This window comes from Caloenas nicobarica, chromosome 5 (genome assembly GCF_036013445.1).
Source record: "Caloenas nicobarica isolate bCalNic1 chromosome 5, bCalNic1.hap1, whole genome shotgun sequence".
Classification (NCBI taxonomy): Eukaryota; Metazoa; Chordata; class Aves; order Columbiformes; family Columbidae; genus Caloenas; species Caloenas nicobarica.
In genome coordinates this window covers 11,175,861-11,444,539 of record NC_088249.1, presented here as the reverse complement: position 1 = coordinate 11,444,539, position 268,679 = coordinate 11,175,861, and the positions used below count along the sequence as shown (strand labels likewise).

Genomic DNA, 268,679 nt, shown 5'->3' with positions numbered 1-268,679 from the left:
TTGGCTTTTTAGAAGTGGAAATGAAGGAGCTGATGTGTAGCACAAGTATACTTGTGTTTGGAGGTTTGTTGGTTTGTTTTATGGAAGCTACTTTAGTGCCTTGGGAATGGCACTTGCAGGAGATGGCTGTGATTCCAGGTTATCCAGAGGATTGTTCTGGATCCCATTGTGGGCCATCTACCTAAAAGTGGAGCGTTTCTGTTCCTTGAATCTTGTTCTTAACTGTGCATAGTGATTGTGGAGGTTCAGACTGCATATAGCTAATGAAGAAATGCCATTCTAATTACCATATTGCTGTCTCCCTGGGCTATAGTTGTATTTATATGGTGAGACTTGGCTTGAGCTGCCTCTACCCTACAAAATAAAACTTCAATGTACTTAAAAATTTTTTATGAAAGATCTCTCAGGGGAGAATTTACTGTGGAGCTAAAGAAGACGGTATAGTACATTATTCCTTCCTCACATAACTGAAGAGCAGCATGACTGCAGCCGGCTTTTTCTGAGCAGTGATATTGGGACCGCATTCACAAGCAGAGGACCATATGCACCAAACCTGAACTTTCAGAAGTGTTTACCCTGGAGTGTTGGGGCGAGTGGGCTCCCACTGGTTTGTTACCAGGTGGAGAAGAGTGTCCAAATAATCTGCCTTGAGCTATTTTAGGCATTTTTATGATCCAGAAGACCACACTAACAGGGTTCGTGCTAGCATGAAGGCCTTGCCATAGCAGGAAATTTTCTAGTACTCTGGTTTAAGAACTAGAGATGCAAGAGGATTAGAGATGGGAAGGCAAGTGATTTCCTCTGACTGTTACTTGTTTGGCATTTTTTGCTTTGTGTTTGGTCTCAAATGCTACCAAATTTTTTATTAAATATGGGGAAAATACAGCTGCTTTTTTTTTTCCTGAAGTTGTTTCTTTTATTATGCAAAAGGTTTTCTTTCTACATATGTTGTATGGCATTTGCCAGGAGCAAATAGTGTCTGGCTTGACAAACCCTAGTTCTCATTCTAATTCTCTGAAATACTCATATTTACTTAAATTATAGGGGAAATGTATTATATTGGTAATCTTGCCTTTTGGATGGCTAATTTCAATGGCTTCTCACATACCTGTGAGAAGGGCCACGTCCTTTGTGTAGCCAAGAAAAGGACATTTATAATTAACTAGAGGCAGACCAATGCAAACTATTTTGCACCCTGATGGAGTAAACTAAAGTTTTTTCTCTCCACGGGCTTTAACTGAGCATGAGAACCTGTGCAAAAAAGCTTGTTTGTCTTGTCTTTGCTTCAATTTCCTTTAATTACATCATCTTCCTCCCACTCCCTTTGTCAAAGTAGATAAGGCTAAGTGATTAATGGAATACAAAGTGACCTACACTGGCTTTTAGTTGCAAGTAGCCTAGCATTTAAATATCAGAATCCTAGACTTGTTCTTTATGTCATGAAGTCTTGCCACACATGGAGTATTTCTGGTTTTACAACCTACAGTAAGATGAGACTTTTGGGAAGTTTTTGATGCTACTTTCTCTGCAATTCAGTGGCAACGTATATAAATAATTACTTGAATTCTTATTTCTTACCTGTCTTGCTTCCTTCACCTTCCTTCCTTACTTCAGTCTCCCCATACATATTTTTCTCCTGACAGCAGTTTTACAGTAATGAAATATTCTATCTTGCTTTGTAAGCTACAAAAATTTTGTGACATTTTGGTGCAGCAGATGACGGCTGTTTTAGAAGAATGAGCATGCGAGCACTTGGAACCATAGCTTGAGCTGACCTCCTGAGGGAGGCCAAGTTACACTCGAAATGTATCTAAGTTGCTTAAAAGTATTATCAACACCCTTTTAGCAAACACCCTGAAGGCCAGAATGTTAATTTAACCTGTGTTTTTTGAGTGCTTGGCTTGTACTGACACTTAGACACAGATGTAAGTAGGTAATTCTCCCAGCATTAGAAGGCAGTCAGGCAGGACCAATACAGGGTAGCCTTGGTGGAATTGAGACAGCCTAGCAAAGAGAGCTCTTTTTCTTCCTATGGAATGTAATCCTAAAACATAACCTGCACGTGTTAATAGGATGATAGGATGTGAGCAAACTAGGCTTTGGAAAACAGAAATAAGTGTGTTGTATTAATGACTATCTCAGTAACTATATTCTGAAAATAGAATGTTCAGGTGAGTATCTACCACTATTTAAAAAAAAAAAGGCTTTCTAATAAGATTAGGGAGAGGGGGGGAATTAAATGATTTTGGTTGGTTTACAGTGAATCACCCCTATCAGTTCTGGTGCTTGTGATTGAATCTTGGTTGCTGAACAGATCATTTTCCTTCCACACAAGAATGTCTGAGATTTCTATTACTTGAGAAATCAGTGTTTTTTCAAAGTTAAACTGGACTCCTGAACCTCTTAGGAGCCTACTTGAGCATAGGCATGCTTATTTCCCAGTAGAAACGGAGGAGCTGGGATATCTGTCTGGAGTTTCTGGATTCCTCGTGTGCTAGCTGGAGATAGAGGCTTTAATGCTGAGTTGCACTGGTGAGGTGGCTTACAGGTCAGGACTTTGGCAGGATATCCCACCCCAGCACCCTTGTTTCTTGTGCAGAACATCTGAACAGCTCCCGCGCCTGAGGCTCTCTGTGCATTTGCATGGTATCCACCTGAGGAAATGCATGTGAGGTTCGGTATGGTTGGTTTGCTTGGTTTTCTTTTGTGGGTGACATCCCCTTCTCCACCTCCCTACAAAAAAAAAAAGGGGAGGGGGGAGGCTCAGTCTGTGGATCACTTGATGGCCCCACTATACTTTTTGGGAGTCGGTGGAATTGCTCGAACCTCACTGCCACCTCCCCTCTCCCAGGCACATTCAAATACCAGCGAGGACCAGGGTGGGGTGGGGAATAGTTTGGGCAATGAGGAACAGGATTGTCCATCTTAGCAGCAGTGAGCTAAACTCACACCCGAGATCAGCCAACCAAATACACTGAGATACGGCAGGCACGGATGTGGCAGCTCTAAGTCCACTTTGGTGCTTTCAGTCCCTCCTGTCTTATGTCCTTTGCTTCTGGGAAACAGTCTCTCAAGACACGGGGTTAACGTTTGGGGTGCTGGGTCCGTTGTTCTGCGAGCAGCGGGGCTGGCTGGAGGAGCCGGGCCTGTACAGCACCGCGGGGCGCCAGGGCAGGCGCTGCTGGCTGCTTGGCCTTGGCTGGCGACAAGCTGGCCTGCTCCTCCCTTCATGGGAAAAGATGGCATTCGTGCCACCTCTTCTTACGACCTCTGGGTTTATTTTCGACATGAAATCAACATTTTTATTCTTTGGACAAACATGCTCCGGAGCAGGTCGATCTTTCCGGGTTACTGGGGCGGCAGCAGCAAACCCCATCTCACCCGGCCCCTGCCGCCAGGGGTGGAGGGTAAAGGGGAGCGGCCACTCCCCTGCCCTCGCCGCTCAGCTACCGCTCCCGTCCCAGAACAAACGGCTCCGACAAAACGCTTTGTAAATAGGGGGGTGGATGCGGCGCAGGGGAGGGGAAGCGGCCACCGCCCGGGCGAGGCTGCAGGGCCCCGCCCGCCCTCCGGCTCCCTCATCGCCGGGCCGGCACCGCCCTTCGCCCCGAGCGCCGCGGGGCGGCGGGCCCGGCCCAGCCCCGCCGGGAGCAGCCGGGAGGCGGGCGCAGCCACGGCCCGGGAGCCGCCCCCTGGGCGGGGCTGCGGCGACCCGCGCTTCCCGGCCCGCCCTTCCCGGCCTCCCCCGCGGCGGCAGGCGGCGCTGGCAGCGCGGCGGGCGGGCCAGTGCCGGGGCGGCGGCTGAGCGGGCGGAGCGCGGGGCATCCGCCGGTGTCTCTGCCTCGGCATGTCCGACTCCGGCGGCGGTGGGGGCGGTGGCCCCGGCGGCGGCGGCGGCGGCGACGACGGCGGCATGGAGGTGTCGGGCTCGGCGGTGCAGAACGTGGCCGACGTGGCCGTGCTGCAGAAGCACCTGCGCAAGCTGGTGCCGCTGCTGCTGGAGGATGGCGGCGAAGCCCCGGCGGTGCTGGAGGCGGCGCTGGAGGAGAAGGGCGCCGTGGAGCATATGCGCAAGTTCCTCTCCGACCCGCAGGTCCACACGGTGCTGGTGGAGCGCTCCACCCTCAAAGGTGAGGCGAGAGCCGGGGCCGCCGCCGCGCTGGCAAAATGGCGGCGGCGCCCGCCCGGAGCTGCCGCCCTGCTGCGGGGGGGAGGAGCGCGGGGCCGCCGCCGCTGTCCCCCGCCGCCGCTGTCCCCCGCCGCCGCTGTCCCACGCCGCCGCTGTCCCCCGCCGCCGCTCTCCCCCGCCGCCGCTGTCCCCCGCCGCCGCGGGGACGCTCGGCTCGGGGAGGCGCCGGGCTGCCGCACTGCGGGCGGGGGAGGCGGGGAAGGCCTCTCCGCGGGGCGCTGCTACGCGAGGGCGGTGGCCGTGGCGCCCGGCCCGGCCTCCCCCGTTGTTCTTGTTGTGCGGGGCTGGAGCCGCCGCTGCTCGGCGGCCCGGGGGCGGGCGCACGGCGGGGCTGCGGGCGCGGCAGCCGGTGTGCGGCGGTATCGGCCTGTTCTGCCGGGAACGGCACCGAAAGTGCTTTGTCAGTGCGCTGTGCGGCCTCCCTGCTGCTGGGGGAGTGAGCTGCTGTTTGGCGAGGCGAATAACCGGCCTCGAACAGAATAAAAACCTGCGGCGGGGGGGGAAGCGCACCTGAATCAGCCTGTAAAATGTGCTTTTCCATGGTAAATTAGGAAGACTCCGAAGTTAATGAATCAAGATGTAGACCTTGAAATGCCTTTGTTTAGTTAGCAAAACCCGGAGGCCATGCTGCTTGTAGACGGTTCTCGAAAACCTCATCGAATGGTGCATTAAATATCACAGCTAAGTTGATGCTTTGACTTAAGAAACATCTTCCTCAGTTACATGTTACTGTTGCTGACTCGATTTGTTTCAAGAACGGCTTTTTATTGTCAACAGATTTGTTGCTAAGTAAGCACTTATTGTCACAGAATCCAGCCTAACGAACAATAGTAAAATATAACTAGGCTTCATTGATAACACGCTTAATATTAAACGAGTGTGTATATGGCTACATGCCTGCCAGTCTGACTTTGCAAAATTTTAATATTAAACTTCCAGATCTCTGCTCCTAGGGTGTGGTTGGTTCAGTCCCTATAGATGTATATCAGAACATCGTACAGTCATACTTCATATTGCATTATTTAACACGTCAGCCGCTGCAGTGTAAGATACTAGATATATGCCCTGCAGTTCCTGCACACCGAGGGAAACTTGCACAAAATTCTTCTGCTTGCTATCTGTTCATTGGGAACTTAAGACGTTGCTCAAAACATCCTGTGTTTGTCTTGTGCCTGTTTCCACTAATTATACCCTTCCTTCCCCTTCCAAAGTTTGAGACTTCTTTTTCAGCAAGGATAGCGTTAGAATTTTCCAGAGGGGAGAAAAAGAACAGTCTTTATGAATTCATGATACAGTGGTTAATGAGATTTAAAGAATTAATAGACTATGCAGATGATTTCTAAATTTTCTTTCGTATCTGGTCCATGATGTTGGTTTTCCTTAGTTCAGGCTGGAAATAATGAAAGATAGTGGTGATCGGTTATCTCCAGGCTTGTCGCATAGGTGGTGTTATATATGTATGGTTAAAAACAAATTGAGGCACTTATTGCATGTTTTAAAAGCTAAATACTGCTTTACTATGGATAGAAGGCATTCCCATCTATATCTTTGGGTTTAATAGTTATTTGGGAAGAGTGGATTTTCTGATTGACAGGTGGTCTTCAAACTTAACAGATTCAGAGCATCCAGCAGCATATGGATCTTTTTTTTTCTGACACTATTAAAAACGGTATTATTATTGAAACTTGTGCATGGACTACATCATGTGAAGTAAGTTGTTGATCACAAATACAGTGAAACAGAAGCCATATTTCTGAGAAATGAAACCTGCTCTGTGGTGTCATGAGCTACACAGGCTGTCAACAGCTTTTGTCCGGGTTCCCCTGGGGTCTGGTGCGTTGTTCTGTGACCCAGCTTCTGGTGTTCGGCACAGCAAATGTGACACCTTGAGGCTGTGTCTCCTGTGAAGGGCCAAATGAAATGAAAGCAGGATAAGAGTCCGCTGTAAAGTGGTCAGTCTGAGTGTGTCCCCAGTGGGGAGTAGCCTTCTGCACTGAAACCACTGCATTGCAGCACAACTGCTGCCATCCCCAGCAATTACGTCATCTGTGATATGCTGGCTGTGGTAATGCCTGAGTACTTCCCGTGGCTTGGGGGTTTTTTTGTTCAGAGACTCAATTTCCAAATCACTTCAAAAGAAAAAGTCTAAAAATACAAAGCAACCTTTAAAATGAAAAAGCAGCTGTTTAATATTCTCACTATCAGTGTATCCCTACAAGTAAATGCACATTCTGTATTGCAGATTTCTCTCTTAGAATGTGAGTTGCAATTTGTTTGTTGTAATGTTTTATCATTTTTTTTAGCAACAGAAAAAAGTTAATGTGGCTTTGTTACAAAACAATTAACCCACCCTGAATCTGAGGGATATTGCAAGCTAAGTTTAAGTTAGTGTAGAAATTAAAGGTTAAAAATATCTGGTAATAGCAGAAGATGGTTGAGAGAAAGCTGTAGATGCCTTAGAAATAAAATATTTCTTACATAGCGTATCTTTTGCAGAGGATGTGGGAGATGAAGGAGAAGAGGAAAAAGAGTTCATTTCCTACAGTATCAGCACTGACATTCATTATGGAATAAAATCAAACAGGTGAGTTAGTAAAATAGATCTTGACATTTTTACCCTATGAATGCAAAACCTACAGAAGCAGATTTACCTGCTTTACCTACAAATTTATCTCCAATTTATGTAGTGCTTCATGCTTTTTTTTTTTTTTTTAAATTCTGGGAGGGCAATAGCTTTTCAAGGTGGAGGCTCTGATAAAACAAGGATGTGTCACAAGGCTGAAAGGACTTGGGACTTCTAGCTCTGAGGTTAAAGCAGCAAAGTCTTATTAATTTGGTGTACATGCAAATGTACCATACACAACTTGGGTGCAGTGATCTTTGGTTAAGTCTGACTTTCGTATGTGTCACCTTCATGCATATTTAACTCAGAAGCTTCGTAAGATGTGTGCCTCTTTAGTGCGGCTGTACTGCAGAGTCCTTATGGATAGCTAAGTTTGGCTGATTACTGAAGTATGAAGATGTATTTATGGGAATACTTGTATTCTTAGAAGAAAAATTATAAAGTATGATGATGCAGGATAGTGTTTGACTGCTATGCCCTAAACTCGCAGTCAGATTAAAGCAATTCTAACTGTCACTTAAGTTTCAAATGTTTAGTTGGTAACTCTCTTCTCTGTTCTGCAGCCTGGCGTTCATTAAGCGCACGCCAGTGATTGATGCTGACAAACCAGTGTCTTCTCAACTGAGAGTGCTCACGCTCAGTGAAGATTCTCCGTATGAAACATTACACTCTTTCATCAGCAATGCTGTTGCTCCCTTTTTCAAGTCCTATATCAGAGAATCTGGCAAAGCAGACAGGTAATTCACTATAAATACTGCACTTCTCTGCTAATGAATGCAAAGAGGTATTTAATGAAAAAAATAAGTATTTAAGGCAAGTCATGTGAAATTCTGTAAGCACACAGTTGCGTATTGCATATGCTGTTGCTGACTCTGGGGAAGCAGTTCAGATGGCTTAAATGTGTTGTGGACGGTTTTTGGTTTGGCTTTTTATATGGAAACAACTGTGTTTTTTTCAGGGATGGAGATAAGATGGCTCCTTCAGTGGAGAAAAAGATTGCAGAACTTGAAATGGGCCTCTTGCATCTGCAGCAGAATATTGAAATTCCGGAGATTAGTCTGCCAATTCATGCTACCATTACTAATGTTGCCAAGCAATGTTACGAACGCGGAGAAAAACCAAAGGTTACAGATTTTGGTGAGAAGGCTGAGGATCCTTTATTCCTCAACCAACTACAATCTGGAGTCAACCGCTGGATTAGAGAGATACAGAAGGTAAAAGAAAAAAAAGTACTAGTCTATGTGATAAGAACTTCTCTGTAGTACTGTGTATGTTCTTCAGAGTTTTACTGGTAAAATACTTCTCCATGCAGGATACTCTGAAGATCTGAGGCCAGTTTTCTGAGTCACCAGAGATGCTAGTCTAAGTTAGACTAAGTAATTCTAGATGAAGCTAAGCCTAGTCTAAATTTAGAGTCTAGTCTAAATTGTTCTGCAGGTAGCTGAAAGCATGACTGTTTTGTCTCTGTTGTAATAGACTCATGTAACTGGCAATAACCTTGTGAAGTTTGTAACTATTATTCAAATCTTTACAGCAGATTAAGAGTAACAGGTTCTTGTTCGCTTTTGTTATTTCCCTGGGTGCATCCAGAACCACTTCAGAACACTTGCTCTGGTCCTATCACGTAGTCTCTTGTACTCCCTCTTGTTACTTCTCAAAAGAACTCTGCTGTTCTGCTGTCACCCAGAAATAACATCTCAGATACTATTCTGGCTTTTTTTCCTCCGTGGGCACAGTCAACACCTATTGCTCATGGAAGAATGGTGCTTTTTCTTACTCCAGAACATAAAACATTTGTTTTCTTGCCTAGCTCATCTGTCATGAACTAGAATACAGACATCAATCAGGAAAGCAGACAGGTGACCTTTTTAGGCTACACTGAAGATGTTACCTGAAGGTCCTAAACACTGACCTTTGGGACCACTGGAATTAAACTTTGATGCTGCTTGTGCTACGGTTCCTACGCTTCTCACAGAATGAGCGCCAAAACTGTCTGATGTTGGATTATTGAAACCTAGTAGATGTTACGTGCTTCAATTGTATTTAGTAATAGAGCAAGTTTTTGCAGTTGAAGCATATAAATTAAATGTTTTTCTCCCTCTCTTTTCTTCCTAATACTTTTAAGGTGACCAAATTAGATCGAGATCCTGCATCAGGCACTGCATTACAGGAGATAAGCTTCTGGTTAAATTTGGAACGGGCTCTGTATCGCATTCAGGAAAAACGTGAAAGTCCAGAAGTTCTTCTCACTCTGGATATTCTAAAACATGGCAAACGTTTTCATGCAACTGTCAGCTTCGATACAGACACAGGTAAAATGTCTGTTCAAGGCAATTTTTCACAAATATCCTACAGAACTTAAGCTGTTATGAAATTTGAATGTTGTGCTACAAAGAACAGTGCCGTTTAGAGTCTAGTTAAAGCTGTTGTCTTATATATATTTGATTAATGAAAAGTTCTATTTAAAATCTTTTCTATTACTTTTAGGTCTAAAACAGGCTCTAGAAACGGTGAATGACTATAATCCACTGATGAAAGACTTTCCACTGAATGACTTACTGTCTGCTACTGAGCTGGACAAAATAAGGCAGGCCCTTGTTGCAATATTTACCCATTTGAGAAAAATCAGAAACACAAAATACCCAATACAAAGGGCATTGCGTTTGGTGGAGGCTATTTCAAGAGATCTGAGCTCTCAGCTGCTTAAAGTGTTGGGAACCAGGAAACTGATGCATGTTGCCTATGAAGAATTTGAAAAGGTATGTTCATGGTTTTCTTACACTGGCCACTGTATTTTTGCATCGCGGCACTGGTGGATGTGGTTTTGCATCAAATAGTGATTTTCAGGAGGCATTTCATTTGGGAGCTAAAATTCCTCTTCCTAAATTCTCTCCAGGTAATGGTTGCGTGCTTTGAAGTTTTCCAAACCTGGGATGATGAATATGAGAAGCTACAAGTTCTGCTGAGAGATATTGTGAAAAGAAAAAGGGAAGAGAACTTGAAGATGGTGTGGCGAATCAATCCTGCTCATAGGAAACTCCAGGGTCGTCTTGATCAAATGAGGAAATTCAGGCGTCAGCATGAGCAGCTGAGGGCGGTTATTGTGAGAGTCTTGCGACCTCAGGTAATATTCTCGGTCGTTATCAGATGGAAAATCTGTGCATCTTCTTCAACAGCGTTCAACTTCACGGGTGATCGCTGTTGCTTTAAAAAGTTATGACACAAAACTAACATTCTCTTTTGCTGTCTGCTTTCTAAAATAGTCTAGTTTCGAACGCTTATTAATAGGCTTAGCTTTAATTCTCCTCATACTTCCACACTGCATGACCATGCTCATGTTAATAGACACAGCAAGTCCAGACTTAATGTAGGGGAGATTAATAAGTGTGCAAATATTTGAGCTTAGCTAAACCACAGTGGAAAATGAGATTATGCTGCACAGTAGGGGAAGTTTGTGAAATAACTGTTGCCCCAATCCTAATAGAACTTAAATTTGAAATGTCTGAAAGCTTGCTAAGGATTTGGTACTGATTTGTAGATTTTTTGCAATGCTTGTTAGAAGACTAGGTTTAGCTATTTGTAGGTAAAATTTGAAGCATCCAACTTGCTAAACTCTGGTTTTAATGCAGGTAACTGCTGTTGCCCAGCAAAATCAAGGAGAGGTCCCTGAACCACAGGATATGAAAGTAGCAGAAGTCCTTTTTGATGCTGCAGATGCTAATGCGATTGAAGAAGTCAATCTTGCTTATGAGAATGTTAAGGAAGTGGATGGGTTAGATGTTTCCAAAGAAGGTACAGAAGCCTGGGAGGCAGCAATGAAACGATACGATGAAAGAATTGATAGAGTTGAAACACGAATAACAGCCCGTTTGAGAGACCAGCTTGGTACAGCAAAGAATGCCAATGAAATGTTCAGAATCTTCTCTCGGTTTAATGCTTTGTTTGTCAGACCTCACATTCGTGGTGCCATTCGTGAATACCAAACACAATTGATCCAGCGCGTTAAAGATGACATTGAGTCTCTTCATGACAAATTTAAAGTACAATACCCACAGAGTCAAGCTTGTAAAATGAGTCACGTTCGTGACTTGCCACCTGTGTCTGGGTCTATAATTTGGGCAAAGCAGATTGACAGACAGCTCACTGCTTACATGAAGCGCGTTGAGGATGTCCTTGGCAAAGGCTGGGAGAACCATGTGGAAGGTCAGAAGCTGAAGCAGGATGGAGATAGCTTTCGCATGAAACTCAACACTCAGGAGATCTTTGATGACTGGGCAAGAAAAGTTCAGCAGCGCAATCTTGGTGTGTCTGGTCGTATTTTCACCATCGAAAGCACTCGTGTCAGAGGTCGAACTGGAAACGTCCTGAAACTGAAAGTCAACTTCCTCCCAGAAATAATTACACTTTCAAAAGAAGTCCGAAACCTGAAGTGGCTTGGTTTCCGTGTTCCGCTTGCGATTGTCAACAAAGCTCACCAAGCAAACCAGCTCTATCCATTTGCTATTTCCCTCATTGAAAGTGTCCGTACATATGAACGAACATGTGAGAAAGTAGAAGAGCGTAACACTATCTCACTTCTGGTTGCTGGCTTGAAGAAGGAGGTGCAGGCTTTGATTGCAGAAGGAATTGCGCTTGTATGGGAATCATACAAACTTGATCCATATGTACAGCGCTTAGCTGAGACTGTCTTCAGTTTCCAGGAAAAGGTTTGTTTTATCTTTCAAATTCTGCAAAATTTGTACATTTATACTTCAGTAATGGGTGGTTAACCAGAAGTGGAACTGGAAAGCTAATGACCTGTTTGATAGCTCTTTGGTTAAGAAGCTGGTTGAGTTGGCACAAACTGGCCAGCTGAATGGATCTTTTAGTGCTACTAAAATTGGTAGACTTGCTGCATGCAAATAACATGAAGTGACTAACCACTACTTTATAGTTATTGGTGCCTCTATCTAATCTGTCAAACTAAACATCCTACTTTTCCTAAACCGTTTTAGGTGGATGATTTGCTCATTATTGAAGAGAAAATAGACTTGGAAGTGAGATCATTGGAAACATGCATGTATGATCACAAGACCTTCTCCGAAATCTTAAACAGAGTTCAGAAAGCTGTGGATGACTTAAATCTTCATTCATATTCAAATTTGCCGATCTGGGTCAATAAATTGGATATGGAGGTAGGTTTGAGGTCAAGATGTAGTATAAATTTAGAGGAAGCTTATTGATCAGGTTAAAAATGGGTTTTGATTACACTCTTCATAGATACCCAGGGAAGAATTCTCTCTCCCTATTTTCTGAAAATTTCAGTACATTTTCAGTGTGCAGAAGATGCAAGACCTGTTTGGTTTTAGCTTTTGATTTTTGGATCAATGAGTTCAAGGGGAGCTTTGTCCTTTGAAGAAAAAAGTTTGGTACAGCTTGACTGCCTAGAAGGTGCTGGAGTGCGAGGTAGATAAAGGGTGGTCAAAATCAGCTATGCTTGTAGCAAAGATTCATTACCTTCATATTGTTTGGTTCTGCGTGTTAAGTTTCAGGTGATTGGACACTAGGCCAATTTCAAAGCTGTTAAAATTGTTTAATTCCGCTTAAGTCCATGAGGGCTTGAGAAGCTTTGAATTGATGCTCAGTGAAAATTTTCCAAACTTCTTTAGTAACTTAGTAAAGGAGCACACTATGGTGCCTGGTGTCAGAATATATCGATAGTGGGAATCTTTACGCAGTGAATGTGTAGCTTTTTCCTCCAATGTGGCTTAAATTCTTTAGATTGAAAGAATCCTGGGTGTTCGTTTGCAAGCTGGACTGAGGGCCTGGACCCAAGTTCTTCTTGGACAAGCAGATGACAAAGCAGAAGTTGACATGGATACAGACGCTCCTCAAGTGAGCCATAAGCCTGGTGGTGAACCCAAGATCAAAGTAAGTTTCGTTGGGGGGCTTTTTTGTTGTTTTTTCCCTTACTGTCAATTACTTAATGCAAGAAGTATATCTGAAGCTTATATGGGAGATAAATTCTTTTGCATCTAGTTTTGGAGGAATACCTGCCTTCTCCCGTTTCAGTGCAAGTTGATTTTTCAAAAGTGTGCTGCTTCTTGAAGTCTGAAATTCTTGTCTACTTGTAGCATCTGCCAGTAAAACTGAGTGTGTTACTGTTTCTGCAGAACATTGTCCATGAACTGAGAATAACCAACCAGGTGATATACTTGAATCCACCAATTGAAGAGTGTAGATACAAACTTTATCAAGAAATGTTTTCTTGGAAGATGGTAATCTTGTCGCTACCAAGAATTCAAAGTCAGAGATATCAGGTAAGTGTAACGAAGTCTGAGCGATTATATTAACTTTGCAATTAATCGTGCTCGGTATCTTAGTCTGTTGCTCAAGGATTGAATCTGACTGCCCTGGAAATTAACGTATATCACACATGTAATTGTGGTCCTTAGGTTGGAGTGCATTATGAGCTGTCTGAGGAAGAGAAATTCTATCGTAATGCATTGACAAGGATGCCTGATGGCCCTGCAGCTTTGGAGGAATCGTACTCTGCTGTCATGGGAATTGTGACTGAAGTGGAGCAGTATGTCAAGGTAGGAGGCTGACACCACATACTGCTACAACTAAAATGAACGTGGATTTTCCTCTTTTGGAATATACTGGAGAAGTTCTGAACATGGTTTGTATAATACCTCAACTAGGTTTGGCTGCAGTACCAGTGTCTGTGGGATATGCAGGCTGAAAATATATACAACCGTCTTGGAGAAGACCTGAATAAGTGGCAAGCCCTTTTAGTTCAGATAAGAAAGGCAAGAGGAACATTTGACAATGCAGAAACCAGAAAGGAATTTGGACCTGTTGTCATAGACTACGGCAAGGTAAGAAATTGTAATAATTGTTTGTGATAAATGCATTAAATTTCAAAATGGATGTATAACAGAAAATAGCAAGGCCAACAAATTACTATTATGTAACTTTATTCAATTGTAGGTACAGTCAAAGGTGAACTTGAAATATGACTCCTGGCACAAGGAAGTGCTCAGCAAATTCGGCCAAATGCTTGGTCAGAATATGACAGAGTTTCACTCACAAATTTCTAAGGTAAGACAAGTCCAAACTCCAGTTTTTGCCTTCTGGATCAACTGTTCTAGACTTCTAAAACATTGATTTGTGCCCCAAACAGTCCCGTCAAGAACTGGAGCAGCATTCAGTGGACACTGCCAGCACATCGGATGCAGTGACATTCATCACATATGTGCAGTCCCTGAAACGTAAAATCAAGCAGTTTGAGAAGCAAGTTGAGGTATGTTGTCTTGCTAATGATTCTTGTGGAAATGTCAGACTTAGCCCATAAGGTGCAGCTTCATGATATTCAGGTTCTCTTGAGAACAGACTTGAACTTAATATCCTGAGGAATCCCGTGAACTTTATAGTGACAACTTGTTAAAGTGCGTTGAGTATTTAGCCTTGCGACTTAAATTAGTTTTGTCCTTTTACCTTACAATTGCTGTCTCTTGTAGCTTTATCGCAATGGTCAGCGCTTACTTGAGAAACAAAGGTTCCAGTTTCCATCCTCTTGGCTGTACATTGACAACATTGAAGGAGAATGGGGTGCCTTTAACGACATCATGCGTAGAAAGGATTCTGCCATTCAACAACAAGTAGCAAATTTGCAGATGAAAATAGTTCAAGAGGATCGTGCAGTGGAGAGCCGAACAACTGACTTGCTAACAGACTGGGAGAAAACAAAGCCTGTAACAGTAAGTAGTGATGTTTAGTACTCATCCAGCAAATGAGGCAGATTCTCTGCATTCAATTAGAAGCAGGCAGTTTATTTTTATGGGGTTTTTTTGTAGTTTTTCATTTTAGATGATGGTAAAAGTCTTTTTGATGGTTCTATAATAACTCACTAATGCTAATTTATTTTTTTCTGGGGAAGTGGCAAAGGGAGACTTACCCTTAAAATGTAGGCGTGTGTTAGGTGCAAAAAGCAAGATGATTTCAGTTACTTCAGCTTTGGCTGAAACAAGGGATATGTTGGAGGCGTGTGTGTAGCAGGATTCGGAAGCAAGCTGCTTTGTTGTCCTCCCCCTTCCTTTTTTTTAATCTGAAGTGATTTTCAGTAAAGCCAAAAACTGCATGTAAAAGTGGGATGAGACTTAGTCTGGATTAATATGTAGCCTTGTTTTCAGCAAACTGGAAACGGAAAAATAATGGCAGACCAACGTTTAGTATTTAGTGCATGTTTTTAACTAAGCTTCGACTCAATTGTAGGGGTTTTGGATTAATGTATCCCCATGCAAACTTTAGGGAAACCTGCGTCCAGAAGAGGCTCTTCAAGCTCTTACCATTTATGAAGGAAAGTTTGGTAGGCTGAAAGATGATCGTGAGAAGTGTGCAAAGGCCAAGGAAGCTCTGGAACTGACAGATACAGGACTCCTCAGTGGCAGTGAAGAGCGTGTCCAGGTACAACTTTTTCACACAACTTCTTGTTTGGTTCAGTTCCATCTCTTTTTTTCGTTGAGAGAGTGACTTGTAGCCTATAATATACTAGTGTCAAGACACAGTCTCCACACTTACTCAGTTCTAGCCTTAAGAGATTGTCTGTTATCTCTTCCTTGCATGTGAGCTGAGATGCAAAAATCTCATCTGGGTCACATGTTGTTACAGTTCTGTTGATCTGTCAAGCTGTTTTAATGTTTTTGACGTGTTAAAAATATTCTTTTTAACTCCCTCGTGCTAATGACTTTGAAGAAATTAGGAATAACTGCTGATATTTGGCATATTCTTTACTATAGGTGGCCCTTGAAGAGCTGCAGGATCTCAAAGGTGTCTGGTCTGAACTCTCTAAGGTCTGGGAACAGATTGATCAAATGAAAGAACAACCCTGGGTTTCGGTACAGCCTCGCAAGGTATTTAACTTCTGTATATATAAACAATGTAACTACTGTAAGTATATGCAAATTAAGAATTAGACTTGTTGAAATAGACATGCTCAATTATGAATTGTTACGTTTCGGATCGTTCTCACTGTTTAGGTACCTTTTTCAGTATCTCATGAGCATGTTTCTTCTCATGCTACGCTAAAAAAAGTCGCAGGGTTTGTCGCAACTTAAATAATTTGAGGGGGGGACTTACACAATTTCAGTAGCTTTGAAATTGAGACTGGACTGACTGCATCTACAGAGAAGAAACTGTGCTGTTCTTAAATAGGCTGTTGGTCCTCAGTAGGGAAACTTCATTATATGGTTGGATGAACAGCATCAGTTTTAGTTCAGTGCTCAGGAGGTAGAGAGCGAGAGGAACGCCAAGCCATAAAGTGCCTGTGACAATACTATTTCATAAATCTTAAGCAGACCGATAAAATAACGTTACCAGCTATAGAGTAACCACATCTTATGCAAATGCATATAATTCAGAAAGAGCTATACTTTAGAAACCATCTTGTTAGAGAGATGAGGTATATATATAGACAACTGCAAACTCATACAACTATGTGTACAGCATTTATAGAGAAAGCTTTCATTGCTTTTATGATATTGACAGCTTCGACAAAACCTAGATGGTCTGTTGAACCAACTGAAAAACTTCCCTGCCCGCTTGCGACAGTATGCATCCTATGAGTATGTTCAGAGACTTTTGAAGGGCTACATGAAGGTAAGTTACACTCATTTCTAAAATGCATGTATTCTATAGTTCAAGTTCAAGGATATAACTTCCTTTCTTGTCTTTTGTAGATAAACATGTTAGTTATTGAACTGAAATCGGAGGCACTTAAAGATCGTCACTGGAAACAGCTGATGAAAAGGCTTCACGTTAACTGGGTTGTCTCAGAATTGACCCTGGGTCAGATCTGGGATGTTGATTTACAGAGAAATGAAGCAATCGTCAAAGATGTACTGCTGGTGGCTCAGGGAGAAATGGCTTTGGAAGAGTTCTTGAAACAGGCTAGTATCAGCTCTTGTATGTATGCACGTAATAGCAAATGAAAGCCTTGCTGTCGGGTGACTGACGCTTGTGTAGTAAACTTGTCAATCTAAGCTGTTGATACAAGTGCTGAGACTCCGTGGAACACTGTTTTGGGCAACAGCTTAAAGCTACGTAAGCTTCCTCTGATGAGACTGGATTATATGGGTCAAGTAGTCTTTGATAATGACTGCAAAGACCCCACCTTCTTTAAGTTTTACCTGACTGCATCATATTCTCGATATTTTTAACAAAAGCATGAGCATAAACCTTGAGAATCCTTGAGTAAAAAAAGTAAAATCTGATTACTGAAATACATTCATAACTATATTGGAGCAGAAATTATTCATGTGATATCTTGAACTTTTTTTTCTTCAGATCAGAGAAGTGTGGAACACTTATGAATTGGACTTGGTCAATTACCAGAACAAATGTCGTTTGATTCGTGGATGGGATGACCTTTTCAACAAAGTAAAAGAGCACATTAACAGTGTGTCTGCTATGAAGCTGTCGCCATACTACAAGGTAAAATGGAGAACAAAGCTAAAGAGTCTTCGTTTAATCCTGCTTTCCTCTCTTGGTTAGCTTATATATTTGTCAGCAAGGCTTATATTTGCTGTTTAAGTTGACAGACAATTAATTGCATATGCATACTTTGTAACTCTCAAACAACTGAGCTGAAAATTATTAGCAGTCAAACCCCTGACACTATTAGAATGAATATTAATGCATTGTTTAAATTTTAGGTGTTTGAGGAAGATGCCCTTAGCTGGGAAGACAAGCTGAACCGTATCATGGCGCTTTTTGATGTCTGGATAGATGTCCAAAGGAGATGGGTCTACCTGGAGGGTATCTTTACTGGCAGTGCAGACATCAAGCACTTGCTGCCTGTGGAGACCCAGCGGTTCCAGAGGTAACTTTTTAATTGCTTTGCTCTTTTCTTGCCTCCCTTGGGGCATCGAATGGACAGGCCTGCAGCTTAATTACTTCAGTGTAGTATTCTCTTGAGTTGAAATATTAGCTGAATTCTTACCTGGTCCAGCTGGATTACAGCCCTGCTGTAGGTGTAGGTGTAAGTTCATCAAGCAAATAAACATGGCAAGAGGTGCATGTAGCCAACTGTGACAGGAAAAAGTTTATAATGAACAGGTGGTTGGACAAGTTTTTTGTGACTGGGATTCAGGTGATTTTTCTTGCTAGCTCCAGTCAGCTACCTTAAGGATTTTTTTGGCATTGTGGCTGCAACAAGCAGGCTGATTTTTGTTGCCTCACCCTTTAGTCTCATCCTTCAAACATCATTTTCTTCCTCTGCTTAAAGTTGCTCTCGTCATCCTTTTATTCATTCCACACGCTTCCAGTCTATCAAAGAATCAGATTTATGCATCTCTTGAGGAAATTAAGAGAAGTAGACCTTCAGCAGTAGAACTGATAGACTGAACATTGCAAACAAGTTAAATTTTATTGTTGTGGACTTGAGGTGGCTGAAGAGCTATTTTGGGAGTTCAGTCTGTGGTCATGTAGAGACAAGTGGTCATTTAGAGACAAATAACATTGTGGTTCAGCAGGTCTGTGGTTACTGAGTTTGCACTAATGTACTGTATTATTTTACTTGCAGCATCAGCACTGAATTTTTGGCACTCATGAAAAAGGTGTCCAAATCTCCACTAGTGATGGATGTTCTTAACATTCAGGGTGTGCAGAGGTCACTAGAGAGACTCGCAGACTTACTTGGGAAGATACAGAAGGCACTGGGAGAATACTTGGAAAGGGAGAGGTCCTCTTTCCCTCGGTAAGGAGTTGACTGTAGTTGACTCTTGAGATAATTTGATATTTCTATGCAGGAATTGGTGTATCGTTCCGTAAAATCTCTCCTGATTTTTACGTATTGCATGTGTGTAAGATGTTACGACCACTTAAATCTATGTTGTCTAAATACAAAATTCAGTTTACAGCTGCTTCTCAGGAAGTGAGTCTGAAACTTCCCTTACTTGATCATTTGTGGCTGGTTGTAGGATTCAGATATTGCTTAAGGAACCACTGCAGCTGATTTCTGTGAACTTGCAGGTTCAATTTTGAACTGCTTAATTCTGGCATTTAACTGAAGGACACTGTGTAAACTGTCGCAATCCAGTATTTAAGTCATTGGTTCTGACTTACCAGTAGTTCTCAAGTACAGCATGTTTCAAAAAGATAGACCCAATTTGAAATCACTGTATCTTTGAAATTGAGTCCACCTTTTGAAACACCCTATAGTTTGTTACTTAGCATGAGACAGTAAGGGTGAGCGAAGTACTGAGTGGGAGTTCTTTCTGCCTGATAGACTTAATTCAATCCCAGGCTCTACTGTGGGTATTTCAGGGATGGATGGGTTATGAAAATGATGCACACTTTTGTATGGTACAGACCATGTGAACCGAGACTTAATCTTAGAACTGAAATATAACTTCTAGCAAATTTATGGTTTGTGAACTCTTGCAGTGTTGGGGAAATGAGTGTCAGTAACTCCTGTATAGCAACAATCTATGAAGCATAAATAAATTAAAAGCGATAGTTGGAGTCCTGATAGAGATGTAATTTTATGTAATTGTTAGGTTTTATTTTGTTGGTGATGAAGACTTGCTTGAAATCATTGGAAACAGCAAAAATGTTGCTAAGCTGCAGAAACACTTCAAGAAGATGTTTGCTGGTGTTTCCAGCATTATTCTCAATGAAGATAACTCTGTGGTTCTTGGGATATCCTCACGTGAAGGAGAGGAGGTATAGCTGCAGTGTTTCTTTTTAAATAAAATTTTGAAAATAAGTGAACGTGGGCTAACTTAAACCTAATTCTTGCAGGTGCTGTTCAAAACACCTGTCTCCATCACAGAACATCCCAAGATCAACGAGTGGCTCACTCTTGTTGAGAAAGAAATGAGAGTGACCCTTGCTAAGTTGCTTGCAGAATCTGTTACTGAAGTAGAAATCTTTGGAAAAGCAACTTCAATTGATCCAGCAGTCTACATCTCTTGGATTGACAAATACCAGGTATCAATGTGGAACACTTAAGCATATTGCAGCTTGGTTACTTCAGTGAGGAAAACTGAGGAAGTCTGATGAGGATTTTTGTCACACAGGCTCAGCTTGTTGTCCTGTCGGCCCAGATTGCATGGTCTGAGAATGTCGAGTCAGCCCTCAATGGTGCAGGTGGAGTTGCAGACAACAGCCCTCTCCAGTCTGTGCTAGCTAACGTTGAGGTCACGCTCAATGTCCTGGCAGACTCTGTGCTGATGGAGCAGCCGCCCCTTCGCAGAAGGAAACTGGAGCACTTAGTAAGTGAAAACTTCCTTTCTTTTTGTGGTTGGCAGGTGAGGATTTTTAGAAGTTTAATGAAAAGGTTGATTAGTCTAAGACTTTTACTTTTCCTCCAGGAAAAAGTTTAAGCGACCACATCAAGCCCTGATCCTGTAGATGGTGTTAGTTTTTCGCTCTAGTCAGCTTAACGCATAGTAGCATACTATAGACTAGCTCACTGAGCTGATCTTCAAACTAGCTCTTCCATATATGGAAGTTACTGATTTCTTTATTCAAAAATAAGATCTCTCTTTAAGCTGCATATTATTTATTGTATGATTTTTTTTGTAGATAAGGATTGAGATCAAGGGAGGGGGAAAGCGAAAATCATCCTGGATTATTGTTACAGATTTTTAGAAGGAAATATATGGTCTGTTTTACGAGTACTTGTCTTCATAGCTTCTGGCAAATAGAATACCTAGTTCAGTAGTGTCAAGGATTAACACACTAATTTACCAGAGTGCTTTGCCGAAAGCCAGGGAAGTCCTTAACAAGAGCAGTCAACATTGTTAGTTTTGTCATGGTAGCAACAGATTTTAAGGCAGAGCCTGTTGGTAGGTCGTGATTTCAAAGTGATGGCTAATCTGAAAAGCTATAGGATTCCCACTGTTATTAGCGGTGGCTTGTATTGCTGTGGTCTAAGGAGTTACTTCATTCTCCAGATTACTGAGCTGGTGCACCAGAGAGATGTTACAAGATCACTGATCAAAAGCAAGATCGACAACTCCAAATCCTTTGAGTGGCTCAGCCAGATGCGGTTCTACTTTGACCCAAAGCAGACAGATGTGTTGCAACAGCTCTCCATTCAGATGGCAAATGCCAAATTCAACTATGGTTTTGAGTACCTTGGTGTTCAGGATAAGCTAGTACAGACCCCTCTTACTGACCGCTGTTACCTGACAATGACACAAGCCCTGGAGGCAAGACTTGGAGGATCACCATTTGGTAAGCTTGTACTAAAGTACAATAAAAACTTGAGACAAGTATAACCCTCTCTAATATATAGCTTTAATATGAACATGCAGAACACTTATAACTAAGATACTGAAGAACAGAAGTGTCTTTTGGGGGAAGTTGTAATAGTTTTAGGTTTCACTGAACCCTCTTGTCACGGACTATCAGAATCAGCACACTGGCCAATTACATGAGTAGGCAGTGGTACCTCAGGTGATAAGCACTAAGCTGTGTCTGTCCCACTTCAAAAATAGGTCCTGCTGGTACTGGTAAAACAGAATCTGTCAAGGCTCTTGGACATCAGCTTGGCCGCTTTGTGTTGGTTTTCAACTGTGATGAAACATTTGACTTCCAGGTAAGCTGCTTGATTAAAAAAAGTAGTCCTTGCTAACAAGCAATATGAATCTTTCTGTAAGTCTTAACTGAGCTGGTACCTGTATACAGCACTATATAAAGTGCGCTTCTCTGCTCCCTTTGCATGTGCATATGCAAGAGTGATCATACAACTTCAGTAAATTTTCCCCTCTATGCGCAGGCAATGGGACGCATCTTCGTGGGACTTTGCCAAGTGGGTGCATGGGGCTGCTTTGATGAGTTCAACAGACTGGAGGAGCGTATGCTGTCAGCTGTTTCACAGCAAGTTCAGTGCATCCAGGAAGCCTTGCGAGAGCATTCCAACCCCAACTATGACAAGAGTACGTAATCGTTCATTCCTAATGGCATTGTACAGCATTTCTAACATCCCTCATGTTGTTTTGTTGCTCAGTTACGTTTCTCCCAATCCAAGAATGAAGCCACTTTCTATCAAAACTTAAAAACTTGAAGTAACTTTCAGCTGGTAGAAATTTGTATTTGAGCTGCAGTATTGTATTTGAGCAGTACTAGAGGACCTGCTGTCCGTTACTATAGAAAATTAAAACAGAATAAAGTATGACTTGTGTTCTCAGAGTGATTGATCGCTGACTCAGGTGTAACTAAATGCGCTCTCTTTTCAGCTGCAACACCCATTACTTGTGAGCTGCTGAACAAACAAGTCAAAGTGAGCCCTGACATGGCTATCTTCATCACCATGAATCCTGGTTATGCAGGCAGGTCAAATCTGCCTGACAATTTGAAGAAGTTGTTCCGTAGCTTGGCAATGACAAAACCAGACCGTCAGTTGATTGCCCAGGTCATGTTGTACTCCCAAGGTTTCCGTACAGCTGAAGTGCTTGCCAACAAGATAGTACCATTCTTCAAGTGAGTAACAAGTTTGGTTTCAATCAGTAAAAATAGATCTTATTGTTCAAAGCAGTAATGTTCTTTACAACTTACTAAGCACATTGTGCAGCAAGCGTTTCAAGTAAACAATGACATTTACTGAGTGTTGTTGGTCCCTATTAAGAATCAAATTGTGTTTTGTCTTTTTTGCTTCTTAGGCTTTGTGATGAACAGCTGTCCTCCCAAAGTCACTATGATTTTGGCTTGAGAGCACTGAAGAGTGTGCTGGTTAGTGCAGGTAATGTGAAGAGGGAGAGGATTCAGAAGATAAAGCGGGAGAAGGAAGAGCGTGGCGAAGTTGTTGATGAGGGAGAAATCGCTGAGAACTTACCAGAGCAAGAGGTAATGTGTGTGTGTACTCTTCTGTGATAAAGTACAGGATGCACACTAAACAAAGGAAATAACTCTGCAGTGTTTACCATTTAGTGTTAAGCCGTGCAAGCAAAGTAATGTTAGCTACAAAAGGTGGTAATTGGATAGCTTAGAATCACCAAGTTGAACATGTCTTAGGAGTCCCCGAATCATAGTGAAAGACTTATTCTTTGGAGACGGTGCATGCATAACGTGTATGGATGCTCAATTCCTCAGCGGTTAGTACTAGAAGCATAGTGAAGAGATACAAGAAAATACAGCTGTATAAACTGAAAATCAATAGGAATTCATTGGTCTGGTGCTTTATCAATAACGTATTTAGCGAAGTATTCCTTGTCAAACACATTTGATAAAGCAAACTTCAAAAAAAAGTCTTAACCAAAATATAACTCTCTGCAGATCCTGATCCAAAGTGTGTGCGAAACCATGGTACCAAAACTGGTTGCAGAAGATATTCCGTTGCTGTTCAGTCTCCTTTCTGATGTGTTCCCTGGAGTGCAGTATCATCGTGGGGAGATGACAGCTTTGCGAGAGGAGCTTAAGAAAGTGTGTCAGGAAATGTACCTTACCTATGGTGACGGAGAAGAAGTTGGTGGCATGTGGGTTGAAAAGGTAAAATATAAAACTGAAAATGTGGAATTGAAATTAATGGATGTATAAGACTAAGCTTTTTATTATGAAAGTGGAAAGCTTTTTCCTTTTTCTTGTCTTAAGCAAGGAATGCAAAGAAGCTTAGATTAACTACTGAAGACTTAATTGGTACATCATTTCTTTTGTCACAGGTTCTTCAGCTTTATCAGATCACCCAAATAAATCATGGATTGATGATGGTCGGTCCCTCTGGAAGTGGAAAGAGCATGGCTTGGAGAGTACTGCTGAAAGCCCTTGAACGGCTGGAGGGTGTGGAAGGTGTTGCTCATATTATAGATCCAAAAGCAATCAGCAAAGATCACCTCTATGGTACTTTGGATCCAAACACCAGAGAATGGACAGATGGCTTGTTCACACATGTCCTGAGAAAGTGAGTCTTTAATAGCACAAATGAAAAATGGCCAGTATATTCGTGCCGTGCATATTTTGGCCTTGCTGAGTCTTTGTTCTCTACTGCAATAAATATTTCCTTTAATGTAGAATCATAGACAACGTGAGAGGTGAACTACAGAAACGCCAGTGGATTATCTTTGATGGTGATGTAGACCCTGAATGGGTTGAGAACTTGAACTCTGTTTTGGATGACAACAAGCTACTGACTCTGCCAAATGGAGAACGTCTCAGCCTGCCACCAAATGTAATGTTAACTTTTTTACATGATGTTTACATGCTGTCCTATAAACTTGTTGCTTTTACCTTAACCTGTATTAGCACTCTCCCTCTTTCTCATCACAGTCAGAGTAATACTGATGTCAGGTAGTGGTTTGCTGGAGTTAGGAGCTTTTGTGGAAGCAAACAGTTCATGTTATATTTACGCTGACTCTAAAACAAACTTTGTGGATTATAAAAAAGTCCAGGATAACAGGCAATAATGATGAACTTACCTTAAAACAGTTTAATGCTGCTGTTGAATATTCAGTGGTTAAATACAAAGTAACTTATCTAAAGTGTCTCTTTGGGAGTGGGGATCGTTTTTTGTTCTGTTTTACTGTTGGCTGGTTGTTTTTACTTTGAACTTTTGTTTTAAATTTCTACTCTTTAGGTGCGTATCATGTTTGAGGTACAGGATCTGAAATATGCCACTTTGGCCACTGTGTCAAGATGTGGCATGGTCTGGTTCAGTGAGGATGTTCTCAGCACAGACATGATATTCAATAACTTCCTGGCCAGACTAAGAAGCATTCCTCTGGATGAAGGTGAGGAGGAAGCTCAGCGCAGGCGAAAGGGCAAAGAAGACGAAGGAGAAGAAGCAGCATCCCCAATGTTGCAGGTATAACTTGGATTACCTTAGTCATAAATTTGAAGCACGTTGTACTACTTGCGATATGAGTGTTCTTACTACGTTATCACTATCATAGAAAAGCTGACTTCTTCTTTACATCTTTTCTCTCATTTTTAAGACTATGAAGCATTTCAAGCATTAGACAAATTATTTCCTGCTGTCTCTGATAATCAAATGAGAAGCAAGTACTTTGAGCAGTGTTTTGTCTCCCCCAACAGATTCAGAGAGATGCTGCAACAATAATGCAGCCATATTTCACATCTAATGGCCTGGTAACTAAAGCACTCGAACATGCTTTCAAGTTGGAGCATATCATGGATCTCACCCGCTTGCGCTGTCTTGGTTCTCTGTTCTCCATGTTGCATCAAGCTTGCCGCAACGTAGCCCAGTACAATGCCAATCATCCAGACTTCCCAATGCAGATAGATCAACTGGAGCGTTATATCCAGGTAAACACAATATGCTGCTAAGTCACTGCCGTGTTTGATGTGTCAATATAGCAGCTAGATTTCATTTATTGTTCATTGATTTTTATTCCATTAGTCTACAAACAATAACTGGTTTTACTGCATCTTACAGAGGTACCTGGTCTATGCAATACTCTGGTCTCTTTCTGGAGACAGTCGTTTGAAAATGAGAGCAGAGCTGGGAGAATACATCAGGAGAATCACCACTGTGCCACTGCCCACTGCACCAAACATACCTATAATTGACTATGAGGTAAACCCTTCTTACGCTAGACATGTTGCTCTTTTATGTTCTTAGAAGCTTGCTTTAGATTTTGGAGATGAAACTGGAAAATAAAACACTAGGCTATCTTAAATTTTACAGTTTCACAGCTCAGTGAACAAACTGCCTGTTTAAAAAAACACGTCAAATTCAATGCCACAAACTATCCTGTGGTTTAAACAAACCTCTCTTTTTTAAGTAAGGTTGAGCTATATTCCTATTCTAAATTGTCTGATTGTGTTTTTGTGCTCCTAGGTTTCCATTACAGGTGAATGGGTGCCATGGCAATCCAAGGTTCCTCAAATCGAAGTTGAAACACACAAAGTTGCAGCTCCTGATGTTGTAGTACCAACCCTAGATACAGTTCGCCATGAAGCATTGCTATATACTTGGTTGGCAGAACACAAACCCTTGGTACTGTGTGGCCCACCAGGTTCTGGAAAGACCATGACCCTCTTCAGTGCTCTCAGAGCCCTACCTGACATGGAGGTACATGAGAGAGTGTGTGCGCTCACACGTGCGCGAGTTAGAGTAGTAACAAGTTTCTAATTCCTTTAGGGATAAAAGCAGTCTTGATTTAGCACAGAAATCACTTGCTAGCCAGAGTTCAGTGATGCTTCCACCTCAGTCATGTGTTTACATAGCAAAAAATAAAACGTGTGTTGAGCAGAATCTGACTTTATATCTCATGATACTTAACTCATAACATAACTGAAGATACTTAAGATGATAATGGAATTTAAATCTTAAGATACTTAACCTAAAAGCTACATTCTTCCTTTGCCACTTCAGCAATACAGAAGCGTTGCTCCATTTAGTATTTAAAAACCTGTAGTAATGTTTAAGAATAGTTTTCATCCTTCACTGTATTTAGGTGGAGTAACAGTTACATGAAGCTGTGATGATCTAAGTACAAGGTTGGACAGGAGGCATTGCTGCATGGTAAATGGAGAACCTGCAGTGGGAAGTGAACTGTGTGCAGTCAGATTGCAGGCAGTAACCTGAAATATAGATGGGATATGTACTTCCCCTGTGGAAAGCCAAACAGACCTGTTTCCAGGACTCTTGATAGGCTCTCTTTCAAGCCTTGGTGTATTTTAACTATTTCTTTTCACTATTCTCTTTTCAAGGTGGTTGGACTCAACTTTTCTAGTGCTACTACTCCAGAACTACTCTTGAAAACTTTTGATCACTACTGCGAGTACAGGCGTACGCCTAACGGAGTGGTGCTGGCTCCTGTGCAGTTAGGAAAGTGGTTGGTGCTCTTCTGTGATGAAATCAACTTGCCAGATATGGATAAGTACGGCACACAGAGAGTCATATCCTTCATTAGACAGGTTTGTCTTTCTTTGTAATCAACTATATCATAACAGTCATTTTTAGGGAAATACAATATTCCACTGATTTTATTTTACTTTTATTTTTTCATCCAGATGGTGGAACATGGAGGATTCTATCGTACATCAGACCAGACATGGGTGAAACTGGAGAGAATTCAGTTTGTTGGTGCATGTAATCCACCTACTGATCCTGGAAGAAAACCTCTCTCACATAGGTAATGTATTGAGTAAACTCTATGTAGCAACAGAATAGGGCTTAAAATTTAGGCATTGACTATGTAATCTGTTCTTAATACACTTATTTAACACCAGCTGTGCTGAAGTCGTGTTCCTTGCTTTTGGATTAACTGCTGGTCAGTTCTTATCCTGACAACCAGCCAGTCGATTCATTGTTACACCTCTCGAATATCCTGTCTAAAATTCTTTGGGTACTTCAGAATGCTTTTTGGTCTGAGTCACTAAGGAACAATCAAACCAACTGCAGTTACTGCTGATAATTTTGAATCAAGCAGTTACTTTATTTTGGAAACGGATAATGAAAAAAGTACAGACAGTAATTTGACTTTCTGTGCTATGTACTATACTAACCTTCCAGATTTTTACGACATGTTCCTGTGGTTTATGTGGACTATCCTGGACCAGCTTCACTTACTCAGATATATGGAACATTCAATCGTGCAATGCTAAGGCTGATCCCATCACTTCGCACATATGCGGAACCTCTCACTGCTGCTATGGTAGAATTCTACACAATGTCTCAGGTAATTAGTTGAATACAGCCCCAGATTCTGATTAGAAGTCTTCCTTTTATGCTGAATCACTTAACATGCATTGTTTTACTTCATATGGTTAATATGTGTGCAAGAACTCAACTAATTACTTGAGTTCTGGTGAAAGGCACTGAATGACACTAGCAAAGTAATATCATACAGCACAAGACCTGTAAAAACATGGTACAACTTTGGGATGAAGTAACTAATCATATTTGAATTTTTAGGAGAGATTCACTCAAGACACACAGCCGCACTACATCTATTCACCTCGTGAAATGACTCGATGGGTGAGAGGTATATTCGAAGCATTAAGACCACTGGAAACTTTACCAGTTGAAGGCCTGATCAGGATTTGGGCCCATGAAGCCTTACGTCTCTTCCAAGACAGGTAAAATAAACTTGAGATGGGGGGTCAAAAAAAAAGAACGGTGCAAAAAAATTTCCCAACTCTTCCCAACTCCTTGCCAACTTCCCTTAGAAGTCCAAACATAAATGTGCTTCATGTTAAATAGCTGGGAATACAAATGAGAGTATTTCCCTTCACTTTAGCTTAACACTGCTGGGAGTCCTGTCTAAGCAAAGCAGAAACATACTTTGCTGGTAGCACTGCTGTGTGATGTGACTATATCTTCCTGCTGCAGAAGATTTGTAGTTACTGTCTTTTTTCTTTATCCAGACTTGTAGAAGATGAGGAGAGACGCTGGACTGATGAGAACATTGATATGGTTGCTCTGAAGCACTTCCCCAATATTGACAAAGAAAAAGCTATGAGCAGACCTATCTTATACAGCAACTGGCTGTCAAAGGTAAAAAATAAATAATTTGGGAACAACTGAGTGATGCTGCTCTTACGACTACGTTAACCTGATAGTTGGTGCCCATCATTTTGTTAAACTGAGCTCTAGGAAGCTCTTACCATGATTACTCGAAGTGAACTCTACCACCAAGTTAATAGCTGTTATGCTAAGAATACTATTGTAAGATCTGCCACAGTATATAAAGGCAATATTAAATAATATTTCTCAAGAACAGAATAATACTCCCAGAAAGTTGCTTAGTTATTGTTTATGGAATCTCTCGGATTAAGCAGTGACCCTTAGACAATGCTGATATTGCAAATTTATGGTAGACTGGTTCTTGCAATCTGAAGTGATCCAGCTGGGCACTCTGTAGAAATCCCACTGAGTCAAAGCAAAAGCCCATCTATTCTGCCACCCGTCTCTGTGACCAATAGCAAATATCTAGGAAAGTCTGTTTAAAATAAACTGGGGGAATGATAGGGGAATTAGTCTTTCATGCTGCTTCCTAGTCTCTTCGATTACTGGCAGCACAGGCTCAACCTGTGACAGGTTCAGTAGATAACAGTGTTTAAACCCCACGTCACTATCTGTGGCACTCTGAAATGTGGACATGTTCCTGTACAAGTTAAGTACTGTGTTGTTAAGCTTCTTTAGGGGATTGCTACATTAAGTATTCTAATAGTTTTGCTTTCATCCACTCATAAATTGATCCCTAAGAATTATTCCTGTATCTTAAATTCCATACTATATTGACTGATTCTTGTAGGATTATATTCCAGTGGATCAAGAAGAATTAAGAGACTATGTGAAAGCTAGGCTTAAAGTCTTTTATGAAGAAGAACTTGATGTACCACTTGTTCTGTTCAATGAAGTCCTGGATCATGTGCTAAGAATTGACCGGTAAGTGGAGACTTCAGTTGCTGCTCATATAAATAGTATTTAGAGGTTTGTTTTGAAATAGAGTAGCCTGAGTACAGATTAAGAAAGAATGGAGCATGATCCCATTGTTATCCATAGATTATCTACTTCTGGCTTCCAGATAGCAGGATCCTAGTTGGAAAGATGTGTCAGTTTTGGTATTGACTTGAAGTTCAGATGCTCAAGGAAAATCTTCAGTAAGTTGATAATACTTGATCAAAACATACTTGCTGTTGTGCTTTTTCAGAATCTTCCGTCAGCCACAGGGTCACTTGCTGCTTATTGGAGTCAGTGGAGCAGGGAAAACAACTCTCTCGAGATTTGTTGCCTGGATGAATGGTTTGAGTGTCTACCAAATTAAGGTGGGCATGCTAGTTTCATTTAGCAAAAGCTGTTAGTCAAAACTCACACTTCTTAAATATTGATGCCTAAAAAAAAATCCATAAAAGCTAAGCCAAAATGTTAATAACCAATATGAAATCTTACTAGGTTCACAGAAAATATACAGGTGAAGATTTTGATGAAGACCTTAGGACAGTATTGAGACGTTCTGGCTGTAAAAATGAAAAAATAGCCTTTATAATGGATGAGTCGAATGTATTGGATTCTGGATTTCTGGAGAGAATGAACACTCTCCTAGCCAACGGAGAGGTAGGCAGATTTTAAGTAAATACTTTAAGCACCTTTTTGCAACTATAAGCTACAACAAAACTATCTTTTGAATTAGGTTCCTGGTCTCTTTGAAGGAGATGAATATGCCACCCTCATGACTCAGTGTAAAGAAGGAGCACAGAAAGAGGGTTTAATGTTAGATTCACATGAAGAACTCTACAAATGGTTCACCAGCCAAGTTATTCGCAATCTCCATGTTGTGTTCACTATGAATCCATCTTCTGAGGGCCTGAAGGACAGGGCAGCTACCTCTCCTGCGCTCTTCAACAGGTAATTGCTGTATATTCCAAGATGTATTACAAGGACTGTTAAAAAAGTACTTTTGGGGAGGTCTTCATAAATACTTTGTATTTCAGATGTGTCTTGAACTGGTTTGGAGACTGGTCAACTGAGGCACTGTACCAAGTTGGCAAAGAGTTCACAAGCAAAATGGATCTTGAGAAACCAAATTACGTTGTGCCTGATTACATGCCAGTTGTGTATGATAAGCTGCCACAGCCACCATCACACAGGGAAGCCATTGTTAATAGTTGTGTATTCGTTCATCAGACTCTCCATCAGGTATGTTTTTATTATGTTGCTTAACTTGGGTTGATCTCTAGGCCACAGCATCTTGCAGCAGTTTCCTAAAAAGTATGGTCTTTGATATTTGAATGGGTTTAAAACCAGTGCGTATTCTACAACTGCTTTTTCCCTAAAGGCTAATGCTCGTCTGGCAAAACGAGGAGGCAGAACCATGGCAATCACACCACGCCATTATTTAGACTTCATCAACCATTATGCCAACTTGTTCAATGAGAAACGAAGTGAACTGGAGGAACAGCAAATGCATTTGAATGTTGGCCTTAGAAAAATCAAGGAAACGGTTGATCAGGTACATATACTTAACACTTTTGCCTTTATAAGATTGAAGTGATTAAGTAGATCCCTGTGCTTAATCTGAATTCTTCCATCTTACAATCTATCTCAGGTGGAAGAATTGCGGCGTGACCTAAGAATAAAAAGTCAGGAACTGGAAGTGAAGAATGCAGCAGCCAATGACAAGTTGAAAAAGATGGTGAAAGATCAGCAGGAAGCTGAGAAGAAAAAGGTAAAAATCTTTGTTAAACCTCTATGCATAGTAAATACTTACATTTACAAAACAGAGCCTGCAGAGCAAGTACTGGAAGAAGTTTAGTTTCTAAAACACAGTATTTTGTCTGTGAAACTTCCTCCTAGGTCATGAGCCAGGAGATTCAGGAACAGCTGCACAAGCAGCAGGAGGTGATTGCAGACAAGCAGATGAGTGTGAAAGAGGATCTTGACAAGGTGGAGCCTGCTGTCATTGAAGCTCAGAATGGTATGTTAGCACCTGAAAAGGTCACACTGTGAGACTGGATCTTAAAACTGAAGTCTATGGGAATGCGTTTTGGTGCAGTCCGAATTGGTCCTACCTAACGAAGTGTGGGCTCTTAATATGGATCTGAACAGTGTTGAAGGAATTCCTTATCTGTGAGCTCTGATTTTTCTGCTGTTTGTAGTACTGATCTGACATACGATACTCCTATGGCTTGTGGCTTTGTTTCTGGCAGATTGCTTTAGTTATGTATTCAGTCTATATATTCATAAAGAAAGCTCATAATCAGAAAGACTACCGCCTTATCATTGCACAGACAGCTTACAGTCAAGTTGTCCATTTATTAAACTGGATAGAGGAGTCATTGCTTATAATAAAGCTTTAAGTGACTCATTTTTAGACAACGAAGTTAAGTTGCCTGTAGCCTGTTGGCAAGTCGACATTCAGAAAAGTTTATATTCTGGTACAGTAGTTTGCTATCCACTAGTATCTGCTTCTCTAATAATCTCAAATTCCTTTTGAGACTCTTGAAGCATTTTTACTAATCCAAGGTACTTTAATGGACTTTGTTAACAGACCTTTTAGCAGGACCTGTTACGATAGGATAAGGGCTAATGTTTTTAAACTGAAAGAGGGGAGATTCAGGCTAAACATGGTCAAGAAATTTTGTACAGTGAGAGTGGTGAAACACTGGCACAGATGCCCCATCCCTGGAAGCATTCAAGGCCAGGCTGGATGGGGCTCTCAGCAACCTGATCTGGTTGAAAATGTCCCTGCTCTTGGCAGGGGGTTGGACTAGATGACCTTTCAAGGTCCCTTCCAACCCAAACTGTCCTGTGATTCTCTAATTTTAACTGTTCTTTTTCTTCCCAATCAACATTTATCATCTTTCTGGCACTGGTTAGCTGTGAAGTCGATAAAGAAACAGCATCTGGTAGAGGTCCGTTCCATGGCTAATCCACCTGCCGCAGTGAAGCTAGCACTGGAGTCCATTTGCCTACTACTGGGTGAAAGTACAACTGACTGGAAACAAATACGATCCATCATCATGAGAGAGAACTTCATTCCAACCATTGTTAACTTCTCTGCTGAGGAAATCAGGTAAAGTGCAAGTGTGAATTACTTATGTGAAAAAACTATTCACAAAGACAAGGAAGGTCTTAAATGGACTTTTCTCTCTTTAATGGCTTTAGTAGCACTTGAATTATTTTGAAACTAATTTACTCCTGCACGTAATGAATGTGTAGGTGGTACAGGAAACAGACTGCTAAAGCAAAGGTGTTTCATGCAAACTGGGCCAAAACAGCTGCTGTTGAGTAACTTCAGCATGTGGTTGCAAAGTAGTGTGTTGCTTTCCAAAGCCACATTATTAGTTGAAAGTTGTTATGCAGCAGTAACAGACGAGGTTGTCAAGGGCTTTATCCAGGCTGACCTCCTAGTTGGCTCGGAATCTAAGCAGGAGCTCAGACCAGGGACCTTCTGAATTCCTTTCCAACCTCAGTTTTTTTCTGAGCAAAGTTAACCAATTTCCGAGTGGCTAATCCTAAAATAATTGTTAAATGCCTTTTACCACCCGTAAGCTGTAATTTCCAAAACAACATCTTGAACTAATTAAAGCGTCTCAGATACCAGTCAGCAAAACTGCCAGGAAATGATCATGTCAACTGCGGAAAAAGAGATACTGAACACCTGTGTGCTGACAGTGTACTCATGCTGTCTCTACAAACTTTTCCCTTGCAGTGATGCCATCCGGGAGAAGATGAAGAAAAACTACCTGTCAAATCCAAGTTACAACTATGAAATTGTAAACAGAGCATCACTGGCCTGTGGACCTATGGTGAAATGGGCAATTGCACAGGTAAAGTCAGTACTGTGAAAAGAGCGAGCCTGAAGGCATATAATAACAGTGTCTGAAGGCTCTGAATTGCTCTGTTCAGCTAAGTATTGCAAGATATTTTGCTTCAAATAAATCAGTATAAGGTTCAGATGAATGTTTTGGGGCCCTGTAGTACTGTGCCAGAGAACTAATGGCCTGTTGTGATACAGCTTTTGCCTCAACACACTTGAAGTAAACAACAGCTGATCTTTTCTGGATGTACTGTCATTCTGGAGGACAATACAGTTCTCAGCTGGAAGATGCAGGACAATCCTCTTACTGAAACTTAGGCAGTCTATGTCTTCGTTGAGAGTCGGACACACAGGCAGCTCTGTAAGGTCTTTTAGGGCAGACTTTTAAATACCTGACTAATTTCCCAAAGGAACTGGCCCCAGACCGAGATATCCAAGAATGGTTTTACTTGCTGGTCGGTGTTCAATACAGCAGAACACTTGGCTTGTTAAAACTGCACCTGCTATGAATGGCATGATATGAAGAGACTATTTAGCTTGAGTCTTGCCAATAGGTCCTATCGCAATTGTTCTCTGTCTTGGCTATACTCATTTTTTTACTAAGAAAGGCAGGTTAGCACAGTACTGGCATGGACACCCAGTTACTAAGTATTAATGCAAAACAGTGCAGTACACTACTTAATGTGGTCTCAGCCTTTCAGATGACTTTCTGTAAATCTAGAGAGCAGTAAAAGGATCTTGCAAAAACCAATTACATATGTGTCTGTGCTTGGTTTAAACAAGAGTCTGTTTAGTAGCTATTAATTCTTATACAAGTCACAAGTACCTGAGCTTGAAAAGATGGTGTTGATAGTATATACCTGAATGCTGTGGTTCTTGGTACCACATGTCATTTTAGAAAGTATAAAGGGCTTATTTACTGTTTACAGCTGAACTACGCTGATATGTTGAAAAGAGTGGAACCTCTACGCAATGAACTGCAGAAGCTGGAGGATGATGCCAAAGACAACCAACAGAAAGCAAATGAAGTGGAGCAGATGATTCGTGATCTTGAGGCCAGTATTGCCCGTTACAAAGAAGAATACGCAGTACTGATTTCGGAGGCTCAAGCTATCAAGGCAGACTTGGCTGCTGTAGAAGCAAAAGTAAGGCTTCTATATATCAGTAATTGTCCATTCTTTAATCTTTGACAGAGGTAGAACCATTCTTCAAACCTGTGAGCAGACTTGGTTGCCTCCCTTGTTCAGTGCATTTGAGCTGGCTGTTTCATCTCTGGATCTCTCAAAGCTTCTTAAGCTACTGAAACATGGCTGGAGCTAGGAATATCAACTCATGTTGCCAGTGGATTAACAAGACTTCATATAAGGCTTAAGTAGAAAGCCTTTGGAAACAGGCATGGATGTAATGTAACTGTAGTGTCTTAACTGCAGTTCTTTCTGGTGGCGGGGGGGGGAAGAACTTTTCTATATACTTGATCTGTTCATTTGCATGTCACTACTCTGCTAGTACTTAGCACTTCTAAGTTCATCAAGAAAACAGTTAAAACCAACATAATAAATTAACACTGAAGTGAAGAAACACATTTCATTTCATCTGAGCTTTTAAATTTAACGTGGGCCTTGAGTTAATACTTAAGTGTCCCAAGAGACTTGGAATACTAGAACAATTCATCATCTAAAGAGTCTACTTCACCACTTATTTCTAGGTAAACCGTAGCACAGCTCTCCTGAAGAGTCTTTCTGCTGAACGTGAAAGATGGGAGAAGACAAGCGAAACTTTCAAGAACCAGATGTCCACTATTGCAGGAGACTGCTTACTTTCAGGAGCTTTTATTGCCTATGCTGGCTACTTTGATCAGCAGATGCGTCAGAATCTGTTCACCACATGGTCTCACCATTTGCAACAAGCGAATATCCAGGTAAAGATATGAACATGATAAGTTAACTGTAAATCAATTTACTGCAACAGTTAAGGAAGCTTTAAGATTGCTAAGTAAAGAATGGAGCTATTTGAAAATAATAACCTTGTAGAGCTGCATTTACTCAAAATGTCTTCACCAGCTAGTTGGAGAATCTCTAGTCAAATAGTAACTGTATGTACTTGTTGCAGTTCCGTACAGACATTGCAAGGACGGAGTACCTGTCCAACGCAGACGAGCGGCTTCGCTGGCAAGCAAGTTCCCTGCCTGCAGACGACCTGTGCACTGAGAATGCCATCATGCTCAAGCGGTTTAATAGGTATTTCATTCTAAGATGTAGAATTCTAAAGCAACATTCTTACAGCAGGCTGGGTTTTGCATCTATCAAAGAATCACAGTAACTCTTTCACAGCACTCTTTACTGTTGTGAGAGCTTCTAATGTTTGTAAAAGCTATCGACCATGTGTAAACATAAAAACTCTCATTCCTCTTTCCTTGCCTTTTTTGTTATGCTTAGCTGTTAAAATAAGTTGGCTTGAACTGAAACTATCTTGTCCAAATACAGACTGACTTTTCAAAACTCTCAACTGAAATAAGTCATTGAGCCTGGCCAACTTATTCCTTCAATATACAAGCTTTTAGAGTTGAGACTAACAATGCAACCTAAATTCATAAAACTACTTAGAGACTGTCTGCTGTCAAAACTCAAATAATGAAAGTATTTTATTACTAACTTAGGTATCCATTGATCATTGATCCTTCTGGGCAAGCTACAGAGTTTATCATGAATGAATATAAAGACCGTAAGATAACTCGTACTAGTTTCTTGGATGATGCTTTCAGAAAGAACTTGGAAAGTGCCTTGAGATTTGGTAACCCACTTCTGGTCCAGGTTAGTTGCATGATCATGTGGAAACTATTTAAAATTCTTGAATTCTGTCTGTGTACTAGAAAAGTTTGTGATTATTCTGTTAGTAAGATGCAAACAATTTTACTTTCAAACTGTAACAAGTAACCTAGTACTGAGTGATATGTGAGGTGTTAGTCTGAGAAACATATGATTAGTGAGATACAGTCAAAAGAAGGTGTTTCCATTTTCCACCGTTTTAAGATCAAATGCTTTTATTTTCAAATGATCCTTCTTTACTTCCACTCTATAAAATGACTTATAACCTGTCTGTCTCTTCCTTTGTTCTCATACGCTATCTCTAGTCAGAGATAATAGCACCTAATATTACTGGTTATGTAGAATTAAATATACCTCGAGTAGCAGGAAGAAGTTTCAGTAATACAAAGAAATAGGCAACTGTAAGAATAGTTGACTGTCATTTCAGATGGATACATATTTCATTTCTTAGTATGGAAAAACAAAGGATTAGCTCACAGATTAGATCAGTAACTGTTGCTTGTGCTGCTTAGAATAGGGCTTATTATGCATTAGAACTAAAGCAATTATGACCACTAATAATACTCACCTACTGAGATTTTGTATGGTAATAGCCTAAACTCTGTGCTCGCGTAGCTCATCTAAAAAATCTAAAGTGGAAATAACCTTCTGAATGTGATCTCTGTTGAAAACCAGCTGCAAATTGATTGCTACCAGAGCTTTAAGCCCCATTTGGATCAGGATTTTTAGCTTGAGATACTTAAAAGAAACAGAATCTCTCAAAACATCTCTGCTTCTAGGATGTGGAGAGCTATGATCCAGTTCTGAATCCTGTTCTTAATCGTGAAGTCCGGAGAACTGGAGGCAGAGTTCTGATTACTCTGGGAGACCAAGATATTGATTTGTCACCATCCTTCGTTATCTTCCTCTCCACCAGAGATCCAACAGTGAGTAAATCAAAAGGCTGTCCTGTTTGTAGAAATGGTATGTCAGAGAGCTGAGGAAGTTTTTCTTGTTCCCTGTGATAGGTTGAATTCCCACCGGACCTCTGCTCTCGTGTTACATTCGTGAACTTCACAGTAACTCGCAGCAGCTTACAGAGCCAGTGTCTGAATGAAGTCCTGAAAGCTGAAAGACCAGATGTTGATGAAAAACGCTCTGACCTCCTCAAGCTTCAGGGTATGCTTACCAAAATTAAACTAACTTCCTCTTGTTCTAAAAGAACACAGCGGTTTTACTGTAGCTGTAGAAATACACACTGAAATAGCTTCATAGATTATACTCTTGCTTTTTCAGGATGTCCAGTGGTGAAGTATACACAATTCATAAAGTTCTTAAAAACCAGCACATTTATACAATATGTAACCTGATTTTTCTTCTAATTAAGGTGAATTTCAGCTGCGCTTGCGTCAGTTAGAAAAATCCCTACTCCAAGCGCTTAATGAAGTGAAGGGACGTATCCTGGATGATGACACCATCATTACTACTCTTGAAAACCTGAAGAAGGAAGCAGCAGAGGTCACTAGAAAAGTAGAAGAGACCGATATTGTCATGCAGGAAGTGGAGACAGTTTCTCAGCAATACTTGCCTCTTTCTACAGCGTGCAGCAGTATCTACTTTACTATGGAGTCACTGAAGCAGGTAGGATGAGCGCTTCTTCATGCCAGAAGCTTCACGTATTTACTTATCAAAGCTAAATAGGCAGTGCCTAATTCCAGCCCTGGTTGTTGTGTTGCGGTTTTGTAGGCATAAGCCTTTGACCGTCAAACAGCTGGACTCAAGTTAAAACCATACTCTTGTCTTTCAGATACATTTTCTGTACCAGTACTCTCTCCAGTTTTTCTTGGACATCTATCACAACGTCTTGTATGAGAACCCAAATCTGAAGGGAATTACAGACCATACTCAGCGTCTCTCAATCATCACAAAAGATCTCTTCCAGGTTCAATTTTTTAATTAGTAAATGTACTTAAATAATTTCTGAAGGGTCAGAGTTCAGGGCTTCTTATGTTACTAACTTCACTGGTTTTTTGGTAGGTGGCTTTCAACAGAGTGGCACGTGGCATGCTGCATCAAGACCATATAACATTTGCTATGTTGCTGGCCCGGATTAAACTGAAAGGGACGATTGGGTAAATGTTTGTTTTCTCGCTTCCTTGTAGTCGAAAAAGGGAGGGATATCTTGAAGACACCTAGCTAAAAATCTTTTCCGTTAATATTAGGGAACCTACATATGATGCAGAATTCCAGCACTTCTTGAGAGGGAAGGAAATTGTACTGAACACTTCATCTCTCCCAAAAATCAACGGTTTGACTGTAGAGCAAACAGAAGCAATGATGAGGTTGAGCTGCCTGCCTGCATTTAAGGATCTTGTTTCAAAAGTTCAAGCTGATGAGGTAAGTGTTGGCTGGGGTTTTTTTCTGCACTAAACTACCTGGTTATAAGTTTATTAGGTGTCTGCCTTAAGAGCTTGACACGTACAGGTAATCTCTTAATCTGTAAGGCTTCCCTTTTCATATTAACTAGTTGTAGTTGTTAATGTCCTTGCTTCATTTGTAATCAAGCTATGAAACTTCAGTTGTAAATACCGGCACTGTTCATCACTCAGCCTTAGAAGCAGCTTAGTCACCTCACCATTTTTCCGATTTTGCAGTCAGCTTTGGTTCCTGTGGTAGGAGAGAGGGTGATACTGCAGCTTTTACTGTATCACTGTTGTGTGATAATTATTCAGTAGAGGGGAGCAGCCATAGCCCTACGTAACATCATTATGGTGGGCTCTTGGGCATTACTATTTCAAATAAGTGTGGATAGAGGTCAGCTGCTCAACACTTTGGTCCTTCTCGTGATGTATGTGTTCTAAGAATACATCTGTGTCCTAACTGTGAAACTGCATGTTCCAAAATATGTCCACGTCTTAAAATAGTACTTGTTTGGTTGCCCTGTCTAGTTTTTATCTTAGAAGTTAAATTCTCTGTGCAACATCTAATTTTCATAGAATCGTAGAATAGTTTGGCTTGGAAAGGACCTTCATAAGCCATCTAGTCCAACCCCCCTGCAATGAGCAGGGACATCTTCAACTAGATCAGGTTGCTCAGAGCCCCATCCAGCCTGGCCTTGAATTTTTTGTCAAACTCTTCAGCCTAGGGGTAAAGTGATGTATCGCTTGGGTTGGGACTTGGTAGGGATCTGTAGAATCAGAGGTGCTGGAGGCAATGCAGAATTAGGGGATGTTAGTGAGATGATTTGACACATCTAAAAAAAAACAAAACATAATTTGAGTTTTACATGTGGTTTTAGTTTAAAAACAAACAAAACCCACAGAACTTGGAGAAATTTGTTTGACAAAAAATGAGTCAAGAGCTTACTAAATGTGCTGGTCAAATGGCAGGCTTGCTCAGGGAAACATTCAGACAATTTATATATGAAACACTGAAACCATTTCTGTCTAGAAGCCTTGGAAAGAATCAAACTGTGTTGAGTGTTGGACAATATTTGGGGTTAAGTTTAATGTTTGACTTAATTTCATTAATATAATAGTGCTTCTGTTTAACAGTGTTAGCTGTGTCTTACTACTTAAGACTTATAGAAGCTTGGAAGTTTTATCCGGTACTCAATGTAAATTTTTATTCTGAAAGCTGATGATAACATATGAGCATTAAACTGGAAAACTCTTACAGACTTGTGCATTTTACTGTTTAAACACTTAGCTACTTACTAGAATTTTTAAAGATCTGTTTACAAATCAAAGGCTAGTAGAGCTTGGACTGTACCAAGTTCAGGCATACCCCAGCAATCTTTGTTTTCTACTGGAAGTTGGTGTGTAGCTGAACACTTCTGTAGTACATGAAATTCTAAATTTTAAGGCTGAAATTGAACCTCTCTGTTGCACCATGAACAGGACCTGTGCCTTGCAGGAGATATTTGATGCCATGAAACTCCATTTCAGGTTGTTTACATTTTCTTTCAATACAGCAATTCTGTATCTGGCTGGATAGCAGTTCACCAGAGCAGACTGTTCCGTACCTTTGGACTGAAGAAAGACCTGCAAGTAAGTTAAGTCACACTGTTTTCCACACCAGTGCTACTGAAATGACTTTATTCTAAATAGAATTACTATGATTTTAAAGCAATTCTGAAGTAGAATTTTAACATGGACCTTAATGCCTGGGAAAACCATGTGGTTGAAACTGTGGAAGAACCTGAAGTCTCGTGTTTATGGTGTTTTCTTCTTTTTTTCTTTTTTTTTTTTTTTTTTTTTTTAAGGCAGACTTTTGCAAGCAGTGGTCACTATACTTGGTTCCTGCACCTTAACCTGTGATCTGGTCTTCCAGTGAGGATGAAATGTAGTTCCACAATCTCATAAGATTGCATAGTAGTTTGGAATAACCTTGGTCATTGCAAATCTGGATGCAACTCAATACTCTCAGAATCTCCAAGACAGAGATTTTCTGAGGACAGTACTGCTCTGCTAGAATGCAGTTGTATCTAATCACAGAGTCTTAATTCTTGCTGTGTTAGTTGTCAGTGTGCTTATTTGTTAAGAGTTAGAACTTCAGGATAACTGTTGCCCTTCAGTTTCTACCCTGTCTGAAAGGTAACGTTAGGAAGTGTTTGCTCTCTGTGATCATTGAGGGTTCATTCCTAATAAGCTGGCTTTCTAAATGAAGGATTCTAAGCTTCTGTTTACTAGCTATGATAAAGCTGTTTGACCATTAGCTGAAGCAATGCTCAGTTATCTATCCTACCCTTGCTAGGCAAGTATATAATATTTCAAATTTTACTAGAATGCCAGATTATTGAAGAAGTGAAGAGATCTGTTTTCTCTGGAAGTTAAAATCACTTCATGGCAATATTTCTAAACTGTAGATTTTGTAAACCAGTAGCATTTCAGTAGAATCCAGAAGCATCATGCCAAAGTAGGCTTTTAAAGGACTCACAACATGAGCAATTGAGCAGGTAGCTAAAATGTCACAGAAGACAAACTAACTGAAGATAAGTTTCTTTTGACTGTCCAAGTGAAGATAGAGTACAAGCATTCCATTAATATGTTGCAACAGGTCTTTCAAAGGGGTAACTAACTCTCTAAATATCTAGTCTTCAGAACAAGTTGGAAAAACTTGAATGGAGAATGGAAAAGAAGGAGGTGTTAAGGATGGTTTTCTTACCTGTCCATCTTAATCTTGTCTCATCTTTTCAGCTCCTATTGGCCAGGCCATTCATCGCTTGCTTCTGATCCAGGCCTTCCGTCCAGATCGTTTGTTGGCAATGGCACATACCTTTGTTTCAACAAATCTTGGAGAGTCTTTCATGTCTATTATGGAGCAGCCTTTAGATCTGACACATATTGTAGATACAGAGGTAACTTGCTTGTTTTTGAAAGGCTAAAATCCCAAGGTAATGTTTAGTGCCACCTTGCATGAATTCTGTAGTGAGTAAAGCTCTCCACTGGAACATTTCTTCCACTTACCCTTCTTCTTATGGGTAGGAGTGGATTGTTTTCCTATTTGCTAATGTAAAACTAAGAGTAGCATAATGTCTTTAGCTGGCCAGCAGGAAGAAAGATTGAGCTTACTGCGTTTTCTTATTGACATAGTGACTGATTCATATCCTTTTAAACTTCTTGGACAACAGGTGAAACCTAATACCCCTGTGCTGATGTGTTCAGTGCCTGGTTATGATGCCAGTGGTCACGTTGAAGACCTTGCAGCTGAGCAGAATACACAGATTACTTCTATTGCTATTGGTAAGAACATACCTTATTTCATTATCTAAGCATAAATGAAATTGTCAGCAGTAAGAGCTTTAGCAACCCTTTCTGTCTTTTAGGTTCTGCTGAAGGGTTTAACCAAGCAGACAAAGCAATAAACACAGCAGTGAAATCTGGAAGGTAAGTTCTATCGCCTTTTTAGCTAGAATACTGCCTAGTAGAAAGGTAAATGGGAGGGAAGGAGAAAGTAATCTGTTGGCTAAATAGATAAAATTCTGAGTTAAAAAAATTTGGACTGTCTTCTGAGCTGAAATTTGTAATAACTTAAGCACAGCTGTTCATGACTTCTATTTGATTTAAATGTTTTCAAGAGAAGTAGATTGTATCTGCAAAGCAGGAAGGTCAGCACATTTACAGTAGACAGTAACTGATTCTATGTAGAAGACAGCTTTAAAAGAGAGGGGAAAATCTGTAGCATTAATATCATATTCTGTTACTCTGTGGTGATTATAACCAGGATCCATAAGCTGTACACTAAAAAGTGCTTGTTCTGTTTCAAAACTTCACAGATGGGTAATGCTGAAGAACGTTCACCTGGCTCCTGGCTGGCTTATGCAACTGGAAAAGAAGCTGCATTCCCTACAACCCCATGCTTGCTTCAGACTCTTCCTTACCATGGAAATTAATCCGAAGGTAACGTTGATTTGAAATGTTATCCTCTGGTAGAGAAACCAGCTTGCAGAGCCAAGAGTGCAACCCAGGGAAGGTTTTCTCATGACTGCAATTCTGCATTAAAGAAAAAGAATACATGCTTCTCAGGGTACTAACTAGCCTTGGTTTCTTGTAACTTATTTGTAGCTGAAAACTTCATACCATTCCTTTTGCTGCTTCCCCTACCCACCAAAAGAAAGGCAGGACTTCACTGTGTGAAGCTAATAGAAACTGTGCTTTTAAGAGAGATTTAGTTTAGTGAACGCTAAAGGAGTTGGGTTCAAGTTTATTGATCTTTTCTAGGTGCCAGTGAATTTGTTACGTGCTGGACGAATCTTTGTGTTTGAACCTCCTCCTGGTGTAAAGGCAAACATGCTGAGGACTTTCAGTAGCATTCCAGTTTCTAGAATGTGCAAGGTAAGGCTGCGGTTTGTGTAGATGAAACAAAATGTCAGAATGTGTTCATTAAAAATCTTACTTTAGATGATAAAACCTCAGCTTCTAAGACATATATAGAATGTTCTGTTCTCATAGAAGTAAGGTAGTATTTGCTGCTTCTGTTGGTAGAATGTGTTCAGTTTTGGTAGCAATCTAGCATTAAATCTGGTATTTTCTAGCCTTTTAGCAGGCTTTGATTTTTATCAGTTCACTTGAGTAATAGCTGTATTTTTATTTGTTTCTCTCCGCTTCCTAGTCTCCAAACGAGCGTGCTCGTTTATATTTCCTCCTCGCCTGGTTTCATGCCATTATTCAAGAGCGCTTGCGCTATGCTCCATTGGGTTGGTCCAAGAAGTATGAATTTGGAGAATCTGATTTGAGATCTGCCTGTGACACAGTAGATACTTGGCTGGATGATACAGCAAAGGCAAGTAGTCTTGTGTACTTAGGTATAGGTAATACTGAGATTACTGAAGATCTTCAGTAAGGCAGTCTGTTCTGGAAACATTTAGTAAGTTAAATGAGGAGCCACAAGTAACCTGATGGCAATTTAACTTGGTTTTTGAATTCAATTCCTCAATCAGAGGAGAAGTGAAAAGGATTGTTTCCTGCTAATCACATTGCATTTTACTTACAGGGTCGCCAGAACATTTCACCCGATAAAATCCCCTGGTCTGCATTAAAGACACTGATGGCACAGTCTATCTATGGAGGTCGCATAGATAATGAATTTGATCAACGTCTGTTAAACACTTTCTTGGAACGTCTGTTTACCACTTTAAGTTTTGATAGTGAATTCAAACTGGCTTGCAAAGTTGATGGACACAAAGATATTCAGATGCCAGATGGAATCAGGTATCATTTTTTCCTTATCCTGATCTTTATGTACAAGTTCTCTCTTTTTAAATTTAGGAAAAAAAAAAAAAAAACAAAAACACTCAAAATCCATAAGGTATCTCTGTGCTGGAGTTTACCTGTGTAAATTTGTCTCAGGTAAAGAATTAACTTGCTATTCTAATAGGGGAAGCCTTCTAATGAATATTAAAACTCTGACTTGCAGACGTGAAGAATTTGTCCAGTGGGTTGAGATGCTGCCCGATACACAAACGCCGTCGTGGCTGGGCCTGCCGAATAACGCAGAGAAAGTTCTTCTCACCACACAAGGTAAAACCAGAACTTTAACAATATCTTGCGCAGACTACCAGGCCAACATTTTAACTAAAAAGCAGAAGAGAAATAGAAATCCTGCTGAAGAGCTGATAGCTTTGCCCTCCTCCCTCAACATAGTTGGTTTAGCTTCTGCAAGGTAAAACACTTGAGCAGACCAGAAAGTGACCAGAGGCTTGTGAATTTATTTTTAAAAAAAAGGCAGTTACATTGAGCTTTCCAGATGCAAACTCCCATCTTGATTCTGGAAAGCTTTATTACCAGCTGGGCAGTTCTGAGTCTCAAGTCTAGGGAAAAAGAAAAGTCCTAGTTCTTGCATGTTAGTAGGATGTTTTCATCTTGATGAAAACTACAGCTCTAACTGACAGCATGTCTTCTGATTTAGGCATAGATATGATCAGCAAAATGCTGAAAATGCAGATGCTAGAGGATGAGGACGATCTAGCTTATGCAGAAACTGAGAAGAAGACAAGAACTGATTCTACATCAGATGGTCGCCCGGCCTGGATGAGAACACTGCACACCACAGCCTCTAACTGGCTTCACCTTATCCCACAAACTCTGAACCATCTGAAGCGGACTGTGGAAAACATTAAGGTAAGAACTAAGTTTTGTGTAACGTGGGCATAGGAAGTGCACAAATTCCGGTGCATTGGAACAAGTGCGTTGTGATATGCAAGCGCCGATTAAACTGTTGGGGGGAACAATGGAGCCTGTATCGGTGCTGATTCTGACTGCCATAGCTATGTAATGCCCGGCTGGGTTCTTCTCATGCTCTTGAAAGTTGGTTTATGTCTTCTGGGGATTATTTGAAGAAATACCATGGCAAACTGTGTATCAAGGGTACCACTTCTGGAGCTTCTCCGTACTGAGGTAGCAAAAAACAAGTGCTTCTTGTACTTGTAGTACACTGACTGTTACAGCCAGTGCACATTAATTACCGCTAAAATTTAGTGATTGTTAGTAGGGGAAGATTGAGCAGCAGCTTCTGCTAACTGGGAACAGAAGTTGCAAGGGCTGGAGGAAACTTTCAAGGTCTGAACGGTAGCACCCTAAGCTCTAACTCACAAACAAGCTCTCCAGTCGAATGTGCCCATGATTGCGTAACAGTTTCTAAAGACTTACTCTGGGATAGTAGGTGAGAACCATTTGTTGCTGATTAAAAGAAATGAAGAGTTGATTAGAAGGAGCTGCAGCAGGCAGCCTGCATTAATTGTTCAACTAAGACTTCTCCTTTGTTGCTTCTCCAAGGAAGAGGAGATTGTTGGTTGTAAAACACTCTGTGCAGTCACAGACTGTACATTCGTGTGTAATAGTTGTAGTCACAGTGCCACTGGTCAGTCCATCCAGGATTTTGGGGTTGCTTTTTGTAGCAGTTTTCCAGCAAGAATCTTACACTTTGATCTGCAACTTGCTTTCATTGTTTTGACAATCCAGGATCCTTTGTTCCGATTCTTTGAGAGAGAAGTGAAAATGGGAGCTAAGCTGCTTCAGGATGTTCGTCAGGACCTTGCAGATGTGGTTCAAGTGTGTGAAGGAAAAAAGAAACAAACCAACTATTTGCGAACACTTATAAATGAACTGGTGAAAGGTACGGTAATGCAAATTAGCATTTTCCAGTGCTCTGGAATTCCATTTCTCTTTGCCTCTTGTGCTCTGAGAGTTGTTATGCTCAGCAGCTTAAAAAAAATGCAGGAAAACTGGTGTTGACTTTACCATTTAATACAAGCAATACTTTTGAGTTCAGCATCGGATTCCACTTGGTTTGTTTTGGGATTTCAAGTTGAGGTAGCTAATATTAGGCTTTTTTGTACTGTTTATATGAGCAGCTTAATTTCTAAGCTGAAATCATAGTAAATTCTTTCAGTCTCTGAACTGTGATGGGACAAAGTTATTTATACCATAAAGTGAGTAATATTGCTCCTATAAAATCTCCTAGAAAACATTCAAGTTCTCTAAACTTCTGTTTCAAGATTGTACAGGCATCCTGTTTCTAGTATTGCATGATCATCTGCTGTCTGCTTTGAACAAAAGCATTTCCTAAAACACAGATACTTGACCTCTTCAGGTTTTTTCTAAGAACTCAAATCTTCACAAAACTTGAAGATCAGTTACTGCAGTATATAGCTGTGTAACTGAAGCTGCTGTTGAAGGGTTTCTGTAGCTGGATGGCATTTTAAATAAATACTAGACCTAGAGGCCATTTAGTTTTTAATATTTGAAAGTGCTTTCACTAACTGGGGTGCCTTGTAAGATAGAGGCTGATATCCTGGTCCAGGCCTTAAATGGCTGATGGGGAAAGTAGTGAATTGTCAAAATAGTGTGTTAATTCTAACTTGTATGTAAACAAAACTTAATTCTAATCACATTTTTTGTAGGTATTTTGCCTCGTAGCTGGTCTCATTACACAGTGCCAGCTGGTATGACTGTTATTCAGTGGGTGTCCGACTTCAGCGAGCGCATTAAGCAGCTGCAGAATATTTCCCAGGCAGCTGCTTCTGGTGGAGCAAAAGAACTAAAGGTACCTTGTGCTGACTTCTAGGAGCTGTGTAACCACCTCATGTAATCTTCACATGAAGGCTTCTAAATAGTTCTTCTTGCAAAACAACTTCAGTCAATGCTCTTTGAAATGTGTTTGTAAATACTCTTGAGTATCTCCTGATTGCAAAATGAGGAGGCTTAGCAGGCTAACTGTATATACAGATTAGAGGAAAACTTAGTGTTTTAGAGTGACACGAGAACAACAAGCAGTTTAGCAGTTACACAGTGTTCTAGTAGCAGCAGGAAAAATTTAATGTAAGTAGATTGCTGAAGTGATATTTATGATAATCATTAATCAATACTGCAGCTGATATCCTTCTTTTGAATTTTTTCCTCCTCAATTAGAACATCCACGTGTGTCTCGGTGGCCTGTTTGTACCAGAGGCCTATATTACTGCTACAAGACAATATGTTGCCCAAGCAAACAGTTGGTCCCTTGAAGAACTCTGTCTTGAGGTCAATGTCACAACTACACAGAATGCAGTACTGGATGCATGCAGTTTTGGAGTCACAGGTAAATTTAGCAGAATTAAGGAGTCCTTGCTCCAAGATATTTCAGAAGCTTCTGGTATTAAATGTGCTATATCAGATGAAAAAGATCATATAATTCCAAAGTTCAAGCACACTTTCTGAAGTTGTTTAAAGAGTAGTTTGATATTAGTCAATAGAGATGTACTTCTAATGCTAATAAATCTCAAGACTCAGGACAGTAGATATTTAAGCAGTACTGAATAGTCTATCTGCTACAACCTCTTCATTTTGCGGTATGAAACACCTCTCATTTAGTGGACTTAGCCCTTAAATGGGAGACAAATAGAGAGACAAATCTTCATCTGAATGCATGAAAGCTCTTAGAACTCTAAAGTGTATTTCATTTTACAGGCCTGAAGCTTCAGGGAGCTACATGCAGTAACAACAAGCTGTCACTTTCAAATGCTATTTCAACTGTACTGCCCATTACACAGCTTCGCTGGATCAAGCAGACAAATGCTGATAAAAAAGCAAATGTTGTAAGTATTGATTAAAATAATTTTAATGTAATTCTTATCATTAGATCTATGTGGTCATTTTTTTGCCGAAGCTTTATGGATATTTTTATTGAGCACCACAAATCAAATTGTTCTTTTCTATTATTCTCAGTGTCAGCTAGTACCTAAATTCTGGGCTAGCAGCAAACTGACCGAGTGTTGACCTTTGCAGGTAGATAAGGAGAGAGGCATCCAAAAATACTAACGCTGGTCAGGCCAAAACTTGAATTTATACCTATAAAGAAGGTTGCACTTTAGGTGAATTTATTAAGCCTGGGTTTTTTCTCATATTTTGAGTATTAAGTTATCTGAGACTAAATTCCCATCTCATAAATACCATGTAGTATTATAGAAACTTACTATACTCTTCTGCTGTGTTGCACAACTCTTCTTCTGTATTCATGTTTTTCCCCAGGTTACTTTACCAGTTTATCTGAACTTCACTCGTGCTGATCTGATTTTCACGGTTGACTTCGAAATTGCTACCAAGGAAGATCCTCGTAGCTTCTATGAACGTGGTGTTGCAGTTCTCTGCACCGAGTGATTTGTTTTGACTGGTAATGCTGTAGTAATCGTCAGTCTTCTATGTAGTATTCACCCATACTTTTGTAACCCAGTCAGGTCGTCAGATGGATTTGTGTTAAGTTGACTAGAAAGAAAGAGGGCAGTGCATTGGAAAGCTGATAAGCTAGATTTCTTTGAAGGAAAATTGGATGAGATTTTTAGATGGTTATTAGTAGATGTGCTATTTGATGGCTCATGTTATATGAAATAAAATCCACAGCAAGACTTTTGACTCTCTGGAAATCTAATTCCTATGGTGATTTTTTTTTTTTTTTTTTTTGTCTGGAAAAACTATGCCTATGGTCTTTTGAGAGAATAACAAGTCTCACCAGGACAAGAAGTCAAGTCAGTATTCAAGCATATTGTTAACCTTCACATAGCTCACTCAGCAGCTGGTTCAGCAAACCTCCAGTAACAAGAACCTTAGAGTTAAGTCTTCACTGCAATAATACATAAAGCCTGACATTATCTGCTGTGACATCTGATGACATAACATAAATTATTTGCAAAGAACTGGCTCTTGTTTGAAGTAATGTACATTTACACAGCTGCTGAGATGCATTCAGAAACTAGAGTATCCTAAAAAAGACTGTCTTTTGTTGACCCATGGGGTTTCCTCTTTCTTAAGCTGCTTTTATGGTGAGATAAGGCTCCAGTTTCGTGTCTGGGTAAGCCCAGGAGGATAGTATTAAATGCTTAAACAAGGAGTTACAGTCTTACTTCAGACACATGTGACCAACTTACCAAATCAAGGGAGCTGAAAATTCCTGCTAATTGCTTGGGTTGCTGTTATGATTTGGGTATCCACTTGATTTCTCTGACCCTAAGTTCATTAGGTGAGCATTTCTGCTCTTCTGACCATCCTGCCAGAACAACTGCCCTTGCTCACAGTGGCTAATATCAAGTGTTCAAAGATGCCTGTGCAGAATACAGGTACATAGCTTTTCAGTCTCAAAACAGAAATTGCAGAAGCTCCTTCCCTCCAGCGATGATTTTTTTCCTAGGAAAGCAGTGACATTCTGAACTTGCATCAACTCTAATATTCTTTCTCCAGTAAGTGGTTCTACTGCATGGACAAGTGTTGGGAGGAAGTATTGTTATCTCAGCCTGCCTCAGAGGCTTGTTTCAGCTGATGCCTACTAGTTACCAAAATAGATAATTCTTGTGTCTACCCTCTCCATAATGTTTTGTAGCTCCTCTCTGTAGGTTTTGTTACCTTACAAACTTAAACTATTCAGCTTTTTATATGCCAGCTTCTGCATTAGACCTGAATTAACAAAAGGTACATTTTCAGTTCAGAAGTTAATCCACAGCTGGATTCTCACAGTGAATAAGCAGACCTTGAATGTCTGAATATATCCTGTCCCCTATAGCTTACTCTTCAACTTATTTCTCTCTTGATTGTTCCTGGGTTATTTTTTCCTAGTGGATTTTTTGTTTCAATGTATTGTGTTAAACAAGTTGTTCAAGTAAATCCTCACTAGATGAGTTAAGGGTTCTTGGCTGCAAGTTGAGGGTCAGTAGTTCAGTTTTATTTAGCCTCAGGTGGTTGAAAACCATTCCGTAGACAGCTCGGACTTGAAAGGGTATGAAGGGCTTGGCTGCATCAGTGCCATATTTTTCACAAGTCTCAGTTCCAGAGAAACCTGTGGCCTACTTGAGGTACACACAAATCTAGAGCTGCAAAGGGGTTTTTTTTGCAATTAACTTCACAGTATTCACTGCAGTGTTATTTGCCACCAGGGCAAATCAGAAGGAAGCACAGTAGCTTGTGTCTTGGGGCAAAGGCCTCTGAATCTTACTAAGCAGTTTATTTCCAAACTGATTGAAAAACATCTCCCTATCTTCAGATTGCTTTCACCCTTATCCCCAAAGTTGCTTCAATAAAATAAATATGCAGCCCTTAATGGAAGAGTGCTAGGCTAGAAGTTGAATAGTATTTTGAGTGGCTTTCCACATTATGAAAGAAACTGCACATTAAAAAAAAAACCACACACCACACTCTGCCAGTCATACAGAATGAATGCTTTCCAAGTAGATGGTACCCATGTATTTCAAACCATCATTCTACTTTTATAGATACTAGTTCCACATAAATGGACTACCCTGACTCTAAAGGTGATAAAAGAAATTGCCATGCAAGAGAGGGAGATCAGAAATATAGTTTTTGCTGCCTAACTGGCCTCCTATCTGTGTGCACCACTTCTGCAGCTCATAAATGACTGTTCTCACTTAAATTCTAAACTGGCAGGTATGCCAAGGCTGTACCTAAAACACCATTCAACATGGGTGGGAACAGATACATAATTAGCACAAATCAGATTCTCCCTGTTTGAAGGAAGAAAAAAAAAAAACTAGTTTGCCTTTAGTTGCAGGCAGTGCAATTTAATGCAATTCAGTTGTTTGCAGTCACACCTGTAGGATCATTCATCCCACTACTTCCCTCACACAACAAACCAAACACCAACATGAAGTCAGCCCAAGGTGAGCTACAGATATTGGAAACCAATTGTAACCTTGCAGTCATTTTTCCTTCCCTCCTCAGCAAGCCTTTGTAATACTTTTTTGAAATTACACTGAAGCTGAACAGGTGCCTCCAGGTACCAGACAAAGCAGTTAGACTGATGCTTCAGGAGGCCCCAGGCACCAAAGCTGCACCCAGACACAAACCTTAGCTGTGATTCTGTGGGTGTGCCTTAGCTAGTCTTCACTTAAACTGCTGCACAAGCTTATTTAGTTGATTTTGTATTTCATGTGGGGACCAAAGCCTGCAGTGCACAGTGCAGCTGCATCTGTTAACAGGTTTGTTTAGAGCTTGTTCAGTTCAGGTACCATCTGCAAAAGAAATCTCTACCAGGTTCATTCCACAGAGCAGTTCATCCAGTGATTTATTCCTACCTCAGATCAAGTTGCATGAAACTTCTTTCTTCTTAGTTTTTCACTAGCACTCTCCAGAATGGACATCCCTCTTTTTCTTTTGATGAGGGGCTGTTTAGCCAATGTGCCGTCACAGTCAGCTGCTGGTGTGGGTTGTGGAGCACTGTCACCAGGGCTTGCGAGGAGATCCGCAGAGGCTGAAGGGTTAACACTCAGCAGTGAGGAATGGTCCGGTGTCACCCACATGGAGGTCAATGCTTCTGTGGCTCTGGTCAGCTCAGATGATTGCAAAAGGCTTCTTGGGAAATCCCTCTCTTGGCTGGGATGTTCTAGACCTTTACAGTCATTTCCTGTCTGAATGCCACTGACTTTTGTTTCAGGGCAGAGCCAGCCTGGAGGTTTAGGGAGGGACTCTCCATCTTCTGAAGTATCGGCATCCTCCAGAGCCATGGCTTTTGGGGCACTGTTCACCCATGGTGCAACTTTTATACTATTTAAAGAATTCAAGCTACAGTCAGAGTGAATGGATGCATCTTCTGAATCACCATCATAAGGATCTAAAAACTAAAATAAAGAACTTTCTAAATACCCAACACACATAGAAGAGGCAACATAAAGTGGCCTTTAAAACCGCTTACGATATAAGTCACAGACTCACTACGAAAGTTTCTCTGTTTATCCACACATTCCCACCTATATTTAATTTTAGGTGCTACACTGAGAACAAGGCTGCTGCACAATAACCAAACCTACTTGCAGTCCCCCGGAGTCCCTTGATTTCTTGAGTCTTGCAGCAAGTGGGCTAGGCATGACCTATTGAAGAGAAGTTAACAGATTTATAGAGCACCTTCCTGTGAATTACTGATCAAAGTAAAACCAGGGTAAGTAAAAAATCCAAGAGAAGAGGAAGCCAGATTATCCCCTTGCTAAAAGATAGTAAAAAGTGTATCTCAGTATAAGTGTTAAAGGCCTGGTAAAGTTAGCCTGAAATAGAGGGACTGAGGAGAGCTGTGACAAGTCTTACCACACTTAAAACCTTGGTATAGAGAACAAAGAGTAATTGTATACCTCACCACCAGAAAAGTAAACTAAATCAGCATTTAAGTAATAGTAGACAAAACAGAGCTTAGACAGCTTCCCTCCCACTCAGTCCCTTTTTATTCTTTTACATAGGGATGACCTGAAATTCTTCCTTATTAGTTGGATTACAAATTTGCAGTAATTTGGAGAGTTCTGTAACTAACATAGTCAAACAGAGTCCTTTCAATTAGCCTCAGTATCGCTGCTGTAACACTGAAGTTTCAGGCTTCTTTTCCCCATGTGGTTAAACATGGACTTGTCCAGACCTGGACAAAAAAGTTTCTTCATGAATTTATGCTTGAGAAGTGCATCATTCTGAAATAGTGCTTATAGTCTGAGTGCATTAAAAAAAAAAAAAAAAGCACCATGTAACAAGACTCCCTTTTAAAAGCAAACCACACAAAGCAGTCACACAGAGGGGAAAAGGCTTCCTGCAAGGAAAAGGCTCCTCTAGAAGGATCCACAACAGCTGCTCAGAAAACAAGCTGCCAGTCATTGCTGAGCTGCTTCCAGTGGGGAGGGAAAGTCTGAGCCCAGCTGATGCAAAGCTGGGCTTGGCAAATCTGGGCTCCTCACCACAGGAACCTGAAGGCTTCAGCGGAGGAGCCCATCTGCAACCGTGTGTTCCTGTGCTAGTTCAGGGACACAGAGACATCTCCACAAAGCCAGTGGGTGGTGCTGGGCAACGAAGAAAAGCAGCTTCTGCTTCGGCGCCCTCAGTGAGGGCAACCAGCTCTTGTCCAGGCTGGCACCTTTGCAAGCCCCAGCCCAGCCATTGGAGTCCAGCTGGACTTCCAGCCGTGTTTCTCCCAGGAGAATGGAAAACTCCAGCTTTCCCCTGTGCTTTCTGGAAGGTGAAGTGGTGGCAGGTTCCTGGCAGACAGCCTGTCTGAGCCATGGAGCACGTCAGTTCACATGGGCTAACAGCAAGCATCAATTCTGAAGACTCTTAACCACAAATTATTTCTTTCTCCACTCCAGAATCAGGGTTTTTTTCACCAATATTGAACACACTTGTTTGACAGAACAATGTTCAGGAAGTTACCAATATTCATAAGTAACTGCCAGAGCAACAGAGCTGCTCTCTCAATCTCATCCAAAACAGACAGAAGGTCTGTGTTCTCCACCCAGAGCTGCTGAAAGTGAACCACCACAGACAACCCAGCTCAGATTTAAGTACTTCTTAGCAGAGAAGCATTTATGCTACATTTGCCTACCTAAAACACGAGCACTTCCCTGACTCATACCCCCAGAATCAACTTTGCTAAAATTAATAACAGCTGTAAGGAAGAGCCTGATGGAGACAATAGTGTTGGGTTTGGGGTTTTGTGGTGTTCCGTTTTGTTCTTTCTCTCCCTCATTTCCTTTCAAGATCACAAACCCAACAACCCCAACCATGCCTCAGACTCTCCCTACTGAGACTGAAGGGAGGGAAGAGTCGGACACTCATCAGGGAACCTCCTCACCACCAAAACGCCTCAGAGCGTCAGGCCTTACCTCCGCGCTGGATTCAGACTCGGACTCCGTACTCGACTCCACTACACACTTCTGCTGCAGAGGAAGGGAAAGAAACGTCACTCCCAGCAGAAGTTACCACAGCTTCAGGTTGAAGTTCTAGTACGAACTGCAGATGCTGTGTTTCTGCAAAGCTTTCCCATCTGGAGCCACTTTATCTTTTCAAATATCTCACATTTGTGGTGCTGGTTGGTTCGTACAAGTGAGACACAAGGGAAAAATAGAAGTCTTCCCACCCCCCCCCAAAAAAAAAGTACAGTGGGAAGCTATTCAGAACATGCCTTGCATTTGCTAGGAACAGTTAGTCCAGGTCTGTAGATAATTTTAAAAAATACTGTTTGATTTACACTGAGGTTTTGTTTATTTCTTTGCTTTTGGTGGGGTTTTTTGTGGGTTTGTTTTTGTAAATAAAGAGCCTACATCTCAAAAATGTAACTGCAGATAAATGACTAAAACTACATCCTCATTTTTTTCTGAAGCTCTTGCTAAAGAGCCCTTACAAACTCATAACCCCCTTATTCCCCAGGAGTGAAATAGCTTCCTCCCTCCCTTTCTGTTTCTTTGCAGGTGATACCATTTGAATTAATTCATTCACACCTGGTTTTCATGCACTCTTTGCTAGCACAGCTGGCTGCACTATCAGACTAACGACAAACCGACTAACACTTTCTAAATTATACTTTAATAGGGAGATAAAGAAGCGCCAATTAGAAATAGTTACCATGTATTTACGTGCCAGTCTTTCTATGTGGTCTGGGCTTTTAACAGAATCCTTCATTTTCTGAGCATCTAATAAAACAGACAGAGAGTAGGAAAGAACATTAAAGAAAAATCTTCTCAGAGATAAATTGCCCAGACATGGTACCTCCCTTTATACTAGAAAAGCTGGTCAATCCTTCACAAAGTCTGTGTTAAGTTCTCAAAGGCAGCTTCTGTTTAAAAACAAACAAGAAGCAGCCAATGCTTTCTACCAATACAATGACTTGATCCACTGGTCCTTCCTGCAGCGTGTGAAAAATACTTTTTTTTTTTTAAATAAGCCTATACTTTGTAAAGTGGTGGGGTTTTTTCTCTTTTTTTTTTTTTTTTTAAAGGCACTGCATGTTTTCTGAACCCTCAAAGAGGTATTTGTACTCAAGACAGCAAACCAGACGAGAGAGGGACAAATGCAAAGCCATGCTCAGAGTCAGCGCCCCATCCCAGCCCTCCCCGCCACACACAGCCCCCAGCAGGGCTCTGATGCAGGGTGCTCCCTGCTCCCCATACCCTCCATGGGCTGCCCAGCCCCACGTCTCTTCCTCCTCCACCACCGGCTCTTCTCAGCTGAGGCCATCCTGCTCCCAGCTCCTTCGCCCTCCTCCAGTTTTAAGGGCTGGGGCCCCAGCTGCCCCACCTCTGCCCCAGCTGCCCCAGCCTGGAGACGTCCCTCTTTCAAAACGAGATGTGAGTAAAGCAAGGCAAAAGAGAGTGAAGTCCTCCTGTCAAAGCACTTCGGGCCACTTCTGGAGACTCCAGACTGTTCTTCAAAAGGTGTCCACCAGAGCTGACTGTGTGTCTACAACACACATATGCACAACGTAGTATGGCAGTTTGAGTCCCTTAGTCATTGCATTTCTTTAAGTGTATATATATAAAGCCCATACATACACAGACATGCCCACACATCTACAGTTGAGTTTGCAAGGCCTGGTGGCCAGAGATGCAATGCTCCCCCTCTGCTCTCACTGGTTTATTGTCTCTAACCCCATTTCACTCACACGACCTTCAGGCTGACAGAAGACCATTGATAGTCAAGGGAAAGTCACCTCTGCCATTTGATTTGCTGTGGCAGAAGATTTCCTGCCAGTTGGATGGAGAGCTGTGGTTGGACACACGACGTTTTCTAAACATCTCTCTTAATTATTTACAACCCATCACGTGTGATGCCATCATCCTTACTTGCCATCACTCACTAAGGAAAAAACCCAATTTTGCTATTTTGAAATACAAGGAATAGTATTTTTCCAGATTTACTGGAGACCTATGACTCAAGTCCATTTTTCACAAATAAGTAGGACTTGATTTGACCGTTTAGTGGCCATGTCTCCATTCCCCTTCTTCTCCTTTTTACCTGGAAATGAAGAACTAATTATTTTTACTTTTCCACATCGAATTCCTTTTTTTCCCATTATTTCCTTCCTACCTGGCTTTCTTGCATCTCCCTGCACAATGCAGAAGGTCCTATTGGTTTAGCTTAATTTTAAAACGAGTACAAAAGCCTCATTGAAACAGTGTCTCTTGGCTCTGGAGCCAGCAGCAGGTTGTCACTCCGAAAAGCCACCAGGAGCCAGCCCCTGGGGAGGTGACAGTGACAGCAGCTGCACTGGGAGCAGCTCACGAACTCCACGAGCCTTGCACCCCACTTCTGCCACCAGCTGAGCTACACCCTATTGCAAACTCCTGTGTTCTGCCCAGACGCCTCCCTTGCCGCCTCCTTACCTTCTCTGCCCAGGCCACAACAATCTGATGGTTATTCCCTCTCTTTGGATTCTCCGACCACTTGCAAAACAAAACAGAGCAGCAAAAAGCCTCATGAAACACCTTCCACCAGTGAGGTGGGAGATAAGAAGGGCTGTGTCAGTGCCTGCAGTACCAGCTGCATTGAATGAACACACACACAATCATCACCCTTAATCCAAACACATGGCTTCGAGTTATTTCTCCCACAAAAGCCAGTGCAAAATTAGCTGCTGATGCTTTGCGGGCAACAGGTGTTACCAACAAGGCCTCAGCACCTGGGGCTCGAGGTCTGCAAGGAATGACAGATGAAATATTGGCTGTAAGGCTGAGGTGAGGTGAACTCCCTGCCAGCACCCACCTGGGCAGCAGGGGTACAGTCACACAACAGGTCACCAAGGGAGATTTGGGGGTTCCGCTTTCCAAAGCCACAAGTGATGCTGCCACCAAGCCTGGGCAGCTTCCAGCCCTGCTCGGTTGGTGCAGAGGGGACAAGGAGGGTGGCCAGAGGGTTACAGAGGCACAGAAACGCTCACTTAAGCTGTTTATTGCAACCATTTACTGAACTTGTCACTCTTAGGAAAGCCCTTAACCCTGCACAGACCTTGTGCCAGCCCCAGGTAGCTCTAATTTCCCGAGTCCAGGATTTGTGGCCAGAGGAAAGCTGAGGTAACACACTTCTTCTCTTGCTTTTAAAGGCATTTTTAACTCATTTAACTCTTGGTTTTAACTCCTCCTCTTCTTACCCATGGGTGCCGCAGGAGGCCAGCGCTGTGAGAGCCTCTCTCAGTAGATCAGTTCAGCCTCAACCTTATGACTGCCCACCTAATACATCACACACGCATCGCTGTCTGTCTTAAAAAAAAAAAAAAAATCCCCCTCTTTTTGAAATAGAGTCAACTTCTACATGCACAGACAAAACGTAACAGATTGTCCCCTGTGAAATGTGCTGGAGGAAAAACCGTGGAAAACTGATTTGTCCAAGATGAAAAAAACCCTGAAAGGGCTGGGGCTGGGGCCAGCAGAGCTCAGCGCTCGCAGAGCAGGCACTACGGCTGCAGCAGAGGCTGCTCGAGGCTGCAGGTCCGTCAGGGAAGGGCCATGTCTCACCTCTTGCCTGCGGAGCAGCCAGGACTGCTGTGTTTGGGAGCAGATTCAGGCAGCAGTTTGGGGTGATCTTTACTTAGTAATTAATAGTCTTGAATACCTCCTATTACACAATGAAAGTGATTTTTGTTTAGCTGCCGGTCGCATCTGTGAGCTGTGAACAGGGAACTGATTCACAGCACACCGTGTTTGACACACAGATATCTTGTTCCAGCCAAACCTCTCACCATAAGGAATGCAAAAAGCACAGGACAAACTGGGGATTTGGGGTCTCCACATGCAGCTCTGCAACCATCTGGTTGCTCCAGCTCTGGTTTGGGGTCCGAGGAACAGGCTGAAACCAAAGCAACCTAGAAAATAATACTTTTCCTTCACGGGGCCAGAAGAAGGTGAACTCTTACAAAAAAAGAAGGCCAAGATGAAGCAAGATCAGCCTTTTTCCTTAAAGCCGCAGCCATTCCATAAGAGCAGGCTTCCACCCCGACCAAAGAGCTCAGGCGACACTTTCTAGTGCTTTTCTCCTCCCTGTACCCTCGGACCAGGGTCACCCTTCCCCCTGGCAGCCACCACCTGTCCCCGGTGGCTCTGTATCTGTAGGTGCTCATCTCTTCCTGCTGTTGATGCCCCCCCAGCTGCCAAAGACAAGACAGATTATTCACAGGGTACCTCCAGGAGGATCAGAAGCGGCAAAGTTTTTTCTATGAATTTTGGCAGAGGCCTCAACAGAAGCAGATACTGGTCTTAATATGAATTGTCTTTGGAGGGCAATGCCTATCTCTAAATTCTAATTCTCAAGTACAGTTGGAATTGCTGTATGGCAATGAGGCCCAACGCCAGCATTCCTTGTGCTATTTAGACATTAGGAACCATGTCTTTCGTGTACAAAACATTTTCTAAAACTGCAAGATGGTACTGTGTTGTGGTGAAAGGGGTTTTACTTCGTTTGCCACAGGGAATAAGATGCTTAATCCTGTCATCTTTGACAGGCTGTTGCTGTTCTGAAGATAAGTATTGTATAATAATGCCCATGGAGCATACACATCCCCTTCTTTCCTTGGAGGCTGTAGGAGTCAGGCATTGGGCTGCCTCTGTCCCCTCAGCCACTTCCTTAGGTACAAGACCGTGGGTTTGTAATTAGGATACTGAGGAGGCAAGGAAGGTGATTAGTGTGATTATGCAGACTTTCTTTCACAAAACCCTGGTTATATGTGATTAATATGCATTGGGTTTTTTTTAATAGCCTCCATACATTCCACCTCTTAGCTCAGTTTCATCGATAATTGCATCATCTGACGAAAGTGGGATGTGAAGATGAATTGAAGGCTGACACGCATCACCCCACCCGCCCAGTGAGCCGCAGTCTGGCTGCCGGAGGGATTTCTCAGTGTGCTCTGCAGGCTGGAACACAGACAAGGGTTTGAGTAGAGCAGCTCCGGCATCCCCACACACACCCACACCAAAGGCATGGCTGCTTATTTTAGTTGCTACTTCCAGTGCCTTTCATGCCAACTGAACATCCAGGGATGCATCAGTGTCACTTGAGGAATACAATACATCAGTCAGTCACCTGTTTGCAGTTTCAGCCTTTTCTGTTAAATATTATGGTTATATTGCTGTTCAGGCACGCAGAGTGGAGAGCAAAAATGCTTAACTGGGGCTTTGCAAACTAAGCGAAGACTAAGCTGAGTTCTTGCAACTAGCTGCTTCTGACTGGTTAGCAAGTTTTAGCAAACCTTTCAAAGTCCCTTTGCCTCAGCAGTGTACACAGCCCTTTCTCCAGTGACCATGCAGTAAGCTCGATATGTAAGCTCAGTAGAGACTGAAAAGCTCCAGCTGAGGCATTTGCATTCAGCCTAGACTCACGCTGGAACTGCCTTGTTACCAGCAGCTCCCTCACTTTGGCTGGAGTGTGTGGGATCCTACAGGTCTAACAGGACTTCAGGGTGATAGCAGTGCTCAGGGAACGAGATGGTATGGACGTGCCCTGTTTCTATCAATATTCCATGGATCCCAAAATCCACCTTTTCTGACAGGCAAAAGTGGCATCAGGATACGAAAAAGATCTATTACCTCGTTTTTCAGAAAAAGAAAGCCTAGAAGTAATTTTTGGCCAAACCATGCATGGGAATCACAGGTGTTTATAGGGTTTGTCTTACTCATTGCTCACTGGAAAGCAGATTGGAGGAAAAGCACAGGAGACTAACGGAAAACCGAGTAGAAAGAAAACTCTTTAATTCTAATTCCTCCATTCAATGAATGTTACAGTCTGTATCATCTGCTGCTCTGGATCTAAGTTCAGACTGCAATGGTGCACCTGGTCACCAACATCACAGTCCATGCTGAAAGTGGTAAGAGTCTAAGTCAGCATCTGCAGGGAACGTCCTCACTGAGCCAGCATCACCCTCCCTGAGGGATTTGCCTTGTGCAACAGCCTTAACATTTGGCTCAGCTTCCCAGAGCATTTTCATAATGTCCTGGACCAGGAGTGGGTTGTACTGTCAGGAAACGTATCTCATGCTCTCGAGCAGAACAGGACTGATGGGGCCCACAACGACCAGCCCCACTGTACTTGAACCTTGTCCCTTCTCACTTTGCACAGCGTTGCTTCAGGAATGAAGCCTGGCATCTCCGACTGGAGTGTTGTTCTTTAGAGAGATGGGGAGTAATGTGAGTGATCTGGCCAGATTTTACAATAGAGAGTGCTGGAAATAATAGCTCTTATGTCAGCTAGGAGCTCTTGGGAATGAAGATGCTGTATACATACATATTTGCACAACTTACAGTAGAAAAATAAAAAATGCCTCTACTTGTCTCAAGGCACTGTCAAATGCCAGATACCTTTTATGACCACATGGACAGAATACCATGGAACAGAGAAGTGTGTTTCCTAATGCCTTAATGCTTCATTTTCGGATCTGCCACAACATACCTAGGCTCTGATCAAAACTACTTTTGAAAATTGCTAAACTTTTAGAAAATTACTAAAATCAAGTATATTGTTCCAAACTAATAAAAAATAGCAAATGCATTTAAGTCATTAACTCTGGAAGGGATTAGCATGGCAAACTCTCTAGCTTATCCAGTGAAGAACCTGAAGAAAATGAGCAATAGTCAGCACAACGTAAAGTTACAGCCTCACTCTCAAATGCCTCTGTAACAACCTGGGAGACAAGGCAAGAAGAACATACCAGTCATACAGCAACACATCACCCACTCAAGGAAGGAAGGAGTATTTCCATATCTAGCTGAACCTGTGCTCCTGTTGCCCTGGAAAAAAACCCAGAAAGTCTGAAGCCTGGCCTTCCCAACCCCATCAATCAGCACTTCTTTTAATATCCTAAGAGAAACAGCAATAACTGGGTCAATGAGACGGACTTTGTCCTTCTTAATCATCTAAAATTGACAAGGCCCTTAGCTGTAGTTGCCCACATTCAGCATGAATCTACCATGGGATTTCAAGAAGCAGGACCCAGCCCTATCCGTAACAATGATTTTGAAGCTTTAATTCCGCTACATGACTTCAACCACTGCACAAAGGAACCTTAGGCTAACTTCAGAAATGTCACAGGACATTAATGACAGGACCAAGCATTGTGGATGCTGTTATTATTATTGCCATACCCACTTTTGGGCACATGAAGGGTTTTTCTCCTTAATTTTTCACCAGTGCGTTCTAGAATTGGAAACGTTTGCGCTTTGCTCACACATGTCACTGTCCCAGTCTGGCAGCAGAGCAGCTGTAACAGAGTTCTCCAGAAATCCCACAGAGCGTGAAGGCTCGATCTCCATGGGTGAAGGCAATTGGCGCTCTGCAGTAGTTGGAGATTTCTGAGACAGTTCAATCACTTCCATTAATTTTAGAGGAAAAGCACTCCCCTCCTTACCAATTATTTCCATTGGTGTCTGAAAATCATTTTCTTGTTCCATGTAAATGTCACTGTCGGACTCTGTAGCTGGCAGGACTGTGTTTCCAGGTGTAAGACCAAGTTGTGGAGCTTCTAAATGGAAAACACATCCGAAATCTACAGCCTCTGGCTTGCTGTGCACCCATGGAGGTTTGATTCCTTTCTGATGTTTACCGCTACAGAAATTCATCCCACAGCCTGCATGAAGTGATCCATCTTCTGAGCAACCAGTATAAGCATCTGAAAACTAAAATAAAATTAGTCCAAGTGAGCAAGGTGAGAGTTCTGTGCTGCCAGGTCCCTTTCCCACCAGAGGAATCTCTGAGATACCCAGGTAGGAGGTTTCCCACAGAACTTCCAGAGCAGAAAACCATCTGCTGCAGGGGCCAGCAAATGCAAAGCAAGAATGCTGGAGAACATTTTAGCAAGTAGAGCACAACCCTCCGTGGCACTTTGCAGGAGAGACTATCCCTGTTGTAGTGTCATAAATCACTCTACGCTTCTTTTTATGTAACTTCTGCTTTGCAACAGGAGACTGTTAACAGCTTTTTAACACTGCTTCAGGAAAAACTCGTGGAACAGTACTTGAAAAAGCCTATCCTCAGGAAAAAAATGTGGTTTTTTGCTTTAAAAACTGCAATGAACTTCTAACAGAGAAAGGCAACTCAACAATATAATTTACAACCAGTCATAAATAGGTCAGAAAAACAGGACGTAGTGAAATACGCTTAGAAACCATACTTGTGTGTTTTAAAGCACTAACAATGAAATGCTTGACTAACGGTTCAAATCAGGAGAACCCTGCGCAGCGGCAAAGCCAAACACCCTGTGCCCCGCACCCTCCTCTTGTCACCCCATCAAAACAGCACCTTGGTGTGAAAGAACGCATGTTTCCGTCTCCTCCGTCTCCTCTTCATGCCATTCCTGCCACGGGTACTGCACACTCCCCTGATACGTCTGCGCTTCCTTGGACCAGCCATACCTTGGATGGAGTTTTATTCACCAGTTCTTTTTTTTGCCTTAATTTTTTAAAAAATACAATGTTTTATATAATTTTCTAGCACAAAACTAAATCTTTGTCTGAAATCACTTTATGTTGTCCAGTATGACCAATTCAGATGTTTCCTAGGTAAGGCTTGCTTTGTTGAAAGTAAAGAACATTTAAACAAGATCACTACATAATGACATATCAGAAACATCCAAGTAGGTCTGAAATGCAGGTCACTCTTTCTTTAGGGTGACCTCACTATTAAGCAAATCCTGGCAGGAGAAAAGTTTAATTTACACACATAGGCAGAAGACCATCTGAAATGATTTGCCAAAGCTTCTACTGTCAAATTAAGACTTCCAAATGCATAGTAAGAATGTGAATAAATTAGCAATTCTTAGCCAGCTGTTATGAATGCAAAATACCTGAAAAGACTCTTCAGCAGGACACATCATTGGCCATGAATGCTGTAATGTTTTTATGTATACGGGCTATCAATAGCACATTTTAGATGCATTTTTATTTCAAAAACTATTAAATCCTCCCCCATTCATCCCATAGAGTTTACCCATGCTTTTTCTGCTCCTTTCTTTGTTACATTTGGAAATCCATCAACTGATTGCTGCAGTTTCTAGGACAATGAAAGCTATTCTTCTTTTCTGCTGCCATCCAAAATGTGGAGTGTATGGCATGCAACAGTGGGAGCCTGTCGCTAGAGCAACAGGGCACCAGCATCATAGCTCCTAAGGTTCAAAAATCCTGAACACATAAGGAGCAGTTTCCTTCCAGAAAGAGCAGCAGAATTGAATACTTCCGAATTCAGTATCCCAATGCCTTAACCCTGGCATGACCTCAAAAAGACCATTATCAATAGGAAAATGTTTTGCTAAACTTTTAACAACACCTCTGACTGTCAGCAGTATAAGCTCTAGGCCAGTAGGCAATGGGGGAGTGTAACACCAAGCTGTGCCAAGTGTTACTGTAATTCCTGCTTCAGAGTGGTTGGCTCTGCCGTCCTGCAGCTCAAATAAGGAGAAACGTATTTTAATACCCGTACCCAGCCTCTGTTGTGCATTTCTGCTTAGAAGTGACCTTGTAAGCCCCAAGCAGTACTGCACTATAAGCCTCACTACAGGGTCAGAGAGCCCTGAAAAACAACTAAGTTACTATTATATCAGGGCACCCAGCCTTTCCTGAACTCCATTGTGGAGCTCTGCAACACTTCCATACACTGTTAGAACAGTAACAAAAGGTGAGAATTAAAGACTGTCAGCTGTGACAACAGGTAGCTGAGCAAGAGTGCTTTTGATAACTGTGTCCTTACTTCCTAAAGTGGATTTCAGCAAAAAGCTGGTAAATGAGAGCTCTGCACCCCCTAACAAAGCAAAACCTGCTGTTGTTGTGCCCTTTGTGCAAGAACCAAGGTCTGACTCTGCAGTGTAACACAGGAAACTACTCAAAACACCATACACTCCCACTGCAGAAAATCCTGGACATAACCTTCCAGTTTCACTTGAATTCTTAACAGATAGTTTTTGAGGGAGGTGAAGATGTGAATCAAAGACTTGAGCCATTACTTCACTCACCAACTGGAAAAGCATCTTTTGCCACTGTAAATTTTAGATCTCAATGTAATTGGAAGATTTTTGAGTAAGAATTTTTGTCAGTGAGCTTTTGGAGAAATTACTTAGAGCAGACTGAATTCTCTCAACCTGACAACTGTCAACATTTGAGTTATCACCCTGATGGAAGCATTTACCTTCTGATTGTTGTTCTGGTCATCCATACTCCAAACTACAGGTCAGTATTGATGTACACATAACATTTTTGACTGTGCAACTCCTCTTAGAAGCCAGAAGACTGCATCTGGTTTGATGTCATATTCATTTCTATAGCAACAGTGTAGCTGTTACTATGGCCACAGGAGGCGCTGGAATGCATAGAAGACATCTCATCCTGCTTGGGTCACTTAAAATGAAATGAACACCTATAGAAACAGTGATGCGCAAGTACATCTTGCCCAGCTGCTATGCTGGGGGGTTAAGAAAACCCAAATCTGTTGTCTCACTGTCCAAGAAGTTATTTCTACATTTTGACCTTACCTTGCTTCTTTCACTAACACAGTAACCACCACTCTCTCCTGCAGTCTTTTTGAGATATCCGTACTTTGAAGTGATTTTGGAAATTTTACATCATGACACAGGACAACTTTGGAAGACAAATGCCCCACAGGTAGTGACCTATGACTTCAACCTATTTTGTGGGCAACAAGGTAATTCTTCTAGCCACCAAGAGCTTGAACGAGCTTTGTGACAAACTTCAGACATGTGACAGGGCATGTAAAGCACTGGGAACCATGGAAGGGAAGCAATTTTGAAAAGCATCTTTCCTTTCATAACCTAGATTCTGAACCATAGAAAGGAAGTGCCGTATGTTCCCTGTTATTACTGTATCTACCCTCCTGAAGAAGGGTAACATGATCTAATACAAGCATGGTGGAAGAACCAGGGTGTAGAAAAATTGGAAGCCTTCAAGCAATTGTATAAGCAATACTTCAAGTTTAATATCCAACTCGATTTGCCAAGTGTGTGCACAGTCTAGTTAAACCAACATGCAAAAATGACCTTCTGGCAGTCACTTCAAACTGACACTTCACTCACCAGCCAGCAGAAATATCCACTGCCCTTATGTAAAGTGTAAATTTGACCCTCCCAACCCTGAGAAATGCTGCTTTGACACAAACACAGTATCCTTTAGATCCTGTGGCTTTGTGCAACTACTTTAATTAGCTTGCAGGAAGCCAATTTGTACAAGATTACCTGCAAGGTACTACTACAACCAAAACTAATCGTCCTTTTACCTTACTTCAAAAAAATTCAACACACCTTGTCATATAGAAGTTTATATTGGGAATCAGAGCTCAAATATTGTTTCGGAAAAAGAAAACTATCAAGACTTAACAGAGAACAGGGCAAGATGCTCAGAACTCACCCTTACCTCCCAACCCCAAAAAGCTCATTAAACTCAAGCTTACTGTAAATACCAGTGAAGTGCATCTGATCTCCAGCAAGTGCTTGGCAGGCAGAGGAAGCTTACTGGAGTTGGCTTTTAACAACTCTTTTCTTTTCCTGCTCTCTCAAAGAGAAAGGTTAAGGTACAGAGAATGAAGCACAACCTTGCAGTTTCTCAAAAGCCAGCATGATATAGTGCTGACTAGTGCTAACACATCAGGCTTGTGCCTTAAGAGGCCTGCTCCATTCGCCAAGTTAAAAAAAAAAAAAAATCGCTGGAGTTTAACACCAGTTAAACCTCACTTGACACAATTACTTTTTCAGATTAGAATTGTCTGGGCGATTTTTGAGAACTGCCTTTTCTACTTTTATCTGGTACTAGGTTTGTAGTGGTAATGCAAAACATGCATTACTAACTATAGATTTAACAAGACAGTATCTCTACTCAACACCAAAAGCAGCACCCAATGCTTAGCAGAAAAGCAAGTTTTGTTCCCAGAATTAACAGACAAGTCAGTGACAGGACTCATTCTTAACACTTTTATTCTTACAGTTCTAAGTTTGAACTGTACATGCAGAGTTGCATAAGTCACAATAGAGATTTACAGTGGATTCTATTCTATGGTAGAGTGCAATCCAGAATCCTTAAACAGTATAAAAAACAACTTTAAACATCAAGACCTTGTTAGGAGCAAAAGGGTTAAAGCTTCCCCAGGTATTTCATTTCAGCTCTCATAGATACCTAGTTACTAGGTACTGTATGTTACACTTTTTTAGAGTTGAAGAGCTGTATAACACTAAACAAAGGTGAACACCCTGATGTCATACCATCCTTCTAACTTCTTTCCCCACATTTCCGGCAATTAAGAATAAGTCAAAAAACCCTGCCACCTGCAACCGGCTAGAACAGACAAAAATAACTACTCCTTACTTGCCTGTTTAGGGTTGTACAGTGTTAAAGAAAATATTCCCTCAATGGCATTTTTATCTCACATCAGCTGAAAAAGCAATGTAACAAAAATAAAGGTATAACATCTTCGAAAATAAATATAAAGAGGGAATGCAGACAAAAGTGTCAAAGGTTTTTTTTTTGGCAGGTAACATTCATAATATACAAAATATAACTTATTCATATTAGCCAAGGAAACATTCATGAGTTCCTGTAAACTGTTTTAATCCACCTCCTCCATGCGTGATGTATCGTCATCTCCTTCAAGGGGTGGCATCTCCTCAGTCACTGCTGGAGTAGCTTCTTCTGCAGCAGTATCATCTTCATCAATGCCTGTTCAGGAAACACACGCACCACCATTAATGCTGATACCAGTGAACGCCAAGCTTTATTTTCCTTCGCACTTCAACTGATCTGAGGCTTCCCCCCCTTTTCCACAAGTACAAACAAAGCAGCCCCAAAGGTGATCTCCAGACACTCTGCACCCTGCAAGTGCACTATAATGACATCTAAAGTGTTTACTGGAGAGAACAGGTTTCTAACTTACCCAGGCCAAGTTTGATCATCCTATAAATGCGGTTGGCATGTGTCTGAGGATCTTCTAAACTGAAGCCAGAGGACAGGAGTGCTGTCTCATACAGCAAGATGACAAGATCCTTCACAGACTTGTCATTCTTATCAGCCTCTGCCTTCTGCCTCAGTGTTTCAATGATGGAATGATCAGGATTAATCTCCAGATGTTTCTTTGCTGCCATGTATCCCATTGTGGAGTTGTCTCGTAATGCCTGCGCTTTCATGATCCTCTCCATGTTGGCAGTCCAGCCATATGTACTTGTTACAATACAGCATGGAGAAGTAACTAAACGATTGGACACAACAACCTAGAAAAGTGAACATAGAACAGAAGTTTAATAGTTTAACAATTCAACATGCACACTTCATTTACTATCCCCACTGATTTAACCAAGTTTCAACCCTGAAATGCTGCTGCATGTGCCCTAAGACTCATTACATATAAACTATGTAAACTAAGAATAAACTAAGAATTTGCAATCCTAACTCAACAGCAGCACTTAGCTTCACTAAAAAACACAGGCAGACCTTTTTATCTATAACGATTTATCTTGCAGGGATTGTCCTTTCACAAAAGGCAATTGTAACATATCATTATAGCTGAGCCTTCTCTGCAGCTTTATTTCAGATCATTAAATTTGCATATACAAACTGATTTAGTAATAATTACCTTTTCTACTTTCTTTTCAAGGATATCTTTCATTATTTTGCAAAGGTTTTCAAACTTGGCTTTCTTCTCCTCCTGTTTCTTCTTCTCTTCCTCATCTTCTGGAAGCTCCAACCCCTCCTTTGTTACAGAAACCAGGGTCTTGCCTTCAAACTCCTTCAGCTGCTGCACACAGTATTCATCAATAGGTTCAATCATGTAGATGACTTCCAGGCCATGTTTGCGAAGACGCTCCACAAAAGCGGAGTTGGCCACCTGATCCTTTGTTTCACCTGCAAGAACCAAAACCACCACAGTTGTAGTTTGAGCCTCACACTAACATCAGTTTGTTCACTTTCTGGAACAGCCTATGCAACATTTCCAGTGACGCTTTGTGTCCATAGCGGGGAAAAAGGGGGCACCGAACAGGTATTTGCAAACTATTGAGAAGACTGAGCTGGCTTGAGGAGACTCAAGCCTTTCAAACTGACATAACAGCTTGTAATACCCACATTTCCTGGAATTCCAGTTTAGAAATGTCTTTAATTCCTGCCAAGGAGGAAAACCAAGAAGCCCTGTACAACACCAGTTTGAGCATTAGGTCTTAAAATTCAGATAATCCTGGCCAAAAGTATTAGTTAAAGCCTGAACACAAAGCTATCTTGAAGGCCATTTACAACCTTTGTGTGTCAGTTGAACCGCACTCTCCCACACCTTAAGGTGGCAGCAGTGACACTGAACATTGTATTTCAAGAGCAATGTTAACACTTGAAGAGCTGTTTTGTTAGAGCTCATTAAATGGTACAAGTCCCAAGTCAGCAGTTAGCACTAAAGCAGCCAGTCAGCATTACATCAGAAGGGAACACAGCAAGAGAATTTATCTGTAGCCAGTTCTGCTGTCCTCATGGAAACGGTACCACATTAAGGAACCAACAAAAACTATGATTTTATTTTACTTGGTTTTAACACTATGCAGCATCCGTTAGTTTTGGAAACACTGTAGAGTACTGGAGATTTGGTAGGTGTTACATAGCATGTCCTGTTTTCTCAAGAGACATGCTATAAAGGTTCTCTGTCATGGACTCAACACTTTAACTGATATTCTGTAAAGCAGTGCAACTTAGCCAGACTGAAAAAATAAACTATTTTTACAGAATTAATTACAGGCACTTTCTTAAAAATCAGAGTTTCTTTCTAAATTGACTAAGGGAAATGCCACGGTTATTTTGTAACTCCCAAAACACAACCGTACTTATGTACCTGCTTTATGAACAATTTCTGTTACCAACTCACCAGTAATGTAGTAGACATGTTTCTGGTTTTCCTTCATCCGAGTGCAGTAGTCCTTCAGAGAAACCATTTCATCACCAGATGCAGATGTGTAATACCTCAGTAATTCTGAGAGCTTCTTGCGGTTCTGGGAGTCTTCATGTATACCAAGCTACAAAAGTACAAGAAAAAATAAAAGCTACTAAGTGACTCCTTTAAATAAATACTAAACTGCAGTAGTTTAGTATTTCAGGTGTAACAATCCATAGCTTCTGCTATCATTATTGTGCAGAACAACTACAATACAAACCTTGATGTTCTTGGAGAATTGCTCATAAAACTTTTTGTAGTTCTCCTTGTCTTCAGCCAACTCAGTGAAAAGTTCCAAGCACTTCTTCACCAAGTTCTTCCGGATCACTTTCAAGATCTTGCTTTGCTGCAGCATTTCACGAGAAATATTCAGAGGTAAATCCTCAGAATCCACCACGCCTCTCATGAAATCTGGAAGATGGTGAGAATTAGCTTTCCAGGTTTTTAAGAAACCAAGGTTACCACTGAACACTCAAATGGCTTTGCCCTTTTAGAAATTTTTGAATTGGTTTCTACAGTATACTACACATCAAATAAGCAGCACTTTTTACTGCTCAGATACTTCCTGATCAGCCCTGTTTAGGACTGAAGTCTTCTCCCTCCCAGATTTAAGTACAAAGGGAAGCTACAAAATCGCTAAGCAGTTGCTAATATTTTGGGAAACATTTTTCTCCAAAATATACTCACTCAGATATTCAGGGATCAGTTCCTCACAGTTGTCCATGATAAAAACTCTGCGTACATACAGCTTGATGTTGTTCTTCTTCTTCCTGTTCTCAAACAGATCGAAGGGTGCACGCCGCGGGACAAACAGGAGAGCTCTGAATTCCAACTGTCCCTCCACAGAGAAGTGCTATGAGAAAGCAAGACGATTATTTTATATGGCTCTCACTTTAATAACCCTTTAACAGCTCTTCAAATGCAGAGGGCAAACAGTAACCAGCTGAGATTTCAGGAAAGAATTCAATACAGTCTGCAAGACAAGTAGCTCAGGAACAAGCACATTCTCCAGAGAGATCTAAAGTTCTGTTCAGTCATTACCAGACAAATAGACTAACTCAGAAGATAGTTCCCTATATTATATACACAGCTTCAGGAAGCATGTGTTTTCACAGCACTTCCCACTACAGATGTATGAAAAGGACAATTATAGCCCACTTTTCCCCTTTAGCTGTAGGCATTTTCTAAGCTACAAACCCAAAGAACTAAACTTACATTAATTAGAAATCTACTTGATTTTTTAATAACAACTAAGCTACAAAATGGGAAAGCATCTGCACTTTACTGTGGATTGGACTAGTATTATAAACACCACCTTAACAGTAGCCAGAATAATTGTAGCACAAAGTGTCACCCTCACATAGCAAAGTGTTCGGAACAGTAGCACACCAAACTCTAAGCAACTTATCACAGTAAGATCCAAGGCAAAGGATCGGAGTTCAGCAGCATGTCTATCAAGCTTACAGCTTTAGTGACAAGCATAATCATGCCTGAAGAAAAACAGGAACTTACTTTGACAGCCAAATGGTCTTCCCAGTCATTAGTTAAACTCTTGTAGAATTCTCCATATTCCTCATTGGTAATGTCATCTGGATTCCTGGTCCAAATGGGCTTGGTCTTGTTGAGCTCTTCCTGATCGATGTACTTCTCCTTAATCTTCTTTTTCTTCTTTTTGTCTCCATCCTTCTTTTCTTCTTCTTCATCAGAACCAACATCCTCAATCTCTGGTTTATCTTCTGCTTTTTCCTCCTTTTCTTCTTTTTCCTCTTCCTTTTCTTCAGCCTCATCATCACTCACCTCCTTATCACGTTCCTTTTCCACCTACAAAAGAGACCATCAGTTGAACTGAGAAATCCAGAAGTTTTATCATTAACAACCCTGAAGTACACCTTGCGGTCTCACAAAGCTAGAAACTACATGAATATGGTGTGACCCTTTCCTCTTAGACTCAAAGACACTCCAGGTACTGAAACACAAGTGATGTTTTGTTTTCATGTGCTTATGTGGTAGTTTCTACTATTGAGTTTCATTACACTGAATTTCCACTAGTGTATCAAGCAGTAGTTGATCTACTCAGTGGTCTGGAGACACGCTACTGGCTTGGTAAAATACATTGTTCACTTTGTTTTGCAAAATAAGTTGTATTTAACAGAACTGCATTTCAGGAAGTGTTAGATCTATGTAACATCCTTAATTTCAAAGAAGAAAATACACATGGACTGCTCTTGCTTCGTTTTTAAAAATGCACTAGTTTTGAGGTGGCAATACTTAGTATTTCAAGCAAAGTACATACAAAGAGTGTAATAGGATAGCCGATGAACTGAGAATGCTTCTTCACAATTTCCTTGATCCGCCGTTCTTCCAGGTATTCAGTTTGATCTTCTTTAAGATGCAGGATGACTTTTGTTCCACGGCCCAAAGGTTCACCTAGAATGGAGTTTACAAGTTTTACTTGTGCAGGAGCCAACTGGGCTGCGATTAATTCTAAAATATGCTTTCTTAAGAAAGGCACTCCTGTATCAGTAATGTCTTCACCACTGGGAAAGCATAAGCTTCAGTGTACAGAAGCAGCTTTCCAAACACTTTATCAAGCTTATTGTACCCAGCATGTATTTCAAAAAGCTTAAGGAAATTATCACTAAATTAGTCTGTTCATCTGTCATCTTTCAAATTTCTGTATATAGACTTGTAGAAGTCTACAAAAGTATTTCCATGTATAAGATTTGAAAGCTTCATATTTACTGTAATGCACCCTTTACTCCAGGCATTCCCTTATGTATCAACAGCTATTCCAACCAGAACCAGTAGGAGAATAGTTGTGCTTGATCTGACATGACTAGTACTACCTGTTTTATGTCTTTTCTTTTTCAATGCAGGGTAGGTATCTGAATGCTAAAAATCTTTAGAAAGCATACTTGAACAGAAACATTTAATGCTCACCATTATCAAGTCTGACAGTGAAAGATCCTCCAGCTGATGACTCCCAAGCATACTGCTCATCATCATTGTGCTTGGTGATCACTGTCACTTTTTCTGCAACCAGGTAGGCAGAGTAAAAGCCAACACCAAACTGACCAATCATGGATATATCAGCCCCTGCCTGCAGTGCTTCCATGAAAGCCTTGGTACCAGACTTGGCAATAGTACCAAGGTTGTTGACCAGGTCAGCTTTAGTCATCCCTATGCCTGTATCCACAATAGTCAGAGTGCGATCATGCTTGTTTGGAATCAGGTTAATTTTCAGGTCTTTTCCAGAATCCAGCTTGCTTGGGTCAGTCAAGCTCTCATACCTTATCTTGTCCAGAGCCTGTAAGAAAAGAAACAGGCTTTAACATTCCCTGACTATTCCTAAAAATTTCAGTAGTTCTACTGACACAAACCTGTCTAGCAGTTAAGGTACTTACATCTGATGAATTGGAAATCAGCTCCCTCAGAAAGATTTCCTTATTGGAGTAGAAAGTGTTGATGATCAGAGACATCAACTGAGCAATCTCAGCCTGGAAGGCAAAGGTCTCCACCTCCTCCTCCATTGGTTGGTCTTGAGTTTGCACAGCTTCCGGCATCTGTAAGGAGAGACAGAGTTGAAATCCCATCCTGGAACAGCTTGGCGCACGTATCTTTTCACAGGCAGTAACAATACCATTGTGAGATAAAGGTATTTAAATATATGGTTTAAATACAGCCCCACAGGCAAAGAAATAACAAACCAACCAACCCAGATCTTATTTCCTACCAATAACAATTCGATCATTCTTGATAAATGCAGAAAAGAGATACAAGATTTAAGCTACAGACTTGCTTTACATTCATTTCGGTTTGCACCATTTATGGTAACACAGAACTTTTCCTCTCCACTAATTTAAAAACTAATCATCAGAGACCAGTCACACATTACAAAAAAATTTTTAAAAAATACAACCAAGACCTCAGCCCAGCATTTGAGCGGTTAGCTATATTGCTCTGCAATCAACGGTCACAGTAAAGCCTCTATTTACGATACTTTCCTTTTCTCCCGTTTACCTCGTGTTTACTCGTGCAACTATTATGATGGAAACACTATTCACAGCTGTAACGTATGTGCCAATACGGTCCAACCGACCTCATTACTGCCCTACACTGATGTATTATCCGAATTTGAGCGGCCACCTGCGGCCTCGGATATCCTCTGCATGAGTCAAGGCTCAGGAACAGAGTAAACTCAGAAAGGAAAACCTCTCCTAACACAACCTTACTTTAATCGCTCCAGAATGAAGAGCGACCACGTTCAACACCGCAATCCTTTAACTACGACGTTAACAAGTAAGAAATAACACGAAACGGGCTACCGGGCGCGGCCGCGCCGCTGAGCGGCTCGGTAACCGCCGGGCGCGCGCAGCCTCCCCGCGCGCGCCGCGCAGCGCCCCCTGCAGGCTGGCGGCGGCAGCAGGAAAGATTCTAGAAACTGCCAGAGCCTTCCCCGCCCGCGCCGCGCCCCCCCCCGCCCCGCGCGTACACCCCTCCTCCACCCCCACCCCCGAGCGGGGTGCGCTGCCGACCAGCCCCTTCCCCAGAACCGCCCGCCCCTCCAGCTTGCGCGCTCATGGCCGAGCGCCCATTCATTGGGAGCAAACATTCCCCGCCGCATCCGCCGCCCACCCCGAGCGCTCCTTCGGAACGCAGGCACCCCCCCTTGCACCACCACCCTGCATTTATAGCCTTCAAAAAAGCCCAGCCTGCTCCACCCGCCCCTTAAGCCGCTCTCCCCCAGCGCTGCTAGCGGAAGAACCCCCCCCACCACGAGGAGCTGCCCGCCGCTTTTCACCCTCACCCTTCAGAAGCAAAAAAAATGTAAGTGAATTAAATGTGAGGGCTCTGAGGCATCAGCCCCTCACCCCTTTTCAACCGTACCCAGAGTTCGAGACCCAGTTACCCCTCCGAGCCCACCTCACGGAAGGGGAAAATGCACGTCCCGCACCACGCGGTTCCCTCATCACCCCCCTCAGCCCACACTCCCAGCCAGAGCCGTGCACCGACCGCTGGGATTTTAAAGGAAACCGCTTCCTCAGAAGAGTCAACCCTTGTGTGCAACCGGCCAGCGCCTCAGCCGCTTTCCAGCGCTCACCTTTGCTGGGGGGGAAGGGCTGCTGCTCTCCTCACTGAAGCTGCAAGCGGACTCTACCCGTACGGCTCCTGCTTCCACTAGTGCGCGCTCCCCGCCGGCCGCTTGGCTTATATACCCCCGGCGCCGCCTCCTTCCAGAACCATCGGGAACCTTCACTGACAGGCACGGGGGAGGGGGCGGTGCGGTGGTGGGGGGCGTGGGGGCGGGGACTCCCAGCCACGCCGCTAAGGGGCGGGGTCGAGCCTCTCGCAGCCAATAGTGGCCGTCCGCGACTGGCGCGCGTCAGAGCGCGGGTCTCGCGCAGGCGCCTTCCGCCGCCTCAACAGTCAGGGCGGGGGTGCGCTCTGCGCTCTCCCCATTCGTCCAACCGCCGGCTCGGGCGGGGAGTCCGGTGGGGGCGGGCGGCGGGCGGGCGCATGCGCGGTGGCTGCCCGGGGTGGCGGTTGGGCGCGCGCGCGGCCCTGAAGGGGAGGGATGGAGGGGGGGCTTGCGCAAGCTGCGGGTGACGTCATTGGCCGCCCCGCTCCCCTCAGAACGTCCTAGAACCGGGCGGGGCCGGGCGGCCGCTTCCCCCCTCGGGCTGAGAAGGGCCTGGAAAGCGCGGGGCCGCCTCCGCCCTCTCCCACCGGCAGAACGGCCCAGAACCGGGGTGCGGGGCGGGAGCCGCTGTTTCTCCTCTCAGACTCCGTCTCCGCTTCGTAGCCGCAGCCGCCGGGCTGTGCCCGCCCGGCCCCGGGCAGGCTCGGCGCGCCGGGCGGCTCCCGGAGGCCGGTCGTGCCGGTGTCTGCGGCTGTGCTTCCCCCTCAGGCCGGGGATGCTGCGGGGAGGGGTTGTCTGCTTTGTGGGGTGTAGCTGGATGAATCACGGCATAGGGATGCAGTGGTAAAGCGTTTTGCTTCATCAGGGAAAACAAAATCGCTTCTCACGCAGCAAGTATCGGACTGCAAGTTGAGCAAAACGACCCCTCTTAGCCTGTATATTTGTTCAGGGTAAAAAGAATCAAGCAATAAAATCCAAGAAGCTCTGGAGACCTACATTGCAGTGCAGTAACTTAAAATATTGAAGTGCTAATGCTGAACATGAGAAGGATGCCAATGCTGTTTGTTGCCAGGCCAAAGCCTGAAACCCACTGGGATCCTCAGCCTGGATGTGGCCTTTGCCATCTAATCTGTGGGAAATACCACTTGATGTTCAAAGAGCACAGCTACAGACGCCTTTATACATACATTTATCTGTCATGCATAAAGGCTTTGATAAGTAGGTGTCTCATTATACCTAGTAGCCCTGTGATTATGGCATGTAACAGAGGGGGTTATTTTTATATCCTGAACGACCTGATCTGGAGCAGGGAGTTAAATGCAGGTCTTCCATGTCTCAGGAGAATGATCTGCATCACATGTATTCCAGACCAGACTTCTAAAACTTTCTTCTTGGAGCCGATCCACTTCTTGGGATATAAATACCAAGTGAGCTACATGTTAACAATTGTACACTGATGTAAACATGAATCTAGACAGTCTCCCTGCTCTAAAGAAGAGCTATTTATTTATTTGGGGAATAAAAAGGATGCTGCTTCTGTAGCAAAAATTCATCCCAGGTGCCACTGCTTAGGATTTTCTCCTGGCTCTTAGATGTACCCCAGACAGCTATTTAGTTCAACATCTGACTGACTGTTGGGAATGTAAATTTGATTTGCCTAGTCTGCCCTTCTGCCAGTTAAGCATCCTAAATTACACTGGGTAGCATACACCATTAACTAGATATTACAAAGATCCATTAATGCATTTAACTGAAGACCCTTATTCTGAATTCCACATTCTTAACATCCTTTATCCTGCAGTTTGACCTAGAAAAGCAAATCTGTTTGAATTGGGGCCTACAGACTTGGTTGCAGCATTATGTCTTTCAGGGAGTTTTCAGTACTTCTCAGTAGCTGACAAGAAGATACATTAAGTGTGCATGTAAGACATCACATAGAACTTGACAAGGAGTTAAAATTACAGCTTGTTTCATTGCAGTTTCTGGATCAGTATCTGCATTGGTGCAATGACTTCCAGGACTCGGCCCTGCTAAGTAGTGCTTTTAGAGCTCTGACCCAAGCAGTCGGCCAAAATACAGGGTCCTGCAGGTTATTTTAATTAGAAGGAAAGATTCATTGTGGTGTCAATGATAACATAAGAGGGCGTATAGATGAGCTTCTGCTCATCCATACAGCACACGGAAGAAATCAATCTGTAAGAGTGAGGTTATTTGCTCACAGTTCTAAGCCACTGAAGAAGCTGGATTTTGGCCAACGCTCAGCCTAGAAAGTTCTGCCGTTCTGTCTGAGTCACCTTTTTGGTGCTTACTCTGGCTGGTGGTTTTCTGTACCTTCTTTGAGTCTGATTTTGTGGTGCATCTCAGTGCTTTTCCTTTCAAACACACACCCTTCTACAAAATAATAAGCACCAAAATCCTTTCTTGAGTATGACATGCTCCTTTCTTTGCATAGTGACTGTGATTTCAATGGTCCGACAGCTGCTTTGGTTGTCTGCTCCCATAAAGCAGCTTAATGGCTTTTTACCACTATCCTAATAAAGTGTGACAGTTATAACCAAGCATAACAATGTAACTTTCATGTTTTTCTTAGATTAAAAATACTCCTGGTATAGTACAAATTCTATGGGACGTGCCTTCTGGCTGAAATCCTCTGACATTCAGATTCCATTAACTGAAATGTTTTCCAACATATATTTGGGTCAAAATAACTTTGTGTTTTAGAGAACTGCTAAGCTATTAAGATTTATGGAAATCTGTCCAAGCATTTTTTTTTTACTTTTGTGATATCCAGAATTTTAAAGAGTGCTACTTCTATAAAAATATTCACTTTTTTTTTTTTAAGAAAATCCTTTCCTTTCTAATCTCTTGATTAATGTGGATTCAGTCATTCAGACTTATGGATATATTTAATTTTAAGCATGTAAAGACCTCTGGAAGGTTTTGCATATGTCTGCAGGATCACATGCCTTTATAGTGTCTAATGTAACAGTCCTATCATTCTGTTTCTCTCTTATGATCATGTTACTCGGCTTTCAAAAGCACACTGATTTCTTTTGTCCAAATTAATTGACAAGTGCACTAGAAGAAAGTAATCTCATACCAAACCATTTAAGTTTTCCCAGCTCTGCTTAATCCAAGTTCCTGTGTCCCTGTGTAAAACAAATATTTTCTTCATGACTTATGAATAATCTATATTCTTTTTGTTCTGTCATGCAGTGAGGGCTAGTGAAGATTGGTACTTTGTTTCTACGGTTACTCTATTTTAAACTGATCCCAGTTTTGTATTGCTTCACTTTTAGGTTAAAAAGCTTGTTTCCAGACTTGGTTTACATCAGAGTTAATTTCTGGGGGGGAAATCTGAGCAAAATAGTTCAATTTTTCCCTACATTCACATAGACTCGTTCCATCCCATGTCCCCTAGAGGCCCCTGATCCCCAAACCCATCTATTTCATCTGCCTGCCTTTAAGGTTCCGCCTGGGTCGAGCACCCAGATGTGCTCAGTGAAGAGCTGGCTGTTCCCTCCCAGCTGTTAGGGCAGCCACACAGAGGGGAGAAAGCTGGATTCTCCCTACCCCTGCCTTCAGAAGAGTCAAGAAGAGCATACGTCTCTGCTGCCCACCTGTTGATTTTTGCAGACCTTAATATCTCTGTGATCTCTGTTCTTTTCTTAACTTTGATTGAATTAGTTCAAAACTATTAGGGAGGGAGTGATGGACAACAACCATGTTATTGCATGTGCTTCATTTCCTCAGGAAAGTAGAATAAAAACTTTTTTTCTTTTTTTTAACAACTGTTATAGCCAATATCTGAGGAATGGTTATATGGGATTTCGTTTTTTACAATTATACAGTATTAAAATAAATAACATGGGGCAACTACCATTCATTCAGTAAGATTTACTACTTCAAACATTACTGTAAATGCAAAGGTAAAAAAAACCTAACAACCACAATACTCAATTCTAATTCAAAATTCAAAGCCAAGGCACGTAGTTGATTTGCCATTTTCTTGTCAGAATCTAAGCAACTTTCGCTTTCAGAAAATGCAGATTTGAATAAAATGTTGAAGAACCAGATCTTCTTTAACCAGAAGCTGTTCCATGCCAACACCACGTGCTAGGAAATTGGATGTGTTGCTGCAGTAACTCCATCGGCCTCAGCCTTACATTTGCTTATTTCCTAAGTACTAGTCCCATGCTTGTTCCCCATATACATTTGCATCGTAATAAAGTCTTTAATTACACATTTTCATAAGACTTCTTGCAATATGAAGGTTACAAAATTAAAAAAGAACAAAGTAAAAGATGGCTGGAAGAAAGTTATTTAATGTTCAAAGCCTTGAAATAACACCCAGGAAAACTGTTTTATTCTTTATTCCATCAAAGGCTTCTTCGGTGTTGCTGAATAAGACTTTTCTTTTTTATTATTTTTATGAGAAGAAATTAAATGACATTTGCATAGAGAATTCTAATTCCAGCATTTAACTAACTTTTGAATGCTTGGTGTTGTAGCCTTAATGCTTTCATAACATTGCTTTAAAATTAATTCTGTTTGCATTCTGACACATTTGTTGTGTTTTTATCTTGGTGCTTCAGGCTTTATGTAAGGAAAACAAAACAGCAGCAACTGAAATTACCCAAACAGTAGATTTCAGAAGACTGACATAAGTAGAAAGATGTGCTAATATGTGTCTAGTTTCCTTTAACACATGGAATTATGCATGTAAAATCTGTGTTATCATAATGAAATGTAAAGCTGGCTAGGGATCTCTGCACAAAGCTTCATGCTTTAAAATTTCCTCAGGCTGTCTCGTTTCGTACTTTCTCATGTCCTTCTGGAAGACGAAGTGATCATAAGATCTTTTAGGTCACAAAAAAAAGTGATTCATCCTAGAAATAGGATCGATAGTGACTTAGAAGGAGTATTTTTACTGTGGAAGTGTACTTAAGAGGCGGAGAACAAAGTCGGTCTCATAAAATGTGCTTGTTCTTTTGAACTGTAGGTGGCAGCAAGAATTGTATGGACCAAGGGCAATAGGTACACATCGTTTTTTTCTAAGAGTTTGTGGTTCTTGAAGTATGCGTTAGGGAGTATGATAACTGTCAAGAGTCATTGCTCTCAGAAGGAATTCTGAAGGGACTTAAACTGTTTAACAAGAATATAGTTGTTATAGCAAAAATCAACAATTCCACTACTAACAAATTTCAAGCATAATTTATAATAAAACCTCAGCTGCATAGAAAGGCTGAGAGAATGAGCATGGAAAGGCCTGGCTTCATAGAATGTTAACAAGGCCCCAGAATAATTGTTTAATCTTAACATACAATACTTTATATGCTGTTTGTTACAAAATTAATAGCTTAGGTTAAGTTTATGACCACTACAATTTCATATTTTAAATTGGTCCTCATCTTAATATTCCCTTGTGACTGGAACAAGGGATACTGTCTTTATAGTTTTACACCTTGTATCATCATTTACACTTTCCCAGAATACATGCATGATTTTGCATTTCTTAGCTGAAATTGTTAATATACGTACAAAGCAAGAATTATGCAAACTTAGCAACACAGGACACTTCATCTTCCAAAGAGTTACATTACAGTGTCTGGTTCTGCTCCTTGCTTTAAGAGCACTGCAAGATGACTGAAGTACTTGTTTGCTGAAATGTGTGTTGTCTTTGTCTAGCATGGCACCAAAATAACAGTACACACAGTTATGTGGTCTGGAGAATGACAGTGGAATGTCATGCCCGTCAGATCCCCCTTAAATTGGGAATAGTTACATTTAAATGTTAGCTTTGGAGGAAGAACAATAGGTATGGTGGCAGCAGTAACTTTTATAATCAAGAGCATTTTTCCGTTCATAGGCAGAAGTTTCAATAGATCTTAATTCAGAAGGAAAGTTGGAGAAAACGCTCTTCCAGAGAGCAGGAGGTTCAACTAAAAAGTCCCCAGACAAACAAAATCCCAGACTTCCCACAAAGACATAGAAGTTGTAGTGATGGTAAAGTCACATCACTAGAAAAATAACTTAATAGAGCTTCAGCATCAACACGTGTGGAAATAAACCTGATACTTTTTTCCCTGTATATATTCAAGTTCTAAGAATTGGATTCAGTATAACAGTAAAGGTTGTGGGTTTAGTACGTGGGACAGCTAAACGCTGTCGCATATTTACTAGAGGTATGGGTATGTATGGAGCACTTACCTTATTTTGTGTGCGTGGTAGATTTGGTGACAAAACTATCCTTCAAGCCACCTCCAAAACAGTACAACTAAGACTCTCAAATCTTAAATTACTTAAAACTAGGAAGCCATATACTATCAGAAATTATGTCACAAAGCATGTATTCCATACGTCATTAACTTATTCTTGATGCAATAGTATTTATTTTTCAAATTAGTGAACACAGATGCCATTTCAGAGTTGGGTTAGATAATTAGGACATGACAGAAAAGTTGATAGTAGGAAATAAATTTTGGATTAATTTTAAATAGACACACGGAAGATAATCGCAGAATCACAGAATCACAGAATGTTAGGGATTGGAAGGGACCTCAAAAGATCATCTAGTCCAATCCCCCTGCCAGAGCAGGAACACCCAGGTGAGGTTACACAGGAGGGCGTCCAAGCGGGTTTTGAATATCTCCAGAGAAGACGACTCCACAACCTCCCTGGGCAGCCTGTTCCAGTGTTCCGTCACCCTGACTGAGAAGAAGTTTCTTCTCAAATTTAAGTGGAACCTCTTGTGTTCCAGCTTGAACCCATTACCCCTTGTCTTACTGTTGGTTGTCACTAAGAAGAGCCTGGCTTCAACCTCGTGACACCCACCCTTTATATATTTATAAACATTAATGAGGTGACCCCTCAGTCTCCTCTTCTCCAAGCTAAAGAGACCCAGCTCCCTCAGCCTTTCCTCATAAGGGAGATGCTCCACTCCCTTAATCATCTTTGTTGCCCTGCGCTGGACTCTCTCCAGCAGTTCCCTGTCCTTCTTGAACTGAGGGGACCAGAACTGGACACAATATTCCAGATGCAGTCTCACCAGGGCAGAGTAGAGGGGAAGGAGAACCTCTCTGGACCTACTAACCACCCCCCTTCTAATACACCCCAGGATGCCATTGGCCTTCTTGGCCACAAGGGCACAGTGCTGGCTCATGGTCATCCTGCTGTCCACCAGGACCCCCAGGTCCCTTTCCCCTACACTGCTCTCTAACAGATCATTTCCCAACCTATACTGGAACCTGGGGTTGTTCCCGCCCAGATGTAAGACTCTACATTTTCCCTTATTATATTTAATTAAATTTTTCCCTGCCCAACTCTCTAGCCTGTCCAGATCTCGCTGGATGGCAGCGCAGCCCTCTGGCGTGTCAGCCACTCCTCCCAGCTTGGTGTCATCAGCAAACTTGCTGATAGTACACTCAATTCCCTCATCCAAGTCATTAATGAATATATTGAATAATACTGGTCCCAGTACTGACCCTTGAGGGACTCCACTAGATACAGGCCTCCAACCAGTTCTAGTCCTGGATTTTAAGCAGGTAAGAAGATGTTGAGGGAAGTAGTTCATGCAGTCACCTGTACTGGAAAGATCACATGTTTTTGGATAAAGAAGATTTTCTATAAAAGAGATAATATTTGATATAAAGAAGACATATTTGGGATCAAATTGTTCTAGTGCCATCAGCAAAAGCAAGAAGAAAAATTGTTGGCAATGCCTTCGTACTTCAGGAACACTTCTGAGGCATCTACTTAATAAGCACAGTTCCTAGAGACAAAGGAGAAAAACCTTCAAAGAAGGGTTTACCTTAGAAATCAGAGTATCGGGGGAAGAGTGAAAGCAATCTGATATGGAGATCACTTCCACTTTCTGATTTAGTTGTGAATGGAATTTTCTTAATAGTTGCTTAGAGTTGAGAAAATAGGTTTACTAAGCAGTGACAGCTGGAATCAGGGTACACGAGGTTAAAAAAAATCGATTACACATTTTTATTGAAGATAATAAGCATGCAATAACCTCAACCATCAGACTTTTAGAGGGCACAGAAATTGAAATAATTGAACAATCTTGCAGAAATTCTGCTTAAATTGGTGCAGAAGAGAGTCTGAAAAGCCTAGTACTAGAAAGAATTTGCAGTGAGAGTTTTTAGTTAATAGGTTTAAATTACAGCTCAAAACTAGCTTTGATATCATGCAGCCCAGTTACCTTGGATCTGACCAGTATGAAAGGACCGGTGTGAGGAAGAGCTGCAAGAAGCCTTGGCCAAGGATTTCCCATCTCAGCTTAGGAGCTGCATTTGAGCCTTGGCCCTTGGCGTTGCTCCTGCCCTGAGCTGTGCTGTAGCTGTGCCTGGGTTCAGCCTCGTACTTTGCCTTGCTGACCTGACTCCTTGGCTTGTCCTTGGACCTACCTCAGTATTATAATCTGTGTGGTGATCATTGAGCTATTGGCTGAAACATCGCTGACCAATTCTCCTCTCTCTTTCAGATGGATGATGACCCTCATCACCATGCTCACTGCCTGCCTTACTTCCACCCTTGGCTCCTGGCTCACCCTCCCTTGTGGACCAACCTCTTCTTTTACACCCTGACAGCCCGGTCCCTCCTTGAACAAGGTGTCCAGTTAGAGCACCTCATATTCTGGAAAATTGCTTATAAAACTTGTTATGTCTTGCTTCCATCTGATGGTAAAGGAAATCTTTGAAGAATTCTGTTATTACACTTTTTCTTGTCACTTTCATAATTCTGCTCTGCAGCAGTATCTGTGAAGAAATATTTCAAGTCAGCTATTGAGAATTCAATACACACTGGACTATACCCTGAGTCTGCTATGTGTTTAGAAGTTTCAATTTCATCATGAAACACGTTCCAACAAAGTTTTTAGGAGTTACATGGATTTAAAAAACCTGCAAATTCAGGTCCCACATTTTGCAAGAAGGGGGATTATTAGCATTTAAAATAGATGTCCACGAAGTCAATTCTTTCTAGTATTTCAAACATAGAAAATAGTCTTTACTTTTGCACTCTATACTTGTAAGAAAAAGGCAAGAAAATAGTTTAAATCTGTTCCTGTGGTCCAGGTAGACTCCTTAGTACATGGTTGATAGATTTTTTTTTCCATATTTCAGACATTCATTTTATTAGAGAGATACTGTTAAGAAAGAACCACAATACCAAAATTATGGAGTACTTTCAGATAATCACAGATAAAGGCTTCGCAGCTATCCATGATGAACACGGTGCTTAGGCACAGTTTAATGGTATTTTCCTGCTGTGTCAGACAGATAAAAAGATTCATTTCTTGTGAAAAAACAGGAGAGCTCTGAATCCCAGCTTTCTCTCCACAAAAGAACGCTGAAAAAAAAAAAGGATAGTGGCAGCAAGATAATTCTGATGAAAGCTGACTGTGAGTAGCTACTTTGAGAAATTTTGTCAAGAGCTGTGTAAGTACTTGATTAATCATGTACAAATCTATCTGTAGGCTACAGTAACCAGATGTAGTGAATTAGAGGGAAAGTCGGTTTTCATCCCTTTCAAAGAGATGCTTCCTGCCACACTGAGGCAAAGCTCCTGAAGTAACTTGGCTCTTTTTACTGAAATCCTGCTTTGCAGTCAGCTGAGCTGAGGGTATTCTTAGCCGGTTAATATGCATGTCAGTATAATGCAGCTGCTCTGCATTGTAAAACTGGGACAGACTGGAGTTACTAAAAGTCACCAGGTTATTTTTAAATCAAAGTGGTGCTGGTTAATACTTGCCAGGAGATATTTCGGCCTTTTTTTCCCTCACCATTGACAAAATAAAACGAGACAGAGGAAAAACCCTCCAGAATGTATTTTTCAGCTCAGTGGGAGTCGCACTGACTCCCATGAATAACAAACTTGCAATAACAACGTGCAATAACATGCAAATTAAAGAATATAACAGGAATGTGAATGTAGGGAAAAGAATGGCCAGCTGTAATTTTCTGCATGTATATCTGCATCTCCACTTTATTTGGATATGTCTGGAACAGTAAAAGTATCTTTATTTGACTTACTTTTTAGATGTCTAGTGTTTAAAATAAAAGCAGCAAGTTCACTCTAATCAGAGAAGCTATTTATTATAAAATAAAACTATAAAAACCTGATGACAGAATGCATTTTCCTGTCTTCTTCTTGCTGTCCTTCACAGTAGGTCTACAAGGTTAAGTTGCAGGAAGGGACAGTTAAGGACTTGGATAGTAAAAGAAAGGATTTTTCAGCTTTTGTTCCTCAGGGCTTAGCTGCTCTTTCTAATGACATCTAAAATCGTATTTCCTCAGACCATTTGTTCAAAATGAAATCTCTCTCTTACCTGTAGTTCTGTAGAACTGTTCCAAGTTTCTTTCATCTGATAGAAATAGAGTTCTGAATTTATACCAAATATAACCACAATGACTTGGCTTCCTTCTCCTTAGTTGTCCAAGACAGAAAATCACAGCCAGCCATTCTTTTCTCTACAAACTTCTGCATTCACATTCCTATTATATTCTTTAATTTGCATGTTATTTCCATCTTGATTGACTTCCCTGCATGTCACTGCTTTTTTAAGAGTAAAGGTCATCATAGGTCACACAAGAAGTATTTCCAACTCTGCTTTGTAGAATTCATTCATGAAATAATACTGAAACACCTGGCGTTCAAAGTACCTTTTTAAACTGCTTTCAGCTCATCTGTTCTTAGTTTTGGAACTGGAGCCATAATACCCAGCGCTTAAAAGCCAGAATTACTAATCAGTCAGTGCCAACCAGACCTCTTTCAGAAGCTTATCTTCTGAAAGTCAGGAGATTCCCTTGGCCCCAAATGTACAACTTTAGGATATATCAGTATAAAATACATATTTAGAGTTTATTGCTTCACCTGCATAACTAGGATCTTCAGCTATAAACATGTTTTTTCATTGTCAAGTAGGCCAGATTTTAACAAAAGCATTAATTGTGTCTTACTATATTCACCAATATAAGTGTGAGCTTTGCAAGACATCCTCTGGTTGGTGAATGAGAAGCTCAGCATCTAGATTCGACTGATACATGGTATAACACTATCCTACATAGATAGTACTCTTAAAGAGATAATTAGGAAAATCAAGAAATTATCACACAACATAATGTAGAGTCATTCTTATAAATGTTAATGCTGGCAGTACAGAGAGCTTAGTTAATGTTGTACTGGTAGCATCTGGGAATGACGCAAGGACATTAGGGATGCAACTAGAGTTTCAAAGCAGATACTGTTAGCATCTCAAACAAGGCACTTACAAAGAGTGTAATTGGATAGCTGACGAACTGAGAACGCTTCTTCACAGTTTCTTTGATTTACCTTTCTTCCAAATGTTCTCTTTGGTCTTCACTCAGATTTAGGATAATCTTTGTTCTACAGCCACGGGGTTCCCCTTGAATGAAACCCGAGAGTTTTAGTGGCAACACAAATGGCCAAATAGCAAGATTTTTCTGAATTTAGGAGTTAATATAATTGTAATAAGAAATTCTTAATCAGCATTGACTACCTGATAGTGATGAACTGGTGCTTTGTATCTATTCTATGCTCCAGCAAATGCAACAGCTACAGCAATTGTACCATTCCAATGTCTATTTCCCCCAGCTTTCATAACCCTCATGAAGCAGAGCAGTACACAGCAACACATGAACTGCAAGAGGGAGTTTATAATGCAGAAATTCATTAAGTTTGACCTTTTATGTTATACACACTAAAAATGAAATTCAGCAGTGGTGCTGTATTGTGTGATACCATCTTCATTCTCTTGCTATACAAAGTTCAGTCAATGGTTATTACCCAGCCAGGGCAAATTTGCTGCTAAAGTTAAGATATACTATTATATCAGATGTGCACCTCTGCTCTCACTGCTGCTCTGCAATGTGTTCACTTGACATTAACCAGCCACAAGACAGAGAATAGCAAATTTTGTTCACAAACATGTATCGTTATCAACGATGGCAAGAGAGCCCTGAATTGCAGGTGACATACACACTGCCTGTCATTTTGCTTTGTGAGCACAGAAATATTTGCAATCAGGTAGGCAGAAGTCAACCCTGAAGTAACCAATCCTGGAGATAACAGCACAAGTAATTTTTCCATTAAAGCTCCGCTGCTGGACCTCACAGTAGTAACGGGATAAGCTTTGGTCATCCCATGTCTGAATCCATGATGATCAGAGTGCAATTGTGCCTGTCAGGTCAGTCATTCCCAGGATCCAGCTTGTCTGGATCAGTCAAGGCCTCGAGTCCGATTTTGCCCGCAGACAACAACAGAAGGCTCAAGCACTCAGGCAGTGTTTTAGTGGCTGAGTCACATTAATAGCAACTGACGAATTGCAAACTGGCTTCCTCAGAAAGGTTTTATTGCTGGAATAGAAAGTGTTGATGAGCAATTATTTCAGCCTGGAAGGCAAGAGTCTTCTCCTGTTCATCCGTGGGCTGATCTTGAGTTTGCACAGATTCAGTGTTAGTAAGGATATATACAGCTGAAACCTTACAGTATGTATATTTTATACATACACACACTTGACTGTGGCATATGGCATATGAGTGAAAAAATACAAATAATTTTGGATATATTTCTTGAGAGCAAAGGACAGAGAAATATAATAATTGTTTCAGATGTATCATTAATATTCCAGTGTATATTTTGGGTTTTCACTTCTGATTCCTAGTTTCTTGCTTAAGATGAAGATAACATAGGATGAATAATTGCTTAATCAAGAGGAATTTAGTAGGCTTTTTCATGCATTCATGTTAGATTGTATTATAAAGCAAGAAAAGTCATCACAAGATTTTATTTATTATTACTATTTAATTTCCCATTTACATTCTGGAACATCCCAGGTTTTAAATTTTACAGTTACGACAAAATAACAAAGACTGGAGATTCTCACTCTCCTTTAATTGAAACACTACCTGCATAGTAACATTCTGAGGTAATGATTTAAGAATAAGCTGGAAATTTCTCTGGGAGAATGAGAGACATTGGCTTAGGTGGCATAATGATGAGATTAATATGGACTTGCTCATAATCCATTCAAGTCAGAATAATACTACAAGGAAAGACATTTTATTGAAGGGACATGTTATAGTGTAAAGTCCCTCCTGTTGATCATTTAATGGTAACCAAGGCTGAAACCACCTAAAGATGTAGAGTTCCTATTTAAGATGTGCTCCTGTTTAATGTTCCTATTTAAGTTATGCTTAAACAGCCCCATTTAATCACGTGTTTTCAATAAAGACTATGAGAACCTCATGTCTCGCTACTAGCTGGGGTTTTTTTGCCCACAGTTCTCTCCTGTCACAGCTGTGGGAAGTAAACAAGACAAGAAACAGAATAAATTATAATTTAGACTGACTAGAAAGATTATGACAGGATTATGTTTAAATTTTCCAAATGGAAGTGATGGAAAGGAATATACTGTAGCAATGCTTCAGCTTACCTTAGCAGAGCAACTAATCTTCATCAGCTAAGTCTGGCAGTAAGAGAATCCCTGTCATCACTCATCTTTCTGCAGAATTTACTCCATGTAGGTAACCTCAAACAACACTTTTTTTAAAAAATCACCCCATCACTTGGTTTAGATATGCAGCAGGAGAAGGAGAGTAGAGGAAACTGAAACAGACTCCTTGGGCATGGAGCGAGTCAAGACAGGTGCTGAGAGTGTATTATTCTGACAAACCATGTCTCAAAGGCTAGCCAGGTTTGCTAACCCATACATTAGAGGCAAACAGCCTCCTCATTTGTTGTTTAGAAACTATGATCCTGGTCCTGCTCTTCAAAAGAGCTTTTATAATAATTTATTCTGACAGAAGGTAAGTAAAATGCTACCTATTCAAAATAGTGTTGACTTATATTGATATTGCACAATATAAATGATAAGGGTAAACTTGCAGAATCAGTGTTTAAGGTTGGAAGGAACCTCTGGAGGTCATGTCATCCAACCCCTTTGCTCAAGCAGGGGGACCCAGAGCAGGTTGCCCACAACTATCTCCGCTAATAGCTGCTCTGAAATTAACTCACTGATGGGTGACATCCCTTTGCAATTACACAAACTGGACCACAGCCCTCTCTCAGAAAGAATCTTAAAGCTAAACTGTCTAAAGGAGCAGCTGATTCTGCCCTGTCGCTCAAATGGCACTGAAGGACAGAAATGGAAGATACCCCTATTTGTGAATGGGGGCATGCCTAAAGGGCATCAATGGTCTGATCATGTTTCTGAATGCAACTGAAGATATTAGCACCCTAACTTGTAAGATGAATCCACTAAAGCAAAAGCTTAGAAATTCTGCTAATAATACACTAACGAGTATTGCTCCTTGGTGTTTGCTCTATTGCTGCAGCAGGCAAAGGGAGGAGCATGTGTCTCTGTGTCTGCCCTACTACCCATCCCACTGCTGGGACATGAGAGTTCAGCATCAAGTCTGTGGAGTTTGCAATGCTGTTAGAATTCACCAGATGGGGCTAATACAGCAAATATAAATATTCTCTACAGAAGCCATACTGAACAAATATATAGAGACAGGTAAAGAGAGCAATACTTATTTGTATATATGGCATAGGAGTTTTAACCTTCTAAAAGTATTTTTTAAGTAAATCCCCTCAATAAGTCCATTATTTATAACAGATACTTTGTTTCAATAGTTTTCTATTAATTATATGTTTAACTATTCAATCATTCACCACCATCCCACAAACCAATAACTGTCTCAAGAAATCTAGGTTAGAACAGGCTGGCTTATTTTATTTTTTTTTAATCTCTAAACAACTATAAAACCACATATATAAAAATGGAAGGGTATATGTTGTCTTAAATTCCCAGATATTATGATTTTTTCTATGTTTAAATAAAAATACAAATAAAAGTTGTAAAAATCAGTTTAAGCTTACAAATGTGCATGGCTTTCCCTTTTCATGTGATACACTGATACAGAAACTGATCCTGTCTCCTCAGTCCATCTCCCAGACTTAGTCTCATGTCGAGGCTCTGAACATATTTAGGCATTGCAGCAAAGTTTTCGTTCGCTGATTTTTTAAAAAAGGAAATCCCTGCATTCCAGTGCATTTATCAGATGTCCTCATCTGTGTCAAATCAATGAATTGGGAACTTAGTATTTGAAAACTGAAAGTAATTGCCTGTGAAAGATGTCAGACTGATGCTCTCTATATTCTACTGTGTCTTAATAAGCAATTCTATCACTATTACTATCAAAGGGGATGAAAATACATTAAGATGTATCTACCCTATATTTGATTTGAGCACATTATACTTACTTATGGAAATAAAAACAACAGTGAACAAATAGACATCAGATGGCATTTAACTCAACCGACTGAACAGTTATTGGGAAGTTACATAAATTGTATTATACTTAGAACCTGGTCATAGAAAGATGAAGGCAAAAGACAATGAATGTCATACTAATGTGCATACCTGATGAAACGATTACTGGTAAGTGTATGTTACATAAGAACATAATATTGTATGAGCTGGATAAGGATGGTAGTTTCAGATAAACCAGAAAAGCAGGGATCCAAGAGCATACTCTACAGAGGTAATCTTCAAACCACACTTTTCTTTAGTAATTCCATCACTTGCTTTATATATGTAGCAAGAGAGAATAGAGAGAAACTGAACAAGTCTCATTAGGCATGGAGGAAGTCAGACTTCCCATAGGACAGGCACTTAGACTGCTGAAAGCCTGACTGCTGATCACTTTTTGTGATGAATTAATTTTGTATGTGTGATGAAATTATAAGGTACATATGATATTATCATAAGAATTATGCATTACGGCAATAAATCCCCATTATCCTCAGCCAACCCCTCTTTGTCTTGTAGATGACAAAATCCCTGTCATAAAAAAGAAATATCCCACTTTGATGGAAAAATTGTATTGGGAAGTTTTGCCTAAACAGTTCCACAGTTCCACTTACCAGTTTTCCAGTTCCTAGATATGAATAAGCTCTGGACACGAGATGGATGGTGAAGACTTGTGAATTTAAATTCTGCCCTTCTTGACTTGCAAACAAAAGTCATGAGCAGGACCATAATAATGACCATAACGAAGCCAGCACACGATTCAGAGAAATAAGCTCTCCTTTCTCTAAATGTGCGATGATTCAACTAGCACTGAACGAACAGCGGGTGCTATGCAGTATCCAAAGCTCCTGTGCTTCAGCCAGCTCATACTGAAACAAAGAAATAAACTTAACAGTAGAGTCAATGATACTGTTAAGCGGCATTCTTTATTTTATCAGCGTTGGGGAACAATGGGGATCATCCTCCATAAGTGCTCCAACAACTGGACGCTCTTGCATTGCTTATATTCACACAATTACTACATATTAATTACATTTTTTTTAAATTTTAAACATACAATACATCTATACTAAGAAATAATTGATGAAATTAGTTATAATTGATTAGTTTCTTCCCTACAATACATCTATTAATTAGTTAAATATAAACTAAGCACTCTGCTTCTAAACAATGTATTACTTAAACTTCTGTCTCACTCTTGTCATGCAGAAGGATCTAAAACTTGAAAAATATCCCCTCGTTTTGCAGTTGCTTAGAAAGCATTTATAATGTCAATTGATTAATGATGGGTACGTCCTTTGTAACTTAATCACGGTATACATTAATTTAGCAGCTTCTCTTCAATAGAAAAACTCATAGTCCCATTAGAAGATCGTCTATCTAAAACTTCAGTGCTTCATCTAAAACAAGGCCATGGAACTGAAATTACACTTAATGGCACTTGTGGAGAATCTCCTTCTATGACTGGACAGAAAGCAGATAGCCATTCTTCTGAAGCTCTCTGCAACATGTTTGAGATAATACTGCCTCATGAGAGAAAGGTGATAAGCTGAATGTAGAACGTGCCAAAAATTTTTCAGTCCCTCTTTGAGAAATACAACAAAACAGCAGAGAAATATCTCACCATGAGTTGGGCAGATGACCCCGGGGAGACTGAGAAACCCAGGATAAATTTAAGGCACCCACACACATACCTCTCTTAAGTGCAAAGTGTTCAGAGGCTCTTGAATCTGGTTGCCTTTTAGAACTTACTCAGTTCTTTGTTTAAGGCTCGTAATGCTTCCCTTTCTTTGGCTGTTAAAGTCTGTTCTTTCCAAGGACATCTGTCTCAGCTTTCCTTATTTCCTGCTCTGCTTAGGGAGTCTTAAATCACACAATGGCAGCCACTTTCTTGCATGGGTGACTGTTACCTGACTGTTGGTCACACCAACTACTGGTTGCTTGGCTGACCTGCAACACCTACCAACACTGTGTATTATCAAAACACAATAACCACAAGCTTCCCCATGAAAAACAGCTGAATGAAACAGCCGAATCTGATGGAAGAGAAAATAATTTTGAAGCATTTATGTACTCAATCTTTTGTTGCTTAAGTTACAAACACACAAGAGTCCATTGCAGTCTGCAGCTTAAGAGTGTTCTTGGCCATTTCGATGGCACATTCTCACACTGCAACACTGATAAGCATCACTGTCTAGAAATTCCAGTTTTGTAAGAAAGTCGTTGCTGCTGGCCAACAATCAGACCTTACTTATTCACAGATTTGTCATTCCTCAGCTGGATTACAGCAATACTGTATGTATGGATAAAATTTCTTCCCTGTTTAGGGAGTCTTGAGAAGTACACACTGCTGTAGCACATCTTAGAAGCACAGGATATTTGTAAGCATATCAAACCAATCTCTCTGGCTTTCCATAGAATTTAAATTAAATTCATTATCTCAGTCTTATCTTCAGAGACCAGAACTTCCAGGAGAGCTACAGCTTCAAGATAAGAAATGTTGTTGACAAGAACAGCACTCTTCACTATGGAGGTACAGTAGTCTCTTCAGGAGACACATTACAGAGATCGCAAACAGCAAAATGAAATCTTCCAAAGACACAACACAATTCACTGTCATCCAATCCCAACTGCAAAGAGGATTTCTTTTTCCTTGCCTTCTTCAATCCAAATGTTTGCTTTTAAAAATATCCATTTATTTTTAAGTAATAAAACCCCCTCACAACTATGAAAACAAAATGTTTCACATGCTCTTGCTCTTGAGGAGGGATGAGAGTACAAACAACACACAATGTATTCCAGCACAGCAGAAACTTACTGATAAAACTCTTTCACTTTGTAGTACATATTACAATGCATTATCTCATGTATTCAGTGTTAAATGTGTGTAGTGGTTAAGAAAAGATTCATAATTCAAATAAGGAGCTAAGAAACTATGCCATAAATAATATTTTATCATGATGAAAGCAAGTTAAATGTATTTTAAAGTTTATGTAAGTCATTGGAAACATATTTCCAACACTGATTCTTTTCTCTCCATGTGAAATGGAGCTTGCATGCCATTCTCACCAGCGTCAATCTTTTGGCTAGTTCAGATGTGTCGCTTACATATGTCTGTATGCCTCTGTCTGTTAGTAACTCACACACATTCATAATTTGTTAAAATTTGACACATTGCAGAGCTTTTGACTCTTTTGACTCTTAAGCCAGTCACACACTAAATGCCTCAATTGGTTTTGGCATCAGAAGTCTAAGCAAGACTTGACAGACCTGCTATAGTTGTCAGACACTGCTGAGATGGTCTCTGGATTCCTGTATCATGATCTGCAGGCAGTGCGTGCTAAAATAGATGCTGTTTGCATAATGGATATGGGTGCAGTCACCATCCTCTTTTTTTTTTTTCCTTGGCTCAGTAGAGGTGGTAAAAGCATCACTAATATCAGCTGTTGCACTTTTAGAGAAGTAACAGATGGCATTCAAATGCAAGCACTGAAAAGTTTTGTTGATAACTGCACTTGTATTGCCTGAGTTTTAAGGCTGCAGTTTCCTCATGACCAGCAAAAGCACTATTAAGGCTGCATCCCGAAAAGCTACAGGACCAATTTATGCTCTGCATAAATCAATCTCAAAGGACTGTGCTATTTTATTAATGTTAGTGAATTTTGCTCCTGTCAGTTTTCCAATTTGCCAAAACATTTGTGAGAAGTAAAGGCAGGATACAGCAGTGCTTCTGACCTACTACTCTTTATTGGTTGTGTGGTGCATAAAAACATCTAGGGATGTCCTCATGGGATCATTTCAGAACTATCATCTGGTTAGCTTGAGATGGAATTTACAAGTGGTACAGAAAATTTTTTAATAGGGCTTGTATCTGTAATCTCTTTTTTCCTATTCTTTAACGAAGTATTTGATGAGTATTGTTGATGGGGCCATACAATAGTGTTCTTGTGACTTGCAGCTGTGTTTTTCAAACAAATGTTTGTCTTGGGTTCTCTGTGGAACCTCTCAGCAGCTTTTATTGATGTTTCTTGGTAAATGTTAAACACTACCTCAATTCTTTGACTTTCTGCACCATCATGTACTGCTGATAACCACGTACACATTAACTTCGTTTATTCCTTGGATCACACTCATTCCATCGGTGACAGATGGGCTCCTGTAGTTGCAGTACGATTTGCATTCCACATGGCCCTTCTACCAAGGTTGCCTGCTTTGTTGCTCAAAGTGATCTATCCAGTGTTGTCAGAGTGTAATTAATAAGACATACTGAGTATGCCTGCTTGGGGCAACATTATTTTTTTTAGTCAAATCCTTGTCTATTTTGAATACCATTATTATTATTTAGAGATCCCTGCGTTTCCTGCTTTTCTTTTGGTGACTGAAAACATTCTGACATTCTCTCTGGAAGTCCATTGATGAAATTTCCACATGAAAGAACCACTCCGGAGACAACGATTCTTAAAATAATTGCAGGTGTGCTCACCTACTTCATGTGCTTTTAGGAAGTCATCAATACTGTCTGGCAGAGCTGGCTGATAAGATAGCAAGATCTATTGGTCATTATTGATTGACTTTATTTTAAGAATTTCAAGCAAGGCTTCAATATTTGGCCTTTGGCAGTTTGATTATCTGTGCTTTTTGACATATTCACTCACATACTCTATTCTGCATGAGTTAGCCTGGAGATCTTTGTCTGATTCATGTCCCTCAACTACTTTATACTAATATTTTGATGGTGAGCAGCAAGATAGTATTTAGCTGCAAAGTAAACCTCTTTCAACTAAATTGATTCGAACCTAAATCTCTTTAACCCCTGGAGTCTGAGTGGACTTCTGTGATTGAGTTAATCTAGTGGAAAGAAAGGCAAGTCCTGCTTCCCTCCCGCTCTGCTGTGCATTCCTGTCCTCTCCCTTACACAGTCAGTGTTTTTCATTGATTTCATTTCATATGTGCAGGGAGTTTAATTCAATTTATCTTTCAGAAATGGCTCATCATGGGGTCAGATGAGCATTGTGCTGACGAAGGAAGCAGTAGCAGCAGACAGTCACAGTGAAGAATGAAGAGAGCAGGACAACCACTTTGGTAGCAGCTGCATTGGAGCAACACAGCTACAGCATGAAACTGTACCTTTAAACCCTGTTTTTTATTAATAAAAGATGATCTAACTCTGTGCTCCTTATCTGCCCCTAGTTGCACATTCCCAACTCCTTATTTTGGCTCTAGCAATCCTGTGAGTTGGATCAGCCTGCTTGCTGATTAACAGCTTGCTTACCTGAGAACCTGTCATTTCTTTGTGTGTGTTAGTTTTCAAGTGGACCTGATTCACTCTTTGCTTGCACGATTACTTGAACTGATGCAAGGGAGGTAATGGAATACATACATGAAGACAGAGGAGAGGTCAAAGCCCTTTTTTACAGTTGGAGATCAGTCTTGAACTAGTTGAGTCAATTGTGAAAGCTGTAGTTAGACAGACTGTTTAAGCTGAAACTGCTGCTGAAAGAAACAGTCCTGCCTCCCTGCCCACTTAAAACAATTCTTTCCAGCCCTGTGCCACTTCCTTCTGACATTGATTTGGTTCCCTGTGCAACACAGCTTGTTGTCGAGTTGCAATGATGATCAGAACAATGACGTGGGTTATCTGAAAACCAGTTTTTCAGGTTAACATTTCAGGTCAACTCCCCAGTCTGGCTGTGCGTGCAGCTGGCAGTCTAGAGGCTGGTGCAGAGCTGGAGGGCTGGGGGTACCGTCTCCTTCGGGGGCTGCACGGCCTTGACATGAGAGAGTGCAGAGGAGGCAACAAGGCTGGTGAGGGGTCTGGAGCACAAGTCTGATGAGGAGCAGCTGAGGGAACTGAGGCTGTTTATCCTGGAGAAAAGGAGGCTGAGGGGAGACCTTGTTGCTGTCTGCAACTACCTGAAAGGAGGTTGTAGCATGGAGGGGGTTGGTGTCTTCTCCTGAGTAGGACAAGAGGAAATAGACTCAAGTTGTGCCAGGGGAGGTTCAGATTGGATATTAGGAAAAAATTCTTCACAGAAAGGGCTGTCAGGTATTGGAACAGGCTGCCCGGGGAAAGCGGTGGAGTCACCGCCACTGGAGGTTTTTAAAAGGCATTTAGACGAGGTTCTTAGGGACACAGTTTAGTGCCAGTTAGGTTATGGTTGGACTCGATGATCCTGAGGGTCTCTTCCAACCGAAATGATTCTATGATTCCCAGAAGCGCCCAGGTACACCTGCACACCTGTGTGTGCTGCCTCTGAACCCGCTTACCCACGGAGGGTTCAGCAGCCCCATCTGGCCGGGCTTTCAGAAGCTGGCAGGCGCCAACCTGCGGGGCAGAGCTGGCCAGGCCGCCGCAAACAAGCCCACGCAGCCACCAGGGGGCTCGCCCCATCTCGGCCGCCCCGCGCTGGGGCTCTCACCCGGGAGCCGTCGCCCCCACACAACAGCGCTGCCCCAGCGCTCCCACTCCAGCCCGGCCCCTCCGGCGGTGGCGGCCACCATCTGCCAAGGGCAGGCGCCCCCGTACTGAGGCCACAGTCCCTGCAGGCCGAAGACCTCCCCTCATACCTCCCCTCATGCCTGCCCCCGCCGCCATGTTCAGCAACCCCCGGGCACGGGGCCACCGCCCCCCCGGAGCCCCGCCCCCTCCCCTCAGGCCCCGCCCCCTCCCCTCAGGCCCCGCCCTTTCCCACCGAGGGCCCACCCCCGGGCGGGCAGCACGGCGCCTGCGCAGACGCGCAGTAAACAGGCGCCGCCGCTCCTCCCCCTTACGCCGTTTGCGTGGCCGCCTCCGCGCAGGGTCGCGCGAGCGCCGGCGGCTGCGCAGTGGCGCTACATCCGGGCACTGGGGCAGGATGAATGCTCCTTTCCAAGATGGCGGCGGAGGGAGGAGGGAAGGAGATGAACGAGATTAAGACCCAGTTCACCACCCGGGAGGGGCTGTACAAGCTGCTGAGCCACTCGGAGTACAGCCGGCCGAACCGGGTGCCCTTCAACTCGCAGGGCTCCAACCCGGTCCGCGTTTCCTTCGTCAACGTCAACGACCAGAGCGGCAACGGGGACCGGCTGTGCTTCAATGTGGGCCGGGAGCTCTACTTCTACATCTACAAGGGGGTCCGCAAGGTACTGGGGCTCGGCCGCCGGGCTGGGGGCGGGGAGCGGCGGGGGCTGCCCGTGGGCTGTGGGAGTCCCGCCGCGGGGGGTGCGCCGTGGGCGGGGGGCGGAGGCCGCCCCCTCCGGGCCGCTTCGCCTTCGCCTCCCCCGCGGCGGCCTTGGGGCTGGCGGCTGCCGGGCTGCGGCCCGGCTGTGGCTGAGGCGTCAGTCAGTGTCTCGATTAACTGGTCTGTGGGGTAGCGGCTGGGGAGGGCGGGGGTAGGCCCTGGGCTGAGTGAGGGGGCTGGTGCTGGTGGGCTACGCCAAATACTGTGTCACCGACGGTAGGGGTGTGTGGGGAGCCCCCTTGGAGGGATGCGATTGCTTGGGCCCTGCTTGGGGTATAGGAATGAGGGTTGGCTTTCCATTGGCAAGGCAGCCCTGGGCCTCCTTCACCTGCTGCTTCAGGTCTGAGTTTGCTGGACAGTAATGCTTGGTATGATTATGGTGGTGTCAAATCCCTGCTTCCAAGATCTTTCTAGCTTTGACTGACTGGTTACAGTATTTACTATAGTTTTAGGCCTTTATTGTGACTTTGAAGTGTGGACTGATTTTAGGATTGTTTCTAAACGGCAGCAGTGCAATCAGCTCAGTTTTAAATGTCAGATAATTAACATAGATAAAGTTGCTTTTTCAGGAAAGAACCATTGATGCACTTGAGAGAGACTCCTTGCCTGTCATAATTTGGTACAGGACTAACAGTGCATGCGTTTGATCTCTCAGTTCACTGTATTTATGAACAAACCCTTTCTACTTGTTTCTTAAGGTCCTTGATGTTATGGGATTTAGAGAAGGATTCAGAATTTGTCATGCTGAGTGAACGTGTTGTTGCTAATATATGTAAACACAGATGTAATGGTTGTCAGCTTTCTATTTTACATTTCAAAAAGTAGGTGTTTGTTATCTTACATACTTGGGACTCAGCTGCCATAATGTGAGTACCTTGAAATCTTACTGCTCTTAACCCACCATTCAACGTGAGACGAAGGCACAGAGAGCTAGTGATGGACGCAAGGCTGTACAGGAAGCTTGTAGATGAGCAAGGACTTATACCTGAATCTACTTTGTCCTAAGCTAGTGCACATATCGTGCCTTCTCTGTATAAAATATAAGCACCAACTCGAGAGTAAAGCTGATGTGGTTATCTGTTGACTGTGAATTGACAAATCTGATATGTCCTGTATAATTATATGGAAAAATGTGTGTATGGTTTTTTGTTTCACCCCTTAATGAATTTTAATAATCTAGTTATGTTTTAAATAATACTTAGACAATAGTTTCTTTGAGCATTCTATGAGTATTTTGTATCAAACAGCATTTGCTATTTATAAATGGTTGTTATCTTTACTATTCCAAGGTATTGTGGGTGGCAATATCTCTGAAAATCTCTATTCTGAATTATTACCATATTTGGATTCTGATATCTTATGTTCATTTTTCCGTACAAAGTAACTGCAGAGTTCTTTCACTTAGATTACAGAGCAGGCCTTTATGTAGTTTAGTAATGGTACATGTGATTCTTGCAAGTTGTCTTAGTCACCTCTTGCCACACTTCTAAAAAATAATAATCTAAAGCCAGAAACTTCGTTGAAAATAGGGAACTGAATAACTTTTTCAAATTATAAAAATTACTTTGAGCTTAGTTTATTTTTTTAGATGTTAAAAGCTGCTAGTTTGATACACAGTAACAGAAAATTTTAGTTTGTCAGGCTAACTTGTGAGATTTGAGACATACTTTTTATGGGTGTTAAATACTACTTCGAGTAGTGTAAAACATAAGTATTTTTAGAGCAGAATTCATTTCAATGACCTTTTACGGTGTTAACAATGTAAAATGCACTGTATATTCTATATATAAAATGCATTACCTTTATTAGAATGAACCTAGAGAAAGAGCTGAAATAGATTGAAACCCACTTAAGGAAAATGCTTTAAATGAGAAGAGAGAAGATGATCTGTCTTAAACTTGTAATACTTGCTTCTTTGGAATTTATTTTGAAACTATTCACTTGGAAGTCACTGTTTTGTCTGTGTGCAAAGCTGACGTAAGAACAGACTGACAGTCTTTCAACTGATTATTTGAGCTTTTCAGAATCAAAAGTTATATCTTCTGACTATCGTAAAAGGGAGAGAACTATTGTTACCTAAATTGCTAGTGTGTAATTCTGTCTTTAAACTGGACAAACTGTGAGACTCTGCACGTCTTCCTGTTCTTGAGGGTGGGAGCGACTTTTATCTGTTGAAGACCAACCTATTTGTGATCCTCTGCATAATACAGATCCTAATAATTTCAGTTTTAATCGTGAGTTCATAATTATCTGTGTATCCTTTTTAAAAAAATCCCTAATTACTTGAAGACTATAATTTTCATTTTGGCTAAGTCATATTAGAATATTAGAGTATAAATTGAATTTAGTGAAGCTGTGCTGTGTATGTATGAGGTAGCTGTAATGTTGTCTTTTTACATTTTTTTTTTAAGGTCTGCTTCTTTCCTTCCTAAGAAAATGCTATATTTTTACTAAAATGAGTTAAAGAACTACCAGGACTTTATTTTAAGTAACTGTGTCTGTTAGATACTGAGATAATTCTTACATCAGTAATCCATTGCAGATCAGAACACATCAAGTAAGAGTCACACTTAAGCCATGAATGACACTTAAGAATAAATAACGTAATATTGGGTCAAAGATAACACTTGAAAGGATATTTCTTGAAATCAGTGATGCTAAACTTTCTTTTAGTTTCACCTAAATCCTAAATACATTGCATGTGCTACATCTAGTCCCTAAGTCATCTTCTTAAGTAGACTGCTGATGTATGTGTTCTGTTTAGGATATTTAACCTGTATAAAGAAAATATATTTGCAGGGATGTTTCTTTAACCTTGATCCATCTTCCAAAAAACTTGATTGAAAAGTTTTGTCTGGTGTCCAGGACAGTGGAGTGGAGATTGGAGCACTGATAGACAGGGATAATAGTTTGGCAGAGAGACAAGGGAGAGTTTTGGACAGCACGTTAAGCTGTCTTAAAAGACTTTTTGAAGCAAAAAGGTATTTTCTCTCAACTTTGTTCTTTGCCCCTTTAAAAAGGAAGCTGAGTTTTTACTGTTTCATGTTTCCATGTTATCGCTAAACTTTACCATTACCATGAAATATGTTACTATGTTTCCGTGTTTTCCACGTCATAGAAAGCACATCAATTATTGTTGTTTTTATAATGAAACTTATGCAGCTCTCCTTGTGTTAATAATGCAATGCATGCTTCCAGAAAACTGCTGCTGTCTGATTTGGATTCACTGAAAAAAGAAATGAACCTATAGTTTAGTAAGGAGAAATTAAACTGTGATGGAATTAGATGTGGTTGTTTACTTACGTAAGTATATAATTATTCTCAACTGCACTGAGTGTCAGTGGGCTTTCCCTTTCAGTTCTTACCTCTGGCTTTAAGGTTAGATGTGTACAGTGATTTCTTGTTAAACAAAAGGGGTCAGTTTTCATGAACTCAACTGATCCAGTGACAGCTGAAAATGATGGCCTAGCAGTCTAGTATCCTCTTGGCAGTGCGCTTCTATCTCCATGCTGTCTTTGGCAGTGCTCAGCCTCTGGTTGGGCTAGTTCAGCTTGCTAAACCAGCAGCAAAATACTTGCTGTTTTTCTGGGCAGATTTGCTCTTGATTTGGTGAGTTGACCTGTTTCAGCCTGGGGTCAGATATTAGCAGGCACAGTGACAGCAAAGAAAGGGTTGGGGGTGGGGTGAAGAAATAAAGCTGCCCCCTTCAGTGGCCTAGCCTGTCAGAGCAGATCCACCGCCTTATGAGGTCTGACCTGAATAAAGCCTTTACCTTCAGCCTTATGTCAGGTTCAGAATTATCTGTTCTTGGGGGATTGTTGACTTAACTTTGATTAAACGAGTTACAGGTGTTAAAGGAGGCTTTTTCCATTATTTTAGGCGTTTGCTTCTTTATGGAGTAGAGTTAAAAGGTAATAATTCAAAAATTATTGTTCAAACTACGATGCTTTGATGCTTTGGATGGGTTGCCTTTTCCTGCAGCCCCAAATCAGGAGTGAGGACTGTTTCTTGATTCTTGATTATGAGATGATCTTGGCATGCCTGAATGTGGTTTGTGGCTAGCTTCACAAAATGGTTTGTTAGTTGATTCATTAGGCTGGAAGAGGAGACTGCTACCTCATCTTCCTCTCCTTAGGAATGACTGACAAAACAAGGCTTTCTAGATTACTGTTGACATTGACTACCAAATCTGTTGTTCTTTCTACTAGGAAGCTAGTACATTGTCCTTTAAGAAATTATGTGTATGATAATTAATGTGTTATTCTCTGTATATTGTAAAGGTTTCTGGGCAGGTTAGTCTGCAGCTGTCACTGCAACACAGTCATATACAGGTACATATTAGCAATAGTGTTGCACAGTGCAGTCTTAGTTTTTACATAGCCAATTGGGAACTTAATTTGAATGTGTAGTTTACCTTACTGTATTATGTTAAACTTTTTGCATTGTATTTAAATTTTCACTACCTATTCTATTTGTTAATATCTGCCAGGCTTTCCTAACATTGGTTGTTTCATTTTTTGGAACCTCTTTCTCAGAAAAAAAGTCATACTGTCAGTCCCTGGTTATCGGTAAAAATACTGATGATGTGTAGGAGTCCTTCCTTTGCAGTTCTCAAAATTACCGTTTTTATGTCTGGCTTGATACTGGAGTCTTTGTCCAGTTGAGAAGTGTTGTTCTTGTTGGTGACTTTCATTGTATATACTGTTCATCTAGGATCTTGTCTCAAAGACAGAATGATAATGGGTGGCATTTGTCACTGTGCTTAATTTATGGCTCTTGGAAGAGCAGTGTGAGACAATTCTGGGTTGGAAGCTGGAATCTGTGGAGAAAACCAACAAATTTTCTCAAGATGTGGTGAGAACATGAGTTTATGTTACTGTATATTTAGAGATCACTAAGCTGTGTCAGGCCTCTGAAACAGATGTAAGTTTTAATAGTATATACGAGCTCTAAGAATGCTGAGATTTGTCATGATCTTTTGAAGATACGCTTGCTCTGAAGCAAAGTGTAGTATACCTACATCTGACCAGATCTTAAACTTGCATAACAAGAATTCCACAGCTGCCCTAAATAATTTCTTTTGGTGCTTAGTTTTCTTTCTCCCCCTCCCCTGCAATGTCTACTAAACTACTTTTTGTTCAAGGAAAAAAAACCAAACAGAACCCAGGCTGAATGCTGTTATTTACTGTGTCCATAGAGAACAGTTGACTATTGCCTTTGGCTTTTACATATTTGAAAACATGTTACATTGTCGTCTCATTTTTCCTAAGGTAAATAAATTAGTTCTTTTAAACTTTCTTCTCAGATCTTAAGTTCCAAAAGTTTGATTGCTCTCCTCTATATTGGTTGCTGTTAGCTTGCATTTGTGGTACCTAAACTAGATATAGTACTTCCTGCTGTGTCTGCCTTCTCATATTGTCGCTAACATATTGAATAATGTTGGCATTTTTGAATCCTGCTTATAATGTTGACTCACTTGGATTGTTTCTTACTGTGTTGCTGCTTTTCTCCGTTTTTATCCATGCTTTGAATTTTTGTTGTTGTTGTTTATAAATGCCATGTAGCATTTTCATTGAATTTTGATCTATTAAGTTTATTAGAGGATGTTTTTATTTCCAGTGTCATGCTGCATACTGCAAAAAATCCTTCCAGTCTTGATGTCATTCACAAATTTGATGTGTACTCTCATCCGTTAGCAAAAGTATCTCATAGAACTTAAAAACCATGTGTTACACTTGCTACAGACCTTTTTCTCTGGTCTTTTTTTTTTTTTTTCAGATGGCAATTAGATCAGTTTGGTGCTTGATTTTGGCAAGTTTACCTTGTGTGTGCATGTTGTTGTTGTTGGTTTTTTTTCCCCGCTTTGTCTACATGCTTGTAGTCCATAATGTTTCTGTGCTTTTGATACCAAAGAAAGCTTTACTACTATGACTGTCGAATTCTACTAGAAAGTATTCTGTGTTTAAATATTTATTTATGCCAGAATCAAGCAACACTCTTGTTGTCAAAAAGATGACAGGCAAAGGTGGTGAATGGAAGTACCACAGTAAAGACAGCAGAATTTTCGTCAAAGGTATCTGGTCCCTTCCTGCAGCTAGGAAGATATTATTTTTCTGTGCTGGAGGAATTTGTGTAGTCCTGTTCCTTGTTGAGTTTTTTCTTCTCTGTCTTGTAGATGATAATGGTTGTTATGTTGGCACTGGATTTGCCAGCCCTATGGAGGTATTGTGGCTAAATCAGTAGTACTTTACCTGTTGATCTGTGCTTGTGAAGGTATTTGAAAGTCTTTTGGAAATTTATTTCAAGTGTTTAATGGATGGATATACTGACCAGCTTGAGTTTTATGGTGTAGACAGATGTTTTCATTCTAGCTGGGCTGTACTGCGGACTGCCAAGACATGTTACAAAATGTTCCTGTAGAGTTTTCTGAAGGGCGGGTTTTTTTGGCAACCCTTTTCTTTCAATGACACTTCTGAAGGAAATAGTGAAGAGCTAATGTAGATCACAAGAGTGTAGGTACCTCTAGGTGTTTAACTTCCTTGTGAGGCATATATAGAACAACTAGGACTAGGTGGACTAAGCGGAAAGACTAAAAAGCTGCTTTAAAATGACACACTGTTCAGTGTTTCTTGCTGTGGAAGAGAATGAAATATCTATACTTAACAGAGCTTGCAAGGTGATTATTATCTAGGGACTACTTCTGAGTTGCAGATAGTGGCATCAGTCTGTAGTGCTTCTGTATCTCCTAGTCTGTGCTTTGAACTTGTATCGCACCTGTTTGACTTCAGTAAGCTATTGCAGTGTATCCTCTGCAGGATTGCTCTCTGAGGTGGCAGTTCATTTATCTATGGCTGCTTGTTCGGCTGGCATGGTTGAGAGTGGATACTAGACAATGCCGGCCAAACCCCCAAATTGATGCACGGTATTTTATAAGCAGTGAATTTCGTGTGCGTGTCTGGATTTTTGTGTTGTTGTTTTTTGGTTTTGTTGTGGTTTGTGGTTTTTTGTTTGTTGGTTTGGTTTTTTTTGGGGGGGAGTGTTGTTTGTTTTTGTTTGTTGGGGTTTTGTTTGTTTGTTTTGTGTCACTGTAGGTATAATTTGGTTTTTGTATTGAAGTGTAATTTTAGTAATATTGCACTTACATTAATTCAGTTGGGGGAATTGAAATTAGTGTAAAACCATTAATTGTGGTGCCTATTCTTTGCAGACTGATAACATTTTAGTCATAATGCTTCACAGATGCAAATAATGGTCATTTGTAACAAACACTTCTGTGTCTGTAGTGAGTTTTGTGGGCTAGCTGTGTCAGGATATTTACAAAAGAGTTGGGCTATGTGCTTAAATTACAAGGAGTTTGCATTATGTGTTGACATCTGACAGTCTGCAAAACAGTTAAGTGTTACCAGTTAAAACGTACATTGAAGATGCCTCAAACTCTAATTAAACGTTGCCTAGACCCACCTCTGAGAGGATTGCAGGCCATAATTGTCTTGTTTGACATTCTAGAATCAAATTTAATGCCCTAGTTTGAAGTCTTACTGTAGTTCTCTGGCTAAAGGGAACCATTTGAAATACTTTCTTTTAAAGCACGTGTATCCAGAGGCCACTTGCTGTCCAGTTGTCATGACTAGGAGTTGACACACTTGGGCAAATTAGTGTTTGAAAATGGTGACGTTTAGTGCCAATAATGTCTAATAATGCCATTGTCCTCTTAGAAAGCTTGAGGAAACTAGAAAGTAACATTAAATTTGCCATACCATAAGTTTAGTAATATTTTGTTGTGTCCCTCTCAGAAATCAAGAAATTTTCCTCCTTACCTCACTGACTTTTAAGTCCAAATGTATATGTAGTCCATCTTCTAGCATCTACATACCTCCTATTTCTTGTCCCCTGTAACTTAAAATAAAGCCACTGCTTTTGCTTGTTCTGGCTTCTGTTTTGCAGTCTGTTGGTAGATCAGATGTAGCCCCGTAGCCTTTTCAGGCAGGACCACCAGCCACTACAATTGAAAGCTTTCCAGTGGCCATGTCATAACTTGCATTGGGATTTTTCTCTTGCATTATTCAGTAAAGCTGTTCATAACGGAATGATAGATCTCTAATAGATACTTTCTGCAAATCGATTTCAGTTTTGGTTTACCAACTATAATCGGTCTTTAATTTAATGAGTTAATCATAAGGTTCTCTATGTGGCTGTAGTGGTCAAAGACATACTTTTTTGTTTTCATTTTCAACTGTGGGATTGGAAGATGGCTCTACTAAGTAGTTCTTTGTTTAATAATGCCCAATTTTTGTACACCTAGAGAATTTGAAATGCTATATTAGACTAAATACTACTCTAAGCAAGAACTTTAACTAAAAAATGCCCTGGAATAGGGAGAAAACACTGGATGTTATGATTAAACTTCATTATTCCTAGTGTCCCAGGAATAAGAAGAGTAATTCTTATTATTTAACAGGAAGCTGACATACATTTTGCCAGGAAAGTGATACCACATAAAACTTTGAGTGGACTCTGGTTTATGCCTTTAATGCTCCCTTTCAACTCAAGGAACGGGAGCAGTGGCAACAGGAGACTGAGTAGATGCCAAAATATATTGAAACTATCCTTAAAAAATCCGTGAGTCTGGTGAAATAAACTATTGGAACAATTCCTTAAGGACAATTTAGCCTGCACAGTCACAAGGATAACTCTGTAAATCTAAGTCACGTGCCTTATCTTCCTGACTTAAAATGTAACTATAGCATATGTATAATTTTACAAATCATAGTCTCATCATATTTTAACTGTGGCAATTTATTTCTAAGGTGGTTTGTTGTTTTGTTTGTTTGGTCACAGTTCTTGTAACTATGACTTCCACAAAAGTTGGGCAGGTTTTCCTTAGATTTGAGGTGGATAGTGGAGCATGACCCTGACACAAGTTTGAAGCTATCATTGAAATTAAATTTTGGCAGAAGTTGTATTTTTTTTGTTGTCTTGATTTTTCTGGTTTTCTGTTAGTTACTGTCCTCAGTATGATAGAAAAATAGTTATGCAATGATTTTTTTTAAAAAAAAAAATGTTAATAAGATTTATAGTTTAGGTGTTTGGATTTGCATAATTTGGTGGTGTGAATGGCAAACACAATCTCTAAAAGTCAACTTGTGAAGCCATAGATAGAGACCTATTCTGTATTTTCCTTCAAATTTCCACCTTTCTTTCCTACTAGGTTCTGTATTGCAAATAGTTGGATTTATTTGTTAGACTTTCTTTTTAGATGAAAGTATTTCTAGAGTTTGTTTGGGGTTGTTTTGGGGGAGGGGTTTGTGTTTTGTTTTGGTTGGAGTTTTTAGCTGTTTTAACAGGAGAGTGGGCCAGAGAGCTTCAATAGCTATCTGCTTGCACTTAGAGTGTCAATACAGTCTATCTTTAAAAGATAAGGCAGGAATATTTGCATGGTTAGACAATACCACTTCTGAAGTTTGATACCATGTATACTGCAGAATGCAATATTTCTTACCTGTCTTACAGGTGTAGCCCATCTTGCATGTGTCAGTTCAAATTACTGCTCTATTGCTTATAAGTAAATTTTATTTTTAGGTTTTAGGTTTTAGTTTATTATTTTGAGTGTGCCAATGCAAGGTTTTTTTCCAAAGAAGACTTTCAGAAATACAGGGCGGAGCTTGTAAAAGAGAGATGCTTGGGTTAACTAGGGAGTTATCACTGTTTGATAGCATTAGCTGTATATCTCACCAGGTGCCTTCTAGCAAAATCTTGCTGTTCCTTCAGAATGGGATCTTACGCTCTATCCCCTCTAAAGGGAACTGTGGTTACGTTCCTGTCAGTTTAACACCTGAAGATGTCTGCAGTTCTCACCTTCAGCACCAAAACTGTGGTCCCTTGTACACAGTAATGTCTGTCTGTGTCATGTACAGTTAGCAAATGCCTGCAAGGTTTTAAGATGATGTTGTAGATGAAATTCCTGCCAACAGGTCAGGATAGACTCTGTGCCAATGAAGTGACTTCAAGTGTAGTTCTGTGTTTTAGGAGAAAGGCAGCTTCTGTGTCTGTGAAAATGCACTAGTCTGAACTGGGGTGGTTAAACACGAGCACGTCAGCACTTTTGAATTGGAGAGATGGGGCAGACAACTGTTCTGAACAACTCAAATAGATGTCCAGATGAAGCTGCCTTTAGTGATGCTCAAGATGATTCATACTTCTCCTCATTGTTAGGATAACAAAGTGCTCATTGTCCATTAAGTTACTGCAGCAGTCTAGAGGCAGCTTGCTGAGCTCTAGCTCTGTGTTGCACTGCAGCAGTGTGCTTGTCTCTGTTCCCTCTGAGCAATAGGTAACCCCTTTTGCAAAAAATTATCGGGCTGACATTGATCTGATTGATACGTGTATTGGTTTTTGTTAGTCCTAAATTGATTGAGGCTTTACTTGTACATAAGAGAGAGCCAGACAAAGGGCATTGCTGGTAAGATCAGTGCTTGGGGAAGTCCAGTCTTACGATGCTAGAAAATGCTTTTGCTATGCTTTCTCTTCAGTCATTTGGGAACACTTTCTTCATTTGTATCACCTCTGATTAGTAGGTGTCTTGCAGCTGTGCTAGCTGATGTAAAGGCAAATTTATATTTGGACAGGCTGCAGATACTGGTGCTAGGTAAAGGTGTGATTATTTTTGACAGCAGAAATCCCTAGCATGCATAGTGTTAGTGTGCCCATATCAATGGGAGGGACGATTTAGTAGCTGGGCTGTGTTCTGCCAGTAGCTTGTGTTCAGTTCTGTGCCCTCATATAGGCTTCTGGTAGGACCTTTAACAAAAGGCTTGAAATGTGGGCAGTTACTCAGCAGCCAGCACTGCTGTCTGTGCAAGATCGGTAGGTGACAATAGACAGTCTGATCACTCCCTCCTACTCTTGAGATGAAAATTAGGCTGAGGAAAGACACAATGTTGTGTGGCACTCTTAGCCCTTTAATGGTAGTTCTAAAAGAAAGTGATAAATAGCTGGCAAAAGGTGTTGTGGTTTGTTTCTTGGTTATTTCCCCCTTCCCCCCCCCCCAATATCTTTACCAGTGAAACTGTCAGCACTTACTATTACTTAAAGTATCTCAATACTTTGCTTACTTTAGAATAAAGCTATTGGGAAAGCTGGTGCTGTAATTTGGAACATGCTGCCTGTTGCTCTAAAACTTCTGAAGCAGGATTCTCGTTTGCAAACTAGGTGATATCCTAGACCTTGTATGTGTGGGATTGCGGGACATCTGAGTTGACTGCAGTGGATCGCTGGTAGTGTGGGATTGCAGGACATCTGAGTTCACTGCAGTGGAGTGCTGGTAGGGCTGTGGCCCTTGGTATTTGTCTTCTGGTAGCCTGTGCTCCTGTTCTTGTTCTGCAACACTTTTTGCCTCATTGGGTTGGGTTGTTATGAAATGCCTTCAGCCCCAGAGAGAAAATGCATTGCAAATTAACAACTTAAAGACAAGAGTTAAGGCAAATATGTTATTTTATCTAGTTGTTACTAAATATGACCACAAAAAGCATAAACCAATGGGCTTCATTCTGGTTTTGGAGCATAGGTTAAACATTTGGTTGATAATATATTCAGATAACTTCTATAGGACTGTTCTGGAGCTCTTAGAATAACATCCAATTACATCGTATTTTTAGCACAAAAGTAATTAGGGCTTTGTTCTAGTCATATTTTGTTAACATGCTGCAATATGATGGAGTTGTGGTCTTAATAAAAACACTGTATCAAAAATGTCCAGCATTCCTGTAGAGCTCGCAAAATCCAACAGTAGCCAGAAAAGACATAATTCTGACTTGCTGGGCAGACATTATTGGGTTGCATTTGACTCTTATTGAGCTTTGTAATGAAAAAACCTATAAATTGATCAACAAGTGCTACAGTGAAATAAGTTTCTATAGCAACAGGGCAATGCAGGGTACAATTATTCAGACTGCTTTTCTGTAACAGATATTTTTTTTTTTCTTACAAGCAGTGAATTTACACTGTTGGATTAAAACATTGTTTGTTATAGCAACGGATAATCCTGAGCTCTTTTGCTGCTGCTTTTTTTTTAATTTTTTTTTTTTCCTCCTAAAGAAATAACTTCTATGTCCTGAAAAGGGGGTGGGGGAAACTTTTAAAGATGAATACCAGAGTGATAGACCAGTGGAAACCCAACCTACTATTACTTGCCTGTGTGTTACTTAGTATAATGGAACTATACTGGCTATATTGTTATGTAGTATGAATACTTTTACCTGTTGACAAGTCTACACGAAGCTGAACTTGCTTAAATTTAATAAAAATGATCATATAGTAGCTGGCAAACTCCCAGTAAATCAACTTAGTTTAGCCCTACTGCTGATTCCCTGAATCAGTCAGACTTTTGGTTACTTGTTCTTTGTATGTTTCAAGTCTCTGTATATTTTGTTTGTTTTGATACTTCTGAATACCCTTAAAGAGAGAATGTTCTACTTTAAGCTTCCCTGTTAAAATTAGAAAATATTAGAGTATTGTCAAGGGACTGCAGATGTTGGGTGTTGTGGGGTTTTTTTTCTTTTTTTTTTTTTTTTACAACATTTGTAAAGCCAACTCTTGGCTGTTACTGTATTTTGATCTTTTTAAAGTTTGAAGAAATGAAATTTGAACAACTTCATTGATGAAGCTACAGCAGCCTTAGTCTTTCAGCAGGGAACTTAATTTTGTGTGGTGTATTTTGAGGATACTTTGGATGTCTGATCCCTTGAAAGAAAAAACAAAAGCAGCTGTTTGATCTCCAGCAAGCTGTATATACAGTCAACCTCAAAGGATGCTATTGATACATGTGCATGTATTGTTAAAGTGTATTTTTCTGATAATGTAACAAAACTGTACCGATGCTTTAGAGAAGAAAAAAATGAGGTTCAAAGCCGAAGTGAAAGTAATTGCTTTGAAGGTGTGACTGACTAGAACAGCAGTCCAACTGGTCAGGTAACTTTGTGTGTGTGTGTGTGTGTGTGGGGAGCAGATGAACAGCTCTGTCATTAGGTTGTGCAATGTTTCCAGTTTGTTCCATGTTTTGGGGGCCATCTAAAAGCAGCCTGCCAGCTGTAATTTAAATGAATGTCACCTCTAACAGGTATAATTTTCTAATCAGTTTCACTTACAGAGCTGAGACAATTTAAACCATTTCCCAGTGAAAGTAACTTACTAAGTGTTCAGTGAGTATTTCAATTGAGCCTATGAGCAGAATGAGAACAGTTGCCGCATTCTGCTAGTGTGTGTGGCTTTACTTGGAATCCATTTGATATTTACATACCTATTTTCCTTATTTTAATTTGTTTCTTACATCTAGTAGATGTATCTTATCTGTGTTCAGCTGATCTGAATCATGCCTCATTCAGCATTATAACAGGTGAGAAAGGACCGATAATAAGTGTAGGCAACAGTGTGACTAGACTGTGGGAATGGGAGGAAATGAAAGGATCCACTGGAGAATAAGGAACAAGAAGGAGATCAGAAAGATAGCTATTACTTTTTTACTTGAAAGCTATGAATTTGTTATAACTTACTAGACTGTAACTGTTGAAAAAGGACTTACAGTTAACTAAGCATGTATCCTAAATGAACCTTGCAGAACTTAATCATGAATTTAGTTAAGGATGGAGATAATTGTGGTAGTACACTTCACTTCTGAGGAACTGAGAAAATTAAGAGACTAAAATATGTGCTTCAGTGCATTCCAGGCTTTACAGAAGGTGATACATTGTTTTCACAATATGCGGCAGTCCGTGAGGAGTATTGCAGCATGAACTTTATTTAGTGTCTGTGAATATTTGGGATGCTCTCTACTATTCTGAAATCAGTTGCTTCCTAACAGTGAAAAATTCTGCTAAAATCCCTTTGGCTGCCTGTTGCTGCAGTGACAGGCAGGTATTTTTTTAAGGTTTATTTTTGATTGTATTTACATAGAGAAAAACATTCAAGAGCACTACTTACTGCTTTTCCCCACCCCCAAACAACAGAAAACCCACCACCACAACAAAAGAACCCTCAAAAATCTATGAAGAATTCTCAACCGCTTCAAGGTACTTTCAGTTTTAAGTTTTATAATTCTGAAGTAGTAAACTTCTGTGTTAGTTCGTTTTGCTCAAAGTGAAACATTGTTTCCCTGTGGTGTAGACAGAAAGAAAATGTTACTGTATAACATGTATTATATAAACAGCTTTATATGAAGTTCAGGTGCTCAGCCTTTCTAGTGTAATACTCTGGTAGTAGGGGAGAATGATAAGTTCACATCCTTAAATGAACTAGCAATTTTGGATTGGTATAATAGATATTTTAACTGACAGAGTTCTAGAGCCTTAAACTCATTCTGTTCTGAAATGGGAAGAGAGTTAAAATGCTTATTTCTTGATATCTTTTTACATGTTTTCTGATATAGGGACTGACAACTGTTGAGAAGAGTTTCAAGTTGAGGTGTTGTAGGAGTGGCTTTGGAAACAATATTTTCGTTGATAATGTTGAGACAAAGAATTAAGAGCATGTACATGATTAAATTCTCATAACAAAATTGGGAGGCATCACTGTTCATAATCAGAATGTTTTATAAGGTAAACAAGCTAATATCAGAACAGTAACTGAAGTGAAACTTCATTGAAAAAAATACATAATTAGGGAATTTTTTTATTCAGCCATGCAACTTTGAAAATATGATAACCAGAGTGTGATGTTGATTACAAGCTGAGCCAGCTTGTGATGCAGCTGTTGAAGGCAGGAGCAGGTAAATGCAGTTCAAAGATGTATCAAATGAGGTTTGCAAACAGAAATAAGGAAGTGTCTTTAGTGCCATTGCACAAGGCATTGAAAAGGTGTCTTTAATATTGTATGAAATTCTAGTTGCTTGGTGTTGATGAAAGTAGTTTTCAACTCCTGCTACTAGGAGAAGATGGTGTCTAATGTAAAACTGGAGAAAGAAGAGTGTGATTTTTTTTTTTTTTTTTTTGATCAACTGAGCTAATCAATCACTATTTCTTAAAGCTCTAAAAGGAAGAAGAGAAGAGAGAATAAATAAACAAAACCTTCCCTAGATGTATGAGAAGCATTGCCTGATCTCCCATGAATCCAAATCATGCAAAATTCACGATCAATTCAGAAGGATCCTGCTCTTTGACTAGCCCTGCTGTAAGCTATTGTGAATAGTTGAACTGCATAATGAAAATACTGTTGTGTTTTAGGCTATAGACTCTATGGGAAGTACAGAACAGATTTTAACAAGAGGCAGAGCGTTTCATCCAGAAACTTCTTAGAGCTGAGCCAGATGAATGGAATGAAGAAAATATATTTATAGTGATACAAAACCAACTGTGTGGTACCCAGTGAGGCCATCTTACTGCTTTTTAGATCCAGTAAAGGTGATGAAGTAAGATACTGAGGAGCTGGAGTCTAATGAAAGAACAGAATTACAGCTGACTTAGCCTGGTCTTGCTGTGATATCCTCAGTGTTTTAAGGTAACAGTATCCCAGCAGTTTTGTAAGGAAGCTTCAGGGGTTTTTGTTTTTTGGTTTTTAGATTTTTCTTGGAGATACATCTTTGTATTGTAAATCTGCATTTATACAACAGGCTTCGAAGGTCAGAACTATTTCATCCTATCTTTAACCATGAGCAGAGTACAGGATGAGATTTTCTTGAATAATAACATCAGGTAATAGTGCATTAATTTATTATAAAAGAGGTGACCAGCCAACCTTTACTTCCTTTTTTTTATCATATGCCATAGTGAGACTGAAAAAACCTAAGCCGTAAAACTTATTTGTTTCAAGATTTTGTAATCTGTTCTTTATTTACTTTTATATAAATTTTAGTATGCTGAGGTGTTTGATATGTGTTCTGAGAATTAGAAAAGATTCCATCTGCTTAAAACAGATGTTTTCTTATTCATAATCCTGTATTTGAGCTGAATATTTGCAGAAAGATCTTTCTGTAAAATGGAAACTAAGAAAAGCTAGCAGCTGTGGCTTGGCTTTGCCCTGGTAACGTAAATCGTAAAACTTCAAGTAAGCCAGTTACCTGGCCCATCTTGCACCAGAACAGAATGGTTTTCCACCAGGGCACAAGCTTTAATATATGGAAACTCTATTTCTCGTTTAAATGCAATCTTGGAACAAATTTTCATTTCTCCTGTGAATACAAAGTCTTGATACCCAGGAGACAAGATCGTCAGATAGAAACTCATTGCTGTTCTAGTGCAACTCCTTACATAGTGGATATATGATACCTTGTTCCTCCCATCTGAGTGTGTTCTCTTTATTTGGTAGCTATTTGTGCACATCTTTGTCAATGAAATTTTCCCCATTACCCTTCCATCTTAAGCAGCAGCAAACATCCTCTGAGGTTTGTAAACAGTTAGTAAGGTGATTCCTCCAGTGTGAGAACTGCTTGTTTACTCATTGGAATGCATTAGGACTTTAATGTATCTTATTCAAATGCAGCACTAAACAGTTAAACTGAATTTTAAGTAGAGGCACAGGCTGCTTGGTTACCATGGCAAACACAGTAGGGAATTTATACCAAAGTTTGGAAACTAATATACACAAAAGAAAACTTGTAAACTGACATAATCACTTGGGAGAGCAAGTGTAGTTGTTTATAATTTATTAGAGTCTCTTTTCCAAATAATACTGTTTTAAAATCCTATTTTATCAAGGAAATCTTAACTACTGGTTCAGAGTTTTGCACAAAGCAGGCAATATTCCCGAGCAGGGAAGAGTGACATTCTTTGTTGGCTTGCCCTCTAACTGTAAGGGCACTGAGTGAATAGAATATCTCTTGGAATAGAATCTCTTGAATAGAATCTACCTCTTGGAGACAGATAAATCACTTAAGTACTGTAATCAAGGTTGACATATTTTCAGTGTGCCATGTCTTGTTTAACAGATGTGACCAGTATAGTGTGTGTATATATTTAATGATATGTGTATGTTAATAATTCTATGTATGTTACATGATATATAAATATATGATCTATATATATATGGGATGATTTGCGTATGTTAAAGATCTTGAAGCATTTAATTCACTTTCCCACAGTTGTTTGTCTCAAGGGTTGCTAACTGTAACAAAGATCTATGTACTGGTGATTCTCAGTTCGATAGTTTCCCTGTGTAATCAGCTGTCTTCAAACTGTCTGTGAGTGCAGTATTTCATACTGCAGTCCTGTCAGTATGTTATGGCAATATCTGATATTATTGCATGTGACTTGCTGTGCAGTCTTTCACAGGTGTGGTCATATGCAAATTATGCAGTTACTTTTCTCTTTTGGAATGTAAATTAATATGTATATTTACGTGCATATTTCCCAAAATCTCATCCCCCAAAGAGAAGCAGTTATATAGAGTGGTTAATCTGTGGTTTGAGAGATACACTACTTTTAAAAACTTCCTGAAGCTTGAGGCTGGAGTTGTAGTTGGACACAGAGGTGATGTGCACTTTACACTGGAATGTGACTCCACCTCATCACTTCACGTGTTGCATAATCTGGATTGGAGCTGATGTTAGGTAGTTGGAGGCTAAGGGAAAGTAGTTTAGGTTATTATTGAGAAACTACAATTAATTTGCCTTGGGAAGGAAGGCTTGATGTCATAACTAGGAAGTGGTGTTCTGGAACTTGAGGTGTTGGAGGTGATGAACAAGCAGTTTAGTGTTCGGCTGAAGTGGTGCTCAGGAATTGTCATGAGTTTGAAGTGTAAAGAGGCTGAGCTGCAGACTTGTTACAAATAGTAACTGTTATATTGACTTACAGGTTAGTCTGTGCTTTTTGCTGACCTCTTTAAAAAGGACTTAGCGATCACTTTATTATTAACACAAAAGTCAGATGTGAAAACATCTGGAAGATTATACTAGGATTTAGCTCAAAGGAAAGTAGGAACTTGGAGGTCACAGGAAGTGATGAACTGTGCCATTGATTAGCCACAGTAAATAAAACTTCAAATAGCTTTCATCCCACTAAGTTTAGCATATGGTAATTTATAGTTCTGTGGTAGATCCATAACTTTAGGAAAAGAAATAAAGGAGAAAAGCAGCAGAAATTGAAGGTAGATTAATTTAACTAACAGACTGTCAAGGCAAGAGGCAATTGTAAGAAACTTGGGAGATGCAGTTATGGCAGGTGAATCAGCAGGAGTGTTTGTTCCCACTAATCTTCTAGTGGCACACACTGGAGGAAAAAAACTTGGATCAGTTTGAAACCACTGCACACAAAGAAGAGGGATTGCTACGGATGACTGCTCCAGTTGATCAGTACCTGAGTCCTAATTTTTCTTTATTGTAAGAAATTGAGTGGGGAAGAATATTGGAAAGAAGAATGGAGTAAATCACATTGCATTGTATAAATCAGTAGATCCATCTATAAGCATTTATACTGATCTAAAAAAAGGGATTATTACAAAGAGATTCATAGAAATCGTGAAAATTGTGATAGCTGAAAACTTCTATGGGAATACTGAAACAGATGAGACTACTTATAGTAAGCAATGTAACTGCTGTGTATGTAAGGAATGTTAGACGACATTGTCTTCCTGCAAACAAGAAGGTGTTCAGTAAAATGAGAGGGGAACAAAATTCAGAACTGATACTTTTTCCCCACATATTTAACTTTGTCAGGATGTGTTTCTTCAGTTAAGTAATGAACAGAAAGTGGGTGTTAAAATCTGGTAATGTTCACAGTTCCATGCAGTAGTTAATGCAAAAAAAAAAAAAAATCCTGTAAAGGGTTATTAAACTTCCATGTTTGCAATTTAAATGGCTTCCTGAAAGAAATCTAGGATGGACAATAATCCATTAATGCAGCTAACGTCTTGTGTTTACATCTGGAACTATATCAATATCTGCCCACTGTTGAATAAATAGTATTGTAGTCCAGTTCTGCAGCTCATGATTATGAAGTATGTGTGTGCCATGACTTGTTAAATCTGTGTCTTAATTTTTAAGCCAGTGAGGGAGAGACCAGTATGAAAATGTGACCTGGCACCCATGGTTTATTAATAGCCCTGAGAGATCATTGTTTTGAACTTAAAACTGCACAGTGAGATCTGTTTCTTGCATATCTCCCTAAAAAGAGCTGAGTAGGGGGAGAAGAGGAGGAAGGTGTCTGCATCGCATGCAGCACCATACGTGATTCTGAATTAGGTTTCTGTTGGAGAGGTTTGTATCCAGCAGGCTGAGCCAAAATTATGTAGACCAGCCACTGACAATAATACTGATATCACAGCTTCTTTTGCCTTCTTCCTATTAAAAAAAAAAAAAGGCAACTAATTGCTTAAACCAAAATAGAATATCTAATTCAGTTCACGTCTGTTGGGAGTGTGTGATACAGTGACTATATTCAGAGTTGTTTGAGTTTAACCAGCCTGTTTACAGATTTAGGTGGCCAAGCACATAACAGTGAAGTCAAAGTCTTACTTTTTATCTGAATTGATCATGTCATTGACTGACACCCACAGTAATGTGAACTTCGCAAAACTGCGAAATACTTATTTTGTTAGCTTTCTTTAGGGTGGGTTTCTGAGTGATCGCTGAGATGCTCAAGAACAAGTGAAAGCTCTTGTGCTCTCCCTGTGTCATAGGAAAGCAGCGTTGTGCAAAATGTGATGTAAAGGACTGGAGTGCTTCTAGGGAGGAAAGGAACAGGTTTTTCTCCTGCAGATGTAATAAAAATTAACTTTGTTAACTATGTAGAAACAAACACCTTTGGAAAAGTTAAGTTACAATGTCATGTCATTTCCCTGCTGTTTTAGTGATTTGATTATAGTGCAGCTGAAGATTGTTAGAGTTACTTGGAGAGCTTCCAGTCCCTGGCCTGGAGCGAGCAGCCTGTTTTGGTTTCTTGTGGAGATGCTGAGTGCTGCTCACAGACCTCCTGAGGACTGACCAGGAGTTGCTCTGAGCTGCACTGAGGGGTCTGGTTGGTTCCTTAGGACGCTTTGAGTCTGCTCCGACTCTTTGAATGGTGCTGTCAGAAGTTGTACATTTTGGGCTTCCACTCAAAAGGAGCAGTGTCAGCATGGGTGTAAATTTTACCACGTGTAACACCTTGAATTGAAAATTCTTTAAGTTCCTAAAGGAACAATTTCAGTGACTTGAGACCTCTGTCGATCTGTGACAGGTGGAGCCAGTAGCAGTGTTCTCTGCTCAGAAGACAGAGGAGCTATTTTTTTGTGTGGAGGGGTTCAAATCCTTGTTTCAATTTCCCTAAACCTCTCTGGCCTACAGTAGTTCAAATGTGTTACCATTCCTGTCCTACTTTAATGCCCTTTGCCCAGTCTTCTAGAGAAACGAAGGGTAAGTTGATTCTGTATGCACCTGTGAAGTGAATGGAGTTTTGCAAACAAAAATAGGATTTTTAAAAAAAGTTTTTTTTCTTTTATTTTTTTTTTAATGGCCCTGCTGTTCTGGTTTTTGAACTCTTTTTAAATAAGAATGACTACTTTTTCTAGCTTATTGGTAGACTGGCGCTTTCACCTTAGTTAACTACCAATAGGGTGTGCTGATCTATACTGTAACAAGACAAATATCTTGGTTTATAGCCTTACTAAAATGCAGTTAAGATTGTTATAGTAAGTTGTAAATCAAACAGTGCTTCATGTGTGTTCTTTATGGTGTTCACATCCACTTTCTTGATTATGCCAATTATATAACCATTGGTTCAGTTAATATCAAATAGATTTATTTCAAACCAGTGCATGCTCTTTGCTCTGTTTGAGTGCTTGGAATAATTCTTCTGGAAATAGAGTATGATTATTTTATTGGATGCTTCAGAAAACTAAACTGATCTTTGCCTAAATATGGATTTATGTCCAGTAGTCTGGACTAGAGTTTGATCTTAATGTATATGGTCATAGTTGTCTGCTGTATGAATAAAGGCTGAAATCTTATTAAGTAATGCTTTTATCCTTTCAAAAGATGTGTATATCTTGTATGGCCCCAAGTGGAAATTAAATCTAAAAGGGAGAAGAACATCAAGTGGCTTCCCAAATTTACAAGTGGCTTTGTACAAAACTGATCTTTAACACTTTGTTATGGATGAATTGTGTGGAACACTTGAAAAAATTAAGTTAAATAGAATTACTTGACGTCCCTGTTTTACTAACAGAGCTGTTCTTATACAGTATCCTAGAAACTCTGTCACATGCCTCAAGTGTTCCTGTTCAGCATTTAATCAAGTCCTTTGTACCTTATAAAAAACCTTCTGCAAAGATTCAGGAACCCATTTATGAAGAACAGTGCTGCTCAGGAGAGTAAATGTTCTCTTGAGCGGAAATAAATCTTGAAATGTTTTTGTGTGGGTATAAATGCAAATTATTTTAAACTTTAAGTGCGATCATTAAAAATATTTATGTATTAGAAAAAGTACATCAGAAGATATGCCAAATTAATAATGATCATGTCTTGAAGATCAGGATCTTAAGATTTATCAAACTGGCACACATTGGCAGCTACACTTGCTGGAGACTTTCTAGAGAAAGGCAGCTATGCTAAGCTTTCCACCTTAATGGAAAGTCTTTGAGTCAGTATGTTAAAAGTAACAGATTCTTTTTCATGCCTGCTAATTGTTTTTGTCCCAGTTTCTTAGTTTTTAATTTTCAAAATTTGGGTTGTCCAATGCAACTTTTGTTCCTTTCTCATAGGTTCTCTTGCCTTCAGTTAGAGAGGACTAAAGGAAAGTGAATGTCTGTGCTTGTTTTTAGTGTTAGTTCATACTTGCCCTTATATTAATTGGCGGCAAATCCAGCACTGGTTGTGCCATTGTGAGCGTTAAGCTATTAGTGCTTAAATTCATAGAGTTGAAAGTTCAGCTAAACTTTAAAAGCAAAACTAAAAATGAAATAATAGTTTTCTTGAGGTTTACAAATGTGACTTTAATATAAAGCATGTGCATTGAATGCAGTGTTGCAAAATAGAGACCTAAAATTTCCATGCTGTTAATGGCTTTTCAAGGCTAAGGAGACACTTAAAGCTAGACTTTGTGTACACCCAAAATATTCATTATGCAACTCTTAAAGCTGAGCACATCACTCGGCTATGGAAAAAGCATCTCTTACTTATTTAAGAAACTGTCCTTACACTTAAAGTACTGTAGCAATATATAAGTAGGTGAAGGTGAACTTTACAAATGGTGATTGTCTGCTGGCTTTATAGAATTCTAAAGAGTATTTGTACTTGTGGGGGTGTTTTGTGGTGTTTTTGTTGTTGTTTGTTTTGGTTTGGTTTGGTTTGTGTTGTTTGTTTTGGTTGTTGGTGGGTTTTTTTAGTTTGTAAGTGTTCCCAGAAGCTTTCAAATTAGTTTATAACTTTTCTGGGGGCTTCTGAAGTGGCCCTGAATGTGTGTTCACTTGTACACTACCTGAAAGATTTGTGCTGTTGAATCTGAAGAGATCCTAGGCCTGGTGTGAGTTATTGCCAGACCTTAAACTTTCTCTTGAGCAAGCTAAGGTCATTGATTAGTCAGCCCTTTGTCGGGTTACATACAGTTACATTTGTAGAAGCCTGTTTAGTACTGATTGGCCATGGCCCTGTCCTCTGCACTGAAGGGTTTTTTAATTGGGTTATATAGTTGCAGGAAGCGTTGCCTGGACTCTCTGTCTGTCTTGTATAAACTAAACAGAACTTCTGCTCTACATCACTGTTCTTTATAGAGAAAGACAACTGGCTTGTTCCTGTAGCTTTCTTCCTGCATGTAGTTAGTTAAAGACATAAACCAGACCTGTTAAGTAAGCTGGGAGTGGCCTTGTTGCTGCTGCTTTAGTTGGTCCTAAGCTTAGGATCTCAGGATTAATTCAGGTTGGAAGGGAGCTCTGAGAGTCTCTAGTCTAACCTCCTGCCCGAAGCAGGCTCAGCTATGAGATTAGACCAGCTTGAAGTAAGCAGAAATGATTCTATTGATAATATATGTTAGCTGTATTTGGGCTCTAAAAAAAAAAAAAAAAAAATCTGTAAACCTACTCCATATTTCCAGTGTGAAGTACTGAAACTAGTATTTCTGTCAGAAAGACTTGTCTACAGAAACAATGAATAGAGTTCACCAGAAAATTCTACAAAAGTGCCTCTGATAACTCAGCTTTCCAGCCGTGTTCTCAGCTTGCTCTGTCCTTCAGCTGCTCTGCAGGAGGCTCTGCAGAGGAAGACCAGCACATACACGGAGGAAGACCAGCACATACACAGAGGAAGACTAAACAAGCTGGAAGAGGCCTCGTGGTTTAGTTTTCCCTGTCCTTGCTGAGCCAGTGAGTCTGTCCTGGAAGACCCTGCCCTGTTCACTAGGGGACACCATAAGGAAAAGTGCTGTAGCGAGCGTTACCTTGCCTCTTTTTTTCAGCTAGGGTTTAAAGAGCATCTGTGAAGTTCAATAAAGTTCACTTAGTAACAATTCTAGGAGTTGATTTCCCCTGTTACTTGTACAGCATTGTAACCAGCACAGCTTTCTCAAATTGTTCTGTTTATAGACCAGGGACCATTAAATCCCTGGACAGCAAAGTATTAAAGAGATATCAAGCTACAGGTTGTAAGTTGTGAATTCCAGAAATGCTGAGGAAATTGTTTTCAAAAGTATAATCTTTTGGTTATTTGTGTCTTCTCTTTTATTTTGAGCTGGAGCTCTACATACATAGCCAATCTGTAATCTGCTGTTCAAGATCAGTTCACTACCTGGACAGGAGAGATTTTCTTAAGAGGATTTTTGGAAATAAAACTTTTATTAAATGTTTGCCCTCACAGGCCTAAAGACCTAATATTCTACCCGGATCTCACTTATAGCTATAACCCATTGAAAGCTAGTCTCCTGGCAAATGTGATATTAAATACTATTAAGTATCTAAAGGCAGCATTTTGATGAATACAGTTGAAATTATCTAAGACAAATTAATAACTCCTTTCTGATCTCAGATGTTTTTTAGCTTGGAAGGAAGTGTAGCATCTATGATACATTTCATTCAACTAAAATTTGCAGAAAGCTGCAGATTTAAGTTAGGCAAAGAAAAGATACAGGAAGAAATTGCATCTGTCAAGGAGCGTGATTAAATGCTGACTGGAAGTAATTTGATCCACTGTTTGGGAAATCTTAGTATGAAAGCTCTAAGTCTCAGATCAATAGTAAATAAAAAGAATGAATCTTGGATAGATATTAATCTGGTTTTGACCTTAGAATTACATACAGCTACAGAGCCAAGGTTATTGATGCTTGTCCTAATCAGACATTTCAAACATCAGAATCTGAAAGTTTAAATGTTTGTTTCAGGCTGAGGTAACCGATTTCTTTTTTCCTATCTTCTTCCTAGTGTTTAGGTACTTAAAGCTGTCGTTAAGATACTCCATTTGACTGCATTTAAGCTGGAAGTCACGATTCAGGGTGAATGGGCAACTGCTAGACTGTTAGATTTTAATTTTTTTTTCCTTACCCTGGCACAGTGGGAGTAATTTTGCTAAAATAATGTGGTGTGAGATTTAGCTAAATGGGGCTAGGAAGTCCCCAGACAGTTACATAGTTCCTGTTGTATTTCTAGAGTATGAATTCATCACAAAGAACTAAATGGCAGAGTTGGTCAATTTTTCTTCTTCTCTAGAGAGTTTTAATCTGTTCAAAGACAGGACTCGGAAGCTGTTGATGCCCAAGCTACACCAATTTTGTTCAGTTGCATCACTGACTTCAGACAGGTCTGAGATGAGATTATTCTTGTTCTTGTTGCCTGATAGTCATTATTCCGTGTTCCTTTGCCCAAGGGATACTTGAAATACCACTGTAGGTTGGAAGGAACAGACTTCTAACGCAGGTATCAGTTGGCCGAGGTGCTGGTGCCAGAGTCTTGATTAGCTAAGAAGTACTTCAGTGGCTTGCACAGATTTTTGTTTGAAGGGGGGATGGTATTGATTCTTTACCTTGCATTAGATGCCCCGACCTTCTTTCAGTCATGATTACAAAGTGTTGATCTCATCATGAATCATTCACAATGGAATATGTTTCTCAAAGTGGACAGGCTGTAACAGTGCTGAGTGTTTTTTCATAATAAAATCTTAAAGGGATTGGGACAAGAAGCATACAAATACCTTGCTGCCAGCTCAAGCAGGGGTAAGGGTGCCTGATCCTGTGCTTTTAACCTTCATGTTTGGTAATACTTAATTGCAAGATCTTTCTGTTCTCTTTCAAAGTACATCACCGTTCCTCTGAGAAGGGGGCAGTTCAGATCACCTTGTTCAGTAAATAGTGTCATATCATAGGATTTGACAGTCATGGACTTGGATCTAATGTAAAAGCTCTTTTCTGAAAATCAAATCTTCCACAAAACAGCTATAGCAAATGTACTTAGTGGTGAGCTAATGAAATGCTGAGTCTCAGGCATGGCTGAATTTTGTGAGTAAGCGCTTTTCTTGTTCTTACCAAAATCCAGTAGCAACCCTTAACTGTGCAGAAAGAAAGAAAATGTCTCCTAGTTCTTACGCTCGTTAATTCTACCCTTTCAGTTAAGAGAGATCAGGAGCAAAAGATAACTTTTGTGCTTGTAGGTTTGATTTCATCTCGATGGGACAGCTATATGATAACCGAGAACACTAGCTGCGTGTAAATAAAAGGTGGTGCATCCCTGTCAGTAGAAGCCTGGTAATTCTGGGTTGGGTTAGTTTATTCATACTCCATTTAAGTTCTGACAGATTGTCACTGCCATCTGGTTCCCAGAGAACAGCTAGAACAAGCACAGTGAAGTCTGCACTTAGATTTAATTTATCAGAATTTCACGTCTTGCAAGATCTGTTATCACACAATTTCAGAAGATGGGGAACTTCAGTCACACAAAATTTGTTGGACAACAAAAGCTATTGATATAAAACCTCAACCAGACAAAAGAGCAAGGTGTAGTTCCAATCTGAAAATAGCCACCTGTTGATTCTTTGCTGCTTAAAAGGACAGTGAGATTCAGAAGGAGAATAACCTGGGAATACCTGTGTTTCCTGCTGGCTGGAAGAGTCTCTGGTTCTCTGATCATTCAACAGGATTCAGGCCTAGTTCTATTTACTTTAGTCATTTACTTCTTAGCCATTGGGTCCTGCTGGAACTTTTGTCCAGAGGATGCAATCTCATGTCTCATAGGTTAACCTTGGTAACTCTGTGTTTGAGGTACAGAAAGCATCTATATGTTTCTGAAGAATGGTCTTCCAGTTAGAAAAGCTACCTCGATTTCGAGAGTTACCTCTTGATATCAGTTATTTTCTAGTGATACAGGACAAGGGAATCTTGCATAAGAACTGCACAGCCTCTAGGATTCGAGCTTTCAGCTTCAAATTACAGGTGTACATGTGTCTGTGAATGCTCCTTGGTAGGCATGTGCCTTATCCTATCATCTCCCAGTAGAGCTAGTATTCTATTTAAGTTCTCCTTGAAGAGGAATTGCTAATATTCTTTTTTAGCTTATAATGGATCTCTTGGCTCTGGAGAATAACTTTTTAATTTGCTGACTTTAGAAGCTGGAATACATCATCTCATTTTGGAGTTTTCAAACATGAGGCCATACACCTGATTTAGCTGATTTATAATGTATTCCCCAAAACATAAGTGCAACTTTAATATTTTTGTGTATGTATACTTATCGTGTATATCCTGTAGTTAAATTTGCCTTGGAAATAGCTCACCTGACATGATTCACTGTGTAGCTGGTTATGATTTTTCGCTACTGTCAGGTCTAGTTTCTGTCTGTGTGGCTCCATGCACACCAAGGGTTTGCTGCTCTTTAGACGTCATCCTCAAAGGCTTAGTATGCTGGAGCAATTTTTTTAATGTGAAGCTTGTCCTCTTCCTCAAAGTTTTATTTCTTATATTGCTGGCCTGATTTCCTCTGACTAAAAATACTGAAAAAGTAGATATCAGAATCTGAGTCCCAAATCACAGCTGCATCTCAGGATTGTGGTATTGTTGAGTATCTGCAGTTTTCTAATTACAGACTCTGAATCGAGTAAATAGGGAGGATTTTAAAAAAAAAAAAAAAAAAGTCGAACCTGATGTATGATCTTGCATATTAAATGTGTTGGTTTTAATCTCTGGATGATGAAAGATTAGGTTGTCTGTTCAGTGATATGGGGATAAACACAAGTTATACAACCGAGAGCATTTTAAATTGCTTTTCTGTTCCTTTTGATTATTCTGACACTTTAGTGCTGGATCTTCAGTTGTTTATGTTGAAATTCCTCAGTTCTGTTAGCACTTATTTTGTCTAAGCTATATTTGAATTCTTTGTTCAGTGTCAGAAGAACAATTACTTTGTAGCTTAATAGCTTAAAATGTATTTTATAATCACAATACCAACATCTTTAGTGTTCCTAGAAAATGCTCTCCTAGGATCTAGCTGATCATTTTTTTTAATGAGACCAATATTTTATGTTTGCCTGTTATAAAAGGGTAGGCTTACAGTACAAGAATCAGGCGATTGAGAATATGCTATTTTTAGTCCAAAATTGGGCGGACTCAGTAGTGAGAAAGCTGCTACTACTGGGAAAGTAGAAGGTACGTTGTCTCTGTTGATGGAATACCTCTGCAGGTAGGAGAAGCCTTCTGGGAATAGGTTGATCTTGAACTCACTGGAGCCTTTGTGTTGCCGAATGGTTGGTTGTCACTGGTTTGTCCCGTAATGTAGTTGCAAAGGCTATGGTGGTTATAGTGTTTAGCAAAATTAAAAAACACAAGCATTGCATTATATGAAAAGGTAAGCCGTTTGACATTATCTTGGTTGTCTTTGATAAATACAAAGCTGCTTTTTAAAGTAGGGTTTTGTGAGTGCATAAATGGTTGCTTAGTATAAACATTATTTGCAAAGAGAACTGGTTATGTGCACACATTGTGATAAACTGTCTTAATTCTGTTTGCTCTTTTTGCAGGCTGCGGACTTGAGTAAACCAATAGACAAAAGGATATACAAAGGAACACAACCTACATGCCATGACTTCAATCACTTAACAGCCACAGCAGAAAGTGTGTCTCTTCTAGTGGGCTTCTCTGCAGGCCAGGTCCAACTTATAGACCCTATTAAAAAAGAAACTAGCAAATTATTTAATGAGGAAGTAAGTAGAAATCTTAACATTGTTGCATGCAGTGTAATTGTGGTATTAAAGATCCTAGGTTCTCGAAGTTTTGTAGATGTCTCTGCCTATATATAGCTTATCATTCAGCCGCTACCTTTGTTTTTCAGCTGTTTCATTGGCTTGGCATACCTTGGCATAACACAGAAATGTTATTCATGAAGAAATCTTTTGGGCATTAAGATGAAAAATTAGGACTTTCTAGTTTGGGTAATACAGTAACTAGAGTTAATGACAATTAATTGATAGAAAAAAGGTCTACAATTCTAAATGTTGCTGCATATGCTCTATCGTCAGTTGTTTCTGCAGATTCTGGTTCTGAATGAAGAAGAGAACGTTTAAGCCCCTATTTAATTAACATGATGAAAATAGTAAATAAGGTAAAAATACCAATCTTTATAGTCAGGATGTTACAGCAGAAACTGTCTATATCAAGAATTACTAAAGACTTACATGGGGAAAACTGGGATATCAAGCTGAGTGCTGCATAGAAGAAGCTGAAGGCTTATTAGGTCTTGGCTGTGTTATGTTCCTTGAAGAAACTCTCCATCTGCTTTTAGTGCTGCTGTGCAATAAGGAAAGAAAGAAGGGAGTAGTATGGGGGGGGACTAATGCCAAGTTACAAGACCACTGGCTCTGATTTTCTGGTAGTATTGGCATTCTTAGAAGAGTAAGTGTCTGGATGCTGTCAAGGAAAGAAATCTGGTAACTGATATGACTTCAGACAGCATTTTCTGCAAATGATAAGCTATGGGAATTTGAGCAGTTTGCAGGGGTATGATTTGGTTTTTGGGTGTGTTTTTTTTTTCTGCGGGTGAATTGTGTGGGGATAATAGCAAAGAGCTTTTCAGGTATCGTCTTTTTTCAAATTTCAAATCTGGATAAGAGCTCTGCAGATGAAGCTAAGCCTTGTTCAGCTTTCAAACTGAGCAAGCATATCTTTCCCACCTTAGAGAGATGTGTTGCCTTGCTCTGTGCAAGGAAGATTGAAGTATTGTTCTCAATGGGGATGTTTTGTAATTAGGACTGTCTAATTCCTCCTCAGCTTTCTAAAAGTAGCTACATCTAAATCAGAAGAGAGGTGTTTTTCTTTTTGCTTGGCCTTTTTCCCACCTGTTCTCTTTCTCTGCATGTGTTGAGTGGGAAACAGCGCTGGAGTACTCTGGTAGAAACCTCTAAGTAGCTGAAATGTTCATTTTAGCATTGTCCTAACACCCCTCCCCCTGCACTAGCACACCACCCCCCCCCCCCCCAAAAAAAAAAACCTACAACCCACCCCAAACCAGAGCACCCTAAACTTTTTCACCGGTGCAACTTTGCCCCTTGGGGTGCTAATGTGGATATGAGTTACTTACGTAAGTGCAGCTCTGCCTGTGTGATAATAGTGTAAGTATTACAAGTGGCAGCAGAAATACTGTAAATAGCTAGAGTTTCATATCACAGAGCAGTTCCCACCCTTGTAGATGAACAATAGTTGCTTTGAGAAAAACTTCTGCTGAAATACTTACATACAGGTCTGATGCATGTGTACATGCCTTGATGCTGGTTACTGTCCAGTGTCTAAAGCGTAAAGCTGCATTGCAGGCTGAATAGTTCCTGTGGTAGTTCACAGACGATGGAAACACTGAAGCCACTTTCCATTAGACAGTATTGTCTTTTCTCTGTGCTATAACCAGCATTACTTTGCTGCTGGGAATACATCCTTTGACAGTTCAGTGGAGATGATCTATTTGCTACAAACCTAACATAAGGATTTGCTCGCTGCTACTAAAACTACCTGCGCAGTAGGCTAGAGTTAAATGACAAATTCTTGTTTCCTACACTGATCTTATCTGTAGTTGCAATCAATTCTAAAACTTTTCTATATTTTTAGTCTATCAGTTACAGTATTGAAGTTTGTCCTGGACTTGTTTGGAAGTTCTGGGTTGTATCTAAAAGCCACTTCAGAGAAACATCAGTGAGCATCGATGTTTGAGCGAGTTCATTTGCTTCAAGATGAAGATGCCTGTTGGGTTTTGAATATATTTAGAGTTTAGATCGTGTTTGAGAATAAACATGTCTTCATAGACAGAGGGTGGTCTAAATGAGTATTTACATCTTTTGACAGATTTGACAGAGTCAATTAAATTTTGTTTATTTTTTAATGCTTTTTAAAAAATTATTATTTAAACAAAAGCCTTAGTCTGCATTTTTTCCTAATCAACTTTTCCTGTACCTGTGTTGCCAAAGCACTTTCTCAGACCTTAGTGTATATTCGTTGATTGCCTTGTTTTTTTCATGCCTTTGTGGCCTATAATTTTGTCCCTTCAAGCTTGTTCAAAACACGGCTACCGAGATAATCTTACTTGGCTTGTCTTGCTGAGTGGTGACTGAAGTTCCTTCACTTACTATTCTTTCACTAAACTGAACATAAGCTCCTTATCCCAGCTGCTCCACTGATTTGCTTGATTCTGCATTCAGTCTATTCTTGTGATGCATTTGCCAGTCATACTGACTTCAGGTCTTGTTTTGTTGTGCTGCAGCATTGTGTGAGGCCAGTTGGAAGCTTTTAAAACTTCAGAAAGTCATAACTTCAGAGTTTTATCTTCCTGCTGAATTTAAAGCTCTGCTGGTTGAGAAGGGTATGAGTTGTAGTCGCTTGCTACATATCAGCTTGAAGTCTCTCTGCATCTTGTCTCCGAGCTCATCTGTTCTCATTGCGGATTGCAATGTTCTGTTTTACTCAAAACCTCCTTGCGGTAAAGATCAGGTTTGCAGGATTTCTGTACAGTGTTTAAGGTCGTGTACCCAATATGACTATGGACTTAAAATGCCATTTCTAGTGTAAAAGTTGAGCAACTGCTCTTACGAGTAGAGGTTGTATGTCAGGTTGAGCTGCTTCAGTAGAGCAAGCAAGTATTATAATTTCACTTTGTTGCCATATTAGTGGTAGTTTTGTAACGAGAAGACTGTTGCCTAAAAGCAAGGGCTGATGTTCCCTGTCCATATTCCCTTGGTATGTACCAGGTAACTTTCTGTCTAATATTTCTGATATCATCATTACTGAGACGTGAATGATAGATATCAATGAACACATGACCAGCTATTTTAAATCTTGCAACAGAGGCTAAGAATATGTTACTTTAAAACTACTGCATTTGAGGAAAAAAGTTATATCTCTCGGCTCTCAAGAACAACATGGCTAATTTAACCGATGAGAAATTACAGAAGAGCCTTCCTGGTCTTATGCTGAGGTTGGCAGCAGCAAAAGTATACACAAAAGTTTAGTCTACAGTGACAAGGTGCTGCTTTCCAGTGATAGTCACAGGCCCAGAATGGATAATAGTCCATGTATTATCCATTAGTTTGTGGGTGTGGGGGGGTTTTTTGTGATAGAGAGCATAGCAAGATGTTTAGGGGATTTTTTTTTTGCTGCTTTGTTTTTTTAGTGCTTTTGTAACTTTTTCTAGTAGTTCTTTGTATTTGCATTCTTGCCTTTTGTGTAGCTCAGCTCTTCTTTCAGCCTGTAATCAATCCATACCAAATGCAAATCTTGAATGTGCTTGTAAAGAATTGTCTCCAAGTTGCAGTTCAGTGGTGCCATGGCTGGTTTAGTAAGTTTTAGAAGCCCATCAGAACTACGCTAGCAAATTCAAGAAGTCAAACTTCATTTCTTGGTTCTTACAACATTGTAGACGTTATGATCAGGAATGTTTGTTTAATATGTGTGTTCATTCTTTTGCAATGATGGACTCTGTTAAAATGTTTTTCTTTTAAGGAAACTTCTTAATCAGGTGGTAACTGATGGAATTGACAGGTCCTTGGCTAATGAATGAAAAGTAATTGGAGGGTGGGGATTCCAAGATGAAGAGTATGTGGTGCCTTCTGAATTGGGTGAACCGTGTGCATTTAGCTACTGACTTTCCAGCCCCATGATAACAGGGACACTGTGTATGTGGCTTTTGCTCCCTGAATCAGTAAAAGCTGGTAAAGGCTCCTCATCCTCAAGCCTTTTTTTTTTTTTTTTTTTTTTCTTTGCCAGAGGATGGATTTTATTTGCGATTTCAGATGAAACCATAGCCTAAATTTACTGTTGTTGATTTGTAACCCGTGTAGTACAGACAAGTAACTGCCTTTTTCCCCTTTAGCTCATTCTGTGTTTTCTTGATTGTTTCCTTTTCATGCTCTTCAATCTTCACAATGAAAAATAAACCTAAGAACACTACCTTTAGATTCATAACAACAGATTGGCTTGATTGAAGTGTGTTCTTTGTGCAATGTGACTGGACCTTAATAATAACCTTTGGTAGCACGTTGTCTAAAAATAATTTCCTCTTCAGTGCTTGATAAGATGATAAGTTTTTGCAAATATGATAACATAGCTCCTTTCTAGAAAGCTGAGTTCACCTTGGTCGTGTTGTTCCCCATCCTCCCCAGTAAGCTCAGATTTACAGTTAATAATTAAAACGTTAATTTTCAGACTTTCTGATGTGTATCTTCTTTGTTTTTCACAGAGACTAATAGACAAGTCCAGAGTAACCTGTGTAAAATGGGTACCAGGTTCGGAAAGCCTTTTCCTAGTAGCTCATTCCAGTGGCAATATGTACTTGTATAACGTGGAGCACACTTGTGGTACCACAGCCCCGCACTACCAGCTACTTAAACAAGGAGAAAGTTTCGCAGTTCACACTTGCAAGAGTAAATCCACAAGAAACCCTCTGCTTAAATGGACAGTAGGTGAGGGTGCCCTGAATGAATTTGCCTTTTCCCCAGATGGGAAGTTCTTGGCGTGTGTGAGCCAGGATGGTTTTCTTCGTGTGTTTAACTTTGATTCAGTGGAATTGCATGGTACAATGAAAAGCTACTTTGGAGGACTGCTCTGTGTGTGTTGGAGTCCCGACGGGAAATACATAGTGACAGGTGGAGAGGATGACTTGGTAACAGTTTGGTCTTTCGTGGACTGTCGAGTAATAGCGAGAGGCCACGGCCATAAATCGTGGGTCAGTGTTGTCGCGTTTGATCCATATACCACTAGTGTAGAAGAGAGTGACCCGATGGAATTTAGCGGAAGCGATGAGGATTTCCAAGACCTTCATTTTGGCAGAGATCGAGCGAATAGTACGCAATCTAGGCTATCCAAAAGGAACTCTACGGACAGTCGTCCAGTAAGTGTTACGTATAGATTTGGGTCAGTAGGCCAGGACACGCAGCTCTGTTTGTGGGATCTCACAGAAGATATCCTCTTCCCCCACCAACCCCTCTCAAGAGCAAGGACACATACAAATGTCATGAATGCCACAAGTCCACCTGCTGGAAGTGGTGGAACTAACCCGGGAAGTAACGGAAACAGTATCACAACACCTGGAAACTCTGTACCCCCTCCTCTTCCACGCTCCAACAGCCTTCCGCACTCCGCAGTCTCAAATGCTGGCAGTAAAAGCAGCGTCATGGATGGTGCCATTGCTTCTGGCGTTAGTAAATTTGCAACCTTATCGCTACACGATCGGAAGGAAAGACACCATGAAAAAGATCACAAGAGAAATCATAGCATGGGACATATATCTAGCAAGAGCAGTGACAAACTGAACCTAGTTACTAAAACCAAAACGGACCCAGCTAAAACTTTGGGAACACCTCTCTGTCCCCGAATGGAAGATGTTCCCTTGTTAGAGCCTCTTATCTGTAAAAAGATAGCACATGAAAGACTGACTGTGTTAATTTTTCTTGAAGACTGTATAGTCACTGCTTGTCAGGAGGGATTTATTTGCACATGGGCAAGGCCTGGTAAAGTGGTAAGTTTTAATCCTTAATGCTGCATCAAAGAACTAGAACTCTGAATAGGTAGTTTTCTTGAAATATAAATGAATGTTGAATATAAAATTTCTTTATGCTTAATGTAAAAAAAAAAAAAAAAATCCTCAGAGCCATACTTTTGGATACTGCATGCCATATTTCTGAATGATTTGAAGTGTCTTGGATACAATTATTAAGTATAGTTGCCTTCCAGCAGAAGAAATAAATACTGTGCATCTAAACTATTGATCAGTGTTCTTATACTTAAGCATAACCACGATATGGTGAAAGCTATTTATGTAAAAATTGAAGTAAAACCTGTCAATCACTAAAATAATTATAATCCTTCTAATGTTTTTTACAAAGTACGCGCTCCCAATGAGAGTAGCTTATGAAAAGCTGCTGCTTTTAAGTCTAATGAGAAATGTGAGCCTCTGAAAAAATTAAAACCAAAGTGTTTCATTCCTCCATACTTTTCTGTGGTGGCCTGCCATTAATGTAAAACCTCTTCCTATTAAAACATCAGCTATTTTATGCACGGATTTGTGAGCCCTTTACTGACTGTAGTTTATGCTTTTGAAATTGTGAGTCAGTATTATCAAGGAACTCTAATTTTAGCCAGGTCTGGATTTCTGTATTTGTTAAGTTAGGGAAAATCACGCAAAGCTTTCTCAAAGTTTCAGTGTTATATGTCACTCAGTTTTCTTCGGCAATTTGGTCATCGACAAGCTCATGCTTTTTGGTGGTGCCTGTTCTATCAGTTGAACCTTCTTTAAAATAGATCACTAGTTTTAATTATTTTTGTTAATGCACTTGAATACAGATAAAACTTTATTTTTCTTCCGTCCAAAGTATAGAAAGCTAAATTTTCAATGAAGCTAAACGTGGTGATTATATTATTAAAAAGTACTTTGTGCTATGATAGCTTTGGCCAGCAACATTTTAAAGGAATGTAGCTATGAAAACATTACCAGAGTTGATCTAGCAAAAAGGACCGTTATTTTTGTGAAAATTTCTGAAAGGGAATGTAGGTTACCACCTAAAGAAAAAGAAATAATCTGGTAACACCTGAATACTGCCACATTGGACAACCTAAGTAAAAATCTAATGTTCATTGGGTTATAACCGTTTAGTTCATAAATCTGACTTTTGAAGCAGAGGTACTGTATATATTTATATACCATATCTTCATTGCCATAAACTTTTAAGTTAAGCTGAATAATTTTTCTTAAAAGTGGTTGTATAATGTAGGTTTTTTTCAGATGTTATCGAATTTGCCATAACATGGAGAGCTATGTCTGCTCTGCATCTTAATGCATATTTAAAGGTTGAATCTAAACCTAAAAATTGTAAACCCTTTCCTGGGAAGAAGGGAGGAGGGTATTACATTAAAGGTGGTGTGTGGTTTTTGTTTTTTTTTTTTTTTTTTGCATGAGAACTACAAATCCAGCAGTAATTTAAGGAGAGGGGAAAAAAAAAAAAGGCAAGCACCTTTCCAAACACTAAACTATTTAAAATGTTTGTCCTAAATGAAAATACTAAAGCTGTTACTGCTTCTGTGACTCAGTGCAATTCACATTTCTTATGAATTAACTTTATACGTGTACAGCAGTGCCTCAGATTTCTGTTGTGACCTGTATTTTCTTTTTGTTCTAAAACTCCTTTGCATACAACTAAACACTACACTGTTGAATTGATTTTTCAGTGGCTGAGGTGGGTTTTGTTAGAGTGGGTATAACTTAAATATTTTTGTATATTGACTTTGATTTGGAATATGACATTTCAAATATTTCAGAGATAAAGTATGCAGTACCAAAAATCAGGATTTATGTATTGGCCAATATGGAAAACTTTAATTACAGGTAAGTAATTTTCATACTGAGTTATCATTTTCAAAATTAATATATTGCACACTGATGTAAATGCCATATTGTTTAGGAAGTATTTACTTAGAAATTTTCAATGAATTTGTTCTTCTGTTTTCACTTGCATTTCTAGTGAGCTCACTCTGCTGGTAAAAACTAAATTTTGGTGACATGTTTACAGGGCTTTGATAGGAAAATATTTGTGCCAGAAGGACATTATGAGCATCTTTTTTGTTTATAGGAAAGCACTTAATAATTTTATTTAATGAAAATTGTCAAAGTATAAAACACTCATGGTAATGTCTTTCTTACTGGGTTATATACCATTCATTTCTGTTTCGCCAGCTGTTTTATCCTAGGCTATCCCATTACTCTAGGGTTTAAAGCTGCTATTTCTAGTCTTCCTTTTGAAATATGGGTCTCCAAGTGATCTTAAAACTCTGTCACTTTTTGTCTGCCAACTCTGGAGTGAAAGCCTCCGAGTCTTGCTGTTTTTTCCATCATTGCCTCAAAAGGCCTTCATTAAATTCCTGCCACTGCCAGCCTAGGGAAGGGATTGGATGGAAAACTGAAGCAGGCTTGCAGTGTCTAATGGAATTTCCATTGAGCCAGCGCTACCTTTCCCTCTCATTTTTAACAGCCCTCAAAAGACGTGCTGGATAATTGGACAGTGTATGACAAGTTCTCTTCACTTTTCTGGCTGGGCTGGTGCTGCCCTTAGTGGAAAAAAAATCCAGAAATATCTCTTCAGCTGTGATCCTTATGAAATCTTATGGGCTGTACAGCGCTTAGAGTGTCCCGACTGTTTATAAACTTCCCAGATTATTGCTTCGGTGTGCAGATGATCATACCTTGAGCTTCCTCACTGGATCTGCCATCCTTGCATTGCACTTCCCCAGCTCTAGTACCAACTCCCAGTCAGTGAGGTGAAGTGAATGGCAAAACTCAATTAGAAACAAGTTGAGTGAGGCTCAGGGTTGGTTAGTTTCAATTTTTTTTTACGCTCACTTTGTGTTAGCCTGTTTCTGTGGAAGAAAGTTCAGGGTGATGAGAAAAATAGGTTGCCTTAACAAGAGTATGAACTTTCTTCTCAACATGGTGACAATGAGCTGCTGCCTCTCCCCCTTGTCTTTCCCAGGCCCTGACGGGAAACCTGAATGGGATTATAGAACTGTTGGATGAATCTGAAAACATAGAAAAATAATTTTAAGGGAACCAAGGTAAACTTCATGTGCTATCTTTATAGCTACTTCAAACTGAATTACATGACCCGCAGAAGCATTTAAATTTTAAAAAAATAGAAAAAAAAAATCCACAAAACCTCTGAAAAACCAAAGTGGTACCTGGATATGCAAAACAAGTTTTCTCTTAACTTAATGATCAGAGGAACTATCTATGTGATTTCTGCGTTTGACTTTAGAATTAAGTGTTCACCACCTTGTACGGGGACTCCGTTTTATCTGAATGGAAGTTGCTGATGAGTTGTTACCTTTGTGAGAAAGCTCAAGGTAAGATTGGGCGGCAGTGTGAGCAGGTGAAATGGCAGTGTATAACCTAGCAAGATAAACATGCTACCATTTTGTAAAACAAGTGCACATGGAATTTATTTATTTGACTTATTGTACAGGAAAACTTAGACTTAAATTATAACATCCTTGAATTTTCTAGTTAACTACAATTGTAGTACAGTATCATGTTTTAGTATGACTTCTGTTTTAGTGAAAGTACTTAAACATTCATGTACTATATTTGAGTGAGATGAGCAGCTATACATACTAATTCTTCCTCAGTGGAAAGGAGCATTTCATCATTACAATTGAAGTTCAATTGCTGGTATTTAAGTACTATCAAATAGATTTCTTTCAACGTGATACGGTATCTGTATAAACTTCAGGGATGATTATAGTAAAACTGAAACACAGCTATATGACTTCAGGTTACCATGCTAAAATTTGAAGCTTTCTGTAGTGTGCATAATGGCAAAGTTGCACATAGCATACCCGCATTGTCAGGGGGAATTTAAACCTAGTACACTGGTGTGATATTTATAGCAAGGAATGTGTGTGCGCGTGTGTGAGGAGGTGTGAGTAGTGGCTCCAGTAAAGCCAGGAGAGATCATAACCCTGTAAAGGCTTTATGATGAGGATGTCTGGATTAGGAAATAACATGACTTTTACTAAACACTTTTTAGAAAACCCATGTTCTGGATTATCACCTCTTAAAATTTGATTATGTACTTGGAATGACTGTATATGTCTGCCCCTTTAACAACATAAAACTACTAAATTAATATTTAAAATGCTGACCTGCTTATGTTACAATAATAAAATTTGTGTCAGTTAATTTACTGTCAATTTACATGTAAAGATTAAACAATTTTTTCCTGCATTTTATGAATTCTGTATACTGGAGTTTGTTCAAGACTGACGTGTTAGGTGATACTGTACAAAATTGTATTGACTACCTTTAGTGAAAATCAAAAGTAAAATTCATATGTATTTCCTTTTTACACTTCCATCTAATTTCTTGACAACTTGAATAAATTTCATAGAGCCTTTCTAACATGAACTATTGTTAATTTAACTGTTGCAATAATTAAGCTTTAAGAAGTATTGTTGGTATATTTATAATTTTAAGAAGATCATGTTTGTTTCATACTGCTTATTTTTAGCTGTTCTGTTGTCACTGTTACAGCTGAAGAACTTTACTAAATACTTGACATTACAAAATAACTTGCTGGGGTTGTCCTCTGTATACTGATGTTAAATAAAAATGTGTGATTGAACTGTAAATGTAGATAACTTTTGATAGTCCTTTCCACATTTGAGTTTTAATTTATCTTGCAGTCCTTAGGTAGTCGTACGCTATCATACTGTGCTGAACAAATGGCCACAATGAAAGCTGTTAACCTGCCATATTTTAAAATAAGAAGTTGATCGCATCCTGTAACCTACTCTGAGTAAATGTTTCATTTCATCTCAAGACGATGCATATGTTTTGATGTTTAAATCTCGCTGATAAGGTTGTGTCTCATATTTATTTTTTTAGGACTAGAGTAATATGACATAGAATGCTTCATTAAACCACTTATCAAACTTGCTTGAACTCAGATTCAGTAAAACATGGACATGGATGTATCTGGCTTCTCTCTGCCTACCTGTCAAACAGGAGCTGGGCCGGGGCATTGCGGTTCCTTCTAGGACTCTACAGGAGCTCTTTCCTCCATGGACTCTGCTGCAGGGAATGTTCTTTGTTCCAGCTCTAGATCTTGGCATTTGCCTGACGAATGTCCCTCAGGACATGGCTTGCTCAGATGATTCAAATGTTTTCTGTCTAGAGAAGCTGTGGCTAGTCTAGAACTAAACCGGTCTGAACTAGAACCAAACTTGTCTAAAACTGGTTGCAAAATTTCTTGGAACCAGTTTAAGCGAAGACTTAAGACGTTGCCCTTCCATCTGGTGGACTAGGAATTGCGTCACCCTGGCAGCAGTGGTTCTGTGCTAAGCAATGAAGGCGCCAAGCAAATGAGACTTGCTCCAGTGTTTCAAAGGCATTTTTGAGAAATTTCACTGAAAAAGTTGGTTACTTTGGGCCAAGTCCAACTGAAGTAGGACTCTCTTTGTCTCTTAGGCAAAAATACTATGTAGACTAAAGCTGAGGAAATTCTTTCTTATGTGAACATGAGAACTTTCTGGTACTTCAGAAGGTATTGATTGACCACTATGGTGGTCTATATATAACATGTATGTATGTTTAAGAACAAGTGCCCATGCAGGAACAAAATGAAATCTCTTCTGAAAGCTGCTGGGAACATCCAGTTATATCAAATGGTGCAAGAACTGGTTGGTCAGACCAGTCTCTCAACAGTCTGTGTGAGTACAAACAAAACCTCCACAAGCTCTGTGGCCAGAGAAGATACTTGGGCAAAAGGTTTCTGGGAACATGGACGTGTAATCTTGTTTGTCTTTATTTAATAACATTGCACAAGCTTGTCAAGGAAATAACTTGTACGATCACTTTATTTTCTGGGTGTTGAAGTTGGATTTTAGATAGGGACCGATCCACCTTATCAAATTAATTTTGCTCATTCCTTCTCCTGCTGAGATCACACTTCTTTTACAACTAACCCAAATAGGTTGCCTTAAGTCATATGCTTTTCTCTGACATTCTCCCTGGTTTATCTCAACTTTGTTATTTTCTGATCTGAACATGTTAAACCTTACAGATTTTTGTAGGCTGAGGAAGCTAGAGAAACAACCATTCTAAGCACGTGAGCCCTTGCTGCCTAAATGAAGCTTAAGGTCCCATTGCTCAAGCCAGATCACGTTTCTGCTTCCCAGCACACAAGCAGTTGCATCTTTATCTATTTTTTCTCTTGAACATGCATGTCTTCCATTTGCCAGTCATATACTAGTCTTGAAGTAATCTTGCCCAGTACCCCTAGACAGATTTTTAGGTAGTTTTAGCTGGCTGGTTTTCTAGCAGCCTTCGGTTTTCTTTTGTTGACAATGAGTAAAATGGTGATAAGTGTATGTGAGGAGAGAAACTCCTTTATCTACACAGAAGAGAAGCTGCAAGTGAAACCTCCTCGATGCTCCTACAGGCTTTTACAAGATCTGGTGTCAAATGGTTTAAACATTCCTACTTCTCTGTAACACTGTTAAAATGAATAAAAGAAGGTGGGGGGGGCAAATGGAAGACAAATAATGTATTTCAAAGTCTGTTTAGGGAATGTATAGACTGTGTAAAGACAGGTATCTTTGCTGTATCCTCCCAAATCTCATACAAAATATTTCTCTTCAGTATGTTATGTGAATGTTCAGCAGGCACTTCCCTGAACATTCTCAGTTAATTAATATGATGACTCCGTTAGAGATTAATATCTGATTTAGTGAGTATATGGAGCTTGGAGACTTATGCTAATAAATGCTGATTCATTTGGATAAGAAACTGTTGGAGATTTTGTTCATGCAAATCTTAAAACCAGTTTGGCTGATTTGACTACAGAATTATAAATGTGAAAAACCTCATTCTCTTTTAGCATATTATTATTTCTCAAATACTGTATCGGACTGTGGACTCTTGTCAAGCAAAGGTCTCAGTCCAGGTTACGTTTTCAAATTACACCAGGAATATCTCAGTTCCGGACAAGAATAAACAACCCATGGAATATTCCTCAAATAATGAATTCTGATTATTTTGTATACTGGCAATAGCAGAAGTGTTTTAACAAATCAGTGCCGGTTTTGTATGGGCATTCATTAATTCAGCCATTTTTAAAATTGGTTTAATTGCATTAGTGTACTATGAGCCCTTTTAAACTACGTGTGCCCCAAAGGGTGGGTTTGTTCGTGGTATTAGTTTTTGTTGGTTGGTTGGTTTGGTTTTTGTTGTTTGGTTTTTTTTTTTTTTTGGTGGTGGTTGTTGTTGTTTTTTTTTACATTGGTTGGTTGCTACATTGGACCCTTTGCTTTGTTTTTTCTACCTTTCAATTTCAAAACAGAGAACAGGAAAGACACGCAGAGTTCTGATATCCAGCAAGTTACCGAGTCAGCTGAGCCGTTTCATGTTCCCATATCCAGCTCGTGTCCAAACTTGCAGTTTATTATCTAGATTAGTGAAACTACATGCAACTGCATGTTTGCCTCCAATTAATCCTGTTCTAATTTGTATGAAGAAAATACTAACTCAGTAGCTACTGATGGCTTTTTTCTACTTAATAGTATCATCCTGATTTTTTTTTTTTAATACAGCAATTACGTGCTGATCTTTCATATAATTAATTTCTGTTGTGAAACCTCGTGTTTCATATATTTGGAAAAAAAACCCGTATATTTGGAATAGCCCTAGCAGTGGGTGTGGTTTGTGTTCAATACTCTCACATTGCTAATTGACCTGAGAAAAACAGCTCCCGCCTCTGCCCAAGCAGCACATTTCAGCCATAGGGAGTTCTCTTAAGGTGGCAGATGATGTAGCACCTGCTTGGAGGACCCTCTCGGAGGTGCTGATGAAGGTTGTTTCACCACGTTCCTGACTCGGGTCTCGTAACTGTTCCATTTCCCACCCCCTGCTAGACCCACCTGCTGACAAAATGCTACTACTAATAAAAGACTGCATTTATTTCCAAACTTTTCAACAGTCTCTCCATTTGTTTCTGCTGCTTGCTCAGTGTGATCTGTTAGTTCTTAAACTTTAAGCCGCTGCATGGTACCGCACAGCACATCCGCACTTGTTGCGTCTCGGTTCATGTTTTCTGTCGCGGCTGTTAAACTCGGCAGCTTTGCTGTTGCGCTTTTAAGTTGCTGCAGCTTTTGTTCCCTCTTTTACCACCTGGTTGACTAATCTGGGTGGTTTCATCACAGAAGGCACTGAAGTCTGGTGTCTTTATTCTTTTTTTACAGGCAGGAGCTTTCTATATTTTTTCATAACCTTGTCCATTGTAATATTCCCAGAGAATGTGCTTACAAATATTCTAGTCCCACACCATTTGTATTACAGATCAGACTCTTATAGAGTGATTTTTGTATCAAAACTGTAACTGTTTTTGAGCCCTCACTTGTGTTTCTAACATGGCTTTCTCCTCTGTTACACCCAACATAACTTCTTAAATGGCCTTGCTTGAAAGGCTCTGAAGGAATGGCAAAATTCTATATAATCTTTTTTGTTACTCGAAACCCACTGAGAACACTCACCACTTTGGTAAAAACTTCTATGCCTAAAAACCAAATTCTTACTCTTGCTTTTTTTCTATTAACATCTAAGGTCTAAGATGTCTTCTGACATTAAGTACTTGGAAGAACTACTAAAATTTCTGATCTCTGTCACAAAAGTGAAGTTCTGGAATATCCTGGTCAAGTTTTAAGGCAGTACCTGCAAAGTTTTTTAAATGTCTCTTTGCAGTAGCACAAGGATATTGATGTTGAGATTGTTCCCGCTTTGGTGTTCCTCTGACTCGCTTGGAATTATAGAATTAATTCAGAGCAAGGATTGAAATAGAAGGAGTTCTGAGTATTCAGTTCCTTGGAGCCACCTGCACTGCACTTGTGCTTTTCAAAGCAGGGAGTGTTTGTGCCTGGGAGACGAATCCAGGACTCGGCGACTCCGTGTTCCCAGTCTTGGAACTTGAATTCCACAGTGTCTGGTTGTTGATAGGGAACAAGACACCGCACTGAATTTCTGTACATGCTGCTTGTTTCTAGAGGAGTTGCAGGGTAATGAATGACTCTTCATTTTGCTTCCCAACAATTGGTTGGATTACAGTGTAAATCTGATATTGGAACAGCGCTGATCTGTAGAGCGTGGTTATGAGCCCGCTGACAAACACTTCGTATTATGCCATCCGTAGTACTTTCTGTGTGCTGATAAAGCACCTATTTGCATATGAACAGTTTGGATCACTGATTTATTAAAGGCTGAAAATAATACCTTTGGATGCCTTTTTCCAGGGTACTTGAAAGCTGTTTGGTGGATGCAATTTTCTGGCAAGAAAGGCCTTCCAGTTGCTGCCGGATTTAATAGACTTCTGCAGAATGCTTTGGTAATGAACTGTAGGGTTCTGATTCATCTTCGGCACTATAGAACACAACTTTCTTGGTAAAAATTTTCAGAAGTGCCTCAGTTGTTTTCTTTAAAATTCTGTCTTCACCATCTGTTCCATAACTAATAACTGGGAAACTTTTTATTTTCTTCTCATGAAATATGCAGTATCTTTGCGCATCCTGAAGGGCCATCAGGTTTGAAGACCAACCCACTTCAGTCTCTACCTCAGCAGTGTTTGAATCAGATATCCACGACATAAACAAGTGAAAAATAAAGTGTTCTACTTCTTGCAGGTGTGATCTGTCGAGAGCACCAAATTGTGCCAAGTTAACTTATTATATATAAATGCGATATTAAATGTGTGCCTGTGCATATACATACACACACACATACACACCCCGTCTGCTATAAATCCTACAAATGGATCTAGGTTCTTCACATGTCTGAGCTGGTACATGTTTTTTACAAAGAACTGTGGTTTTAGTAGAAACTTGATGACTTGAAGGCAGCCAGTCCAGCCCTCCTTCCACCTCTGCCCTCGGTGGTCAGGGTTTCCTTCCATCAGCCATGACCTTCCAGCTCCTGGATCCAAGCAAGAAAGAGCTCCTGTAGATTCTGAAGATGGGACCTAATTCCCCATTGTGTTAATTGCTGCCTGAGCCTGTCTAGTTTGATGGATCTGAGTCACAGGATCTTAGTTTTGAGGTAAGAACCTGCGGTGGTGGCTGTTCAGAGGAAGCGCTGCAAGTGCATTTGTTGTGCCTACGCAGCGAGGGGCCGCACCGTGAAACTCCTTTGTGCTTCCAGCTTAGCTGCTGTCGTGCTCCTCAGCCTGCTGGCGCTTGTTGAAACTAAATATCGACCTTCGCAAGAAGACTAAATTGTATTTTGATATTAAGTTTTTCCTGCGTAAGTCTGATTTATGATTTTATGTGAATGATTAAAAAGGGGCTACTCTATGTAAATCTGAAATGGAGTCTATCCATTGGTGTCTGTCTGTAAGGTGTAGTTGCCTTAATCGATCGCAGCAGCCCGTGTAGGCAGGGGTGCTGCGCGGTCGCGGGATTATGTCTGAAATGAAGTGAGTCTCGTTTTATTTGAATGGTGACATAGTTAAGTGAGCTGGTGGAAAAAAGGTTTTCCTGAATGCAAGCTTAAATTGTGATGGGAAATCTTTACTGAACTCTTGCTCAGTGTTTCATTCTCTTTTAAAATTACCAAAATAAATATTTGGTTAGATAATCTATTTTTCTATTCAAAGCTTGTAATATTCAATAGCATATAAGAGATCAGAGCGTTTCCCTGTATCAGGTTAGGTGTCAAACTTGTCAATATTGGAACAGGTTTGTTTGTTGCTACCCTAATAAAATGCTGATCACATTTTTGGTGTATGATTTTTAAAGATTCACAGTTCACCATGACTCGGAATGCAAGGTAGATTAAATCAAATGCTGCGATCAGATTCATCGTGTGTCAGAAACACACACGCTTCCTTACTTACTGAAAGCTCTTTGGTGCTGCTTGACCGATACAGTAGTGGCTTAGATTTGTTGTAGGAAAGAAGGTGCTGATGTCTCAAGTAAGCAAGTGATGGTAAAAATAAGTTGTACTCATTTTAGCTTCAGGCTAAGAACTTTATAGAATCAATGTCAGGTTCTCTTGCTGGATTAATGTAAACTGCTTTGTTTGCAGGGTTTATTGTCATCCCAAAACCAGGCCAATTCTCCAAGTGGAACTGTAGTATAGCCATCACACTACTGCTAGCAAACCTCTGAACACAGGACAAGAAGTAATGGCAGTGGAACCAGGAGCTGTTCTTCAGGCAAAGAGCATCACAAATTCTAATGTGGTAGAGTGTAAACATGGAGTTATGTGAATCACATAGTAATTTGCAAAGGAATAATGTAATGAGTTCTTATTACAGCTAATACTGCTAGGCTGCTCACCCAAGGAAGAGTTTGCATTTAAAAAAAATTAAAAATGCTTCCTTTGGTGCTGCAGAAAAAAGTAACATTTTTGGTTTTCTTTATACTTTTCAAGTCCAGTGTAATTTAATCTCTCTCTATAAATATATAAATAAAAGTGTTATATATATATATAGTGTAAAATAAAGTATGTTTCTTAAATTCAAGTAAGTTCAATGGTTAAACTAGTACTTCACCATTGTTTATTTTGCACTGACTTTTTTAACCAGAGATGGCTAGAAGACAGCCTGGAATGCACTCATGGAAAATGAAAGTCATTACTTTCTGGCTTCAAAATGTTATTCAGGAAGATGGATGCTGCAATCATAGATTTTTAAAACAAACTTGTTTTGCACTTAAATAGTTTAATGCTAATAGAGAATTACTTTAAAATTGGTGTCCAGACACCAGAAAAACTATGTTGTGGAGAAAAGAACCTTTGTATCTATTAAACATTTATTTTAATATTGTTGTTTCCAACTGCAGTCGGCTCTGTATTATATGTATAAATAATGTAATTCAGTGATGGGGGAGGGGAGTAATGGATTATTACACTAGCAATTCTCATTCATTTAAGAAAGTGATATTTCTAATTCAGAAAATACATATTAAACTATCTTGAATATGCATTTTGTTTACTTTCTGTTCAAATTCCATCACTTCTAATGTAATCAATCCTTTGTTGAATTAAATGTTTGCTACAGAAATATCATCTCAACTTTGTAGAACAAATTCCTTTCAAACATATCTCATCTAGAATATTGCTTCATATTTAATATAGTCGAATTTCAATTAGGAAAGTGAAATAACATTGTTCTGTTCTCATTCTTAACGGTTTATCTCTAAATACATCATACAGTGGAAATCTCGCAGACACCTTTGCAGGGCAAGGATTTTGTAATCACATAGTCCCGTTATTTGTCTTGGGAGATCCAGCAGTGGTAGATGTCCACACTTTGACTTGACAATCTAAAATTAGGTCAACAGATTGGAGTAGATGTGTTTCTGAGACAACTTATTTGTCTTAAGTCCAGCATCTCATTTATAATTCAACACTCTTAAACGAAGTGTTACGGAGATAGATCTGTCTATGTGTACAGTTTCATGCTGCTTGTCTGAACACACGGTATTTTTAAGCACTCGGCAACAGAGCATGTGAATTGTTTTCAACAGTTCTTGTAAAGATTAAAAAACCCCCAGAAGATGTAGCTCCATGTCAAGCCCTAGAACGACAGAAACATCCCCGGCTCGACCCGATGCAGCAGCGGTCGGGCTGAGGCTTGGGCAGGATCCCGGGTGGGTGGTGGGACAGAGGCCACTGGCCCGGGCTGGGGAACTTGCCCGAGCGCACAGCCGCTGGACCCCGGGCACACGGGGATGCCCTTCCAGCTTCCCCAACAGTACAGCTGGGGAGAACTCTTTCAATTGCAAGTAGATTATAGACATTTTCAGACATGAGAAGTTACTTTTTTTTCAGGAAATAAATGAAAAATTCAGGTGAAACAACTGCAGTGGCTACTTGCAACTTGGTCTTATTCTAGTAATGCAGCTGGCGTGTAGAAAACTGCCAGGTGAGTTTAAAAGGTGGCACTTAGCTTGTCTACTTCATTAAAGATGGAGCTGTACTTTACAATTCTTATCTACTTACGTACTAAAATATGAGGAACGGGGAAAATACAACTGAGCAGGATTATTGTTCAGAAGTTTTATTAACATAGTGGGTTTAACTGTTAAAATACAGATAAACCTCATCACTGAAAACTAGTGTAGTTATCTCCCTGTAGACTTCTTTTATATAAAAAGTGTTTCATATGGTCTGAGTCAAAATGAAACAGTTGAGAAAATATATATACACTTCAAAAGACTTTTTTCCTTCAGCTGGAAAAACACAAAACCAGTATGGAAAGGACCGTAGTATCCAACACAGGACTAATAATAGCAGCTACTTGCATATCTGTGTGCAGAGTGTGTCCCTGCTACAGATTGCAGTTAAACACACAAGGAGTGTATGTGGTTTTTTTTTCATCTGCTTCTTGACTATTAGGCAATCACCTAGAAGCTTGAACTGCCTATCCCACCCTTTATTCCATATGGAAAAAAAATATTTTAGGAAGAAAAGGGATACTAATAACTTACTGGAAAGAACTTAGGAGTTTTCTAGTATAGATACAGCTCTTAATAAGTAATTTTTTTCCTACTATGTTAAAAAAAAAAAGTGAGTGGAACACAGATCATCTCAATATGGAATTTAGGTGGATGAATGAGGGTAGAAAGAACACTTGTAGTTTAAAGTTGAGTGTATTTTAACTATAAAGCAGGTGGGAAAACTGAAGTTCCCCTACTGATCCAAGCGCCAGAGAAGCGTAAGCTGCCTCCAGGAGTGTAACGGCAAAGAACCTGGAATGAAATAAATGCCCGTGCAACACTGTTTGTGCCAAACTGTGTAAGATCCACTTGAAAGCATACAGTACATGAAGAAGACATTCCAATGTGGTCCTTCACTTCAGATTTCCAATTTTCATAGCAAAAAATGATCTGCTGAATGTGAAATTGCCTTTTTCATTATAACAGCCTGACAGCCCCAGATACACAGTACATGAGAGAATTACTGGTGACATCCAAGATATTAGTCTGATGGCCTTTCTCCCCAAGTTAAAACTTACCAAAAATTCTGACTTAATCCTTTTTTCAAAAGAACAACTGCTTTCCCGGTGTATGAATAATTACCTACCTGTTCAATTAATCATAGAAGCAAATGGTTACAAATAACACTTCCAAAACCAGGAACATATCTTGTGCATATACAATCTGAGGGATTTTTTTTTTTTTTTAGTTGAAATACTTAAACTTCAGCATCTGTGATTTGATGTTTCCAGAAAAAGATTATGGGAAGCTACCAAGACAGTTAACAGATCTCCATCAGGAACGTCCTCTTGATAATATGAGCTGTAGCCTACTGTATAATGCTGGGTAAAAGACCGCTGGGTCTGAATGATCAGTCAAATGTGGGTAGCAAGATTTGACCTTTTTTTTCTCTTTTTAATCTTGTAAGAAATTAATAACTGCAGGAGCAAAATCCCTCAGATGTAGTAAGTTACGTATTTTTAGACTGCCACTTTTACTGCTGCACACCATGCTCAACTATGTTAGCCCCAAGCAACTCCCCATCTTCCTCTCTGGAAGAATAAGCTCATGGCACCTTTTGTTCTGAGTTCCAAACGTAAGAAATTGGAGTTTACTGTTATGCTGTGTTGTCTGTGGACCTGCAGTCCTTATTTCCACTTCCTAAGCTCAGCATCACACCTTTTATAAATATAAACCTATGCTAGGTATGTGTATATGTATTTTTTATATATATAAACGTATGCTAGTTATTCAAACAAATACTGCATTACCTTATTCTCTACCTGTTCAATCAGTATGAGCTGCTAATGTGAAAGCATGAGGAAGTGGGGAGACAATTTAGTGCAACAGAGCAGTAAAACCAGTCACTCTGCCTTTATGTGTTTGTGTCCCCCGCACTTAGAGGTACCGTTGTTGGGAGCGTATTTTCTGCTTAGGACTGGAGGCAAGGACAACATCCCTCCAGTGTAAGTTTCAAGAAAATAAGAGCAGCAGTTAGCTATACCATTATGTTCTGCTGTTTAATTCTCCCTTTATAATGACATTCTCACTCTACTGGTGTAGGACACTTCCTCCACTAAACCTCTGCTTATGTATTTGTTCAGTCCTAATAAGAGAAAACTACTCCCCTGGCATACATCAGGCAACAGGCAGCGATACAGGGTTCCCTGCAGAGCCTTATTCATGTGCTACAGCCTTATTTTACAGGAGTTCTTGCCAGGGCTGGGATGTTTTTTCTGTTACTGCTAATGAGATTCTGAAAGTTTGCTATGAAGAAATGGAACAAAATGAGTAAAGGTACAGTAGACCGTGATGCAGGTGCAAGATATTCAACTGGGACAGTCAAATTTGAATTGATACTAACAAATTGCTCCCACAGTATGCACAACAAACATTTAGCCTGCTAATATTTTCACATTTAAAAAATCTGCTAGTAAATGTCATGTTGATCCTCAGTACAGTGTGAAAATACCTTGTTCAAAACAAGAAATAAACATAATATAGACAAGTGCTTTTAAGCAGTAGATCTCAAAAGGATTCATAAGGAACTTGAGTCTTATGAGCTTCCCCACATTGAAAAGCTACAATGTGGAATTTGGGTGTGCTTGGAGTTATCCGGCAGCTGAACAGTATAACAAAGAATAGGCTTTAACGCAGTCGCAACAGAATCCTACAAGTGTTGAGATGACGATTCTTAAAAAGAACAACGAATCTACAACACAATAAAAAAGCCATGTACTGGATAACCTCTAATTCAGTGAGAAGAATCGTTATTTTCACAGAAGCATAGCCTAATAAAATCTCAGGAGAGCTGAGAGCATCTTGGGCTGGTATTTTTAGAAAAATCTTTATGTTAATATGTGTTTTACTGCCTTGTTTGAGCTGCATCTTAACAGATTAGAATAACTGCTTTGGCTGAATTTAGAGCTTAAATCTCAAATTGTTGCCTAAGGGTTGGCTTAGTGACTTCAATGTGATCTGCTCCCCAGAGTGTCTTTTCCTAGTGCCTCACGTGCAGCGGTGATGGCTGAAACAACGTGCCCATTCCTTGCCCGCCTCCTCGCTGCCCGCTTTTCACTTGTTTGTTGCACAGCAGATTTCGAACAGCAGCAGCAGTCCCAGAGCTGTTTGGTTACTTGAAAAAAAGCCGATCACTTCCCAGTTATGACCAGAGTAACTTTCGGAACTATTTAAAAAATTATTTGCAAAACCTGTCTTGCACGCATACTTGGTAGGCAATTGGTAGGCATTTTTAAACCCCCATCTAAGTATGACTTGCACACTCATTTGTTTTTTAAATAGCAGAACTGTTTTGTAACACATCACCAAATTTAAATATTGCAAAATGATTATTGCAACCTTTTAGGAGATCTTGGGAGTTTTAAAATCATTGGTATCAAATTGTAATAACTACTCTTTCCAAGTAAGATAAAAATGCTGCCTTTTAACTCTTACCTTTTATAGGACTAGAAAACAGTAACATTATATTAAATTGTTACTGATCTGTGTGCAAAATTTCTGAAACATGGTAAGATATGTGCCCTCTAAGCAACTTGCTGCAGTATCAGTCACTGTGAAAACTTTTGATTAAGATCAATGGCTTGAAGAAAACTATTACTAAATGTTCATAGAATCATAGAATCATTTTGGTTGGAAGAAACCCTTTAGATCATCGAGTCCAACCATAACCTAACTCTAGCACTAAACCATGTCCCTAGGAACCGTGTCTAAATGTCTTTTAACCATCCCCAGGGATGGTGACTCCACTTCCCTGGGCAGCCTGTTCCAATGCCTGACAGCCCTTTGCGGGAAGAATTTTTTTCCTAATATCCAATGTAAACCTCCCCTGGCACAACTTGAGGCCATTTCCTCTTGTCCTACCACTTGCTTTATTTGCTTTTGAATCAGATAAAAAGTTGCTTTAGCTTTTAGCTAGATTATAGTTACATAAAAATATTCAGCAGTTACAGAAACTGCATCAAAATCAAGTATCTCATACGACTGCATAACTGCACATTCTCAATAAAGCTTGAGACTGAAGTTATTGAATACGTGAGGTGAATACTTTCCAGAATTGATGGAAAAATAATTTTTAACATCTAAAAAATATACAAAAGTTAGCTGTCATTTATTATAAAATATGAAAACTTACATTTTGTAGATAACATTCCATTCCTAATAGTGAAGCTCAAAGAATCCTTTCATGTTATTTTTAACCAACCTCCTCCTCCACCACGTTCTAAAAGGAAAAAATACTTAGGAAGTTCAATCCCGAGTGCTCTCTGAGCTCTGCCAGACAATGCTTTAATTAAGGATTGATACCCTTTGGAACAGAATGCCGAAATGGGAGGTGAGCAGCCTTCAGAGCCTTGTGGGTCTTCCTACAAATGGTCAGAGGAACATGAAATAAGGCACAGCAGCTCCTGTTGGAGCTCTACCAACGGCAGCACGATTGGGACTCTCTTACTGCACAGTCGTGCTTTTCCTCACTCTCCAAATACTTTACAAGGTGCTCAGTAGCCGCCTCCTCTTCGTTCTATAGCAGGTAAGTGGAAATATTTCAGGGAAGACTTAAGTGCCCTCTGTTTCTCAGACTGTTAAGGAAACAAAAAACCTTTGAAACGCGCTGGGTAGAACACATTTTGCTACTACACTTTAATGAGCAAGTTAGAGTCTGTACCTTGATGTTGGATCCAATAAATCTAACAGACTGTAACACGGGGGTGTCACCACTTTCCTTCGGCGTCTGGAAAACCGAGTGCAAGGTAGGAGTAGAATGGGGAGTGACTTTGGCTAATCCAGAAGCATTTAATGTTGGTAATTCTCCACCAGGAGGTCCATGTTGGTTTGTTTTTTCTTGGACTTCCCTAAGAGAATGCTTTACAATAAATAAACAATTTTCAGTTTCTTTCTGAGAACATCTTATGGAATAAAATTAAGAGAGAAAATCCAAATAATCAGAAAAACAAACAAACAAACCTCTACCAAATACTACTTCAGCTAATTATTTTTTTAAAAATTACTTTCTTGCAATTTTTCCTGAAGGAACTTCTTACAAAGCCCACATTGATGAACCCCAGAACTAAACTGGTGGAAAATGACTGCTCCCGTGGAAGGAGACTTCATGCTTTCAAGGTTAAATGCAGCACAGAATTTTTTTTTTTCCTACTTTAATTTTTTTGGTGAAAAAACTGTATTTGAGAGTTTTTAATGTAATACTAACTTCCATCTCACCTTGCAGATATAGTGAAGCCATAAGAGTGAATATGTTGAGCATTTTTCTCATAGCTTGGATATAAAAAAGCTTTAGTTTGCCAGAATTTTTATCAGATCTTGTTTTTTGTTACTTCCAGTGTCAAATATGAGTTTAGGATTTTCCCAGGTATCATCTAAATACAGGATAATAAAGTTTTTTAAAAAATTATTTGCTCAAAATGTAGACTGAAGGCCTGAAAAGGCAAAAGCACCCTTTCTGTCTCTGCTACAACTTCGTCTGTAAAACTTCAAGGCAGACAGCAAAAAGAGGACGATGATAATTAAAGAAAGGAAAAAAAGAAAAAAAAGAGAAAAGAGAAAAAAGAGAAAAATGTGGAAGTGACCCTCTAAGTCTGTATAAATGTAATTACTCCTACATACAAATGTAACTACTACATTTATACAGTCCTAAAATTACATTCAGCCCTTTGAAGGCAACCGTGAGGGGCTGATGTGGCCCCCAGTGAAAATGAGTTTGACACTCCTGCTCTAAGTAATAGTAACTATGACAACTGTCTACTGAAGGGATTATGTGGTATCGCAGCTTCTGAATTCTAACTCACTATTTTCAGGACTTTTGGGGGGTGGAACTGCATCAGACCCAATAAAGATCAGTGTTCAGGCAGACTGAATAAAACCAAGTAATCAGCTTAAGTAAAACATTTGTTTCTAGCTAACAAGTTCAGTGTCACTTCTGTAAAGGGGCTGACAATTCTTCCACTTGTATATTACCTGTCTTTGACTTTCCTTTGAAATTTGCCACCAATGCAGAGGTACTTGCCCTGCTGTATTTCCTAATAATCTTAATTTTTTGTGCTTGGCCAACTGTTGTGTACCAGCTGCCCTAGAAAGTTTGGGGGGGAAGAAAAAAAATAAAAACATCAGTTGTGCTTTAAGTGGTTTGGACTCAATGCAAAGAATAACATTGACTGAATTACGTTCATTGTCGTGCAAGCTAAATACTGGCACTGTAAGCAAACTTCAGTTCACTTCGAATAATAAGCACATTGCACTCCCCCCACTTTCTAATTTTAGCCCACTTTTTAATTTTAATCTTCACGATTTAAGTGATTTGAAGTCACTTGCCATACGTCTTGAAAATAAGGGTGCTGTAATGCTTGATGGGCAGCAATTCTCTTGTCAGGATCATATGTTATCATTGCATACAGGAGGGAGTAGCCTTTGGGAGATAAATTCTGCATCAGAGGAGGTATTCCTTTTCCTTTTTTAAAGGGGAAATCAAAAGTCACAATTCTTGACCTGTGTTAAGCAAGAACAAACAGTTATTCATGCATATTCATAGAAAATCACAATTTACTGAAAAAAACCCTATTCTACTCTGATTGAGGTAATAATTTATTAGGGACAAGTAAGTAAGACTTGGTTGGGAAAAAAAAAAAAGTTTATTTCCTAACAAGTTATGTCGTTGGCCTTAAGGATACTACAGCAATAAAAGGCCAAATAAGATTGATGCAGGCTCAGACTTCTTCTGCTCTGCCGTCAGGACTCACAAGTCTCTGGGTAGGGGTAGAATCACAGAATCACAGAATGTTAGGGATTGGAAGGGACCTCAAAAGATCATCTAGTCCAATCCCCCTGCCAGAGCAGGAACACCTAGGTGAGGCTACACAGGAAGGTGTCCAGGTGGGTTTTGAATGTCTCCAGAGAAGGAGAATCCACAACCCCCCTGGGCAGCCTGTTCCAGTGTTCTGTCACCCTCACTGAGAAGAAGTTTCTTCTCACATTTAAGTGGAACCTCTTGTGTTCCAGCTTGAACCCATTACCCCTTGTCTTACTGTTGGTTGTCACCGAGAAGAGCCTGGCTCCATCCTCGTGACACCCACCCTTTATATATTTATAAACAATAACGAGGTCACCCCTCAGTCTCCTCTTCTCCAAGCTAAAGAGACCCAGGTCCCTGCTCTTTGGTCAGCAGCTGTCACAAAAGAATTAGATTTTTGTGGAGGTTCCCCGAGCAGAAATTGCACACAGTTGAACGGTTATATTGTGGGTAGTTAAACAGGGACATTAGAGCTACGGGAGTGCACACTTACTGCTTGAACTTGTGGAGAGTTTCATTAGTAGGAGTGCCTATAATGTCATGGATTTTTGAAATTTGGTCCAGCTCATTAGATCCGGGAAAGAGAGGCTGAAAACTGCAAGTTAGGAGATGGCATTAGCACTGTTAACACACAGTTAATCTAGTTGAAGTGGCATAGCTGCCACTTTGGTTAAAAAATTTTCATTTAAGAGGAAGATAAATTTTAGGATTATTCATTTGCAGACAGTTTAATACCAGTCAACTGAAGGATAACATGAGTAGCAGATCAATACAACCACATCTTTGGATTGAAAGGGTATTTTGGGGTATTAAACAAAGATCTGTAGTTGCCCTTTCCTCACAGGTTTGGGGTAAATATGTGAAGAGAACATCCCTCCTGGTGAAAGGCCAAGAATATGGGATTGTGGTTAGTGAAGTGGCAGATCTCAGAAGCCAACGTGTTTTCCTCATTTTAAGGCAGCAGAGTCAAGCAATCCCTCTTGTTGTGTATGAACAGAGAAATATATAAGAAACATTCCATTCCTAACACACAGGTTCTCTGCAAGCAGCAACACTGGAAAGATGGCAATTAGAACTGCGTTCCTGAGCTTGATCCTCAGTTAATAAAAAAACTTACACAGAGTCCTTGGAACATTGTGATCAATAGAGCAAGCTTGACTTTTAACAAGTTAGGTCCAGTACCATTTGTTTCTTGCACAAGTTGCCTTTTTCCATGTTAGCAGAGGGTTTCCTTGGGCTTATAATTTAAGTAGCACCATGTGATTCTTGAAAGCAACACATTCAGCTCTCTTTGTAGGAGGAGGAAACTTCTTTAACTGTTTGCAAATTCAATCAAACAGCTGGCTGCACAGTTCTCTGAATGTCTTCAGAAAGCTTTGAGAGATCTGATTCATGTTGTGCAGCTGTAGCATGATGAGCAGTTGGTAGCAGCTTTTGTATGAACTGCAAAATGTGCTGCCTCTAAGTGTAAAGCTGTAGCTTAGGGAAGAACAACTGTGCTGTCCACAAAAAATTGTAATCCAGGAGCCATGATTTGTAAGGAACGGGAAGAAGGAGACCAAGATTTGAAAGATAAGCATGGCTGAGTAAAAGAATAAAAATTCTTACATGGCATGGTGTAAAGCATAAAGGCTTGCACAAATGTTCAACGGCAAAAACTGCAAGATGCACTTAGAAAGAAACAAACCTGTCCATAACTTCCTTTAGCTTGGCAAGGCTGCTTCTTTTTCAGTTTGGTAATTTCCAATAAACATCCCTCATTTCTCTCTGAACACAACTATCAGAAGAATGGAATTTGTTACATTAAGCTAAAAATTATGAGGAAATTTCTTTAAGGTTTTTTGCCCTAAGAAAACTTAACTTTGCAGCGTGTGATCTTCTTGCCAAACTTCAAAGCCCACCTGATTCAAACTGAAATGGAAAAACATGGCATTTTTAAAGCTTTTGGTCCAATTTACTTTGGAAGAGAACTACCACATTTGGGATTTTTCTATTAACAGTTTTCTGACCGAAGTAGAACTGTTTCTCTGAGTTAGCAGGCAAAGCATAAGGGTTGTCATTTAATGTGATGGTGATGGCAGCAGCTGCACTCGCCATGTGGAGGAGGAGGAAAGAAGCAAAGCAAATGTTATCACTCCTGGTTGCATATCGGAGACAGCCGTGTGGGAGGAGAATAAAGAAGAACTGCTGCTGTTGCTAGGGCACAAAGATATTGGAGAAATACTCATGGTGGTTATTTTTCCTTTTTTTCTTAAAGACTAATGACACATTTTTTGAGTTACAGTTTCATCAAAACTGAAAAGCTTAAAGGACTTCAATCTGGGTTTTCCTGAACTCTTCCTTCACCATAATCCAACTCCAAGATATTCTAGAACATAAGGTCCCAGCACAAGGCTCTTAAACACACTATATTATAAATCAAAGCAGTAAATCAGAGGGAGTGTCTTCTCTAATTTCCTTTGGTTTTGCAGAATAGCAATTCAAAATAAAGAGGGAAAAATTTTACCACCAAGTGCGTTAACAAGATTTGAGGATAGTTAGTGATGCTCAAGAGAGGAAATGAACCATATTCTATTCAGAGAAAAAGCACAGAAAACACATTTTTACCAAACTCAAATGTGAAGCCAATGGAAAAAAAAGGCAAAAACAAACAAAATAACCAGCTGTTTAAAAATGTTATTTTACTTGTAAATCATATTTGTTGGTACTATCTTCTTTTGAACATCCCACTGCTTTATTACTAACCTGCCACAGGGTGAAGGGAACGCCAGCCGAGCAGGGTTGCTGTGCATGAACCCTCAGACTAATCACAGAAGCAGCTTCCACAAAACCATGGAAACAAAGATCATATTACCCATACCATGCGCTCCATATTTGAGTTATTTACCTTTGATTTTCTTGATTAATAATAAGACCCGCCACTGAACACCGTACCTTGTGATCTCATAGAAAACACAGCCAGCACTCCATATATCAATTTTGTAATTATAGTAGCCATTTGTAAGCAAGCATTCAGGTGCTCGGTACCAGCGTGTAGAGATATATTCTGTATGTGGCTGCTTAGAATAGATACTCCTACAAGATCCAAAATCTCCTAACTTCAGGGTATTGTGCTGCAAAAAGAAAGTATTTTGACAAATTAGAAACACAACATATTCAACATATTCAAGCAAAGGTTTTCCTTAAACATGTGAAATAGTCATCATAAAAGAAATCACAGATTACTTTAAACTTTCACAAATCCCAGGGGTAGTATTAAAGCAGTAAAACTGCATTTAAATAGCAAGTAACTCCAGGCTTGAAGATTTCTGTCTCAAAATATGTGCAAATACCATTCTGTACATCATGAAAAGAAAGAGATAAGAGTTAATTGAAAAGTATATGGACTATTACTGAATGGAAGACCGCTAAATACAACATCTGGATTAAGATATTTTCTTAAGAGTTCTTGTCTTCAGCAATGATATAATAGGTGACTTTGGCTTCTCTCTGTAACTGCTTTTCCTAGACAGTTTTAAAACTTAAAAGAAAAATTTTTGTCCAGAAAATAAAATTTCATAAACTCCATTTTGAAAACCTTGCTTTTCAGACACTAGCAAAATAACATTCCAAAACTGTCAGAAGAACAGATTTCTATGAAGAAATCTTCAGAAAGCTAATACCTTCTGCTCTCTTTTGTACTAATAACTACCACTAAATATAGGAATTGAATATAGAAAGACTGAGCTGCAGAACTGAACCCTGTCACTTGTTTTTAGGTTAACACAGAAAGGAAAATACATATTAATACAGGATAAAGAACAGGTTTTCTGACTGGAATGAAGACATGCAGGTCGTAATGCACCTGATTCATTTCAGGTTTTAGCCAATATCAAACTTAGTTGTTCATTCATCTAGATGAGGAATATGGTATTACATGTAACTGTCTATATATTTTTTTAAAACCGTACTTTTATTCATGAAGAAACATTACCTTCTCAGTGTAAAGAGAAAAATACTGATATACTTCACTTTCAGTTAAATATTTCCACATAAAATTAATTACCTTTATTAATATGTTTTCTGGTTTCACATCTCTGTGAAATATCCCATTTCTGTACCAACAGAAGCACACCAGAGAGAAGAGTTCAGTAAAAAGAGAAACATTACCAATGCTTACAATTATTTATACAAAAATACTTTGAGAAATTAACACTTTCTTCAAACTTACCAACCTCAAAAAAAAAATTGAATTTTGCCACCATTAAGACAAGAGCGCCAGGTCTGGGGCTGGGGAAAGGGCAAGCCCAGGCAGGAGAGGCCGCGCTGGCGGCTTTTGCTGTCCCCAGGGTCAGCGAAGGATCACGGGGGCCACCCCCTCCCGGTCCCCCAGCTCCTTGCCGGGCTCTGCTGCAGGCACAGCTGCGGGGGCAATGGCCTTTCTTCTCCTTGCTGGCCCGGATAACCGTGTGTCTCTACCAAGATATGACCCTGAAATCAATGTATGGGACGTTTACTGTAAAACTGTTGCTGAACCAGGGCTCTTACCTATGTATGTAATCAAGAGATTTGCATAACTGGTACATGTAGTTCTTAATTTTTTTTTCAGATAATGGCTTTTTCCTTCCTAGAATTAAATTTCAAGTTGTACAAGACCTTTTTAGCAAACAATAGAATGCAAAAAAAATTACTCTTCAGCTTCCAATAATGCATTGATATTACACTTTTCAATTATATTATTTCTGTCATTTATAGCTAGCTTTGTAATCTATTTTCCACTCAACTTCAGACATAATTTAGATTTCACTGTGCACCAGAATAGCTCAGCTAACAACTGTCAATTTGATATTCTGTAATCTGCCTTAGCTTTTACTGCATGTTTTTCTTGCAGTGCGTTTCCCCAAGTTCTAACAGAACTACAATATTTCACTTCTGAACACCTAATTTCCTTTCTAAACAAAGTAACTGTCCTTAAGGTTCAAGATTCATATCAATCACGTCAAATTACTGCAATGCTTAAATGACTGTGATTCACATTTGACTTGCAGATTAAAGGTTAACCTCTGTAGTTCAGCTTGCTATTGCTGTTGTGCAATAAGGACAGTTATAAAATTTATTTTTCAGAGCTGTTCAGTAAGTACTCAGCTTTTTTCTTTGATAGGCTCCAAAGGCCTTTCAATCTTGCTGTAATGCCTTTATGTAACGCTGCAATGTCATCAACGGAGGCAGAAATGATGGCATTTTTGAAAAACAAAGCAGGTACTGATCTGCCTGATGACAGCAGGATGAGTAATTGGCTGGGGAGGAGGACGGAGATGAACGGGACAGTAACTCATTGAGGCTGCGAGTCCTGGCAGGCAGCACGGGGCTGCTCCGCTCCGCCACAGGATCCGATGAGCAGCATTAGATAACCTGTTTACATTGGGAACTGTAGTATTACTACCCCAGTAGAGAGAAATGGTGCTTTCAATACCAGCATTTTTGTCATTTATAGTAGAAATTATTTTAGAAAATGCAGCTGTTCAAACCAACTCATATTATCATTAGTATTTAAAACAAAACAGGCCTTCAAAAAAGAAGTCGTGCTCCATTTTTTTTTCATTGTGGGTCACTAGTAAAATCTGGAGCAGGTGCTCTTCTACTTCCAGTTTTATCATTACAGAACCTTATTTGAAAGTAATGATGAGGCGAATCATCAGGTAGCAGCACTCGAGGCTACAGCCATTTTTGCTTGAGGCATCTCCCCCACCTCCCTCTGAGCCTTATTTTTTTTCATCGCTTTAGGTGACCAAACTGTTCTTGAGTAAGCAAAAGGTAAGACTGGTTTTCAGTTATTAAATGACTTATGATAGCACTATATATTAATAGCAAGGGAATTATGGCTTTGTATAAAGACAATTAGCCTTGTCTTGATTGAAATAACATGAATCTGTGAGTTTATTAATGAAAAAAGCCCAAAGGATCAACTTTGCACATTAGTAGCATTACAGTGAACTGTCCTCCTACTTAGAGAAGTGTCATCATACACCTTGTTAAACTAGAAATTCGTTCTCAGTCAACCTCTGCTTCAAGTTCTTCTTCATTACCAGATTTCATGCAAACCATGCTTGCCTCTAAATTTTTCCAACTTAAAGCCTTTTAAAATTGTTCCGCACTCATATTAAACTCAATTTTGCAAGATTCAGAGTAGTCAGGAAATGACAAGCATTTGCATTACTAAACACGGTCAAAATATAAAAACTATTACAAATCATCTGAAATGTGACTACTTTTGTACACTCTGAAAACTGTTTTCTGACAGAGTGTTGCTAATGAACACAATTTAATTGTTTTACAAATTACTAATGCAGTCCTTCAAATCACAATGCTCAAAATTCAAAAGGAGCTCCTTCTACCTGCCATTGTTATCTAGATTTCCTCAGTCGATAAGTGTTCTGGCTCAGAATTAAGATTAATTTTCCAGTTTAATTATGTACTTGGAAATTTAGCCAGATATTTATTGTTTGAAATGACTGCCATATGTTATATTTCTTGTCTTTGCGATAAGCCACAAGTAGAGTGGGGGAGAAAACAAATGAAAAACTACTTCTGCCCCATAGGAAATTGTGGCGTTGACACATCTACTTTGAAACCCCAAAATAAATTTCAAAAAAAGCGCATAGATTCTAAAATGCAAAACACTTGACACAAATGAAATGCTTCAGTGCTTGAAAATATCAAAATACTTTAAAAAAAATTAGACTCTCCATAGGAATCTGTTCATTTTCCTGTTTTATTCTATGATTTGACAAGCTCCACTCCCTATGCAACCACCTTATACAAGGTGAAAAAAAGACACTGTACCATGGGAAACACAGTCCAGACACAGCATCAGACCACAAAGAAGAACCGGCAATTTCTAGAAGTTCATATAGACCCAGGTTAATGTTTAGACAACCTCAACTGCAGCATTTCGGATGACAATTAAACAGATTTCACTTTGAACTGATTCACCATGACATAAAAAAGGTTTTTAAAAACAAGCAGCAGGAAAACAACCTTCTAATGAAAACTTGAATTTGATAATACTGTTTTAAAATTTAAAAAAATAGCAGAACATACTGAAGTTATTAGACTAATTTCCATCTGTTTATAACGCTTAATATAGCAGGCTTTTTCACATAGAAAGAATGAAACACTGAGAAATGTCACCAACTGAAAGGAAATACTCTGAAGTAAAAAAAAAGGCAGTTAAATAACAAACCTAAACATTCTGTTTTTTCATAACTGAAGTACAGTATCTTTCCTAGAAAGAGAAAATGCAAGACTGTTTTTAATGCACAGGGCTAACTCACTATCCATGAGGACTCCTTCCTATATTCTGTTAATTACTTTGACTTTACAACTTCATGAATTTATCCTGGTCTTATTAAAACAGCAAATATTCAAGGCTGCTTCAGTGATCAGCAAACAATTGTTATTTTAATCTCAAATTTTTATTTAGGTCAGGAACATGGTTACTCCTTTTGTTAGAGATCTGAATACTCGGTGTTGTTAACGTAATGTTTGGGAGCAAGTCTTTATTCTGTTGCACTGAATGACAGTTGCATGCTGAGTTACTTAGATGAACCTCCCAACTGTTAAGACATTAGAAAATTTTAATTATTCAGTTAAAAAATCCTCTTTTGATATTGAATTGTAAGTAAGTGCCCCTTCATTTACTATATCAAACTCCTTTGGTGTCTATATGACCCTGGTTTTAAATCAGCTTTTGTTATAAACTTTTTGTAGGAACTCTTCCTTAAGCTTTGTGGTCTCACAACTGCTTCAACAAACAGCTCCAGAATTTCTAAATCCAGGGAGTTTCAGGGAACAATATTATTTTATAGAGAAAACTTGGTAAAGATATTTTTACTAGATATAAAACTTGAAAATCATTATTGATTGATTCAGTAGTTTTTGAAACAAATGGAAATAATTTTCTTGTTATATCATGCAGCTGTGACGTAACAAACCTATTTAATTTCTATTTTTTTGTTACATAAAGCAATTATTTTGCATTTTGCAGTCAAGGTTGTTTGGCTGTTTCCATGTAAAGTTTGACTGCAGCAATAGATGGCCATTGACCTGACTCATTAGAAACCTGTGTGCGTCCACACCTCAAACACGTGGGTTTATTGCACTGGGGAGAAAAACAAGAATTTCCCTATGAACTTTGAAATATGTAACAGTGAACAACCACGTGAAAAATAATTAATTCCACTTTGTGATCTACACAAGGAGCGTTTCTTAACCATATTCTACATACCTTTTATCAGCTGATAAATATTCATGTCCATAAGTTCACATATCAGTGAAAGGGAGCCAGCTTTTTTATCACTGAAGAAACAAACAGAGAGACTTTAAGCTAGAAATAACATTTACATGTTTATTTGTACACAATATAGAAAAAAGGACTTAGTCTAACCAGTATTAAGATGGACATTTTCATTTTCAATTGATACTTTTTCATAGAACTTTTTCAACTCAGGGTCTGAGGTATCATAGTTCTAGTTTACTGCAGAAGTTAACTGATGTACTCCGTGAAGGTACTTGAACACATGTTTTCTGGGTATATCACACTGTTCAGTATCAAGAAATTTCCAGTAAATTAACTGACACACTCTCACAATAAAAGATAGGAAAGCTATTACTCCATAAATGAAAATACTTTCTAGTCAGGTCACCAGCAGTGCACTATTGCATGGAAATGAGTATCTGCCCGGAATCCGTGTTTTGCTGACAACAGCAGTTTTAAGTATCATCATGATATGACAATACATCTGACACTTTATTTTCCATTTCACTGCCCCACAGAGGCAGATGTCTTTGGGTGTTAAGTTTTTTCTTACAAGGTAATTGCATTAAAGTACGTCCCCTCTGCAATGTTCGACTAATCCAGACAGCAAAAGGTTGAGGGTACAATCTGCAGCTGGGTTTGCAGACAGACTGACAGAGCTTGCGAGCTGCCTGGCCAACTCCATGACGCTTCGTTAACAACGGCAGCTGAAGCTGAGAATTCCAGAAAGCCAAGCTGCTGCCACGATTATGGGCTTTCTGTCTATTTGTAGAAAATGGGCCTGTCAATAACAATATAGTACCAGAGCCCTGAGCAGAGGAATAAGAGCCTGAAGAGCAAGAAAAAATATTTTAGAACAGTCAACAAGTTTTGTGTCAAGTATTTGAATAACGAAGTATATGTCTGCTGTTGCATAGGGATAGGCTCACTATGCAACTACACACTCACAGTGTAACGCTCACTAATGGAGTAAATGCCGTCATAAAACCTGATCTCTTTGTGAGACAGAACATGTCCCCAGAAGACACTTATGGGTCTAATGAGGCTAAGGAACCCAACGTCATCACTGACTTATCTCTTTCCAAACTTGTAGCTCAGCTTCTCCCTAGTTGTGAGATCTAAACTTCTATTATTTGCAAAGGGGTATCTGTAAAGTTTCTGACAAAATGATATTGCCAAATAGTTTGCTCGGATCCCTAGTTCAAACTGACAAGTCAAAGCAAGATCCTTGAAGTACCAGAGCCTATTCCGGCAGATAAGCTCTGTGCATGCCCAACCAAAATACTGTCTCCTGCAGGCATGATGTTGTGCAGCTAAAGCACTGACTGGATACAGGACACAGGTTGAAATCACCAGCAACTATGACATAGCACAATATGAAGTTTAGCTATGCTTAAAATATATCTAGTCTGTAATTTTAATACTGATGTTCAAATATTTTTGGTCTGCTGCAAAAGAGCCATAGAAAGTGTGAGCTTCTTCACATTTTTCTTAACAAAAAAGGCATGAAGACTTCAGAATATGACAAATTTGTTGGTTTTTTTTCTTTCTGATGGAATAAAAAGCTGGTTACATGCCTACAGGTTGCCTCTAGACCGAAAAGTTACTGGGTATTGCGCAAATACAGGAATAAGGAAAAAAGAAATGAATGCACCATACTTACAAAACAACTTCATGTAACATAAGGATATTAGGATGTGGACTCAGCCTCCTTAGTGCTTGTATTTCTCTCAGATTATTAACTTGTTCCAAACTAAAGTTGAATTAAAAAGAAAAGAGGATCACCGACTTGCAATCAAGGACTGGATTATAATTATCTTTCTTCCCTGCCATGAGATTGTCAGACTGTACTCCACTTGAGTCTGTAATTGAATTTTCAAATGCAGGACCTGATAAATTGTTCGCCTGCTTTGGTTCTTTATAGTGCAAACCAGTAATGAGCAGAACGACTTCATTCCTTCTTGCAGTCTGGAGTAGCTGGACTTACCCAAACAAGATAAGTAGTTATTTATTGTGCTCCAGACATCAGTTACCACACCAAGGAGCTGTCTGGGAGGGGTTTTGTGCTGGGCAATAGTATGTGTGACACGGTTTATTCTGCGCTGCTGTAGCACACATTCCAGCTCTTGCTCAGCATGATTAAAGCGACAATCTAGCCTTGCCAAATTTAACATTTAAAATTAAGTTTTGATGGTAACCTCTTACATGAAAAATAGACAGTAGTCAATTATTGTTTAATTATTACGTTGCCTTCCTAGACTTTAATAAACAACAAAACTATATGCTACAGAGTCTGGGGAAGAAGCAGGAAGCAAAGAGCTTTGCACACTATTTAATGGATCAGAACAGGACTCACATGCCTTTTCACAGTCAGACCTAAAGCTACACATCAAAAGAATATTTTCCAATTTCAAACTAGGAGAAATACCTTGTATGGGCAGGTTCTGTTTAAAACACTGTTATCTGTTGCTAAAAGAGTTAATTTCATCAAAAGAATTTGTCAGTCAATTTATCAAAGGGTTAAAGGCTTAAAAGATGTTTTAAACATGCTACATGACAAAAGGAGTCTGCTTGTTATGCCCTACCACTGAATTTTATACCATCTGCCCTTTATATAGTTAAGCCGTTAGTTTAAATACTCTTTTGATAATAAATTGGACAATTTGGTCAGTTGTGGTCAGCTCTCTAGCAACACAACAGAGAATCAGAAGCAACATTACTTGAAGGTATTTCTCTTTTTTTTTTTAACTTACAGCCTTTAAAGCTCTGAGTTACATTGTGAAATCTTATGTAAGAGCAAAATGTCCCATATTACTTTGTATGAACAAATGTGGCATTCTCCGTGATTTCACTAGGAAATCAATATATTTGACTGAGAATACAAAGTCAGTGGCGCAAAAAGCATTTTTTGGCACTTACATATTTGGAGGACAATGCCAAGTCTACGTCTACTTCCACACAGCCGTCACCTCTATTTTCATAACTGATAAAAAGCACCTGTTCTGTGACCAAATAGCATCTTGATGATGGATGTAATTACATATAAAAGCAAATATGAAGTAGAACTAATGCGATACGTGGACTAAGGATAAATACAGTGTTTTTAACTTGCATTAAGACAGTATTTTAAGTAAGACTGAAGAAATTATTGTCCAGGGGGTGTACTGACACTTTTCCTCATCCTCTTATTATTTACAGCAAAAAGAAAAACAGCACAAGTATATTCAATGCATTTGGAAAAGCAGAAATCAGCTCTTTAGTCCTCATTCTTCTCATTTCACCCTCGACCCAGTGGCCAGGCAGCATTTAGTACAGTAATTAGAGTACGCAAGGAGATAACTCCAATGCCAAAGGGGAAGGCCCTTCATAATCAGCAGCAGTTTCATTTCTGTACTACATGCAAACCTTTTTAATACATGTGTATTCAAAAAACTTCACCTTGTCTTAATTTCACATTTCCCCACCTAATTTGAACCAAACTTTCTGTAGCACTATGATTAATTATGCATACCTTTCAAAATGTTGCTTCATGTGTTTACATGCATAGTACTTTCCATCCCTAAGACTCAGTGTCTTCAGAACATCAGAAAATGTTCCTTCTCCTATCTTACCCACTGGTTTATAGTCTAAAAACAAAAATATACTGTTTCAGTATGTTTAAAATACAAATGGTTATGAAGACTGCATATTAATCCATACTTGATTTGTTAAATGCTAAAGGAAAAATTTTAAATAAAAGGGGGTTTTTTTGTTAATGCATAAGTTATTTGAGAGAAAATATAGTGAATAATAGTAAATGAAGTTTTGCTGCCCATAATACAGAAGTCTGTATTCCTGTAAGTAAAATACAGTAATTCAGTCTTAGACAAACTACCACCTCCTTGCTCAGAGACACGGTGCCTCTGCACTTCATGCCTTTTTTCTGCTGCAGCACATTAGCAACTCAGACCTGAACTTATTCTTTGCTTCTTTCACCAAAAAAATCCCTTGTACTGGACACATAAAAATATCTTGAAAAGCAAGGGTGTCTTGTCATTGTTCCAACATTGGGGTTTTGGTTGTTTTGGTGGTGATTTTTTATTTTATTTTTAAAATACTTTGGGGATTTTTTTAAGCAAAACAGTTGCTGATTTTAAGTTCAGATAGAAGTTTTGCACTAGGCCAAAAATAATGCTTGATTTTAATAATGAAGTGCACCAAACAAAAGGATGTGATAATCAGTCAATTCTAGTTCTGCAGAATTTTAAGAGATGAAGCAGATAACACAAGAGTTACGAAGCAAGCTTTATTTCTGTTAATTTCTGAGTCTTTTCCTAATTTCCTTCAAAACTGACATTTCTTTCCTCCTTTATTCTCCTTCAGTTTTGTGATTAGCTGCTCATTACCAATCCCACTGCCTGGTTCCCTTCACCCACTTTGTCCTCCTGTTTCCCTTTATTTTTAGCACCTACAGATTCCATCCTTGATAATTCTTGCAGTAATTTCATCTGAGCAAAGGCCAGTTCTGGTCAGCTTTATGCTGCTGTTGCTTTTCACATAGTCTTATTATTTAAGAAAGATCTGAGCCCAGTCATTTTGAGAGAGGCAAAGCGGGAAAACCCTTTTATCATATTCAGCCCCTTATGGGAGTCAGAATAACTGTAGGAGTCTCAAGCTCTGTCAGCAGTAAATTCAGTGAAGTGTAGTTGTCTGTATTAGTTACTGTGACAACAGTCCCTGGCCTGGGTTTGGCGTGTGACAACCACAGCTCTCCCAGGCACCTTCCCAGCCTGGCGTGACGGCTCCTTCTAAGGTCATTCCTCAAGCAGTTTGTGTCCTACTGCCTCGTTTTGGAAGATAAGAGAATTTACTAGCATAGACGTGGACCATTTCATGCCAGTCGCTCTTTGTGTCCAAGAAGATTTCCAGATATGTTTAATTTACAAGTATAAATATAGCCTCAGAGTGGAGAAAGCCTGCCAAGAAATTTTGCGGAGGGAAAAGTTACTTAGGCAGGAACATTTTAATGCTGTCTTCCAGCTAGCAATCAATTTGTGTTGTCTTCACCTCTTTTCTCCTCCTCAACTTCAACACTTACTCCTGTTAAAAAAACCTCCTCCTTTCCTTGTGATCCAAATGCTTATATTTTAATCAGTAGAAACCTTCCCCTTGCAAATCCCTCTTTCTCCAATATAGCAGTGGCAATGCTCTGAAAATTGCCAGTTGTTCTTCGCATTTTTATCACCTGCTGTTTAGGTTTTCTGATCATTATCCATCATGCTGGATCATAAAATAAATAATTGGGCCATCTAAATTTGAAGATAGGAAAAAGCAGAGTAACTTAAAATCAATGACACTGTCTAATGCATTTTATACAGACAGTTTACAAATAGAACTATTTTATAAGTAGAAACAGAATTTGAAAATCATTATGGGTCAAGGGAGAAATCCCTAACAGAGACTCCGAAATAAGGAATAGACCAGAAGACCGTTCAATTCATGTGGCTGTTATTTGATAACTGCTCAATCGGTGCTTTAAGCAAGGTGATCCCTCACCTTCGGCACCCACTAAGCAACATGACTGAGCAACGTGCTTTATCAGCAAAAATCACACTTCACACACTGCTCTCCACTCCCACCTTAAGTTTTCATTTCCTAGCTAAATATAACATGGAGGTTGTAAATTCAGAATACTTAAATCCCATTCTAACGGAATTCCAAAGAAAAAGTGACAAGAGATTTTTTTGGTAGCAACTGATATTCTTTAATCAGTCAGATACACACTGGCTATGTTATATGTGCATATAATGTCAGAGCCAGACCCTACGGCAAAAAATATCCAAGGCAGACACACAAAAAAAAAGCTATTTATTGACCTGCTCTTTGAGTTGGATAAATGACAATCCCATATTTTTCTTTTCTTACATGCAAGTAATTGATTCTCTAGCGTTAAAAAAAAAAAAAATCAAATCATATGATCTGAAAAGAAGAGGTGTTAATGAACCAAAGCACTTAAGCAGAGAAACACAGGGAAAACATGATTGTACATATTTATTGAAAATATTTTTAGATATATAAAGATGATATAGTATATGCTTATATAATGTGGGTTTGCTTATGTTTTCTTCTATACATATATTTTTTCTCCTACAAGAGAAGTCTAGGTGACAGTGGAGGGCTCAAAATAATTTGATATTTTTTTATTTTACACTGAAGAGTTCTAATAGTGTAAGAAGAGTTAAATCTTTATACACTTTAAAACATTCTTACAGCACTAAAGTTTTTTTTTTCATGTAAGCATGTTAGGTTTGTTCTTATAAGTTTTTACAATAGAATGTTACACATACAAAATAAAAAACTCACACATAACAAACAACTGAGGCTTTAACCTGGCACTTGAGAGAGCGCCATCCAGTGAAAAGAATGACAGCAGAGACCATTTCAATGGATCGAATAAAATGTAGAATTAGGAACGGAAATTGCATTATTTGAAATCTCTCTGATGCATAAAATCAACGTGTAAACTCTCAACAAAACAGATCACTGAAGATAAGAGACCTTTTGTCCTAGGGAGAAAATGAGAACGATCCTGTGATGAGTTAGTTATCATTTAATGAGAAGCTGAAGGGAACTCAGAAATTGTAAGAATAATAACATAAAAGTTTATATAGAATAAGAAGAAATAAAATTTGCATCCACAAGCCAAGGTGTCTGGAGATTCTTAAAAATCCGCTTCAGCACCAGATAACTGATCTTTCAAAAGTGGCAAAACCCCCACCAAAACAAAGGACTTGAAACACACACTGAAAGAGAACAGTCAGGCCTAAGGGTGTCAATTTTAAGCTATGAAACTTACTACAGCTACAAAACAAAACTAATTACCAGTTGGTTTGCCTGGATTTCTGGTAATGAAAGATGAAAAATGACAGAAGTCTCAAATTTTTTAATCAGGATTTTAAGACTGAAAGCTTTGAGGATGAAATTAAATAAACAGTGTTTTAATTACACTTGCATATAACGTGAAAGAATAAAGCAGACGTAGTAACGAGTTAGCAATGCTTTCATGGCATCTATAACAAGCTCGGTATTACCCAACATCTTCCTTTCCTCCTCTCTGTTTCAGCACACACAGATACTCAGGCTTAGAGTGGTCAGCAGAAAGGGAGATAAAGGTTAGGAAAACAATGAAATTCCATACAGATCAATGAAATAAGTACAAAAGATATGGCCGAAGTTATTTGTAAGAATGAGTTGCAGCAATCTGAACTAGTCTAACACCAAAAAGTGGCCATCAAAATGGCAGAGGGGTAATCATTCAATAGAAGAACAGTGTAATGTGCAAGAGACTACAGGACACAGGAAATTAAGAACAATGTCAACTAAATAATGAGCAAGTGATGGGATTCAAAGACTACACTTGTATTACTGTAACTGGAGAGCACAGAAAATCCATCATCATTTGGAATTAAAGAATCCAATGCAAAACAACAGAGAATATACCACTACCATAGTCAAACCAGGATACTATAAATACCTAAAGCAGATATTTTGTTGCAAAGTTGCCAAGATGCTGAGGATGAAAAAGCCATGACATTTAAATATGATATTGATGTATGTGGGGAGAACCAAAATAAAAATGAAGAAAGCAAGAAGTTCAGCTTCAGCCACAGTCACAAGGCCATGACACATAATTATTGCATTCAGCAGCACGCCAAACCTGTCGGATGTGACATGGGGTGATTTGAAGAAGGATGCTAAGTAATGGAAGGAAAGGCTTGCAGAATAAAGAATGAGGAAGCTTGGCAATTTCTGAGAAAGCCTTCAGAGAGATCAGAGGACAGCCAGGCTAGTGCTTCACAGGACTGGGAGATTTCTGAGCACCCCCTTGGAGAACTGCCCGGCATGCAGAGACCAGCGCTGCCACGGGCGGGCTCGGCTGGCACATCTAGGAGCTGGCAGCAGTGACGGCGGTTTCCAGGGACCACAAAAGCACCTACAGCCACCCCAGCCCGGGTGCTCCCGGCCCAGGACCCCGCTCCCCTCCAGCCAGGGCCGCCGGCCCCCTCACAGGCGCCTGAGGAAAGGCCCTCTGCCCGCAGACTGCACACCAAACAGGGCCCGCTGCTTTCCCCCGTGCCCCCTTACTGTTCATCCTGCGCTCGCCTTCGGGTCTCGAGGTGAGCGAGAGAGCGGTCGGGTCCCCTCCCGACCGCCAAGCGCCTCCCGGCCCGGCCCTCAGGCCGCCATGTTGTATTCCCATCACCTGGCAACCGCGCAGGCTCCGGCCCCGCCCCCGCGCCGGCGCGGCCCCTCCCGCCACAGGCCGGGACACGCAAGCGCAGTGCGGCCGTCCCGCCGGAGGCGAGGGAGTTGACGCATGCGCAGTGGGCATCACTCAGGGGCAGCTGCTTTACCTGCCCCACCTCTCCTCACCGAGTATGCGCAGTTGGGGGGGGGGGGGGGGCGTGAGAGTGCTGCGCATGCTCTGGTGTGGAGGTGGCGCTGCGGCGGGGCCGGGGGTGGCGGGCAGGGGCGCGTCCGGCAGCCGGCGGGGCTGAGGACCGGGGCGGCCGTCGCTTTAGGTCGTGGAGCGTGTGGCGGCCTGGTGCGTTCGTACCTCGGCGCGTGTCTTGGTTTGTGTGGAGCGATTCTTGCCCGCGCCCTCCACGGGCTGGTCTTTCCCGAGGCGGTGGCGTTGGGCCCCTCGGTGAGGGGTTGACGTGCGCGGGCCTCGGCCTGGGCCCACCAGTGCTCCATAAAACCTCCAGCGGTGTCGCGGTATCTGCAGCGCCCGAGCAAGCTGGGGTTTATCTGCGGTGATCGCCTGATCCCCAGTGGCTCCCGGGCGCCACTGCAGGTGGCAGGCGGGCTTTATTTCTGGGGGGGTGAGGGGGTGCACTGCACCCCGCCAGGTCCCAGCTTGTACGAGGAGTAAATGGAGAGACGAGGGTCTGGACGGCGGCCTCGCTCTGTGTTCGGGTTCTCACCGCGCTGCACTGAGCCAGGCTCCAAAAACCGGCGTTTTGGAGAGGTGTCCCCATCCACCCCCCTCATGGTGTTTGCCTCTTGGTAAACGGGAATAATGTATTTTAATGTAGGGTTCAAAGCTGGGAAGAAAAGTTGTCATTTAAATGCTGCATAAATGGTAAAAAGCAAAATATTAGGAAAAGGAGAATAATTTGTCCGTGAGAACTAAGATCCTGATGGTGCATTAAACAGCCAGATGAGTAAATGATTTAACATAAATGCCCCAAATAAATTATTTTGTTTACTTAAATGAAGCTAGACATATCCTAGAAAGCCTGGGGAAGTAATAGCTTATTAAGAGGTGAAATGAAGTTGCCCCATGAATATGGCCTGTGGTTGTTGCTGCCTCCCGGGCGCTATATTTATGTATGCGAGGCTGAGTGCTTTCTGGTTGAGCTGATCAGTTAAGCGTGTGTTCCCGCCTGTGCGGGCCCGGCTCCGGCTCTCCCGGGGTCCGAGGAAGTCCCTTGCTCCGGCTGTCGCTCTACGGGGCCTTTCGGGTCTGGTAGAATGGGGGCGGTTTTGCAGCGTGGCGTTATTCACCTGCGGAGGGGACAAGCCTAGTCAGCTGGCCGGTTAGCTCAGTTGGTTAGAGCGTGGTGCTAATAACGCCAAGGTCGCGGGTTCGATCCCCGTACGGGCCAGAGAAGACTTCCTTTTGTTTCCCGTGTTCGTCCCAGCGGCCGCCTTCCCACGCACCCCCCGCCCCGCTCCTGCTGACACACGCGGTGTTACCCGGCGCAGGAGCGCGGCCGCGCAGCGCGGGGCTCACCCGGCGCGCTGCAGTACCGGCCGTGCTCCCGCGGCTGGTGGAGCCCGGGTTCCTATTTCTGCGAGGGCGGCAGGCACGCCAGCCAGCCCGCGGCGTCCTCGGCTCAGCCCTGCAGGCGCGTTTTCTTGCGTGAGGGTTTCACTTCGCGCGTGGCACAGGCTCGTTTGCCGCCTCCTTGTTGGGCTTACTGCCCACGGGCGCGTGGAACCCCGCCAAGTAATTGTGAGTGACGAGTACATACTTCACCTTACGAGAGGGAACGCGAGCCCGCGTTAATTCCCTGCAGCCGGTTTATACCACTCGCGCCCCCCACTCGCGCCCACGCACCTCCGAAGGATTTTGCCCCCGCCAGGCCGCCGTCGGTGCCGGGCGGCCCCGCCCCAGGGGCGCGGCGGGCCGCTGCCGGGGGCGCCATTGGCCCGCGTACCGCCGGTGCCCCTCGCTTCGCCCCGCGCCTCCGAGACCTCCCCGGGGGGGCCGATGCGGCTCCCGCCCGCTGACGCCTGCCAAGATGGCGGCTCCTGGGGAGGGGGGCACGGAGGCGCCGCCGACCCCTCCTCTCGCTGAAGACGAGCCCCCCGGGGGGGCGGCCGCCGCCTGCGGGGCTCCCCTCGGCGCGGCGGCGGGCAGGGCTGCCCGGCCGGCGGAGGAGGAGGGCGGGGGCGCGGTGGAGCCCGTGTGCCCGCCGGCCCCCGCGGAGGTCCCGGAGCTGCTGGCGGTGACGGAGGAGCTGGCGCAGAGCTTGGCCGCCCTGGAAGGCGGCGCGGCGGCGCCCGGCACCGTCCTCTACCTGCAGGCGGACGGGAGCCTGGTGGAGGGCGCGGGGCTGAGCGCCGAGGAGCAGCGGCGGCTGCTGGAGCAGCTGCTGGCCGCCGCCGGGAGCCCGGGGCCGGGCACGGCGCAGCCGCCGCCCCCGCCGCCTCGGCACGCCGCCACGCCGCTGGCCCCCGCGGAGCTCCAGCGGGTCATCGAGCAAGTGAGCAAGGCCCAGGAGCAGCAGAAGCCGCCGACAGCCGCCCCGCTGGAGCCCTGCCCGGGGCCGCCGCCCTGCCGCCGCGGGGGGTGCCCGCCGCCCCGGGACGCCGGCCCGCTGCCGCCGCAGGCCTGCGGGGCCGCCCCGCCGCCGGCCAGCATCATGCACAACGCCGCCCAGCAGCTGCAGAGCGTGGCCCAGCAGGTCGCCCTGCAGCAGGGCAAGTCCATGGCGGCCGCCCGGCTCCTCCCGCAGAAGGTAACCGGGGCGGGGGCTGGGCGCGGGGGAGGCTGCGGCGCCCGCTTGGTGATGAAATCCGCCGCCCAGGGCACGTCTCGGGGGGCGTCAGGGTTTTTTTTTCTTTTTTCCCCTCCTTCCTCCTCGGCCACACCTGCCCTTGGGTGTAGACTCGAGTCTCACAGCTGAAAGACACAACTTTCAACGTGGTTTAGAAAAATCCGTGTGCATATAGATAACCAGCTGCTGTGGTCGGTATTTTGGTCCGACTACACGTGCAGCTAAAACGGATTAGAAAAGCTGTTTCATAGTGGTTAAGCGGTGCTGCACAGGTACACATCACGTTCCCCTCTTACAGAAGGTGACAGTACCTGGGCTCTCAGCCCACGTTTTGGGGTGCAGGTGTTGTCAAGTAATCAGCTCAAGCTGAGGCAGAAATTTGGATGAGGCGGCAGATGAACAGTAATGCATAGCTCCCCTTAATCATGATCACGAAGGTTTTTTCAACTGAGCACTTACTACAGTATGCGCTGGATCTGGTATTTGGCTTGTATCATTTAGCAGGCTGTAGTTCTCCTGCGTTTGAGTTGCTGAAGGTTATGACTGCACCCATGTGATGGCATTGACTCTGCTATTGCAGAACAGCTCTGCTTGCAGGAAGCAAAGCTCTGACATGGTCCGAGAGCAAACTTTACATGCTTTAGTTGAACAGCAGTCACATCAGGGAACGTGCAGGAAAGCCCATAGCTTGAAGGAAAGGAATCTGTGCTTTGATGTTAAATCTGTGCTTTGATGCATTAAAATGGAAAACTAACGATGGGCATTGGTTTCTCCGTGCTTTGCTGTAAGGGCATGTGTGTATCATCTTGATAAGTATTGTCTTTATAAATACTGTATTTGTGTAATCTCAACTCTTCCTTTTTTCCACAAAAGCAGCTGGAAGCCATTTGTGTCCAAGTTCAGCCAGGACAGATGAAGGAAACCGAAAGGCCAATGCCTTCATTGGCACCAATCCAGTCCAAAACTATAATGCTGAGTCAGTCGGTTGGTAGAAATTCTAGCATATCAGGACTTGGCATTATTAATCCCCAGATAATTAGGATACATCCTGTTACAGGAACTGAGCAGCAGCAGCTATTCCTGCAGAGTTCTGAGTCTCCAGTTCAGTTGCTTATGCAGAGACCTTTACCATCTCAGGGATCAGTGTCTGTGAACAAGATTCCCACATCTAAGATGATAAATGGACAGAAAGCTACGCGTGCCACACTATCGGCTACAAGGTCTCCAAATATCACCATGGTTGCAGCCAGTTCAGCAAATGCTCTGATACCATGCCTTGAAAAAAACCAAAAAGATGACAAGTTAAAAAAATCCTTGAAAGTGAAAACTCGTTCTGGACGGATTTCACGACCCCCAAAATACAAAGCTAAAGATTATAAATTCATTAAAATGGAGGATTTGGCTGATGGTCATCAGTCCGATTCTGATGACTATTCTGAGCTGAGTATAGAAGACGATGAAGAAGGAAAGGTGAAGGGAAAGGATGCATTATTCAGTTCTTCAAATTATAATCTGAAACCCAAAATGTTTAAATGTGAGACTTGTGAAAAATCCTATATAGGAAAAGGAGGATTAGCAAGACATTATAAACTTAACCCGGGCCATGGACAGCTGGAGTCTTCACCTCAAAAAATACCTTTAAATAAGCCAAATGGAAGTGTATTTGTGGACAATGCCTGTGGAATAAGAGAGGGAATGATGAGTCCAGCACATTTGGATTCAACTGCTGTCACTTTAAATAATGAAAATGCACTAGCTACTGATCTGGAAGGAACTGTTGATTCGAAGGCTGGAGAACAGGTAAAGTGTGTTATTTGGAAAAGCTGCCAGTTCTGTAGAAAGTAGAACAGCACTTTTGTAGCCATATACTGTACTCATTCATCTGAGTTCCCGTTGACAGCAGAATAAGTATTTTTGACAAGACTGAAGGTAGGGATTTAAATGCATGTCAGTTCAGTAGGACGTGTCATTAGTAAAATGTAGAAGTTTTGTACTGCTCAGATACATCCACCAGTATACTAAATTAAACAAATTTGCCATTTAAGTGCTCTAAAAATCAAGGTATTGTCTCTTGCAGCATTGCAAGAATAGTGTTCTTGCACAGGCACATAAAACAAAAAGTTTGCTGAGTGTTCATTTCCTACTGGTTTTCTGACATACAGTTTTTGGCTTGAAAAACTCTTGTCTGTGTAAATGGCTTTCTTGTCTGCATTCATATAAGGCTACTGTGTGGTTCAGTTACAGCCTTTAGCATGTTAGACAGCAAGACATCATCTGCTCTGTCAATTTCTGTTATGGAAATAGAGATTTTTCTGTGATGACACTTGTTTGGAATCCAACAGAGCTTTTCCCAGAGCAGGTTTTTGAAAGTGTGGCTTAGCTACGCCTGCAAGCCAAACATGTTGGTGAAACTTGAGTCTCTGGGTTGGAAGCTACTGTAGCTGCACATTTTTTTTTCTGTGATGTTTTTAGCTGGTCACTTCAAAGTAAAGTTCCTCTTTTAATGTTAAAATGGCTCTAACATCTTGCAGCAAGAGCTGATACAGCTGCTGTCTAGGAAAAAATACTCGTTTAGATGCAGCAGTGTCACATTTATTAGTGTTACTTATAAATGTGAAGTTGTTCTCAGAAATGTGAAAATTTACAGCTTAAGATGCCAATGCAGCAAACAAACCTCCCCCATCTCTACACTCTTCTGTGGCCTGTGGAAATAGAATTGCAGAACACTGAAGTCTGCTCTCTCTATTATTGTGTAGTGTTACTTCTCTGTGCAGCACTTACTTTACCCAGGATGATGGGAATTTAGAAAAATTTCTGACTGCTAGATTGCTATTGTACCTGCTACTTTTAACTAGCAAATAAGAATTCTACAAATTTGCAGTTTAAGTCATTGATTTGTTCCAGGTTTTAGCCAGGTGAATACTTTCTAGGAAGAACAGCAGGATTGTTAAAACTGGTACATTGATATAGACAGGAGGGCAATCAAGATCCCCATGTTCAACCTAGTCTGATGTCAGATTTGGAACGAATTTAGTAATTTAATCCCTGGATAGAACTGATGTAAATTTGCCCTTTTTAGAGTTCTCCTAATCACTAGAATAGTGGGGAACTACCGAACATTGGGATTGGGGTGGAAATGTACTGATTATGAAAAAAAGCCTTCTATAGCTCAGGACTGTTGTAAACACCTCTCTTAAAAAATACCAGGACATTATTAGAAATTCTAGCTTGGAATGGAAGACATGTTCAGTAAGAAATCACTCCTTTGATCAGTAAAAAAATTTTGCACTGAAATCACAATGATAACAATAGAAATCGTACTTCTTAACTTTGTTCTTAGGGAAGACTAAGGATTTTGAAATGTGGAAACTGGGCAATATGTTATATTTTCATTTTTAGTTACCAGGCTTGTCAGTGTTCATGGCTATTCAGAATTTTTGTCTTCCATGCAAAGTCTTTGTGCTTTGACAGTTACAATGAAACCCAGTTTTTTCTTTGGGTGTGTAATTATTTCTACAACCTCTTTATTTGAAGAGGACATATTTTACTTCAAAAATATTACATATATTTAACTGACATAAACCAGCTCTTTAATTATATTCCCTTAAGCTTTATATTTTGTATGACATTTTGTGGATCAAAAATGCTGACTTTGCAAATTATGGCATATATGTGTTGCAGAAGTAGAGGTCTTATGAATGTGTTGGATTTATTCCACAACTTTCTTTGCAGCTACGCTTGTATCCAGCTTTGCATTTATTTAATATGCTATTTATTGTTTGCATAGATGAAGAACTTAATCATAAAATTGTCTTCTTCAAAACACTGTTTAAAATGGTGAACAAATACTTTTTCTTTTAATTAAGATTTGTAAGTCTGCAGAAAGCAGACATATGTTGGCAGAACAACAAAATGAGACCAGTTCAGCACCCCGGGGACCCAAAACACCAAAAGGACCTGGAAGACCCAGACGACCAAAGAGACGTGGTCGGCCAAGGATGGGTGGAAGATCCAAGTGTTCTGGAAGGCTTAGCAGACCTGGTCAGTCCCCTTCAAAGTCACTTAGTAGTGTGTCAGCAGAGCACAATGTATTCAGAAGAAAAGCTAGGTTAAAAGAGGTATGGTTCTCTTCTGCAATTACTTCACAAGTATCTTCCCCCTGCCTTTTTTTTTAATCATTTATTTTCAAGGAATCATTTTTAGAAAGATTGATTTTTTTTTTTGATTTTTTTTTTTTTTAATTACATCCTTGTATACTGACAAGATGAAAGCCTAAGACATCTTCTAAGAAGAAAACTTTTAAGTTATCTTTTAAGGAAAAAATACTTCTAGCAGAACACTGGACAAAGAGAAAATGGGAACTCAGTCTGGAAAGGGTCTTGTGACATGTAGATATCCTCTCACTATCCTTCTGGAGAAGCAAAGTTACTAACTGCTATTGTGTATCTCCTCCAACACTGTCAAAAGAAATAAACCTAACTGAGGTTGAGTGACATCAAAAAAGAAAAAGGAAAAAAAAAAACCCAACACAACCAAAACAAAAAAAGCAAACCCACAAGCTCTTGGAGGAGGATAGAATTGGGATAAAAATCCATGCAACTAACACAATATTTTGTTTGTTTCCTATGTATTGTGGAAGATCCTTTATGGCTGCTGATGTTGCTCTTCTTTGTATGAACTGGCAACATTTGTGGGACTGAGTTTTGTCTGTATAGGGGTAGTAATTGTTCTGAGGTTTTCTAATTTATCTCCTCTTTGGTGTTACATTTGCATCTATTCTCAAAGCTACTTCAACATATAGTGCATTTTTCAAAAAAAGTAGTGATATTTTATGGTCTGAATGTGGGATGCATAACCTCTGTAGGCTACTTTGCTCTAATAAACTCCTTCTGGCTTTCAACAGCTGATACAACAATGTGATAATGAAGACTTAATGGAGCTGGCTCTCCCACGTCTCGCAAAACTTGTTACAGTATATGAATTTCTGTTGATGAAGGTAAGTTTTTATGTAAAAAAGTTAAATTATTTTAGGGAGACTTCCACTAGCATACATAAAAAGGTTCCTTTAGAGATGTATGTGAATTTCCTAAGTTAGAATTGTGCAAAATATACATGTTCTATGCATCACTCCAATTTTACACAGGCAAAACTCTGGTAGGTCTCTTGATCGAAAGCCTGGCTTTTTGCTGCGTAGGTCAGTAGCATTTTTGAATATTCCATATCTTTTGACTTCAATATTTCTGTTTTAAAATGTTGAACAAAACAAACTGACAAATTTCATTTTTTTTAAATATAGGGAGGGGGAAACAAACCCTTTTTTTCCCCTCTTACTTCTAGGTTGAAAAAGGGTATCCAGCCAAAGCTTACTTCCCAGATGTGTATAGGGAATTTGAAGACTTGCATAATATGGTAAAGAAAATGGCTTATGATCACCTCAGTAACTCTGATTTGCTGAGTTGCCAGCAGCCTGTTGAAATAAAAGATGCTAAGGTAATAAAACACTCTATTTGGAACGGTGATTTTTTTTAAATTTTGTTTTATTTATTTTAGATGCTTTGCATTTTTATTTTTCTCTGATAAGCTTTGTCATCCTGGTAACATTATTTAAAGAGAACATGTTTTTTGATGAGCAAAATAGACATTACTGTAAAAAGTCTAATAACTAACTGAAGAGAAAAAGTAGTCAACAATAAAACTACAATTCTAGTTTGTGGCAGTAGATACAACTAGAAATATATTTTAAAAAAAGAAAATAAAATTCTAACAGCGCTGATATCTGTCTTGCATATTTAAGGTAGTATGAAGCTGCATGTTTCTGCAAGGTGTATTTAGAATTAACTGCTAATAAAAAGACATCTTGATGTTGGATTAGGATGGAGTGGGTTATATTTAAAATGAGTGGCCTTGATTTAAAGAGAGAGGTGGTTTCATTGCAAAATGAGGACAAACTGAATACATCTGTGCAGTCATACTAACCAACATGAAAGGCAGTGAATACATTAATAAAACTGCAAACTGTTATTTCAGTGATTCTTCAAATTTTTTGTTTATGGAGCTGCATCTAGAAAGACAGTGTAGGTTTGGTTTTCTGGTTGTTGGTGTTTGGTTTTTGGTTTTTTTTAATGTGAATCTGTTTATCCTTATAAATTTATGTTCCCCTTGCTTAGAACAAAAGCATAACATTTGTACATGCACCTAACACTTTTGGTTTTCCCTTCTCTCAGTAAAGAAAACACTATGCTGTATACTACCTCCACCAAAATTTCCAAACTATGTGCTCATGAAGGTACCTGAGCACTGAACTTGTTAACTGCTATGAGAAGGGAATATACTGGAAAATTCAGAGTAGGGGATGGTGGAGATAAGATTTTGCTGCTTATAATAACCCTGGTTTAACAAATGAAGTCCTGTATGGGCTGTTAGCAGTGGTCAGTACTTATTTTTCAGAATAAATTGTGATGTCCACTGTACATACTAAAAAACTTACTAGAATTACAGTGTGCTCATCTGGCCATTTTGTAATTAACATTTCCTTTTTGGTGAAATTAAGGTGCACCAAGTAAAGAGATGCTGTTGATACCGGCAGTCCCAAAATTGAATCTCTTGCTTGGTTCTCTTCAGTGTTAATGTGCCTTCTTAATACAAAAGTGTGCTCTTAAAAAACAAAAACCAACAAAAAACCTCAACAACAACAACAAAAACCAAACCAAAACCCCAAATCAGCAAACTGGAGAAGCTGTATAGTAGCACACCTACATAAGGATGAAGCACACAAATGGAATGGGGGCAGGAGGAATCCTTAACTACTAAGAGATATTCTTAAACAGGAAGACTGAAATGTTGTGGGTTTTGGGGGTTTTTTTTAATAATGGAGAGCCTCAACAGTGTTCTTTATTAAATTCTGCTCTTAGTAACTGTCTCTGGGTTCTATATATAACCATTGTACTCTTAATTCTTTTGAGTTTGCCTGTTAATATGCACCTTCAAATGAAGGTCATGTTCTATTAATATGGAGGCTACTAGAAAACATCGGAGTCTAAATACTTTAGTGAACTGTGACAATTGTTGTTAGACTAGACCCCATGTAGTTCTAGTTCAGTTTTAAGGACACGAATCAGTATATTTCAGCATGTGTGTATTCAGACTGGAAAGGCTAACTTTTACTTTTTTTTCCTATAACTGTTTTTAAAGGTTGCTGAATCACTAGGAATTACAGAAATACTCACTGGAGAACAAAAGACGGGAGGCGTAGACTCTTGTTCACAATGTATAATTAAAGTGGTTAGTGAGCAAGTGCCTGTGGAGATACTGGGACAGAAACGGTTAGCTGAGGTATGGAAAACCTTTGTGAAAATTAAAAATCAAAGTAAGACAAATTAAAACTTGTTAAGCCAGCTAATTATTCCTTACAAAACCTAACTAGTAGTATCTGACTCGTATTAAAGTAAGGCTATCATGGTGTTTGGAAATACTTAAAGAAGTGCTCCTCTACTGTGATATCATAGCAGAACGTATGAACTAGCATGCTAAGATGTACTTCCAGAAGACACTTGGCAGCGTTCAGGACAGAATCTCAAAGGCTTACAGGTCATCTCATGATATAAGGATGAAAGAATTTTGTTGAGGTGCCAGTAAACGGAGGCCCCACAGTGAGAAGGATCCTCAGATTCTACTAACTTGTGTTAGAGTAAATGGGATTAACCTAGAGCAGGCTAAGATGCTGGAGAAGTGGTTGCTCTGCTAACTGGTGGTTGGCAGAGGTGCATGAAAATAATTTATTTCTTTCTAACAAGCCAGTTGACCCGATTTAGTCTGTTTACAGCTATAGCAGGGAACAGTGTTTCCTCTTCTTAAAAGTCACATCTCTATGGTCCGTCCCTTTAACCGTTCTTATTTAATCCGGAGTTGTTTCTGGTGGTGGATAAATAAGGCTAGTGCTTTTCCATTTTCTGTCTGTGGTTAAATTTAAAGAGTTGATCAGTATTTCTTCATTGACCAAACAGTGCTGGGCAGGCTGTTCACAGCCCTTGACTGAAGTTGGAGAGTGAGCTTATAGTAGGTTTCATGCTGTACAACTACTCAGAAAGGCTCAAGAAGCAGCTTTGATGTTGAAGCAAGGGCAGATTGTTTCAATGAAATACCAAAAGTGGCATTTTGGCAAAGTATGAGGTCTGTGTTTAAATACTTTTAGGAAGACCTTTAGTGTAAAATCCTATTTTCAAGGAGAGCATCAGTTCACTGCCATGAAGTGCGCACAGTTAGTTCGTGATCTTTTCCAATATTGTCAGCTGTTACGGTGGCAGCCAGTTAATTATCTCTTGTATTGACAGAGCTCAGGGGAGGAACTGTTGCCATCAGCCAAAAGGACCAAGTTAGAAGACGTAATGGAGACTGTGAATAATGCTTATGCCAGTCAAGATGAAGTGAAAGAAAAGAGTGGGGATTTGTGTACACTGTTTGAAAAAGATGGTAACCTCTTCAGATTTTTCCAATCACGTTCTGTTTGTGGATGAGCTGAACAAATCTCTTTGTTCTTCAAGCTACTGTGATTTTTGTCTTAAGGTTTCACTTCGTAACTTGCTTCCCAGGTCCTTTAAAAGCAGTTGTTTAATTGGAAAGACTGCATGGCGGGGGGTGGTGGTGGGGGTGAAGTTATGGATGATGCAGCCACGGCAGTAGCTCAGTTCTAAATGCATGATAATTCAGTTATTTATACTTCTGCAGCACTAGGAGCACAGTGCTATCCTGTACTGTGCGCTTCCTGACTGCTTCTTGTCTGCCTGGCCCTTAGAGCAGAGGTGGTGCATGACCATAATATCAGCATGGGAGAGCGGAGGAAGGGGAAGCAGCGTGTCCTCCTCCTTTGCCCCAGCAGGTCACAACAGCAAAATCATCAGAGCTTTGTGTGTCCTGGGTGAGGGGATGAGCTGGCACAGGCTGCCCTGTATCCCAGGGGAGATGCTGGACCTACGGATTGGAATTGAGGCACTGTTTTGCACCACAGCCTTTGGGTGGTTGCCTTTCTTTTTATGCCTTGTCTTTATTCCCCCTGCCCCTCAGACTGGCAGGGGAACAGTGGATTAGAAAGTGAGATGGGTCCCCACCTGTCATCTCTCCCTCCAAACTCTACTGGTGTGTTATGCAAAAGTGTTGCAGTAATTCAGAGGTGTTGTGATCACTGTTGTGAAAGATTCCAGCCCTCACCCATCTCTAATAAGGTGTGTGCATCAGTACCATCCTCTTGCTTTGCAAATACCTCTTTTGGTGTTGCTTGTAAGCTACTTTGCTTTTGCCCTTTGCATGTCTTTGTGTCAACGGTGGTGGTTTTGTTTTCCCCCTTAGTTGGTTTTTCTTTCTCTGAAAGGCTCTCTGTACAACCACGCTTAATCCTTGTTGTATTATGATTTTCTTCTGCACTGAGTTTTTAAAATTTTGTTTCACTTCCACCTGCTAGTAGGGCCTTTGCTAGTCTACAGTACAAAAATGTAAAAATGGTCCTTTCTGCAGGGTTAGGCTGCCTTTGTTGTACAGTGGTATCTTTCACAACAAAAACAACCTACTTGTTCCTTTTGATCTTCAATAATAACAACTGACACCTCATGCTATTACAGCATAGTAGCTATTGTTCAGCTACCTCCTGGGTTTGTGACCTGGCTCTCAGGCCAGATCAAATGACCAGTAAAGCACGCTACATTTCTAGTGTTTTTTACTTTTTGTCACAGGATGAAAGTGCTCCTGGGACTGTTATCACAGCTAATTAGATATGTAGTAACTTCATGACATGTCTGAGTCCAGGATGCACTTGATTATCAACAGAAATTGTATCAAGTTTAAATGCTTCTGTCGATTTACTAATGGTAATGGGGATGAGCAGCTGACAACTTTGTGCCTGGTATATTCTTTATCTTTTAATGTTACCGGCTGTACGCCAAATGGAAGAAATTGCCTTTCAGCCCAGGTTGTTTTCAGGCTTAACAAAAAAATGCTTCTAATGTAAGGTCCCTTGGTATGGAAATATTCAATAATATTTTGCTATCCAAAAACTCCTTAAGCATTTTTATACTGGCTTTCTCATGGGGAAGTGCTATGAAACTATTGCTATAAGCTGCTTCAGGTTTGCTAATCTGGGGAAAGAAAGCAGGGAAGCAGTCTAGCTTTTCCTCCAAAATTATTGCTGAAAAATAATTTTTTGGACGTGCAATATTAGATTGCCCAACAAAATGATATTTCTTTCACTTTTTCAGGTTTTAATCCATTAAATGGAGAAATCCTGCTTTCAGAAGATAAGCATATCGCTTGCTGCACAACTGGAAATACATTGCCGACTGTGGAAGAACATAATTCACTTGCCGATTCAGGAATTAAAATCAATGCTGAAAATTCAGGTACCTTCTCCCAGACTGTGAAAATGAGGATTGAGTATTCCCAGCCTGTGAATATACAGGGACCAGATATGGCAGGTGAGGCACCTCCGCTACATTCTGAAGTTGTATTGCCTGCTGAAGCGGACGGCTCACCTGAATTAGTTCAAGCGCACTTTGTGAGTGGGAACACAAGTGGGCTGTCAGCTCCTGAACTCTGCAGCTCTGTGTCGGGGAAGGCAATGGGCAGTCTGAGCGCTAACGGACCAACGAGCAAAGGAAATGGTCACAAGCAAAAATATCAGAAATTGCAAGAAGAAAACCAGAATTTTGCAATTAAAGGACATTCTGAACAACCTCATAATGCTGGTATGGCTGATGAGATGCAGGAACTTGAAAAAGTTTTTTCAACAAATGTCATGCCAATAACCTACCCACACAGTGCCCAGACTGAGTCGCACCAGAGCCCTGTCCAGGAAGCCTCCCTGTCTGCTGATGTGAACCACGAAAACTCTTTCAAAAACATGAATGAATTTTCATGTGGGACAGGTGAACATGAGCTGGAGAATACTGTTACTGTAGATGAAACTGTAGCCTTTGAGATTACTGATGAGAGCCATGACTTTTTGTCTCAGGGACACGAACAGATTTTTATTCAGACTTCAGATGGGCTTATCCTGTCTCATCCAGATACTGCTGTTTTGTCTCAGGCAGAAGGTATCGTGATTGTAACCGATTCCAATGGTACTACGATGCACATTCGCACACCTGAGGGGATACCTTTGGAAACTGTGGAAGCACTGTTGGCAATGGAAGCAGATGGCCAAAGTCAAGATATTTTGCTCTCGCAAAGTGAATTGGAGCCATAAATTAGAAAACTGTATATGCTTTCTTCTGGAAAAGACTGACTCTATAAAATGTATATTTTTCTAATGTGAATACTGAAATAATGGAAATTTAACTTATTTGTAAACTGTTTCTATGCCCTGTACTTTTTATAACTTATGTTTATATAAATCTAGCAGCGTTGCAACCAAAAATTCTAGAATTAACATTGTTCTCTTTGCTTTATATGTTGGGGGTGGGTAGAAAGTGGAAATCTGTCAACCCTAAAACTGTTGCACTATTCCCTTTTGTTACATAATTCCTCTTCTCTTTAGCCATCTAAAAATGCAGTAAGTTGTACTGCTGTTCAGCAGTGATGTGCTGTGTACTGGCAAGCTGTATGTGGGTAAAATAAAGACGATATTGAAAATGTGTGGTTTCTGTGCCACTGAGATAACAAAACACTTTGTTTTTCCACTTTCTTAAAGCTAGCTTGAATATTCATTAGCATCGAGACTTAGTGTGTAAATCTGCAAGGAAAAATGGGCAGTTTTAAATATAACCTACAATGTGACAGCTTAGCTGATCCTTACTTGAGTAAGCATCCACTGAGAGACAAAAATAGCATCAAACAGGACCTGATTTGTACTGAACTGCTGGAAATATATTTAAGTGTGCTTGTTTAAAGTTCAGCTGCACCTTTAAAAATTGCTGTTAACTTGGACGGAAGTGGGAAGGTGCGTAAGTAGTGATCTGATTTTCTTTAGTGATACCAAATCCTTTTTTTACTTCAGTCTCTGATGGTCTATTTTTGTTAGACTTCTATTATACTTTCTTTCTTTCAGATGGTGCATCCTTTATCAGTTCTGAGCTTTGACCTTCCTAGTAACTCCACAATGATCTGTACGATTTAATCATAATAAAAAGACATCCTTGACTATAATCCCTGTTTCTCTATGCAGATAAAGTAGATAAGTAATTTGGTAAGATTTCTATCTACTGCTCTCTTATATTTTTGTCATACTTTCAGTATGTTGCTTGGATGATAATATTTTTGTGGAGACCTCCTAGCAGCTTCTTGTCCAAGGCACCGTCCTTCCAAGAAGCTTAGCAGGTTAAAAAAGAACAGCCTTAAATGAGCAGTATCTTAATTTTGTTCTTGTGATGTCATAGACATTACTGAAAACTGGTGACATACCTTTTAAATGTCTGTGTTGCCTCATTGCTGAATACATGAGGCTACTGAGAAAACTGGAGAAATCAGCTAAAGGGACCTGTAATATGCAGGAGAACAAGTATGAGTATTGAACGTTGATTTTTTCATGGTCTTGTTACTGAAGAAAAACTTAACAGTAAAATTGAATCTAAACAAGGGAGGACAATTTAAAGATGGAAACAATTTGCTCTACTATATCCCTTGAATATGGTTGGGTTTGCAGGTTTTTTGTTGTCATTTGGGGTGTTGGTTGGTTGGTTTTCCTTGGTTGCCTAAAATAGAAGATTAACTTGATTAGCGAAACCACTGAATTTATGTGTGGATGTGAAAGATGTCATCATATGTTAGTGAGCTCTTGGTTGTTGGGTTTATGGTGTAGTTATTGTTTTGGGGTTGTTTTTTCTCCTTTTTTATTTTTCAGGAGGTGGTAACTATCAGAGGATACAGGCCTACCTTGTAAATAAAGCTACCATACAAAGCAAGGTTCTGCTGGCCTTTCAAAGTCTTTGATTGCAGTGAGCAATTCTTTATTACACTCTTTTGTACTGGCTGTCTAATAACTACATCTGAGGGCTTCTAAATAACTACTTAAAGCTATAATGACAAAACATCTCTGCAATGATTTTGCAGTAATCTTGCTGTGTCTGGTAGCTGTCAACGAGCAAGGGGGTCTGTGAATATGAAGACTCCTTCCTGAAGAGCTTATTTCCTCTAAGAATTGAGAACAAACCACAATTTCCATCTGGGCAGACAATGAAAATTTGCCTGAATTCTGCCTTCCCTATTGATTTGCACATGCTGGGAAATAAAATACACCCACTCTCATCTTAAAAGAACAATTCTATAAGTGAACAAACCTTTTCTCCTTGGAAAATATTTTTCAAGTATGAAGGTGTTTCCATAGTGACAAGGGTCTGGCCCTACCCAGATAAATGAAGGTGGCTGTTAAACTAGGTGGAATGCTTGCAAAGGAAAATAATAAAACTCCACAAAGCTACTCATAATGGATTGTATTCTCCATGAGCTACAGCAGACTCTCCTTTCAGACGCTAGAAATTTGGGGTAAGAACAGAACACTATTAAGGTGTCCGAAAAAAACCTGTTGAACAGAGTAACATGCTGAGAAACCTCTTCCAATTCTTGTCTGTTCTGTTACTGCAGGAAACTCGTGTACTTCCTTCACCAAGCTTATGGGGTTTCAACTTGGAACTAGTTAAGTGATCCTACTTTTACTATTAGCAATCTGTTCCAGAATCTCTCACTGTTTTAACTAGATTTTTCTAGCGTCGAACCACAGCCATTTCATAGCAGCGTGCGTTTTGTATTACTGTCTTTTAGTTCAAATAGTTTTTTCAAGGAGAATCAAGGATAAACATCTGTCAGGGCACAATGAGTCAATGGCGCTCAGAAACACTGCATAATTGTGTGAAATAAGAAATCTAAATCAACAGTTTATATAGGAGCGGGTCATGTGGGCAATCAGTCAGTGGGAGGAATTTAGATTAATCATAATGAAGTAAGCAGAAGGCCTAAATTCACTATGCTTTAGGCATTTAACTAAAAATTTGATGACACAGCTGTGTGTTTCCACATTGTAATACACTTTTCTGAAAAGTGCTAATTTGCAATAGCGACTAGCAGTTATTAAAGGCTGGGTAAGTGTAGCAGCTTCTCCATGCTACCTAGGTCTGACATAATAGTACGCTACAGGGATTATTATGACTTTAGGAGTGAAAGCAAGTAAGGGTATTGAATTTCACTTCAGCTTTTGCATTGACTGTTTCTCCTGGATATGCTCCATCCTCTCTTTTCCAAGAAAGCCAAGAATTTGAGCTTGTCAGATTCTTTTGTCATGTGAACAGATTCTTGTCATGTGAACTGCTAACCAAAAATAGAGGGGGGGCACACCTTTAAACCCAAACCATCTCACATCAGAAACAGCAACCCAAGGAAAAACTCACTGAGCCCTATGACAGCAAGAAAACAATATGGGGTAAGGCCGTGACTAAAGTAGGTCTTGTTTTCATTCAATAGATGCTTTCACGGAACATGTCTAAAAGAAAAAAGTTACAATGAATTAAAAGAGACAAGACCTTTTCATGTAATGTCTGTGGAATGGTGAGTTGTACTAAACCTGCCCAGTGTGCTGGTTGAGGCTTAGACCCCTCTTCAAGAGTCATGTACTTAACCACATCATAACCAAAAACAAACCAGAATTTACACTAGTGCCTGCGACAGCATTTCAGAACTGCATACCAAACCATGTGGATCCTTTGGGATGCTTCGTTTTGTGCTTTCCTTTCTTTTACCCCATTGACAAAGCAAGTACAAGAGCACTAGCCCTGTTAAGTCATGCAGAAAAAACCCATGAAAGATGAAGAAGTGCTGAACTTCTACAGTGAAAGGGATAGTGTAGGTATTTTAGAACGTCAAGACTCGGAAAATAGTTAAATTATTTGCTGTAGGTGTCTATGTGCATTGGATCCCCTCAGACCACCAAGCAGTGGTTACCTCTCTCTGATTATAGGGGACTTGGCCTCATACCTGTAGCCTGTCTATTGCACTTAAAATGGATAAAGCAACCAAAACCAGATCATCCCATGAAGAAAAAGGCATATCACCTGAGACAAAATAATAAATACAGAGACAAGTATTTTTAATAAACTTTACAAAAATTCAACTTACTTGGTAAGCCTTGCAATTTGCCATTTCAGTTTCATGCAAGCATCATGAGAAGCCAGCCACGTAACATCTGAAATTCTAGCACTGTCTGTGTCCTGTTTCCAGCAGCATGGCTTCAAGCAGTAGTTGGCTGCTGTTCTCAATGTAAGGCTGGTACAACCACGATGATAAATAGACCATCAGCAGATCCTGGTCAGCAGAATGAGCGATTTCTTGTACGATTGTTTGCTTGAGTTGTAGTTCCTTCTTGTACATTTCAGAAAGCTTCAGAGAAACCTCGTCTGAAATGATTTAAAAAGCCACGCATGTTGAGCAGAACATTTCAGCAATTCTCTAAATTATACTTGTAATATGTTGATCATTAAAAAAAATCCTATGTTTACATAAGCTGTTACCCATATCTAGACATCTTGTTTTTTACAGCATTAATAATGTTTGTACACTAGAATACAAAATGTTAAACAATTTCCTCAGATTTTGGATATATTTTATATGCTTGCGATTTTGACATGAATTCTAGAATAAGCAGTGGTATTGATTCTCAGGACTCATTGTAAAATGAGCAATTATAGATATTCTTTCAAAAACCTGAAATTTTATTTTCAAATTTGGCAATGCTATCTTGAAACACAAGTTTCACATTTTAGAGTCACTGTTGATTTTGCCTAATCTAAAGGATGTCCTCACATGTTGCCAAGCACTTTAGCAATGCATGATCACCATTAAGTGACACCAACAGCCTGAAAAAGAGAAGACTAAGAGGAGACCTCGTCATGTTCTACAGCTTCCTCACATGTGGAGGAGGAGGGGCAGGCATCGAACTCTTCTCTTTAGTGACCAATGACAGAACCTGAGGGAATGGCAGGAAGATGTGCCAGGGGAGGTTTAGGTTGGACATGAGGAAAAGGTTCTTCACCCAGAGGGTGCTGGAGCCCTGGAACAGGCTCCCCAGGGAGGTGTCACGGCCCCAAGCCTGACAGTGTTCAAGAAGAGACTGGACAACACCCTTAGACACCTGGTATGAACTGTGGGGTTGTCATATGCAGGGACAGGAGTTGGACTCAATGGTCCTTGTGGGTCCCTTCCAACTCAGGACATTCTATGATACAGTCTATGACCTATGAAACAGTGAAAAATAACAGTAAAACAAAACAGCAGGCCAAAACTGAAGTGTATAATGTAAAAGATAATATTGTCACTGGTTTTGTTAGTAATACTGGTAGGGGGGTTAAAATACATTTATGTAATAATCTTTACTTATCTGACTTTATAAAAAAATAGCCACGTAAATTATTTTTAAAGAGACTGATCTTGTGTTTTTAACCTAGCCTGAACTACCCCTACCTTCAGGACGATTCAGTCTTTCATGGAGTTGAGATCACTAAATGATTCAGTCACAATGAGTGTTTCAACAGCAGTTGTCTTCGTCATTCTTACCCTTTTAAGCTTGAAGAAACTAATACAAAAGATTCCTCCTAACTTTGTGGTAGCAAAGTAAGAAGCAGTGCTTCACCAAGGTATGACTTTTGCTTCACAAAAGGGGCAGTTGATCTGCACACAATCAGGCTTCTCTTGAATTCAGTTTTAAAACTGTGGCACTATGAGTTGGGAGGCAGCACCTTTTGCCACCAAGTGAATGCTAAAGGGATTGATACTAGCAGTAGACAATAACTGAACATTTCTTTACTTGACTGACATCGGGATCATTGTATTTTTCTTTTGCTGCCAGAGAACTAACTGAGGTATAGCGTGTTCTTTGCATTCAAGGATTTCATTTCAGTGTCAAGTAACAAGGCAAGCCCGTTAAGCCTGTGGCTTAACACCACCAGGTTGCAAATATGTCTCTCTACAAAGGCTGTGGCTGGTCCAGTGTGGACACTGTAAGCTGCTGACAAGCTCAGTTTTATGCTGTAATTGTTGCATGTCAGACAACGCTTGGCAATTCATACAAGCAGTCAGCAGCAGCAACCTAAAGCCAAGTGGTACTTTCATGTGTTTATTGATTAGTTAATTATAAAGGAGACAGATACGCACTCTCCTTCTCTAACACATCCAGATAAAAGGGTTTATTTTTCAGTCCTAAATTAGATGACATCAATGACACAGCGCAATTAGCTAAGATAATCAATACTTTACTTACAGAAGTATGGTGTGGGCCATGTATGAAAGAAGGGCGTTGTGCAGTTCCCAGCCCCATGGTGGAATGCTTCCAAGTCACAGATTCCTTTAGTAGTTGAAGTGAGCTTTTCCATTTTCATTTGTATTTTTGTCTGAAAATGATGAACATGTAATGTTAATGAATATCACAGAACACTAAGCTACTATAATCTTAAACATTTTCTTAAAACACACTATTTCTAAAGACTATTTCAGCTTAACATTAATCACTTTTTTAACTCCAGGCAGGAATTAAAGCTGGAATTTATATATAGATTTAATATGAGATACCCTAAAATTTTGAACACTGCAGATATGACTTACTGACTCTGATTTTGCATGATTCTTTTGTTTCCCCCATGTAGAAATATATTAAAGTGCTCTCCCATTTTTTCACCTCTCTGTATTTTCATTATAGCAATTTATTAGTGGAGAAGAACATCAGGCTGTCTATGAACAAGGTGGCACAAGCCCTGTAAACACATGCTTTCTTACATTACCATGTCAAGATGACTTAAGTTTGATTTCAAAACATCAGCGGCAGGTGAGAAAAGCAGCTCAGGCTGTGACTGACAATATATCTAGGCTGATTTAGCAGCTTGCTTCGAACAACAGGTCATTCCATCCACTTCCTTCATGTTGACCTGACTTCGTGTATTACTGATGGAGACTAATATTTACAACACAATGGAGTTTGTAGGCAGTATTTTTAATTCAAGAAGCTAAACTACAGATATTTCTATAAACTCGAAAGGTGGTACAGACTCATAAGGAATAAAACATAAAATACATCTGTAGAAGCTATGTTTAGTATCCAATCTAACACTGCTTGCTTAGACTCCTATTATGCAGGAGTAATAAAAAATTCCATCAACACACTTGGTAGTGTGAATACAAAACTACCTCAAGGAAAAAAAATACTGTTACTTTTCCCCACAGAACAACATTTGAGGAAAATCCAGCTGCTTTCCTGCTTATTCTGAATACTGGACTGGTATCCTGTCTACATAAAACAATAGATCTATCACCTTTTAATGGGCCTCCACTTTGGCAGATGGCTGTAAAACCTATTTTTAATACGAATTTTAAATTGCAATATCAGGGAAAAAAAAGTTTCCTGTCAGACTGACAGGTGACATTAATTTCTAGCAATCTATCCAGAAAAAAAGGTGGGTTACATATAATTATCATACTCTACTCTCCAGAGAAGGCATTATGCACAGAAAATGCAGGTAGGCAGACTAAAAATATAACTCCATTATGTCTGATCAAAGATAGCTGCAAAGATATGATGGCAGGTAAAGCACTCCTTTATGCTTTATTGTTTGGGTTTTTTTCTAAATAGAATATTCAGGATGAGAAAACAGAAAACAGGTGCAGTTTTAGAATGCATTTTAGTATGACTCATTTTCAGAAGATCATTTTATAAAGGCAGGAGTAGAATTATAAGCAGAAGGCAGATGTAAGCCCAACTTTCAAATTTACCAATCGAGCAAACAAACGGTGCACACTGGATTTATAATCACTTATGTTTGAAGCCAAAGAACAATGAATAAAAATTCCAATTTTCTGTTTACAACGAACATTTGAAGACATTTCCTTATGTCGTACTTGAACACACTTGGAACTGATTCATATTGACTAAGACTGAAAAAATGAGCATTACCATATGCTTTAAGGTCTCAAGTAATTCTGCACAGCAATTGTCCAGTTCCTCATTGTATTTTGGAGTTGACTTTTCAGATTCTGTGGCACTGTTATCACATGCTATCTCCAGTTTATTGCCTTGAAATCTAAAACAGAAACGTAAGGCAGGATAAACAACTGTATATAGGTTTACTTGAGCTGAGCAGGTTTAAAATCCATATGGTCTGATCCTATACAATCTCTCTCTCACAAGCTGTTCATAAGAATTCCTACCTAAAATCAGTAAGAGACTTAGCCAGCTGTGTGAGCAATTGGGGCTGGTACCATAATCTTCAGAGGAACATAGAATTACTCTACCTTACAGCATGTGCTTGAAAAAACAGTTGCAGGTATTAAGATAACACCTCTCCCCATTTTACCTCGCCCCTGTGTTGTAAGTTATTCTCTCAAAATGGACATCTCCCTTTAGAGAAAGGGCACTGGAACAAGCTGCCCAGGGAAGTGGAGTCACCGTCCCTGGAGGGGTTTAAAAGACTGGCAGATGAGCTTCTTAGGAACAGGGTTTAGTGACAGTGTTACGTTAATGGTTGGACTCAATGATTTTGAGGGTCTCTTCCAATCAAAATGATTCTATGATTCTATGACAAGGTGTGCCCAGCCCCCAGCTGCTCCAGCTGACATTCTGGTGCCTCAGCACAAGCTCACCTTCATGCACAATTTAAGCTAAGACATTTAACTGTGAACCCAGAGCAGCCAATGTGCAGACACCTATCATGTCTTGCTGACTTTCCCCACAGGAGCTGTAAACTTAGGCAGGGGCTGCTAGAAAGTGAAACCAACATCTGACACTATTAGAGCAAAATATTCCTGAGCTTGTACCTGTCAGAACCCTGTCAGACAAACCCTGTTCAGCTGTCAGGACTCTGGAGAAGTTTCTTCTCAAAACCCTGATAATTACAGGATTTTCCTTACAGCATGAAGATAACAGTTCTGCCAACGTGTGGTGGGGTTCATTTTGTTTTGCTTTATAAATCATCACTGTTATAACTTTTTTATCTATATACATCACTGATTCTTTGTTAAAATCTGCTGAGCTTTTGATTTGAGTGAAATTTGGTAATACTGGCCTCAGTGTAAATATGCAAGAGAGTCAGCAAAGCCACATGGGCTGAGACGTAAAGGATTAGATTCTAACTTTGTACATTACAGAAGAATCTTAAATATCTGTTATGCTTGACTATGTAAAATAGACATCCATTTCTTGCAAATATCATTACTTTATGAGATTATTTTAAGCTTTGAGACACCTATTACATGAATGTAAAACGTTTATGCAACCACAAAGCACAACTGCTGAGTTTGATCTAAGAGCTAGCTTATGCACTCTGACATGTTCTTTCCCCCACCTCCAAAAAGAACTTTCTAGTGAGGAAAAGAGACTAATTTCTCAATAAAGGCAATCTTTATGCCGTCTTTACTCATACGTGTTATTAGCATACTTACTGCTCACTGATTTTCATGTTGACTATTTTATTTGCTGTAGTAAATCCATTATCATTCAGTCTCTCCCATTTCATCATTAAATTATGCCAGTCTGCTGCATTATCTTTAATTTTTCTTGCACTGACAGATAAAACAGGTCTTTTTGGAGTACCATCAGCAGGACTTTTTGCTGTATGAGAGAATAAAGAAATTCAAGCCATTTAAAGTACACAAAAACAAATCAGTGTGCTGTCCAGCAGCTGTTTGCGTGAATGAATACCTTGTTTTACTGCTGAATATTGATCAAAGTAAAATCGAATTTACATTAACTGTCTTCAGATGAGGAACAGGATTTAATGACTATCAGCCTTGTTACAATTTACAAGAAAATTGTGTTATTAAAAAAAATGCAAGCATGTTCTGAGATGCGATATTGTAACCTGGACAGCAGTGGCTTTCGTAGAATCATAGAGTGTCCTGAGTTGGAAGGGACCCACAAGGATCATCAAGTCCAACTCCTGTCCCTGCACAGGACAACCCCACAGTTCACACCATGTGTCTGAGGGCATTGTTCAGTCTCTTCCTGAACACTGTCAGGCTTGGGGCTGTGACACCTCCCTGGGGAGCCTGTTCCAGGGCTCCAGCACCCTCTGAGTGAAGAACCTTTTCCTCATGTCCAGCCTAAACCTCCCCTGGCACATCTTCCTGCCATTCCCTCAGGTTCTGTCATTGGTCACTAAAGAGAAGAGTCCTGCCCCTCCTCCTCCACATGTGAGGAAGCTGTAGCCACCACAAGGTCTCATCTCAGTCTCCTCTTCTCCAGGCTGAACAAACCAAGTGACTTGAGCCGCTCCTCATTACTGATTCCCCCGCAAACCCTTCACCAACTTCGTTGCCTCTTCTGGACACTCTCTTTGCATTACTGACCAGTCTATTATAGCACTCTTCTGTCAATGTACGACAGTCAAATGCTCATGCAGCACATGACAGTAAGAAATCATGGCAATGGCTACTGCACGCATGCAGCGCTCGCACCACGAGTTCACGTCTACACACGAGCTTGAGGCGTTTGCGAGGAACTTGACTCCTACTGAAGGCGGCGGGTGCTCTACCACCGACCGTAAGTTCACGATGTGTCATCAGAAGAGCACACAGCGACGGGAACCCGCCGTACACTGCTCTGCTCACACGCCGGCTCCTCAGGCCCGGCCCCGCGGCGCCCGCACAGCTCAGGCCCGGCCCCGGGCCAAGGAACAGCACCCGCCGCTCTTTTTATTCACAAAGACGCTTCAGAAGTGGTCACGAACGCGCAGCCCGCACGCGTGGCGAGACACGGGGTCGCTCGCTCCTCCCAGGGGCACGAGCGGGGCGCTGGGCACCTTCCACAGACACCCACGCGAGAGCGAAACACTCCGGCGGCCCGGCCGGGCGCAACACGCACTAACACTGTATTTACTTAGGATGCGCCAGGGCCCCTGGCTGCTGCCCCCGGCCCAGCCCGCACCGCCCCCCGCTCCCACCCGCGGGGAGCAGCCGGTCCCCGGGCCTGACCGGCGGAGCGAACAGCGCAGCCCGCACCGCCCCGCTCGCTCACCCGCCATGGCGCCCCGCGGAAGTGCGCTCACGTCCGGCCCCGCCCAGGCCCGGCCCCGCCGAGCGGCGCAGGCAGCCGGGGCCGCCGCCGCTGCCGCAGGGCCTGGGCGACGCCGCGCTCTCTCCCTCCACCCCCCCGCCGGCGGCCCCGCGCTCCCGAGGAGGTGAGTGCAGCCGCGTCTCCGCGGAGCCGGGTGGGAGCCGCCTGAGGGTCTGCCCCGGCTCTCGCTCCCCCTCTCCGGCTGCCGCAAGCCGGGCCCGCCGCTGCCGCCTGTTGCGGCCGGCCGGAGCGGGTGAGCCCGGCGCGGCGGGGGGAGCGGGCCGGCTGTGCCGCCTGTCTCCCGGAGGTTCGCCCGGCGGGCGGTAGCGCTGTGGCCTCGGAGGGGGCGAGGCGGCCGTTGCGCGCCCGCGGGGCGGCTGGAGGGGCTTCGCCGGCCCCCCCCCCGGCCCGGCTCTGGGCGGTAAATCCGGCATAAGCTGAGGTAAAGCCGGCGGGAAGGCGAGGCGGCGCTGCCGGCTGCTCGTCCGTGGCCCGCGGCTGTGTGCTGCCTCCCTCGCCGGGAGCTGCAACCCCTCAGGTACTGGAAAGCAGCAGGAATGGTGTGGAACATCTGCCAGAATGTAGAAGTACATTTAGGAAAGGTTTCCTAGAGAAACTGGGTGTCCCAAGAGCATCAGAAAGGCAGGTTTCTGCTGCCCCCCTGCATGCACCTGCGTGTGCGGTGACCCCAGGTGCGCCTTCCGCCCTTTCTGGCCCTGTCACTGAGGGTTGGTCGGCTCTTATTCTAGTTTTCTTTCAAAAGAAACTCTTTCGAGGCAAAAATGCAGCGTCTCATGAGCCGTGTGGAGCGACAAGGCGTGTTAATCGTGTAATTGCAGCCCGGGTGCTGACCCACAGGGGGGGTACGCCAAAGCAGAGCTCATTGCGACGGGTGGGAGTTTGTGTTCTCTCTGCCTGGCAGCCGTTTGCTGCGAAAAGCTCTGGAGGTGCGGCAGCCGGGTAGCCCGCTCCTTGAGCTAAAAGTGTGAGAAGCATTAGAAAATAAATCCGCTTTTCTTTTTAGTTGGCAGGATCTAGCTGAGAACAGAAACCGTTGTGTTTAGCTGTGGTCACATATATGAGTTTGTCCATATTCCGAAGACCTTAAGTTTAAGTTTTTATGCCAAAGAATAAAAACAAAAGAAACCCCAAAGCTGTTTTTACTCTTTTACAGACAGGGCACAGGCGCAGAGAAATGCGGTGATGGCTTTAGCCTCCTGCGGTCAATCTGTGGCATACCCTGGCACTGAACCTTTAGCCGCTGCCTATCTGTTTAGCCATGGGATTAACTCTGGCTTTAGTTGCCTCTGTTAGGCAGCGTTGAGCCTTATTCCTGTTTCTGAGACCAGTGAAAAATTTTTTAAAAGTTTGTTTTTCAAAGCATGGCCTTGAATGCAATATTTAAAAACTTGTTGTGAACTTTGCGAGTTGAGACGGAAGGACTCTCTTTGTCTGGTGGTTGTTTTTGATGTGGGAGGTATTTTTTTTCTACTTTATCTCTACTGCAGGACAGCTGCTTAGCACAAGCTGATTTGCCCTCTATGGCTGTTAATGTACTTCAGAGCAACTGTGGCTGACACAGTGAACATGTGCGTCCAATTCCAAAATCTGAGAAAACAGATTGTATACACTGTTTGCCTTTCATTAATGAAGTAGGAAAAACAGAGAACATATAATCCTAAAACCGTTAATAGACTACATGTGGTGCACAACTGTGACTAGGGGAATGTTGAAGACTTTATGCTCAAAAGCAGAGAATTGTGGTGTTTGTGCAGAGTTTTTGAGAATGTAGGCCACATAGCAATTCTCTAGTCGTGTATACTTGTACATATTTGTTTCATGCAGATAAAATTACTTAATTAGCAGTATTTTTAGTAAAGTGATGATTTGAGCTTTCAGTTACGTTTTCACACAAGCTGTGCAAGTGTTTTGTTAGTCTGTAGACTACTCAAGATGAAAGTCATTTGTGTATGATGGCAAGAAATTATAGTTTATTATACATTTTTTGATTGTACAGGGTTAATGGGTTATAGAGAACAAAATTTAATTTCATTTTTTTACAAATTTGCCATCAGAGAATATTGAAACAAGATTCTATATAAATTTAATGTAGAGTGAGAACGCTAACCTGACAGCGGGTTTTTAACATTTAACTTAGTGTGCAACAAGAAATAATTCCTCCCAGTGTTTTCTATCGGATGGAAAAAACCCTATCAGACTTTTCATTTTTTTTCCCTCTTTTTACATTAAGTGTAAACTTACAAAACATGCATCAGGTTGCAGATAGGGTAGTTGTAGAGGAAAGAGTGCTAGTCTTTTTCTGGATAATAGAAATTTCCATAACTCCATAGTTTGTAATGAATTACTATGTTTTTAACAGTTTAGTTGAGCTGGAAGAATAAGTGATGGAAACTAAGAGAGAGAATGAAATTTAAGGACTTGCAAGGTCCTTTGGCAACTGGGGAATGTGATCTGGTTCCAGCTATGAGAGCAGCTTGGGATGATGACAGATGTGAATTGTAGGCGTGACAAAGGCGACTTAAAAACCAAAATATGTTAAATTCATGAGGCAGTAGCTGGGGAGTGGCAGAAGTTGAGATTAGACAGAGGAAGATTTGTACGTGTGAGACTCAGGACAAAAACTGGATTTTATTAGGAAAAAGAAAGGAAAAAAAAGGCCAGCAGCTAGTAAAATCACTAAACTGGTGAAACAGCATGTTTAGAACAGCAAACAAGAGACTTTAGCAGCGGATTCTCTATTTATTTAGTTGACTGTAGACAGAAGGTAGTAAATACTGAAGGAAAGGGCAGGAGATCTAAGATACAGGATAGGAAATAGGTGGTGTGTGAAAGTATTGTAAAAGAGTGGTGATGCACTGAGGTTATCCGTGAACACAATTCTGAAAGGAACTCTTCATTCAAAAATAGTTCAGATACATTAATCAGCTAATCCTTGTGATATTTTATGGAATAGGTGTCAGGTAGTAAACACTGGAGGAGGGTGGAGTTAATATCGTAAGTTCTAGCAAGCAGTAAAATTTATCATAATTAAGCACATGTAATAACTGCTGCTAGCTTATTTACTGGCAAGTTTTGTAACACAAGTAAAATATGGGTTCAGTAACCAATCTTTATTCCTGTGGTCTTGTCTAACATGGGCTTGAATGGGTAATGCCATGCAAGTAATCCCATTGGATTTAGTGGAATTGTCTGTTGACAGCGAGTGTTGCAGGGCCCAAAGCCAGTGTGCTGAATCGTCTTGCACAATAACTGAAATAGTTAGAAAATTGAGACGACAGAGCTTTTCACAGTAATGGAGATATTAAACTAGAGCAGTTACATTTTTTTCTAATTTAGTTGATATACACTCTAAGCAGTGTGTGAAGCTGCCAAACAAATACCATTTTCCATCCTTATAGAAATAAAAGCTAGGCACAATAGGACATATCACACAAATTGCAGTAGAAATATTTTACAGAATAATTGTGAGCATTTAGAAGTGTTTCTTACTTCAATTGGCATATTTCTGTTTTTTATTTCTTTAAGGAAGTGATAACTCTGCTGATGCTTAAGAAAATCTTCAATGTTACAGGCTTAAAGAACCATACAAAGTTTTCATCTTTGCAGAAACCAAAATCCTTGTCTTGGAAAACTGCAGGTATTTTTGGCAGATTCTAAACTGTTCTGTTAATCAGACTTACTCATGGCAAAATAAGATTCAAGAAGTGAAGGTTTCCTTCCTTTTCTGTGTTCTGAAGTCATCCATGGGGAGCGTAACTACTGCTGAAAAATGTTGTTGCCAAGGCTGTCACCCCGCAATGAGAAAAATTACTGGGTTTAATTAAATTTTAAAAATATTTTTACATACGTCATGGTCATAGGAGCTTTTTCTGAAGGTCCCGGTGCATTATTACTATGATGAGCTCGGACTAGATTTGTCTTCTTGAAGAAGGCAAACAGAGTGTTTGTTTTCATTATTCTTGGAAAAGTACCAGAGTTATCCCCTAAGTATATTTACAGTTTTACAAAGCACGAAATTATTTGCTTAACTGCAAAGGGAAACATGGGCATATGGTACTCTTCTCTGTTTGCTTCTTATCTTTCTAAATTCAATTGCTACATGGATATTTTCCCATGTCTGTCAAAATAGGATTTCTTTCCTTTTTGTATTGCCTCTTTCTTCCCACACTATTCTCATTTTTTCGTTGTTATTTGATTATATAGCAGATGTAGCTCTAACTGGATTGTTTCTCAGCCATGTTTTGCTTGGGATGTGGGGCGTTAAGGAGTCAAGCATAAATACTAGTTTGACACTTTGATCTTAAAGCCCTGTCTAACACAGTGAATATCCCGTGCTCTCAGCGCCAGGAGGGCTGAGGGTAGAGTTTGCAGATAGATTAAGAAATATACTGCATGGACTGTTCGGCATCTGAGCTCTTGTGATTCTTTCACTAGCTAGTTGAGAAATACTGCATTTGAACTCAACTTTGACGAGCTCACAGCTGCAAGAAAAAGTGGTTACGTCATATTTAATGGTTACCGTACATCCTTAGATATTGTCTGAACCTAATAAGCTTAGTCTTAAGAAAAAGGCAAGAATAACTTGCATTCACTAGAAGAGTTTAACTTGCTTTCTCTTTATACAAAACAAAACCTGAGAATTTCTGTATCCCTATTTGCTAAATGATGGCTTTCTCGTAACCATTTGCTCTTTCCAAAGAAATTAACGACTTGTCTTTTGCTTTTGTCTTTCAGATTTCCTTATGTGGCCAAGCAGATGTGTTTATTTCAGCCTTAAAATTGCTGATGCCAATGCTTGCTATGGCATCTGTGGCTTCACCGGTTATATTTAAGGAGTTTTGTCCTTTATATTATCTTCTCAATGCCATTCCTACAAAGGTCCAAAAAGGCTTTCGCTCAATTGTGGTTTACCTCACAGCACTCGATACCAATGGAGACTACATTGCTGTGGGGAGCAGCATTGGAATGCTTTATCTCTACTGCAGACATTTAAACCAGATGAAAAAATATAATTTTGAGGTAAATACTAACTTTTACTCATCTCTTCTAATGAAGCTGAGTTGCTCAGAATTGAGCTGCTGTTTGTCTCTCGTTAACTTGGCGAATTTTATGTGTGGTTTGTTTCAACAGGGGAAGTGCGAATCTATTACTTTTGTAAAGCTGTTGAGTTGTTTCGATGATCTAGTTGCTGTTGGTACAGCCTCAGGTCGGGTTGCAGTTTTTCAGCTTGTGTCTTCATTGCCTGGAAGAAACAAACAGGTAAATCTTTGCATTTGGCTAGACAACTGTGAGGTTTAGTATGGTGAATCCTAGTAGAATGTTATCATGATTCTTTATAATAGTGAAAACCAGAGAATTTTGCCTGATGAAATATCTGTGAATATGTTTTAGGCTTCATATGTTAAGCTTATAAAAGCAATAATCTTAAATCAGGCTTTTCATTACAAAATATATATTTAATAAAAAATGCTTTTGATAAATTCATCCTTTGTCAAAAATGGCTGAGCTATTTGGTGGTGGGTTTTTTGACTGTTTGTTTAGTTTTTCTTGTGCTAAATAAAAATTAGAATGCCCTGAACTTTTGCACTTGATCTCCAGTTTATCAGTCAGTCACTGAATAGGCTTGGTGTCTCCATTTTTCTCTTCCCTCCTTGTAACACTTCGGTATCATTTCACAGCTTCGGAGATTTGACGTTGCTGGTATCCACAAAAGTAGCATTACAGCTTTAGCTTGGAGTCCCAATGGAATGAAATTGTTCTCTGGAGATGACAAAGGGAAGATTGTGTACTCCGCCCTAGACCTAGACCAGGTGAGCATTTATTACAGAAACCTTAATTCTCATTTACAATTTTCTGAAAGCATGCGTGTGTGTTTAAATATTTAGCGGTTAGTGAATTGCTTAGTATCATGTATTTAGTTGGACTGTTTTGTTGGTATGTGTACACTTGGCCAGCTGTGCACACACCCAGCCAGACAACTGTTAGATACACTCCACAACTGCCATTTTTTTTCACTTATTATTTTTTTAAAAAGGTGAGTGGTGATCCTTCCTGTTTTATCATGTTTCTGTCTGAAATAACTATCTACATCTCCATTCAGATTTCAGCCAGTAATTTCCACTTTAATGATGCGACGTTGTTGATTTGCTATATTGATTAAGTACTTTTTCCAGAATTGTTCAGCATCTTAGTATAGAGTACAGAAGGAAAATAACACTTGGCCTCTGCTGGGTGACTCTAGCATGTCACCAGTAAATGGAATTTTTTGGATGGCTTGTTAACTAAAACAGATCTGGGACATCAATAAAATAAATGCTAACTTAAATGTATATATGGGAGAAAAGTTTAAACAATGGCCTCTTGATTTACCCATGACTGTCCTTCATTTGATTTGGCAAAGTTTAACATCTCTGAGTGCAACAATTGTCTTGGCATTATATGGAGAAAAAGGAAGAAAATGGGTTGTGGGGCTTCTGTTGACTTTGAGTGAAATATGCTAGCTAATATTCCAAGAAAAATCAAATTGCGTTGTGTGCCACTGTGGTACGAGCAATCTAACTCCTTTCTTGTCTGCGTAAAGAAACGCCACATTCATCAAGTGTACTTTGTGCAGCAGTAGTTCAAAAGCTTTTTGTTTCATTGGTTTTTTCAGGCATATTAATTTATTTGAAATGTTAGTTATTACTTTATATTTTTGGAAAGGTTGACTCTTGTTAATTGCCTGTATCTTTAAAAGGGTATTTGCAACTCCAGCCTTGTGTTGGAAGAGCCATCATCGATTGTCCAGCTGGATTACAACCAGAAAGTGCTCCTTGTCTCTACTTTACAACGGACTATACTTTTTTACACAGAAGAGAAATCTGTCAAGCAAGTTGGAACACAGCCCAGAAAAAAGTAACCCACATAAAATCTTGATGCAGACCCATCTGTTAATTCTAGCTTTTCAGAGTGGATTACAGAAAGAGTGATCTAAGCAGTGAAATTAATACAGCACAGCAGTCCGCTCACAAAAAGTTAGTTACAGTAGCTGCGTGCTCAAACATGAAATGGCAGTTCTACCTACTTAGAAAGTGCATAGTTGCAAATATATTAGTCATATTTTCAGGGCACTACTATGCAAAAATAGTTAAGATGTTTTCTCATTTAAACTGAAATCACTGGCCAAACTTCCCCTGCAGTCCCTCTTGGTTTACTGCGACTTGGTGTGAGCAAGCATTGTTGTCAGGCCCATCTAATGGGTGATGTAGTATTTAATGCAAAAAGCAAGTCAGCATCCCAGTTTTTCTTATACACTGAAGTGAATTAAAAGGGAAAAAGTATAGCAAGCACTTAAAGCTGACGTGAAAGCTAGGAACTTCTTGTATGACCTGGCATCTTCCATTGTGTAATCCCTTTTGGATATGAAGGAGGGCACCCACTCGTAGAACAGCATGACTGACTATATCTGGAAGTGGAGGAAATGGACTCTTGAAAGAAGCTTTATAGTGTTTATTTCGGGGATATGAATAGTAAGAGGAATACCCAGGACCATGTTATGTACAAAGGGTTGTCGTGTGATGGTAATAGTATTTTTATGCGTGAGAGAAGAAGATTTTAACAGTTCAGGTAGTTCCTTGCTTCTTGCAAAGACAGGCTGTCAGTTTCTGAGCATTTGTAGTGTTTTGCTTGTTTTTTCTTAATTCTGGGAGAAGGATGGCTGCATAGTTGGGATCTTTCTGAGATGGGCGAAGAGACTATTAAGCCTATGAAGCTTATTAGTCATTTAATGTGCCTGACAGATGTAGTGTCTGGCATCTAAAGCTGAGGGAAAACTGGTTATTTGGAAGCACTGTTCTTGTCTTACTGTAACCAAATTTGTACTTCAGACATTTGACTGAATACTTTAATCGAAGAACAAAACTTTTATTTTTGATAACTCGCAGTTGTAAATTTGTGCCATTAGTTTTTAAAAAAATGTTTCTAAGTTGAGTATATAGCTTTCTAAATAAATTCTTGGTTTGTGTTTCAGCACTGGCAAATTTGGAGCATGTTTTATACCTGGCCTATGTAAACAGAGTGACCTGACGCTATTTGCTGCAAGACCCGGGCTTCGTCTCTGGAAGTCTGATGTTCACGGGACTGTTCAGGCCACATTCATATTGAAAGATGTATTTGCTGGAGGAATAAAAACTTTTGAACTATATCCTCGTTTGGAACCACCTGACAGAGGAAGTTACAGCTCCCCAGAGAAACACCTTGGGCTTGTTTCGTGCTTTTTCCGGGAAGGATGGGTGCTGACCTGGAATGAATACAGCATCTACTTACTAGACACTGTGAACCAGGTAAATAAATCTTGTGGGTGTATGTTTTGTTTCTAACTCATTTTCATTCATCCTGTGCCATGAGGTTCTTTGGATTATCCGTTACATGTCTATGATTTAAATCCATATTTAAACCTAAGAAAGACGACTTTGTTCTCTCCCTCTTCAAGTTGTTGTTGCAATGATATACTCAGAGACAAACTTGATATATTATATATGAAAATTAAATATATTTAAAGCTTTCAGTCCAGGTGTTAGCATCACAATCAATTTTGATAGTTAGCAAAGCAAATATAAATCCAAAATCTAGTAATTAATGTAAAAATAGGGTTTAGGCATATAAGATGTGCCTGGAACTATTTATTCTTTCCCTTCTACTACTGTTGGTGTCTGCAAAAAAAATGTATTACTTTTTTTTTGGTATACAGAGAGATGTAGACTATTTTGGTTTTTTTTAAAGTATGTATGAAAGCGAGTACAAGCTAATATCTTTAAATTTGTACTGTGGCTCTTCTCTGCCACCAAATTTTATATTGTTTAAGAAACTGGTTGCTGCTCATTTGGACAGAGAAAATGGATAGACCTGTGGAATTAAAGTTAGTATAAAAATGACCTACATCATGATTAAAGAGTGCTGTCCTGCTTCTTTTTTTTCTGTTTTCTTTTTTTATAAGATAAAATCTTTATTCTATAAGTACGTATGTTGATTAAATTCCAGTAAATACTTCTGTTAAGAGCACTGTCTTGTCCAAACAGTGTGTTAATCTGATGCCAATAATTTTTTTCTGTGTTGACTCTTTTATAGGCTTTGATTGGTGGCTTGGAAGGATATGGTGACATCGTGTCTGTGTCCTGTACCAACAATGAGATTTTTCTCTTGAAGGGGGATAGAGACATAATAAGAATTTCAAGTAGACCTGAAGGACTGTCATCAATAGGTTTGTATAGAGTAGCAAACTTTAGGATGTGCCTCATGGAACATGATGCCTGTTCTATCTTTTTTAATATTTAAAAAAACCCTATAAAACAAACCAAAACCTCACATAAAAACCTTCAGATCATTGCAAAAGCCTACCATGTTCTTTAGAGTTACTCATCTGTTTCTGCAGATTATATTTAGAAATCTGATTTATGTGCTCATCTGAGCAGATTTTTGGCTGCAATAAGAATGGGAGCATAAAGAAATTAATTATCGTTCCCGTTTCTTTGAGAGTGGAACAGCACTATCCTAGCCAGGCATCTCTGCATTCGAGACCTTATTCTAAATCATGATGCCGAAGCAATCTGGATCCTGATCATGGTTATCTCTTTACTGATCAGTCTCAATTGTCTGTGTTGGAGATACCTGAATATGTTGATTCTGTGCCACCTGTCACCACCCACATTCCAGAGGAAATTTCAGCCTTCCCCGTAATGAAAAAGAATGAACTGGCAAAACATCCGAAGAATACTCGCTAAAATTCCAAAAATAATCAGTTTATTTTATTATTTGCCGTCTGAGTTCAGAATCTATGTTACTAGAACTCTCTAAAATGGATTAATAATACTTCCTTAATGATGATTCTGGCTGATTTCTCAATCATAAAGATTGTAAACACTGTTATCCAGCATATTATGTTCACAGAATGACTACATATGCATTTTAAATATTCTATCTTGTATTAGCCAAAAGCTAGTAAATATGCTGTGAAGTCTCACTGAATGCTAGAGAACTTAACTTCCTTATTGTTGTGTATTAGCCATAACTCTAGTCATTTAAGCAGTTTTTGGCTCACAAACTTTTAGGGGGTGTTTACTATTTTAATCTTAACTTCTAAGTATAGTTTGAAAGGAGCCTTCTTGAAGTATATTTTCTTCTAGTTAGCACAGTGGTTTATCTGGTAAATTTTCGTTGATTCTTTTCAAGATACTGAATGTTTGAATGGAGAAGCTGAAGATACAGGGTGGCATTTCAGTATGTGATACTGTTGGGTCTTCCAAGCTAAAGACCTGTACCAATCTTCATAGACAAATTCAAAATGTTGCTAATAGAAGTTTGATACAGGCTTTGAGGGATTGATTTTACTAAAATGATTTAATATAGGTTTACGTACATGGAGTTTACATAGTGTGTGTGCATGTATGTATTTGAAATATTGCAAACGTAGAATATTTTTTCCATTGCATAAAGCTTCTTTTCTTGCAGTACTCTCCAAAAACTGTGCTCCTGCTCACTTGACACACTAGTATTTATACTTTTATTTTTCTTTTGGTCAGGTTCAGATGTGAATTCAAAATTGCCGAATCCTTTAACAGATACGAGTCCCAAATTGCTGACCCCATTATCAGTAGTTGCGTCTGTATCATCTAGCCCTTCAGTGGAAACAGATAAAAAATTGGTTACTTCCCCTTCAGTTACTGGTGATAAAAATGACTCTTATTCTTTAGCGAAAGATAATCTGGAAACTCCAGCACTATCAGAGAAAAGTTTTGATAGAGTGGGAGACTTGAGCAATGAAACAAGAAGAAGGGGCTGCTCTGTAGTAAGTGAATCAAGAAGCAGGAGCAGTTCAGTGAATTCTGTGGACAGTGGCTCTAGCTTTATGATATGTGCAGACCACCTTTCAGAAGCTCAGAGAGAAAGTCAACTTTCTTCACAACGGTTCAGCACAATCAGCTCTGAAGATTTTGACCAGGAACTCATTGTAAAGCCAATTAAAGTGAAAAAGAAAAAAAAGAAGAAACAAGGTAAGTCTGGCAGAACTTTCCATGCCACTGCTCGTTATTAGAACATGTCACTTTTGATGTTTCACAGAGAGACCGTGTTTGACATGCTCTGTTTATATTATATTGTCATGCTCTTTAGATATTTGAGTGGTTGTGGTGAGCCATTTATGTGTCAGATGAAAGCCTGTCTTTAAAGCGATAAATTGATTAAGTCTTTTTATATCTGTTTGTTTTATTCAACTTTTGTTCTGCTTTATGTAAACATGCTTAAGGTTCTAATGTGTGGGTTAATGGTAACATACAATGGACTCTGCTCCCAGTTTTATGTTGGAATTGTGTAACATCTATTCATCCTCTTTAAACTATTCGACAGTGTCTTTCTTAGCCATACTTTTTAGTTTGTTAAAATAGTATGAGTATTTGCTTTCTAATTGTTTTCTGTATTTGTATTACAACCTTAAAATATTTTGATATTAAGACTTTTTTTGGGTTTGTATGTATCATTTGGTGTTGAAGTTGAGAAAAGTCAGTATGTCAAAATTTAAGTTTAACTCTCTTCTTCCCTCAGTAATAAAATATTTTAATTTTTTACTTTGCATTGAAATGTAATAGATTCTATTTAATATTATTCTCCTCACCCCTGCCCTGTTTGTTTGTTTGTTTGTTTTATGAGAACAGAAAGTGGGACCAGGAAGAACCACAAGTCTCTGGAAGGTACACCAATTTATGAGCGCCAACTTTCTGGCGATAGTCCCCATTCGTTGAATGCAGACTCCTTTTCCATGACTTCCAGTCTAATGAGTGGCAGCATTGATCATTTGAGTACGGGATCTCCAGATCAGGAAAGCATGTTCAGTGTGGAGTCCCACACCATCTTGCAAGAAGATAATGGTTCGGAAACTTTCAGTGTCCTACAGTCTCCTGAGTCTGCGACTGTACTAATTAATGAAGAAAATGGAGATATGGTTGATTTACAGAAACTTCCAAATAGTGACAGCGGCATGGGTACTTCAACTATTATAGATACTTTGACATCTGTCTCTCCTCTAGTCCTCACAGAAGACTTGACCAGCAGTGTTGATGGTGAATGTAACAGTAGCGTGGTTTCTGCCAGTAACGAATGCTGTCTTGGAAAGCCGAGCCAAGAGGATGAGCAGGATTTTCCTGCATTGTGTAAAATAGATGAAAATTTAGATAAAATGAAGCTTCAGGATACTGAAAAATGTTTTGAAGAGCCAGACCTTAGAGACCAAATGTTTTTGGAATGTGACAGTGCACTTGGCGTTCAGACATCCCTGACATCAAAGGAAAATGATGAAACTGGTGGGGAAGACCAACAGCAAATCTCTCTAATACACAGTGCTCTGTCGGACCCTTCTGTGCTCCACTTCGACATTTCCAATGATGTTTATTCAGATGACACTTCCATTTCTGGATGGAATTTTGAAGGTGCGATCAAAGTTAAATGTAGTACTAGCACTGCTGAAGGGGTAGCAGACCCTCATGAAAGTAAGACTGAGAAATCTGCCTCAAGTGACGAAGAGGATATTTATGGACATGGATTGCCGTATTCGTCTTCCGAAACCAGCATGCTGGAAGTGGCTGCTGGGCCTGGTTCCCAGGATGTGGCCAAGATAAGCCTAGATGAAACGGTGCTGTTAAAATCTGACCAGGTATGTGTTTTCAATTTAGTTAAAATACATAACTGCAGCATTTCAGAAGAAACATTAATGTAATTACTATCCTTTACTTCTTTAGGAAAGCATTTTTTTTCTTACTTGATTCGAGTAAGCAAGTAAAATATAAAGCGAAAGGGCAATATGTATTGTAACTTTCATTAAATGTGATGTGTCTGTCTTCAGAACAGTTGTTATGTGCTTACAATGTGAAGAAGCTGCACTGGCTGTATTATTCCCAGCTCTACAAAAATGCTGTCATAAACCCATCCATTAAAGAGTGAACAGTAAACCCAAGTCATGCTCAAATGTTTGGGTCTCCAGTAGCCCAAATTCTGCTTGATGCTGTTCCCAACTTCATCTGACTTCAGGAGGAATTCTCTTACGTGGCTGGCCCCTGGTTAAGGATTGTTTTACCTGTAAATACTCAGAATAATGATTAATCTTTGTGCCCTAGATAGCAGTTAGTACTATTAAAAATGTTAACATTTTTCCTTTTTCTGTTATCCCTCTTTCCTTCATTGTTATTTTGCAGGTGAACGTTTCCAGAAATAGTAATTCTCATACAGACAATAGAAAAGAAATACTAAAATTAATAGTAAATTCTGCAAATTTGCCAAAATCACCAGTAGTTTTAGCAGAAGTCTTTGAGGAAGAAATACAGTTCTTCTAGGTTGTGGGTTTTGTTTCTTATTAAATCTATAACAGCCTTGTATTGAGATCAACCAAACATTTGTTGATAAAGGTTGAGTTATAAGTTAATGGTGTCCTATGTATTATAGTAACACCTGCAGGCCAAAGTGCAGAAGACTTTTAGTTTCAGGTAATGATATTCTTACACTCTGAAATGTTTAGAAAAGCTCCACAGCTGCTTACGTTATAGGTCATGTATGCAGTGCTTGGGTTCACCTCATGCAAGCTAGGGAAATTTAAGATAGTAGCCCGTAAAACAATTTTCTGCAATAGATGGCTCCTGCACCACGCAGAGAGTATCGGAGGTGGATATTTAGCTGTCTCTGCCCTTCAGCTATCTTGTTCCCTTTGCTCATCACTTCATAGTAAAAAAATAATTTACTGGACTACAGACTCTACATTTTTATGTATTCCTTTTTGCATCTGCCATTTACTTTGTGTTCTTTAATTAATAAGAGAAGATTTTCCACTTTTTGGAGGTGAGATAACAGTGTGGAGGGGTTTCTTTTCTGAAACTTTAGTTCTAGCAGTCTTATTTTGCAGGACATACTGTCTTAGAGAACACTGACAGATCTGGTTGTGTTTTACACAAGGCAAATTTATGTATTGATCAAGGTACTTAACCTTAAGTTTTGCTTTTTTGTAGTGAAAATATGGGAGTTGCTACGCTTATATAGCCGTTTTCTTGTGCAGTTGGAAGACACCCGACACTGCTCTGACTCTACAGTTTTTAGTTTGCAGAGAGCTGGATGGGATACTCTGGCCCTGGTTACGGCATCCTGAGCCTGGTCGTCTCAGAAAAGTACATTTGGTGCCTGGACTACAGGGGCAGCCTGTACTGCAGCGCCCTGCCCGCCGCGGGGCTGCGCTGGCAGAAGTTTGAAGATGGGGTGCAGCAGGTGGCAGTTTCCCCCTCAGGTTGGTCGGCGTCCGCTTTACTATAAACTTGTCAATGTGAAACTTGTGTAGACTTGTGCGTTTTATTTGATTTCTTATTTTTTTTAGTAATAGCTATTATTTAATTAGGTGAAACCTCATTTTTGAGGTCACAAATAGAGTTCAGTGCATTATGTAATTTCCACATAGGCAAATTTTTTTTTTTTTTTTTAAATACAGTACTTCCAGAAACTTGGTTGTTTGGAACTCACTTCATGTAAAAGTAGTGGGAGTTTTTTTGGTGGTGGTTTTGGTTGTGGTGGTTGTTGTGGGTTGTTGTTGTTGTTGTTTTTTCAAGGGCCATATTGTGTGATGTGACTGCATCTTCACTACCTCTGCACACCATGTTCTGGTTTAAGTGATTGTCTTTCTAACAGGTTCATATTGTATTTTGGGAAGTTTCAACATGTGGCTGCCTGATTAAAGTGAACTTCAGAAGTAACAGTTCAGTGGTAGGCAGAGATGAGTGAAGAGGTCCTTGTCTATACAAAACCTTGGGTTTTGATACAGAACTGCTTATGATTCCCAAATATAATTTTCTTTTTGATTTTTTTTTTTTTCCCCCCCCAAGTACTAAAGAAAAAAACCTTTTAATTTTTGGTGTATTTGCATATGAGTTTGTTCTGGATGGTTGAGAGTGAGGATTGTGTTGGATTAAAATGGAATAGGTTTTGGTTACTAACTTGCATCACGTTTGGCCTTCCAGATTGTTCCAGGACTGGTGTTAAATTACAAGTTTCTCAGACATTTTCTTTACTTAGTCTGCTGCCTTGCCACTACTTTTCTTCCCCTGTCATCTCTAAATCTCTAATCTCCCTTTGTTTCTGTAGGGGAAGATTTGCTCTCTGTTTTAAGAGGAAAGGTGTTCTATTTGCTCTGTAGCTGAGCTTTGTTATGGACAAAAGAATTTAAGAGTAGCTGTACTAGGTGAGATCACAGATTGATCCAGCTCAGTATCTTGTCCTTAACAGTGGTCAAATGCAGATGCCTGCAGAAAAGTAAAAGGAATGGGCTGGCAAGTATGGGGTTTGCCCTTGGTAGCATCAGATGGCCGCTGTTGGTGACTCTGAGATTTCCTGGGCAAAAGGTTTTTTCTCTGCGTTTCTTATCCCTCAATTCCAGGAATTCCCACTGTTTTGTGTCAAATCCATACAAACTTCTAGTATCCACAGTTTCCCTTGGATATATTAACACAAGAGCATGTTAAGCACAAACATCAAAATGGAAACAAATGCTACTTTGTGGAATTATTCAAAGGAAGTTAATATGACAATGTACTGCTCTGGTAGGAACCAGCATGGTTGCTCATCAGCAGTTGAGTTTGGAATTCCATTTGGTTTTCTTTTTCTGAGCTATCCCTGCTGATTCACGTGAGGGAGAATGTTCTCCAGATGGATTTGTGCAGTTACATTTCTGAGCTTTGTCTGCTCATGACGTGCTACGAAAGGAGCAGGTAATGGCACTGCCCACTGCGGCATGGGACAGCACAGCCCTTCGAGTGTTTGTCACTACTCTCTGGTCCTCAAAAGTTATGATTTAGTACTAGTATTTGTAAAAGGTGAAAGTACTACCATTAACCTCTCTATGTACGGAGGATGTGCCAGCTACTACAGAAGCAAGCTATGAATTTCAGCCTCCTAATAGTAGGTTTATTTGGCTCTGACAAGGAAATTTTGTTTGTTATTTTTCAGTGTGTAACTAAGGAGAAGTGACTAGCATTTGAACTTGTAAAAGTCTTACGTGTACTAATGATAAATGGATTTCAGCAATTCCTAGAGAAGTTGGCCATTATTCTGGTTTTGCTTTTTTTAAAAAAAAATATAAGTGTTTTAAAATCTTGTATTTTTGTTTAATACTAGTGGTTTACCTTTCCCATCACATTAGTTTAGGTGTAGGTAGGACAAATCAGCTGTCTCTCTTACAGTGATTGCTAAGTGATATTATGTTCTCTCTTAACTCCTCATATAGGGGCTCTTCTCTGGAAGATTGAACAGAAGACTAACAAAGCATTTGCTTGTGGAAAAGTAACTATAAAAGGAAAACGCCACTGGTATGAGGCTTTACCCCAGGCTGTATTTGTATCTTTAAGTGATGACACCGCCTGGATTATCAGAACAAATGGAGATCTGTATCTGCAAACAGGTACCTGATTTAATTGCAGGCTCTTTGAATTTTTGTGGGCTAAGATTATTATATTTCAAGTCCATGGAATGATCACATTTGTTTTCAACTTTTATCCACAGCCACGACATAGGGAAACCGTTTTATCTCGAGAAATGGTTGGAAACAGTTGCAAGATTCTGTGTAATTAGGAGACTAGAAAAGCCGGTTCATGGCTACTTATTTTTTTTATGCCAAGTGGAGTACATACAGTATAGAGAATTTATGACATGAGATGGATGCTGATAAATGGAAAAGGATTGCAGAAAATATTGAAATAATATTCCTGCCTTGAAAATGGTATGGTGCACTGAAACAACTGAGCCTTAAGTGGATTTTCTTTTCTTGCTTTAAGGATTTTAACAAAGTTTAAGAAGGGCTTTGAAAGGCGATGAGAGTGTGTGTGGGCTGTTCAGAAGAAATTGATGTATGGGGGACAGAGTAGGGGAAAGTGGAAGCTGTGTGTTTTGAAAAGCACAGATCTGTTGGAGGTAAGAGTTACCACTTGATCATGAAAGGAAGATATTCTGAGACAGAAAATCACATGGTGCTTTGGAAGTACAGGCAAGTGGTATGTATTTTATGTGACAGAGAAAGGAAAGCCGGTGGAGGAATGGAGTGGGCTGTGGAGCAACAATCTTTACAGCTGCCTTCTCACTGGATGTGGATGAGGCAAGAATCGGAACAAGGAATAGTGTGGTAGGAACTTTGAAGTCATGGCCTTAGTTTTATCTGCTTCAGTGAATAGAAGGGGGGATGCATTTGGATGATGTCAGGTGGAGAATATTCAGGTAAAATACAGGGAGCTAGGATGAAGGATGGAGCTCCAAGTTTTAGAGTTGAGGGAGAAGAGTGTCAAGGACTCTTGGACATGTAGGCTTTGCACGGAGAGATGAGTTAGTAAGGAAAAATTACAAATAACATGATGAAAGAATTACTGGAGAAGTAAGAGGAGGACTGGGTAAGGGGGAGGCAGACACTGAAGCAGGATAGCATTTCAGAGTGGCTATCAGAATTCTTATTTGTCTTCCATTTAATTCTGCTACTCTCCTAATTTCTCTTGCAGATGTAATTGCTGTAGCACAATATAGAATTCTTTGTGATTAAGAAAACTGTGTAAATACACAGCATTGTTTCAAAGATACTCTGCTTTTAAATTATTTTAATTAAGTGTAGGAGTTACAGAGAAATCAAAGGGCCTGCCCAAGGTCACATGCCTACGGATACTGGTGATAAAGAGTGAACTTCTGATGTCAATCATACAGGGCTTTGTGGAAGTTTGAACCAATGTTTTTCTTCCCTACGAGACATTGGTTTGGTTACGTCACCTTACGTTCTGCTCTTCTTAGCCTTCCAAATTTGTCTTTGATGCTAAAAATAAATTCTCGGTATATCCATCTTGTTAATGTGAGGAAACCAGTGATAGTTGTTTCTATGAGATCTTTTCATTCCCTCCACTGCCCTGTCTAACTTGTAAAACAGAAGCGTGTTCTCAGAGGTTTGGAAATGAGCATTCTTGTTATTTTATAATACCATACAGATGAGTCTGTTCATACTTGCTTTGGCAGCATGAGAAGATTAAGCAAAAGCCGTGTCTTTTGAGGTGTTTCACATGCAACCGTGTAGATCAAGCTTCAGTGTGACTGTGAGGAAGACATGGTCCTCGAGATTATGTGTATAAATGTGTGCAAGCTACTTGTAAATCTACCAGAACCTCTCTTCTCCTTTCAGTACTGCACACTGCAGCATGTTCTTTTGTAATTGCTCTGCGGACACTATTCGGATCAGGTTGCCTCTCTCCTTGACACGTTTTGGGCAAAGGTTCTTCTATTGCTGCCTTTTTCTTTGATGCTTCTGTAAAGTCCAATACAGGTTTTATAAATTGAGATTCCTGATATTGACACTAGGGGGAGAAAAGGAACAGAAATGACAGGACAGAGCTTGTGTGCTCTGTGGGATGTTGAAGGATATACAGCGTTTTATTTCTCAAAATATAAATTCAGCTATGTTAGAGGAAATGATTAATAGTTTATAGAAAAAAACAATCAAGGAAATGTTGGTTGAATGAAAAGTGTTAGCGTGTCAAGGATATTCCCCTCTTCATTTTCTTTTGTTGGGTAGCTTTGTCTCTTTTAGTTGCAAAAAAAACCACCCCAAAGTTTGTAAAGCAATCCTCCTTTTTTGATTTGTAGGCCTCAGTGTGGATCGTCCTTGTGCCCGAGCAGTAAAGGTTGACTGCCCTTATCCACTGTCGCAGGTTACATCCAGAAATAATGTTGTGTGGGCACTGAGTGAGCAGCGGGTCCTGCTATACCGGGAGGGAGTCCGCAGCTTTTGTCCTGAAGGAGAGCAATGGAAGAGTGATATTGTCAGGTAATGACATTGTGGTGGGGCAGCCTCATAACCAGAATGACACAAATAATTGTTTTCAGTGTTGGAACTCCTTGGCATTTGAAAAAGTGTTACCTCAATTTACATGTATACAGATATATATGTGCATGTGTATATATTCATATATGTCCTTTAGTCTTTGTCCAGATGTATTCAGAGTAACTGGTGTTTCCCGGTCTGATGACTGCTGTGTAATGAAAGAAATTGCTGTAAACAGAAGTGGAAATACAGTTAAAGCAAGTTTAAGAAATGGAGAACAATTTCAAAAATATTTTTGTAATGTCTGTCAATATGACTTTTTTGATCAAACACTCTTTATTTAATGTGTATGATTAATGGATTTAATGAGCTCTCCAGATATTTGATTGTATTTTTCCTGAGATTAAATCTCAGCATTTTCTTGGTCATCCACACAGCTCGATAATACTTTTCCACTCCCAAGTCACAGATTTTTATAAGTATTCCGAGTAATTGGTATTTAGCTTTGTAGTTGATCCTACACTCACAGTAATTAGTTTGTGATAAAGTTAAAAGCACTGAGTGTTTACTGCTGGCTTTGAGAATCTAGAATGTTTTCTCTCTTGTGGCATCAACCTGAAGCAAGTATAGGAAGAAATTCCAGTTCTTGTCATCATACGATTTTTATCTTCTACTGACTACCCTATTGTGAAGCTGTAACTTGTGTTACCTCCCAACCTGGTATTTGGCTCTTGAAAAGTCTAAGGAAATATTCTGTATCTTGTTCAAATAAGAAATTTGGATGTACTTCAGTTAGTTTATTTAATTAAAATATCTGCTTGACCTACACTTAAGGTACACTTAATGTTCTTGGGCTTTGCATTAAAGTTGCAGAAAGCAATCCCTGTTTGTTCTTAAATTGTTGAGAGAGGTTCTCTGAAAGAAATAGCATTGTTGGCTACCTTTTAAATGTCTGAAATGCTCACCTGATCCCATTGACTTTTAGAGCTTGAAAATTGTTCACTTATATAGGAAACATATAGTCCTAAACTTAACAGTTGCCTTTGTTATATATATAGTTACATTGAGTTTTCTGTTTGTGGTCCCTGAACTGCTAGTGGTGTTCTCAGGAGAGGTCAAGGAAGTTGGAGGAGATACATTTATGAAGCTGCTTTATTAAAAATATAAAGAACACAGCTGTTTATTTCTTATTTACTGGACAAATTAGGTTTTGGTTAGTTTTATTGTTATGTACCCAAATTTCAAATCTTGAATGATCTGTGAGTGACTTATTTTTTGTTGCTGGATGGTTTTTACTTCTGCAAACTAATAAAATTTGAATTACTGAATAACCGTTAAAGTTTGAAATCAAATGTGTGTTTGAGCTTAGCCACACTGAGTTCGATCATTTTGAATTGCTGTTAGCATTGTAACAGCTTCCTTAAAATACTGTAAGCATAAATTTGAATTAAGGTTTTTAATTTTTGTACTCGTTTGCATTTCCAGTGAAATGCAAGCGCTGGAACCCGTGTGCATAACCCTTGGAGATCAGCAGACATTATGGGCTTTGGATATCCATGGAAATCTATGGTTCAGAACTGGTATAGTTTCAAAGAAACCACAAGGAGATGATAACCATTGGTGGCAAGTAGGCATTTTAAAATTTTGCTTTTAGTTCAGTCTTTTGCCTTGGGTTTATTATTTGCATTGTTTTCCCATGAGATGCTATGATAAAATCAATGAATTGTTTGATATTTTATAGCACTCTTTATGCAATAGATTAAAACCACAGCATGGCTGTGGCAGAAATCCCTTTTCATGTCTGTTATAAAAAAGGGAAAAAAAAAAAAAAAATCCCATGGTCACCCAGAGCAGCATCGCAGCAGTTTTGAAGAACACAGGAAATGCTCTGCCAGGTCACATCACATGTGATGTGATCGCACATGGTGCTTGGTGACTTAATGGTGGCAATAGGACACGCTGTGTAGGCAGAGCATTCCAGCCTGGCTGCTAAATGCAGTCTCCTGTCTTCCAGTACCCTTCCTTTTCCTTACCTATGTGAAATAAATAGTAAGTAACCTTGCAAAAATGCTTTTATTACACATTTTTCCATTCATGTGAGGTTTCATCGAACCATGTGGGGCTGCTTGCTTCAGTCACAGATCATGTGGGTAAAACCAAAGTTACTACAAGTACTCCCTGGTATTGATGTAGAATTCCCTACTCTTTGTTTTTCCCCGCTGATTTTCCCCAGAGATAAGCATGGGGAGAAGGGGGTACAAAACCAGTTACACAGAAAATATGTCTACATGTTAAAAGACTTCCAGTTTATCTGCATATATAATCTCTTCTTGCTTATGGGCATCACGAATAGCTTGGCTTTGAGGTTATTGGTAAACTGCTTTTCTTTTTGTGCTCTTAAGCATTTCCTTCCTTTGTAGGAGTATCCCAGGGTGTTGCCAAGCCAGTTGTCCATGACAGGACTTGGGCAATTATTTAGACCTCCTCCTGCCTTATGAGTTAAAATGCTCATGAGGTTCTTGTAAAGGAGTAGTATATGCAAGTTTCTACAATGCGATTTAAATTGCTACTCTGTACAAGTTTCTCTTCCTTTGGGAAACTGAAAATTCTCCTCTTAGTTTGCAGAGTTCAGTGTGTTTTTAGAGGGAGAGAGGAGTCATCCTCAAACCAAGGCCTTTCTTAAAATGGAGAATTCAGAGTGGATTGTTGGATAGGAGGGAGTTGTAAGCTGATGTTTAATGTTTGATCTGGTTTGTTATCAAGGATCTTACTTTTACAAAGCCTACTGGTTTTGTTTTTCCCTTCGTACGCTTTAAAGGTTTCTGAAATCTGGGTAGGTTTCCTATATATAAAGCACACATTAAAAAAAAAAAAAGCTGCTACTGAAAGATTTTGCAGTCCACCCAAAAGCTTAACTAATTATCAAGAACTTTCTTTTTTTTCCCCCCAGGTAAGCATCACTGATTATGTCGTGTTTGACCAGTGCAGCCTGTTCCAGACGATAATCCAGGCAACTCATACAGTGGCAACAGCAGCACAGGCACCTGTGGAGAAGGTGGCTGATAAACTTCGAATGGCATTTTGGTCACAGCAGCTTCAGTGTCAACCCAGCCTCCTTGGAGTTAATGGCAGTGGAGTTTGGATCTCTTCAGGCAAAAATGAATTCCATGTGGCAAAGGGAAACTTAATAGGTTGGTTTGCTTTTATACCTAATACTTTAAGAAAAATAAATAAGAGAAAGTAACTAACAACAGTTCTGTCTCCACAAAAATTATCCATGGTGAGTCAGGGCAGCTTTAACAAACAATTCCATGTTTAAAAATTAAATGAAATGATTCCTTAGCATTTGGTCTTAAATACTTCCCTGTTCCAAGGGAAATACTTTTCATGGAAAATTCCTTGTCCGCAAGTGAACTGTGCGCACGTTACTCTTTGCAGTACATACACTTGTCTCTTCCCTGGGGTGAGAAGGCGATCTTAAGGTGTTGTACCTGTTGTATCTAGCACAGTGGAATCTGGTTCATGATCAGCGTGACTATGCAGAACAGTAATGTTATGGTTTTACAGTGACAATAGAAGAATTGTTTTATTTATTGTTCTTGCTGTATCTCTCAAAATACAGTTTTGATTTAGTACATTTTTTTTAATCAGGGAAATACTAAGAATAAACCAAGAATATTGTCTGTTTAACCTTGTCACCAAATTGGTCTTTTGAAGACCATTAATCTTCTACCGTCTCTTCTGCACTCCCAGTGTTCTGTGTGTGTACGTATGTTTATATATGCGTCAGGAAAAGGCTTTCTCTTCCACCCCAGTAGTTTATCAAAATATTTACATAGAAAATCTTGTCCAGATGATATTTAATAATTGATTGCAATAGAATTTCTTTAAAATAGTCACATTGTACATAATAACAGATTTTAATACAAAATTAAGTTTCATGCTAATACCACTCTGTTCTTTCTTGCAAGGCACTTACTGGAATAATATTGTGCCTCGTGGTACTGCTTCTGCCACAAAATGGATTTTTGTGTTGGCTTCCACAGCTCCATCTAAAGAAGGTTAGTGAACCAACAGTGCTGGCCTATAATATCTAATTTTTAAATGAAGTGGAATTGATGATATAAGTAATTAGATATCCTGAGTTACTTCATATTTTGGGTGCCTTGTCTGTATGAAGGGATCTAAAATATTTGAAGTAAGGTGGAAATATATCTATAAAACTACTGGAGATTAAAAAAAAGGCTTATCATTCACTCTGCCACCTTTGGTGTGGAGTGGCATCCAACAGAGAAACGGGCAATTCTTTAGGAGCAGTAACTTCCTAAATTGCCACAGCATGACTTGCCGGTATTTGAAATATGAAATCTTGGAGCATGCTTTGCTGGAATGCCTGTACTAATCAAGTACATCTCCTGTCAGTACAGTTATTGCAGCAAAATTGCGCATTATCGGTAAAAGTGCGACCGTGCTAAGGAATTCAACTGCTAGCTACAATAGTTAACAATTGTGTTACCTGAGTACACTAGCTTTATTGGCAAAAATGTGCGATTTAGAGCTGAGAAGGAATGCTGTTTTTCAAAGGCAATTATCAAGGATAAAGAAGAGCAAAAGAATAAAGGGAAGTGATAGTTTACTGTTACATATGTCTTCTCTCTATCAGTTTCTCTAAATGAGATGTTTCTTCAAATGAAATCACTTACTACTTGCTTGATTTCAGAAAGAGAGTATTTGAGTGCCTAAATAAGGGCTTGGGATGCACGTTTGTGCTTCAAAATCTTATCCCGTGAACATGGCCAAGAAGCTTTAGTATTGCCTTCAAATGTACTGATGTTTTTTCAGAAGAAGCGGATGTGTAAGCTTTCTCAGAGTGGATTAGGAATGATTTCAGTAACAGAAATATCCTTTCCATAGGAAGCTTTCTGTGGCTGTGCCAAAGCAACAAGGATCTGTTTTGTGTCAGTGATCAGAATCCTCAGTTTCGTCCTTCTACGGTGCAGCTGCCGCTGGAGGCTGAAATGGTGCATTACTCTGCCTGCCAGGATGCTATTTGGGGTTTGGATAGTCTCGGGCAGATATTTATCAGAACACTCTCATCCAGCTGTCCAACAGGGATGCATTGGACAAAACTGGATCTCTCTCAACTAGGTATGGTATTTTTATTGAGTAGACTATCTCTTAGCTTTCTTAGCAGACAGTCAATATTTTCCCTCAGAAGTGTCTTTTGGTTTACTGATATGGAATATTACATTTACTGGTTTAAATAGTACCTTACAATAATGGGCTTCACAGCAGAGGACTCTAAAACATCAGGAACAACTGCAGCTTTCAAAGAATGTTTCATTCAGCCTTTTGCTGGAGACGACATGTTTGCCGTTTGCAAGATAATTCGTATGTGTATGTGCTTCTTACAGTTTGTCAGTCGGAGATACCTCAGCCTGACTTAGTGCTGTGCAGGTGTGCCAGTAGCTTGAACTAGTCTAGTTCCTCTACTATATTGTAACCATAATAGTGTGGTCCTGGGCACACACAAGGCCCTGAATTTTGTGCTTAAACATGTTCTTAACAGAGTGGTCAAAGCTTCATTAGGATCCTGTCAAGGAAAAATTGTGCACCAAGAGTTACATAAGTGATGCATTTGGTAACAAACACTCTCTTAGGTGCAGGTTTACACCGATCTCATGATTCAGGATAATGTTAAGAATGTGCTGCTGCTTAACTGCTCTTTCTGTTTGGTTAGGCGTAAGACCAAGGTTGTTGACCGTGGTTTGATCGTTAAAATGTCCTCCCAGTTTGGTTCTGGAGTAATCAGGCCATGTGTCAACTTCATCAGTCATATTCCAATTAGATTTATTTCTTTGACAGTCTGATTGCTAGAACATTCTTATCTGCCTGCTGGCCTGTGTTCCTGTTCTAAGAGGAGCTAAAAGAAATTGAGACTATGCACCATTCTTTCACCGTTTTAAAAATAATTCAACTGTTTTGCAGTTTTTCCATTTTTAATGGCAATGTTCATGACTGGTCTGGGAACAAACAATTTTAGTTTCAGGGTTAACAAAAGGCAGACACAGCTGGCAGACTTTAAGCCTCACATACAATTTTAGTACATGATTTGTAGTACTTCATAGAAAACTTTTAAAAATTAATTTGTTTGCCAGTTATACACCAGGTTTTCGAGACCTGGTGGATTACTTCCAAATCACTATCGAACCATAGTTTAAGCACTGCTTCATGTCTTTTACCTTCACTGACCTACAGGATATGTTTGTCCGCACTCTTCTCGTGTGGCTTAGTAGAGTTTGAAACTTTTCTCATGATACCGTTGCTTTCCAGCAGTTTAGATAATTGTTTAACTGAAATAGTAAATAACTCCTTGCTATTGTCTGCAAATCTTAAAGCATTCATAGAGGAAATCAGTGTACTTGGTTTTAGCTGAGTAATATCTGGTTTGTGAACTTCAGTTCAGAAGTTCAGTCTTTACATTCGTCTTTTCCTGTTGGCTTTGTGGCGTTCTGGTTGTATTGCAGAAATCTGGGGTCAGGAAATACTTTGAACGTTCCACTTTAGTATTAACTCACAGTGACAAGTAAAGTGTGAAAATGTCTTAGGCATTTTTCCTCCAACTCAATGTGTATGGTACAGCACAGCTGACAAGATCATGCATATCCATAATTATAAAAGCCTTTATTTGGTCTAATGGTGCTGAAGAAATTGGGGAACTATTGATATTGTTCAAGTGTATGTTTAAGTTTCCTCCTGAAACATTAGGACTCTGATTTGAGAGGCGTTGGGGAACAAGTTTCTGTAAAATGCAATTCAGAATTCAGTATGAAAGTGATGGGGTTGCCAGCATTAACGTTGAAATATTATGTTGGTAGTGTCTTCCTCATGCTTTTACACTATGTACTGGGAGTAGTATCTAGTAAACTATACTGATAGGGTTCCACTATCAGTATCAAGGTTTCTAAACAGGGTAGAATGACCTTTAGGTTTTAACTATAAACAATGCCTCTGAATCATGCTACTTTTTCTAAGCAGTAGGTGAATGTGGTAAGCATGATGTTCTTTTAAGATAAAAAAGGTCAGTGGGAGGAGGGAGGAACCCCAAAATGTTTACTTAAGGGCTGCATTTTTTAATATCAAATTGTACTGTAGACGTAAATAATATCAGCTATGCCGAGTAGGTGATATGTGATTCCACGTTTGAGTGCTTGGATGCTTGTTTGGATCAGAACATTTCAACAGCTGAGACATCATGTGACAAAACCCCTACTTCAAGTCATACTTTATTAGAAGGAATAATGAGGTTTTAAGTAAGATTTTGACTTTGTAGCTGAATGTTAAGTCCCTGCCTACGAAAGAGAGTTGTTCTACATGTTCTTATCCCAAGCCTTCAAAGTTTTTGTGTGTGGTTTTGTCATTTGTTTTTGATATGAAGCTGCATGATTAAAGGAAGTTTTGGGGTAAGACGAATTAATTCTAATTAATATGATTCAGAAAGTTACATAATTTTGGTTAAAGAGAAGATCTGTTTACTCTTACAGATAACAGGACTAACACAGCTTTACTTTTTAGTTGTTGTTCCCTGTTCTTTCTCCTAGCAAGCCTTAATGACAGGGAATATTGCCTGCTGCAGAAATACGTGCTTTAAATTTGCACTCTGCGGGATAAATTTGCACCCATCTCTTTAAGGAATGCTGTATATGATGCACTTTCCAAGCCTTTGTTGCCAGATTTCACATCACTGAAGAAAGACCTGTTACCCAGAATGGGGTATCCCAAGCAGCCCTGGCATGTTCAATCTGCCGGCGAGGCCTATTTATAGTCTTTAGTTTGGAGTCTGACCAGAGCGTTCCTTCTGTGGTGTATCTGTACTGACTGGGTCTTTCTGTACAACATGTTTTCCATTACTTAACATCGTGTTGTCCCAAGATTGTGAAGGGAAAAAAAAAAAAAAGTCAAATGTTACGTATATTACCTCACATGGCTGTTTTAGAATGAATGCGAAAGAGTTCGAGTTGGCAGTTAACTAGCAGTTTTTTAGTCTGAAATATCTGGTATGCTTCTCTACTCTTTTTGCAAACTTTTAATAACAAGATTGACGGGTGTGACTGAGTATGCAAAAAAACCTCACCACCCTAAAACATCTTTATTGGGCAGCTTTGTTTTCATTGTGCTGACTTACATAGGGTTAAAATACTGCTGCACTTTTGAGATAGGTGTAATAAATATGTACACAATTGAATATAAATCCATTTGAAAATCAGGCCCTTTATTTCCAGATGGGACACTGGTATGTTAACAATGAAATGCAAAATCCGTATGCTCTCATATTTTTAATGTGCTGGTAGCATTAGGAATGTTCCTTGCTGAATGTATTAGCAGATCAACACCTTTAAAAGTCTGCAAGCACAGCCAGCTAGAGAGAAAAGTTCACATGAGGTCATGTGAAAGTTTGTCTAGGCACTGATAACATTTGTCACAGAATGTTTCCCTACTTGAATCTGGTTATTTTAATAACATATTTTTAGTATGCTTTAGAAATTGCAGTATCCTATGACTAAACCATTTATTTTTAGATTTAAAAGAGAAATACCTCACATATACTACCTGTTGGTTTTGTTAATTGTATCCAGTGATTTTTTTTTCTCTTACAAGTTGTATTAACTTTTAATCATTTCTATGTGACTGTGTTTAGAGCTAGTTTAATACAATCAAATCTAAAAAAAACGTTCTCATTATTAGCTGAATTTGAAAGGAAAAAGCCAGGTTGCTAATAGTCTCTTTGTTATTAGGTTCTGTAAAGCTGGTCAGCTTGTCCTGTGGAAATCAGCATGTTTGGGCCTGTGACACCAGTGGTGGCGTTTATTTCCGTGTAGGAACTCAACCTCTTAACCCAAGTCTGATGCTTCCTGCGTGGATAATGATTGAGCCACCTATACAGGTAAAATGTTGATTGCAGTTCTTTATAACTGTGTGGTTTATCTCTATGTATTTGAAAAAGAATAATTTTAACGTTCACAGGAAACAATAGAGACAGATTTTAAATGTGTAGCTAAAACTTTGTCCTACATGTTTAAATTCTACAGGATTTCTCTTCTCTTCCACTGCTCCCCGCCCCCCCCAAAAAAAAAAGCGGGGGGGAACCTCAGCATCTGTATATGCTGCCTTATCACCATAAGCTGTACCAAATTTGTCTAATTGTTCCAAATACCTTTATTTTTTTTGAAAGTGGAGGGTTTTGTTTTCCATTCTTAGTGAAAGTTTACTCTTGTTGTAACACAGCAACTTTATGGGCACGTAGTAGAAAATGCAGCCTTGAACCGTCCACCAGACACCTGCTGTACGCCGGCCAAGGGGCTTGTCTGGCAAAGAGCACAGAGCAGGGGCTGTGGGAAGGCTCAGTGCTGCTCTGCCTCCCTCCTCCTTTTTCCTCACCCTCCTCAGTCTGGAATGCTTGCCAGGGCACTCTGTCTGGATTTAGGGATGTCCCTTATCACCCAGTGGTTAGTAAGCGTGGAGTAGAATTGCAGCTCTGCCCATACCAGGAGCAAGGTAGAAGACTTTATATCCTGTCTACGTGCCAGCTGGGAGGACTGGAGTTGAAAGAAGCCTCCTAAAGTACCCTGGAAGCATCTTTTCTGAATATAGAGAATGGACAAAATTGCTTGTCCAGCGTCTGGTTTCTTTTTTTTTTTCTTTTGGTCCTTAAACTTCAGTGCTTGCTTTCATTGCTGCTCTAATACTTTGCAATTTAAACTATGAAATAGGAGTAATTTCTGTGTCGTGGGTTGGGGCTGCTGTAATGGAGCTGACCTCTGACTGCTGATTTCATTCTTTGCTCCTTGGCACGAAATCACTCGAACTGTCTGCTGATCCAGCAAAGTAGCACTGAATGTGTTTGCATACTTGATTTACATTATATAATGTTACAGAATTTCTCTTGAAGGTTTTGAAATGTGTAGTACATATTAAGAAATAAAAGTAAATCTGTGGCAGTGCAGTTGCAAGTTTATTTGTCTCTTACATCATTCACTTTTAGTTCTGCTTATCTCTCATCAGCCAATTATCAGTTCCTTCTGTGAATCTTGGGGTGTAACAGCAAAGAAGGGCAGGGAAAGAGGGAAATGAAACTGCAGATTTGCATCCCATCAGTTAGCACAGCTCTCATTAGACTTGTCACTCTGTGCTGGGAATGTGGTCAGACATGGAGAAATGGCACCTTGTTTTGTAGAAGAGCAGAACAGCCTGATAAATAAATACCAGTATCACTTGCAACAAGGGCTAGATTACACTGCTCATTCTTTGTGTGCTGCAGTTTGGTGTTTCTGATGGAATCTGTAAGAGACTTTTTTTTTTTTTTTCCTGCTTACAGAGGGTAGAGAAGCAGAAAGAGACTGAGGGTATCAGTGATGCTTAAACTGAAGTTTGCCAAGAGGCAGGGAACTAAACTTGTGTAGTATCTTCTTATCAAAGATTTCTCTATCCAGGAAAATAGACCAAAAAGCTGTTTCTCTACACAGATACTATTTTGTCTGTACTAAGCGTATTCTCTACTCCTCATTGAAGCCGGTTAAACTACTCAATACAAAGGTATTTGCAAGAAATTGGGATTTGCCATAGCTGATTATTTAGCAGTGACTTCCTTATGTAGAAAGTCTTTAAGTGGACAAGGTTGAAAATCAGATTATTTCCTATTAGCTTATCGAGGAAGCTGGATGATGTTGCCTTCCAAAATGATAACCTTCTGATCCCCAGAGCAGTGTCATTCTCTTTCCTGTTATCTTGCCAACACCTGACATCGCAGATTTAATGAATCAACATGAAAGGGCAAAAATTCAAACATTCCTTGCAGAGAAGATGAAAACTCATGGGTTACGTGCTCGTTTTGAGACAATTCCAGCACATTGAAACAAGTCATTAAAGTACTGAAGGAGCAGCCATTTGTGCTTACAGAGGCTTAATGCAAAATAAGAAAACCTGTGAACTTTAAAATGATTTCCAAATGCTAGCTTAGTGTTTGGATAACAATCATAACAGATTCATCTGAAAAGTAGACTATTCAGTAAACAGTATTTGCTTATTAGCGGTACCTTACTGTTATCTGTCCCTTAACTGACTTTGACACAGTTCATGCTGCCTCACTTTATTTTCAGAACAACAGAAATATTGTAAGGAGTATTTGTGATTCTGTCCTTTTCTGTTTGAAGAAGGAAATCAAAATTGCCTTTTGCTTGTTTTAAGTACAGCAGCATTCTCAAATAACGTAATTTAAAACCAACTATGGATATTTCATTCCCTAGTAAATGTCAGAGCCAATATGACTTGCCATATCCCAGATCTCATGACTCATGAGCAGTTTGTGAACAGCTCCAGACTCTGCTTTTATGGTGTCACTTTTCATTAAAGGAGTGCTGTGGTTGCACAGCATCGATCTTTGCACAGCTTCACTGAAGTATTCAGAGACAACACTTTTGATGAGATTTTACTCATGTTAAAATCAGTGAATATAATTTAAGTTCAGTCTTTTTGTGTGATGCTGTGTGGTTGTTTTTAATCTAGACTAAAACCATTCTCATTTGTTACTCTTCCCTTTGTAACTCCCTACTGCGGTGTCTCTTGAGATGAAAAATAACGTTTTATGTTCTCTGCCCTCCCTCTTCTTTATTTTACCCAACACTTCAGAAGTGGTTGATAACATCATTACAATATATTGAGTAGTAGTAGTTCATATGTAGATGTTTTCTGTGCTTCATCCATTTTGTTCTGCAATCTTAGAAGTCAAAATAATTATGTAGTTAAGCAGCTTTTTGGAAGCAGCTTTAACGACGTTGACAAAGCTGATCAAAATTCTTTGATGGAAATTATTTTAGTCCAGGACATAGAAAGTATTTTTCATTCTAATGTTAATATACAGGATAAAACTATTATCTGCGGTAGCATGCCTCAATATACATTGAGTTTATTTTTTAAAAAATAAACAGGAATTATAAATATTATTTATGTAGATACTATAGAGTATGTTTCTACATGTGTGTGCATGTATATTTATGAAGATATTATACTTTGCAGATTTCTGGCCTACAGAAGTAATAATTAAAAATAAAACATAAAATTAATATAGTCAGGCTAATTTGGATAATTATGGAGTAGGAGTTGATCAAAAGTTTAAAAATCATCAAATTACTTTAAAAGGTCACCAGAAGTCGAATGCTTGTTTGAAAAGAATTCTTTGAACATTTCAGCTTTGATTTTTGGCACCTTCTGAAGAAGATGCAGAGACAAAATCTGATCTTGAGAAATGCTGAATTCCTACAAGTACTGCTTAACATTAAAACTGGCCTTAACAACCACCTTCTCAGGTTTACCTTAAGGGATCTATCAGATAAGCAGAACTTTATTTAAGAGGATTAAGGCAAACAAAGATCAGGACAAGTATTTGTAGTGAGTGACAAATCATCTATTGCTTGTAAGCAATCAGTCTTATTCTAAAAATACATTAAACATTTTATTAATTGCCGTTTGCTTAATTGCTACTCTTTGCTCTTTTGTAACTAAATTTCATGAAGAATAGGATTGAAAAAGCAATTTTATTAGATTGAGAGGTTTATTTAAATATCCACATAGCTTGTCCAAACTGTGGAGTCAAAGGGGTATATTTCAGGAGGTGTTTGCTGTTTGGCTCCTGTATAGAGCTGTTGTCGATCCTTTGTAGTTCCGAAAGTCTCAGCAGAAGAGAACCACTTAACTTACACTTAGTTGGCCATAAAATGGTCTCTTGCAGTATGTGCATTTCAAGTTAGAGAAACTTTTGATTTACTGCTCTTCCCATAAACAACCTAATAATTGTCTCTTTTTATTTTAAGTTGGATGTCATAGGTAAGAAAATAAAGTCAGAATTCTAGGAGGAGCTTTTTTTTTTTTCCTCTCTCTCTCACACACACTAATTAAGGCTCTTCATACTTTCACTGTCATTCAAAAATTGTTAATACTACAGAGCAAATGGTAGTTAAAAATATAATTTGAAATTTAGGAAATTTTTGTGTAATTCTGCAAAATCAATACACATTAGATTTCATTCCTTGTCAATATCTTTCTTTCTCTTAATCTACTTTATGGATGAGTGGTGACTTGTTAGAAATGGTTATCATGGTCTTTGTTTCCTTTCCTCTCTTTAAAGTTCTGCTTACCGTACAGAACACTTAATGCAAATCTGGAGACTTTCGTCCCCTGCCATCTGCCTCATCTTTGCATTTTTCAGTGAGGTTTCTATTATTATTAAGGCCACTTTTGTGTTCAGTGGTGCTTGCAGAGGAAGCGGTGAGCGCTCCGCAAGGTCAGATTTTGCCATTACATCTTTTTTAGTAGGTGAACAAAATCAAAGCTGAAATGTCGAAAGGGTTTGTTTGAAATGATGTTCAAGAACTAGGTATGTGGATGGGGAGAGATTTTTCTGTTGAAAAAGCTTCATAACTTAAGAATCATCCCTGCTACTTTTGAAAGTCCTTGCGTGGAAAACTGTTCTTTCTAGTGCATAATCCACATGAGCGTTCTTTTCAAGTCTGGTTTTCACTAGCACAGACCAGCTTGCAACCTGGCTGTTGCACAGATATCTCCGAGTTGCTATGAGTTCTACTTTGGAGTGCCAAGGTGAGATGCAGAGGAACCATATATTTTATTAGACCAATTCTGCTTGGGTTGGAAGGGTAATACGCTCATTTAACCTCTGGTTATATGTAGACCAGACTAGGTAGTCTATCGTTCCGTGTATCTTTGCTCATGTGAGGCCTCCTGAAGACATTAATGGGGAGAGGATTTTCGTGGAGGATGGCACTTTTCAAGATGACGTAGAGAAAAACTCTTTGGCAGTAGTCAGAATAGCTGTATCAAGGTGGGTTGCAAATGAGTACAGGAGACCAAAGCTCCTGCAGCTGTGTTATTTTATTTAGCTGATTTAGAATGCCATAATGTTTAAGTTCGAATAAGTACTATTCTTCACAGGCATGCCTTTCTTAAGAAATGGTAAGTTATGTAAAAGCTGCTTTAGATACCAAAAAAATGCAATTGCAGCTTTTTTGCTAAAGTTGCTTCATGCCAATTCCATTGCTCAGTTCAGTGCTTATTATCTTCCATTTTGTTGCTCGTTAAGAAAACTGCTGTCACTATATTTCACTGTATTTTTCTGCTTTGGTGGTTTAGCCTTCTGATACTTGTTTTAAGGCCTTGCTATCGCTATGTTCGGAAAAGTGTGCATGTAGCCTGTCACATTAGATAGCAATTATTATCAGCACCAGAAGCTTTAGATCACAAAAAGTGCACAAAATGAGATACACCCAGAAAACTGAGTAGATGATCCTTCCATATCCTTTTGCAATATGATCTCAAGGTGGCATATTTGCTTTTTGACAAGACTGGTTTACACTGAAAACAAAAATTCTGCGAAGAACAACATTCCATTTTCATACTTCTGTTTGTTCAGTAGTAGGAAACATCTCCACATCTGCACTGTTCCAATGTGCCTGTATTTTGGTTAGCTAACACAGAATTATATAGTTAATTATTTTTCAGAGGGCTTAAGAAATGTATTTAACGTTCAGTAACTGTGGTTACCATTGTTGAGTTTTGAGAGGTTTTTAGAACTATTCTATTTAAAAATAAAACCATAATGGTAATTGTAATTGGGGGCTTAGCTTTTGTGAAGCACGTTGGGACAGCAAAGGTGGGTGCTGAGCTCAGTGTATGGTCAGTGAAGAGAACATCAGTGAGCCAACAAGTCTGTCCTGAGTAAGGAGACGCCCTGGCATTAACTGGTGGGCCCATCAGACCCTTGGACCTTGAATTAGAAGCCTTGGAGGCCCCTCCCCATGGTGTGTTGCTGTCTCCCCGTTTCATCATGACGATACAAGCAGACAAGGTGCTAATGACCTGTCTGCAGACCAGCCAAGTGACGAGTTGCCTTCCCAGGGAGCTGGGCTGTGGTGTGTCTCCTGCTGGGATGGCCCTTCCTACAGAACTGCCAAATAGTCTCGTCAAGACCCGATCTAACTGAACCCAGCTAAGAAGTAAGCAAGGCTGAGGAGGTTGGGTGATGTAGTCCAGAAAATGGATCATCCATCTGAGAGGCAGTGACCTCATTTCTGATCCTGGACCCCGTGGAGTGTTGCTCTTTTTATCCAGCAGTGTGACACATTGCACGGCCTTATACTTGGGGGCCACACTTTACCTGAAACAGCACTTAGTCAAGAGCTTTAGCACTGTACGAGTACTACTAGTAATTGTTCTATCCTGAGTGTGTTTTCAGTGTTCTTGTGGCTTACAGGATGTATTTTGCATTCCGACAGACCGTTACTTTCCAGAATTGGTCAACATTTGTTGCTTTTTTTTTTAAAGTTATTATTTTGTTACTCTCTTCCTGAGCTTGTGGAGTTTTCTTTTACAGGTGTTTGGGGTATTTTTTCCCCCTACTCTGGTTAGATAAATGAATTGTAAAAAATAAAGGTTATATATACACATTTGTTCATAAAGCAGTGCAGTAATGAAATGGGAATTCCTGTTGCTATCAATGGTATGTGGCATTTTCATCACAAACAGGTTAAATAACATGGACAAACAGTAAAAAGCAAAACGGCAGAAAAAGCAGCAGTTTAATAACAATTTAAAATTGTCAGAGCAAAGCAAAGCTGAGGCCGAAGTTGAAGAGGCATGGGGGTTTCTACCTTACAAAAATGCTTTACTTGTCTTGGTAAGGTATTTAAGTTTCAAAAACTAGAGAGGTGACTTTACTGGCATAGCCTGCATGAGAGGAGAGTGTTTTACTGATGCTTGTTAAAGGTGTGTCTTTAAAAAACAAAAACAAAAAATGCCTTGGTTACTCAGAGCCTTGCTTATACACAAGGTTTTTATTACCTTGTGCTAAATTATGTTCTGTTTCATGGGAAATGGTTGCACATAGTTTTTACTTGACATACGTTTCTGTAAAAACTTAGTCATTCTTGTCCTAATAGTTCCATTTTTCAGTATGTTATTAAAACTACCCATAGTGGTAATACAGACAGCTTATCTCCTACACTACAGTTTATAATCTTAGATATAAGACGGTGTGAGCAGAAGACGAGACGGTTGGGCAAACCTGAGTAGGCCTGTAGTTTGTATGGTCCTTCAAGCAATTGCATTAAATTTTTAATTATTAATTGCTCCTAAGGAACCGTTGTGCTAAATATTCTGAAAGCATTTTTACGGTTCTGTTGAGCTTTATCGTGGTGAATAGTCACGTGGGTTTGGTATGACCTTTTCTAGGATTTGATGCTATGTGTTGTAGTCTTTCCAATGTTTCTGTGAGAAGAAACCTTGGAATAAGGAATTTAGAGTCAACAAAGGAGAGGTCAAGGAACTGACTCCTTGGCTTTGCCTTTTCTTCCCGATTGAGCTACCAGAGGCTGGAGAAAGCCAACTAAGGCCTTCGTCTGTTTATTTACCAAAGGCAGAAAGTGGGGGAAAGGGTCATGTTGTTGTTCTAAGGCTTCTGAGGAAAATAGTCCTCCAGTTTTTCAGTCAGTAAATAATAATCTTTTTCTGACAATTCAATGGCAGCATTACTGAAGAACACGTGGGTTCCAGGAAGACTAAACATAGATGCGTAATCTTTCCTGCTCTTGTATACTGCCTTGAACTTTTCTGCAGAGAAAAAAGGGGCTTTTAATGTAGCAAGCTGTTCTCCTCAATGTCTGAATGCAAAACATTCAGGTCAGTGCTGCTCTTATGTTGCTCGTGCTTTCTTGGTATCTCTAAGTGCTTTAAAGCTTTCATTCAAATGGAGCTCAGGAAATAATATGCAAATAGTTGGGCCTTTATTAGGGGCAGGTCCCTCTAAGTTGCAGGTTTTGTTATTCTAGATAATAGGGTCCGGATATCTGCTAGCTGTGAAAATAGTCAGATTAGTCTGATACACACTGTGAGAAGTATCTGGTCTGACCTTACAGCCTGGCCTGGACCGGCTGAAGGTGTTTCTGATTTGGCTTTTGAAGGTGAAGAGAACATTTGCGCCGCATGTAGCCACCAAGCTGTTATAAAAAGGCTTGGGCTTGGAGAGACTGAGAACTTTATGTTTAGTCTTCCTCATCCTGGATATTTACAGCATATAGCAGAGATAACGGAGGTCTGCTGGTACATGGACTCTGTGATCCTGAAAAGTGATGTGGAAAATGTTCTGCCACCTTTTATGTGCGCGTTTATCCTTTCCTCCTCTACAAAGAAGTTGAACCGCTGTGTTTTGGGTTCAGCTGTGACCAAAGCAGTTGCAATAAGACAACACTTTTGATTAATAGGTCGAGGGGAAGCTACATTAGTTTTTAGTTTGGATTTTGTTTGATACTATTGTTTAGATGAAGTTCTTACACAGCAGCTTATTTCACCACGGATTGCAGAAAGAAATGACTTTGCACAAAATTATAAAGCTAATGGACAAATTTGTAACTTAACTATGTTTAGCCTTGGCACTGTTTCTTTATATAATTTAACAATTCGTTGAACTGATTCCTTCAAGTTTACTTCATTTTATCAGCATTGTTTTCTGATCAGACATGTGGGTGCTAGCAAACTGGTTTTCATTGTTTTTATTTGTAGCAAAGATAGTCACAGATCTTAGTTTGCACTTTTAAATGTTGAAAGGTACATGGTTGGCATGTGTTGCAGTCCATGGTTGTAATGGGAAATCCTCAATATTAAAAAAGAGAACAACTGAGGGATTTTGTAGCTGAGGTACAAGACCAGAGGGTGGGAGGATCTGCATTCTGTTCTTGGCTAAAACAGTTGATCTCCTGAGATTTTTTTATGAGTTCAGAAATTTTTGGCACCACAAGTAAAAGGAAAACAATATTCCACCTTTTTTTTTAAAATCAAATAACACCGAATCCATTAATACTCCATAACAAGTCAATGTCTCATGGCGATGAGTGTTGTGAGTAAATCTATAAACAGATTTTGGTGTGTCAGCATCTGAGCAGGGTGGCTGAGAGACTGGTGAGAGATTCTTTAAAATTCCAAACTCTTCAGTAAATTACAAATATAACATATTTCACAGTCAAAGTATATAAATCTCATGAATACTATTGGAAGTTAAACCAGCTGAGAAAAGGCTACGCTGAAATAATTTATTAATTGTCATGGTTAGCAGTCTCTGAAATGTTATCAGCAGATTTATACATTTGCACAGATGTCTCTCTTTACTGCTGTGAGAGAACTTTATGTAGTCTTTAACTGCAGCTGTAGAGATCTGTGTCTTGTTATATAGATTATAAAATACTTAAAGCATGCTAGCGGTAATTAAAACTTAGTGAAAATGAGGGATATCTGAGATGTTGTCAGCATGATTGTTCCAAAAAATGGTACATTATGTCAAGAAAGTTTTAAATTAATTTTATCCATTCTACTGAGAATACCTTTTGTTGTAGACGGCTGCTTTCTGGGTAAAAAAACAACCAACCAAAACCACACACGGAAAAACCCCAGAGGTAAACCCAGAGGCACAACCTCTGCAACAGGCTCCAAGAATTGCCTGTACTTGTTTCCCAATGTCTTGTCGCTGTTTTGTGCCAAAAACTGCTGTACCTGATGGTATCAGGAGCCGTCCTGTCAGCTGTGCCCTTCAGTGTCTGTTTACAGCAGAAAGCTGCAGGGCAGGGGGCTCTGGTAAGAGCACTGGATGCTGCCATCAGCGTATTGCCTGGATCCTTTACAACGAGAGTGAGTAGGAGGATTGTTTTATTGATGTGAGGTTATCAGGAAGAGCTAAGTAGCCTGAAAAAGGAAGAGCAGCTGGAAGTGACGTACCCAGGTGGGTAGGGAAACTTGAGGAGGAAACAGGAGCTCGCCTAGAAAAATGGAGAATGAGAAGAATTCTTGGCCAGGCTCATAGAGATGTTACTTTGAACTTGATAATTTCCATTTGTTTCTTAGATGTGTTGGTGCTGCAGAACAGGGTGGAGGTATTTGCTGTGATTGTATTTGAAGCTGCAGTGGTATCCGAAGCAACCTAGCTGAGCATCATGCAACTCCTTCCATTCTACCGCTCTGGGGTGTTTTGTCTGCTTTTCTTAGCTTCCACTACCTGTAAATCTGTAGTAATGCAGAGCCTTAGGTACTAGGTGTGAGCACTCAGTAAGTCTTTCTGGATGGAAATACTCCAGTTCTTTCTCAGGGAATTATTTTCTAGACAAATGACAGAGGAAGAGAGGAACCTGACATGGAAGAGTGCAGAGCAAGGTGCACAAACCCCTGCAGTTCAGTAACAAGGGTCAGACAAAGCTGCGCAGCAGTTTGTGAAGGGCTGCAGCTGGAATGTGCCCTGTATTGGAACGTGCAGTGTATTGCACAGGTGGAGCACAGACAGACACGCTGGCAGTTTGTGGTGTGGAGGAGATGGGGGAAGAGTGGCAGAAAGTCCTAAATCTGAGGAAGAGATGACTGTGGTAGAAGAACACTGCGGAGAGGAGGAGATAAAAGGCAAAGATCTCTTGTTACGTGATTATGTGGAGTAATTCAATCTGCACACGCTATTAATTGCACAGCTCTCTTAATTGAAAACATGGGACTACAAGAGCAGAAACATGGAGAGGGATGAGATGAAGCTGGAAGCAGCACAGTAGCCGGGAACACCCCCTGACAGTGGTGTGGAGTAGGAAGGAGCCAGAGCCAAAGTAGCCATAGAAGGAAGCAAAGGAAAAAGGAGAGGAGAAACAGGAACAGGGCCAGGAGTGAGGATGACTCCACTGAAGAGGCGGCAAGACCAGAGAGGATAGTTGTGTGGGGTTTTGGGGTGTTTTATTTTTATTGTGGTTCGGGGGTTTTTTGTTGGTTGTTTTTGAATTTTTTTTTATTGATTGTTTTTCGGGATTTTTTTTTGTTGGTTGTTTTTTGGTTTCTTTGTTTTGTTTTGCTATACAGTAGTTTAGTTTATTTGTAATGTGGCAGAATACCAATTAGAAAGTAGACAGTTATATATTCTACGTAGTCAACACAGTGTCTTACTGTAAGTGTTCAAACGGCAGCCACTGTGAATTTACTGTGACCAGAGATAAACACGTCACCAGGCCTCTACCAGCCTCAAGCTTCCAACAGAGGGCAAGTACCTACTGAGAGCACAGACATGGGAAGATAGTCTGTCAAAGGCCTTGCAGCCTGAATAGACAGGGTTGATTTGGTGATACAAGTTGAACTTGGTTATAGCAGGTCAGACGGTTGTTCGAACCAGAATTTTAAAAGCAAGAACAAAGCAGCTAACTGTTATGTACACAGAAGGCCCATGTGGGGCTGGGCTGTGTGCTTATATACACATGCAGGTTATGCTTCTGTATTCCTGGTCTTATACATTTAAAGAGCTGCTTGCTCTTGTATTTATCGCTCTAGAAATTCAGCTTATGCCTATGAGGCTAAAGCAAGAAGTGCAGTGCTGCTTTGTGAGGTGATAACATATTTCACAGAATCACAGAATGGTTAGGGTTGGAAGGGACCTCTGGAGATCATCTTGTCTAACCCACCTGCTAAAGCAGGTTCACCAGAGTAGATCGCACAGGAATGTGTCCAGGCGGGTTTGAATGTCTCCAGAGAAGGAGACTCCACGGCCTCTCTGGGCAGCCTGTTCCAGGGCTCTGCCACCCTCAAATAAAGAAGTTTCTCCTCATATTCAGATGGAACCTCCTTTGCTTCAGTCTGTGCCCAGGGCATCTTACTGTTGTCTTCAGTGACCTAATGAGGCTGATGTGGAGAAAAAAGAAATTCTTGTTCTTATCTGTGTTTTATTTAAAGTACATGCTTTGCAGGATGCTTGCTTTCACTAAACCTGTCGACTGATATATTTTGCTACAAAGTCACCATCTTTATGATGCCCGTAAAATGCTGTGGTCCGTAACACAGATTTTGCACAGTAGTTAAGGCAGATCTCCGCAGAAGCAGATAGAGTAAGGACTGGTCTGGGAGCAGACGGGGAAGTGTGTTTGCCGTGGGTTTGCCCACGGCCGGTGCTGGGGATGCTCTCCTGCGGCGCCGCTGCTCCGGTAACGCAGGGAGACCTGCCCTGAGTTCCACCGCCGTGTTTGTGTAGAACGGAGCACAGGGAGAAGGCAGATCACCGTTTCATGGCAAAGAGGAGACAAACTGTGAACACACACTGCTTGTACATATTTAGAAATAAAGCGCAGATTTAGTTATACTAGGAAAACTTCCAGGAAGGCAAGAGGAAAATGTTGTGCTTTGTGCATTTCAGCAGAAGAGTTCCCTCTTCAACTTGCAATTGAAACTGTACCTGATTGGAATAACAGTGGTAAAGCAAATACTAATAATATTAGACTTGGATGCTGAACATTAAACATGAATATCTTTATCAGTAACTTTGATTGACTTTCATTCATGTTCCTTTTCCATTTAGGAAGGGATTGACTTCTGGCAATTTTATACATTTGCAAATAAAATGTCAGTTAAATTTCTTCCTGCCTTCAATATCTGATAAGTATTTTACTTCTCTTTTGTACTTTTGTGAAGAACAAGTGATACAATAGTACAAAGATTCAGCAGTACAAATTTTAAATACTGTGCTTAATTTTTATAGCCGGTAGGAATCAACTTGGTCAGCATTCATTCAAGTCCAAATGATCAGATGTTGTGGGCAATTGATAGCAAATGGAATGTCCATGTACGAGTTGGAATTACAGATGAAATGCCTGTGGGCACTGACTGGGAACACGTACCAGGTAAAAATTAATGCATTAGTTCCTGGTTCTTTCTGCCATTTTCTCAGTGTTGTGTAGTTTTTTGATTTTGTGTGATATTTTTTTTTTTCCTTCCTGCGTTGCTTTCTAAATTGCATAGCAATGCTTAAATCAAATTTTCCGTAGCAATCAAGTGTGCTTATTTATAGGAACATAGTACAGTATTTGATAAGGGTTGTCTTTTAAAGATGATCTTGGTTTTATTTAAAAACACTAAGTGGTTAACTGAAGAGAAATTTGATTTTTTTTTTTTTTGGTTGAATTTCCATTGTGTGTTATTTCAGGCTGCTACCACTGAATTAGCAAACAGTACTCTTCCCTTTCAGTTAGAACTAAAGCAGTATTCCTAAGCAACAGGAGACCGCTGTGCTGTGGGAAGTTTTGTATTTAAATGTGACACAACATGGAGTTCCTATCTAGATGTGGCTAACAAAAACCCAGTGCTATTCTGCACATATTTCTGTTAATCCTGTGTGCTAGGTGCATTCCAGATTAGATAATTACATTTTTGCCTTGCCTGTGAATAAAACTGAATTTTAGTTGTTTATTTTTAAATAGCTGTGTATTGATGCTGTCTGATTTTTAAAGATTTTTCACTGAATAAATGCATGGCACTTAGTTGTGGAGTACTTGCTTTCTTGTGAAGAGGGAGGAACAAAAGGTCCACAACGTCTATAATGTTAACCGTTTTTAGACAAACTGAAATCATAACTGTTGGATTATTCCCCTTGTGGTAGTAAAATACAGCAGAGGCTCCAAAAATATGTTTGGAAGATCCTCTGATTGGTTATTGCTTGTGGCTGTGGCCACATAATAAAAACATATCCACAGTGTGATATCCTTATGGTCAGGAGATGCAGTGAGTGCAACATCTGCAGTTAAAAAGCTTTTTTGTTCACCAGTGCTTCATGTGCTGCGAGTGGCCTACTTTCTGTGTTCGGCTTACACGTGGCCAGGTGCTCAGACTCGAACGGTGTCTACGCTGTTCAACTCAAAGTCACTGTAAGGAAGTATGTAGTCCTAAATTGTCTTCTTGCCAGTCCTTTCTTAGAAAGCCTTCTGGCAAAACAGGTATTTCTTTGTGCCTTTTATAATCAAGAGCTCTTCTCTAGTATTAATGTATATACAAAAATTGTTATAATCTTGCCGTCTTAATAAACTTTTCTGCCAGTGTATTTAGTACATAAGAAAGCCCATGGTTATTCTCTCTTCATGTCCAACTACCTTTAGGTTTGCAGGCTTGTCAGCTGGCTATAAGTACAAGGACGGTTTGGGCACGCTGTCCAAATGGAGATGTAGCTCGTCGCTATGGCATTACTGACAAGAATCCAGCAGGAGACTACTGGAAGAAGATTCCTGGAAATGTCTCGCGTTTAACAGGCAAGTTGGTTCTACACGAGGGTCCAAAACATTGTGACGCCTTCTTTGTCGTCTGCCTGGTGGTGCTCGAGCTGCCCCCATGCGGGGGGAGCTGCGTACTCTAAATGCTTTAGCTGTGAGAGTTTCACCAAGGGTGCTTTATTGCCTTAGTAAAAACCTTCTCTGGGTGTAATTAGGAAAATAGATCCAAGTATTATTTATTTTATGTTTATAACCAGAACTTGCTACCTTAATTAAAAGATGGCTAATTTATGCTTTGCAGTGACCCCCCTAGATGAACTGTGGGCGATCAGTACTTCGGGATCCCTTCTCCAGCGACTCACTAAGACCTTTAGCCACTCCCATAGTTTGCAGAAAAATAATGACACTTCTGTTCTGCTTCACCCTGATGATTTTGAAGATGAATGGGAAGTGATATGAAGTCTCTCAACCTTGTGAAGCAGTGAAAAAAAACCAGGAGGACAGAATTTCTGTAATGTATGTACAGAATGTTGGATCTAAAAGCCACTTATACTGGACCTGTGATATTGGCACTTTTGTATTGAAAACCTGAGCTGTTAAATAGGCCCCAGCTGTGAGTTCTGATCTTTGTTCCATTATCTCTTGGGAGACTCTGTAGGTGTGGCATACTCCAATTGTTATACCTTACTACTGTAGAAGCTCCTTTGGAAATATAACTCTTAAGTTAATCTTACTAGCAATGAAAGTGACTATTTCACAACAGCATGCACACTAATACATATGTACTTATTTTGAGAAGGATTTCTGTCGCATTAAATATTTCTCTACAGCAGAAACATTAAACATTTCTCAATTTCTTCTTGTACTTGGAACTCCAAACTGATGGGAATGCTCTCTGACTACTGTACATATATTTAGAATTGTTTTCCCTTGCAGCATGGAAGAAAAGTATGGCAAAGTGTTTCTTAGTAAGATCTCATAAAATCATGATTACACAGCATTGGTGTTGAAATGAACTTAGTTTGATCCATTTCCATATAAATATCTGCAAGGCTCTACTAACCTTCCATTTCTTGAGATTTGGTTCATAATTTGGCTTCATTCACAAGTGAGAAGTTTGGATTACACCTTATATCAGGGGAATTCTGCCCATTTCACACAGCCATCAGGAAGCTGACAGATTTGGGGGGGTAAGTCCCACTTCAGAAGAGGAAGAAGTTGCATGTTGAGTTTTTAGTACAAACCAGGAATGTACAAGGCAGCTTTCATAATTCCTGTTGTGCTGTATTTGTGCCTCCAGCCAGTGCTTTAATGTTTGGACTCAAATTGTTTTGAGTACCCAACTTAGATGTATTAAAACAAAAAATGGTAATTGATAGAATTACCTGTATATCCCACTAAAAGTTGTGATATTGTGAGAAAATACTTAACAATATTCTGATTTTAGCTATGTTAGCTACATTTTGAAGTGTCTTATACTTAGCAGATGTTGCAGCAGAGGTATGTGGTGAACTGAGAAGTAACCTAAGTTAATCATTGCAGTTTATTTTTCTTTAAATCTTCTTTAAAGGATACCTCATCTTTTTAAGCAATATAACTATAGATGAGAGAACTTGAGTTCACCATGTAGGCGGAGGAGTTATTTTGTGTTTGTTCTAGGCTTATAAATCATCAGAATCTTTTAAGCAGCTATTAACCAATACTGTAAAAGAGCCAGCTTCAGAAAAGGCCAAGAGTTGAAAAGTGGGGATGTTTCTGTCTTGAGAACTTAATACATACGGAAAAGGATGTGTTTTCTTTTTAACCTCTGTTCTCTTTCAGAATGGTTCATGCGTGTACTGCACTAAACTTGGAACAAACATGGTGCAAGGTGAGAATGTGAATCCATGGAGAGAGAACCAAGTTATGTCACTTTTTTTTTTTGTAGCACTTGTGATACTGGCTGTCAGTTCTCAGTCTGATCTTTCAGTTTTACAGGGAGGACAGATTTGTTTCCCTTTTACAGATGATATGTTTGCTTCATTGCGATCTCATCTGTATATGGAGATTACCCCAGGGGATTTTTTTAGCCTGTCTGGCAGTGGATTGTAATAGAATCAGCTTGTGAAGTAACCCAGTCTGTTTTATGCAAACATAGCTTGGTATCTTGAGGACCCCAAAGAAGCTGAAATTCAGCTTAAAAGTATCTTGTGGCAGCTCCTGAGTCAGTCACTTTGGAGAAGGGACAGGAGTTACTTCTCTGTGTCCTGCCAAGCACCAGACGCTCAAGTACAATGGCATTATTTAATAGTGACTCCTTTGTCTTACATTTTTCAAAGTCATTAGTAATGGCTTGAGCTCGCTAGTTGTTTGTTTACTGTATAATATTGTACCTTGCTATGGTCGTTAATATTAAATTGGTGTCAAGAGCTCTTATCAGACTACTTTTTAGGGTAGTTCTCATGAAATTAGGATGGGTTTTTTACTTTTATTTCTGTATTTAGGTTTTTGTTTGTGCTTTGAGACAAGTGCAATAAACTAGATTTTTAAGAAATAAATTGCTGTGGTAAGACTCATCTGTTGTATGATTCACAAGAGAGTTCTCTGTGTCTGGAAATTGTCTTGATGCTCAAGACAGACGTGCTTATGAAACCCCTCCCCTACTGTTACCCCAGACAATATTGTAATGACAGTGTAAGGACCTGCATATTGTAAAGTCTGTTTCGTATATTTTTAAAAATTGTGACAGATGTGTCCAACCAGCAAAATGGTCATCTTCTAAGCAAAGACAACTAAACACTTCTCATATTTGAATATTAAGCTTATTGCCTCTGTATTAAGTTGGTCTTGCTGTAATAGAAGTAAACATGTTTCTTGCCTTGCATGCTAAACAAAGATTGCACTTGCATGTTAAATGTCTTAGCTTTCAGTGAAGAATGTGCGTGTGCGGTCACAGCTAGAAAATGTTCAAGCAGAAAACAAGTGATTGTACCACATGCTGTAACTGCACCCTTCCTTGTATTTTAAAATATCTGAGCTCATGGGAAGAGTTTCCGTGTTTCTGGCCTTTAACTGGAGCTGGGGCTTCAGGAGAGCACCTTGGCTTCGCTTCGCAGAGGGAAGAACTGTTCCTGATGGGTTTGCACCCTGGGTAACTTCACACAGAAACGTGTAGCAATGATTAATGATGCTTCTGACGCTTAAACCCACTTCCAGCCATAGGAATCCTGCTCAGATTCAGGTGATGGCATCCTTGCCTAGTTCTCATAGCTTTTAGCTCGACAAACAGGTTTGGCTGCTTCTGCTGTCCACCTGCAGGGAGCTGGGAGTCTGGGAGTCTCCTTGCAGCCCCCGCCGGGTGCTGTTCCGCAGAGAAATCCCTGTGTCACAGCTTAAGGAGCTTCAGGTGACTGGTGAGTTGGAACAGCCGTCTTAGATACATAAGTAACTCTTGTTTGTCATTGTCTTGCAGCAATAAAAAGGAATAGGATGATGTTAGGTGGTACAAAGAAAATCTTTCACTAACAGTTGTCAAAGAAAACACATTAGTTGCTGAAGTAAGATAGAAGAAGTGTTGTTAGGAAACACTGTTACTGCTAAGAAAATGATAACGAGGAACACTTAGTTATGGACCTGTGTCATTGTCTAAGCATAGCTTTATAGAGGTGCAAAGAGTCACATTTATTCCAAACTCTTTGTACCTGTACAGAGTGTCTTTGATGTGATGGACAAGAATCTCCCCTTCCAAAGGTCTGAACCTCATCACTTCTCTACGTTACTTCTCGATAGGTGAGGCCTGTCAAGTGTCTTGGTGGCACTCACGGGTTATTTCAGACTAGCGTGGCATTCTGGCTTATCTTTGTGCTTCTCTCTTAAAACTCCTTTTGATGAGGGAGCTGTTGCTTGTTGTTTCCGCTTGAGTTCTGGAAAGATTTCAGGGAACAACCTTGAGGCAACTTTTCAGTAAATGCTGAGTGTAAAGGCTTGAAATTCAAGTGCCTGTATGCCTATGGCTTTGCCTTGTTAATTAGCAATTAGAAAAGCATAAATCATATATGAAGATGTGGGAATCTCCTCATTCCTGCAGAGAAAAATCTCTGGTCTTCAGTTTTTATGTTAACCAGCCCTGTCTGCATCCCATTTCCTACCTTCAGGAGTAGAGAGATAAGATCTGGATTGAGATTTCTAGCTGTAAAACATGAGATGCAGACTGTATTCTTCTTACAGCCTTGCTGAAAGTGAAAGTTGCATGTTGGAAATAGTGTTATGGTGCCAAGGAGCCAGCAAAGAAAGGTGATTTATCCTTTGCCAAAGTCGATCACCCCAATTTGTTTGATAATGGCTTATTGTAGTTAAAAATAACCACTCTTACATCAGCAGAACAGAAGAGAAGTTGTAATATAGAGGACTAGTTTTTCATTGCTGGAAAGTGAAAGTTGAGTTGCAGTCTTTTGTGAATTATTACAGCCAGAGCTCCACTGATAAAGCTTAAAATATCTGGATAAATGAAATGATCTCCTTAGAATGACTGCTGAATGGTGCTATCTAGGTTTATCACATAAATAGCCATGGATTTCTTATCACTTGAAATCAAGATAGGAAGTGAGGTTTGGGGTTCAGTGCAGGAAATGTAGATAGTACTGTGGCTGGTATCATACCAGAATCTAGGTGGAATTACCATGCTGAGGCCTTTGGTCTTGGAGTTTATCTAACTCAAAATCTCTCTGAATAGGTCTATCAAAGTTGTTATATTTGCTATAAAGTTCAAATCCCGCTTGATGATAGTGGAGGAAAAGAAATGCTCTAGAAAAAGTAAAGATCTGTTTGATAAACTTTGTTCTGATAGAATGTGGACTTTTTGTATATACACATATATAAAAGATTGGATTTCTGTTTTCTAAAAGCTAATACAATGATAATAAAATACCGAAGAATGCTAAAACCTCAAAACCGAAAAACGTCCTTTCTGTCTTGGCCCTCAGAAGTGACTAGAATATACTGATTTTTATAGCCTGTGATTGTCTCATAGAGGCACTGAATAGTGCACAACTGAATAGCACTGAGTGGAGCTGCCATTATGAATTAATCTTTCAAACATTATTCACTTTTTCTGTCCAATGTAGAAGAAACCAGTGACATATTTTTCCTTTTTAATACACCTTTCTCATAACCTCAGCTGAGACTCACAGCAGATAGAAATAAAGGAGACTTGCGTTTACAACACTTGCATTTGGAATCTCATATCCAGAGAAAATACACCTAAAGACGTGTACAGAATTGTGTTAATGTGCTGTACTAAGCCATCTTGAATCTGCACAAGTTGGCTACGCTATTTGTATTCGGTGGACCTGTAGCCCAATTTGTGTAGTCAGCCTTTGCCCGGAGCTCCCTCTTAGGACTGTGCTTAGATGCCTTGTGTATGGAATGGAGAAGTGGTGTAGATGTTATGTCTGTTAAAGCATGAAATAAGAACACTCAGTAGACAGTTGCTGAAGTTGTTATACAGCTGGATTTTGCCAAATCATGGGCCGAATGAATTTAGCAAAGCTCCCCTGGGTCAGGTGAAAGATCAAGCTAATTAGACCTCTTCCGGCAAAAATAAAAGGCTGGGAGGAAAGTTCCAGGGAAGCCTCCAGCAGCCGGCCTGGCACACGTGCCCGCTGCGTGGCGGGGGGGTGTACAGCAAAGAATGAATTTGCTTGAGCTGCAGGGGGAAAAATGCAACTGCCAGCAAGAAACCCCACAATCCGCGGTTGTTAGAGGGAACAGACCAGCCAGCTGATCGTGGGAAGTGCAGAGTAAGTAGGGTAATTGCTAGGATGACTGAGATTTTACTTGCTCAGCTCCCACGCTGGTCTCGCTAAATCCGTTCTCTGCCTCAGCAGATGGGCTGGAGTCTGTTCCCTCCGAGAGCCGCACCCAGCGCTCCCAGTTGGGAATAACAAACACGCAAAGTGGATCCGCGCTTCATTCCGCGGTGCTCTGGTGAAAGTCAGGCCTTTTGAATTAAGGAGAACACTGTAAATGATCAGTGTAACGCTTTGAAATAAGAGGTTTAGCACTGTTAATTCACTTCATAATTACTGTAATAATAATGCTGACCTTGTTAAATATTAACACTGATGCCATAGCACTTGTGTAGGAGATCTATTGGGCTTCAGGTTTAATTAGCTGGTTACTTAAGATACTGTCAGCATGGGCTGTGTATTTAAAACAACACCACAATCTGAAATACGTGTTTGTACTATGAACAGATACAGTGGAGAGCTGAATCCTGTTGCTTTTAAGGCCTGCTGACTTCCTTTCGTACTGCTCCTTGCTTAGCGGGGGGATCCTCTCCTGCCCTTCCGTACACAGCTATGTACTTACATGGTGCCTGTATGGAGCGTTCATGGCAGGAAAACAGAGGACTGTGTAGAGACAACTCTGAGGGTTTTGTATGTCACCTTATCATAGAATCATAGAACAGTTTGGGTTGGAAGGGACCTTCAAAGCTCATCTAGTCCAACCCCCCTGCAATGAGCAGGGACATCTCCAACTAGATCGGGTTGCTCAGAGTCCTGCCCAGCCTGGCCTTGAGTGTTTCCAGGGATGGGGCATCTACCACCGCTCTGGGCAACCCGGGCCAGTGTTTTACCACCTTCTTTCCTTCCTCCCCATCTTGCAACTTCTCATTGCTGTAGGGCAGGAGTTGAGGTCCAGGGAGGTAGCGAAGCAGCTCCTTCTACTTAAGCTTTGTTATGTTATTAAAGCCAGCAGGTTTTTGCATTACTTTTGACCTTGTCCGTAGTCCTTTGTAGCACATTTTTCACCATTGCTCGCTGTTTGCAATATGGTAGCTTCTAAAACCTGATTTTAATAGATGACTTTCAAGATGGAAGGTGACAGATGGCTGGTTGTGTGTGGGTTTTTTTGTTGTTGTTTTTTGGTTTTTTTAATGGGCAAGAGATGGCATGTGTTGCCAGATGACTTTCAAAGCTACTGAGCAAGGTGGGCTCAGCTTTCACTTGAAAGGCCACGCTTCATTCAATCCCTAAGTTTCGCAATCATACATCCAGTGATCTCTCAAAGACAGTTTTAGGAGCAGGTTGGCATCTGTGTTACTGTCAGGCTCAGAGACCTGGAGAAGAATATTGGCTCTGCAGAACTGGACTGCTAAGAGCTAGACTTCAGTGTCTCCCATAGCACACTTGTTCTGGGCGGCACGGACAGGCTCATAGTCTACATGTGTGAGTTTTGCCAGCTTCCATGGTGGATAATATTAATCTTTTGTGGATTTCTTAGGTTTGTCTGTAAGGATTCTTGCTTTAGGTCTAGGGTTCTCTGCTCACAGTTCCTAAAGCCAGCCAAGGTGGAATACATCAGCTTAACACAGACATAACTTACATACTTGATTAATCGTGACAATTGAAACTTCTTGCATGCTCTCTTCATGCTGAATTTCATCAAATTTCATGCAGTTTTTCATTTTAAAAGTTAGCATTGTGGGGAGTAGCACAGCTCTTGTTGTATGTGCCATCTGCAGTTTTTTGAGGATAGAAATGGGTCACAGTGACTTTCAGCTTTAGCTGGGTATTTTCGAAATCCAGTGTCTAATGGACCCAACAATTAGACCTGTCTCTGTGTACTCAGATCATTTGCATATCATTATCCTATTTGGTTTCTGCATTCAAGATTCTCATCTTTCATTGTTGATCTCTGTTAGGTTTACAAGTACCAGCTTGTGCGGAGTGGGTAAATTTAAAATAGTGATTCCCCAAATTCTTGAGTGGGTTGGCCTGGGTCACAACTAAAACTTCCTTGCAGATGTTCCTGCAGTTTTTCCATCAAACTTTTAATAAAAAGCACTGCAGAAGTTCTACATTTCTGTAAACCATACGTTGTTTGCTTGTCAGTGTCTGATGGACCATGGTTTGAGACTCACTGTTCCAGAAATGCTGCTGCAGTAGAAATGTGTACATATTCTTGCTTTCCCAAAAAGAATAATCTGACAACTATTGAAAATGAGTTTATTTATGTTTATTAGCATTGCTATAATTCATCTCTTGGCTTATATTTAGCTGTTTTCCTGATGGCAGATTTACAATGTCTGAATTCAGTTGTCATGTTAAGCTGAAGAAATACTGGTAACAGTTATAACAACACCATGGTGACTAGAAAAAATATTATTTTTATTATTTTTAAAAATTATTTTGTGAAAATACGGCCAGGCAAGTAGGGAATATTGGAATACTTGTCTTTTGTATTTAGTCCTATATAAATCCATGGCAGAGCTTTCACTACAATGGATCTGGATATGGTTTCAGGAATACTGTTAGTAGGATCTAAGGCTTTGCCATATGACATCTCCAGAGGCAACTCCACTTCTGTTCAACCAAGTAAAGGATGTTTTTGGAAGCCATCCCAGGCAAGTGATTTTGCAAAATAAATGCATCTACTTTGTATGAAGTGATAGCCACATACTGAGTGTCTTTCTTCCTTGGCAGTGACTCATAAAGTTTTAACATGAATGACAGTTAGGGAAGGAACTATCTTTTTTGTTTTGTTTCTTTATCCCAGTGTCTCTGCTGTAGTCCAGATAAGTAAGGAGTGTCGTTGGAAGCCATTCTGTGCCACTGGTTGGGAAACAGGAGCGTATGTTTTTGAAATGTACTCAAGTCACAGGGGGACCTGCGTAGCAGGTTTTGCGTAATATTTGTAGGTTTTGTCCTGGTTTGGGGTGAAGCTCTTTTGTGTTGTGTAGTGCAGCTCTGATATTGATGTGTTCACATCTAGGTTACTACAAACAGCTGGAAGCACCTCAATTTCAGAAAATAAGTTCTGAGAAAACCAGTATTAATAATGAACTGAGCAGAGATAATGACTTGGGGAGAGGGGCAGGAATAAAAGCCAGAGAGTCTTTAAAGAATACCTGCTTTAATCCATGGCTGGTAGGATGAGCAGAGGTAAGATGATGGTTTCAGGTAATGCTGAAGAGAATAATTCTGACCTATGAAAGAAGAATGAGGAAAGGAGAATCGGGCTTAATAGCAGGAAACATTTCCACAGGATAGAAATCAGGTTGTGCGGTTGTCAGGAGGTGGTGGCAGTCCTTTTCTATGAAGCATTTAAGACTGGACAAAGGGAACAATCCCTGTAATGACATAAAGGGATGAGAACATCTATCAGAGCCATTTAATGTTTTGTTGCTTTGCTTGATTCTTTTATGTAGGTGGTATCACCTTATTCTCATTTCGAGTACTCTTATGTCCTTTTGTGTTCTCTTTGGTAGATCTGAATGGCATTAGCAGAAGGTCAGGGCTTTTGAAGGTGCAGAACATGTGCATTTTCAGTTAATGTCATTTGGTGCTGTGGACACTCAGCATTTCTGCAAATCAGTCCTACAGCTATTTTGGTTTATTGTGAGAACATTGAGGGCTTATTGATGGCCCATGTGAGAACGGAGCTCTTTATTGTAGAGGAAACACAAAAGCGACCAGCTGGCTACTAGTACATGTAACATCACCTGGAACAGATGTCATGTAAGAGGGGTTTGGTTGTTTTGGTTTTCGGAATCAGTACATCAAGCGCATAAGATGAGAGGCATTCATTTGACCACTGATGATTTGACATTACAACAATATGGCAGATTTATTAAAAAAAAAAAAGACCATTTTTGTCAAACTCTAGGTGCTGGTTTCAATAATCTTTCTTCTCAGAGGTTATTTCTTTACAAGTGGATGTTTACATTTAGTGTCAGCCTTTGTCTTCAACAGGTCTGAGCTGTGTGGACTAACCCTTTTTTTTAACCTTTTAGTTTTTCAACAAAGCCAGCCATCTCATGCATTTCTCCACGTTTACTTGTAGTAACAGCACCTTACAAAGAGATGATCAGCAGCGAACTTGTCTTCACCTGTAGGCAGATGAGGAAGGAGGGCAGGCAATAAGAAGCAGGAGTTGAAGGTTTGCTGCTGACAGACTTGCTGTGCTCAGGAGTAGTTTCCAAATGCTGCTCAGAAAGGAGTAAACCTGAGTGGTGAGCAGGGTGGGGTGACCCTTGCTAACCAGAAGTTCAGCTGGGTATCAAGCTTGGAGTTTTACAGTGAGGGTGTGGGCTCGAGAGTACCATGATGGTCAGGGCAAGTACACCTTACAGTAATAGAAAAGCGAGCAACAAACCAATAAGGAATTAAGTTTTCCCATTGCAGAGGTGGGGGAACTAGGAAGGCGGGCAATAATGCCATGATCTTTGTGCTAGAGTTTCGCGTTTTGATACCACAATGAATAGAGGTTCTCTGTAGGCTCTGGGCTCAAGACTTGCCCTCACAGTGCACACAACCCTTTTGCCAACTGAGCTGAAAGCTGTCGGCCCGCATAGCCAAACTGGCTTTTTTCTTCACAGACACCAGCCAATAGAGAGAGGTAGGACACATATCTTTCTGCCACACTGTATTTAATGCCTGGATCATCAAGTCCACTTGTGGTCAACATTCCATTAAAATAGCATGTTTGGTATGTGTCCCATTAGAAAGGGTGTCTCCTACAGAGTCAGCTGCATCAGTGTCAGGTTTGGATCTGCGTAAAGCTTCAGTGCAGCCTAATTAGTGAATAGGCCTGGTAAGGTCCCAGTCCAAAGCAGGGATTTGGTTGCATAAATTTCTGTGCTTTTGTTTTAGCAGGGAGTCTACACAAGATTTGTTTGGTATCTGAGCAACCAGTTTCTAAAGCATCAAATCACAAGCAGGAGGCAGGAAAGGCTTCTTTTGATTCTGGGACAAAAGACTTCCGAATACCCTCCCAGCTCAGTATCCGTGGCTTGGTACAGTACAGTGCCACTTCTCCATGCGTGCACTGCATATGCCGAAAAGGTGAATAGATGCAAATCCAGACTACCAGCTGGGAATTGTCACCTCCCAAAGTGAGTGCTCAGTGCTGCTTAGCACCCTCAGAAAGGCAAAGCATTTGCTAATCAGAGCTTTTCCTTCTGAGTTGGTGGTGGGCAGAGCCAAGCTCTGTGTTACTCTTGCCTTCTTCTGCCTAGCTCTAGCCTGGAAAACTACTCCCTCACTATCAGGGGCAGTGAGGCAATTCGGTCCCCCCTCTTTTTTTGCCTGCCATCATTTCAGCAAAAGTGGAAAGAGGATGGGAACACATCAGTCCTGCGGTTTGAGCATTTGCCTGATTTGCCCTGGCTTGTACAAGCACAAATGGTGTTTGCAGGTGCAGTGTGGACCATTGCAGGACAAGGTCTGCTGCTAGCTGGCTAGTGTTGAGTGAGTGCCTGTGAGACTTGAGGAGTTAGAGGCCACCGCTGTGGCCACTGCAGGGCAATATTGAGACAGAGACCTGTGGTGATAAGAATATTTGCTGATACCACTTGAGAAAAAGCTCCAGCTCAGAAAGCTGGGATTGTAACTGCTCTGTGTCACTCTAAACTGGTACAGGAAGGACATGTGATGTGATTTGCTGTTCATCATGTGGGCAATGCGTCAGTACCGCAGGCATGTCTAAGCACGTATGTAAGCATAGCTGATATCGCGTGGTATCAGAGAATTAGGACCTCAGGTTCTCACAGCTTTCATGATACAAATGTTCTGGAGCTTGGCCCCACGGTCTGCCTGGCCCTGCTGTCCTCCCCAACCCCCCGGTCCCTCCTACTCTGTGCTTCCCCAGGGGTCTGATCTCACTGGGGAGCCAGGACTTACCAAGTCTCTTCAACAGTGAAGGGTAGCTCGGATGTGGGCCATGCTCTTCGCCCATCACCATGCTGGTGGTGCTTCCTCTGCACCCAAAGAACAGGGGTGTAGGCAGTGCTGGAAGGGGCCAGTGGCAAACAAGAGTCTGAGGACAGGCTGTGTTGAGGGAGAGGGCTTTATTCCTCAGAGGAGGAATGGAGGGTGGAGTGTCTCCTACTGCACACCCAGTCCAGGGTGATGACCCTCAGGAGAAGCCATAGTCTCCTGAGAGATCAGACTGGCTGAGGGAAAGAGTTATTAGGAGATACACCTTGAGTCTTTCACGTAGAGCTTGGTACCATGGCCCCGGCTGATGGGGTGATAGGTTGCTGATCTATCAGGAAGGTTGGGATGATGTTCCTCAATATAAACTGGGCATCTCTGGCCAGCATGTTGTACAAAGCTCCACCACCACTTAATAGTGAAGGCGACCTGGGTGATATGTACAATGCCTTAATTGTGCAGCTGGCATTTCTCTGAAGGAAACAACCCGGTTTTATCTTTCAGAATGTTCTGCCCAACAAGTGACTCAGTGAGTGACTCACCTGGTCTGCCCTCTCGGCAGCTCTCACCTCAGGGCTGTCTCAGAGGGTGTTTTTCTGCCAGGGCGTTCTCGCTCTAACCACAGCCCTTGTGCTGCTCCTGGCAGAGAAGATGAGGTGGCAGCAAAGCTGACTCAGACCTTGGACATCTGAAGGAGGAGGCAAACCTGAGGGAGTGCCACGCTCTTACTGCTGGCACGTGTTTCCCCTTGTTAGTGCTGAGAGCTCGGTGATGGCTCTTTGTCAGATGGCCGTGGCCCTACGGTTCTCTCGGTAGTTTTCCTCAGCTCTGTAGCCCTTAAGGTCCCATGTCCCAGCAGTGAAAGACACAACATGCCCCTCTCCTCACAGAAGTGGTGGACGACCAGTCGCTCAGTTCACCTCCATTACTAGTTGAGGACTTCAGTCCAGCCTGGCGTTGACCATAGCCCTGTCTGTACCTGTCACTAGCAGAGGACTGAAGTCAGTTTGAGAGTCTGCATCCTTCTGTCTTGTCACTTTGAGTCACTAATCATCAATAGCTTTCCTTATTGCAGGAGTGGGAGAGAGCAGGAGAGCACTAGCAGATGGTTTTGGAGGAAAGGACGTTCAAAAACTCAGCTCCTCAAGGGACTTCATTCTCTCTCTTACTGTGAGTTAGAAATTACTTGTCCTTTTAGACTGTGCTGTAAAATGCTGCTTTAAACATTGTCAGGGAAAGGACACCGCATTAAAAATATGAATGCAGTGTAGGATAATGTGTTTACTATAATTTACTCACACCATTAAAAAGAAGAACCCTAATGATTGTAAAATGAAGCCTGAATATTAAGAGCATGATGCCAAAAAAACACCCTTGCATCCAAACGGTTATTACCACCAGGGCTGGAACAAAGGAGGAGACTGACGATTTTGGGCAGGGGAGCTTTGTTAGCTGAGAGAGAGGACGGGGCTTCCCAGTCTTCCCGGCAGAGTCAGGGTCTGCGGATGCTGCCTGATCGCTGGTGTGTGAGCGGGAGGTGGGAGGACAGGATATTCCCCCCCAAAACCCTGAGGCTGTGGGAGAGGAGCCGAGGTGCTGGCAGTGAAGGGGGCAGGAATCGAGGAGCCAGGCAGCGGGGGGTGCGGGCGGGAGGATGAGGGCAGGGAGGATGCTGTCCTCCTGGGAGCTGGAAGCTGCTCCCTGTCCTGGCTGAGGCACGCAGCCAAGTGCTTTCTGCCTGGAAGCCTCTCTCTCTTCCCTTGGCCTCTTTCCATCGCTTTGCACAGAGGAGCCTAAGGGAAGGGCTTGGCTGGCCCTGGCGCCTCGGTCGCCTCCCTGTTGAGATCCACGGAGCCTCCTGTTTGCCATAGGTGGGGAGGGCAGCGAAGGGGAGACCGTGAGCCTCATATCCCAGGCATACAGGCATCTTGCCATGGCTCAGAATGTGGGATGCATTCGGCCTGAATTTGGGAATTGAACTTTTGGGGCCTAACATGCCTTCCTGAAGGAGAAGAGTTGATTTGCACTGTGTTTCTCTTTAGACTTGTAGTACAGGGAACTTAACCTTACAACGCATGGTGTGACTGGAGCTCACCCAGGGCCCTGACTTACTGGCTCAGCGTCTTGCTGAAACCTTGCTTGCAGAGCTGAAGTCTAAGCATGGGACAGATCAAAGCCCCTTTCTGCCTTGCCTGCTTCTCTGAAGTGGGTCTCTGCCTCTCTCCTTGCTGACTCTGATCCATTCCAGTCAACCCCTGTGTTTGCATTAGGAAGTGATTCCTTCTTCTGTGGGAAAAATTAGGCAGGGTTGACGGCAAGGAATGTTTTGTGGTTTAGAGATAGATGAGAGACTGAGCTGATCTGGATGGGACCTTTGCTTGGCTCAGCCACAAGTTCCTCAGAGACCCTTGGATGCTCCAGTGTTTAAAAAACTATAAAATAAGGTTGGACTTAAAGCACATGCTGCAAATCAGTCAGATGTGATAGGCCCAACATGGGAATTGCTGACCTGTGTCATACACAATTTAGACTAGATGACTAGACTCTTCTGACTTTAGCAAAAACTCCTAAATGTGAAGAGTTTCTCATCTTTTGAGGCTTCTAAAGATTTGGTTTGTGGATTTGTATAGTCTTTCCATTTACCAACTAAACCACTGGGTGAAGAGATACCGTTCCTTTCAGAGGTCGTCAGAGCAAGTAGGGAGAACCTTTGTATCCCAGCTGCACTTGGATCCATTTCTTTAGCAGCAGTGAGGGTGCTCTGATGTTTTTGCAAACTGTATTTCTGTTTTCCGCTAGGACCGATGAGTTATGTTTTGCAAGAGAGTTCTGCACCTTCCGTTCTTGTGCTACACATGTGAGGAGAAGTAAATCAGTGCAAGCAGCAGCCTTGCAACACCGTAGATGTGATTCTGGTGTGTGATAACAGAGGACAGTTTGATGTGGTCTGAGCAAGTAATAGGCAGAGTTTCTTTTTCACACGTTGTAGGTGGAGAGACCACTGAATCCAGGCTGGGGATGAATGGTGAACTCACCTCAGACAGCTGCTGACAGCAACCAGTGATCACCTGTCATTAACAGAGGTGTTATAAAAGTTGGTTTGCACAGATTTACGGTACTGTTTAAATATTAAGTGCATGGCATGGGTGCTTTGTTTGTCCAGTTGGAAGCATTGATCTGAATATGGGGTGATGCAATGTACAATGATCTGCTGATTCAATAGATTTGTTATATTGCAAGTCAGAAACCCAAACGACTTAAACACCAGACACAGGGCAAATAAAGATTAGGAAACAAACCTGGCACCCTGGCCCGTTTCTTGTCTCTGTCTTTCCATGCCTCTGTGCTGGATCTTTGTCCTTGCTATTTTCAACTTGATTTTCAATCCAGTCTATAATTGCAGCCATACCTGTAGCCAAGGCCTCCTCTCCCGGCAGGTCTTGCTCTTGGCAGTTTCCTGCTTCTTTTTCACCTTTACTTAATGCCTCCCTGTTTGGTTTAGTTTGCAGGACTTGTCTGCGCGGAGGAGCCTATTTGTTCACAGCCCTTTTCCTCTGCCTCTGAAGCTGCATGAAACCTTTACCTGTTTGCAGCAGACATTCTTTGTGTGATGCCGAGTGTTAAACTGATGTTAGGCTTGATATTCCATATCTATACATCTTCACGAAGGGAGTGATTTCTCAGGTGTAATTAATACCTGCATCTTCTGCTAAATTTAAGATGCTCACCTCTGGCGATGCTCAGGCCAGAGTAAGAACAAGGATGCAGCTTTTATGCCAGGACACTAAGTCAGAGAGCAGGACTGAGACAAATGTTACAGTAAAGGATTTTTTTAGACTATTTAAACCACTTAGTTTTGTGTTCACATAAATTTAAATTCTTGAACTACTTAATATTGTGGGTAAAGTAAGACTTAAAGATCCCAAATGTGTCTTTTAAATGAGTTACTCAAATTTACAATAGACTTCAGCTCCTTCAGCAGACTCTAGACAGGCTAAACTTTGTAATTCCTGAAGTATTTAAGGGAGCTGCAGCGAGGAGTCAATTGCAGAGAGTCAAAAATAAAAGTAACCCAGTACTCCCTCTCTCCCCTTGGTTTCCAAATGAAAGTGTTTCAGGCCTTTTTTACCTGCACATAAAACCACTTTATACTAAAAGGTGGGTAGTATATGAATACTTTGTTTTGAAAGTGCTTGAGGTACACGTGGGAAATATTTATTTCATCGCTGTTTCATGATAGGAATTAGTTTTTTAGAAAAGCTGGCTGTAACTAAGCTTTTCAGGAGTGCTGCCTTATATGCTTTTGAAACTATTTCCTACAGATGAGTAATTTGCCTTGTGTGACTAGATTAACCTGTGTGCAGGTAAGACCGAAGCTTTTAAGTATATATCCTTACCCCTGTGCCCTCATGGGGTTATGACTTGGTGAATCTTCTTTCCCACACCTTTGTGACCAGCTCCCTGACTAGCGCAGGCAGTCCTCTTCTGCAGAGACATGACTGTCCATGTTTGCTTTATTAAGCTTGGCAATGGTGTTGCAACTGGCACTAATTGGTGTTTTTGCTGGCAGCCTTCGCCAAGAGACGGAGAATGCTGTGGAGCTTGTGCTCCACTGTGCTCCGAAGGTGGCAGAGGACAGAGAGACGTGCTGGCACGTCAGTCTGAGGAAAGCTGATGCCACAATTGCTTGGTCTATAAACAAAGGACTTCTGTTTCCAAAGCCGAGAAGCCCCAGTGTTTTTCCAAGCTGTGACACTGTTTGAAAAACAAGCCTGGGCCCAGTTGGGTGAGTGATCTGTGTAGTCACTGGTGTCATTTGCCCACAGTTCCTCTCAGCCTCTCCAGATGAAGCATCCCAGACACATCAACAAGCCACACGTAGCGAGGTCTGTCAGTGACCTTCAGCAGGGTGATCCCAGCATGGGCTCAGCAATAGGCTTGATTTCTGTCCCAGGATAACAGGAGAGGCACAGCAGTTACCTGAATTTGGACCCATCCCAACACATTGAGGGGACCCTTTCTGTTTGCTACAGTGAATTACCAGAGAGCTGCTGGGAAGAATCACAGGGGCAGCTCTGGCCTTGAATTCTTGTTTTGTTAACAGGCTCATTGTAAAGTGTAGGATGTCCTGCCCAGCCTGTCATGTTGTTCCAATGTGTAATTAGCCTCACAGCTTGGGAGCTGGAGCATCTTCCAGCACTCAGTTCAACTGACCAGCTCTCCACTGCTGAATATCGTTATGTCTCTGTCAGCAAGGCTGATCAAACTTTCCTCCCACCACCAGCTCTGCCTCTTCCTTCACCTCAAGACACTTTTCCACGTGCAAGTTAGACCTGATTGCTTTACTTGTTGTCTGTTTTGGAAGATTGTTCCACACCATTATTACAGAATCAATGGGGAAAATGTACTCCAAGAATGTAGCAACACAGATTTTTAATTTTTTTCTAATTAAGCATCAAAGCGAGGGATTAGTTCTTTGGATTTCTGTATTTTTATTATCAACAAGGTAGCTGAAGAGAACAGTTAGAGTTGTTCTATGCTTTCTAGCAAGGGATCTAAATTTCCCATGGTAATTATTTTAAGCACGTATCAGCTTGGTTTCTGGAGAAAAAGGAACATTTCATCTTCTAGGAAACATTCTCGGTGCCATCAGTCTAAGAATAGCAATCTTCTTTCTGTTGCATCTCGAATTCCAGAAGTATGGCTTATCTTCTATTGTGCATGCAGTACGGAGATTACTTTAGATGAAATACCACTCCGTTCTGCTGAAGCATGAACAGCTTATAGTGCCGCATTCTGTGGGGTTTTTTTCCCAACCAAAATTAATTCACAAATAAAGAAATGTGTGCTTTGAACGTGGCCTTCTCTCTCTGAGTGCATCAGTTCCAAAGAGAACAACAGTGCTGAAATAGTTCAAGTGGCAAACAACTCCCTGGCTATGCATTTGAGCACTGAAACAAAACCCTACAGTTTCACTGACAGCGTGTAACAACAGAGGCAAAGCTACAGCGCTGTGGCCGGGGCGATTTCTGTGGTGGCGATGCTGGTTGAGCTGGTGCAGCTCGTGCCCTGCAGAGCAGGCAGGGGCAGTGCCGGTTTTACAGGGAAATTGGCAGCGTGACCACTCAGAATGCTGGAGAGTAAAGGTTGCAGAGCAAATTGCTGAAGCTGTACCCTTTGCTCAGGACTTTGAAGTGTCTAAACACAAGTGTTGAAAGCAGGACACTGCCCCCAAAGGGCTTTTTGAGCTGGAGCGGATGTGAAGATGTTTTGTGTAACTTGGAACATCTCAGAAGGGATAGCTGGGGGAAGGCTGGCTGTTCAGCCTGGAGGAGACTGAGAGGAGACCTCATTGCATTCTACAGCTTCATCACAAGGACAGGAGGAAGGGCAGGCACTGATTTCTTCTCTGACCAACGACAGAACCCCAGGGAATGGCAGGAAGATGTGCCAGGGGAGGTTCTCGTTGAACATTAGGAAGAGGTTCTTCACCCAGAGGCTGCTGGAGCCCTGGAACAGGCTCCCCAGGGAGGTGTCACAGCCCCAAGCCGGACAGTGTTCAATAAGAGACTGGACAACGCCCTCAGACACATGTTGTGAACGGTGGGGTTGTCCTGTGCAGGGACAGGAGTTGGACTTGATGATCCTCGTGGGTCCCTTTCAACTCAGGACATTCTAGGATTCTGTGATGTAAGCTACTCCTCTGGTACCAAGATTGGACACCAAGACTGGCACAGCTCTCTCCACTGAACCTGAGCCATCACATTCTGCTGGGAACTGGCAGCAGAGCAGCCAGGATCAACCAACAGAAGCTGCTGTAGGGTCCTGGGCCATTGCCACACCTGCATCAATCCCTCTGGGCAGAGCAGAGGGCAGGCACAAGGAGGCTGGTCCTGCTCTGTGCCACCTTCCTCGCACCTCACCCTGCACTCCCCAGAGGGGCTGCCGGCTCCATCCCTGCCTGCTGCCAGGGCAGGAATATCTTTGGCCAGGGGGATGTGCGTCCTTCTGCTCCTGCCTGACACCTTGACTCTCCCGGAACAGAGAAAACTGTGCGAAGAAACCGACTGTCATTTATGTACATTTAAAAAAATGTATTTTATTCAGCTGCGCATCCCTGCCAGCCTTGTTTAGGAAAGTTTTAATTGTATCTGGCTTCTCTTTGGTCTTGTGTACAAGATGAGGAAGTTTTCATCTGTGCCTTTAAAAAAAACTCGCATCCCTGCCAAGATGTATTAGGAGAGCTGTAAAAAAGGAGTCATCCTGTTCCAGCACCGCGAGGCTTATGTAACAGGGAAATCCTAATGAAGAGAGACTCCCCCTCCCCATCCACACTGTTTCAAGTCACATGCCACTTCAGAGTTTTCAGTCACTCGATTTGTATTTTGATCACATCCGCCACTGGTTTATTTAGATGTATTTACAAATATATTCTCCTATGTACCCTCATTTGTACATGTTTTTATAAAATGCAGTGCAGACCTCACCTCACTGCAAGGATCTTTAAATAAAATATATTGTAAAGTGCCAGATACAATTCTTTTAAAAAATACAGTCCTAATTAAAACAGATACTTGGCTGCTGCATTAGCAGCTTCGTATACAGATACATTTTTAGCACAAGTCTATTTCTGTCAGGTGAGCAGGAGGCTCTCATACCACCCCTCTAGCTCTCCAGTTTCAAGTCCAAAGGCTTTAGAAAATGAGGCAGAGGCAGATTGTCCAAAGCCTCTGGGAAATGCTCAGGTGAAATGGTCCTGATCAAGACACGCATGGCTCCGACAAACAGCGATGGGGGAGCTAAGCCCAGCAGGCACTGGAGCCTGTTCTCCCCCAGGAGGTCCTGCCACCGCTGCCGGTTGTCCAACAGTTGCTGTTTCATTGCGAACTGGAGGTCCTGAGGCACAAAGAAGAAGAGGCAGTCGAGGCAGAGGAGCTTGGCACGCACGTTCGCTGCCGGCATGTGGGCGATCTGCTGCAGCAAGGTGTCGAGGGGGGTGTTCCCCGCGCTGTCCTGCAAGCAGGGCGACGCGCCGTGCCCGAGCAGCAGGAGCAAGCACTCGGGTCGCACCAGCTCGCAGGCCACGTGCAAGGCAGTCTTGCCGCCCTCCACGCGGCTACAGCCCCGGCGGTCCAGGTGGCCGGCTCTGTCACTGGGCGGGAAGGCTTGGATGGCCTTGAGGATTCGGAAGAGGATGCGGACCCGGTTGTAGCGGACGGCCATCGCCAGGTGTGGGGCTGAGGACTGGCAGCAGCTGAAGCTTTGGCTGGGCACAGCCAGGGCGCTCTGGGGGAACTTAGTGAGCAGGTGCCGGGCGTAGGGCTGGTGGTCGTGCACCAGTGCGTAGAGCAGGGCCTCCGAGGGCGAGTACACGCTCACCTTGCCCCCGTCCTCCCAGTGAAAGACCTCCATGGTCCGCATGTCCTCCAGGAACCAGACGGGCAGCAGGTCCCTCACCGCCTGGTAGAAGGCGAAGGAGGATTTCTTGCAGTGCTTCTGGGACTGGGCGCCGCGGCCGCCGACCCACCGGACGCTCCAGGGCATGGCGGGCGGGCGGGCTCCTCCGGGGGCTGCCTCCCACCCCGGCGCGCAGAGGCCGCATCGGGTCCGGACCTGCGGGAGTGGGAAGGGCGGTCAGTACCGTGCGGCCGGAGCTCCCCCGGGCTGCACCCGCCGCCGGTGCGGGGAGAGCGAGCGAGCCGCCAGGGCCCCGCTGCACCAGACGACAGCCCCGCTGCAGGGGACACCCATACCCCGGTGCACTGCGGCTCCTTCCCCCGGTGCACAGGAACCGCCTCCCCTCGGTGCACGGGAACTCGGTGCACGGAACCCGCCTCCCCTCGGTGCACGGGAACTCGGTGCACGGAACCCGCCTCCCCTCGGTGCACAGGACGCCCACATCCCCGGTACAAGAGAACCTGGTACAGGGGAACGGCCTCCACTCAGTGCACAGGACGCCCGTGTCCCGGTGCACGGGAACCCGGTGCATGGTAACCCCTCCGCGCCGCTGCACGGCAACCCGCCGCTCCCGGTGCGCGGGACCTGCCCCACTCCCAGCTCCTTCCCGCCCCCGCCAGCCGCCCGGCGCTCACCTCTCCGCCGTCCCCGCGGTGCCGCTGCCCGTGGCCGCCGCAGCCGCAGAGGAGGCGGGGACGGGAGCGCGGCGCGCCGCCGCCGGGCCCTTTTATCCCCACCCCCCGGCCCGGGCGGTGAAGGTCGGTCAGGACCGGGGAACTGTCCAGGCGCCGCCGATTGGCCGCCGCCCCGGCTCCCCCGGGCGCCCATTGGCTGCGCAGAGAGGACGGGGCCCTGCACCATCGTGTGCGTCACGGGAGGCAAAGTTCCAAGAAACTTGGCTGCCGGCTCCGAGCCCCGGCGGGGCGGGCGGGGCCTGGCGGGGGGCCCGGGGCAGGGGGGCCCGCGGGTACCGGGTATGGGGTCCTGGGGGTGTGGGGTCCCGGGAGTGTGGGGTCCCGGGTGCATGGGGTTCAGGGGATATTGGCGACACAGGGGCACATGGGGTCCTGGGGGTATGGGGTGCAGAGAGCGCAGGGTCCCAGGGACATGGGGTCCTGAGTCTGACGGGGTTCTAGGGGACGGTGACTGGGGCACAGAGAGAGCTGTGCCCGGGGGCTTTGGGACACTCGGGTTCCCGGGCGCAGGAGGCTGCAGACCCGCAGTGCCCCAGGCACACGGGGGCCCGGCGGGCAGTGTCGCACCCCCCTGCCTGCCCCGGGCCGGTTCTCCGCTCGCCCCCTCCCCGCGGGGGCTCTGGCAGCGGCTGTGGGCTCCTGCATGTGTGCGCACACGTGCTTGCTGCACAACTCGTGGCTTTTGCTTCTCTCCCGGACAGTGACATTTGCAGCTCTTCCAGCTGACAGTTGCCTGTCAGGTTTTGGCTATGCAAGAGCAAGGAGATAGTCGTGGCGGGGGTTGAGCTGGTAGCCCCGCACCAGGGACTCTCCCCTGGGGCGCCTGCAGTCCCTTGGCCTTAAACCCTGTGTGTACAGGTAATAGCCATGTGCTGGTAAAGCACAGTGAATGCAAGTGCTGTCGTTACAGTGATCTCACTCATAAGGCCTCCTTATGGACAGCAAATCACGGGATCAGCGTCGTCCTTACCCCCTCCAAGTGAGTTCAGAGCTTTTCTCTCTTTTGCACCATGTTTGGCCCCCCCTGCTCGCAGCCATCACCCTCTGGATCAGGAGGGTGTGATCAGACTCTGCAGGTGAGCGATGCTGGTCGCTGTCGTGTTCATGGCTGATGGCTCTGGTTTCTCTGTCCTCAGGGATCTCCAACCTTCACAGCTAGCATCGGGAGCGCAGCTATTGCTGATTGCTGCTGAAATGGGCGACGCTTTCCACGTGTCCCAGCACAACCTGTGTGCTTGCACACCAGGGGGGCCTGCCAGGTGTCTGCTGAAACATCCCGCTTCCTTGCAGCCCTCCAGGAAGCTGCTGGGAACAGTGGGGAAGGGGCTCACAGCACCCTGACAACCTTCCCTTGACCCCGATGAGAACAAAGCTGTCGAGGAACAACTGCTGGCTTTGTTGTGCCTCTTCTGAGCTGCCATTCAGCCAGGGAAATAATGCTTAAACTGTGCTCTGTTTGCTCTGTGACTTGTTCCCTGCCACGCGATGCTCACACCAGAACCCGGGGGTCCATGTGAGGAGGCGCAGGTGGAGGGGTGAGCCGAGCAGGACGCTGCTCAGCACTGTCACACTCAGAAACTCTCGGTGACCACGTCCCAGGGAAGAGAAATCAGGCTAATGTGCGCTGAACTGCTTTGTGGGAGAGAATTACATCCAGTGTTTGTCAGCGCAATTCATCATCTGAGGATCCCCGCGGACCCACCGCAGCTCCTGGCATGTCAGACCACGACACAGAAAATCCTCTTTCATCGCTCGTGTCTGATTCCAGATGAAAACTCATTAAAGGCAGCCGCTTCCGCCTCTCCATGCTATTGCTGGAGCACTCGTCTTTCAGTCGCATCCTATTACTGCAGGCATGGGATAATTTGTACCAAAGTGCAGGATCAAAAGAAATGGTTTAAAAATAGATAATTCTGTAGCCCTTCCTTTGTGTCCGGCGCAGCCTCACCTGTCCGTGCCTCGCTGCCCGCCACTGATGGCAGCGGTACCCAGCGCACCTCTGCCTGCTGCCTCTCCAGGAGACAGCCCTGCCCAACCATGAATCCCAAATCCTTTCCTTGCTGTCATCAGGACACTGCCATGGAGTTGGATGTCCAGCGTGGTGACAAGCCAGGTTGCCCAGCCCTTTCTACTCATCTTCCACACATGCCTGGGTGAGGGTAAGCCAAGTGGTGTTGGGGCCCGAAGGCAGGGGATTAGCATAGTTGCAAAGCCAAATTGGCTTTTGTGTTGGAAATTAATATCTTTGGTGTGGAAGCAAGACTCTTTTCTCAGGCCAAGCTCTCTTATGGAGGTGGGGGGACCAGCTACAACCAGCATGTGCTTCGAGCCTCAGCACTGGCTTAAAAACAGTGTGCTGAGTCCTCGCGGCCTCACAGCCGATAGATGGGTAACCCTGAGGCGGGCCCCTGTTTGCAAAATGTATTTGTCACATACAAAGCAGGAGCTGGCCTGTAGAAAGGCAGCCTGTTTGTGGGCTGCACTGCAGAAAAAGGATTACATTTGCCCCCAAAATTGCTTATAGCGTGTCCAGGAATAGTGACAAAACACAATATCTCAGAAAAGTTTTATTTTTGCGATGGTATATATTTTATGTGCAGACTCACAGACATGTCTTGTTTGCTTGCAGTCCAGCCTGGTTTTAATCACTTTGAATTAAGTAAGTGATCTTATTACTGACCTGACTATGAGAAGGCTTATCACAGGTTCCTTGGCACATGGTGAAGATTACTCCATCAGTGTGACCATATCTAAGTAATGTGACGTGTCCTTTCAGAGCTGTTTTTTTCTTCACCCTCCTCCGGGATGTTGATCCTTTGGTTTCTCCACCCAGTGACCAACTAAAACCCGCTTAACACTACTGAAACTCAGCCATGTAACAGGACGAAGGGAAAAGTTCTGCCGTTTCTTGTAGCAGACGTCAATTGTTTCCTGATGTTTACATTAAATTGAGGGCAGGATCCTATTGACTTAATGGCCATGATTGTGGGTGTAATTAAAAGCAATAAGAAAATAGGCAGTATCAGTGGGCAAGCTGAACACAGTTAATGTTTAGCGCTGGTTTTGACTGTGAGATAAAAGATGAGCAAATAGTGCATCGCTCATTTTTGAAAAGGGCTGAAAGAGATGGGGTTTACTCCAGTCCTTGCAAGGATTTTGTGCTCAGGTTTGACTCTGAATATTTACCAGTCTCCTCTCTCAAAAGCAGGCTTGGGACCAAAGGTCAGCAGAGTTCGGACAACAGCCCCAGACCCACGGTGGGCTGGAGCAGCAGAGCTGCTGCTTTGCTTCAAGCCTCTGGCTCCGGGGTCTTCATAAACCAGTCAGATAGAAACGCCTAATGTCCCATTTAGCTAAAACTAAACATATTTAGAGAGAAAGTAGTGAGTGAGGAGAGTCAGGGGTTTGCAGCAGGGGTGCTGAGATAGAATATACACACTGTGTCCCCCTCCCGCCGAGGGTACATCGCTGACCTCCAGCTTAGTCTCGCTGTGCCCCCAGCATCCTGTCTGCAGGGTGGGTGCAGTAACACCATTTCAACCATCCTGGTTTAGCTGGTGAGCTCTTTAGGTCGGGGATAACACACAAGTGTATCCGTTTGGTCCTTAGGGTCCTGGCCCTGCATGGGGAACCCTCTGCTCTGCTGTGTTAGACAGGGGACACAGGCTTGTCGTAGGGTGCTGGCCTGTGGAGAGACAAGAAGGCAGAGCTGCTGGCAGTCACTAAATGGGACATGTTCTGCTTTCGTAAGGACATGCCAGGCAAAGAGGCGGATGGCAGTCCCAGGCACCTCTGTTCAGCTGTGATGAATAATAGCTGTTGCTGACACCTCGTGGAAGCCTTAGATAAACATTTTTGCCAGAAACCTTTCTGTTTCATTTCCTCTGCTGCTGCTGGTTCCCCTCCTGAGGAGCTCACCCTTTGTTTCTGTCATCTGCAGAGCACTCAGCCTGGAAGGAGGCAGCAGGGCCCTTGGCTGCTGCAGGAGCAGGGATAGGAGGGCAGCCGAGGAAAGCTGCCTGGGGACCATGCTGTCCCTCCCCGAGAAGGAGGAGGGCACACGTCCTCTCTGCGTGGTGGTGAGGACAACTCACCGCGGATGCGTGTTGTACATCAGATGTGGAGAGAAAAGTATCTCCCTCCTATACCACCTCTGAGTCTATCACGTCCATCGTAGACATGCCTTTTGTGTGCCTGTTTTTCATGGGGGTATATTGGCAAGTGGCTGTTACAAATCACCCTGTCCTTTCATTTCAGAACCTCAAATACCTTGGGAAAAGAGACACACAAGTTTTCCTGGGAAGTGGGAAAATATTTCCACTTGAGAAACAAGACTGCTGATGATGCTGCAGTGAATCAGCGATGATCTGGGCTGGGGCATTGCTCCCGGCTCCCTTGCTGAAACCATCAGACAACATCGCTCTGTCCAGGGAAGGAGTTGTGGCCTCGAAGCTGTTCTCACCGCTCGCCCCCACACTGTCTCACTCAGCACCCACCTCTTCTTCCTCCTCAGTCTTCTTCTGTGTTACAGGCATTCCCTGCTTGCCTGACTTTGTGTGAGTCATCACTTCACACCCAGCCTGAGCTGCCCGTAACCCTGGCTGGTTTGCTTTCTCTGCTGCGTTACAGGGTCAGCTCCATCCTGACCCACAGCATGAAAGAAAATCTGCTTTGGAAACAGCAAAGCGAACAAGCCTTCTCTTGTTTCTCTTGTTTCCTGGCTGCTGCTGAGTGAATATGACACCTTTCCAAAAATCTGCATCCCAAATGTCACTTGGGAGACCAAGTGAAACTCTGAAACACTTTGTTTTAGAAAGGGCATCTCTCTGCTGGCTCTTGAGGAAGTACGTAGCACGAAGGTTGACCACTGTCCAACATCAGTCCCAGCTGATGGGAGGCTGAATAAAGCTCAGCTGGTGCCATGAATTTGTTGAGGTGGTCGGTGTCCACTGGTGGGATAACCCAATCTTTAAAACTTAGTTTTTATTCTGGTTCCTTGACAAACTGTTCTGGCAGAAGTGAGGTGGACAGAAAGGTGATAAGGTCCTTCAGCTGTTGCTATCTCACAAGCCCTCAAGGATAGTCACAGGCTATCAGCAGTGTCCTCTTTATTTTGGCTCAGTTTGCAGGCTACCTCTCATCAAACCTTGATTTTGGCACCTATAATAAATAAGCCACATTCATCCTTTTGGAAACCTAGGGAAACTCCCAGAGCTGCAACAGAAATTAAATTTGATTCAGTATGTTACAGGGGGAAGCTGAAAAGCGTACTTGTCCCTTAAAAGATGAAAAAGGAAAAGGTACCTTTTGGGGATCCTTTCTGTTGCATAAGCAAGTGGATGAGAGGGGTCAGAGAGCTCCTGGCGCCTGCGGATGATTTTGGCCTTCAGCTTGATGTTGGTTGTTAAAAATATTATCCCAGATGTATTAATACGACCAGACTGGACTGCATCTGAGCTGAACATTGTGAGCCTAAGGCAGGACATAATTATAGAAGCAAAACAGCCTGACATAAGAGTCATCTGTCCTCTTCTGCACAAGAAGTGAAGGGGAAAGAGAGGGAACTTACTCTGTTGCAATTTTTAGATGCTTTTAGGCACTACCCCGCGCCTCGGAGAGGGCCTGCACCGACGTCCTGGGGCACAGGAGACCCCTGCATATCCCCCGCTCAGCCCTAGTGTGCTTTGCCACAGGACTGTGCGCTCAGCACATTTTTAACCCCGGGTTAGATTTGCCTAGACAAGGTCTGCAATCAGGAGCGACTATTTGTTTGATGTGTTTGCCTAACAGGATTACCCTTATCACAATGATATAGCAACCTGGCCTTGGCAGAGCACACCCCAAGGGCTCGGGGGTCAAACTTTTGCCTCCCTTGCCCCAAATGTGCACAGCACAGCTTGTCTCTGTTGTCATGCCATATCCAGCTGGGGTTTCAGTTGGCATTTGGTGCTCCAATTCTGGGAAGAGCAGTTGTGCCATGTACATTTCTCTCTCTGCACCTGAAAAAGACCCCAAAACCAGTAATATTCAAAGCATAGAAAAATGATGCGATGTTTTACATTTAGAGAATGAGATGCCTTCCCCATTGGGAATTGCTTTGAGCAGGTGCCTGATTCATTTCAGTGTGAATTTGTTGCTCCCTAAGAATAGAGCTATAGGTAATGAACCAATGAGGTGTCTGCTTTTTGCACTGTGTATCATGAACATGCCTAAAATCATTACCAGAGCATCTGTTTGTCTTTGAAAGAGTATGTGTGATTATTAAAGTCTGCTGACTTAACAGACTCGAGGAAGGCATCGGATGAAAGCTTCATTTTCCTGCAGCTAAGGAGGATAAAGGCTTTGCTAAGGCAGAGCCTGACTCTGCTGATGATTGGCACCCAGGCTTGTCCACCCCAGTTTCTGGCCAGGGTGGGGGGCACATCCTTGCTCCCAAGTGGTGTCATTTTAACCCCAGCACTTCTCAAACCAGCTAACATGTGCCTGACCTTACCAGCTCCCCGGGCTATTTGTGGAAGCAGAACCTGCCATTCACTATTTGCTGGTTCCAAGACAAGCAGGATCCTCTATTTATAATGTGCTATAATTGGCTTGAATGAAACTTGTGGTTCTCTGGGCTCCAGGGCCCCAGGACTGCAGCAGCACCCTAATTCCAGGGACCACTGCCTGGGATGCTGAGATGGCTCTGCATAAAGCCACAGAATGCGTAGGTACATAGCGTGAGCCATAAGTTCACAAGCTCCTGGTTTCTGAGCAGGCTGTACTTGTCAGGGCTGTGTAGATGCCTGTCTCTAGACGAGATTTGGGGCATGGAGCCTCTTTGAAGCAAGGCAGAGAGAAATCTTCCTGCTGCAGCAGCATCACCGTGGAGATGCTCTGGTTGCTGCAGGCACCATTATCCTAACCATCATTTTTTTTTCCCCAAGGCATTTATAGCTGGGATGTGAGCAAGGCTCTGCGACTCAGAAATTACCAATTTGATCATTGGGCCTGAGCGATTCGAGTTCACCTGCGATTAGAGTATATTTAATTTTGGTGGCGCCTGCAGCTGTTCAGACCCCACTGTTCAGAGTGAAACTGTTCTGAGCTTGTAACTCATTGCAGGATGAACTCCTCCTATCTAAGATAAAGCAAAGCAGTCACCTCACTTTTCTGTAGAAGCAAGAACATTTAGTGTCATGCCTACCCAAGGGCTGTATTTGATCTGGTTTTGTGGTATAAAATCCCGTGTCATTTCAATCTTAAAACGTGACAGATATAAGGCCAAGCAGAAAGATTAAAAAAAAACCAAAACAAAACCAAAGACAACACCCAAAACCAAACTGGCTAATGCTTTGCATGTCTTTGAGGACTTATTTTTATTCCCATTTGTTAATTCTCTCTGCTCTTGGCTGCCGCTGGGTCTGCTGAAGTACCAAAGAGGGATGAGGAAAGAAGGCAGCTCCGTCACGAGCTGCCGTCAGCGGGAAGCGGCTGCGTTACAGCAGTGAACTCCAAAGGCAACTGCCGCCTCAGCAGCCAGACGTTCATGTCACATACATCCCAACAGGAAACCTGTGGGTTTTTCCTGAAAAAGACTGAGTTAACAGTCAAAAGCCTTTTTGCTGCAAAGTGGTGTTTAGAAAGAATCTGTCTTTCCCTTTCGTTTTGTAAAAAAATAGTTGGAAGTCTTCTAACGCTGCCTGAAGCTGCTCTGCTGCCAAGAAAACCTCCTGGGTCTGGTGATGAAGCCTCTGTAATATTTCCGGTTTCTCTGTAATTATTTTCTAATGAAATTTCCAATCCAAATACAATCAGGAGGTTAGACCGTAGCAAGTTCACAGTAGGGTTTTTGAATTTCCTTGTTTTTTTCCGAACTCAGTAGCTATCCTCTATGTAGAGTCAATAAGATCATTTTGTGCATGTAAAGGCACCTAAAATCAGCATGGCAATAGCTTTTACCTGCAGGATTCGGCACTAGCATTGTTACATGCAACTTTCCACTTGGAAGTGTTGCTTTTGCCACTGGAATCATTGTAACTGCCAGATCAGATGTGTCTGTTAGTGTGTCTTAACGGCGTAGTAAGTGGCTGAGGGTGCAGCTCCCCTTACCAGGAATTCCCTCTGCTCCTGCACATGCAATTGGAGGAAATGAGATGGCTGATGTTTCCAAGGTGTTGCCGGTATTTTGTGATGCCTCCAGCCCAGAAAACAGAAATAAAAAAGGGCTGAGAAGACGACGTAAGGCAACGGGAAGATGAGACGTGTGATAAAAACAAGCCAGGTATAAGTAGCGAGTCTGGTGTAAATAGTGAGGCTGATGAACACCCAAGCCCAGGTGCTAAGCATGTCAGAAAGGTCAGCTGGCTCCCTGCCACCACCTGAGCCGCACAGGGCGAGCGCGGGGTCCCGAAGGGCTGCTCCCCCTCGGCTCTGCTCCCTGGAGCTCTGCTGCAGCCCTGCTTGGATGCTGGGGCTGGCTCACCACGCTCACCATTGCCTTCCCTCTCGGCAGCGGGTCTGCCTGGGTCTGAATGACGTGTTTGGAGCACACGGGGGGAGTTTTTTATTGCAGAAAGGTGTGAAGTGCACTTGAACGAAGTCTTGGGCTCCCTCAGACGGTTTCCCAAAGCCTGTTGCTGTTGGGGCTGTGGAGCCTGGTGTGGCACAGAGGCTGGGCAGGGCTGGTGTCCGCGCCGGCCACGCAGCCCGTCTGCGTACGTCGCACACCCCAACGCGGTCCATCACAGACAGGGGTTGTTTGATGGGCTCTTGGGGCTGCTGCTGTTTGGCGGCTTACCCGGAGCTGGGTACGGCAGCATCTCCCAAAGTGCCCGACAAAGTGGGTGAGAATTTCACTTCAATAAAACGGGAATTTTTACTAAATCCAGTAGGAAGGGCAGGTAACACAAGCAGCAGGAAAGGTCTATGCATGGTGAGTTACAGCTCCAGGGCCTGGAAATGTGTATGAATAATGAAACTTTCCAGAGCTTTATAGCTCATGCCAAGAAGTGTTGCAGGAGACAGACAAAATACTCATTTTACCCTCACCACTTCTCTGTTGTGTTGCTGCCAACCTTTCACCCCACTCTTCTGCCCCCAAACCAAGGATGGCACAATAAGAAGTGCCTGTGCCCCAGTTCGCAGCCAGGTGTTGCAGCTTAAACTACTGAGGAAAGTGGGTCTGGGCTAATCTATCAGTGCAGTGTGATGAAGGGATGTAGGTCTTGGAGTAATGCCTGTGCTCAGGAGAGGTAATGCTGTTTGGTTGGTGGTGCTTTGTGGTTGTTTTTGTTTGTTTTTGTTTTGGTTTTTTTGTGTGTGTGGTTTTTTTTTTTTTGGTTTTTTTTTTGGTTTTTTTTTAAATGGTGTCAGTATTTGAGAGCCCTTATCCTTGCAATTGGGTTGAGACTACAGGAAACACAAGATTTCATATCTGTTTACCCTGGAAATCTTGCTGCTGTCTCTGAGGCATGAGTACTCCTGGACACAGGCTGCTCTTGCAATTCATGTGTTCTGTGGAGCAGAAAGAAAAATATTTTGGCCAGGGTTCAAGCACCTTTCTCTGTTGTCCTGGTAATAAGTGCCTGATAAGAGTTCAAGGTCTTTGCTTGCTTGTATAGAGTAAAAGGAGCTTTTCTTAAGTTTCTGTTGGCATCTGTGGGCTCCCTGATGGTGCTGGTCTGTTGTTCCCAGTGTCCAGGCTGTTCCTGGTGAATATGATAAGGTTGTGCTTTGTGGGCTGTACTTTGTCCTACATCAGAGGTTACTTCCAGGTTTCCAGTCTCTGGCATGCAGCAGTGGCTGTGCCATGGCACGTGTTTGGGGTAAGCTGGATGGTCACTCCGAGGGGCTGGGGCTTTGTGGAAGCAGCATGGGATGGTGGCACAAGCCCGCTGCAGTGGTACCTGGCGGCAAGCCAACGATGGCTGCTGTTTTAGCACCAGCAGTATGTTTCAGAATTGACAGCCTGTGGAGATTTAAAGGCAAGACAAGCCTCTTGGTGCTGCTGCTTCCAGCTTTTTGTCATCTGGGGAAGATGAGATTGGTTCTCTGATGCTTGGTTTGTGCTCTCAAAGAATAGGTATCTGAGGGCTGGGTTATTTTTTGGAGGAGTGTAAGGATGGTGGTGGGGGAAGCAGTGAGGTGGGTTCAGAGCAGCAGGATACAACATTCAAGCTTGCTCTCGGGGCTCTGGTGGGCTGAACCAGATGCCAGGAGCTGAGTTCCTCAGGTCACCTGTGGTGGTGAGGATGGAGCCGCATCCACACTGCTCGGCCGCCTTCCAGCCCCGGCTCTCACGGGGCTTCCCCTGCCCCGGCTGCCTGACCCACTAACTTCCCAGAGCTGGAGCCTCAACTGCCTTCATTTCTGCAAGGGTCTATTAGTAATTTCCCATGTACAAACCAACATTTGGAGATGCTGGAGAGGCTGAGCCACCAAGAGGACAAAGCTTGGTTGCTTTTAAAGTAGCTCATTCATCAGTGAGTTGCATTGTGCAGCCGCTCAGCTGCTGCTCAAATGAAACTACCCTCTGCTTGTTGTACAGGAAAATGTGCTTCTTGTGCAGGACGGTCTTTCAATCTTCATTTTGACTTTCATTTTTAAAGTGTTGTAGCTGAGATGGCTATTTCTGAGATTTTATTTTTTTTATTAAAAAATATATATATTTTCCCCTTTTCTTTTGCAATGAGGCCTGGGTTTGTCTCGTTGCTTTTCCACTGGTAAGCCCATGCTGGCTTGAGACCTTTCCTTCTTCCCTTACATCCAGAGGTCTCCCTGGGTTTCTCAGAGGACCTTTGCGTTGGTAGGACAACAGGCATCTGAAGAATGGTTGTTGCTGCAGACTAAAGGCAAACATTTCAAATCAATCCTTGAAAAAGGAGGAATCTGTCCTCCTGTGTTTCACTGCGCTCTGGCTTTGACGTTTTCCTAACCCTCATTTCCACTTGCATGACCTGCCCGTAGGTGTGGGCTCAGACATTCCTCCTGTTTACCCGAGCAGGGCATCGGGTGCCTGGCACGCGGTTCCACGCTGACATGTTTCTTGAAAATCCGATGTGACGGAGGGCATGCAGGGCTGGGGGGTGAGTTATTGCCAGGTCTGCTGGAGCAACAGCCCCGGGGAACAGCACTCTTGCAAGTGATCAGCCAGCCCCTTCCTTGAAGAGCTCCTCAGAAGAAAATGTTTGCAGGGCTTAAAGGGAAAAAAAGCTTCAACAACAACAACAAAACCATAGAGAAGGCCAAGTATTATAAAAACAGTGAGAAGTGGAGTCGTGTGGCCTCCGGCTCGAGAATTAGCTTAACTCCCATTGGGGCTGCTGGGGTTTCTTCAAAGCTCAGCATGAGCCAAGCAGTCTGTGCACTGGGATCCTTCCTTGAGCGTTGGTGTGAAGAGTCCATCTCTGTTACATGGGCCTTTCAGGTTCCCTCTGGTTCACTGTATTTCCTTAGAAGCTAGAAAATGAGATTTTCTGCTGGGCTTCCCCCTCTGCAGTGATGGCCTTGCTCTGTGAGGCAGATTCAGGTGTTCAATTTGGGTATCTCTGGTGACATCGGTCAGGCACAAAAATCATGCGATCTGAGAAAATAATAATTTTAGCTACTCTACCCCAAATGTCAGATTCTGTCTTTTTTTAAAAAAAAAAAAAATTATTTTTAGGGCTCATTTTCCTAAACTGTTTAAAACTAGGAAAAGCAGAAGCTTGCTGTAATTAAGTTGGGACCACGGTATAACTCCCCAGGGCTCACGGTGGATTTTCCACCAAGCCTGACTGGTTCCACTTGCCTTGCTGCAGCAGCAAGTGTATCAGCAGCCAAAGGTTACCCCCTGCAGTACATCTAAAGCTACTGCAGGTATAACACGACCTGGATTTCATTTCTCAGTGTAGATATTACTGTTTGTTTTTTTTTTTTTTAAAAAAAAAAAAGGCATAAAAAAGCAGCGTGCTCCTCAAAAATCCAGAGTCAATCCTACCAACTTCAGCAAGCAGAGGTGGGGTTGTTAACGGCATGAAGGAATTGGCAATTATTGGCACTTTTCTTCCTCCTGGCACCTGAATGGGAGAGTTTTCCAGGGAGATGTGTTAGGCCAAGGACTGTGATATAATGACTAAATCCACAGGCCAGCCCAAGTTGCAGTTTTGTCCCTCACCTGTGACCTGACCTGAAAAAAAAAAGGGGGGGGGGGCTAAAAGCTTAGGTGGTTTTCAAGGGAAAACTGGGCAAGTTCATGGGGAAATGTGCTGAGAATGCTAAAGCTACACCGCAGCACAAGCATGAAACTAGTGGAGGTGATGAGGGTTTTTTGGGGAAGATTTTTGTAGGTGGTCTGGCCTTGTGGTGCCCCTTCCTCCAGCCCTGCAGCTCTCACATTCTCATGGGCATCTGTGCCAGCACTTCCCGAAGTGGTTTGGGCTTAATGTTGCTGCAGGTTCTTGCCAAATTTAGGCAACTGTAGTTGAATATATTACACAGAGGTCACAGCTGAAACATCCTTTCCAGCTTTACCTGGTTAGATCCTTTTCCAAAGGAAAATGGAGCTCCTGAACAATGTGCTGGCCTTGTGCATCACCTACACTGAGGTCTGCCCATGCTTCAGGGCCATCCACTTCAGTATCTTGACCTGCTCCATTTTAGGGATGCGGTGGAGCTTGGCCAGCAGCTGGCAGGGACTCATGAATCAGTTGGGACACTTTGTCCCCCGCTAACATGGACATACAGAGCCCCTGGGCTCTTAGCTGTCTGCTGGCACAGCCCTCAGTGTGGCACAGCCTGTGCTTTCTCATGTGAAATTCAATAAATTCAGCATTTTCAGGATGTTGGTGTAATCAGGGTTTTCAATCTTCTCCTTCATTGCCTCCTAATATACCCTCCTAACAATTAACTCTGTGTGTTGGGAGAATGCCAAATGCAGGGCAAAAGACTTTGTTTTTTCTTTTCCATAATTAAATGTCGTGTTCGTTGCTGTCTGTCCCACTTGATGAAGGGTCTGTGTATGGTCTAAAATGCTGTTTGGTGAATTAGCACAAGGTCTGTCAGGATTTGACCAACATTCTCCCTCCCACCGCATCTGTGCAGCTCACGAAAAGCAGCTGTTGGCCAGTGGTGGGGACCTGGAAATGGGCTGTTCCCCCAGCTTTTTTGGGGGGGACAGGCTCAGGTTGGGGGAGCACTGCAAGACTGTGTGCCCACTTCCCCTCAGCCCTGCCCAAAGCAGCCATTCCTGGAGATGGAGCCCATGACCCTCCATGTGGCATCATGGCTGCGCCCGGCTTGAGCCTGCAGGAAACATTTTGGATGTCAGAGGAAACAGCTTTGTATCACAATCCTGTAAAAAGCACTGGCAAAACCTCCCCCAGCCTCGATGCTGCAGTCTAATTGGGATGGCCAGCTGATAAGAGAGTCTTTTTTTTAATTACATCTGAAGGCATGTTGGAGAAACATTCCTGAGCCAGACTCTGGCAAGATATAAAGCCCTGCAAATGATGGCTGAAAAAAAAAAAGTAAGGTGTCACTGACCAGTCAATGTGTGAGTTCTGAGCTGGGAGGTGCAGTGAGTGTAATAACTTCTCCCAGTTCAGGATGAGCTGGAAGCAAGATGATGGCTGGAGTCCTCAGCACAAGACAAGCACCATGGTTATCCCAGCTGGCAGCTCTGTCCTGGGGAGCAGCTCATCCCTGCTTGGAGCATTTCCACAAAAAGCATTCCTGGGAGCTAGTGCCCCTGCTGCCACATCTCCCAGGGCTGCTCTGTGCCACCAAGCTCCAGATAAAGGATGCGGGTACATACCCAGGTGGTGCCACATTTCAAAGAGGAATGATGCTTCTGCTCAACTTTTCAGCACAGCCCCAACTCCTGCTGGGGGTCTGCCCTTGTCACATCCTACCGTGCCCAGCCCTGCTCTTCACCCTCCAAAATGTTCCTGGAGCCTTCTTCCCTCACCATGCTAAATAATTTCCTTGATTCTTCAATTTTCATAATTTCAGTTTTATTACCAAGTTGAGAAGTAGTCATTCTGATATGGGAGGATGGGTCATTATCCTCAGTAAGCTGGACAAAGGTTTGGTGGTGAGGGGAGCAAAACCAGCAGATAGACCCGGGATGTGGCTGTGAGTCCCAAGTCCTCCTTGCTCGGAAGTAATTCTGCTCCTTGAGGAGGGACCTTGCTGGGTGAGATCTCCAACCACTGCTGTTTCCCCAGCTCCTCTGCATCCCTCTCTATGTCCTTTGCATAAACAGCTGTGAAAAGGGAGCCTTTGTTCCCAGCAGCATTGGAGGAACGGCTCGTGGTGGTACAGACAACCCTGCCTGCAGACAACTGGGAGGCTGCAGTACAGCTGGGAGGGTGCACGATGAATTATTCACCAGCTGTTTCTGCTCCTTTCAAGAAGTTTGCTGTAAAACCAGGAGCAGCAGTGGTGCGTAATCAACTGCACACAAGGAGTTTGAGCTTTTGGCTCACTGGGTACTCAGTCCGTTCTGGTCACAGGGACCTTCTGGTTTGTGCAAATTTGTGTCCAGACCTCTGTGGTGGTTGACTGTGGGTGGCCTGTAAATGTATTTTCTTCACTTTCTGGATGTCTGAAGACCTGAAAACCAGACTTACAGAAGTGCCAGGTGCCTGCAGCTTTGACAGACATTAGTAGGGGTGATGCTTTAAACATATAGAGTTT

The 268,679-nt window shown here is 41.1% G+C and overlaps 8 protein-coding genes and 1 non-coding gene across 23 annotated transcripts; 5 read left to right on the top strand and 4 right to left on the bottom strand.

Moving 5' to 3' along the window:
• The first annotated feature begins 3,756 nt into the window (after positions 1-3,756).
• DYNC1H1 (dynein cytoplasmic 1 heavy chain 1) lies at positions 3,757-48,211 on the top strand. The gene is made up of 78 exons (XM_065636170.1): positions 3,757-4,130; positions 6,686-6,773; positions 7,376-7,549; positions 7,771-8,026; positions 8,938-9,124; positions 9,300-9,571; positions 9,709-9,936; positions 10,442-11,518; positions 11,807-11,986; positions 12,573-12,722; positions 12,965-13,111; positions 13,247-13,387; positions 13,496-13,672; positions 13,785-13,895; positions 13,978-14,097; positions 14,315-14,554; positions 15,105-15,260; positions 15,593-15,706; positions 16,341-16,451; positions 16,532-16,741; positions 17,139-17,285; positions 17,507-17,673; positions 18,376-18,549; positions 19,352-19,517; positions 19,596-19,784; positions 19,874-20,068; positions 20,753-21,035; positions 21,299-21,399; positions 21,580-21,739; positions 22,040-22,283; positions 22,463-22,646; positions 23,076-23,288; positions 23,459-23,697; positions 23,808-23,964; positions 24,370-24,597; positions 24,828-25,058; positions 25,189-25,329; positions 25,594-25,827; positions 26,469-26,675; positions 26,772-26,893; positions 27,274-27,439; positions 27,676-27,839; positions 28,128-28,257; positions 29,018-29,151; positions 29,417-29,531; positions 29,659-29,820; positions 29,897-30,111; positions 30,198-30,402; positions 30,542-30,715; positions 30,812-30,931; positions 31,060-31,180; positions 32,083-32,278; positions 32,918-33,035; positions 33,955-34,170; positions 34,731-34,943; positions 35,135-35,262; positions 35,682-35,835; positions 36,630-36,776; positions 36,858-37,008; positions 37,217-37,470; positions 37,637-37,771; positions 37,867-37,961; positions 38,052-38,226; positions 39,803-39,878; positions 41,028-41,188; positions 41,462-41,573; positions 41,657-41,717; positions 42,107-42,230; positions 42,552-42,665; positions 42,943-43,113; positions 43,324-43,541; positions 43,747-43,850; positions 44,239-44,450; positions 45,291-45,444; positions 46,232-46,374; positions 46,740-46,908; positions 47,277-47,404; positions 47,838-48,211. Exons 1-78 carry the CDS (start codon positions 3,848-3,850, stop codon positions 47,964-47,966), a joined length of 13,968 nt encoding a protein of 4,655 aa, XP_065492242.1. The 5' UTR covers positions 3,757-3,847; the 3' UTR covers positions 47,967-48,211.
• A 17,280-nt stretch (positions 48,212-65,491) lies between these two features.
• HSP90AA1 (heat shock protein 90 alpha family class A member 1) lies at positions 65,492-73,704 on the bottom strand. Its single transcript, XM_065635860.1, has 11 exons — positions 73,594-73,704; positions 71,897-72,055; positions 71,433-71,799; positions 70,786-70,919; positions 70,005-70,313; positions 69,180-69,345; positions 68,713-68,903; positions 68,427-68,574; positions 67,158-67,426; positions 66,462-66,795; positions 65,492-66,247 (listed from the first exon to the last, which is right to left on the bottom strand). Exons 2-11 carry the CDS (start codon positions 72,053-72,055, stop codon positions 66,138-66,140), a joined length of 2,187 nt encoding a protein of 728 aa, XP_065491932.1. The 5' UTR covers positions 73,594-73,704; the 3' UTR covers positions 65,492-66,137.
• A 22,125-nt stretch (positions 73,705-95,829) lies between these two features.
• Positions 95,830-142,094, top strand: WDR20 (WD repeat domain 20). 8 transcript variants are annotated; one of them, XR_010606268.1, is made up of 5 exons: positions 95,830-96,097; positions 124,082-124,264; positions 128,776-130,053; positions 133,058-133,427; positions 141,151-141,211. XR_010606268.1 is itself a non-coding variant. In XM_065635523.1 (5 exons), exons 1-4 carry the CDS (start codon positions 95,834-95,836, stop codon positions 133,121-133,123), a joined length of 1,791 nt encoding a protein of 596 aa, XP_065491595.1. In that variant the 5' UTR covers positions 95,830-95,833; the 3' UTR covers positions 133,124-133,139; positions 141,151-142,094. The 8 variants fall into 8 exon arrangements, 5 of the variants coding, with proteins under 5 accessions (XP_065491595.1, XP_065491596.1, XP_065491598.1 ...); XM_065635523.1 differs by having other exon boundaries at positions 133,058-133,139; positions 141,151-142,094; XR_010606269.1 differs by lacking the exon at positions 133,058-133,427 and having other exon boundaries at positions 128,776-131,916; positions 141,151-141,182.
• Positions 142,095-142,192: 98 nt separating this feature from the next.
• Positions 142,193-166,398, bottom strand: MOK (MOK protein kinase). The gene is made up of 12 exons (XM_065636560.1): positions 166,283-166,398; positions 161,670-161,784; positions 159,822-159,911; positions 158,129-158,199; positions 154,390-154,468; positions 153,908-153,956; positions 152,797-152,975; positions 150,356-150,457; positions 149,388-149,561; positions 149,034-149,145; positions 147,727-147,924; positions 142,193-147,640 (listed from the first exon to the last, which is right to left on the bottom strand). Exons 1-12 carry the CDS (start codon positions 166,395-166,397, stop codon positions 147,560-147,562), a joined length of 1,365 nt encoding a protein of 454 aa, XP_065492632.1. The 5' UTR covers position 166,398; the 3' UTR covers positions 142,193-147,559.
• A 1,336-nt stretch (positions 166,399-167,734) lies between these two features.
• TRNAI-AAU (transfer RNA isoleucine (anticodon AAU)) lies at positions 167,735-167,808 on the top strand. The gene has a single exon. It is a non-coding gene; the product is annotated as a tRNA-Ile (tRNA).
• A 545-nt stretch (positions 167,809-168,353) lies between these two features.
• ZNF839 (zinc finger protein 839) lies at positions 168,354-181,121 on the top strand. 3 transcript variants are annotated; one of them, XM_065635144.1, is made up of 8 exons: positions 168,354-169,167; positions 170,080-171,006; positions 173,073-173,324; positions 174,110-174,202; positions 174,544-174,696; positions 176,398-176,538; positions 177,537-177,675; positions 179,451-181,121. In XM_065635144.1, exons 1-8 carry the CDS (start codon positions 168,448-168,450, stop codon positions 180,434-180,436), a joined length of 3,411 nt encoding a protein of 1,136 aa, XP_065491216.1. In that variant the 5' UTR covers positions 168,354-168,447; the 3' UTR covers positions 180,437-181,121. The 3 variants fall into 3 exon arrangements, with proteins under 3 accessions (XP_065491216.1, XP_065491217.1, XP_065491218.1); XM_065635146.1 differs by having other exon boundaries at positions 169,058-169,167; positions 170,083-171,006; XM_065635145.1 differs by lacking the exon at positions 174,544-174,696.
• CINP (cyclin dependent kinase 2 interacting protein) lies at positions 169,130-191,181 on the bottom strand. Of its 4 annotated transcripts, none has more exons than XR_010606238.1 (6): positions 191,171-191,181; positions 189,598-189,766; positions 188,114-188,240; positions 186,431-186,560; positions 181,591-184,571; positions 169,130-170,481 (listed from the first exon to the last, which is right to left on the bottom strand). XR_010606238.1 is itself a non-coding variant. In XM_065635147.1 (5 exons), the coding sequence occupies exons 1-5, from the start codon at positions 191,175-191,177 to the stop codon at positions 184,369-184,371; spliced, it is 636 nt and encodes a 211-aa protein (XP_065491219.1). In that variant the 5' UTR covers positions 191,178-191,181; the 3' UTR covers positions 180,359-184,368. The 4 variants fall into 4 exon arrangements, 1 of the variants encoding a protein (XP_065491219.1); XR_010606240.1 differs by having other exon boundaries at positions 169,144-170,481; positions 184,294-184,571; XR_010606239.1 differs by lacking the exon at positions 169,130-170,481 and having other exon boundaries at positions 180,359-181,666; positions 184,294-184,571.
• Positions 191,182-191,247: 66 nt separating this feature from the next.
• TECPR2 (tectonin beta-propeller repeat containing 2) lies at positions 191,248-235,623 on the top strand. Of its 3 annotated transcripts, XM_065636629.1 has the most exons (21): positions 191,248-191,333; positions 194,756-194,867; positions 195,965-196,249; positions 196,361-196,489; positions 196,909-197,040; positions 197,967-198,124; positions 199,239-199,551; positions 200,336-200,468; positions 201,787-202,257; positions 202,915-203,909; positions 205,340-205,523; positions 207,510-207,683; positions 209,894-210,074; positions 211,557-211,698; positions 213,022-213,262; positions 214,043-214,132; positions 214,986-215,219; positions 218,867-219,015; positions 231,673-231,814; positions 233,063-233,212; positions 233,475-235,623. In XM_065636629.1, exons 3-21 carry the CDS (start codon positions 196,016-196,018, stop codon positions 233,630-233,632), a joined length of 4,410 nt encoding a protein of 1,469 aa, XP_065492701.1. In that variant the 5' UTR covers positions 191,248-191,333; positions 194,756-194,867; positions 195,965-196,015; the 3' UTR covers positions 233,633-235,623. The 3 variants fall into 3 exon arrangements, with proteins under 3 accessions (XP_065492701.1, XP_065492700.1, XP_065492702.1); XM_065636628.1 differs by lacking the exon at positions 194,756-194,867 and having other exon boundaries at positions 191,253-191,333; XM_065636630.1 differs by lacking the exons at positions 194,756-194,867; positions 231,673-231,814; positions 233,475-235,623 and having other exon boundaries at positions 191,253-191,333; positions 233,063-233,174.
• A 14,792-nt stretch (positions 235,624-250,415) lies between these two features.
• ANKRD9 (ankyrin repeat domain 9) lies at positions 250,416-254,041 on the bottom strand. Its single transcript, XM_065636447.1, has 2 exons — positions 253,962-254,041; positions 250,416-253,482 (listed from the first exon to the last, which is right to left on the bottom strand). The coding sequence occupies exon 2, from the start codon at positions 253,411-253,413 to the stop codon at positions 252,535-252,537; it is 879 nt and encodes a 292-aa protein (XP_065492519.1). The 5' UTR covers positions 253,414-253,482; positions 253,962-254,041; the 3' UTR covers positions 250,416-252,534.
• Between the last annotated feature and the right edge of the window lie 14,638 nt (positions 254,042-268,679).

Coding starts and splice junctions, on each gene's coding strand:
- DYNC1H1 (XM_065636170.1), top strand. CDS start 3,848: ATGTCCGACTCCGGCGGCGGTGGGGGCGGTGGCCCCGGCGGCGGCGGC. Junction 22,284..22,462: donor AAGATAGTACCATTCTTCAA/GTGAGTAACAAG, acceptor TTTGCTTCTTAG/GCTTTGTGATGAACAGCTGT. Junction 34,171..34,730: donor TGGCTGCTGTAGAAGCAAAA/GTAAGGCTTCTA, acceptor ACTTATTTCTAG/GTAAACCGTAGCACAGCTCT.
- HSP90AA1 (XM_065635860.1), bottom strand. CDS start 72,055: ATGCCGGAAGCTGTGCAAACTCAAGACCAACCAATGGAGGAGGAGGTG. Junction 70,920..71,432: donor CACTGTCAGACTTGATAATG/GTGAGCATTAAA, acceptor ACTCCATTCTAG/GTGAACCTTTGGGCCGTGGA. Junction 66,248..66,461: donor GATGATCAAACTTGGCCTGG/GTAAGTTAGAAA, acceptor TTTCCTGAACAG/GCATTGATGAAGATGATACT.
- WDR20 (XM_065635527.1), top strand. CDS start 95,834: ATGCTCCTTTCCAAGATGGCGGCGGAGGGAGGAGGGAAGGAGATGAAC. Junction 96,098..124,081: donor TCTACAAGGGGGTCCGCAAG/GTACTGGGGCTC, acceptor CTCTTTTTGCAG/GCTGCGGACTTGAGTAAACC. Junction 130,054..134,765: donor GGGCAAGGCCTGGTAAAGTG/GTAAGTTTTAAT, acceptor TTTATCTTGCAG/TCCTTAGGTAGTCGTACGCT.
- MOK (XM_065636560.1), bottom strand. CDS start 166,397: ATGGGAATACAACATGGCGGCCTGAGGGCCGGGCCGGGAGGCGCTTGG. Junction 159,912..161,669: donor ATGAAGCAACATTTTGAAAG/GTATGCATAATT, acceptor ATTCAACTTTAG/TTTGGAACAAGTTAATAATC. Junction 149,146..149,387: donor CCTTATTTTCAAGACGTATG/GCAAGTGACTTC, acceptor CAAACTTTCTAG/GGCAGCTGGTACACAACAGT.
- ZNF839 (XM_065635144.1), top strand. CDS start 168,448: ATGGCGGCTCCTGGGGAGGGGGGCACGGAGGCGCCGCCGACCCCTCCT. Junction 173,325..174,109: donor GAAAAGCTAGGTTAAAAGAG/GTATGGTTCTCT, acceptor GGCTTTCAACAG/CTGATACAACAATGTGATAA. Junction 174,697..176,397: donor TTGAAATAAAAGATGCTAAG/GTAATAAAACAC, acceptor CTGTTTTTAAAG/GTTGCTGAATCACTAGGAAT.
- CINP (XM_065635147.1), bottom strand. Junction 188,241..189,597: donor AACATGAAAATCAGTGAGCA/GTAAGTATGCTA, acceptor TTTCTGTTTTAG/ATTTCAAGGCAATAAACTGG. Junction 184,572..186,430: donor ATGGCCCACACCATACTTCT/GTAAGTAAAGTA, acceptor AAATCATTTCAG/ACGAGGTTTCTCTGAAGCTT.
- TECPR2 (XM_065636629.1), top strand. CDS start 196,016: ATGCCAATGCTTGCTATGGCATCTGTGGCTTCACCGGTTATATTTAAG. Junction 210,075..211,556: donor TGGAAGAGTGATATTGTCAG/GTAATGACATTG, acceptor TTGCATTTCCAG/TGAAATGCAAGCGCTGGAAC. Junction 231,815..233,062: donor TGACTGGGAACACGTACCAG/GTAAAAATTAAT, acceptor AACTACCTTTAG/GTTTGCAGGCTTGTCAGCTG.
- ANKRD9 (XM_065636447.1), bottom strand. CDS start 253,413: ATGCCCTGGAGCGTCCGGTGGGTCGGCGGCCGCGGCGCCCAGTCCCAG.